We start from the raw sequence: 288,358 nt of genomic DNA, 5'->3' as shown, positions 1-288,358 counted from the left end.
GAAGCTAATCTTGTTCTGTTTGATCCTTTGCTTTAAAGGACTTTTAGTTTTGCACAATTTTATTATCAAAACAAATATACAAGTGGCAGATTTGAAAGAAAATGCATTATTATTTAAATCTCTCATATCTCAGAACTTCCCTCGGTCACTAACTCAGTTCTTTAAAGCATGGTTTTCAAATTTTAGAGAATGCTGCAACATGTGAAAGAAACAGCAATGTGTGTGCATGAGATTTTCAGAGCTCCTTCAGCTAACAGGCCCATCCATTAAAGAGGCTGCCAACTTAGTTGATTAAAATTTCTATTTATTGGTACTAGAGAATTACAAATAGTCATTAGCCCACTCAGTGTACTAGTCACTATCATAGTGTACCAGAGAAGCCGTTTCTGAATGGGTTCAGATCCTGTCAAAAAGTGCAAGTCACAGTAGTGCCAGAGCTCAAGACAAACATTGGGGTCATCATAAACATACAACTGTGCAGACCAGTTTAAAACTGAAGGTCTTATCATCAGTTTTCATGTTAGCAAAGGCAAATATATGCACCCAAATACAACAAGGTGTGTGAGTATGAGGGTTGTTAGGTGATAGGTTGGTGGGTTCAGGTAATGCTTGCAATGTTTGAGAAGCAATGGTGGGGTTGGCTGATGATTTCAGACCGCAGTCTAAGGGGATGAAGCAGGTTAATTTTCTTTGCATATATTATTGGCTAGGGATTCTGGTTGTATAGCATTTATTTTTCTGACATTTCTGTCTGTATTTATCCATATTTATTTTTTGCAAATTTTACCTGTATTTATCCATATTTATTTGTGGTTCTGTGAAAAAAAGAAGCTGCCACTAGTTTAGCTCCACATTTTTTTAACTGATAAATGTGGGCTCATGCTTGAATGCCTGCCAGGTTTCAATGATATGAACACCCGCAGATGATAAATCAATACACTTATATCAAAAAATGCAAATGCTAGTATCAACCTTGCTCATATTAACTGCTGTTTAAGCCTCTTGAATAAAATACCTTTCTTATTTTAGCTCCCTGACCAGTCAATCTGCATAGCTTTTGGCCTGTCAATCATAGAGTACATTATTTAGAATCACTCAAAAACAATGGTTATCTGTCTGTATTTATCTGCACAAATCAGTAAAAATGGAAGACAGGGAGCTTTCATTATGAAAGGTTTCCGCGCTCCGTCCATCATCTCCTTGTATTACCTTTCATTATGGCCCATGACACCCTTGCTACGCCCCTGTCAATGAGTCTGCATGTGAGCTGTTAAGCCTTTCACTCACTCAGACTGACTGTCCCTGGGGCTTTGATGGCTGTAGCCCTGAAGTGAAACAGCTCTCTTAGGTCTTAAAGTTAGAATCTCTAGGTCTGGAGTAAGGAAACATTTGAAACTAGGAGTTAAGTTAAATGCTTTCACACTGGAATTTGGATCACTATCAAATAATCAAATAACGTGGGTCACTGGGCATGTAGAAAATGATAGTCCTGTGCTTCAGGTTTTCCTTCAGATTCTGCCAAAAAATAGCCTCAAATGCAAACCTGTTTCGAACTTCCATTTGAGCTCAGTGATGACATTTCAAAGAAACCCTTTATCCATTAAGTGTTTTCCTAGAAAGCCAAGCCGAGAAGTATACATTTCAGTGGTTCTGCTCGATTAAATAATGGGCAGCACATGTTTTTGTTTGAATGAGATTGTTTGAAGTGATTTAAGTATTCGGTGCCACTGGCGGCATCTGGGTGAGAAGGAGTTAGCAGCTTAGAGAAACCAAGGGAAAGGGAGATAGATACTCTTTATATATAAACAGCAAAAATACGGATTCTGGAATGGAGCCTTAAAAGACTTTGGGGCTTTGCTTAGAGTTTGGTGGATGGAATATTCCATCACAATGTGACTGATATCCCATTATCCTCATTCCAAGTGCAACAGGCTACACGCAATTGTAAACCTTTTTGCAAACCTAAAACACCATTATAAGTCACCCCTATGTTGGGCCTTAAACAGCCCATAGGGTAAGATGCATTTTTTTATAAAAGTTGGACATGTACTTTAAAGTTTGTCATGTCCTGGTAGTGAAAAAATCCTAAATTCGTTTTTCACTATTGCAAGGCCTACCTCTCCCCTTGGATAGCAATGTGTTTCCTCATTACATTTAAAAAGTGATAACGTTTGTTTGGGAACAGACAGAAGTGTCATGCTTGGTCTCTAAAGAATTAAAATAAAAAATTCAACATAATGGGAAAGTCACATTTTAAGTCAGATTCCTGAAAATGTAACTTTTAGAAAGTTGCCATTTTCCTGTCCTAACTATTTGGTGCCTGCAGCTTCCGTCCTGGGCCACGTGACGAGGTGTAGTTGGCAGATGGCCTTTCAGTATTCCTCCCAGACAGTTTCACAATGGATGGCTGAGTGTTGGCAGGATGGACCAAAGTGACAAGATGGGTGGTGGCAGAGCTGTCACCTACCTCATTTGTACTTCTGTTAGAAATGGGGGTCTCCAGTTTGCAAGGGCTTGCACCTTTGTCGAAATAGGGACCCTTCTTCCTAGTCAGGATAAGGGAGTTACACTCCTAAGGAGGTCGGTGCAGGAGTCGGCGGGGCCCTCGAAGTCACACACGTTGCAGGTCGATCTCCTCTCTGTTGGAGTCAGGAGCGCTGATGTAGGCAGGCGTTGTGTGCTGTGGTGCAAAATCAGCGGTGCGGCGTGCGGACCCTCAGGTCGCGGTGCGAGCTGCGTCTCGGTAGCGGCGGCGTATGGCGTTGTCAGTGAGACCAGTGTCGCGGTGCAAGATAAAGGAGGTGTGGCTCGCGGTGCTGGCAGGTCACGGTGCAAGCAGCGACATAGTCGTTGCTGAAGTGCTGTAGTCGGCTGATGAACTAGAGTCGATGGCACCGGCATCGGTAGGCCAAGGCTGCGGTGTGGGATAAAGGGGGTGCATCATGTAAGTTGACGAGCTGTGCCTTAGAACCACGGTGATAGCAGCGGAGACGATTTCGGCGTGGGGCGGCGCCGTCGGGAAGGCCAAGGCATTGTCGTGAAGCAATGCATGGCGGAGTGCGGTGCCCACAGGTCGCGGTGCAAGTAGCGGCTCGGTGGCGGCATCAGCAGGCATCGTCGGTGAGACCAGGGTCGTGGTGCGGGGTTGCGGCTGTGCTCTTTGCGGTGCCAAGGCATTGTCATGAAGCGAGGCGGTGCAGGATGCGGTGCCCACAGGTCGCGGGGCGAGCAGCGGTTTGATGGTGCCATCAGCAGGCATCGTCGGTGAGGCCAAGGTCGCGGTGCGGCATTGCAGTGGTGCCCTCTGTGGTGCCGTCAGGACAAGGAGTCGACAGCGGCATTGTAGATGTCGTCGAGTTGCTTTTCCTCTATTGCAGCACAAAACACACAGTCCCCAGTGCTGCGGGCAGTAGAGCTCGAAGTCTTTGTTGTTCCTGAGACTTCTTGAACAGGGGGCAAGCTCTACCTCAAGTCCTTGGAGAAATTCAAAAAGCAGATTGCAGAAAGTTCCGTCCAGTCCTTTCACTGCCCAAGACAGAAGCAGCCACTGCAGGCCAACACAGCAAAGCACAGAGGTAGGTCCTCCTCACAGCTTCTCCAGCTCTTCTTCTTGGCAGTCTTCTTGATCCAAAAGAGTTTTAAAGCTCAGGGTTCTGGGCCCAAATATTTATATCCCAGAATCCTTTGATCTCTTAGGTAGAGAGTGTGTGTGCTCAACCAGAACCAGTTCTGCCTTCCCTGGTGTGATTTCCTGGCAGGAGGTGGAGACAGCATTGTCAGAGGCAGACCAGGCCCTTTGAGGTGCAAGGAAATCTCCTCCCCCTTCCCCCGTTGCAGCCCAGGTCTATTCAGCCATTTCCTGATCCAACCTAGACTATCTGGAGCCACTTCTGCTCCCCAGCCTTCTGTCATCCAAAACTCAGACATGCAATCCACATTCCAGCAGAGGCACATGGGATGGCTGAGCAAGAAAATAACTACTTTCTAAAAGTGGTATTTTCAAACACAGAATGTAAAAATCACCTTCACTAAAAGATGCATCTTTAGATTCTGAGTTCCGGCATACTAAACTTTATTTATCCACCTAGATCCCAGGGCCAGTTATGTTGTAACATGTTATAAACAAACTTCCTATTCTGTCCTATGGGGAACAGGTAGCCTTGCAATAGTGAAAAACAAAATAGTCTGTAATTCACTACCAGGACATGCCACACACACCAGGGCATGTCCTACCTTTCTCATACACTGCACCCTGCTCACAGGGGTACCTTGGGCCTACCTTAGGGGTGACTAACATGTAGAAAAGGGAAGGTTTAGGGCCTGGCAAGTGGGTGCACTTCACAAGTTGACATGGCAGTTACAAACTGCACGCAGACTCTGCAATGGCAGGTCTGAGTTGCCTTTTTAGGGCTACTCCCGTGGGTGGCACAATCAGTGCTGCAGGCCCACTAGTAGCATTTGATTTACAGGCCCTGGAACACGCAGTGCACTTTACTAGGGACTAACAAGTAAATCAAATATCCAATCATGGAAACACCAATCCATAACACACTTTACCACAGGAGCACTTGCACTTTACCACTGATCAGCAGTGAGAAAAGTGCGCAGAAACACTACACCAGCAAAAACAGAGTAAAAACCTGGAGGGCAGAAAGCAAAAACTGAGGGGAATCACGCCAAAAGATTCCAAGACTAACAACTTCAATACATGCTGCCTCCAGCACTCACATAAATAAATACTCACTAGCCTTTTGTCACCCCAGACATCTTTGGTCTAGTCAGGGGAAAGAAGGAAATTCCAAAAACAGATGTGGGGGAAGTCTAGATGTTTCTCCCTCTTCATAGCTGGCACCAGGCATAAATATTGGATCTTAAGATCCCCGCATCAGTACACTCATTGACCTGTGGTTACTGCAGAAGAAGGACTGCCCTGCTACCTGAAGCCTGGCCGGCTGTCCGAGGAGGAAGACAGGACCTGTTACCCTCATCTCAGGCAGAGTGACTCCAAGGGTCCTGTGCAGAGCCTCAGAGACATAACAAGTTCCAGAGGCCTCCTTGCAACTGCCCAGCTGACATGCTGCATTGGACCTGCCTTGATCTGCCTGAGCCCTTGGTTGGTGTTAGTTAAGCTTCTCCTGTCATGAAAAGGAGAGATCTTGATGTTTTTCGTTTCTTAACAACTTTGAGCAGGCTCCTTCGCACCAAGATCTTTCCACCCACAATGACCTCTAACGCAAAGCTTCAGTGAAACCGACTGTTCACTCTACAGTGACCAAAAGTGATGACTGGCAATGCGAGATCTGCACTTCGCACTACAGCATTGACAGCTCAAGGGGACCACTAACATGAAGCTTCAGCAACAACTGTCTGCTATGCATGACAGGATCTTAGATGTAGAGCAATGACTGCCCGCAACACCCGGCCCGGCCCCCTTTACTGCAAATTGAAATCTTTGTGCTAGACATTTGGAAGGTAACCCTTTCAGTGGGACAAACCTGGTCTCTGTATCTGGCTTGTGCTCCATCGCACTCAACCAGAACGTATGACTTTCAGCAGGTCTCACACAACCAGATAACCCTGAGTGGCCCTTTGTGCTTTCAGGCTCTATTCTTACCTTACAGTTTTGAAATTGCATGTATCTGGTTCCACTAAATAGATTTTCGTCTTCTTGGTTTTAAATAATGCATTAAATTATACTTTTGCTTTTTCTTGTGTTGTGTTTTCACTTTATTACCGTTTATGTGCATAAATGCTTTGCACATTCCCTCTATGTTAAGCCTGGCTGCTTTTGTATCAAGCTACCAGAGGGTTAACACAGGTTAATTTAGTGACATTTTGTGGTTCTCCCTGACAAGGCATTGTGGTTATTGCTTGAGCAGGGTTTCATCCCCCTCAACCAATAACCCAGTTTCTCACAATCAGCAGCCATTGGCACAAATTAAGTACTACTGTTTTTTTTTCACATATTTTATTAAGTTTTCAAAAGAAGAACATTCCAATCTGGCATAAATGTTACCGTAGCAGAATCGTAGAAGTACAGCAATTTATAATCAGCGGAGTAACATTACTGCGTTTACACTCAGACAGACCTAGCCAACAAATAAGTTCCCTCCCTCCTCCCTGTGTCATTTAACTAAAGATATCCATCCACCCTCCCGCCCAAACAATTAAGTACTCCTGTTAAAGTATGTTGTTTATGGCGTAGAATAGATCCTTTGAGTTACCCAACTGTGGCTGTGATGCTGTGCACCATCACTGATTCTGATCTGTGCCTATACTGAGTGTATGCCTTACCCTGTTAGAGAGGGACATCTTTAATGTAATGTTGCACATAGTAATGCTAGCCTCTTTTGCTCAAATACTTTAGCAGCAGGGTACAACATCCACCCTTTGTGTTTATCCAATATCGAACATCGCATTTCAGTACAAATGAGCAAATTCCTCACAGTCTACTCTAGATGTCGATTTAGCCAGAGTGAACAGTTTTTTCACAATAAATAAGAAGTTCCCCAACAATAAGCCATGTTCTTATTACTTGCATAAAATGTCATTGGAAATTCTGCCTTTGAAGTGCGAGTTCACCGAATATGGCCGCACAGGGAGATACTGTTTCTTCATTAGAGTTTCCGGGATTATTTTCTTGAACTCGTCCGCTCACAAACTGGCAGAATTATAGCAACATCTTTTCATCCCCCCAGGAAACGTTAGAGACTCCCACTTTCAAATGGCTTCGGTGTTGTAAAGTTATTTGATATTTTTCGAATGCGTTTTAGACCGCACTGCTGCACTTGAATGATGCATGGCCTCTGGAGGACAGGGCAGCCCACAGGGGGCCATAAGGAAGCTCGGCTATTCCGAAGGAGAGTGGATGGTGTTCGGGGCTGATGGAATGAGGACTTCTCAGCCCACCCAGCAAGGAAAGTGGACCCTCGGTAGCGCCAATCAGTGTTCCTACACGGACTGCTGATGCAGAGTGCGAACCCCCTTGCATGCATTCCAAGCCCCTAGATTATAGAAAACAACTGTGTTTCTCTCATAACTGCCTGAACACCTACTGCTCCCTGAATGCCTGAGGTGTGCAAGAGACAGGGTCGACCACACGTGTGCTGCAGACATTTTATCCAGGCAGTCATCTTCTGAAAGGGACCGCACTTTAAGGCACGCAATGTATGAAGTGAGCAATGCCTTTCATGTAATTTAATCTCCTGGTACACAACTTCCGGTAGCAGTAATGAGACACATAAAAGGAAAGGCCCTGCCCAGAAACGTTCTCACCTGGACATCAGAAACTTCTGCCCCACACACGTTCACCACCCACCAAACCTGCCATGCTCAGGATAGCAATCATCATCCCTTATCCAACAATGCCCTGATTGAATTCCAGGTTTTCCTCTCGGGCAATATACCATTCAGCGTCATTTCAATGGCTTCAGCAGAAGGAGACAGTGCAAACGCAAGCCGGCCTGCCACATCTCTCCGTGCTAGCTCTTGAACTCCAAACAAGCAACCCATCCCTAAAATATAATACCATATATATAACTATCAGAGCTCAGCATCATCTCAGGCTCAAATCAGCCCTGAACAGCAGAACGGCGTTCGGTACCACCAAACCACTTCTGCAAGGCCGTTAACAGGCCTAGGGTGGACCCACTACGTTTTGCATGGCAGAATAAGAAACAAAACAAACCGAGCACCTGCCATGTATACAAGCCTGCCAGTGCCATGGAAGTCAATTCAGCAAAACGTCAGGGGCAGCGACAGTGACTTCAGACACCCTTGACCTTAATAACATCACAGGAAGTGACATCATTGTGACCTTTGACCTTAGCTCTTCACAGGAAGTGATGCCACATAGCAAGACCTTTAGGGTGCTTATAATATATGCCAGGGGAAAGGTACTCTTTTTTTTTCATTCTATAAAAAATTGTGTTTGAAGAGAACATAGTGCTACAGAGCATTGAACAGTATCGGGAGCCTAAATTATTCATACCACACACAAAGAACAATGGTTTAATAGTTCACCCCAGTATATATATAGCACAATGGGATCGGTAATAATAGATCATGGGAGAATTTAAGTTCAAATGTATTAACTGATATACACCTCATATTGAATATAAAACAGTTATGCCTTATTGCCACTACATTTTTATTTACTTGTCACTTGTCAGATCATTTGCAAGGCACTTGTGCAATTCACGAAGGTGAAGATTTTTTTGCACAGATCATTTTTCATGCATTAACAATAATGTAACAAAGCAGCAACTTGTTCAAACAAGCATTTGCAATGCAATAGGTCTCGTATTTACGCAAGTTTGAGCTATTGGCATTGTAAATGACAATCCATTTTATTTATATTTTGTTTTTTTTTAAATAAATAAAAGGTATTGTCATTTACAATGCCAATAGCTTAAACTCGCGTAAATGCGAGACCTATTGTATTGCAAATGCTTGTTTTCTCTGGGGCTGCTCCTATCCATGGCTCTTCGCTGTCCCGCTCCTGCAAGTCAGAGTTCAGAATGTCTGGCCTTGGGTGAACAGCTGAGGCCTCCCGTACCGTCTGTATCTCCAACTGTTGATGTGACACGAGAGAGACCGAGAGTATTTCATGCAGCCAGCCCACCAATCCCAGTCAGGGGTGGGGTCCGGTGGGTGGGGGTTGCTGCTAGCTGCCCCACTAATGCTTTTTCAGGATGACCTCCTTGTATCTGCTTGGGGGGTGGGGCGGGGCTGAGGGGCAGTAGGTGTGTGCCCGCCCCATCCTCTGTTTGGAAGTCACACACAGGCCCTCCCGGCTGTACAGGAAGTGATTAGGGTAATCCCCACTGTCAAAGCTCGCCTTAATCTTACAGGCCTCAGGGGGTTTTCTGGGAGAGGCCACTCTTGCTGTCCTCACAACAAATGTTCTAAGATAAAAATGAAGCCAGTGGGGTAGAACCAGGAATTCCTGTGAAATAAATCCCATTACAGGGGCAGGAGGCATGGGGGTGTTGCTGGGGTGCCTTCTCCAGATGTTTTGCAGCGTTGAAGGCTGGTTTAGAAGATCTCCAGAAGTGTCTCAGTTGGCACGGCTAATGGTTAGAATATAACAGCGATAACCATGTCATGTTTTCCACACCTATCTGAGTAATATCTTGGTGTTCTAGAAACAGGTACTAGTACTACTCATTATGTATGTATGCATTTATTTATCATATTATTCACGTATCCAAGAGGTTTGTATAGCTTGGGCATTGCGGGAGGGATTAGAGCGCTTTACGACAGAAGAAGCACTATACCACAAATTATCAGAATTAACTATTACACCAGCGATAAATATGTATGGTGTCAAGGCTCCTTACAGGGTTCAACAGCGGAGTATCAGTCTAAAAGGGCGGGTAGGAAGAATGGAAATCAATTAAAATGTCTTTAAAAAAAGGAAAGGCTTTCAAATGTTCTCTTTCCACTTCTTTGAAAGGATGACAGCAGGCCCTGGTTGAACTGTAACCAGAGACATGCAGTTTACACACCGATTCTTGTAGCAGGCGCATTTGCCCCCTGTACTATTTTCTGTGTGTTAGAATGTATGTATTCCAGCATATGCATATTTCTGCATCAAGCTCATACTCGCCCCGAGCACTCTTTCTGTGAGGGCTTTGTTGCTTATAAACCAATTTTTGCTGCAGGTACGTTAACCACCTGAGCTGTTCGGGAACACATGCTGGTATGTGCTTGTTACCCAGAGATCACTACAGAGAATGTATGAAGCCTTTGGCCTTAGTTACTAACTCCAGACCCCATACCATTCTGACAATGACACCCTGCGTGTGTTTATTATAAATACCCTAAATTTCTTGAAAGGTCCTTTGTTGCGGGCACCATAGCTCGGTGGTTGGAGCAATTAGAGATCTGTGTGTGGCCTAAAGGGCAGAGGTTTAAATTAGGGTGACCAGATTGTGAGCAGCAAAAACCGGAACAGGGTGCCGAAGATGGTGGGGCTGGGTAGTGTGGGGTAAACAAGAGCCACCCAGCTGCACGTGAGTGGGAGGCACCACTTGTAGGGTGTGGATGTGAAGAGGACTCGTCCCTGTGCACGCAAAAGTGAAAGCCGCAGCCGCATCAAAAGTGTGCACATTTAAAATACATACTGCAACAAAGAAGAGCATCAAAAAGAGCAAGCAGCAGCCCTCAGACAGACACAAAGCATCGGTGTGTGTGGAGGGCGCATGCATGATCCTACCCTGCAGAGTGGGTGTGTTTGTTGCATGTTGCACACAGGGTGCGTGGTACCACAGAAGCTTATAGAGAGCACATGCACTGTCCGGCACACAGGGGTTATGTGATGTCCTGCAGACAGAAGCAGCAGAACGCCCTACTCAAGACAGAAGTTGCAGAGTGGGTGTGTTTGTTGCGGTGTTGCACACAGGATGCGCAGTACCACAGAAGCTTATAGAGAGCACATGCACTGTCCGGCACACAGGGGTTATGTGATGTCCTGCAGACATAAGCAGCAGAACGCTCTACTCAAGACAGAAGTTGCAGGACCTCAGGGGCTGCACAGCAGTTACTGTAGACTGGGGGCACAGTGCATACAGCTGAACATCGCCATCCTTCAGCCTGGGAGGCGCACAGCGCCGTCCTCCAGCCTTTGGGGGGCGAACACCACAAGCTTTAAGACACGGTGTTGCTTTTAAAGCAGGGGGCGAATGTCTTGTCCAGAACTGGAGCGATGGCGGCCTCGGAGCCTTTCTTTCTCGGAGCTCACATGAAAAACGATTTTTATCGCATAGCGTGTGTGGAACCATGAGGAAGCCCCCCGGCCTCATTAAAAAACAGAGCGCGGTGTCCCTGAAGTGGACGCTGCAAAAATATAAATAAAGTGAGCGCGGTCTCCCTAGCGGGCGCAGCGCTTATTAGAGTAATTAAAAAAACATTGTGGTCCTGAAAGTGAAAGCGGACCTTGTATGTAATTTAAAAACAAGCGCGGTCCTCAGCGAGACCTAAAAAGCTGTCGGCACGCCACTGTGCCAATGAAAAAAAGAAAGTGCTCACCCAGCAATTAGAAGGCACTGTGGCACGCCGCGGAGTAAAAGATCCAATCCCGGTGGGCGTGGCCTAAAGTGGACAGGGTGGCAACCAGGAGGGTCTAAAAACCCTCCTGTGTAATGAACGAAGCATGTTTAGCATAATCAGTGACGAAAACCGACACACGCCAATAACAATTGCAGGTGGAGCGGACACACGGTTTCTGGAACCATATTGATTCCAAGAAGCTCTCGCATGGCGAGGGCAGTGCATGTGCGCTGCTAACACCAGGCGAGACCTTAAAATGTGTTTGCTTTTATTAGGAGAATGTGCTGCTGAAATTGTTTATTTTACAAAACCTGAATATAATCCCCTGGTCTCAGAGAAAGCTGCAGAAAGTAAACAGTGCTCATTAAGACACTGTTCTCTTTCTGCTCTTGCAGGGGCAGCGGGTAATCTCTGAACGTGGTAGGGAGTAATATGTGCCCTGAATTGTATCAAGAGAGTTAACTGGACTTCTTCTACGTAGAATTTGAGGGGTGGGGGGTTACCGCCCCCAGAAAATGTTGACACATAATTGGGTCAAACTACTCCATTTTGAACTAGAATTATGATATAAATTTGCTGAAAAGGCATATGCTCTGAAAGGGCACTCATTAAACATTAAAGTCCTTTCATCGTGTGCAAAGGCAATTAAACCTGTGGCAGTCTACACACTCATTCTTATTCATCCTCACTATCTCACACTCACGTCCAGTAATTCTCTCTCACTAATTCTAAGTCATTCTAGCTCACTTAATCCCATCGTTTTCACTCAGTATCGGTCACTCACCCTCTCTCTCCTTAACACACACACATGCTCTATCTCATACTTACACATTGACACAACATATATTTTCAAGCATTTACCTTACCTTGCCTGTTGTCAGCGAATATCTATCCATTTAGGGTAATTATCCCACTGTTCTTGTCTCGACCAGCCACCAGGGGGTGTGAGGGGGCGAGGGTGCTAGTGTCAAGCACTGCTCCATTGCTGCCGCTCTTGTTACAGAGGGCAAATATTGCAGTCAAACACTGCTGCAAAACTGGCCCCAAGTAACAAAACTGGCCTCCATGGGCAAACAATGCCCCCCAAAACGCCTGGTACACCTGTAAACCTCTAATTGATATTTCTTTCCCTGTTTCCACAAATATCGGCTCTTCTTTCTAACCTGTGTGCCTCCCTCTCACTCCCTCTATATCTCTTTCTGAGTTCTCTCACACCAGTTTCTCTTTGTTGCTGCTCTTACTGCTGTTTTCTATCCTCCAGCTGTCTCTTTGAGATTTCTGTCTCACCTCTCCATCACCTATCACCCCTTTCTCTCAGATGTATCTTTTGAACAAAGTCCACCATTCCTTCTCTTTCTATACTGTCTTTTTCACACCTACCTCTTCCTCCATTTCTATCTCTCTTAGCTGCATCTTTCTCATTTTTCTGCCTGTCTCATCTCTCACCTGGATTCACCTCTCTGTCTCTGTAGTCTTTTTTTGCCTGTTGCTGTTATATCTCACCTGTTTGCGTGGTGTGTTCTCTTCCTTTCTTCTGGTCATCTAATATTGCTCCCTTCCCCAACCACCCACCTGGCAATGCATGGGAGAGTGAGAGATATTTAGACTCCTTTTTCCGGCCTTCTCAACTAGCAACAATAAAACGTGCAATTGGGTTTTTTTTGTGGTTGGAGGACATCCCTACGAAACACACTGCAAAGGCAACTCATAGCAGGGACCCCAGTTCAGAATGGTAGAAACATTTCATTTCATTGAGTCAGTTTCACTGCTTAGTTTTTTCTGTCAGCCAAAGGTTCCTGTTTGCTGCAGGATAAGAAACTGAAAGGTTAAAAAGGCTCATAAGAGCACTGTTTAACTCTTGTTCTTGGCACTGCTTTAATGACCTCTTATGCCAGGGGTTGCAATGCCTGTGCCAGGGGTTGCAACGGGCAATTCATGGGTTATAGGTGCGATCCCTGGCTGCTTCTAAATGGCATCCATGGCCAGTCGTAGCATAAAATTCCACTGCGTCACACCCCTGCAAATCCCTGTTCAACACAAGGGAAAGTACCTCGAAGCAAAATGGGAAGCGTATCTCTACTGCGCTATGGGGAACTGAAACAACCATAGCACCTTCTCAACAATCCTGTGACTACCTCGCGCTGAAAAACGTATGCATCAACCTCAGCTATTCCCCAAACTCGAAGTCACAAATTGACATAAGAAGGACAAAAAACTGTGGGGTATATTCACAAGAACGTGTGATAACTACCGCAAGAGTAGCCTAACCCAACTCTCAACATCGCAGCCTATCACGGGAAAATTACGCCGTGTCAACCAAGTATTCACAATGTGGCTGTAACATGTGATAGTCACCAGATAACGTGTCAAATGGGCGTGCAAAAATCAACACCACGGCTCAAAAATGCACCACACGAATGACAAAAAAGCTGCGATGAGGCCAATTGCGATACAAAAAGCAGCGAAAACCAGCGGAAGGCCAGCAAATCCCACGCGTCTGGTGGGAAAATGGACTATTAAAGCAACAAAAACAACACACCAGAAAGAATCCAAAGTGCATAGCAACATGGATGCACCCTGAACCAGGGCAGAGGCCAACGCGAACCCCACAACCCCCACAGACCACCAGCAAGGAACAATGGTGTCGGGGAAGGCCAAGGAGAAGTGGGAGAGGAAGACGGGGTGTAGACTGCAGGAAAACAAGACCAGCGTCACGGAGGTGACAGAACACCACCAGAAACTGAGCCACAATCAGACTATCTTGAATGCAGACAGAGTGTCGAGGAGGCCAATGAAGGAGGCCAAGAGGCGCTGGCATGACGTGGAAACCTAAACCAGGCACAAACCTGCTGCCAACAGGAAGGCAGCAACGGTGACAGGTGGTTGTAGTCCTGTGCCACAGGAGGAGCTGGAGGAAATGGAGGCCAGTCATCAGTGTGGAGATGGTCCAAGGAGTTGGGAGTCCGGACACAGCTCGATATGACCTGACACAACAACAACAGGGTGAGGATCTAAAAGGGACTGGGGGGACAGGGGGAGATGGGCACAATGACACACATGCGCAACGATGTGTAGAACACTGCACAATCACAATTACCCAGGGACATGTCCCTCATCCCCGTGGCACACTGCAGCACACACACATAGAAATCACAGCACATCCCATGACAATGTGGCACAAAGTGCAACACCGACGCTGCAGAACAGGGGACACAACTGGGTCCGCCAATGCGTAGAAACAGGCCAATCACATTGGACAGAGCAGGGAACTGTGAGATGCATCTGTACGGGTACAACCTCACATCAGTCATTTAGTCCAAATGTCCACTGTCCCAAATCAAATTGCCAGCACCGCCCAAACAGTCATGATGTACATTGTCACACAGTCTGCATGTCCACAAGAACAATGTGCCAACATAAATGTCAACACAATGTCAACATGCATATCCCCTTCACATTGCAGAGAGACAAACAACACCTCCAGCATGTCAGACCATACAACCCATCAGTGATGCCAGATGACCACCACACCTTCAACACCGATGCCCTACAACAGCCCATGGACATCCCACGCAACCCACCACCGGGACCAGGGCAGACAAGCCACTTAGAGGAGAACCCAGCCCCTGCAACAGACCACACAGCATGAAGCACCTGCAAGCACGGCTGGCACACAACACTACACCGACCCACACATGGCACACCAATGCCAGGTGTCAGAATGCCAAAAGGAGGTGGCCCAACAGGTGCGGGTGTGGTCCGAACCCATGGAAGGTGTAACAGAACACATACGTGGGTGTCCATTACCTTTCAGGGACCACCTACACCCCACAAAGGAGACCCACACTGCCATAGAGACACATGCAGATGCACATTCCCAGTACAGAACCATGACCAGGGGCATGCACATATCAGTCACACACCCACGTTGGCTCTGTGTACGACAGCACAGTCCACTTCCCTTGCGAATTGAGAGGGTGACGACAAAGCTACATGTCCAAGCTCTAACCCGCTGCCTGCGGTGACATGTCTGCATCCGCTGTACACAGCACAATGTAATGTCGTAGGGCCCAGGGCCCTCATGCATACAACAAGATCACAGGGACACACACAGATATTATGTCGAACTGGCTACGGCCACGTGCGCCCGGCCCCTTTATTGGCAGGGCCACATGTACAGTGACACATGTGCTGGATGTCTGTGGGGTGGGTGCAATCCAGCCCTCAGGGAGTTGTTGGTGCTGGCAACAAATGCAACAGTTAACACAATGAATACAGAAACAGACAACACCAGCATTACAGGCACAAGCTGCGGAGCATTATGGAGGTAGCCTGAGCAAGTCCAGAGGGCACACAATGAGCAAACAGAAGTGTCCGTGAGTTGCAGTGTGCTGAGTCTGGGGCACCAGAGCTGAGCGCACTCATGTGAAGAGAATGTCTAGGATTCTGTCCCTTCGGGACCTACATGATGCAGCTGCAGTGGGGGGTGTCACACCTGCATCATTTTCTTCATCGTCGCCCAGGTCTCCCAGACCGCCTGAGGTGACATTGCTGCGTGAACCCACCACAGTACATAACTAAACAGTAATGGACAATGATTTGTGGTGCACTGAGTCAGTGGCACCTGGAGTGCTGAGCAGGGGATGAGGCAGAAGATGGCATCCACGACATGTGGAGGCAACTCCGTCAGTCTGCCAGTACGACCATTTCAACACAGGCATTTTGCAGTTGGAGTCGGTCCTGGACGTGGTGGCGTGTGCCTCCTGCGGTGATGCGATGTCAAGGCCGGTCAGGACTCGATTTGATGTGTCAGCCCTGGTGGACCGCAGTTGAGGCCGGAGGCTGCGGACAGCGCAGGGCCACAGACACATGGCATTGATGACCCCAAGGCCATCGCTTCAGAGGCCATCCAATATCTCGGAAGAAGGGGTCCCGGACATGACCAGCACAGAGTTAGTGTCCCCGGATGCACTGCGGCCGGCACAGGCACCCAGCCACGGGACGGTGACTTGTGATGCAGTCAGATGGTTTTGGGTTGTGTTCAATACCCACCAGGACTGTTAGTTTGTTTTAACTCGTGCCAAATTTTAAATCTCCATTATTTTTAAATTGCTCATTTTGCACATACCTGTCAGCCTGATTGCTTTGTTCTGCTCACTTTGATCGACCGCAGATGCTGCCTGACGCTGTCCGGCATTTCTGCTGGGACAGGGGGCTGAAAGAGCGTCGACCATTGGGGAGGTTAACGGGCTAGTTGTTGCCACGTGCAGCATAAAAATGCACGCTAACGCAACCGCACAGCGGATGTACGCAGCGGGCACACCGCTGGAGCGCCAAAGGCATGCCTAAGGCAAGCCCGTCTGTGCCCGTCTGCGCCCGTCCGCACTCGGCCCAGGCTCAGGGCCAGTCCCCCTAGAACTTTGATGTCAGACCGTCGGATGTACACCAGTGACACCCATAAGAGACTGGACTCAGAAGGGGGTAAGGCGCACTGTTCTAAATTCTTGCCTAGCGTTATGCCAAAAGCTTTTGCGGGATTTGTATAAATTGCCATCGCGCACTTCCACATATTTTGGTGCTTCCTAGTAACGCTCCTTCCATTCATAAAGAAGGTTCAGGCACACAGGGAATTGTTCCTGAGTCTAAATGCTTTGTTTTGAATGCCAGATCACTGGTTAGACACAGTCTGGAATGCTCTCTGTTCATAGAGGAACATAACATCATGATGGCGTTCATAACAGAGTCCTGGACGGATAACGCCTCAGAACCTGATATTGTTAAAGCTTCACCCCCAGACTTTCTCTCCCATACATTGGACAGACCTCAAAAGAGGGGGGAGGACTGGCAGTCATCTATCATAAAAGCCTAGAGCCCTCATTTGTGACATCCTCTAACTCAGCCTGTGAAGCACTGTCAGTTAGTGTGCTGTTCTCCCCTCAAGACACTTTCAAAGCTTTGCTTATTTGCCATGCCCCTGGCCCTAGAGGTGGATTTCTTAATTCCATTGGGACTCTGTTGGAGGAGGGGTTATGTGCCAAATCATTTACAATTCCGGGGGACTTTAATTTTCATCTGGGGACTTCCACTGATTTAGATACCTCAAGATTGACGCAAATTATGATGGGAGGGGATCACGAGCAGCGGGTAGAAGGCCCGACACATGCAGCCGGGCACACCCTGGATGGAATTTTTATGAATTCCACCAGTCTATCCCTGTTGGAGGTCCTGCCTCTCCCCTAGACAGATCATGCTGCTATCATTTTCTCTATCTCTCAGACCCCATCTAATCCATCCAAACCAAAGCCCAGGGAGAAGATAGCTGAAAAATATTGATAGTTCCAACTTAGAGAAGGTCCTGAAATATACGGCCAGAGTCTCCCCAGTAATGTAGAGGAGGCCACGGTGGCCTATGTGAATTGGATTGAGGCCGCCTGTAGCAAATTGGCCCGGTCAAATTGTATACTCCTAGGCGAGGACTCCCCTCAGCGCCCTGGTTCTCCGACAACTTGCATGAGCATAAAACAGAATGTAAGAGTTTGGAGCGGGTCTGGAGGAAAGGCTATAGCACTGCTAATAAGGAAGCTTATAAAGCAAGCCTCACAATCTATAAAAAACTACTCCAGTAAGCAAAAAAATATATTTTGCTGAACAGATAACTAAAGCCAAATCCTCTTCTCGGGAGCTCTTCAGAACCGTGACTAATCTTATGAACCCCCCCCAAACCTATTACTCACAGTAGCATAGCACTCTGTGATGCACTAGCCTCTGTTTTTCTGAAGAAGGTGGAAGTCATCTTTTCTTCTTTTAGCAATCAACAGGGCGAGGTCAGGGGACTGGCAATCGGGTTAAACCCTGAGGCTTTCAACAATACACCCATTTTAGAGAGTTTTACAACATTGGAGATCAAGGAGGTTACCAACCTGCTGATGGGGTGTCATTCCGGATCCCCCCTGGACCCTTGTCCAGCAGTGGTAATTAAAAACTCCCCTGAGGTTATTGCTGCCACCCTGATGCCTTTGTTGAATCTCATATTGGAGTCAGGTCAGTATCCAACAGCATGGAAAATAGCCTCAATTCTACCATTGATTAACCTCTTCAGTGCCTATGACGAGATAGTCTCATTATGGAGCACGGTTGCGCTGTGCCCATGACGAGACTATCTCGTCATGAACCCCGCCCGCTAATGTAACGCCCGGCACAGGGCGGGGAAAGGGCGTGGCACTAAAGGGGTTAAAAAACCAAATCTTGATCCTAGCGATCCGAATAGCTACAGACCTATCTCCCGACTTCCATTACCGGTGAAAATAATGGCGAAGGCTATTAATGTGCAACTTAGTTCGTTTTTTAAGAACAACAACACACTGGATCCCTCTCAGTATGGGTTCCGCGCGGGATACAACACAGAGCTAGCACTGATTAATGCCACGGAGGAGGTTCGAGAGGCAGTGGACCAGGGAGGCTCAGCCATCCTGATCATGCTGGATCTGTCAGCGGCCTTCGATACGGTCAATCACGATGTGTTGATGGGCCAATTATCGAAGGCGGGGGCTCAGGGCAAGGCCTGGAACCTACTGAAATTGTTTTTGGCTGACAGATTACAAACGGTGGATCTGGGGAGGGACAGGTCAGAGCCTTTCTCCCTTCCCTGTGGGGTATCACAGTGTCTTCCCTCAGTCCAACACTTTTTAACATATATGTGAGTCTGCTGGCTGCCCTCATAAGATCTTTCGGGCTGCAATTAACATCTTATGCGGACGACACACAAATCGTGCTGTTCCTTCAGCGGGGTAAAGAAGCCGAAACGGCCTCAAGATGTCACGACTGTATGAAAACAGTAACTGGCTGGATGTCTGCGAATTGCCTGAAGCTTAATGCAGGCAAAACAGAGGTGATTTTTTGGGGAATAACCCCAACCTCTGGTCGTCAGACTGGTAGCCCAATGAAATGGGCATCCCCCCATCCCCTACGGGCAAAGCCAAGAACGTGGGGGTGATTATGGACAACACACTGATGTTTGGGGACCAGGTTAGCGGGGTGGTTTCGACAAGTTTTTTCCTCCTTAGAACTCTGAGGAAAATAAAATTCTTCCTATCAGAGGAAAGCTTCAGGACAGCTGTCTCAGCCCTCATTCTTTCCCGTCTGGACTATTGCAACAGCCTGTACCTGAATATTCAAAAGAAACATCTCAATAGACTCCAGATGGTGCGAAATGCGGCAGCAAGGCTGCTAACGGGCACACCTAGATTCGTATCGGTTAGAAATGGCCTGAGACACCTGCATTGGCTCCCTATAAAATAACGGCTCATTTTAAAGCACTATGTACGGTCTTTAAATCCCTGATGGGCAGTGGCCCGAAATACCTAAGAAAGCGCCTTCAATGGTATGTCCCTGGGAGAATGCTGTGCTCCATGGAAGCAAAGCGAGTGATTGTCCCAAGAGCAAAGAAGGCCAATTGGGGTGGCAGCAATTTTATCCTAAGTGCCACTAATGCCTGGAACAAGCTTCCAATGCATCTTAGAAACTCCACAGATCTCCTTTCTTTTAGGAAGGGGCTGAAAACATGGTTGTTGACAGAATAAGTTCAGGTGCAGAGGGATACCAGTTAGACACTGCTCAGATCCAGGACACCCTTTGGTAAAAGCGCACTTTAAAAGCCTAAATAACATAACATAACAGATGGGCCATGCGACCTGAGCGGGTCCTCATCAATGTCCGAGGTGTATGTTGCGGAGGGTTGCGGGGGACAGTGGAAGGTGTCCTCCAGGGCATGATGAAGAGGGTGGAAGCTGTCCTGAAGTAGCAAATGGAGCGGTGGAATGCCACAGCCTCGTTTTCGCCACAAAGTCAGTATCACCGCCATGATGGCGACGACAACCCAAAGTCCATGGACTCAGTCGACACCAAAGTCCAACCAGAAAGTGTCCATGGGTCTCGGGGAATAGACATAGTGGCACCGGGGCTGAAAGGGGATGCAGTCTGCGTTGAGGCCTGTACAATGACATCAAGTTTGCCATAATTAAATCAAGGCTGAATTCAAAATTGTGTGTGCCCTATTCAACCGCAGTGTAGGCCGGGGGCATCGGTCAGCAAGGGCCCACAGCCACATGTCTTTGGGATGCTATGCATGAGGAAATTCGATTCTCGATCTCGATCGTATTGACCCTCCATTTTGTGCTCCGCCGCCATTTTGTGTTGCCCTCACTCAGTCAGCACGACGAACGAAGTCTTTTCTGCTTTTCCTGCAGTATCGTTTCAAAATAGCCTTCTGCCTCTGTTTACAAAGCTGGTGTTAGAGACAGGCTGAGTACACTAATCCCTGTCTGGTTTTTCTAATCCCTGTCTCAACTATCTGTTGGTTCACACTATTCTCTTCTGACTTTATCTTATCTTCCGGCCTTCGCTGTCCTCTGCTCGTATTCTCTCGTTTCACAACTCTCCTCCAAAACACACAAACGTATCTCGCCACCTGCAAGTCAGTTACAGACACGTTAATACCTTAACCTGTGGGGAGGGGTGGCAAACACAGTTGGAGGAGAGGCTTTTTCGGTTTACTCGATACTTTGTTTTCCAACTCTTTCTATTGGCTCTGACTTATTTTCGAACTAATCTTATTGGTTTTTCATGTATGTTTTATGTTTCCTCGTTAATGTATATGTCACCTATGTACTATAAAAGATTGTGCGCCACAGAGTGAAGTGGCAGTCTCCTGAGAACATACCGTGTGTACTTCTAAGACAACTGTACTAGCTGCAGCTAATAAAATCTGATCTTTTACGCCGACAGAGTGTCCCCGTGTCTCTGTTAGCTGAAGCAGGAGAACCCAGGAGATTAAGGCGTACCCTGCGCCGCCATGCCCATAAGGTTCTGGTTCTTCAACTGGAGCCCAATGTAGGGCGGTTTCAGAGGTAGTGGTTCTGCCTGAAGGTCGTGAGGAACCCCGCAAGAAAATTCTAGAGGAATCGCGAACCACGTCAAGTGACCCCTGTATGTCGAAAGTGGTCCGAAGGTTTTTTGCAGCGTGGTTACTCCTTCCTGACGGCCACTGACGACTGCTGCCCTGACTGCCGCCCTGCCTTGGCCCTCTTTTTTGGTGATGTATGGTAAAGCGAGACGATAGACGGGCCTCTGTTGGTGTAAGAAGACATCTTAGTTAAGTATTGGTGGGTCGCTCCCACATTTGGTTCTTTGGTTCTTTGGTTCTTTGGTTCTTTGGTTCTTTGGGTCTTTGATTCGGGTATTGCAATAACCGAAGCCGAGGGGTAAGTACATTTGTGCTGTATTAATTGATTTAACCCCCTTGATGTTTGTGAACAGTCCAGTGAAATAACGATGCCTGGTCTGACTAAGTTTAGGAAACTTTGTTGCTTTGGTTGTAATAGGGATTCCCGGCTGGAGGACTCTTGTCCGATTCCTTCGGTTGGAACTCCCACTTATGAGCTCTATTCTAAACATGGTGTTGGCCCCATTGCCTTTAACGAGACATGGATCCGATACACGAAGAATGATGGTGTTTTAAAATGGCCAGAAAATGGTAGTTTTGAGCCTGACATACTAGATAATTTGGAAACTATTTTATTTAAAAGAAAAGCCCGGCCGGCAATGTTTGACTCTTTCCGCCTTTGGCGTAAGGATGCCAAACAGAGAAAAATTAAGCAAGAAAAACGAGATAGGAAAGCACAGGGTATGACAATTATACAGGCTGCTCAGCAACTTAAAGATAATGAAGTTGATAATGCGATGGAAATTTCAGAGAGACAGCATCGTATGGCGATAGATAAATGCTATCCAATGTTGCCAGCTTTCCCTTCTGATAGAAGAAAGGATTTAGAGGAGGATCCCTTGATGTCTCACTTATTGAGATTGCCTCCGCCCTATGTACAAGGTGCTAATGCACCACCGTTGTTACAGCCTGTTCAGCCGCTAGTTGCGCCTCCGCTTGCTCCGGCTCTTCCACATTTGCCCCCTCAAGTATTGCCGCCTCTACCAGCTTTACCTTCAACTCCTCTGCCTTCATCTTCTTTGCCCTCTGCTCCCCCGGTAATTACTGATTCCTCTTCAGTTAGTTCGCCTAATACCTTGTCCCCTATCCTTATGTTCAGTTCTCCGTCTATGCGTAAACAACTCACAGATACGGTCTCGGGTCTTTTATCTCCTTTCTTTGAGGCTTGAAATGTGTCTCCGGCTTTTTCTCGAAGACAGTCTCGTAGTCAGTTCCCAGCTTCCGAAGAACGAGAAAGATTGGACTCTCTCGCTCGCAAATAGATTGAGAAGGGTCCCCAGTATAGTGTACCCGACATTATGCCTACCTTCTCACAGTGGAATGCGCCTACGCAGAGATATGTTTTCAATGTTATGTGTGATACTCTCGTTAAAGGATGGGAGGATATGGACTTGGGTTCGGTTCCTCAGGGTCTGTTAGATGTTCAGGCTAATTTTGATAAGGGACTCATTGTGGGTTCTAAGGTTGAGGACGCTGTAAAGACACTTGTTACCTTTAGAACCTTATGTACCTCACAGACTTTTCTTGACTCCGATCCCTCAGTTAGGTTGACACTGAAATATTACCCAATGAGAGAGGTTCCTCCAGTATGGAGAGAAGAGGTTGCAGCAGTAGGTGCTAATCCAGCTATTCCTGGTCACTTCCAGCGAATATGGGTACATGTCCCCTGGAAAAGATCTGAAGTTTTGGCTCTTAAACAGTCTCTAATGGATCCTCGTAAGAACCCTGCAGGTTATTATAAAGAATTGTCACAGACTGTTGATGCCTGCATCATGAATTTAGCAGATATTGATATGTTGATGGGGAATGTAGTCCAACAAGCGTTATGGGCTAGGATTCTTAAAGAGAATCATGCCCAAGAATTAGGTGGAGACTGGGATGCTATAATTACCGCAGAAAGAGCCCAAGTGGGTGGTGCAAAGCCTGATGCTTTGATTTCAGAACTCCCTGGTAGGATTATTACATTAATGAAAACGATGATGCCTGCCTTGAGAGTAAACTGGGATAAACTAGCCGCATGTAAACAGAAGAAAGATGAGAGTGTCTCCGATTTCTTCACTCGTTTCGAGGAGACATTCATTGATCACAGTGGTCAGGACATGACTACGGAGGGTGGACAGTGATTATTTGTAGATAAGTTCGTATTTAATTTGCTTCCCGAGCTGTCGCATAAGTTGAAAGACTCCGAGAGTTCATGGGCTGTTTCTTCTTCAGCCCAGATATTGGCTACTGCTCAATATTATGAAAATAGAGATAAAGAAGAAAAAGATAAGCAAGAGAAAAAGACTAAAGAATTGAAAACTAAGGTTCTCTTGCAACAGGCTTATCCACCTCGTTATGCTCAGCCCCAGTTTCAACAGCCTCCACAGTTTCAGAGGGTGTATCAAAAATCTGAGCCATATATTCCGCGACCTTTGTTAGGTCCTAATCAATGTACCTATTGTAGGGAGGAAGGCCATTTTAAGAATAGTTGTCCGGTTTTATTGCAGCGCAATGTAACACTATCTGCTCCACGAGGTCGTGGTGGCCTCCAGTCAGCAAACAGAGGTAGAGGTCGAGGTATGTTGACCCAAGAACAGCGTTCCCTTCCTCCTTCTAATTCCGTGAACTACTTTGATCAGCAAAACGCTCGGTCTACACAGTATTACAATGAGGATTGTTATGTTGAAGGCGAGAATGAAAGTCTTCATGCTAACTAGGACAGCCATGGACAAAGTAAGGGAGTTGTGTCGATTCCAGTAGATCAGAATGGACCTTATGTTAATGTCACTACAATGGGTGTTTCAGAGCCATTTCTTTTAGATACTGGTGCGATGAGAAGTTCTATCATTCATTCAAAACTCCCTGGGGCACCTTTGTCTGGCTTTACGAATGTATCTGTAGGTTTTTCTGGCGCCCCAGTTCGTAATCCGGTTTCTTGCCCTTTGCCTATTTCAATTGGCCCTTATGATTTAGAAGTTCCGCTTCTCTTAACGAATGGTTGCGGCGAGAATCTATTGGGCTTGGATCTATTGAAAAGAATATATGCCACAATATCTTGTTCTCCTTCTGGTGTATATCTTACTTTAGGACAGAAACTGACTTCTCCAATGTATTTGTCTAAAGATCAATTCCCACCTGAATTGCTCTCTCTTCCTACAACGCTTTGGCCTACGGGTCCAAATGATGTTGGTTGTCTTGAAATCCCACCCTATGTTGTTACTCTCAAGCCCAATGCTGAATTGCCATGCGTTCCTCAATATAGAATTTCCACTGAAGGTGAATGAGCGCTTTTGGAAATCATTCATGATTTGATTCAGAAGGATGTGGTTGAGGAAACGAGAGGTAACATATGTAATAGCCCTATTCTTCCTGTTCTTAAACACACTGATCCTTCTCAGCCTCCTGTTTATCGCTTTGTAATTGATCTTCGGGAGGTAAACAAAATTGTTGTACTACAGTTTCCTGTTGTCCCAGATATCACTGCGCTGTTGACAATGATACCTTCTACAGCGGTTTGGTTTTCTGTTATCGATCTGAAAAATGCTTTCTTTAGTATTCCCATTGCCGAAGAGAGTAGGGATATTTTTGGCTTCTCTCTTGGAGGCCGAAGCTTCCGGTTCAAGCGCGCACCTCAAGGCTATTGTGAAAGTCCCTCTATTTATAGTCAAGCTCTGAAATGTCATCTTGATGCTTTTTCTTTGCCGTCTGGTGCTGCTCTCATTCAGTACATGGACGACTTGTTAATTGCTGCTGATTCAGAGGATATATGTAAGAATGTGACGGTTGCATTGTTGCGACACTTATCCGATCTTAATCATAAGGTTTCACCTTCTAAGCTACAATATGTTCGCCGAGAGGTTACCTACTTGGGTCATCTCTTATCAAAGGAGGGAAGACGATTAACCCCAGAACGTATCCAAGCAATTGCGCAAATGTCTGTGCCATCCACACAAAGAGAGGTATGTGCCTTTCTGGGCATTACTTCCTATTATAGGCAGTGGATCCCTAACTTCTCTCTGTTGGCCAAACCTTTGTTGGCACACACTTTGAAAGATACGCCTCAGCCCCTTCCATGGACTGACGAATGTCAGAGGAGTTTTACTGACTTACGTGCTGCTTTGTGTTCCGCTCCTGTACTAGGTACTCCTGATTACAGTAAGCCTTTTACGCTCTATGTTCATGAAAGAGAAGGTTGTGCGTTGTCAGTCTTAACACAGCGATTTGGAGATAAACAGCGACCATGTGCCTATTTTTCGGCTACGTTAGATCCAGTAGCTAAAGCATTGCCTAGTTGTCTTAAAGCGACAGCAGCAGCAGCAATTTCCATTCGACAGTCGGCTGGAGTGGTGCTAGATAATACTCTCATTGTTATGGTGCCAAATCCAGTGTATACTTTGCTAAACAGAACAAAAACACAGCATCTTACGAGTGCTCGTTTGTCTGGATATGAGCTGACGCTCTTGGCTAGCCACGTACACATCAAACGATGTAACACTTTAAATCCAGCTACTTTGTTGCCTCTTCCCGAAGAGAAAGGTGTTCAAGAACAACATGATTGTTTCTTCCGTACTGAGGAAGAGACAAAAGGTAGAATTGAAATAACAGATGGAACGCTATGGGTAGATGGTTCTTGTTTTAAGCTTCCTAATGGAGAGACAACTTCAGCCTATGCTGTTACTACCTTGCATACAGTCGTGGAAACAGCACGCATCAGACATAATTCAGCTCAGGCAGCTGAACTGATAGCCTTAACCAGAGCGTGTGTGTTATCCAAAGAAAAAAGAGTGAACGTGTATACCGATAGCCAGTACGCTTTTGGTGTGGCGTTCAATTTTGGACGTTCATGGAAAGAAAGGGGATTCCTTACTTCCCACGGCACTAAGATACAACAAGGTCAGTTGGTGACTGACCTTCTTGCTTTACCCACCCAGATAGCAATTGTGAAGTGTAGTGCACATAAGAAGATTACTGACGATGTTGGTCGCGGAAATGCATTTGCGGATGAGATAGCGAAAAAGACAGCCAGAGATGCTACAAGTCGCATGTATGTTGCGGGCCCTGCATATTGGGTCAGAGAAAGAGGAATGTATGAGGACACAGTAGAAAGTGTGAAATCAATTCAAGAAGAGGCTACAGAGAAAGAATTGAGTAAGTTGAAGGAAAGTACAGGAATGTTAGATGAGATGGGATGTTGGGTGGAATTATCAGAGCACCAGCGTTGGCTGTCACCAGACGCTTATGTATTACCTGTAGTTACTATGGCACAAAGTGCGAAAGGAATATGCAAACTTCTGGCTCCAGTGTGGCAGAATGAAGGAATACCAAAGTGTGCAGAAAATGTAGTGAAACATTGTATTATTTGCTTAATGTACAATCCAGGAAAGGGAACCCCAACTCCAGCAGGTCATTTTGCTCCTCCAACCTATCCATTTGAGGTGTTGCAAATCGATTACATTCACATGGAACGATGCAACAATCTCAAATATGTTCTAGTGGTGGTATGTGCCTTTTCCAGATGGATAGAGGCTTACCCTCTGAAAGACAATACTGCTTTATCTACAGCCAAAGTACTTCTAAAAGAGTTTTTTCCTAGATTTTTCCGCGCATTGTCTGGAGTGACAATGGGAGTGAATTTGTGGGCCAAATCATGCAAAAAGTTTGTGTGGGACTTGGCATCAAGCAAAAGTTCCATGCGGCAAACCATCCACAGTCAGCGGGTCTAGTGTAGTGCTATAATGGCACTCTAAAACTCAAGCTTGCTAAAATACAAGCCAGTACAGGCCTTAGTTGGCCCGATGCCCTACCTTTGGCTCTTCTATCCACCAGAACGGCTGTGCATTCTCGTTTGGGACTTAGCCCTTATGAGGTAGTTTTCGGACGCCCAGCTAATATATGGGGAGTCCCTCGCCCTAAAAAGTACTCTGATATACCATACCCGATGTTGATTGATTATTTGCACGACCTCACAACTAAATTGCGTGTTCTCCCTCAACAGGTTCAGAGCGCTTTGCCAGAGGCCTCCACTGACTCAGGTCATTCCATCCAACCAGGTGACTGGGTTTGTGTGAAGAATTTTCAAAGGACGAAGAATTTGGAGCCTCGCTGGAGAGAACCCCATCAGGTTCTCTTGACCACTCGTACAGCAGTGAAGGTTGAAGGAAAGAAGAACTGGATTCACGGCGTGCACTGCAAGAAGGTTCCTTTGCCTTTGCCCTTTGATCAGTGGGTATAAGTGACTCTGAAAGCGAGAAGGTTCCCCGATTTATACCTTTTAGTGATGCACGCTTGAATGGAACACTGTCAGAAAAAGAAAACGACGACATTCTCCAAGAAGCTGTACCACCACATTTTCGTCTGAATACCACAAATCTACGAACATTGTTTCAGGATCAGACTGTACCTGATAAGGCTCATTACGATTTAAGACCTAGACTGAAGAAAAAATCTTGATATTCTCTCTTCCATGTAGTTTCTATCCCGGTTGCAGGGTCACGGTAGGAGTCTTGGTTGTGACCTCAGTAGTGACAATAGGTCTGCAGGACGTGCAGTGTCATAGCCTAGGACGGCAGATAATCATAACCAAGTGATTGAGGAAGATTGCCGTGAGCATCCACTTAGAAGATGGAGACTACATTAGAAGTAAGAGAGAAGAAGAATAAGATTAAAGTAAAATACTGTAAATTGATCTATTGTCGTTGTGGTATAACTTTATGTGTTTTCATATTATTATGTATTTTATTGGCGTGTATAGGTTGGATTGTTCATGCTATGCAGCAAAAAGTTGTCCCTTCTTCTATCACTGTGCCTTCTTATTCTACTATCTCTCCGCATCTATTTCATACACTTCCTCAACATGAACTCGTTAGAAGAACCGAATATTACAATAATTCATTTATCCAGTTATTACACCAACACCAATTAGTAATTAATACAACCGATTGTTGGGTGTGTGGACTAATGCCTCATACCACAGAAAAAGGGATGCCATATTTAGTCCTTCCGTTCTCTTATGAAGGTTCTGCTTGGGCTTATTTTGTAATTTTCTCTAGTACCTATCAAAGCCGATTTAAACGACCTGTCAGTTCTTATATTGGTGGACCAGATTTCATTCATAGTTCATTGATAAAGGGAATGGTAGCTATGGCTAAATCATGGAAAATAGTAACATTTCTGTTGATGAGAGAAAAGCATATACTAATTGGAACGTCACTCATTATATCACTAGCGTTAGTGATAAGGTTAAACAGGGAAAATCTCCACCAATTTGGACTGTACCTCATCAAGGCAATTTCTGTTTGCAAATAAATGGCCAGACTACTGACACCGAACAGAGAAAAAACTTTTGTTCCCATACGTACATCCACTCATCTCAGAATTCGCCACCGTTAGTGCCATCTCAGGGCACGTATTTCATCTGTCACGATAGAGCCTATACGTGGTTGCCGACTGATTTTTCTGGAACTTGCTATATAGCTTTTCTTCTTCCCCCTACATACACTAAAAACAGATATGGCAGAGGAATTATTGATTCCAAAGACACAGCAGGACAAGAGGGAGGAGACTTCCTAAAAGGATTTCTTCCTTTTTGGGGTCGTATGGCAAACAGCAGGAATATGAGACAACTGGTTTGTGTTGTAGAGACTACCATAGACATCACTGTAGGAGCTTTGAGTAATATTATAGCGGACTACAGGCGGATCGTCTTATGACATTACAGAACCGAGTTGCCTTAGATGTTATTCTTGCAGATCGTGGTGGAGTCTGTAAATTGATCAAATCAAGTTGCTGTATTTATATACCTGATGATGCTCCGACAGTATACCAGGCCATCTCTAAATTACATATAATCTCCGAGTCGATTCATCAGGATGAAGGTGATTGGTCGTTATTGGGGTGGTTTTAGGGACTACTGTCTAAGTGGGGATGGAAGGTATTAACATTCCTTGGAATGGTTTTGGCCGTCATTTTCTCTTGTTGTCTTTGTATGCACTGTGGTCCCGCCATCTGCGACGTTTGTGCTACTATGTGCATCCCAAACCCTATGTCACGGAGAACAGAGAATATTAAAATGATGTTACAACAACAGCTTGATGACCTCATGGCCATCGACATCGACTCAGATTAACATGAGTCCGTATTATTGCCTGAGTTCTGGCAAAAGGAGGGTCTGAGGAAATTCTATTCTCGATCTCGATCGTATTCGGGTTACTCGATACTTTGTTTTCCAACCCTTTCTATTGGCTCTGACTTATTTTCGAACTATTCTTATTGGTTTTTCATGTATGTTTTAGGTGTGTCCTTCGTTAATGTATATGTCACCTATGTACTATAAAAGATTGTGCGCCACGGAGTGAAGTGGCAGTCTCCTGAGAACATACCGTGTGTATTTTCTAGGACAACTGCACTAGCTGCAGCTAATAAAATCTGATCTATTACGCCGACAGAGTGTCCCCGTGTCTCTGTTAGCTGAAGCAGGAGAACCCAGGAGATTAAGGCGTACCCTGCGCCGCCAGGCCCATAAGGTTCTGGTTCTTCATGCACATGGTTGCTGCCACCTGACCGAAGGGAGTACAGTGAAGTAGAATCATCATTATTGTGCATACACGGACAATGTATGATCAAGACTCAGTTCCAAATGTTTGACCTACTTGTCCGTAGTGTAGGCCGAAGGCAGTAGTCAGCAGGGGACAACAGACATGTGTCGCAAGAATGCCATGCACAGAGTTGGTGGCACCACATCGAAGGGAGTACACTGATATAAAATCTGTAATGAACATATGTACTCTGCCATCATGTAATCAAGACTCAGTTCCAAATATGTGACATTCTTGACCGTGGTGTAGGCCGGAGGCGGCAGTAGAGTACGTCAACGAGAAAGGACTAAAGCGGGCCTGTGTCATGGAGGCCGTGATGGTCTGAGGAGGCTGCTGAGGTCGCGGGCCTCAGGCTTGGAGCTTGCACAGGCAAGTGGTGGGCCCTCCTTGACACACGCCAGTGTCGAAAGATGATATGGGGCGGGCCTGGCAGGTTCGGGGTCCAGTGGGCCGGGGTACGGAAGGCGCACAGGATCCCAGGCAAATCCACTCACGAGGACAGCATCAGCCTCGTGGCGTGGTGAGAGGCGCCGCCTTGGCAGAGACGTTGGGCTTTCTGGAAGAGGACCACGCCCAGGGCTATGTGCTTTTTATTCACACCCCTACTCTAGCCTGGCGTATGCTGGCCCATCCCACTCCGCTCACACTTACGGGGGGGACGTAACAGGCAACAATTCTGCAAACTCCCCCACTGGCTGGGGTGACATGGTTGCGTCCACTGTCCACTACACTCCATACACCAGAGGTGTATGTCGCCATGGATATGGGTGTGTTCTACATACTGCAGTCTGTCCAGCACATCTCCACCACTCTTGGCATTGTGTACTTTTCCAATCATGGTTCTACTGCCTCCTTCACACATGCCTGGTTGCCACCTCTCCCCACATTCGGCTAGTGTGTGGCTGAGGTGCCATGCCGTTGATGGCTCATGTTCACGGCTTGCCCAGGTTACCATTGTGAGTTGTTCTGTCGTGTCTGGTGGGTGGGCATGTTGTTGTGCATGTTGGTTGTGATTTTGTGACGTGTGCATTGCCAGAGTTGTGAGTTGCATGGTTGTGGAGTTGAGGTGAGTGGGTGTTCGTTTGGAACTTGCCAAGGGTCTGTGCATTTCCCTTGTTGCCATCCTGGGAACGCTGGTTGCTGGTGGACTGTCGGAGGATGAAGGAATCATGCACACTGGCTGGGTATTTGGAGGCGACATTGGTGGAGGTTCCACGGTGTTCGGATGTTGCCTGCACATTGATGTGAGACATGTGCTTTCTGTTGCGGTGATTGTGTGCTGTGCCACCAGGGGCACAGGTAGGACATGTGTGCTGTGGATTGCCCCCAACATGTGCGTGCATCTAACTATGGCGTATGGTCCTTGCTTGGTCTCCAGCAGATCCTACGCATTGTGTTGGACGTATAGGGACTGGGGTAACAGGCTGATGGTGATGTCCAGGGCAGGTGTGAGGGACTTGGACGTGGCTGGCTGTGAGACTCTTCCGACTCTGGCGGGTGTTGGCTGGGAGGTACCAGGGGCCAACAGGTGCAGAACAACCAGCCGCTTTGTGTGGGGTGGGATGTTGGTTGTCCGCTGTGTTGGTGCCATCAGCCTGTTGGGCAATGATGGTCAGGATGCGTAGAATGGTTGTCCTTTTGAGCCAGTAGTGGGCAATGACATTGTCAGGTGTTGGGTCTGTGAGGCTGCTGCGTTTCCTGGGGGTGCGCTGTCTTTGTCTGTTCTACCTCTGTGGTGGTCCCGGGGGGTTTCCTGGTTGGGGTTGGGGTCCTGGGGTGGTGGCGGTGGGGGTTGTGGCTGTCTTGGGTGTACGAGCCGCATGACCAGTGGCTTCATGGCATCTGTTGCCCTTCCGATGTGGCTGTGGGCTGGGCTCCCTTTTGTGGTGCAGGCTGTCGTCCGACTTTGCACCAGGTCTGAGCAGGTGTCAGTTTCCGGGTGCTAACGCGCTTTATCGCCCGTTTTGTGTTCTTATCGCTGACCTGGCTGGTCTTTGAGAATGTTGAGGTGTGGTGTTGTGGCGGCTTTTCTCACGGGAATGCCTACTCTGCATCTCATTAGCGATAGTTGCGGGGGTCATCTGTTGCGATGTTTTTTGTGGCTACTATCGCGGGTATACTGGTGTTGTGGGCTGTTAACACTAGCTTGTGATTGGGGCGATAAGTTTATCGCAACTTTGGCTGTGAAAAAGTGCAGTTAACTCGGCGATAGATCCTTGTGAATATGTCCCTGTGTTCCTTAGTTTCCCCATCGCAACTACAGCAGATTCAAAAATTACCAAGCTGTCTCATGCACTTCAGAAGCCATGATTCTTGCCCTGTCTGCAGAGGCACAGGCGGTGGTCAACTAGAGGGTGGGGTTTAAGCAAAAAGAAAAGGAATACAAGATGGGGAAACAGAAGGAAAAACCTGAAGCAGGAGAGAAAGTGAGTCTTTTGTAAATTTGAGTTTTGTCTTTCGTCTTACAGAAGTGTATTGCAGATGTTTTTCCGAAATGTATTTTTATCAATAATTTGAGAATGTGCAAATGTACTTGGCTGAATTCGGCTTTATTTTGCATATCTATAATGTCCTCCATCTACAATGTGTTTTGAGAAATACTTAAAAGTTAAATATGCGAATTTATATTTGAAGGTCTATATGCCTAGAACATTCAATTTATGTATTGCGTTTTTATTCTGACATGTGCAAGGCAGACATGCTCCACATGGCTTAAAACCAGTATGCAGCAATCAGAAAGAACAGCTTGTACGCCACTTTTTTCCTGAACCTGCAGTTGATGTGACTGCTTCACTATGATTCTTGGCATACTCAATGATTTAACATGGCTTCATCTTCTAAAGGATTAACTCTAGTGTGTTTATTGTGAAACAAATAGTCCTATCTCTGACATACGAATCCACTATTGTGCAATATCAATGTAATTCTCATCCTCTAGAAAAAAACGTTCTGGTAACTATTCAGAGCACTGACATTTTATGTGAGATCCCATTGTCATCGCAGGCTGGGAAACATCATGAATTTGATTTGAACCCATTCACTCCTGTCTGAATCTGAGTTCGGTTTACTACAGCCTTTACATGCCTTATCTCAGAGACGTCTGCCAAATGTTTGGACAGAGGCACAAAACGTTTTTTCTGCTTGCAAACAATTGAAAAGTTCTAGACTGCCAAGTTTTGTTGGTAACATATGGTTATGTTGTTAGAAATCTTTTATAGAAGTAGTGGGCAGTGGTTCAGGGGACCATTGCAAACTCTCACAGAAACATTTTGGGAAAAAAATGTTTTAAAGCAGTCTCGTTTCCTTTAGTGAATTGGGCTGCTTTAAAAACAAATCTCAGACCCGCTGAACTGCTGACTGTTCCAAGCCACTATCCCTGTGATGGCCACAATTCAGAGTGGGCCACATATTCTAAGATGCCTAGTGAATTTGAATGAGCTAGGTCAGATTATGATCTTTTCTGATTGGAATTTTGTGAACTAACCTATTAATACATCGATCAACTCGCAAAAATGCAATACTGGTTGCAAAAACTGAGATTGCAAATTAGAGCCACTTTTTGCAACCATAATATTGATTCATCTGGGCATTCATTTCTTCTACTCTCATTTTGAGCAATCTTGCCATCATGTTACTAACATAATGTTAGATGGTAGCTTTCTCAGCAACATTACGAAAATTCATAAATCATCCCATCAGCTTTTCAAAAAAGATGTCTTTACTCTCACAAAAATGTTGACCAGCCTGTTAATTTGGCAATTAGGTTATTGGCCTCACGTATATACATGGGCCATGGGTACTCACAACAATTTGCCCAGGGGCCACAATGTACAGATTGTGGTGTGATCGAGGGCCACACGGATGTCAGGCGGGGGTCTAAGGTGAGTCAGGGACAGTGTAAGTAGGTTCAAAAACATGTTAAATAAACGGGCAAGCATTTATTTGCAGGTTGATAAATGCTTGCCCATTTTTTTTTTTAACTCTGAATATTGTAAATGTCCAGTATTTGTAAAGCACGAACAATTACCCGAAGGTGTCAAGGTGCTGGGCGCCGTCGGGAAGATTAAGCAAGCTATTGCCCAGAGTCACATGGTGCTAGGCTAATCTGCCACCGGCGCTGGGGTTCAAACCGTGAGCCCCCTGGTTACGGAGTCAGTCACTCTGGCCGCTGCGCCACACCACCATTAGTGGTAGCACCTAAACAGAAGCTGGTGCTGTTGTTCACCTAAGGGGCCGCATTTAAAGGTCAAGAGGGCGGCAATAGGCCCCCGAGTTGTACTTTGAGTATCACTGACATAGACCTTACATCTCAGGGGGGACATAAAAGGATACCCCCTCAGAGCATTGCCTTATGGTCCCAAGTTACATGCTTGAGTTCCATAGGGAATAGGGCAACCACAATGGACAGCTCCTAAAGTAGGGCACATGGAGATGAATGATAGGAATAGTCATTTACCACTACAGAGACCTACTTTCAAATGTCATTCTTCAAATTTACTGCACCACTAAATTAGATAATGGACTTCTGGGATGTTACTTGACGAAGGGTGTAATGCTTCATCCATAATTAACATAATTATGCAGCGCTTGTGAAATATTCACTCAAATAACAATTGTTATAAACTGGGTTTCTGATTGGCAGAGGTATGTACCTTACCCAATCAGGAACCACAGTTCTAGTCTAGTTTCAGCAATTCTCTTGCCTCTTTCTGTTCTTTTCTTTCTTCTTTCTGTACCTCTCCTGCCTCTTTCTGTACCTCTCTTGCCTCTTTGTGCAACTCTTCTACCTCTTTCTGCACTACACTTACTTCTTTCTACACCTCTGTTGCTTCTTTCAGCAATTCTCTTGCCTGTTTCTGCACTTATCTTGCTTGTTTCTGCACCTCTCTTGTATCTTTCTGCACCTCTGTTGCCTCTTTCTGCACTTCACTCGCTTTTTTCTGCACCTCTCTTGCCTCTTTATGCACCTGTTGCTTCTTTTTGCACTTTTCTTGCCTCTTTCTGCACACACAGGACTACTTTTAAGCTGACCTCAAGCTCTGACGGAGGCGATGCGTCGGTTTCTTACTGTGGCCCCAGTGTACTTGTAGATTTGTCACCCCAGTGCGGTGCGTGGAGATTGGGGATGCAGCGGTTCTCACTGCGGCGGCTGTAATGGCGCTGCTTTGGTCTCTCAAGCTGCGGTCCCATGATGCATTGGTTCTTGCAGTTGCACAGCAGGGCCTGCATCAGAATCGGTGCGGTGAGCTAGGATATCAGAGATCCGTGCAAGAGATTTGTTACGCAGCGATTTCTCTAGCCATGGGCAGGCGCTATGTCAGCTTCTCCGGCTTCACAGCGGCAATGCGTCAGAAACAGGTGTGGTTGCGTCACGCTTCTCATAGTTGCATCTCTTTTCCTGCATTTGGTGTGGTGGGAGGAGTAGCCCCTTTGATGCGAAGAGAGCTGTGCTACAAAAGAATGGCTCCACCTACTACCGACCGCGGCTGCAGATAGTGAACTACAGTGTAATTCGTTTTTCACTATTGAAAGGCTATCTATCCCATAGGATAGAATGGGAGTTTAATGATAACATCTTATAAGTATAACTTCCCATTGGGAAAAGATGGAGATTATTATGCCTAGGTTCAAAGACGCGTGAATCTTGTGAAACAGATACCATAGCTTTGCTGAATCATTTGGCAGATGGAGGTCTAAAAGTTTCTCCAACAAAACTGCAATTCTGCAGAAGGGAAGTACAATACCTAGGACATAACATTGAAAAAGGGCTGAGAAAAGTGACAATAGACAGGATCAAAATTATCAGAGGGATGAGAGCTCCAATGACCCAGAGAGAAGTGAGAATGTTCTTAGGGATGGTTGGCTACTGTCGTCAGTGGATAAGTAACTTTTCCCTGATTGCCAAACCCTTGGTAAAATTGACAAAAAGTGAGGTTAAAGATCCTCTTGAATTGAACAAAGAAGAATTGGCAGCATTCAGACAATTGAAGGACAAACTTTGTGAAGCCCCAGCTCTGGGTATGTCAGACTATGAGAAAGAGTTTGAATTGTACTGTAGTGAGAGAAACGGATGTGCACTCTCAGTTTTAATACAGAAACATGGAAGACTGAGGAGACCAGTTGCATATTTCTCATCGAGGCTAGATCCAGTAGCGGTGGGTCTGCCAGGATGTCTGAAAACAGCAGCTGCAACATGTCGAAGTCTAGAGCAAAGTGAGGGAATTGTGATGGGATATCCAGTAAGAGTTTTTGTACCTCATGATGTGGTGATCCTTTTAACAAGGAGCCGAACACAGTTCATGTCACATAGTCGGCTGACTAAGTATGAGAAGGTCATTTTAGGTGCAACCAATGTGAGTCTGGAGAGATGTGTGAATGTGAATCCAGCTACACTATTGCCAGATGCAGAGAGAGTGGAGGTACGAGATGATGTTGATCACGATTGCTTGGATGTGCTTGATTTCTGCACAAAACCCAGACCAGACATAAAAGATTTACCATTGCCAGAAAGTGATTATGTGATGTTTGTGGATGTATCTTGTTTGAGAACAGATGAAGGATTGTTGAGTGCGGCATATGCAATATGCACAGTTGCAGCCGTTGTGGAAGCATCACACTTGAAAGGAGTTAAATCCTCTCAAGTAGCAGAACTAGTGGCACTGACAAAGGCATGCAAAATTGGGAAGAATGTGAGAGTGACTGTGATAACAGACAGCCAGTAAGGCTTTGGAGTGGTCCACGACTTTGGCCAACTTTGGCTGCAGAGAGGTTTCCTGACCTCCAGTGGAACTCCTATAAAGAATGCAGAAGTGGTTGGAAAATTACTTGAAGCAATACAGTTGCCTAAAGAACTGGCTGTTGTTAAATGTGCTGCTCATAGTCAAGGTAGTGATTACATCGCTACTGGGAATCGATACGCTAATGACATGGCTCAGTACTGTGCCAGAAACCAGTACTCATTCAATAGGGGAAAAGAAAAGGAAATGTCTTCTTGCTCCTTAATGTTCACTAATGTTGTAGGGACATGGGAAGAGTTGAGGCAATTGCAGGATGCAGCAGGAGATGAAGAAATGAAACAGTGGGTAAAAGCAGGTTTTGCCCCAAGGGAGAAAGACCATGTATGGGTCTATAGGGATGGAAGACCAGTTATACCTGATAGCATGATGTTATCCATGGCACGGATGTATCATGGCCAAGGGCACCTAGGGAGGGATGCCATGATAAGGGCCTTTAAGCAGACCTGGTACAATGCAAAATTCAGGTTGGTGGCAGAAAGTCTCTGTCAAAGATGCCTGATATGTCAGCAGTACAATCCTGGAAGGAAAACAGTGGTGAGCCTAGGGACAATAGGTCGAGAGGGAGGACCTTTCACCAGAATGCAAATAGATTTCATTGAAATGCCCCCTTATAACAGGTTGAGGTATGTTCTGGTGGTAGTTTGTCTATTCTCGAGGTGGGTGGAGGCGTACCCGACAAGAAGAAATGATGGACTCACTGTGGCCAAACTGTTGTTGAGGGAATTCATCCCAAGATTCGGGTTCCCAGTGACCATTGAGTCAGACAGAGGAGGACATTTTTACAATGAGATCATGGCATTGATTTGTGAAGCATTGGGTGTACAACAAAAACTACATTGTGCCCATCGACCAGAGGCTTCTGGTGTGGTGGAACAAATGAATGGTACGATCAAAAAAAGAATAGGGAAAATGTGTTTAGCCACATGAATGAAATGGCCTGATGTCTTGCCTCTAGTCTTGATGACGATCAGATCTACTCCAGACAGAACTACAGGTTTGAGTCCCCACGAAATTTTTATGGGACGAGCCATGAGACACGCTTTTGTTCCAGTCAACAAATTGATGACAATAACTGATGACATGATTTTGGATTACTGTAAAGGCCTGGCTGACGCAGTCCATTCTGTGTTTCACCAGGTTGGAGCAGATGAGACCACCCTTGAGAGGAAACCAGCCCATGATCTGAGCCCAGGTGACTGGGTGAGAATAAAAGTCCACAGAAGAAGGAATTGCTTGGTTCCAAGGTGGGGAAGGCCAAGGCAAGTTATCCTGATCACAACATCTGCTGTAAAGTGTGCTGGACTGAAAAATTGGATACATGCAAGTCATACTTTGAGAGTCCCAAATCCAGCAGACAGTATTGGAAAAGAATATTTTGATGCTTCGGAATCGAGTGCTGACTCAGATGATGAGAATTCAAAGACAAAAGAAAATCCTGAAAGGGGGGAGAAGGAGCCAAGATTAGTTCCAACCCCAAGAGAGAAAATCCTGAGGAAGAGATTGCAGATTTCAGACAGTTCAGATTCTGGAGGTGAACAAAACGCCAGTGGCGAGCACAGAAAGAAGAAAAGAAAAGAAAAGAATGTATCAGCAGAAATAACATTCACACAAGACGAAAGAGTAGGAGAAGTTCCACCGGAGAAAAGGGACAAATTGCGGAGGATCCCCGAGGAGGTGTAGGGAACCGCAACATCCAGTTAGGTAAAGGGACAAGTAGTCAGCAGGAAGATTGCGTGTCGGAGGCACGAGGTGGGACAGAATTAGGGCAAACACAAGAGGTGGAAAAAGAAACTGCTGAAAAGGAAAAGCCAAACGAGACAGAATCTGAAGACAGTGAAACTGAAATACCAGAGGGTCGAGTTCTAAGAAAGAGAACTTGGATTGAGGAAAGAAACAGTAAAGAAGGCAAACAGATAAGAAATGCTAAGGGAGACCTTTGGCCAAACAAAATAAAGAGACTGAGATACCGATTGACACGAGTCAATCCCACAAAAGCTGAACAAGTGAATGAAGTGACAAGTCAGCTGAAAGAAAAAGAAGGTGAGACAGAGGTGTCTGAAGAAAACAAAAGATCAAGCAAACCCAACCAGAAGTATAAGTCACCTGAATGGACGTACGTGGCACTGCCTGAACAAGGAGAAGAGGTAGATAGTCAAGGAAATCCAGAGGATACTTTACTGAAAGTGGTGGAGGAAGAAGAAACAGCGGAACTCCTGAGAGTTATCCTATCCGATATTAGAGAAGAAGCGGAAATTCTGGAATTTTTGTATGTGGATGATGAAAAAGAAGTGAAAAACGATGAGATGCCAAAATTAGTAATTTCAAGAAGATCATTGTAGAAAATATAAAGAATTGAATAAGAAATCGAAGAATTGGGTTAACCTGATAAGTGTTTTGCTCTTTCAGGTGAAGGAGTAAGGAGTGGAGTAGAAGAGGCTAAGTCAAAAGACACGGTCAATTTATCAAGATGGCTAACATAGATAATAACAAGAGTAGATGTACTTTCATGAGAAGATGGTGCAAAATGTGTTGCTGTTGTACAGGATTATTAATGCTTCTATGGAGCGTACTCGTTCTTTTAATCTCTTTCAAAGTAACTTTAGATACACTAGAAGGGCATACAGAGAATATGACTAATGTAGTGAAGAATTCACAAAAGGTAGTTCCATTTAAAATAAGCACTGAACATATGCACAAGGATAGATCTATAACTCATTTTTTTAGCAATGTATATAATTAGTATATAAGCTTTATTCAATATAAAAAATATAAAAGCATACATTTCCAAATATACACATTATTTACATAAATAAAAATTGTTTAAAAAGTCATTAAATCATCATCTGGTGCAGCTTATATAGTACATTATCCACAACAAGTTAAAATTCATAATTCGATTGTTGTTTTTAAAAGAGCCTTAAAAAAGAAATTAAATCTAGAATGTATAAGCTAGAACCCTGTAAAAGGAAGGGACCCCAGCCTCAGGCCTTAGCTAAGTGGGTGTTGGTCGCCATCGGTGTCTGCACTAGTTAGGCAAAGGGGCTTCCTGGCCAGTAACTTGCTTCTAATTAGCCAGGCTGCTCCCAAAAATTTGGCCACCCCACATATCAGGGTAAGGGAAGAGGTATCAGTGCAAAGGATGCGGAGGGCGTTGCGATGGCACATTGGGCCCAATAGTTTGCAGACCGGTTTAAGCCACCTCTTTCTGGGGAGCCTATACGCCGGGCAAGCAAACAAGAGGTGTGCCGTTGACTCATTGTGATAGGCACAACCCGGACAGGGTAAAGGTGTCATAGTTGTCCCTTTCCAACGTGTAACAAAGCTGTTAGTCGGCAGCATCCCGAATCTCAGCTTCATATATAATACCCTATGACTAGGGATCTGGATGAAATCCAAATAGGGTTCCAATGTGCAACTGTGTTTATGTTGAAAGAAGCCCTCCGTCAGTTTCCCCAGTCTAGGGTTTTGAATAGCCTGTGACTGAACCCATTCCCAATACAATTTTTTTATAACCTGTTTTGTAGGTGGGGTCTGGGAGCGCCAGGCCTCGTTTAGGCCGATGGCGGTTAGGAGTTTTCGGAGGTCTGTTAGCCATTTTATCTTGCTCCCCGAGTCCGCTGCAACTAGTTCATCAAAAGCTGTAGCATAATAGGAGAGTTCAGCAGTCCTTTTTATACGGGCCCAAAACAAAAGGGGACGCAGCCATACTATGTCTTGGAATGAGTGTCTCCCTAAGTCAAAAAATAGAGGCTTCAGGGGCGTCGAGGAAGGTAAGGAAAGCATATCTCTCATGAACTTGTTTTCCGCCACAACAAGATCGCTCACATTCTGAAAGCCCCAGAGCTCAGACCCATACAGGGCTGAAGAGAGCGCCTTGCCGGCGTAGACCGCAAGAACTGGGCCCACAGGCCTGCACCCAGCAAGGCGCTGCTCTCTCAAGATAGCGCCGGATGACCTCTTGTGATTTAAGAGCATCTTGGCGAGGTGGGGGCCCCAATTCATGTCTTTAGCAAGAGAAATTCCCAAATAGTCAAAACCCTCCACATTGTCCAACGGGACAGCATCTAAGGTGAAATGGTTTCTGAAGCGTTTGGACGGATTAATGCACATGGTCTTAGTTTTGGAAGTATTGACTGTCAGGCCATGTGAATCACAAAAAGTGGCAAAGTTGTTCAGGAGTTTTTGTAGCCCCCCCGGGGATTTTGAGATCAGGAGAGTATCGTCTGCGAACAGGAGAGTCGGGATCTTCTCCCCGGCCAGTGATGGAGCATCGGCCGGGTCCTGGCGTAAAAAATCAACCACTCCGTTGATGTAAAGAGAGAACAGAGTGGGTGCCAGAACGCATCCCTGTCGGACTCCCCTGTTCACACCGATTCTCTCAGTCAGTTGCCCCTGGGATCCCCATCTGACCTTGGCATAGTTGCCTTGGTGTAGGCGCTGGATCATGTCTACGACCAAAGGGGGAGCGCCAAGTCGTTGTAAGGTAAGCCAAAGTTTCTTCCGGGGCACTAGATCAAAAGCGGTCTTCAGATCTATGAAAGCGAGATACAAACTGCCCCTGCCCAGAAGTACTATCTTCCTATAGATCATAAGGAATCTGAAAACCTGGTCGATTGTTCCCATTTTAGACCTAAAGCCTGCTTGGAAGTGGGAGAGAATGTTGTTGTCTTCCATCCAAATGCCCAACCTAGCTAGTAAGACCCTGCCAACCACTTTCTGGATCACATCGATTAAGCTAATCGGTCGGTAGTTGGCAGGGTCTTCCCTATTCCCCTGTTTAAAGATGGGGACCACCTCGGCACCCTTCCAAGAGTCAGGCACCGGTGATCCTCTAGCTATCAAATTCATGGTCAGAAGGATAAGGACTGCCCAAGGCTCGGCAAAATGTAAAAGCAAATCGCCAGGGAGACCATCTGGGCCTGCTGCCTTGCTAGGGGCTATACTTTTAATTGCTTGCGTCACCTCATGTAGGGCAAAGGGATCCCGGTGGTAACTGGGAGCTCTAGTGGGGGATGAATAAGCCAATTTGGGAGTAGAGGGCGAATTAACATCCTCTGTGTAAAGTTTGGAAAAGTGGAGCGACCATTGGGTGGCGGTTATATGATTGGACAATGGGGAGTTGGTGCTACTAGCCCTCTTGTTAATTAAATCCCAAAAGCCTTTCGAGTCTTTCTCAGTTGATGCGTGTTTTAGTTTGGCCCAATGGGCCTCATCCCAGCTTTTCTTAGCCTCCCTCTGGGCCTTAGTATACTCCTTCCTTGCTTTAATAACTGCAGAGGAGTCTTTTTTCTTAACTTCAAGGATAAGTGCCGCCCTTTTTTTCTTACATTTAGTAGTGTACCAGGGATTCCCAGCCTTTACCTGTGGGCCTCCAGTGCTAACCTTGCCTCTAGTTGTAAAAAAGGCACTCAAGTTACAAATAAAATCGTGATAGATTTTATAAAAATTAGATAGAGGCAAAGCGGAATTGGCATAGTTTGTGAAATTGCTAATCTCATCTTCTAAGGTACCCTTAATACTTGCCAATTTATGTTCCTTGACGGCAACTTTCTGCCATTTGAGGCGTCTACGACAATTGGTAGGGTCGACTTCTCTTGTGGACAGGATCAGTCGGGTAATTGCATCAACACCAGATGCTTGCCAGAGATTATTTAAATTTAAGCATAAGGGATTGTGGTCACTATCTGTTGAGGGTTTAACTTCCATATCTAGTCGGTCGCACCATAGCCTGACATCTAAAAGGATGTAATCAATCCTAGATGGAGAACAGATCCTATTAAAAGTAGGTGCCCCATGGAGATCTGAAATAGATCTTCCATTTACAGCTCTGAGGTTGAACTCTTGTACGAGGGCATTTATTTGAATAGCCCTCTGCGACCACTTTTTAATGGGAGGTAGGTTGAGGGTGGGGATGTTCCATTTGGCATCTGCTTCAGCTGTACCCAAACAGTCCTCCTCACCGAGCGGTTCAAAAGTACAATTAAAATCACCCCCTATAAAGATATACGAAGATGGGGAGATACCAGAGAGCATATTTTCCAATGTTGATATGGTTACAGATCCCAGGGCACCCTTGGATCCTCTAGCGTAGATGTTAAACAGATCCAATATGGGTTTGTTATGTGCTCCACCTATTGTTAAATGCAAGATGTCGTGAGAAATGCAGTTGTGAGAAGAGATTGACCAATTCAGTGAAGTGCTGACCCATATGTGGAGGCCTCCAGAGGGGCGTCCCTTTCTTGATCTAACAGCCGGGCAGAAATAGGTAGTGTAGCCTGACTTGTGTAGGGGTTTCAGGCTCCAAGTTTCCTGGAATAGGCAGATTTCGTATTTTTCAACCTGGGCATTCCATTCAGGGATGGCTAGCTTCTTCTCCAGGCCCGCTATATTCCAAGAAATAATGTGCAGTATGGAAGTATTTGGAGCAGCCAAAATTCCAGGGACGTTTGTAGAAGCGTGAGGTGTCAGGTTGGGAGGAATATCCCCAATCTCGTGGTGGTCTTGGGAAAAGGGAGTGTTTAGGGTACTAAGACCAATACTAGATGGTGTTAGCAGTCAGTCCACCCTATTCAGGCCAGATTCCCCCCCGGTTTCCCCCGATGTCATAGGGGGTTTAACTCCTAGTGGGGGCCATAGCGGAGTTCGCCTAATTTGGATGGATGAAAAGTCGGGAGATGAGGACTGAAATTCAAGGGCTACTAGGTTCTCAGCCAGATTTGCATCCACGAGTTCCAGCTCTAAACAATCAAACGGGGAGTTGGGGGTCGATAATCTCTTTGCCCTTCTGATATCCTCCCTTATGATAGATCTGCAGCCCCGGACCTGGCGCAACCAATGTATAGCCTTATTACAAAGTGATACGCTCCCTTCAAATCCCTGATTGGGGGAAAGTTTGGGGACTTTGGCCAAGAATACTGTATTCCTATGGTTTGGGGCCAAGTGGTGTGCACCAGATGTCTTGATGGCATTAGCCGGGGCATCCTGCATAGTGGGGAGATAGGTTTGAGGAACCCTTGGAATGCCCCCCCTGCAGATTTCAATAGGACAAGGAGATCTAGATGCACTTGTCTTCTCCGCATAGCTAGTCTTGGGGATAGGACAGGGGGGCAAGGGGGAGGGAGTGCTTAAGAGATGAGGCGGGCCGCAAGGTCCTCTAGAAGGAACCAATTGCGGGACAACGGTCTGCAAACTAGCAGTATGTGCAGCTACGGGAGCAATAGTTAGAGAGGGTCGAGAGATATCAAGAGGCTAGGGAGAGTTTAACTTAGCATTAAGCGTCTCAATGGTCTTGCTGAGTACGATCACTATGCCCTGAAGTGAATCAACTTTCTCCATGAGGCTCTTGAGGAGTGCTTTACAAGTACAAGAAGGCGACAAAGGCGCCACTTGGTCGACATGATCACATCTGCTAAGAAGAGGGCAAACTACAGTCTCAACTATCTCTGGTGCAAGTTCTAACACTGAGAAGCGATTGGAGCAGGGGATAGATTGTAGAGAGTCATTCAAAACTTTCATAGGTTCATGGTCCCCTTTGGCTGTGGGCTTAGGTCGAGGAGCGGGGGAATCCAAAGCTGAAGTAAATCTAGTATCCTCCATTAGTGAACTGTGGGAAATTGGGTTGGGGTGTGTGGCAGTTTTATTAGAATTTTCTTTTTTAAAAACATAGAAGGTATGCCCTTTTGGGGAATTTTACCCAACCCCTCCACGTTGCCCACAACAGGCCCAACAAGATTCCCACCCAGGATGTCCTCACAATCCGTAACTATGTTCTCAATTCTGTCCATAACACAGTTACTAGCAGCATGTTTTGTATACTTCGGTTTTTTGCCCCTTTTATTTCCTGTGGGCCCCCCGCCCTCCATTGCCTTTCTCTTGCCCATTCTCTAGCAGTAGCAATTATATCTATAATCTCTGCTAACACTGATACAGCGCCGTGACCATTAAGCTATACCAAGAGAGAGCGGAGCGTCCAAGCGGAGTAACAGTTACATAATACAACTCTCAGAGTAATCCAGTCTCATGAATTATCAGGGGTGCAAACACACAGTACCTTGTGGCTCGCGGCCTCAGATGTTAAAGGGGGAGCCCTGCCCTGTCTCCTCCTGGCTCCGACGGGCAAGGACGGGCCCGCCATTGGCCCGGGCTTCGCCCGGGCGCTGCCCGCGCGCGTCCCGCGCTGCGGGAGGTGCCCCGGCCAGTTAAGGGCTCAGCTGCTCCACGTGATGTGCGACGGCGTCAGGCGCGCTATGGCTTCTGGGGATTGTAGTGTTGGACCTCACTCAGCCGTTCCCCTCACGGCGTTGCTGAGGAAAGTGACGGGTAAGAAAGGGATCAGGGAGAGTTCAGCAAGTCGGCCGTTTCCCTCACGGCGATTGTAAAATTCTTGGCGCGCGTCCCGCGCTGTGGGAGGCACCCCGGGCAGTTAGGGGCTCAGCTGCTCCACGTGATGCGCGACGGCGTCAGGCGCGCTATGGCTTCTGGGGATTGTAGTGTTGGACCTCACTCAGCCGTTCCCCTCACGGCGTTGCTGAGGAAAGTGACGGTAAGAAAGGGATCAGGGAGAGTTCAGCAAGTCGGCCGTTTCCCTCACGGCGATTGTAAAATTCTTGGCGCGCGTCCCCGCAATGTATTTTCAAAACTATTGTATGAATATGTAAAAACCATGGATGTAAGGGATTAGTACGTCTTTATGCAGTTACCTGCCTCTGTTTCAGAAGGGGTGACTTATCATCACCTCATAGCAACTTATGGAATAACATGTAGCGTTTTAACAAGTATATTTTATCAATTAGGGAAATTAGAATATAATCTGTCTAATATAGATAACATTCTTGGACAATTGCCCATGAATAATGAATTAAATCCAGCTAAAACTGCTAATGTACTAGGTGAAATTTTTATAGAGACTAAGGAACTAACATTAGAATACATTTTTAGAAACAATTTAACTTGCAGTTTGAAGAAAGAAGAGAAAACATTTCTAGATATGGTCGAAGAAAGGAGATTGAAGATGCATGAAAAGGCAGAAGGACATGAAGTAGGAGAAAATATTTGGACCATAGATGGGAAAAAGGAGATAAAGGGTGAAGTTAGACCAACAATAGCTATAGACTCACCACAGAAAGGCAAATTATGTATTATGAGGGAAAGATCTCAATACGATTATTATTATATAGGGACAAGTGAGTGTCATGATACATATTTTATTGCATCTGGATGAGGATTTAGAGGCGGAGAAGATCCAGTCTTTCCTGGATTATACTACATTTGTGGGAACAAGGCTTATTACAGGTTGCCCGACCATTGGTATGACACATGTTATGTTGGCCTGGTCTTTCCAAAGATCTTTCACATGGATAGAGTAGAAAACAGTGGATCACATAACCTACTAATGCGTAGTAGAAGAGAAACGTGGTTAGAAATTGTAGGTGATATTTTTGGAGCCTTGATACCAGCAGTGGGGATATCTTTGAATGCAAATAATATTCGGAAATTGTCAACCATAGTGGATCGCTTGTCAACAAGCACCGCTGGAGGTTTTCTTTTGGTAAACACTGAAATGGTTGCTATGCGTGCTATGATTATGCAAAATCGACTTGCCCTTGATATCTTATTGGCAAAAGAGGGTGGAGTCTGTGGAATGCTGAAAGTTCAACATTGTTGCACTTACATTCCTGATGAAAGCAAAGATCTAAAAGTATATATTAAAAATATTACAGAACTGCACGACAAAATAAAACCACTGGAGGTTGAAAGTATCTGGATTAAAATTAGTAATAAAAGGGCTGCTATTAAGACTTTCTTAGGGAAATTAGGTAGTACTATATTAGGGAAAATATTATTTACATTAACGTGTGTAATTTTCATATTATTAATATTTAGACTAGGAAGTATGTGTTGTAAACACAGAAGAAATAAAAAGAAAATTAGACGAGAAATTATCAAAAAGAAGGAAAAGAAACAAGAAAGCGATTTTAACGAGATAGAATTGGAAGAATGGAAAGAGAGTATGTATGACAAAACAAAAAGGGAAGATGAAAGAGAAACCAAATTTTAATTGAGCAAGAAAACATTTCGAATTTCCATAAAATGGGAAAATAAATAGATTTTTTGTGGGTTTTGATTTTTGTGGTGATAAAATCACCAAAGGGGGATTGATGGAGCGGGTATTTTTTTTTTTTTATATACCCAATCCATATATATATGTTTATATTAAAAAGACTAATGAATAATTATAATGATTAACAGTTGATGTGAAAGTACTAAACCAACCTTATTAACAGAAAGAATACACGTGGGAAAGCATTTGCATGGCTAAAATAATAAGTGAACTAAGTCTGTATGCATATTAAAACCATAAATGTTGCTTGATTAATGTTATTGTGATTTGCACTTAAATAAACCAGCATTAACTGCTTTGAATGTTGCTTATGGCCAGATAAATGCATACACATAAGGGTATTAGAAAGGGAATAACACTGTTTTAATCATTTCTATGTATTAATTAAGATTTTTGTGTTTCTTTGCTTAAGTTGACTATTCTGGCCTACCAAAAGATGGCCGCCGACTGAAGCCTAACTAAAGTACATTACTTCACCATTTGAACAATGGAGAAAGGCGCCTGCACTGACTTCGACCGTGTCCCTTGTGTGACCTGTCAGACCATGCCCATGAGGACTACCCTGGGCGAGGTGCCAATGCCCCTGAACAGGCAGCAAATGTTGCAATCGGAAATTATGTACTGTCGAACCCAACCTGTTTCAACGAACTGATAAATTTAGGACCACGGATTCCTCGTTCCCATACATTTACTTTGACACTTTTCCCACATGGGAGAATTTGAATATGTTTCATAATGTACTGAGATGTAATTGAATCCAGCCAATCGGATTTCTGTAAAATGAGAAAAGATATCATTGATATGTAAATTTTAGTATAAATATTAGTAGACTAGAGAGGGAAAAAGGCCACTCTTCAGAAGCTACTGACGGAGAATCGATGATCAGAGATCCTTATGCTGACGGAGAGGACGGTGACTCTATATGATAAACAAGAACTCTGACGAACTTATTGAGGACCAGTTCTGACTTAGAGAACGAAACTTAGCCAGAATAGGTAAATATGACAAAAGATAATATTGCATTATTAAGATATAACCTGCATTTAAATTAGATGAAAGAAAATCATTATTTGAATTACTGTGTCGGGTGAGTATTTCATTGAAATGTTTTATTGATTAGTTTAAGAGTTAAAGTGTCATTAAACCAAATAACAACTAAATGATTCAATCGACCTCTTGATGGAGGAATCGTTAGGGTAATTTAGGAGAAGTGGGTTTCCTCTATCAAAGAGAACAGTTGTGGTTCGGAATTGATGTCCCTTTGTAAGCACGGATAGTTTGAGAGAATGAATGTTGGTGTTATGGGCCCCACCAGCGTGTGATGTGTGTATGTGCGTGTGACTGAGAAATCAATCTGTCCGAGGAAGCAGGGTTAATTGAGTAATCCGAACTGCACCAGTACCAGGGGCCAACAGATGCAGAACAACCAGCAGCTTTGTGTGGGGTGGGATGTTGGTTGTCCGCTGTGTTGGTGCCATCAGCCTGTTGGGCAATGATGGTCAGGATGCGTAGGATGGTTGTCCTTTTGAGCCAGTAGTGGGGAATGACATTGTCAGGTGTTGGGTCTGTGAGGCTGCTGCGTTTCCTGGGGGTGCGCTGTCTTTGTCTGCTCTACCTCTGTGGTGGTCCCGGGGGGTTTCCTGGTGCGGGTTGGGGTGATGGCGGTGGGTGTTGTGGCTGTCTTGGGTGTCCGAGCCGCATGACCAGTGGCTCCATGGCATCTGTTGCCGTTCCGATGTGGCTGTGGGCTGAGCTCCCTTTTGTGGTGCAGGCTGTTGTCCGACTTTGCACCAGGTCTGAGCAGGTGTTAGTTTCCGGGTGCTAACGCGCCTTATCGCCCGTTCTGTGTTCTTATCGCTGATCTGGCTGGTCGTTGAGAGTGTTGAGGTGTGGTGTTGTGGCGGCTTTTCCCACGGGAACGCCTACTCTGCATCTCATTAGCGATAGTTGCGGGGGTCATCTGTGGCGATGTTTTTTGTGGCTACTATCGCGGGTATACTGGTGTTGTGGGCTGTTAACACTAGCTTGTGATTGGGGCGATAAGTTTATCGCAACTTTGGCTGCAAAAAAGTGCAGTTAACTCGGCGATAGATCCTTGTGAATATGTCCCTGTGTTCCTTAGTCTCCCCATCGCAACTACAGCAGATTCAAAAATTACCAAGCTGTCTCATGCACTTCAGAAGCCATGATTCTTGCCCTGTCTGCAGAGGCACAGGCGGTGGTCAACTAGAGGGTGGGGTTTAAGCAAAAAGAAAAGGAATACAAGATGGGGAAACAGAAGGAAAAACCTGAAGCAGGAGAGAAAGTGAGTCTTTTGTAAATTTGAGTTTTGTCTTTCGTCTTACAGAAGTGTATTGCTGAAGTTTTTCCGAAATGTAATTTTATCAATAATTTGAGAATGTGCAAATGTACTTGGCTGAATTCGGCTTTATTTTGCATATATATAATGTCCTCCATCTACAATGTGTTTTGAGAAATACTTGAAAGTTAAATATGCGAATTTATCTTTGAAGGTCTATATGCCTAGAACATTCAATATATGTATTGTGTTTTTATTCTGACATGTGCAAGGCAGACATGCTCCACATGGCCTAAAACCAGTATGCAAAAACAACAATTGATGGACAGAATGCAGAACAATGTCATACATTCACCCCAGTACAGAGATCTGGGCCTAAATCCATAATTTTTTTGCTCACCATGCCATTCCAGTTTGAACCCAGCCATATGCAAATCAGTCTTGACCCTGTGCCTCATGGGAACAGTCCAGCCCGAACTGCCAAGCCAGGTCCTCCCTGGACTGGAACCAAGCATCCTAGGACCGGTTTCGGGGTTTCACCCCTCTTCAGCCAGGATAGCTTGATTCCAGTGGCATGGAGAGCACGGGACTCACGTCTGAGCATACCCGTCCCACTCGGGGTGACAAATGCAAAAACAATTGATGGACAGAATGCAGAACAATGTCATACATTCACCCCAGTACAGAGATCTGGGCCTAAATCCATCGTTTTTTTGCTCACCATGCCATTCCAGTTTGAACCCAGCCATATGCAAATCAGTCTTGACCCTGTGCCTCATGGGAACAGTTCAGCCCGAACTGCCAAGCCAGGTCCTCCCTGGACTGGAACCAAGCATCCTAGGACCGGTTTCGGGGTTTCACCCCTCTTCAGCCAGGATAGCTTGATTCCAGTGGCATGGAGAGCACAGGACTCACGTCTGAGCATACCCGTCCCACTCGGGGTGACAAATGCAAAAACAACAATTGATGGACAGAATGCAGAACAATGTCAAACATTCACCCCAGTACAGAGATCTGGGCCTAAATCCATCGTTTTTTTGCTCACCATGCCATTCCAGATTGAACCCAGCCATATGCAAATCAGTCTTGACCCTGTGCCTCATGGGAACAGTCCAGCCCGAACTGCCAAGCCAGGTCCTCCCTGGACTGGAACCAAGCATCCTAGGACCGGTTTCAGGGTTTCACCCCTCTTCAGCCAGGATAGCTTGAGTCCAGTGGCATCAATCAATCAATCAATCATAGGCATTTATAACGCGCACTACTCACCCGGAGGGTCTCACGGCGCTTGGGCGGGGGGGGGTCTGCTACTGCTCGAACAACCAGCTCTTGAGCTTCTTCCTGAAGGAGAGGTGGTCTTGGGTCAGGCGTAGGTCGGTCGGGAGGGCGTTCCAAGTCTTGGCGGCCAGGTGGGAGAAGGATCTTCCTCCTGTTGTCGCTCTGTGGATGCGGGGGACGGCGGCGAGGGCGTGACTGGTCGAGCGGAGGTGGCGTTTGGGAGCGTAGAAGTTGAGGCGGCTGTTGAGGTAGGTCGGGCCTTGGTTGTGTAGGGCTTTGTGCGCGTGGGTGAGGAGCCGGAAGGTGATTCTTTTGTTGATCGGGAGCCAGTGCAGGTCTCTCAGGTGTCTGGAGATGTGGCTTCATCTGGGGACGTCGAGGATGAGTCTCGCCGAGGCGTTCTGGATCCGCTGGAGTCTCTTCTGGAGCTTGGCGGTGGTACCGGTGTAGAGGGCGTTGCCGTAGTCCAGTCGATTGGTGACGAGGGCCTGGGTGACCATCTTCCTGGTCTCGGTGGGGATCCACCGGAAGATCTTACGTAGCATGCGCAGGATGTTGAAACAGGACGAGGAGACGGCGTTGACTTGTCTGGTCATGGAGAGGGAGGAGTCCAGGATGAAGCCCAGGTTGCGTGCGTGGTATGTCGGTTTGGGTGCATTGCCCAGGGCGGGGGGCCACCAGGAGTCGTCCCAGGTGGAGGGTGAGGAGCCCAGGATGAGGACTTCCGTCTTGTCTGTGTTCAGTTTCAGGCGGCTGGTCGTCATCCACTCGGCCACGTTTTTCATCCCTTCGTGTAGGTTGGCTCTGGCGGTGGCGGGGTCGTTGGTCAGGGAGAGGATCAGCTGGGTGTCATCGGCGTAGGAGATGATGTTCAGGTTGTGTTGGCGTGCGATGGCCGCAAGGGGGCTCATGTAGACATTGAAGAGGGTGGGGCTGAGCGAGGAGCCCTGAGGGACGCCGCAGATGACTTCCGTGGCTTCTGATCTGAACGGGGGCAGGCGGACTCTCTGTGTCCTTCCGGTGAGGAAGGAGATGATCCATTCCAGTGCCTTCTCCTCGATTCCGACGTTGCTGAGGCGCTGCACTAGGGTGCGGTGGCAGACAGTGTCGAATGCCGCGGAGAGGTCCAGGAGGATGAGGGCCGCTGTTTCTCCGTTGTCCAGCAGGGTACGGATGTCGTCGGTGGCAGCGATGAGGGCGGTCTCGGTGCTGTGGTTGGCCCGGAAGCCTGACTGGGATGGGTCGAGGGAACCAGTCGTCTCGAGGAAGGCTGCCAGTTGCTTGTTGACGGTCTTCTCGATGACTTTGGCTGGAAACGGGAGGAGCGAGATGGGGCGGTAGTTCTTGAGTTCGGTGGGGTCCGCCGTTGGTTTCTTTAGTAGAGCGCTGAGTTTGGCGTGCTTCCAGCTCTCAGGGAAGGGGGCGGTGTCGAGGGAGGTGTTGATGATGTCCCGCAGGTGGGGTGCGATGACAGCGTCGGCCTTGTTGAAGATGTGGTGAGGGCAGGGGTCGGTTGGGGATCCGGAGTGGATGGAGTTCATCGTGCTGATGGTGTCTTCGAGGTTGATCGGTGTCCAGGCGTTGAGGGTGGTGGTGGGGGGCGTTGGTTTGGTCGTGGGGAGCGTTGGTTGTGTTCTGAAGCTGTTGTGTATGTCAGGGATCTTGTTGTGGAAGTAGGAGGCGAGGGAGTTGCAGAGGTCTTGCGATGGGGTGATGTCGTTGGTTCCGGCGTTGGGGTTGGAGAGCTCTCTGACGATGTTGAAGAGTTCCTTGCTGTTGTGTGCGTTGTTGTCCAGCCAGTCCTTGAATGCTGTTTTCTTGGTGGCGTGGATCAGTTGATGGTGCATTCGGGTGGCGAGCTTGAGGGTAGTCATGTTGTCCGGCGTTGGGTCTCGTCTCCAGGCTTTCTCGAGGGCACGGCAGTTCTTCTTGGAGCTCTTGAGTTCGTCGGTGAACCACAGGGCCTTCTTGCTTCCGGGTCTGCTGGGCGGGGTCCTCAGAGGGGCGAGCTTGTCCGCGCAGGTGGAGATCCATTTCGTGAGGTTGTCGGCGGCTTGGCTGGGGTTCGGTGAGTTGGCGGGAGGGTGCTGGCTCAGGGATGCGGCGAGTTGTTTGGCTGTGATCTTGTTCCAGCTTCTTCGTGCAGCCTGTTGCTGGTGGTGGTGGACCGTGGTTCTTTTGAAGGTGAAGTGGATGCAGCTGTGGTCCGTCCAGTGGAGTCCAGTGGCGTGGCTGAAGGAGATGTCTTTGCTGGACGAGAAGACGGCGTTGAGTGTGTGTCCGGCGAGGTGGGTGGGGGTGGTCACCAGCTGCTTGAGTCCGAGGGTGGCGAGGTTGTCAAGCAGGGTGGTGGTGTTGCGGTCGTTGTTGTTCTCCAGGTGGAAGTTGATGTCCCCGAGGAGGATGTAGTCAGCGGAGGGGAGGGCGTGCGGGCTGATGAAGTCGGCGATGTCTTCGCTGAATTGAGTGCGTGGTCCCGGGGGTCGGTAGATCAGGGTGCCTCTGAGGGTGGTCTTGGGGTCGGTGTGGATCTGGAAGTGCAGGTGTTCGGCGGTTGTCAGGGTGTCATCGGCGTTGGTCGAGATACGGATGGTGTCCCTGTGGATGATGGCGATGCCTCCTCCAGTCTGGTTGTCGCGGTCTCTCCGGATGATCTTGTAGCCCTCTGGGATGGCGATGGCGATGTCGGGCGCTGAGGAGTCGTTCATCCAGGTTTCCGTGAGGAAGGCAACGTCAGGAGCTGTGGTGTCGAGGAGGTTCCAGAGTTGAACGGCGTGTCTGTGGGCGGAGCGGGTGTTGAGCAGGATGCACTTGAGGTGGTTGCTGCTGGTGTTCCGTTTGGTGGGTGCTGAAGCAGTGCAGGTCCGGATGCAGGAGAACTTGCAGGACTGGCAGGTGAAGGGTCCGTGGGTGCGTCTCGGAGTGGCTCGGTAGCACCCGGGGGTTCGGCCGGTGTTGAGTGCGTTGAGGGTGGCGGCATTGTAAGTCCGGCAGGTGGGGTGGCCTCTGCGGGGGCCAGGGGTTCTGGCGCTGGGCGCGGTCCAGGCACGGACGGGCGCAGACGGGCTTACCTTTGGCGCACCTTCGGCGCTCAATCGGTGTCCCGCTGCGCGCGTCCGCTGCGCGGTCGCTCTGGGGGCGTCATAAGAGGGGAGCCGGGAGAGAGGGTCTGCGGGTCTGCGGGGAGCGCGGGACCCAATCGGCGGGCGGGGGGGCGGGGTCTCGTTGGTAGCGGCGGGAAACCTGGGGGCTCGGCGGTGGCTCTGAGGTGGCTGGGGCGCCGCTCGGCGGCCCTGTGGTGGCTGGGGCGCCGCTCGGCGGCCCTGTGGCGGCTGGGGCAGCGCTCGGCGGCCCTGTGGCGGCTGGGGCGGTGCTCGGCGGCCCTGAGGTGGCTCAGGCAGCAGGTGGCAGCAGGAGGCTCAGCAGGTAAGGAGCAGGCGGGAGGTGTGGGGGCGACCAGGCCGAGGGCGCAGTGGTCATGGAGAGCACGGGACTCACGTCTGAGCATACCCGTCCCACTCGGGGTGACAAATGCAAAAACAACAATTGATGGACAGAATGCAGAACAATGTCATACATTCACCCCAGTACAGAGATCTGGGCCTAAATCCATCGTTTGTTTGCTCACCATGCCATTCCAGTTTTAACCCAGCCAAATGCAAATCAGTCTTGACCCTGTGCCTCATGGGAACAGTCCAGCCTGAACTGCCAAGCCAGGTCCTCCCTGGACTGGAACCAAGCATCCTAGGAACGGTTTCGGGGTTTCACCCCTCTTCAGCCAGGATAGCTTGATTCCAGTGGCATGGAGAGGAAGGGACTCACGTCTGAGCATACCCGTCCCACTCGGGGTGACAAATGCAAAAACAACAATCCCATGAGGCCCAGGGTCAAGACTGATCTGCATATGGCCATGTCTAAACTGGGGTGGTGTAGTGGGCAAAAGAACGATGGATTTAACCCAGATCTCTTGACTGGGGGAGAATGTCTGCATTGTCAGCATTCCGTCCATCATTTGTTTGTTGTAACGCTTTTCGCCCTAAGTGGGATGGGTATTCCCAGACGTGGGACCCGTGCTCACTACGCCACTGGAGTCAAGCTATCCTGGCTGATGACGGCTGATAGCCAGAAACCGGTCCTAGGATGCTTGATTCCGGTCCAGGGAAGACATGGCTTGGCAGTTTGGGCTGGACTGTTCCCATGAGGCACGGGGTCAAGACTGATTTGCATATGGCCATGTCTAAACTGGGGTGGTGTAGTGGGCAAAAGAACGATGGATTTAACCCAGATCTCTTGACTGGGGGAGAATGTCTGCATTGTCAGCATTCCGTCCATCATTTGTTTGTTGTAACGCTTTTCGCCCTAAGTGGGATGGGTATTCCCAGACGTGGGACCCGTTCTCACTACGCCACTGGAGTCAAGCTATCCTGGCTGATGACGGCTGATAGCCAGAAACCGGTCCTAGGATGCTTGATTCCGGTCCAGGGAAGACATGGCTTGGCAGTTCGGGCTGGACTGTTCCCATGAGGCAGAGGGTCAAGACTGATTTGCATATGGCCATGTCTAAACTGGGGTTGTGTAGTGGGCAAAAGAACGATGGATTTAACCCAGATCTCTTGACTGGGGGAGAATGTCTGCATTGTCAGCATTCCGTCCATCATTTGTTTGTTGTAACGCTTTTCGCCCTAAGTGGGATGGGTATTCCCAGACGTGGGACCCGTGCTCACTACGCCACTGGAGTCAAGCTATCCTGGCTGATGACGGCTGATAGCCAGAAACCGGTCCTAGGATGCTTGATTCCGGTCCAGGGAAGACATGGCTTGGCAGTTTGGGCTGGACTGTTCCCATGAGGCTCAGGGTCAAGACTGATTTGCATATGGCCATGTCTAAACTGGGGTGGTGTAGTGGGCAAAAGAACGATGGATTTAACCCAGATCTCTTGACTGGGGGAGAATGTCTGCATTGTCAGCATTCCGTCCATCATTTGTTTGTTGTAACGCTAAAACCAGTATGCAGCAATCAGAAAGAACAGCTTGCACGCCACTTTTTTGCTGAACCTGCAGTTGATGTGACTGCTTCACTATGATTCTTGGCATACTTAAGGATTTAACATGGCTTCATCTTCTAAAGGATTAACTCTAGTGTGTTTATTATGAAACAAATAGTCCTATCTCTGACATACGAATCCCCTATTGTGCAATATCAATGTAATTCTCATCCTCTAGAAAAAAACGTTCTGGTAACTATTCAGAGCACTGACATTTTATGTGAGATCCCATTGTCATCGCAGGCTGGGAAACAGCATGAATTTGATTTGAACCCATTCACTCCTGTCTGAATCTGAGTTCGGTTTACTACAGCCTTTACATGCCTTATCTCAGAGACGTCTGCCAAATGTTTGGACAGAGGCACAAAACGTTTTTTCTGCTTGCAAACAATTGAACAGTTCTAGACTGCCAAGTTTTGTTGGTAACATATGGTTATGTTGTTAGAAATCTTTTATAGAAGGAGTGGGCAGTGGTTCAGGGGACCATTGCAAACTCTCACAGAAACATTTTGGGGAAAAAATGTTTTAAAGCAGTCTCGTTTCCTTTAGTAAATTGGGCTGCTTTAAAAACAAATCTTTATTAAGAAGAAATCTCAGACACGCTGAACTGCTGACTGTTCCAAGCCACTATCCCTGTGATGGCCACAATTCAGAGTGGGCCACATATTCTAACATGCCTAGTGAATTTGAATGAGCTAGGTCAGATTACGATCTTTTCTGATTGGAATTTTGTGAACTAACATATTAATACATTGATCAACTCGCAAAAATGCAATACTGGTTGCAAAAACTGAGATTGCAAATTAGAGCCACTTTTTGCAACCATAATATTGATTCATCTGGGCATTCATTTCTTCTACTCTCATTTTGAGCAATCTTGCCATCATGTTACTAACATAATGTTAGATGGTAGCTTGCTCAGCAACATTACGAAAATTCATAAATCATCCCATCAGCTTTTCAAAAAAAGATGTCTTTACTCTCACAAAAATGTTGACCAGCCTGTTACTTTGGCAATTAGGTTATTGGCCTCATGCATATACATGGGCCATGGTTACTCACAACAATTTGCCCAGGGGCCACAAAGTACAGATTGTGGTGTGATCGAGGGCCACACGGGTGTCAGTTGGGGGTCTAGGTGAGTCAGGGACTGTGTAAGTAGGTTAAAAAACATGTTAAATAAACGGGCAAGCATTTATTTGCATGTTGATAAATGCTTGCCCATTTTTTTTTTTAAACTCTGAATATTGTAAATGTCCAGTATTTGTAAAGCACGAACAATTAACCGAAGGTGTCAAGGTGCTGGGCGCCGTCGGGAAGATTAAGCAAGCTATTGCCCAGAGTCACATGGTGCTAGGCTAATCTGCCACCGGCGCTGGGGTTCAAACCGTGAGCCCCCTGGTTACGGAGTCAGTCACTCTGGCCGCTGCACCACACCACCATTAGTGGTAGCAACTAAACAGAAGCTGGTGCTGTTGTTCACCTAAGGGGCTGCATTTAAAGGTCAAGAGGGCGGCAAGAGGCCCCCGAGTTGTACTTTGAGTATCACTGACATAGACCTTACATCTCAGGGGGGACATAAAAGGATACCCCCTGAGAGCATTGCCTTATGGTCCCAAGTTACATGCTTGAGTTCCATAGGGAATAGGGCAACGACAATGGACAGCTCCTAAAGTAGGGCACATGGAAATGAATGATAGGAATAGTCATTTACCACTACAGAGACCTACTTTCAAATGTCATTCCTCAAATTTACTGCACCACTAAATTAGATAATGGACTGCTGGGATGTTACTTGACAAAGGGTGTAATGCTTCATCCATAATTAACATAATTATGCAGCGCTTGTGAAATATTCACTCATATCACAATTGTTATAAACTGGGTTTCTGATTGGCAGAGGTATGTACCTTGCCCAATCAGGAACCACTGTTCTAGTCAAGGTAAATTATCCTGTGCTCACTCCACTGGTAGCTTGACACAGAGCTGTCAGGCTTAACAGAAGAGGCAATGTGTAAAGTATTTGTGCAACACTTGTAGGGTAATGGGGGATACACTTCCAAATCAACCCATGATCACCGCCTTGGTAGCTTGTAACAAGCAGACAAGCTTATCTCAGAGGCAGAGTTTAAAGCATTTTTTGCACACATACAGTAATACAGTGAAAACACTACAAATAGACACCACAAAACTTTAGAAAAATATGTAATCTTTATCTAAACCAAACAAGAACAAAACAACAAAAATCCACAATACAGTAATCAAAATGTACTTCTTAGAAGGTGATGGAGCATGATTATTTGAGAATATTCTTGCTTGATCTGGTCTGCTCATTTAGTGTGAAAACAAATATGTATTTTCTAAAATGACTAAAGATGTGGTATTTTCAAGAAAATGTCAGAGTTTATTTTAATAAAAGCACAGCATAAAAATGTGCAAGTATAACACAACATATACATTTAGTGTTCAAAAGCTGCAATGAGAAACATGCAGAAGGGTTGAAAATCGGTGTGATGAGAGATATCTTTTTTGTCATGGGAGATGAATGTAATAAATATACTAAAGAATATAGTGCAAAAGTGAATTGAAAGTAGTAATAGAGAAATATGATAATGAAAATGCTTAATAAATAACGATTCTTGATCATGTGTCCCCTGAGCATGAAAGCCATAAATAAAAGTGTTTGCAAATACTTTTAGAAAAATGTGTACTAGACTATGTTTATAAGATTATTAGAAAGATTTTCCTATTATATCTGTTAGAAATGGGGGTCTCTAGATGGCAATGGCTTGCACCTTGTCCAAGTAGGGACCATTCATTCTAGTCAGGAGAAGGGAGTCACACTCCAAAAATAACCCCTGCTCACCCCCTTGGTAGCTTGACACAAGCAGTCAGGCTTATCTTAGAGGCAGTGTGTAAAGCATTAGCACATAATCAACAGTAATACAGTGTAAGCACTACAAAAGGACACCACACCAGTTTAGAAAAATATCCAATATTTTTATATACTTAAGACAAGACCAAAATGATAAAAAAATCCACAATACAGTACTTAGAAATCTTCAAAATAAACTTGAAATAAAGTTCCTTGATGTCGATAGCTCCATACAAGGCTATCATGGTGTTGTGAACAACAAATTCAGACAGTTCTGGCTGACCGCAGCATCATGGGCCAGCTGCGGTGTCGGGAAGACTCGTGAAACAGTACCATTAGAAATGCAGGGCGTTGGCAACCTCTCGCTGAGCTCCGAAAGCACGGCGTATGCAGCCGTCGGTTCCGGAGGTCGGTGCAGGAGTCACTAGGCCCCTGAAGTCAAACACGTTGCAGATCGAACTCCTCGCGGTTGAAGTCAAGAGTGCCTGCGTCGGCAGGCATCGGGTGCTGTGGTGCGAAGTTCAGCAGCGCACAGTGACCGGCAGCATCGCTGAGACCAGGGCTGCGGTGGGAAATGATGCGGTGCTCGTCGCTGTGCTGGCAGGTCACGGTGCAAGCAGCGGCTTCGTCTTTGCTGAAGCCCTGTCATCGGCTGGCGAACTGAAGTCGATGGTGTCGGCATCTGTAGGCCAAGGTTGTGGTGCGGGATGAGGATAGTGTGTCGTGTAACTTCTGAGCGGTGCCCTCGAACCAGGGTGCAAGCAGCTGCATTGAGATCTGTGTGGAGCAGCGTCGTCGGGGATACCAGGGTAACAGCACGAGGCGATGTGGAGTGCGGGGACCACAGGTCACAGTGAAAGCAGCAGCTCAGTGGCAGCATCTGGCGGCATCGTTAGTGAGACCAGGGTTGGGGTGCGGCATTGCGGCAGTGCCCTCTACAGTGCCTTCAGGACACTGAGTCGACAGAAGAGTCGTAGACGACGTTGAGTTGCTTTTCTTCTGTTGCAGCACAAAAAAGCACAGTCCCCAGTGCTGATGGCAGAAGAGCTTCAAGTCTTTGCTATTCCTGTATAATTTTTAAAGCCCTGCATGGACTTGGGCCGACATTGCTGAGAAGGAAATTTGCATGGTATGTTCCGGGGCAGAGCCTTCGCTCTTCTACAGCGCGTCTGGTAAAGGTGCCTAGGTACAAAAAACATAAAATTAGGCAGTAGGGCTTTTGGCACTGCAGCCGCACGACTGTGGATCAGGCTCTCTCTGGAGCTGAGACAAATGGAGGACCTCCTCCTTTTCAGGAAGTGATTAAAAACTTGGCTCTTTCCTAGCTCTTAACTGATCATTTTGCGTCTCCCGGAACACAAGTCTGATTGTTACACTGTTGGTTCAGTGCCAGGATGCCTGTCAGGTGTTAGAGCGCTTTATAAATATCATAAATAAAATTAAAATAAATAAATAACTTCTTGAACAGGGGGCAAGCTCTACCGCAAGCCCTTGGAGAAACTCAATAAAGAATTTGTAGAAAGTCCAGTCCTTTCACTGCCCAAGACAGAAGCAGCTACTGCAGGCTAATACAGCAAAGCACTCAGCAAAGTGGTAGTTCCTCCTCACAGCTTCTCCAGCTCTTCTTCTTCACAGTCTTCTTGGTCCAAAAGAGTTCTAAAGTTTAGGGGTTTGGGTCCCACTTTTTATAGCCCAAAATCATTTGTCCTCTCAGACAGAGAGTGTCTGTGCCTAGCCAGAACCAGTTCTGTCCTCTATAGTGCAGCTTCCTGGCAGGAGGTGGAGACAGCGTTGTCAGAGGCAGACCAGGCCCATTCAGTTGAAAGGAAATCTCCTCCCCCTACTCTAAATGCAGCCCAGGTCTATTCAGCCCATCCCTGACCTATTTAGAATCTCTGGAGCCACTGCTCTTCCCCAGCCCCTGTCACTCCAAAGCCACACAGTTAATCCACAAACCCAGGAGAGGCACACTGGATGGCTGAGCAAGAAAATGCCTACTTTCTAAAAGTGGGATTTTCAAACACAGAATGTAAAATCACCTTCACTAAAAGATGCATCTTTAGATTCTGAGTTCAGGCATACTAAACTTTATTTCTCTACCTTGTTCCCAGGGGCTGTATATATTTTTAAGATGTTATAAACAACTCCCCTTTCTGTCCTATAGGAACAGGTAGCCCTGCAATAGAGAAACATGAAATTGACAGTAATTCACTATCAGGACATGCCACACACACCAGGGCATGCCCTACCTTTCACACACACTGCACCCTGACCACAGGGGTACCTTGGGCCTACCTTAAGGGTGACTGACATGTAAGAAAAGGGAAAGTTAGGGCCTGGCAAGTGGGTACACTTGCCAAGTCGACATGGCGGTACCAGACTGCACACAGGCTCTGCAATGGCAGGCCAGAGTTATATTAACAGGCTGCTTGGGTGGGTGGCACAACCTGTGCTGCAAGCTCACTAGCAGCATTTGACTTACAGGCCCTGGGCAGCCACGGTGCACTGTACTAGGGACTGAATAGTAAATCAAATCAGCTAATCATGGAAAGACCAATCCATCATAACAATTTACAAGAGTAGCACTTGCACTTTAATACCGAACAGCAGTGAGAAAGTGCGCAGAGACATTAAGCCAGCAAAAACAGAGTCAAAACCGGGAGGTCAAAAAGCTAAAAGTCAGGGGAAACACGCCAAAAGATGGCAAGTCTAACAATATCGTTTTTATGTATTCTCTATTTTCTCATGCACTATTAATGGTGGTGTGTTTTTTATTCATTAGAAAATGAGGATTTTGTGGTTTTTCATGTAGGCCTCAAAACTTGTTAGTGTTCCATTTTCTTTCCTAAACGTAGGGCTTAGGAAAATGTATTTAGTCTTTTATTATTATAAAAATGCTGATATATTTGCTTCAGTTATGAATGTTTATCTTTAGAGTTTCCTTACTATGGTTAGAGTAATTCTTTCTATGGAAAATTGTGTCGACTGTGTAGCAAGCTAATGTGGAAGCGAGCTCGTGGAAATTAAATGTTTCGATGTGCTTCCTATTTCCGAGGTGACAAAAACATCCTGTTAAAGTTTCGGATGAACTAGGCTTGAGAACGATCAAACCATGGATACTAACCAACTCGAACATGTAAAATTGTGAAGAAGCTTCATTGTGGGGACCGAATTGCGAACATTGATAGGGTATAACTACTCTGAGAAAAAGAAACTTGGCTGGCTGGCTAGTTCTCTCTGACTCGCTCAATGCTTTCCTGGCTACTGGCTATTTCCTTGTGATTCTGGGTGGGCCCATGCTGTCGGACCGACCTTGGACTCTTTCCCAGAACTGAACTATCCTGATATTCCTTGCACTTCATCGGCTGGTGATGTTGCACAAGCTATACCTTTTCGGCTGAAGGGTTAGCTGATTCAGACTTCTGCACACTGTGCAAATAGTTCCTTGACTTTTGGTTCATATGAAACTCGAATTGCATATTGAAATTGCAATGTGTATATTTTCTCTGTCTCTCTCACTATCCCCTCATGCCCGTTATTGAATTTTGATGTGTTTGCCATGATTTGTATTTTCTATAGTGAATTTACCAGTAATTATTTAAATTAACAAAAGTACGGAACATACTAATGTATTCTTGTGTATTGACCATTTATCTTAAATGTTAGATAAAGGTAACTTGATAAATATACAGAGTTTGTTTTCATTTACAAGTTTTGACTGACTTAATATGTTTGACTGCTATTGTTAGTTAGGCATTTTGTTCATTACAGGTCTTCATGAGGAATTTGTATCCGTCCCTGTCCCTGTTAGCTCTTACAAAGATCTATCGAAGGACCTAATGATTTGTAAGTGGGTATAGAATTTTCTTTGGGCCCAAAATCTTGGTTTTGTAAATGATTATATAGTTTGGTTCATGGTATATTGGATATTTGCAAATGTACACCGTTCCCGTTGGATCAAAAGTAAAAACAGTTCTGTCCATAGCAAACCATAGATGCAATACTTTCAACACAAAGTACCTTTGATGCATCAAAATCATAAAATAAAACAGCTGCAGGGAAGGTAATACATTGGTTCCTTAAATGCAGAGAAGGTGATGTGCTGGTTCCCTATTCCAGGGGAGGTGATGCGTCAGTTCCTTACTGCCAAGGAGGGGAGGTGATGTGTGGCTTTCTTACTGAAGGGGAGGTGATTCATCGATTTCTTACTCTGCAGGGAGGCGATGCGTCGGTTTCTTACTGTGGCCCCAGTGCACTTGTAGATTTGTCACCCCAGTGCGGTGTGTGGAGTTTGGGGATGCAGCGGTTCTCACTGCAGCGGCTGTAATGGCGCTGCTTTGGTTTTTCAAGCTGTGGTCCCATGATGCATTGGTTCTTGCAGCTGCACAGCAGGGCCTGCATCAGAATCGGTGCGGTGAGCTAGGATGTCAGAGATGCGTGCATGAAATTTGTTATGCAGCGATTTCTCTAGCCATGGGCAGGCGCTATGTCAGTTTCTCCGGCTTCACAGCGGCAATGCGTCAGAAACAGGTGTGGATGCGTCACGCTTCTCATAGTTGCATCTCTTTTCCAGCTCCCAACAGCAGGAACAACCTCCAGAGGCCCAACTCAGCAACAGGCACCTCTTGGCAGGTCAGAACTCCCAGCAAGGATGTTCATGGGAGCTGGTCTTTGTGTCCCTGAGACTTCAGAACAGAAGACTAACTCTACTTCAAGACCTTGGAGATCTTTTTCAAGCAGGATACACAGCACACAGCAAATTATTTGTCTTTTCCTTGGCAGAAACAGCCACTGCAGGCCAACCCCAAACAGCACACAGCAAAGGGGCAGTACTTCTCCTTCAGCTTTCCCAGCTCTTCTCCTTGGCAGAGGTTCCTCTTGAGTCCAGAAGTATTCTAAAGTTCTGGGGTCTGGGACCCAATATTTATACAGCATTTCTTTTTTTTCTCTCTCTTGTGGCAGAGAGGCTCTGTGCTCAATCAAAACCAGTTCTGTCCCCTCTGGTGCAGCTTCCCGGCATGATGTAGAGACAGCATTGTGTAAGCCAGACTAGGCAAATTCAGGTGCAAGGAAATCTTCTCTCCCTACTCTAAATGCAGCACAGCTCTATTCAGCCCAGCCCTGACTCATCCAGGAAAAGCAGGAGACACCTCAATCTCCCCCCCAGTGGTTGTCTACAGTCAAGACAAGACCTGGCTCTTCGGCTAAACAGATCTGCGGAACCCCACCTCAGCGCCTTGAGACCCTCACGGGTGAGTAGCACGCTTACAATTCCCTGATTGATTGATTAAATGCACATCCACTGCCCGTGTCACTTCAAGCCAGACAGTCAATCCACAAACCAGCAGAGGCACACAGGATGGCTAAGCAAGAAAATACCCACTTTTTAAAAATGTATAACACACAATATAAAGATCTTTGCTAAAAGATGTATTTTATTTAATATTCTGAGTTCAGGCATACTAATCTCCATCTTTTCCCAATGGGAAGTTATACTTATAAGATGTTATCATTAAACTCCCATTCTATCCTATGGGATAGATAGCCTTTCAATAGTGAAAAACGAAATACACTGTAGTTCACTATCTGGACAGGTCACACACATTAGTACATGTCCTACCTTTCACATTCACTTCACCCTGCCCACAGGGGTACCTTGGGCCTACCTTAGGGGTATTACATGTAATAAAAGGGAAGGTTAGGGCCTGGCAAGTGGGTGCACTTACCAACATGGCATCAGAGACTGCCTGCAGACACTGCAGTGGCAGCCCGGAGACCCCTTTGAAAGGCTGCTTATGTGGGTGGCAGAATCAGTGCTGCAGGCCTACCAGCAGCATTTGAGTTACAGGCCTGGGCAAACACAGGGCACTATACTAAGGACTTAGTAGAAAGTCAAACAAGCCAATCATGAAAACACCAATTCATAATAAAAATTTACAAAGAGAGCATATGCACTTTAGCACTGATAACATGCCCAGAGTCCTAAAACCAACAAAAACAGTGTCAAAACAAGAGGCCAAAAGTCTGGTGATAAACCCACTGGAAAAGCCAGGTCTAACAACTTCAAACAGTAACACAGTGAACACACCACATAAAGACCAGGTTAGAAAAACAGAGAATAATTGTATAAATAAAACAGGATCAAAACAACAATAATTCAACAAGTAGAAGTTGAGATATGAATGTTCAAATATTACACTGTAAAACAGCGCTTAGAAGCAATAAGCTCTTAAATGGGAAATCTGATTGCACGGGACCGGGGCTAAGTGAAAAGCTCAGGCTGACTGCAATATTGAGCATGGGATAGATGCAGCGACCCACTTAAGGCCCACTGAACAACAGTACCTTGATCTGGGTTTATGTCGATGTCAAAGAAGATGCGAGGTGCAGCCTAAGCGTTGCATATGTCTTGAGCCACGTAGTGGACGAGACGCATCAAGATTCTCCTCACAATGGCAGCGATGTGTCAGTTACGAGTGCTATGCTTTGCTTCCGAATGCAATGCGTGGCTATTGCTCCTGCAGCAGACTATGCATCAATTTGATGGTGATACATTGTTCTAGGTGCCATACGCAGGCTGTGCTGGTTTCGACCTACGCAAAAGGGAAGATGTGCTGGTTCCGTTGAGGGTGCCTGAGTTGGCTTGAAAGTACCTTAGGACTCACTTCAAAGGTACAAGGACTGAGGTGGCACCATTTGACAGGGCAGACTCACAGCTTGCAGAGTCCAGATGCAGATAGTTGAAAGTCTTTGGTATCCCTCAGACTTCAATATCGAGGCAAGTAGCAAGCCGTAAGAGTCACTCTGGGTTCAAGTGATGCAGGTCCAGTCCTTCTCACACAGGTAGGAGAACGGCAGCTCAGCAAGGCAACAGCACAGCAAGGCCAGAGTGCAGCTAAGCAGAAGTACAGTAGGCTGGCACTCCTTCCAACAGCACAGCAACTATTTTTCATGGCAGAGTGGTCACAGGTCCAGAAGTGTACTAAAGTCATGGTGTCATAGGTGCAGTAATCATACACAGTTGTGCCTTAGAAGTGGTTGAGGCTTCGAAGAAAACTTTGGAGTTCACAGAGGTCTTCCCTTCCTGGCTCCAGACTCACTCCAGGGGTGTTATACCGCCCAATGTCTAAAGACAGGACACAGCCTATTCAGGTGTAAGTGTGAGGCTGTGCCCAGCTCCTCCCTCCCATCTCCTAGGATGGCCCATCAAGACTCATCTAAGCTCATTTCTTGTGTGGCTGTCAGAAGGGAATACACAAAGCCCAGCTGTCACCCAACCCAGTCTGAACAGAGACAGGCAGAAGGCACTAAATGGCTAAAGTAAGTAAATGTCAACTTTCTAAAAGTAGAAATGGGTGGTGGGCGCACTCGTTTTTAGATAGTAGAATGAGATTTTAACGATAGGCGTGCAATATTGCCTTATGCTTGCGTGGCACGTGATATATTTTTTTTTTGTTTCCCACAACTTTATTGATAAGGTCCTTCGCGCATTAAATCATTCACTCCGGGAATCATTTGGAACATTTACATGTTTCCAATTATTTCACTTAGTATCACAATCGGATACTACCTATGGTGTAAACTCCATAAAACACCTATTTAGATTTCGTAGTTCCGCTCCGCTGCCGGCAGCAATCGAGTCTTTCTTCTATACAATGTTTCCCTCCAGTCTTTTTTTAGTGTCTACGCCTACGGCGTGACGATAAACTTGTCTGAAATTGACGAGCAGCAAACCGCGACCGAGAGCGCCCGTGGAAGCACACTTCGCTACTAATCTTTCCCGATTTGGTAAGCAAACCTCTCCATTTGGCTCCATTTCATTATGGGCTTCTACCTTTACACTCGACTGAAACACAAGGTCTTATCCTTCCCTTCTACTTTCAGATTGATTGTTTACATCCAACTTCGGTCTTGGCTCTTCTCACGCCAAACGGCTTCACCGCCACCTGAACCTCTTTAATCAAGGTGAGCTTCGCTTTAAACAACAGCGTTCACCGTTGTTATGTCTTACATAGCACAGCTAAAATTTAGTTCTTATTTCCGCAGACTTTTTAATTTTGCTGCAACATGAAAACACGTAGAACCATACAATGACCAGGTACGATGTTGGGTTTTTTGCATTTTGATTTCTACCAATCAATATAGAGATCAGTTCTCCTCAACTCTTATTTTTGAACTTCTTTCTTAGAGAATGAACAAGTAACACATGTGAATTTTCCAAAAGGTATCGTATATCTCATTTTAAGTTCAAAGCACTATTTTATGATCACGCAACGCGCAGATTTTGATATCTTCTCCTTTCTTCTTCAACAGTTTACCCCTGACGAAGGGACCACAAATGTCCCGAAATGCATTGGGTGTTTGGAACGTTATTTAATTTGCTATTTGTGTTCATCATTGTATAAGTGTATACATATTGAATGACAATGTATACTGTGGAAACTCATATGAAAAAATTGAATATGATCATTGTAAATTTGATGTGAAATGAATTAAATGTTTGAAATAACTACACAGCAGTGCATATTGCAGTCCTAGTTAACTCTATACTAGGCCACCCCCCTTATAACTTTCTAAAAGTGCCATTTCCCAAACTGCAATTTTTAATCCGACTTTACCATCAGTTGTGATTTTAAATTGAGAGACCAAACTTGAAAGGTCTATCTCTATCTCTTCACAATTGGGAATTACACTTAAAAGATGCAATACGGTAATCCAAATGTTTTCATACAGGAGAGATGGCCCTAGCAATAGTGAAACATGATTTTGAGAGTTTTTCACTACCAAGACATGTAAAACATAAAAGTACATACCCTGCCTTTTAAGTACATTGCACCCTGCCCTGTGGCTCACACAGGGCATACCCTAGGGATGACTTGTATGTTTAGAAAGGGATGTTTTAGGCCTTGCAAGAGGTTTATCTTGTCAGGTTGACATGGCAGTGTAGACTGTACACATAGGCTCTGCAATGGCAGGCATGAGACATGGTTAAATGGCTATTCAAGTGGGTGGCATGATTATTTGAAGGCAAGTGACACGCCAATCTGCTAACAGTAGAGAAAAAATATAAAAGATAAGCAAAATAAATAATGTACTATTCAATCATGTACTATTCAATACATGACACTATTCTATAGCAAAGAACAAATGAGAATACAACAGATATTCTCTTGCTTTCAAACAATCAATCACTGATGTAAACTAACTTCTGCTTTCATCATTAAAAATGTGTAATTGTGTGTTTACTGTTGTATTACTAAGCCTATGATAATACTCTTCAATTATAATTTGAGAGTGGAATGACATTGCCGCTACTAACTATACAATAGGCCGCATAAGTAACCATTTCACTGACTTCCCCGAATGCATATTATACTTTCCTTAAATGGCATCCTAGAGCCACCAAATAAAAAGAAAGCCAGACAGATACATAAATGATTTCTAATGTAATAAATTATGTGCAAATTAATTGTAAGCATATTCAGCGAGGCAATCCTGAAGAACGTGACTTTATTTCCAACAAATGCTTTATGCACATCTATCAGCCACATTCTGAATTCTTGTTGTCATTTGTGGTCTATTCAGATGAGGAATCCAGGATGTCTTCATTCTATGCAGGATGATATCTGTGTTGGCTTTCAAGGCTTGTAATCAAGAAAACAATATCCCAGCTCTGATCTAAAGCAGTTTTACTGATAGAATGATGATTAATGATTAATGAAACATAAATGTTTTGCTTTTGCTCTAGAGTGATGTATCTGTATCTGGAGTGGTGCACTGCCAAATATGTGTCAGAATATTTTGGTTGAGGTGACAGCAGATTAGAGGTTGACTAATTATAGGAAGCGGGAGAAGCCTGCCAAGATATATAGTAGCTCATGGGAGACAAGAGGCTTTTTAAGAAAAAGAAAGAAGTAAAAGAAACAGAGAAGGATTGTGAAATCATATCATAAATTGGCTTTTATAAGATCACTCACTACCCCCTTTTGGAGAGAAATGGTGGTGGCACAGCTTTCATATAAAGGAGATTAACTGTAATGGTCTATTTGTTTGATGTTTCTCAATCATTCAAGGTCAGCATGGCCACCTGGAATCCCCCTTTTCTGAATTAATTATTTACATAACTTAAGATGATCTTTACCACCAGCTTATCTATGTGAGTTTCATAAATAAGGTGAAACTGATTTTTTTCCCCTTTAATCTTACATGAGCCACATCATTTAGGTCTACATTACTTAAATATTTGGTTGGAATCAAGAGACAATGCAGTAGTAAACTCTTTCTCTAAAGATTTGCAAACCACTGATGTGCAATCTACTGGTTTATGAATGGGAATGCAATTTGTGATTCAATCTGCGTACTAATATCTCACATCAGAAATTATACATTCACAGGGGGTTGCACAACAACCTCTCTAATGAATATTAACTAGGAAAGTTGACATTTGCATTCCCCTGAGAAAGGGTGCAAATGTAGAGCATTCTCAAATGGGAAACCTTTTTTTTTTTTTTTTTTTTTAAAGCTGCCTCTCAGCTTGTGGGAAGCTATCAGAGAGAGAAGACAGTCCTCTGGACCACTGCCTGGTCCCACCAAATTGCAGCCATGAATGGCAAAGGGGAAGGTGTCCCACAAGAGTAGCATTCTCATTTTGAATAAGATATCAACTCATTTGAGGTGTCGTGTTGGTATCTGATCAAGGGGTTGTGACCACACTTGCGGTTACAAAGAATTGCTACATTCCTCTTTGAATCACAAGGGGCGTAGCTTAATAGGTGCTATTCAAGGGGTGTAAATCTCAGATTTCTCAACTAAAATATCAATGGGCAGTGTGGAGAGGTGGAATAACCAAGGTTCTGGAGAAACTGATCCTGTGAGGAGCAGGGTGTTGGACTTGGCCCTTTTTGCATGGTCCTCACTGAACTTTTTGCCTTGTATTGTTTCTGACCTGTTTTTGTTGGTTTTAGGACTCTGGGCACTTTACTACTGCTGATCAGTGCTAAAGTGCATATACTCTCTGTGTAAATTGTACGGTAATTGGTTGTCCATAATTGCTATGTTTGTCTTTCTTGTAAAGTCCCTAGTAAAGTGCACTATCTGTGCCAGGGCTGGTAATGCAAATGCTACTATTGGGCCTGCAGCACTAATTGTGCCACCCACATAATTAGCCCTAAAAAGAGATCTCAGGCCTGCCACTGCAGTGCCTGCGCCCAGTTTGTTAACTGTCTTGTTGTCCTGACAAGTGCACCTACTTGCCAGGCCTTACCCTTCCCTTTTTATGCACAGCAGACACCCCTATAGTAGGCCCAAGGTACCCCCCTGGGCAGGGTGCAGTGTATGTGAAAGGTAGGACATGTACTGAGGTGTGTACTATGTCCTGACAGTGAACTACTGCCAAATTCATTTTTCGCTGTTGCAAGGACATATTACCCATAGGACAGAATGGGGAATGCTGCGTCACATGTTTGCAGTATATCTTCCCATAGGCATAAGATGGCGGGGTGGAGTTTAGTGTGCCTGAACTCAGAATTTAATAACACATGTTTTTGTGAAAATGGTTTTTAAATTGTGTGTTTAGAAACCACACTTTTAGAAGTGGCTGGTTTCTTGTCCTAACCATCCTGTGTGCCTCTGCCTGGTTGTGTTGTGACTGTCTGGGTTTGGATGTGACAGGGTCTGGGGAGGTGTCCTGAAAACAGGGTGGAGTAGGTGAGCCAGCAACAGGCTGGCCTGCATTTGGTGTGGTGGGAGGAGTAGCCCCTTTGATGCGAAGAGAGCTGTGCTTCTGCCACAAAAGAATGGCTCCACCTCCTGCGGAGTGTCTGAGGCCCAGACCCTCACTATCAAAGAAAGAAGGTGTGCACTGGCAGGAAGACACCCAGAACTGGTTTGGACCAGGCTCAGAGCCCCCGGAACACCCTGACTTCAAAGGCATTTAGGGGTATAAATGTAAGAGCTGAAGACTGAACTCAAGCCTGAAAAAGGATTGAAACTAGTTCCAGAGGAACCTCTGCCAAAGAAGAACAGCTGAAGAGACTGGTGTGTGTTCCGGGACTGGCCTGCAGTTTGCTGATTTGACTAAGGAGAGGACAAGGGACTTTGCTGTGTTCTGTGTCCCCCTGCTTGAAAGGACTTTGCTGTGTGCTGTGTCTTGAAGTAACTTGTCTCCAAGGGCCCGAGATGAGCTGGCTCCCTGTTGTGGAAACTCAGGAACATCAAAATTTCCAAGTGTGTATCAGCGACACTGTGCGTGTGTGCTTATTTCAGCCTGGGACCTTCATGAGAATTGCCCCGTGACCATGTGCCCCAGAGCAGTCTTGCGCTCTGCTTCAATCGACAGCGTGACCAGAAGTGCTGTGATCGTTATCGCCATCGGCCTGTACCTTCGTCCCAAGGGGGAGCCTTGAGAATCACCGTCGCCGGCCTGAGACTGCCTTTGCCAAGGAGAGACCTCTGAACCTTCACCATCGTGGATCCGAGGTCCTTTGCCCAAGATCAACGGAGTCGCACCGGAAGCCGATCAGCTGCGAGGCCGTTGCCAGGTAGCCCGACTCTCACTGCGAGGAGCAGCCACCACCAACCCAAAGCTGCACAGCATGACGCCCAAGCCGTGAGGAGAGGAGAGAGAGACTGCACCCCCCCAGGTAACGCTCAGCGAGTGGGCTTGTGTTGCCGCCTGGGGCAAGTGAGTGCTACGAGAGACCGGTCTTGGCCTTTCCCATCTTTGCAGTGCGAGCCTCTGCCCAAGTCAGTATCGCGGCCCGTACTTGTCGAGGAGTGGCAGTACCAGGGTCGGATTGTGGAGCTGCACTTTGTTTCCTTCATAACCGTATTGGGGGCATATTTTGGCAGTTGCTGACCGCGAGTCGGCCAAGAGTGGCATAGAGACCTTCAGTAGCACCGCGATCGGTGCGGAATTGCTTTTATAATCCGCATTAGTACTTGCATTACGAACTGCATTAGTACTTTCTTTTACGATCCACAGTAGTACTTGCATTACAAACTGCATTATTACTTGCTTTCACGATCCGCATTAGTGCTTGCTTTACGGACTGAATTATTACTTGCTTTACGAACCGCATTAGTAATTGCATTAAGGACATTCTTATTTCTACATTACGAACTGCATTACGAATTGCATAGCATTGCATTAGGACGGCATTAGATCATTGTGAACTGCTCATTAATATCGCCAGAACCTACAAGTGATTGTTGGCCGAATAACCAAGCCCAGTGAAATATTACGAATACGCTGGATATTTTTTAAGGGTGGGCGTAATTGGCGGAGTACTACGACACGGAATTCCACAAAGGTGAACAAAAACTTCGCTCCGCCTAATTAATAAAACAGAAACCTCATATGCTTTTGGTAATATAACAAGCATCTCTGTCTTTACATGCTTAAATGCATATAGTCATTTCACAAAGTGAAAATGAAAATTTAGCAAGTAGTGAGAGAGGTGATGATTTTGGGATCCTCCCTAACCTATGGAGAGAACCAAGCAGATGCCTTGAAAACAAAGAGCACATCATGCTGAACGATTTGGTGGTGGTCCGATCCTCTTAGGACCACCCCAAGCACAGTTATGGGCAAAAATATAATCCCAACCAAAGGCCCTGCAAAGCATTATGGGACGAGATTAGCAGTGGGCAGTGAATATTATAGTATCCAATATCAAAATAATTCTACAAAAAGCTGCAGTTCAACCAGCCATTACTAGGTGTCCCTCACGAGTCAAATGCAAAAGCATTGAAATTATTACATCAACCGTTCTTTATTTGTGGCACTGCAGACGATAGCATTACGCGTTTTGACTCCAAGAGAGTCTTGTCCTTCCTCACAGTCAATATATAACTGTTTAGAAAAAAGAATCACTACCCACTTAAAGCATATGATTAAGACTCTCTTGGAGTCAAAATGAGTAATGCTATTGTCTGCAGTTCCACAAATAAAGAACTGTTATCAAAGGATTGGCTGGTGGGCCTGTTTACACGTTGCCAAAGTTTGGACGTGTTTTTCATTTGGAATATTAAGGGAACGACGCTCCCAAACAGGCCCAACGCTACAGGAAAGGAATCCCTGCATGTCAAATGGAGTTTGGAATATTGAACATTATGGGATGCCAGCCGGCCGCAATTTGTTAACAGATGGAATTGTTACATGGAAGGGCTGGGAAGCCCGCCTGACAAGACTGAAAGTTTTCGAGTAACAGCCAGGGTTTGTGGGTAAACATTCCCTAGCACACCATGACTATGGAATATCTATTGATGGCACAAGCAGCAAGGAACTATGAATGATCTAAGTTCAGCTATGGAAGTGGTATGACCTTGGAATGTGCTGTAATAATCCGCAACCTGCCACACATGGAATTTAATCCTCTAAAGGCATTAAGGAAGTATTTAATTAACTGCACAAATCTGAGGAAAAAGGTAGGCAGTGTTTTATGAAAGACATGGTGAATGTTTCCTGACAACAAAGCATTATGGTTAATGTGGTCCGTTGCAATGACGAATGAACAACAGTGACCAAAGAAATAGATGTGATTTGAAATAAATTCTAATTAATTTGGAAATATGTTAAAACTGCTGTACTATACTTACTGTGTTTCTTTTTTGAAAAACACTGTGTGAAATACGGAGTTGGAGCACAAATCCTTTAAGTATTTCCACAATGTTCTTCACCAGATCAATTGTCCTTCCTCATTGTCAATAATGATTTTTAAAAAAAAATGAACAATTCACTACTGACTTAGAGCATATAATTAAGGCTCTCTTGGAGTCGGAATGCGTAATGCTATCATCTGCAGTGCCACAAATAAAGAACAATTACCAAAGGATTGGCTGGTAGGCCTGTTTTCACTTTGCAAAAGTTTGGAGGTGTCTTTCTTTTGGAATATTAAGGGAACAATGCTCCTAAACAGGCCCGACTCGACAGGAAGGGAATCCCTGCGCGTCAAATGGTATTTGGAATATATTTTTATACATATATATATATATATATGTATTTATATATATTCACTGAAAAAATAGGTTTCAGGGACGCTATAGTTAGAAATTAGCATTTACAAAACCTTAAAAATTAACTGAAAAAAACACAGGTTTCAGGGATGTTATAGTTAGTTAGACATTTCACTCATACAAAACCAGAAAAATTCAGCCGTAATAGTTAGTTGAGCTAACTATAACTCTCACTCCCGCAATGCACTGCTGATGATGTCACATATCACATCTTTCATGACATGGTCAGTGACCTGCGTTTTTTTCAGTAAATGCTAATTTCTAACTATAATGTCCCAAACCTATGGTTTTTTAAAGTGAATTTCAAAGGTTTGTTAAATGCTAATTTCTAGCTATAACTTCCCTGAAACCTATGTTTTTTCAGTGAATTTCCAAGGTTTGTAAATGCTAATTACTAATTATAATGCCCCTGAAACCTATGGATTTTTCACTGAATTTCAAAGGTTTTTTTAAATGCTAATTTCTAACTATGCCTACAGAGGTAGGACATGTGCATAAAGAGGAAGAAAAGTGCAGAAAGAAGCAAGAGAAATGCAGAACGAGGCAACAGAAGTCCAGAAAGACAAAGAAAGGTACAGAAAGAAGCAAGAGATAAGTAGAAAGTACCAACAGAGGGGAGCAGAAAGAGGCCTTGTTGCAAAGTCATTCTGTGCCCCCAATTTTTTGCTGACTGGTACTCTTGGTAACTGACTTTGACTAACCAGGTCCGGAGCCAGTGCTATGCTGAAATCACTTAGAATACAGTGAAAGCACCTACATACACTAGGGTGCATTATGGGTTGGGGCATCCCTGTGATTGGCATGACCTCCCCAGTAAGGCCCTTGTACAAAATAGGGCAGGGGGATTACAACTACCTCTAAGTCCCTAGCATAAAATAGGGCATGGCAGTTTAGAGGCCAGCAGCCCTTTTCTGCACTTACATGTGTGCACTGCTGAGCTTGAGGTCAGCTTAAAAGTAGTCCTGTGTGTGCAGAAAGAGGCAAGAAAAGTGCAAAAAGAAGCAACAGAGGTGCCGAAAGAGGCAAGTGAAGTGCAGAAAGAGGCAACAGAGGTGCAGAAAGATACAAGAGAGGTGCAGAAACAAGCAAGAGAAGTGCAGAAACAGGCAAGAGAATTGCTGAAAGAAGCAACAGAGGTGTAGAAAGAAGTAAGTGTAGTGCAGAAAGAGGTAGAAGAGTTGCACAAAGAGGCAAGAGAGGTACAGAAAGAGGCAGGAGAGGTACAGAAAGAAGGAAGAAAAGAACAGAAAGTGGCAAGATAATTGCTGAAATAAGTAGCAGAGGTGTAGAAAGAAGCAAGAGAAGTGCAGAAAGAGGCAAGTGAGGTGGAGAAAGAAGCAGGAGCAGTGCAGAAAGAACCAACGGAGGTGCAAAAAGAGGCAAGAGGGGTGCAGAAAGAGGTAGGAGAGGTACACAAAGTGGGAAGTGAGGTACAGAAGGAGGCAGGAGGGGTACAGAAAATAGGCAGAGAAGTACAGAAAGAGGCAAGAGAATTGCTGAAAGAAGCAACAGAGGTGTAGAGAGAAGTAAGAGGGGTACAGAAACAGGCAAGGGAGGTGCAGAAAGAAGGAAAACGAGTGCGGAAAGAGACAACAGTGGTGCAGAAAGAAGCAAGACAGGTGCAGAAGGAAGCATGGAAAGTTCAGAGTGAAGCAACAGGGGTGCAGAAAGAGGCAAGAGAAGTGCAGAAAGAAGCAACAGAGGTGCAGAAGGAGGCAAGAGAACTGCAGAAAGAGGCAAGAGAGTTGCAGGAACTGGCAAAAGAGGTACATAAAAGAGGGAACAAAAGGTGCAGACCGAGGCAAGAGAGGTGCAAAAACAGGTAAAAAGGATGCAGAAAGAGGCAAGAGGGTGCAGAAATTTACATGAAAGGTGCAGAAAGAAGCAAGAGCAGTGCAAAATAACCAACAGAGGTGTAAAAAGAGGCAAGTGATTGCAGAAGGAGGCAAGATAACTGCAAAAAAGAGGCAAGAGAGTTGCAGAAACAGGCAAAAGGGGTGCAGAAAGAGGGAACAGGGGAGCAGACTGAGGCAAGACAGGTGCAGAAAGAGGGAAGAGGAGTGCATAAAAAGGCAAGAGGGATGCAGAAATTTGGACCAGAGGTGCAGGACGAAGCCAGAGCAGTGCAGAAAGAACCAACAGAGGTGCGGAAAGAGGCAAGAGGGGTACAGAAAGAGACAAGTGAAGCTCAGAATGAAGCAAAGGATGTGCAGATAAAACCAACAGAAGTGGAAAAAGAGGCAAGAGGAGTGCAGAAAGGGGTAGAAGAGGTGTATAAAGTGGCAAGAGGGGTACAGAAAGAGGCAGGAGGGGTGCAGAAAGAGGAAGATAATGCAGAATGAAGCAACAGGTGCTGAAAGAGGCACAAACGGTACTGAAAGAGACAAGACAGGTGAAGATAGAAGGTACAGAGGTACGGAAAGAGGCAAGAGAGTTGCACAAAGATTGAAGAGGGGTGCAGAAACATGCAAAAGGGGTGCAGAAAGAAGTAAGTCAGGTGCAGGAAGAGGCAAAAGAGGTGCAGAAAGAGACAAGAGAGTTACAGAAAGAGGCAAGTGAAGTACAGAAGGAGGCAAGAGAACTGCAGAAAGAGGCAAGTGAGGTGCAGAAAGAGACAAGATAAGTACAGAAAGAAGCAAGAGAAGTGCAGAAAGAGGGAAGAGGGGTGGAGAGAGAGGCAAGAATGGTGCAGAAAGAAGCAAGACAGGTGCACGAAGAAACACAATAAGTGCAGAAAGAAGGAACAGAGGTGCAGAAAGATGCAAAAAGGGTGCAAAATGACATAAGAGGGGTACGGAAAAAGGGAAGAGAGGTGCAGAAAGAGGGAAGAAGGGTGCAGAAAGAGGCAATAGGGATACAGAAAGAAGCAAATGAGGTGCAAAAAGAGGCAACAGATATGCTGAAAGAGGTAAGAGAGGTGCAGAAAGTAGAAGAGATTTGCAGTAAGAGGGCGAGAGAAGTGCAGAAAAAAGCAACAGAAATGCAGAAAGAGGCAAGAGAGGCGCATAAGGAAGCAAGAGTGGCTTGCACACCATTGGTACCAATATAACACCCACATTTAGCAATATGTAACATGTGACCATTCTAGGTTTGCAAAGGGACTTTCACCATGCTGTAACACCTGTCGCTGCATTTTTGTTAATGTTTGAGCTAGAAACAAAACTTTTTTTGTTCAAATCTGCAGATTAGGGAGCAGATGATGAATTGTGTGGCTTATGCGGAAAATGTATGATTGTGCAAAAGTCAGTGCAGCCAAACAGTTGCATAATTCCTGTGGCCCAGCTCATACCTCTGACTAGGTCCACAAGTGCTCCTCAGTGATTCCTTCTTTTTTTTGTCTCACTGAGTTCATAGTTGAGCTTCTATGGAAACGAGGAAGACTAAACCTGAGGTTGCCACTCCACAACACAGACTACCATACCACATAATTAATCTCCATAACACATAATCCCATTCTACATAATTCCTATACACTAAATACCACATGCTTTCTATCCACATAATTTCACTGCACAGCTTACCATAATTCTACTACACACAACGTACATTCACTCCACTCTAAAAAACATTAGTAAAAAACTTGTACATTTACAATGCCAATAGCTCTAACTCTCGCAAATGCAAAACCTATTACATTGCAAACACTTCTTTAACTAGTAGTCGTGTTTGCAGAGTGGTGGAGAAAGGGTGCTGGGCCTCTGACCAGCGTTCAGAAATTCCACTGTATAGGGCTTACAGGAGGTACCAGGAGGGTTTCTTGGCCCCCAGAGCCCCTCAGGAGTAAATTGGACTTTATCCCCCATCCTGTAGTCAGGAGGCGCGTACTCCCACCCTGCCATAGCAAAAGCAATGTGGGCACCCTGGGACATTGCAGGAGCCAGCCCTGGGGCTGGTGGTCCACAGGGCCAAGGAGGGCCCCAGGAGGGGGGCCGCAAGGCACCCCTCGAAAAATGTTTTAAAGGGAGGTGGTGATCCCCAGGGCCTGTGGGTCAACAAAGGACCCCCTAGGTCAATAATTAGTGCCCCAGGGAGGTGGTGGTGCCCGGGGCGAGTGGGGGGCTTGTGGCCCCCCACCCAATTTTTTTAAAATCAGAGTCCCGGGGAGGTGATGGTCCCCAGGGCTGTGGGGGGGCTGCGTCCCCCTCTGCACAACATGAATGAAGCCCCAGGGAGGTGGCGGTCCCTGGGGCTACAGGGGCCCCCATGGGCCTCCACCACATAATTGGGCATTGCCCCCGGGACCTGGCCCACCTGGTTTGGAGTGTTAGCAGCCAATCAGTAGTCAGCTCATGCTCTGGAGGACTTGCGACTCCTCCTCTGTGCTCAGATATATACATTTTCTTTTTTTGAATTTCTCAGCAACTTCTGAATGGATTTACACCATTTAAAAAAATGTCACTTTCTGGACCAAGAGCTACATTTTTGCCAAATTTGGTGTAATTCCGTTCAGCAGTTCTGGCTGTAGCCAAGTCTGAAGTTCCTGTGGAAATTAACTTGAGGAAAATATGTTTTTTTCTGACCCCTTTTCATTGGCCCCCACTTCACAAATCACCCCGAAACTTTCAAGACAGGAGCTGACCTGAGTGAACCATTAGTTTTGGAAATTTTGCCAAGATTCTTCAAACAGCGCCAAAGATTTTGGCAAAAGAAAAAATGCTTTTTTTAATAGAAACAAGGTCCTAACTATAACTACCTACAGGCGACCGCCAGTAGGTTATATATATATATATATATATATATATATATGTAAGTTCCTGTTCCTGATCCAAAAATAAACAAGTGAATACGTCTTTGTGAAATCAGGATGATGAGAAAAACCACTACAGACATACCAGCCCGACTCATGGCCCCCAGACTCATCTACCAAGCCAATATTTAATTTATTTGGGGGACTCCAAGTATTCCCTTGGAGGTATGCCACTATGAATCATAAACAGTAGTAGAATGTCTATTTCATGCCTCCTTGTATTTGCGATTCAGAGAGGGTCGCAAACCCCATTTGCAAAGTGGAAAAATATTTTTGACTCATTAAAACTTTTGTAAGTATTAAAAAGACATTTTCATGTCACAAACACTGTGATTTTGTGGAGTGCAAGCTTTCCGCCCACTAAATACCATTGTACATCAGGCCCATTATATCCCTCTGGCATTTGTAAAATTCAAGTGTCATTGACAGGTATTGTGAACCATTCATAGAAGGGGTTGTTTTTGAGTGTATCACCTTCTTTCTGTCCTATTGGATGAAACGTGTTGCCTTGATGCCTTGCAATCAGCCAGGTGTCCCTCAAAGCAGGGTTCATTAGAGCTCATTGAGAAAAATAACTGAGCTCCTAATATTGGGAGGTGAGATACTGGCTTTCAGGTTATTTTCCAAGTTTCTAGAAAGACCATCCTCTATTTAGACCATCATTCAGAGCTTCAGAGTTCCCACTGATAGTGAACTTATATTTAATGTTAAGATTGGACATCTATTTACATCAGACCAACACCCACTTGAGATTCTTAGGAATACCCAGCCTCAATGACTTCTGCAAACTCCTTAAATTGTTTTGTCAAGGATAGACTACTGTAATGTTCTGTACCTGGGCTTACCACCTTATTAAGAAGGTTTCAGTGATCTATTTGGTTAAACAATTTTTTACTTACACTTTGATTGTACAGTTGATTTAGAACCTTCTACAGCAGTATGTTGTAGTTAAGCATGTGCATTCACCGAATTTAAAATAGAACATCTTCAATCCTTTTTAGATACATATATGGTCAATGGGTCATTAGACCATCACAGTCACCTGCCTTCTCTTCAATATTTTTTGTTCTGAAAAAAGGAGATGCTTTAAAATCTCTATAGACTGTAGGACACTTAAAAGAATCACAGTAAAAGTATTTTCCTCAGACCTTAGAGGATCATACTGAATTGTTGGAGTCTGAGACATTGCACATGTCAAACTGTGTTTTGCATTAAATATGAGTTGTTTATTTTGGATTCTGGAAGATTTAGACAGCATTTCAATCCTTTATTAATGAGGTTTCGAGGCGGTATTTATATGTGTTTACTTTTGTTTATTTGGGTGATATTCTGATTTATTCTCAGTCTACGGAGCCACGCATACCGCAGATCATGACAGTCTAACAATGGCTGAAAGGCCATCAAAGTTTGATAAGATGGAAAGGTTTGTTTTTCATTCTACCAATTTACAGTTCCTGGTTTACATAATTATATAGGAGGCGCTTAAGATGATTAATAAGGAAGTGTTAGCAATTATCTAGCGGCTCACATCAACTAAAGTCAAGGCTTTACTGAGTTTGTAGGGTTTTGGCAATTTTTATAGATGGTCTGTTCAACAATTTGCAGAAATAGTAAGACCAATCACAACTTTAATGTCTGGATTCACTAAATTTGACTGCAAACTCCAACAGGAACATGCACTTTCCCATCTCTTATCCCATCCACCAGTGATCACATATACAGGAATATGAAGTACAGTGGTAGAAAAGGGAACGAGGAATAAGATAAGATTGAAAATAGAGATACAGGAATCTACCACTCTGACTCCTCACATCTTCCCTGCAGGATATTAGTGAGATCAACAAAACTAATAGAAATCTCAAGTAACCTATTGTAAGGGTTCTAGGCCCACATGCATCAAGCTAATTTGCGACCGCAAATGTTGCAATTCGCAAAAAAAGGCTGTTATCGACCGCAAAGTAACTTCTTCCTATGCATGAAGCAAATTCGCAAATAATCTTAGGGGCATTTTTACAAGTTGGCGATAAAAAATTATCGCCGCTTTTGCGGCCGTTTTTGGACGAAAAGCGGCGGTAATTTTATCGCCTACTTAGCAAGGCCACACTAACGCGCGAAACCTTGCTTCAGCGTCAGGATTCCTAACACCCAGCTTTGCATCTCTAATGAGATGCAAAGTGGGTGTCCCTGACCTAACATGACAGGAGAAATGTCGCTAAGCGACATTTCTCCTATCATCAAGCTCCACACTATGAAGCATAGCGTCAGGAAAAGTAGTGATAACCCCTGTTATCGCAACTTTCCTTACGCCTACTTCAGGACTGACTTAGCCATGATATCCTATGGAAGGTGGATATCATGGCTAAGTTTGTGAGTCCCTATCACCAAGCTAACGCCACACTACGTGAGATTATCGCTGGGTTTCCAGCGATAATCTCACGTTAGGCAGTTAGCGTGAGGATTTTTGTCGCTGAGGAGATAAGCGTTACTAATAGCACGCTATCTCAGCGATAAAAATCCACGTTACCTGGCGATAATTATCCTCACGCTAAGAGCGCTGAGCGATAATTATCGCCGGGTGTTGCTGATATGCCCCCCAGTTTTCACAAAATTAGCGATTAGCAAAATACCGAATCGGTAATAACGATTCTGTGTTAGGTAATCGCTAATAAGAAATCGCAAAATCTAATGCAACAACATTTCACAAATACAGATTAATTTAAGAAACGCACTATGCATTTCTTAAACAGGAATAAATCATATCAGGTGGTAAAAATGTATGCTGCCACAATCTTGGATCTCATTGCTGAGTTGGACCCAATACTGCAGCGTCAGACAAAAGACATACCCACCCATGTGAAGGTCCTGTGTTTTCTGCATCTCCTAGCTTCTGGGACCTTCCAGGGAGTAATTGCTGCTGCTGAAGGTGTTTCTCAGAGGGCCCTATCGCGCTTTTTTAACTGTTTCTTAAATGCCATTTTGCAGAGGATACACCACCACATTAGGTTCCCCACAACACCACAGGAATTGATGCAAACTAAATTTGATTTTTATCAGGCTGCTCAATTCCCACATGTGATTGGTTGCATTGATGGGACGCATGTACCCATATGTTCCCCCTCAGTGAATGAGTATATCTACCGAACCTCAACTCTTATCATTCACTGAACATTCAAGTAGTCTGCAATTCTAAAACATTAATCACAGACATAGTGGCAAGTTACCCTGGCAGTGCACATGACGCATACATCCGGCATATTGGCATACACAGGCGTCTACTTGCGGGTGAATTTGGAGAAGGATATTTGCTGGGTAAACAGATTCAATACTGTCTTGCACACCTGTCCGCCACGGTGACACATAGCAGTGACTAATGTATATTTATTTTCCACATCCTGTAGGTGATAGCGCATAGGCTGTGGGGTCTTCATCCTCACTTCCTACCTGAATCCTTCTACACAAAGGGAGCAGCGATACAATCAGGCACACATTGCGACATGCAATGTGATTGAGAGGACATTTGGTGTACTCAAATCCAGGTTTTGCATCCTCCACAAAATCCATTGAGCTTTACAGTATAGGCCAGAGACATGCTGTAAATTTTTTGCAACATGTGCTATGTGCCCCTGGAAGACTCTGATAGCGAGCCAGAACTAGACATCCAGCCAAGACAACCACCCCAAGCAGCATGTGGTCCAAATGCAGCAGAGGTCAAGATGGAGACAGGCAGAAATCACGCAACGTTACTTCTAAGGTGGGTAATCACAAAACAAAACAGTATTTGCTTAAAGGTTTATTGTGATAGTTGTGTAGTCATGTTGATACACACACACCATGTGCAGACAAGTGCACTATGGGTACAGACATTTAAATGTCATTGCCTTGGCACTGCAACATCAGGGTGAACAAGTTACACATTTCTGGTTACGTCACCAGATTTGTACATGTCCAAATGTTTATTTCTTCATGCCACACACTCCTTTGGCCCTTTCAGTAGGCTCAGCTACACCAATTATTGAGCCTTCTGTGCCGGCATGAATCCTGATACTGCGCTTCCTTCTATGTGCCACAGGTTCCAGTAGGCTGCTGAGGCTGGAGGCCTCCTCGCTGTCCCCCCTGCATGCATGTGGTTTCCACTTGCTGCTACTGTCTGGAGTCCTTCCACAGCAGTGGTGACCTTGATGAGGCCCCTGGCCACATCCCCGCTGCAGTGGCTCATCTCCACCTTCATGCTGACAGCATGCCTGGAGAGCTGAGCAGTAGTAGTACTCAGCCTATTTATAGCCCTGGTGTAACTGTGCATGCGCCCCGTTGAATTGTGATGCCTCCTGCCATTTGAGACATGCTCAGCCTGGATGACCCTGCACATATCTTCTATGGCTGTTGCAACACGGTCAGGTTTTTCACTGTTTGCCCTGGGCCCTTCAACTACTGCAGTAGTTAGCTCTCTCAGGCAGTCATGAATCCCACCCTTGTGTGTTGCCATTGCTCCCATTTAGCCCTCCATAATACGTATGTTCTTTCCTTGCAGGCGCTGGACCCTCATCATCCTGGCCTCAAGCACACTGCAGGCAGGTTCAACATTGTCCTCAGCAGACGTCAGGATTGCCCTGGGCCTTAGCCTGCGGAACTGCATGGAACGGCGTGGCATTGTTAGCTCTGGTGGTGGTGATGGTGGTGTAAGGGCAGGCTGCTGTGTATGAGCTCCTATTTGGCTGTCCTCATTACTATCCAAATCAGGCAGTGGTTGGACTCTTCTTCTGCGGCGAGTGGGAGCAGGTATGGGTGAGGATGCTGGCATTTCTTGTCCCTCATCAGGCTCTTCCATTTGTCTCTCTGACTCATGGTTGTCAGCCACGTCACTGGCCTGTGCTGCATCTGTGAATAAAACAATGCAAGTTCAGTCAGTTTTGGTTTGCACATGTTTGTAACATAGCGCCTGCAAAGGTATATTAAATTTACTTATGTAATGTAAAAATTCTACTGTTGTCACTTTCTTGCTGTACTCAGCTGCAGTAGAGCTGTGTTAGTCCCTCCATGCCTTGCCTTTCCATTTGTCTGTATACAAGTCCCATGATGCATCAGGGTGTTGCAAGTAAAAGGTGGACTGGACTCAGGTGTGGTAGACTATGCCGGGTATGCATTTGGGGCAGTTTGGGATTACATTTGACATAAAAATATGTTTAGCTGTGCTCTTACCTTGGGAGGTACCCGTAAGTCCTGAGGTGTCGATCTGTGTAACCCCGACAACTGCCTCTGGTCGCTGAGTGGATTCCACCATGTCCTCCATTGGGGTGTTTGCACGATCGGTAGATGGTCCCCCTCCTGTTTTTTTGGCTGCGGCTAGCCTTTCTGCCACTCTCTCTTTTTCTCGGCTGCACAGGTCGTACAATCTTTTCAGCAGGTTAGGGATGTCACGATGTGTTACCCCCACAGCATTGACCTTAGCTTGTATCCCAAGCCAAATCTTTCTCTTGACAGACTCAGCAACATACAGGGATAGTTTCCCAAACAGCTGGTCATGTTTCAACACCACTTCCTCAGTGAGGATTTCAAGTTCCTTGTCCTTGTGTGCATGGTGTTGTTTTGTCACAGCTTCTGCTCAAAACACAGTTTTTCCAGGGTGAGCTCCACCAGTCTTCCTCCTCCTCCTCCTCTCCCTGTATACAGGTGTGTGGATTCAGTGAATCACTTCCTGGTTGTGATGTCATCGCAATGCAGCAATATGGGTAAATCGCACATAGCAATTCTGTAATAGTGAATTCGCAATTACAGATTCGGTAAACAAGGAATCGCTAATGATAGTAGCGATTTTGACAGATTCACAAATATTTACCGATTTTATTGCTGCATTGGGTTTTGCGATTCCGTAATAGCGATTCCTTATTTTTCGCTATTAAGGAATCGCAAATGAATTTTTTCATGCATGTAGGCCCTAGTCTGTAATAGTGAATGGATGGGCCCTAGAAATAGCTCAGTGTAACCAACTCTCTGCACTAAGATGTGAAGCTGGCAATTCCTCAAAACTAAAAGTACACAGAATCAGCAACTTTAATAAGTAAACAGTAAAACTTCTCCCCATGAATTGAATAGCTACCTCAAGCCGTATTACTATACACTCTTGTGTGAAGGATGAGTTATAGTTTCTGCTTGAGTTCGGTAGAACTGCAAGATAGTCAACAACATTAACATCCTTTGGTTCCCACCTTTGCCAATTTGAAAGTGCATACCAGAACCCTAATACCTTGTGCAAGACATTAATTTTAAACATGTAATATAGTCCATTTTAAAAACCCTTCCTGTTCTGTCCCTTTGTACAATGTAACTAAATCCAGTCTTAGAAGATAGCTGATCACGAAAATAGCCATTTCAAAAAATGGGGTAACCCAAAAAAGTCAAGGACCTGGGTGCAATGTAGTACGAAAAACAACGGTCCTGGACCATAAATCAAAGGTAGGCAGTAGTTCCTAACTTAGTGATATCATTCACATATTCTGAGCTACAGGGAATCCATTTTGGTAGCTCTTAGTGTCAAATACAATATTGCTCATAGGATCAACCATGCAACAAACCAATATCAAAAGTTAATAAAGCATTTTATTCTTTTTTTTTTAAATTTCCATTAGCAATTTTTTGTCAAGGTTGCTCCAAGGGGAACGTGCAAATAGTAAGGGTGCTTAAGTAGAGAAAAGTGAAAAAGAAAAAAGGGGAATATTCCAGAGATTGTGACATAAAAATACTTAAACGAGTTAAACAATGAACTGGTTGTCATTCACCATCCAAGTGCATAGACCTGGTCACGTATATCAGTTTATGCGATAGATGAATTAAGCAATTATACATTCATTAGAAGCCAATTCTAGTAAGGCATGTGGGTAGGTGAACATATCCCAGGTTCATATATATGGGGCGTTGACGTTTCGATCCGTCTTAGTGGCCTAATGAGGAAGTTTGAACCTTGGCCGTGCGGATCTTCATCAGGACTGGGGAACAACCTGGAAGGGTGTTGGGCCTGGTCGAGTGCCTAAAATTAATAAGAGTAGAGTAAAGGTGTTGCATGGGGCTGAGGTTAAAAGCCCAGTTAATTGGCCTTTAAGGGGCTAAAGAAGGGCTTACCCGCTGTGATGCGTGAAGCGATTTCCTTTTTATGGAAGTGCAGTGGTGTACATCATATGGCTGGCCACCGTTTGTGGGGTGCCACACAGTAGTTCTGGTGGGGGCTGCAAAATTAAAGAGCCGGCTATCAATTGTCAGAGACGTTCTAGTAATGTATGTAATATGAGTATAAAGAGTTAAGGAGGGTTACCCACTTGCATTCCGAGTCTTTGGCCACTGCTGGAGTCAATCCAAGGCTAAAAGGGTGTGTAATAGAATGTAGTTAGAAGGCGAGTGTGCCCAGATAATATTAAAGAGGGGCGAGTGACCTCTCGTGCAAGCTAATTACCTTGAGCCGCTAAAATCCGGCATCCATCCGTAACACGTTATGTTCGTGTTCTGATCACCGCGCACCACGAGGACGTCTAATTAAGGAAGGCGTCAACGTAGAGGCTACGGTACCGGGGCGTGAAAAAGGAAAGAGTTAAAAGACTCAGACCGGGCTGCCGGTTTCGAGTCTCCCTGGTGTGAGTTCCTAAGGGATCAATGTTTTCTTTGGATCGCGGAAAACTTTTCATAAGTAAAGGAGAATTAATAATAGTAATAATGGCATCCGCACCAAATTATCGGTATTAGACCTCTGATACATGTACTCCAAGAGGGTCCCTATACTTCTATAGATAGTGTGGACCAAGCATTTATTAAGACAGTCAAAGGAAATTACAAATTTACATATTTACAGACCAACATTGGACGAAGAAATAATAATAATAAAACATAAAAATTAGCCATTAGGTCAACATCACCTAAGCACATAGAACAGTGTTGTACAAGAAATGTAAGAATAATGGTTAGACATTATGTACAACAGAAATTATCAAGTACTTGTAGTAAAGAGAATTACAAAATTTGCAACAGGCGATATTACCATTGATATTACCGTTGCACATTTTGTAATTCTGCGCGGTGATCAGAACACGAACATAACACGTTACGGATGGATGCTGGATTTTAGCGGCTCAAGGTAATTAGCTTGCACGAGAGGTCACTCGCCCCTCTTTAATATTATCTGGGCACACTCGCCTTCTAACTACATTCTATTACACACCCTTTTAGCCTTGGATTGACTCCAGCAGTGGCCAAAGACTCGGAACGCAAGTGGGTGGCACCACTCAACTGAGGTAACCCTCCTTTACTCTTTATACTCATATTACATACATTACTAGAACGTCTCTGACAATTGATAGCCGGCTCTTTAATTTTTCAGCCCCCACCAGAACTACTGTGTGGCACCCCACAAACGGAGGCCAGCCATATGATGTACACCACTGCACTTCCATAAAAAGGAACTCGCTTCACGCATCACAGCGGGTAAGCCCTTCTTTAGCCCCTTAAAGTCCAATTAACTGGGCTTTTAACCTCAGCCCCATGCAACACCTTTACTCTACTCTTATTAATTTTAGGCACTCGACCAGGCCCAACACCCTTCCAGGTTGTTCCCCAGTCCTGATGAAGATCCGCACGGCCAAGGTTCAAACTTCCTCATTAGGCCACTAAGACGGATCGAAACGTCGACGCCCCATATATATGAACCTGGGATACGTTCACCTACCCACGTGCCTTACTAAAATTGGCTTCTAATGAATGTATAATTGCTTAATTCATCTATCGCATAAACTGATATACGTGACCAGGTCTATGCACTTGGATGGTGAATGACAACCAGTCCATTGTTTAACTCGTTTAAGTATTTTTATGTCACAATCTCTGGAATATTCCACTTTTTTCTTTTTCACTTTTCTCTACTTAAGCACCCTTACTATTTGCACGTTCCCCTTGGAGCAACCTTGGCAAAAAATTGCTAATGGAAATTTAAAAAAAAGAATAAAATGCTTTATTAACTTTTGATATTGGTTTGTTGCATGGTTGATCCTATGAGCAATATTGTATTTGATACTAAGAGCTACCAAAATGGATTCCCTGTAGCTCAGAATATGTGAATGATATCACTAAGTTAGGAACTACTGCCTACCTTTGATTTATGGTCCAGGACCATTGTTTTTCGTACTACATTGCACCCAGGTCCTTGACTTTTTTGGGTTACCCCATTTTTTGTAATGGTTACCTTTGTGCAGGCAAGTCCTGCGAGGGTTTTATGTTAAATGTTGTATGTTAACTGTTGATTGTGATCTAAGTCTTCTAGTTCTTTTCTAGCCATCACTGTAGCTACGGCTATATCTCTGACTAATATTACACGCATTATGTCAGATAAGGAAACTTTGTCTTACAGCGAAGATTACATAGACAAATTACTGCAAGAACAGGGAGGTAACACCTTTCTGGGCAATACCACTACTAATATAGACTTGACACTCAATGAAAAAGTATCCAAGTTAGAACGTTTAGAGAAAAAACTGATTAGAACGCGACTACATGGACACACACTAGCCAAATATCTTAAATCTAATGTCATCCCTGTAGGGCTACAAGTAAGGAATGAACCAGCCATTTTCCTTGATAACCCAAAATTCAAAGAGAACTTTAGCTTTGTTTCAAATAACTGCTCCAGGCACTGGATGGTGCTTGGTATTGAAACAGCGGTGGAAGAAGTGCAACGTCTAACTAAAGAAATTCTCGAGTTGAAAAAAGAGATCATTGAGGACAAGGCACTACTCAATGCCAAGGAAGCATTAGAAAGGCTGGAAAGAACCATTCATGAATTTGACATTTACACACAAGCTACCAAACTAGACAAAGTAGCCAGAGACATCAAGGTATATGACAAACGAACTACCTGTCCATACCTACAGGAGGGCTATTACATAAGGGAACCACAGGGCAAATTCTGTAGCAGAGGCAGGAGTGGATTCAGAAGGTATACAACCTTCTCCGGATCATCGTTCGGCAGCAACTCTGATAGTGAGATAGAACGTGCAGGTCCAAGTTCAGGTACAAACACAGGCACACCCCCTACAGGGCAGAACTATCAACAGCCCCCTTTTTTAGTGGAGGAACCATGGTGGGGTCAGCGAGGACGGGGACGCCCCTGGGGCAGGCCCAGGGTTCCAAGAGGCGGAACATGGAATCAGGGGAGGGGTCAGATGAAGAAACAAACACACTTTCAACAGGAGACACATGGAGAAATACAGACACGACGACAACACTACAGATGGTAGTCTATGCACCCGAGAATCCGATAGTCAATTTATCAGACTATACACTGACACCTAATGAACAGGGAATCCTGGAGAAAGGCCCCTCTTTTGTGCCCAATTCCATGCCCAACACATTTAACTTGAAAATTGAGTTACACCAATTCTTTAGGAAAATCCGCTTGAAACACTATTTCCTTAAGACTCCCTACAACCCGGTTTTCTCAGGCAGTGGAGTTAGACCACCTTCCAAGTTTAACCCACCTACTCATCTTATGTCACATAAACTGCTGGCATACGAACAAGTAGTCATGAGGGACATTGATTCCATATTGACAAAAAGACAATATGTGAAATACAACGTGAGCAAACAGGAACGGGAGGCCCTAGAAACCCTGTAAAAGAACACAAACATCGTGATTAAACCCGCGGATAAAGGCGGTGCAATTGTTCTTCAGAACGTGGATGACTACAAAAAAGAGATCCTAACACATTTGTCAGTTGAAGGTAATTATGCTAAACTCAGCGGGGACCCCACACAAGAGTTAAGTAACATCATAAGTGATGTGACTAAACGGGCCTTAGAAATGGGCTTCCTAAACAAACTTGAGTATGATTATTTAAACAACAACCACCCTAGAATGCCCACTATTTATACCCTACCAAAGATACATAAGCGTATGGAGGACCCACCGGGTAGACCAATAATTTCTGGATGTGGGTCAATTTTAGAGCCTTTATGCAAATACGTGGATGTATTCTTAAAACCAATCGCAGAGAATACTGCGACTTATCTCAGAGACACGATGCAAACAATCCAATTAGTGGACGAACGCCCCTTTGATTCCAATACACAGTTATTGGCCACTATGGACATAACGTCCCTTTTTACTAAAATTCCACAACATTCAGCACTCACTTGCATGGAATCAGCACTTAACACCAGACCTGCTCCACATGAAGTTCCCACTGAGTTCATAATCTCACTACTTAGGATTGCAATGACCAGAAATTACTTTACATTTCAAGGTAATTTCTACAACCAGACTAAGGGCGTAGCGATGGGAGCAAGCTTTGCTCCTAATCTCGCTATTATCTATATGAACGAGTACGAACATCACTTTATCCTCAGTGACCTCAACCCTCACAGGGCCAATATAGCACTCTGGCGACTTTACATCAATGATGTACTAATCATTTGGCAAGGGAACGATGAACAATTGGTAACGTTCCACCATTGGCTTAACACATGCTCCGCTGACATTCAATTTACTCTAGAATTCAACAGAGAAGTGGTCAACTTCCTAGATATCGCCATCAAGTCCCAATCAGGCAAACTGCACACGAGTCTTTACAGAAAAAACAGTGAACGGAATACACTACTGCGTTACACTAGTCACCATCCACGTAACCTCAGGGATAACCTACGCTTTGGTCAATTCCTAAGGTTACGTAGAAACTGTTCTAAAAAAGAGGATTACTTTGACGAGTCAGCTAGTCTTCTAGCTAGACTACTAGAACGTGGATACCCCATCAGACTATTGAAACATGCACGAAAACGGGCCTGGCACAACCATAGAGAGTTTTTACTAGCTCCACAACCCAGAACAAACACCAAGGAGGAACGTCTAGTATGTGTCACGACATTTAACACAAAGAGCAGTGCTATCAAAAGAGCTATCAACCAACACTGGCACTTAGTAGCAGAAGATTTGGGCAATATGCCACCACCTTTACACGCGTTCAGGAAAGGAAAGAATATAAGAGATCATGTAGTTAAATCTTTACTCCCTACACCACGCACAGTAAACCAAAATACACTCTGGGGAATTCCACCGATCAAAGGTCACCATAAATGTGGATCATGCAAGGCCTGTACACTGACAAAAGATATAACGGAATTTTCACATAACAATCAGACATACCAACTCAATGAACACAGCAACTGTAATACTACGGGAGTTATCTATGCCATTGTCTGCCCATGCGGCTTTATGTATGTGGGTCAGACTATCCAGAAAGCCAAGTGCCGCATCCTGCAACATTGCAGCCGTATACGCTGCAAGACACAAGGTGCCCCCCTTGTGGAGCATTTCTCTAAGTTTGAACACACTGCAGATAGCCTGAGATGGTGGGTAATTGAGAAGGTTAAATCCAACCCAAGAGGAGGTGATTTCAATAGTATACTAAGTAAACGAGAATGCAGGTGGATACACTCTCTGGACACGATCGCCAGGGGTCTGAATGAATTGGAAGAAATTAGTAAACAGATCTCGATTATGAACACCGGATGAATCCACCTTTGTGGAATACATGTGTAACTGGGCATTACCTCACTAGGGCCTTAGTGGGTTACACATCACTTGTAAATACTGAGTTACACCAATATTAGGTACTAACACCTCGCTATTCCTGTTACTGATGAGTATCACCTTATATTGGCTATAATGTTGCATAACAATTGAGTGATACACATTGCCGGTAGTCATGACCAATATTCAATTCCATATGGTCTGCGACATTCATTCATTCCCCCGTTACACATTTGCCAATGGTAATATCGCCTGTTGCACATTTTGTAATTCTGTTTTCTACAAGTACTTGATAATTTCTGTTGTACATAATGTCTAACCATTATTCTTACATTTCTTGTACAACACTGTTCTATGTGCTTAGATGATGTTGACCTAATGGCTAATTTTTATGTTTTATTATTATTATTTCTTCGTCCAATGTTGGTCTGTAAATATGTAAATTTGTAATTTCCTTTGACTGTCTTAATAAATGCTTGGTCCACACTATCTATAGAAGTATAGGGACCCTCTTGGAGTACATGTATCAGAGGTCTAATACCGATAATTTGGTGCGGATGCCATTATTACTATTATTAATTCTCCTTTACTTATGAAAAGTTTTCCGCGATCCAAAGAAAACATTGATCCCTTAGGAACTCACACCAGGGAGACTCGAAACCGGCAGCCCGGTCTGAGTCTTTTAACTCTTTCCTTTTTCACGCCCCGGTACCGTAGCCTCTACGTTGACGCCTTCCTTAATTAGACGTCCTCGTGGTGCGCGGTGATCAGAACACGAACATAACGTGTTACGGATGGATGCCGGATTTTAGCGGCTCAAGGTAATTAGCTTGCACAAGAGGTCACTCGCCCCTCTTTAATATTATCTGGGCACACTCGCCTTCTAACTACATTCTATTACACACACTTTTAGCCTTGGATTGACTCCAGCAGTGGCCAAAGACTCGGAACGCAAGTGGGTGGCACCACTCAACTGAGGTAACCCTCCTTTACTCTTTATACTCATATTACATACATTACTAGAACGTCTCTGACAATTGATAGCCGGCTCTTTAATTTTGCAGCCCCCACCAGAACTACTGTGTGGCACCCCACAAACGGAGGCCAGCCATATGATGTACACACCTGCACTTCCATAAAAAGGAACTCGCTTCATGCATCACAGCGGGTAAGCCCTTCTTTAGCCCCTTAAAGGCCAATTAACTGGGCTTTTAACCTCAGCCCCATGCAACACCTTTACTCTACTCTTATTAATTTTAGGTACTCGACCAGACCCAACACCCTTCCAGGTTATTCCCCAGTCCTGATGAAGATCCGCACGGCCAAGGTTCAAACTTCCTCATTAGGCCACTAAGACGGATCGAAACGTCGACGCCCCATATATATGAACCTGGGATACGTTCACCTACCCACGTGCCTTACTAGAATTGGCTTCTAATGAATGTATAATTGCTTAATTCATCTATCGCATAAACTGATATACGTGACCAGGTCTATGCACTTGGATGGTGAATGACAACCAGTCCATTGTTTAACTCGTTTAAGTATTTTTATGTCACAATCTCTGGAATATTCCCCTTTTTTCTTTTTCACTTTTCTCTACTTAAGCACCCTTACTATTTGCACGTTCCCCTTGGAGCAACCTTGACAAAAAATTGCTAATGGAAATTTAAAAAAAAAGAATAAAATGCTTTATTAACTTTTGATATTGGTTTGTTGCATGGTTGATCCTATGAGCAATATTGTATTTGATACTAAGAGCTACCAAAATGGATTCCCTGTAGCTCAGAATATGTGAATGATATCACTAAGTTAGGAACTACTGCCTACCTTTGATTTATGGTCCAGGACCATTGTTTTTCGTGATCAAGAAAATAGGTCAGACTTTTCTTTCATCAACAGCACAACTTTCCAGCATATGTGTGAGATCCATGTAGCAATTTCCTCAAAATGTCCTGGATGTGCAACATTATCTCACAATTGCATAGCAACGGAATTTGAGAACCACAAGAGAAAATACACTTGATAATCTAAGATGACTTTCTCAACATACGCAAGAGTTTGTGGCATGCTGGAAATCATAGTTCACTGTTAGCGTGCTGAAGTGTAGTGCACTCTCCATGTTCGCATAGCATCAGTCCACACAGTGCAAGCATTTGGTGAAATCCACCTGCTATTCTTCATGTAAAAGAGTAGGTGTGAGTACTGTTTTCTGTGCTTGACCTACACTGAATGGTAGTTCCTGACCTTTTTACTCTTTAGTGCTTTTATTTAGCAACATCTTGAATGCTGAGAATGTATTGCTTGTTGAAATAGATGCCACTTATCATACACAAGAGTTATTTTATCTTACAGAAATGCAGAAATTGGGAAGTTATGTCTGGTAGCTGATTTTTCTCAAAATGTGTTTTTCAGCAGACTTAACCTACAATATCACAGAAAATAAGCTTTTGGTTGCTCTCGGATCCATTGAGCAGTGGAGGCATTATTTGCTAGGAACCAAACATACTGTAGAGTTTAATACAGATTACAGAAATATACAATCACTCTAAGTCGACTCTTGATTTGTGATTAATTACAGACCAGAAACTAATATTGGTATGGCTGACACTTTGATACAGTAAAATCAACCTGAAAATCTGAATAAACTGGTAAATCGGCCACCATTAATTTTGTCATCAAAGACTTTGAACAGTCATTCTACATATTTAATCAATGTGCCATAATTTCTGACCAAAGGATGTACAGAGAAACAGTCTCTAGATAAGAAAGGTGGATTAATGAATATGAAAATTGGTATGAGAAGGATAGATTACTGTATTAAGGGAAGAACATGTACTTGCTATCAGTTAAACTGAGAATTTAGACTATGAGCTGGCTTAGCTAAAACATTAGCATCAGTTAGGAGAAATTGTTAGTAGACAAGTTTATGTGTTGATGTGAAACACCATGTTTTGGACTTCTTCCACTTTTGGTCAGATAAACAGTTTGCATGTCAAGCCTGTTTTATTATTCCCAACGTACACCAATATAGACCAGGGTAGTCACCTAACCTTTCACCCGCATTTACCCTGCCATTGTACTACATAACAGGTTTTGTGCTGACCTTTTACCTAGTCCGGTGCTGCATAAATGTCATGTGGTTTTTCTAAAAACTAGCCTTATTTATTATGCAGGAGGATTCCCAGAATCACAACAGGAACACCATCTTCTGCATAATACCTATGTATAAGGGCCTTACCTATCGTCATCCTCCGCTGACATGACACAGCAAGGTAGATCCCCTGAGGGTACCTTTTGGGTATGTAAGCACCCTACCTTTGCTGGGGCAGGCCCGCTGACACAAGATGCTGAGGTTCCTGCAAGCAGATACTCTAGCAGATACTCCAGCACACAGTGGTCTGACATCACCCACGGTCGAGGTGTCCAACTCGAGATCAAGAGAGTGTCCTTCATTTTCTCACTTCAGGTTATGGGGTTGGTTTTATCCTTGGGGGATTCTTGGCTATATGCTTAGCAGAGATGGAGCAACTTGGCCGGTCCTAGCAGATCACACACTGCATCCAGACGTTGACATATTGCCACTAGCCAACTTACGTTCACTTCAAGAAATAATAAAACTTTACAGAAACTTGACACAGTTTGTTATGAGAACACTTACACTTCAACCTACAAGAGTTACACCACAAGGTCAACCTCAAGGGACTGCAACTAAAATCACCCTAAATCATTGAATGCGGTTATTGGAAGAATGCCCACTAAACGTGAGCAAATGCCATTCTGGATAGCACAGAAAATAACACCATTAGAGTCAGTGTTTCCACACACAGGCCCAAAAGAAAAACACAGAATACTGACAATTTGCTTGCCAATGGGGATAGCTCCTCCAATAGAGGATTGTACCTCTTGGGGTACAGTTTTTGCGGCCATCTTTACCAGAACTCATGGTATCCCTTCAATAGCTGTGATACTAGACGTATTAAGACAAATACAGGATCAGTATGGAGCAGAACCTGCTCTAAAGTTGGGCATGAAATTATTAGGCAATTTTTCCCAGGAGTCAACAATTATGTTAGCAAACATCAAAGGAGAGGCAGCGGTGGCTATACACCAACACCTGAGGGAATGCACTCCTGTACAACAGAAGCAAGAATTACCGCAAATTATCAAAGATACATACGCCATATTAGATAGAGATAATTTGGGAGCTAGAGCTACAAAACTGCAAGTAATGGGTAGTCCTGAAAAGGATAACGCCAAGCAAGCACCTGATTATTCTAAAAAGAAATGGGATAATACACAACAGAAAAACAGAAAGAATAGACAATAGGAGCCCTCCGAAAGGAGGTATAACCTTAGAAATTGTGATAACATAAAAAAAACCTGACAGGTATCAGAATACTAAAACACATTCCTCTCATTCCTTTCAGGGTTCATCAAAAAACTCTGAGAGGGAGGGACGGTCACAACAAAGATAAGAAGAACAAACAATGTCCAGAGATACATATCGTACTTCAGACTAAAAAAGGAAGATAAGCCAAAATCAAAACCCCAATTTAAAAAGAAGAAAGTAGCTGGCCTTCAAATAAGAAATCGGCAGACTGCGGAGGACTTCTGAATGGGGAATGGGCTCTGACAATGCGAGACAGTCCAGCATAAGTAACAATAGCTCACCAGAACCTGATGGAATTTCTGGTGACAGCGGCGTTGAATGAACATATCACGGTGGAAACACCTGATACTAGGGTACGTGTCCCACAACTGTCATATGAAATAACACTCCAAATGGAGGAGGAAATACATAGAAAGGCTAAAGGTCTCTTTAGGGAGAACCTGACTTTTGGACACAACATCCTTTTGGCTGGAAAAGATCGGCCACCTGAGTTTGTTATTGTTTGCCCAAAAGGAGAAATAGTAATTTTGCCTGCGTTCTCTGACCTCGTTCCAGAATCTTTCAAATATTCAAATGCACAGGAGTGGGTAGGAACACTTGCTCCTGCATTATACTGTAATCATGTAGGATGGGATGCTGAGTCACCTCACAATGTAATCCCAGTAAAAACTACTCCAACTCCACAGAGACAATACCCAATAAAACAAGATGTGAGGAGATCTTAGATCAACTTGAATACTAAGGTGTAACAGAGAATTGCACCTCTTCCATGAATAATCATTTGTTTCCCGTAATGAAACTCCACCATTCATACCGTCTAGCTTTAGACTGCATGTTTTGAACACTAGCACAAAGTCATTTGCAGTACAAAATGCACACAGTGCCGCATTAATTAATAACATTGTGCAGAAGAAATACAAAACAACACTAGATATCTCAAATTGATTCTTCTGCCAACATATATGACCTGAGAGCAGATATTTGACAGCATTCTCAGCCATAGGCTCACAGCATCAATTTTGTAGACTACCCCAAGGGTATAAGAATAGCCCAGGGTTGTTCTCAGCAAGAGTAACTGAGTTGCTTCAAACTTTTGATGAAGAGACATTATCCTATGTAGATAATTTTTATCTGATGTCTGATAAATTATTGGATCACTTGACCAGGGTGAACAACATATTTTGGGGTTCACCTCTGAGGGCTACAAATTCAACTTTAAAAAATCTTAAATTGCCCACCTCCATGTCTTATTTTTGGGATATTAGCTATCAAGTGAAGGAAAAAGCCTAGCAGCCAACCTTTTAGAAAAGTGGGCACTGCTCCAACCTCCAGAAAATCTGAACAACTTGCAGTCCATTTTGTGATTCCTACATTTTGGCAGAACATACATTTTTGATTATGCAGAAAAAGTAAAACCTTTCTACTACTTAACTAGACCTGATTTTTCCGTTAACCATTGGACCAAGGAACACACAGGAATCCTACATTCCTAACAAGCTGACATGATAGCGTCCAAACACTTACACACACATGTAAAAACTACATATTTGGTGATCTGGGCAATAGCGGGTCAATCCAGGTACACTTACCTGAAGTTCAATGAAGGCAAAACTGTACCCATTGCATACAAATCTAATCTATACACAAATGTTGAGATGCACTTTGGATCCACTGAAAAAATACTGACAGCAGTACAGACTGCTGTAATGATAGAAAGTCCACTGGCACAGGGGAAACATATCATTGTCATGACTCCAGTACCAGCCTTAGAGGCTGTTACAAAAGCTAACATTCTGAACACAAAAGCACTGCATCCATGAAGGATACAATGGGCTCATTCTCTCACTGCAACAGATACTACAAATTTGATTCTACAATAAAAACAAACTCAAGCATTTTTGCAGTATGAACAAGAATATCCACTCCAGAATGAAAGAATGCCTCTAGATGAGTATGAATGCATAATTTACACTGACGGATCTGCTCAGCCTACAGTAGTAAGTAAACATCAATACAGCACAGATTGTGGGATTGTAAAGGGACATCTGCAGGACGGAAGTTCTGTCCTGGCAATACGCTAACGCAGTCTCTGGGAGATTACACGGCACATCTGACTGAACTTAAAGACTTGATACTGACACACAAAAAAAATACGGATCGAGAATTCCCTACACTAATTGTGTGCGATTAATTTTATTGTGGCAAGTCATACAATTAATATCTTCACTACTGGGGTCAAAATGGTTTTAAAGACTCAAAAGGTTGCACAATAAATCATACGTTGCTTTGTGAATAAGTGGCAGAGCTGGAAAAAGGCTTTCCGTGGGCTCACATGATTTATATGCTGAGTCATCAACATGTTGGCGTGCACTTTGAAGGGAATTCATTGGCTGATGAAGCCGCCAAGGCAACAGTGCGAACTGCTGCCATAGCTCAATCACTCATTCTAAAACGAGGATAGATGGATAGATAATGGTAGCTGTCATTGCTTCATGCAAAAACAGCTCAGCCGTGCCAAAAGTTTTTCCACTCAAGTACTCCTACAAGTCAGATGTGCAAAATATTCTTTATGCTCAAATTTCAGGGGTGGGGGATAGAGTAATACCAAATATGGATCGCAGATTAGGTTTAATTCTAGCTGCCAGTGAGTGTCTGGGTTCAGCACACACAGGGATGACTGCGACAGTTTCACTACTGAAACAACGCTATTGGTGGCCAGGTTTAATGGCACAGACAAAAGAATTTTCCTTAAGTGCAACATCAGTCAGCAGATGAAGGGCTCCAACGTAGCATGTTCACAGCAAACACCACTACTGATATCAGACAGACCTCTCTCTTGTGTCTATTTGGACCTTTGCATCCCCTTACAATCTGATGGGGATTACAAGTATATCTTGGTGACAGTGGATTCATGCTCTAGATTCTTGTGGGTTTGGCCTCAGTGCTCGGCTGACTCCTGAACTGTTATGAAGGATTTGCGAGTCTTTATAGGAACATAGGCAATTGGCATATTACATTCTGACCGTGGCCCGAGTTTAGCTCTCGGGCTTACAAGGAATCCCTGGGAACTTTGGGTGTTGCATTGAGGTACTCATCTCTGTATCATTCCGTGGGAAATGCGATTGTGCAGAGGAAAAACCGGGGCTTAAAGCAATCCTTAACAGCAAGGGTAATAGGCTCGGTGGTAGTTGGGTCAATCACCCATACGGGGTCCAGAGGGCACTTAATAACATTCCAAAAAGTTCTCTAGGAGGCCGCAGTCCATTTGCGGTCCTATTTGGGATGAGAATGTGGGTACCCAACCTCGATTGTGGCAAGACAGTGGCGGATGAAAAACATTTGTGTCCATAACCGTTTGGCAGTTTCACAGGAACTCAATGAATTCCAGGCACTACAAAGCAACATCCAAGTAAATGGCTCTACAGTATTATTTGTGAACTTGGTCATGGAATCTCATACGTCATCTCATCGTGAACAAAGAGACTTGTCCTTTGTGAACATTACAGCAGTTCCTGATCCTGAAGGAATAGTTTGGGGTAGGGTTTCATATGATGCATTTGGTCCCACTGAACTTTAAAAAATACTGCATGTATTTAAAATATCTTTGAATAATATCATCACCTCCAGCACATTCTCAGACGATTGGGATTATGAAACTGTAAATAGTATGCTGTCTTATTTAGAACAATCTTCTGCATTCTCGAAGAATGAAATGTATGATGATATATCTGATTTTGCCACCATGCATTATGGTCATAATTTTTTACATAAAGCAAGTTCCCCCACACAATGTTTTCATTAGGCCTGGGCAAAAATTTTGTTCCGTTCACGGAAATTGCGATAATTTGACATTTTCGCGTTCCACGGAGAGTGCGAAAATGTCAAAATTTCCGCTTTCCGCAACTTGGCGATAACTTGTTTCTTGCTCGCGCTGTAAAATAATACATTCTCGCGCGCGCGCGATCGCCTTAGCTGAATCCCTGCGTTCACCGACAAGTTTTCTTGATCCGGTCGCGTTCTCCATGAGATGTTGGATTGTTTTTAGCCATTTGCGCTGTCTCGCGACAGTTTGCGCCCGCAGTGACGTCATGCGTCGCGCGAACATCGCCTTTCTTCTCGCGATCATGCACCGCGAGACAACTCAAAACAAGATGGCCGCGCCCGCGAGCAACCAAATGGGTAAGTTGGTGACCCGCAACCATGCAGAAAATCTCGCGAACATGCGGGAAAAAAAATTGCGCATCTTCGCGATATTTCCGCTTGTTTGCGATAATTTTAAACATTTTCGCGATAATTTGCGAAAGTGGATTTCGCAAATTCCGCCCACCCTTAGTTTTCATATACCACCAATCGGAACGTTACCCAACACCACCGAAAGGTAGTTCACAAACGTTTGCACAAAAGTCTGCTTATTTTTCTGGGTTTGATACATCAGATCCACACTCATATTATTATAAGCTTGTACATATGCAAAGAAAAATACGCTTGCCAACACAAAACAGTTATACTCTGCGTCCTTTACTTCTGCAGTGTCTGTACAGGGTTTTGACTTATGGAAGGACACTACAGACATAAAATCAGTCTGGGGGACAAAGGAATGGCAGGTTTAGGGAACTGAGGCACTATTTAGAGCATAGCAAAACCAAAGGAAATGATGGACGGAGTGTTGAACATTGCAAGCACTCACCCCAGTCAACTGATCTGGGTTTAATCCATCACCGTTCTTTAGCCCACTCTGCCACCCCAGTTCAGACATGGCCATATGCAAATCAGTCTGACTCTGTGCCTCATGGGAACAGTCCAGCCCGAACTGCCAAATTATTTGCATATGGCCATGTCTGAACTGGGGTGGCAGAGTGGGCTAAAGAACGGTGATGGATTAAACCCAGATCAGTTGACTGGGGGTGAGTGCTTGCATTGTTCAACACTCCGTCCATCATTTCCTTTGGTTTTTGCACTATTTAGAGCATGCCTCATACCAAAACAAATTATCTTCCTGAACGACACTGTGCAACAGACTTCCTGTCTTGTGTTAGCCAAGATCAAGGACTTGAACACACCTCCTATTCCTTTGCTTTCACACTTTGAGGGATGTAGATCCTAGGAGTCCCCCAGGACTGCGTGTTTTGGATGACCTAAACTTTCTGTTTGGTGTCCCAACTTCTTCCGGACACCCCCACAGGATATGTCAGCCGTTAGACCAGCAAGCTCTACGGTACCACTACCACTCCCTATAGTCTACCGTGGTGAAGGTAGTCTCTGGCAACCACTGAACATGACAACCCTGATTCCTCAGGGATAATGGAAAATAGTACAATATGTTTCGTTCAGCCACTCATGCTTGCATTCTCTCAGAGAACACACAGGATGGCAATTGGGATGTTTCAATAAGAATAAGAATATATTGGTTCAGCGACAGCCTGGTGTAAAACATATATGTGCTGCGACAATCAGGAGACAGAAGCATACAAAAGATATGGTGAATAGTAGATACATTTCTACCATAGTGCTAATAAGATGAACAGAAACAGTTCAGATAAAAACTGTAGCACTCAGGGCCGGACTGGGATCTGAAAGCAGCCCTGGCAAATGTTTCCAGAGCAGCCCCCATCTGGCGCGTAGTGAGCAAGCGCAGCGAGTGAGCCCGACCACTCTTGGGCGGTATATGGTTGGGTTCTCCCCCCAAGAAAATTTGGGAAAAAAACAGACCAAAATGGTGCATTTTACAGCACATTTTTCATTAAATATTTAATTGTATTAACTTTTAACGCACAGTTAATAGTAGGTGATGACCTTAAAGAGCACCAGGTTATCCAGTCATATGTACCCATAGACATTCTTACAGAGAGCACCAAAAATAGAGGTTTTAGGTTGCCATGTGTAGTATTTTCATTATTTCAGCATAATTATGAGTGAAATTTCAAATATGTGACACAGCAGAGCACAGAAAATGGAAGTCTTTGGCTGATGGAAAATCCTCAGCTTACTGCCCAGCGAGACTTGGACTTCAAATTCTTAAGGAAGCCCTGTCATCTCAGGTGGCCTGTAAGAGGCAGGTAATCAGTCTGCAGCATCTAAAGGGGCCGTAAGTCTGCCTTTAAAAGAAAGAAAATAAAACATAATATGGACCATGACGTCTGATAATTTCAAAACGTTCTTTTAGTAATGCTAGGAAACGTATTATCTCTAGCTTCTTGAGCACTAAATCCAGTTGTCTTTTACTAAATTACTTACTTGCCTTATGTAAAGTTGCCAGTTGCGTGTCACGCATAGCTGCCAAGGTTTCAGATAGCTATGTGTGACATTTTCATAATTTCGGAGTAATTATGAGTGACATTTCAACGACTATGAGTGACACTTTCTCGCGAGCAAAATCAAGCAATGAAGACGAGGGAAAAGTAAGGATTTTAAAAGTAGATGTTTAATCAGTATGGTGACAAATTGTAAATGTTTACTTAGGGATTCGACTCAGCACCGGGCTGAGCCCCAGCGCCCTAATGGAGAAATCGCTTGCCAGTAACAAAACTGGCCCCCTGTAAGGAAACGTTCCCCCACCCCTTCCGGCCTCCCGGGGGATTGTCCGGTGCCCGGTATTACCAGTCCGGCCCTGGTAGCACTTGCATAATTTCTAAATTGCGCGTCCTAAGCAATTTGATAAAATGTACCAAGCCTAACCTGGATGTATAGGTGTTTATGCATATACTCATGTGTCTATGTAGCCAATAAACCCCCAGAGAAGAACCAGCCCCTCACCTGATGGTTCAGAATGAAGAACCCGTCTCTGTGTTGAGGATGACAACCCGCAAGAGATGTCAGACCACTGTGTGTTGAATATTCAGCATGCAGGACCCCGAGTCAGCTTGGAAGGAATTCTCCTCTAATTTGTAGGGGGAGTGAGAGTGTTTTATACTAAAGTGGTCAGTCCAGGTTTTTTTCTAGAATTGATATGCTTTTAAAACAACCATGGAGAAAACAATCATACATGTTTTGAAAACAATCACCAATGCTTTTCTAAACAAGTGCGATCATGCACAGCTGGCTGTTGGCCAAGGATGAAAAAAGGTGGTGAATAAATCTGACGTGCCTCGGGACATGTTTATGTACGTCAGGTACAGGGATTGTGATTGAATACTTAGAGCCTGGTGTTGAGGAGACAGGAGCAAGCATCTAAGTAAAAGGTCACCTGTTTAGAATCATTATTGTTGTGTGGATGGGGCAATGTATGTAAAGATGGGGTATACATCAATGGGACTATCCTAAAAGACATGACACCCACTCCTCATCAAAAGGTCAACAAGGTCAACTAGGTAATGATAAAGCTAACGCTATAAAAAAGGCATAAAACCATTTATAATAAAACATACTAAAAAGCATGTTAAAAGCCTGACAAAATTTCCATAATAGAAAAGTCATTATTTCCCTAAAAAAGCATTCAAAAGGTCCTCTATGTTTATATGTAGTATTATTATTGCACTGAGCACCTTGAAAGCCGTGAAGCTCAGTTAGAGCAGAAAATAAAAAATAAAACCAAGTCAGTGTTTGGCCTTCAATTTGGTAAATGTTTAAAAGGTTGTCAAATGGTTCCCAGCACAGGAGAGGCCAGATTGTTTTAAGAGTTCTGCGCTGAAGACTCAACATCGCTTAACATCGTATCCGCAGATGGAAGTCCCTCAAGAACTTCCAGTATCATATCCAATGAGCAAAGGTGGTAATCTCTGGTTCCCACAGCAGCCGCTGGGGAAGAGTTAGATGCCTGCACGCCTAATACCCATGCCTGAACCTCTGAAGTAGAGCCAACATCCCTTCCAACAGGAGGAGAAGCATCCCTTGGAGGCTCTAGAAATACCATCATCAACATGGGAATACGCTGTGGACAACTGCATGTGTGGGCTTGCAAAGGCAGCAGTATTGCTTCTCTGTCTGGCGGCGCAACCGATGGAAGTGCCAAACACAGGTCCAACATGCAACCAAATCTGCAGAAGAGGCAACGGAACACAGGCAGTACACAGTCTAGCCAGACCGGTCTGAAAGACAGAAACCAATGCTCACTCAGCACTCGCAGCCGAGGTGTAGTCAGGTAAAACACCATGCGATCACGACAATATCATTCCAGCAGTGTTCTCTCCATTTCACAAGTGATTGCGACATCCATTGCAAAGCAAGAGTATGAAAATCAGGATGCCTGCAACTGAAAGCAGGACTGTATGAAGGCTTTAATTACTCTGAAGATGGTCTGAAAGGTGGTTAAGAGACCTGATCCAAGACGCTTAAATAAGCGTACGATCCCACTAGTATCAGACATGTTCAAGATACGATAAATCATTTCTCTGCAATGGATCGGGAAGTTCGTACGGACCAGAGCCTGTATCTCTGAAGAAGACCTTGCAAGCTGGAGATCAAAAGTCTCTTGGGCTGAATTTAAGGCCACATTTTTTTGAAACAACATGGCTTTCAGTCTGCTCAGCAAATTAAACCGTATACTGGAAACATTCAATGAAGGCCACAGTGGTGCCTCCCCAACTGTGCGTGCAGTGGGAAACAATATTTGCTTACAGCAAACAGCCCTGAAGTTTATTGTGACTAGATATGCGATACCTGGCGTCATTCTACAACAGCCTTGATCATTCAGCACTAATTAACTTCCATTCGAAAGCAATTCAAAAACTGGATGAGTTACGGCAGCTGGGGAGCCTTTCAAGTAGCATGATAAGTTTGCTTTGGAGGCATTACACGTTCCATAAAGTGCCACTTCTTTGCACACTAAAGAGCCACTTAAAGCCTTCCCAAAGTCAGTACCACCTAAGAAAACATCAGTGTCCTTATTTCTGCACCTATATCTATAGGGTAACTCCCAGGTTTTGTGTATGAATCCTTCACCCAACACTTGATACCTGCCTGCTTGGATGTATCTAAGGCAGTATTGTAACTGAAAAGTCATTATTGGCAGTGTGATATTGCCATGAATTAACCATTCAGTAGATGGTGATTCAGCTACTGTAAAAGGTAACTTCTCTAATTTTTCAATGAGCAGCATAGTGTATGTTGCATCTCTGCGTGCTATAGTCAACTGTCTGTTGGTCAGATTGTGAGCCAAAAACAGATTTGTGCTGTTAATGTATTGCCATGGCACGTGGCATGAACGCAGCGATTGGAGAGTCTAGTCTATAAGCCTAATTGAGCACAATAGAGATTGCCCATGCTGTAGAATAGACACATCTTGTTCCATTATGTTGATTGCTGAGGATACAATGTTGCTCAGTGAATAAATACGTGAAGATAGTGTGGTCATACCATTGTCTACCACAGCCAGGGCCTTTTCTAGGTTAATCCAATCAATTGAATGTAATCTCTCAGCAGCATCCTGTTGGGAAACTCTCCACAGTTCATGTAGAGGGCATACAGGAAGAGTTTCTTACTCGGTTTCTTGGGATCTAACAAGAGATCCCTAAGATCCATGTTGTCATCTAGAAGGGACAAGTGTTGTTTCACCTGCTGTAGTGTTGAGGTTTTTAGCCATTCTAGGTACAACTTCCCAAAACTATAAGAAATCTCTACCTCTGGGTCGTCTGTATGTACATAGCGTGGGTCAGGCCTATGGATACTAATCCCTCTGGTGGTACCCGTAAATCTTGATTGACACCTATTTGTGTTGATATGCCAAATCAACCATCCCTTCCAATTGTGAGCTGTAGAATTGTTTGTACCATTCAGTATCATTGCACTCAGCATTTCCTCACTTATCAGTGTGTCATTTGATATACATGCAATAGGTATGGGTAAGGTGATGTGCGGTGTTTTCAGGTCTTTAATTTTTGCAAACCCGTAGCAGGTGGTTTGTTGCACTGTTCTGTTCAGGAATATTATCTGTAACGGTATGAGGCAAGCTCTAAATAAAGCCTCTGATCCCTGCACCTGTCTATCTTTCATCCCCAGATGGATTTTGTGTCTATTGTGTCCCTCCAATAGTTGAAATCTTGTAAAGACAGTTGGCAGATGAAAGGAGCTGAATATATGTGCTTGGTATTTGTCAGCATCATTTTCTTCACAGTTGCATTTGTCTGTAGGTATAGTAATCTGACATTGGGTCTGATGTATTGAACCCTGAAAAGTATGTATATTTCTGTGCGAATGTGGCCCAACTACCTTTCGGTGGTGTCGGGCAATGTTCCCATTGATGGTAAGTGTTTGAGGTGCGTGGAACACTTGCTCTATATAAAAAGTGATGACCATAATGCTGGTAACAAAACATACTATCGTAGTCACATGATCTTCATACAATTCCTTGTAAGATAGTGCAGCAGATTGTTATAGAACTAAAGGCATAGTGTTTACAGTTTTAATGTCCCAATCATCAGAGAGTGTACTCGGGATAATGAAATCATGCATTGGCATTTTGAATACATATAGAATTTTCTGATTTTCAGTGGGACCAAATACATCATAGGAAACCCTACCCCAAACTGCACCATCCGGTACTGGAACTGCTGAAATGTTCATTAGGGAAAAGTCTCTCTGTTCAAGGTGTGATGACATATGTGGGTTTAAGACCAAGTTTACAGGCTGTACTGCAGAGCATTGTGGGAGGTAATGTCCATTCAGTAGTTGGCAAAAGACAATTACTATACCAATTCAAATTAACAGGAACAGGCTCCCTAATGCAAACAAAAGATGCAACCATGGGGACACAAGGTAAGTCTTTTTCAGCCAGAGATAGAATTGTTGAAATTGTTCTTTCTTAGAAATCGGTGGCATTTGCTCAAGTTCACTAGGATTTGATGAGAATTCATCAAAGTTGATGAAGTAGCCAGACACAGTTAGATCTAGCCGTGCGAGCTGAGCAGTATTTGTGGAACTGACAGGTGATTCTTGTGAAGGCATTTTGACCCCGGCCTCAGTTTAGCGACTCCATTGCCGACTTCGTCAGCACGCATGCTCTTGCCTCCACAGACTACATCCTCCTCGGAGAACTGAACTTCCACCGCGAGAACAACGACACCAACTCCACCACCCTGATGAACAACCTCGCCAACCTTGGACTCAGACAGCTCGTCACAACTCCCACCCACACCGCTGGCCACATGCTTAACCCCATCTTTTCCGCAAGCTCCCACGTCACCTTCAGCCACAACATCGAACTCCACTGAACCGACCATCACTGCATCCACTTCACCTTCCGGAAAACTACCACGCACCACCGCACCCAACAGATCCCCCGCCGCAGCTGGAGCACAGTCACCGAAGACCACCTAAACACCACCCTCGCCCGAAGCCCACCCTCCGACCCCACCCACCCGACAGCGCTGCCCGCAACCTCAAGCGTTGGATCGACAACTGCGCCAACACTCTCACCCCAATCAAGAAACCCTCCAACGGATGCACTAACAAGAAAGCCAACTGGTTCACAGCAGACCTCCAGGCCTCCAAGCAAACCTGCCGAAAACTAGAGAAGAAATGGCACCACAAACAGACACGGAACAGCTACGCAGCCCACAAGAACGCCATCCAAAGACACCATCACCTCATCAGATCTGTCAAAAGGGCCTCCTTCAAGGACCGCCTCGAAAAATATGCGCACAACAGCAAAGAGCTCTTCAGCATCGTAAAGGAACTCTCCAACCCCAGCTCGAACTCCAACGACATCCCACCATCGCAAGACCTGTGCAAATCCTTTGCCACCTTCTTCCATTGCAAGATCACAGACATCCACAACAGCTTAAATAACCTGACCATCCTGACAGCCACCGATACCACAGTCTCCATGTCCACCACCCACATCGATCCTCTACTCACTTGGATTAACATAAACAACGACAACACCATCAAAATCATGAACACCGTCTGCTCCGGCTCTCCGTCAGACCCATGCCCACACCACATCTTCAACAAAGCTAGCGCCAACATCGCACCCCACCTCCGCAAGGCCATCAACATCTCCTTTGAGACCGTAACCTTCCCGGATAGCTGGAAGCACACCGAGATCAACGCCTTACTCAAGAAACCCAAGGCGGATCCAAGGGACCTCAAGAACATCCAGCCCGTCTCCCTGCTCCCGTTCCCAGCAAAGGTCATCCAGAAGACAGTCAACAGATAGCTGCCCCGCTACCTCGAGGAGAACAACGTCCTGGACTCGTCCCAATCCGGGTTGCGCAGCAAACACAGTACCGAAACTGGCCTCATTGCCGCCACCGATAACATCAGGGCCCTGCTGGACAATGGCAAAACCGCAGCACTCATCCTCCTGGACCTATCAGCCTCCTTCGACACCGTCTGCCACTGCACCCTACGCACATGCCTCCACAATGCAGGGATCCGAGACAAGGCTCTGGAGTGGTCCACCTCCTTCCTCTCTGGCAGAACACAGAGCGTCCACCTCCCCACTTCCTGTTCCGAAGCCTCCACGATCATCTGCGGCGTAAACCAAGGATCATCCCTCAGCCCGACATTGTTCAACGTCTACATGGCAACGCACTCCCACGTCGCCCGACTGCATGACCTCAACATCATCTCTTACGCCAACGACACCCAGCTGATCCTCTCCCTCACCAAGAACCCCCTCACCGCCAAAACCAACCTCCATGAAAGAATGAAAGCCATCGCCGAGCGGATGAAGAACAACTGCCTGAAGCTGAACTCGGACAAGACAGAGGTCCTCATCCTCGGCTCCACCTCCTCAGCCTGGGACAACTCCTGGTGGCCGACCGCACTGGGAGCAGAACCGACACCCACCAACCACGCACGCAACCTGGGGTTTATCCTCTCCTCAACACTCGCCATGGCCAAGCAAGTCAACTCCGTCTCGTCCTCCTGCTTCAACACCCTCCGCATGCTCCACAAGATCTACAGGTGGATCCCCACCGAAACAAGAAGAACGGTAACCCAGGCCCTCGTCAGCAGCAGGCTGGATTATGGAAATGCCCTCTACGCCGGAGCCTCGGCCAAACTCCTGAAATGACTACAACGCATACAGAACACCTCTGCACGCCTGATCCTCGACATCCCTCGCCACAGCCACATCACACCCCACCTGAGAGACCTGCACTGGCTTCCAATCAACAAGAGGGTCATCTTCAAACTCCTCTCCCACGCACACAAGGCACTCCACAACACCAGATCACCATACCTCAACAGACGACTCACCTTCTACACCCCAAACTGCCAGCTCCGCTCAACCTACCTCGCCCTCGCCACCGTCCCCCATATCCGAAGAGTGACCACTGGCGGCAGATCGTTCTCCCACCTTGCCGCCAAGACCTGGAACACCCTCCCCATCCCCCTACGACAGACCCATTTCAGTTTCATTTGGATGTTGTTTAATTTCAACAGGTGTAATTCGTACTCCGGTATTGGCTACTCCGGTATTTTGCGCACTGGAGTCTTGGAACGTTGTTAGTCTTTCCATCTGAACTTCCTGTATAGTAGCAAGAGTAGACCTGCAGCTACTCAGGTCTCCACGTGGCCTCCTGTTGAGAATCGGCCACATAGTATGGTTTAATCAGATCAATGGAGATGAATCTTTCTTCTTTTATGCCGACAAGAGGCGGAAGAAGTACTGTTCTCATTCCTTGAACTTCCAGGACAGGTACAGGTGTTCTGTAGGATGGCCCAAACACCTTCTTGTCCACGATCTTTTCTCTGACCAGGTTCCCAAGTTTTGGGACCCAGACAGGTCTGGCCGGAACTGGTTTCACTTCCCATTGGTGGTGCATTTTACTTGGATGTTGCTTTGTAATGCCTCGAATTTATTGAGTTCCGGTAAAACAGCCAAACGATCATTCAAATCAAAGGGTTATACATCCGCCACTGTGCTGGCACAATTGAGGTCAGGTACCCACATTCTTGTCCCAAACAGTATCTCATAGGGGGTATGCCCTCCCAGGGATTTTCTTGGTATATTATTGAGTGCCTTCTGGACCCCATGTAGGTGGTTGACCCAACTACCGCCCGCACCTAATACCCTCGCTGTTAAGGACTGCTTTAGGTCCCAGTCTTTCATCTCCACCACCGAATTTTCCTCTGAATGGTTGGGGGAGGAGTCCATGGCTTCCTTGTAAGCCCTAGAGCTAAATGCAGGGCCGCGGTCAGAATATAACCTGCCAATTCCGTATGTCCCGATGAAGACTTGCACATCCCTTATAACAATGCGAGCGCCATCCGAGCGCTGAGGCCAAACCCATAGAAATCTAGAGAATGAATCCACTGCCACCAAGATGTACTTGTAAGTCCCATCTGAATTACAGTGGCCACAGTGATCCAAATAGACATATGCAAGTGGTCTGTCTGAAATGAGTAAAGATGTTTGTGGTAGCCGTGCAATGGTGGAACCTTTCATCTTCTGAGAGATGTCGCACTTAAAGACATAAGCCTTTATTGGTTTAGACAAACTTGGCCACCAGAATTACTGCTTTAGTAATGAAACTGTAGTGGTGACTCTTACATGTGCAGAGCCCAGGCCCTCGTGTTCAGCTAGTATTAAATCTAATCTGCGATCTGTATTTGGTATAATTCTATCCCCCACTCCTCAAATTTGAGCATACAGTGTGTTTTGCGCATCTAATTTATAAGAATTTTGAGTGGAGATCCCTTTGGAATGTAACTCACAAAAAGTGATGGGATGCTACTATACATAAAAGGGGAAGACGGTGTGTGTGAGAACAGGGAATCTTTTCTTTTAAAGACGAGAACCCTCACTCTTTGAAGGGTTGACAGCTATCAGTATGTTTCCGTCTATCCTCGTGCTAGAACGAGTGATTGCATCAACGGCAGCAGGTCGCACTGTCGCCTTAGCAGCTTCATCAGCCAGTGAATTCCCTTCAAAGTGTATGCCAACACGCTGGTAATTCAATGTGTGAATAATTTGAGCCCGTGGCAGACGTGCTTTCAGCTTTGCCACTTTTCCTATAACAATTTATGTTTAATTGTGCAACCCCTGGAATCTCTAAACCCATTCTGGCCCCAGTAATGAAGATATTCAATATAAGACAGAATGCAGTAAAACGAATCACACACAGTGTGGGGAATTCCCTATCCCTGTAATGTAGTGCCAATATCAGGGCTTTTAGCTCTGCCAATTGTGCTGTACAATCTCCTAGAGATTGCTTAGTCGTAATGCTGGGATGTAACTTACCGTCCCGCATACGTCCCTTCACTATAGCACACACAGCGCTATATTGCTGTTTACTTTCTATGGCAGGCTGAGCAGATCCATCAGTGTAAATAATGTATTCATATTTTTCTATTCTTGTTCGTACTGCAGTAATGCTTGTGTTTTTAGTGTAGAATCATACCTGCAATCTACATCTGTTGCGGTGAGAGAATTAGCCCATTATATCCATTGTGGATGTATTGCTTTAGCATTTGGAATGGTTGGTTTGGTAATAGCTTCTAAAGTTGGTACCGGGGTCCCAACGATGATGCATTTCCCCTGTGCTAGTGCTTTTTCTCTCACTACATCAGTCTGTACGGCAGTCAATATTATTTCAGTTGCCGCATATCGCATTTCAACATTTGTGTATAAATGTGATTTGTATGCAATTGGAACTTATCTTACCTTCATTGAATGTGAGGTAAGTATAATGATAATCCAGGCACGACCCGGATCACCGAGTTAGTGATATTCACATGTGTGTGAAAATGTTTAGATGCTATCATGTAAGCCTGAACTGAATGGAGTGTATCTGTGTGTTGCTGTGTCCACTGATGTGGTGTGAAATCAGGTGTGATTAAGTCATAGAAGGGCTTTACTCTTTCTGTGTAATCTAGAATGTATGTTCTGCCAAACATTTGAAATCCTAAAGTGGATCGCAAACCTTTTAGAGTCTTAGGAGGTTGGAGGAGCACGTCCTTTTATAAAAAGTTGGCTGACAGGCTCTTGCCCTCACTTGACAGTTCATATCCCAAAAATAAGGCATTGAGATAGGCAATTTTAGATTACTTAAAATTAAATTTATAACCCATATTGGCGAATCCCACAATTATGTTGTTCACCCAGCTCAAGTGTTCAAGTAGTTCATTGTCCGTCAGATAGATGTCATCTACATAGGACACTGCCTCCTCATCGCAAGTTTTTAATATTCCAGACACTCTTGCCGAGAATAGCCCTGGGCTATTCTTATACCTTAGAGGCAAACGACAAAAATTTCGCTGGGTGCTGAGCGCGGAAAATGCTGTCAAATATCTACTTTCTAGAGCTATGTATTGACAGAAGAATCCATTTGAAATATTTAATGTTTTTTAATATTTTTTCCACGCAATGTTGTTCATTAATGCAGCACTGTGTGTGTTTTGAACTGCAAATGTTCATGTGCATGTGTTTAAATGTCGGTAATGTAAAACTAGACGATATGTATTGTCAGGTATCATTACTGGAAACAAAGGATTATTTATCGGGGAGGTGCAAGTCTCAATTGCACCTTGATAGTCAAGATGGTCTAAGATGTCATTTTGCTTAGTTTTTTAGGTCTTGCCTAGCATTGCAGCGCGCATGCGCTGTCGCTCTGCGAGGCATATTGTAGTAGGCTATGTTTTAGAAGTGGAGTGCAATCCCCACCCATATTTTTCAATGGCTGGCATCATCGTCCATGGTAAACGCTGGCTTCCGATTGATAATGAAGCTTCTTAGTCCCGCCTTGTTACCGCCCTGTTTCCTATTGGGACCACCCATCCAGACTGGATTGTTTACTTGCGGTATTACATGTCTCCTTCATTAGTCAATAAGCACGCACTATTTAGAAAATGGACACTGATGGGGACAATGGCGGCTGCAGCGCTATGCGCTCTAAATTGTATGTTTCTTTTATTACTTTAATGAGCGCGGCGCCAACTAGGGACACCACGCTCACTTTATTTATTTATAATTTACATTTATATTGAGCGTGGCGTCCAATTCAGGGACACTGCGCTCTGTTTGTATTTTCTTTTCTTTTTTACTTTAAAGCTGAGCGCAGCGTCACTTCAAGGACACCGCGCTCTGTTTCTTTATATATTTTTTAACTTTAACACTGAGCGCAGCGCCTGCTACGACACCGCGCTCAGTGTTAAAGTTTAAAAAAAACAGAAAGAAACCGAGCGCGGTGTCCTTGAAGCGGCACCGCGCTCAGTTTTAAACTTGACCATGTGCAATGCAATTGGACCTATTGCATTGCAAATGCTTGTTTTCTTATATGAGTTGGACACGAGACAACTAAAGCACTTACTAGGCCAGCCTTTACAAAGGGGTGGGTTATTTATAGGGCACCCAAGACACACGGCCCTTGTCAGCTGGATGCCCATGATGCGAGTCGGTGGCCTGTACATGAAGCAGGCACCTAATCGGCCACATGTGAGTGTTGGCATTGACACCCAGGTGTGGCGAGAGCCAGCTGCACCTTCTGTGCCCCATTGCTGCTCGCTGTGTTTGCCTTGGCACTGGCCCTGCTCTTGCTTCCCATGTCGACGGCATGCTCACACTTTAGAAATCGCTGCAGGCTTTACGCGGCGGAGGTGTGGAGCCACGAGGGAGTCTACACTGCTGCAGTTTCATCACACTCTCCTCAAAGAGTGTCTGTGGACACAGGCCTCCAAACGGATGTCCTGATGGGGTGTTTATGGGGCGCTGCTGTATGTGCACTAACTGCATCAGGTACCCACTGGTCTGTCACCCTGTGCGCCGAGTCCCCAGGCCTGGCTGGGCGTGCTGTGCGCTGTTTCTAGCTCTGAGCTGTACCCAACAGAGGCCTTGTGGGCACAGACTGCAGACCCTTCAGTGCTTCATTGACTGCTCTGAAAACATTGGCTTGAAGTGAGATGACATGCACGAGTGAGCCCCTGCCTCAAGCACTCTCGATAACACTTTCACTTCTATCACTAAATAGGCTTTAACATTAGTATCGACCTTTATAGGAGTGGGAATATTTTAATCGGAAGAAATAAGGCCTGTTCGCCTCCCCCTCATTACTATTCCCCTCCCCCTCATTCATGTTCCCCTTCCCCTCATTCCTTTCCCCCCCCTTCATTCATTGGGAGATTGCCCATTTTCCTTTAAATGTAAAGAAACAGAGAGCATTCCACAAAAAGAATTTGCAATGCACTAGGTCTCGCATTTATGCGAGTTTAACTTATTGGCTTTGTAAATGACAATGCCTTTTATTTATGTTTTAAAAACCAAAACATGAATAAAAGACATTGTCATTTACAATGCCGTTAGCTCAAACTCGCATAAATGCGAGACCTATTGCATTGCAAATGCTTGTTATAGGGTAGTGTCTCTGTGGATTTGGAGTGGATTTTAATGGGATTTTGTGATGGGAAGTATCCACGTCTCACCCAACATGGTTGTGGTATAATGCCGGAGCTAGCACTAGTGCCCAGTATTAATGTTTTAAAGATTCTGGAACGAGGTCGGAGAAAGCAGGCAAAATGACGCTTTCCCCATTTGGTTAATCCATCACAAACTCAGACGGCCAATCTCTTTCTGCTAGCAGTATGTCATATCCATATGTTAAGTTCCCCCAAAAGAGACATTTAAACTTTTCTCGAGATGTCCCCCTCTATTTGAAGTGTAATTTCATAAAGTCTATGCAGGACACTAACTCAGGTATCAGAGGTTTCCACGTGATATGCTCATTCAATACTGCTGTCACCAGAAAATCCTTCATGTTCTGGCGAGCTATTGTTACTTCTGCCGCGCTGTCTAGCTTCATCAGAGCCCATTCCCCATTCAGAAGCTGAGTCCCCAGTAACCTTGGCATTTCTAATTTTTACGCCAGCTACTTTCTTCTTTTTGAATTGAGGTTTTTCTTTATGTTGCTCTTCCTGTTTGATAATATAATCTGAAGTACGATGTGTTTCCCTTTTTGTCTGTGGTTGATCTTCTTGCTTTTGTTCTGATCGCCCGTCCTTCTCCAAGTGTTTTGATGAACCCTGAAAGGAACGAAAGCAACGTGTATCAGTGTCCTGATGAATATCACTTTTTAGGTCTCGCACCTAGCGTTGCAGTGCGCAACACTGCTCGCGCTGTGCGAGACCTCTTGTACGGGCTTCAGAAAGCTCACCACACGCTCGTTCATGTGGTTTTGCTTTCCGTGGCTGCCATTGGCTTTTGCGTGCTTTTTTAAAAAAAAGCCAGCACGCAATTGGGCAAAGGCGGGCGCATGTCCCACCTTTGCTCCGCCCATTCCTGTCGGTGTCTAGCACGCGCATCAGCCCGGAACAGACGACAGGCTCCCTCACCCCCGCTCCTCTGTGGTGCGCACGCACCACTAGTTTCGATTTCATGCTACACCCGGTCAACAATACGCTCTGTGCAGAGGGCGTCCAGTACATGGGAAGACAAGGTGCGCCAATCGATCTCGTGATTGTGGCCTGGTGGTGCAAAATGACAGAAAACCGACCCGTGTGTGGTAATCGCATGTGCTGCAAGTGAAAAGAAAATGTCGGCCACGACTGCCAGCAGTGCCGGCCTACGTGATTGAGAGTCTCGGCTGGTGTAAGGAGTAATGCTGGGCCTCTAGAACATGGAATGTCTGCAGAAGTGCTTACCGATGCACCCACCCCCTGAGCTGTTCAGGTGAGAGGCGAGGAACAGCGTTGTGTGGTGGGCTGATCCGAACGTCCCCAGGAGATCAAATTGCTGTAATCGGACCAAGCTGGGCCGTGTAGATGCGGGATATGCAGCAGACAGCAAGCACCACTAGTAACGCACAATATAAACTAGCTGCAGCCGACACACAAAAGGGGCCATAGTGAGAGCCGAAGTTGCCTGCTCTGCAGCCAACGACTATTGCTGATTCCCAACCCGAGAGAGTAAAATGAACACAACATGAAGGACTTTAAGCACGACAGCAACTAGCGCACACATCAATACTCGGACGCCCAGAGACAGTCTGACAGGAGCTCATGATGAAAAGTGGCTGTCTACCTGGCATATGTGACTAACATGCAGTGGTAGAAGGTAGTGGCGATGAAATTAGACAGCACTTTCTGAAGAACGACCCATTTACCCCAGTGCGCTAACAAAACACTATGCACTGACAGGGATTTGCCTGCCCTGATCCACAATAGACACCCTGATCCAAAATAGACACTAGCTGCAGCGTGTATGATTTGGCCAGAACTGTGATGCTGAGCACAGCATAGTACACACAGCGGAGGTACAGGTTTCATTAAACCCCAGCTGAGGCACCGGACACTTGATGGTGAATTGCCATTCTCTCTATAAGCGCTACCACTAATAACTCCGTTGCAGGATAAGAAGCCCCACCAGCTTGCATGAAGGTGACACAGAAGACCTGCCACTAGTTAAAAGGAAGGGTCAGGCATCTGGCGCAATCAGTGACCACTTGTTTAAATGGGGCCTCGAAACGGGTCTGTTTTGGACTCTGGCACAGGCGGTCCATTTTTTCCGGGCTGCAGGGGAAGGGAAATCCTTTAAAGAGAGTAATTTTCTCTCTGGATTTCCCTACTCTTTTTGAAACTGAGGTGCAGCGACATTGTCGTGGTGCCAACAGGGCTTTAAGTGGAAGCCTTTTCAATATTATATTCAATCCACAGTTGCTGCCTCTTTATCTTATGCAACTAACAACCATTGACAAAGCCAATAGTCCTGACTTCTTGTAGGTATGATGTTACTTGTATGGTATATCTAGATGTAATGGCAGAAACAGCAAAATACAATTCGAGCGTTATTAAAGTTATTAAAGTTTGAGCTGTTGGCATTGCTAATAATAATCCAACACCAATAGCTCAATTTTAATAATGCGAGACCTATTGCATTGCAAATGCTTGTTTTTAATATTATCACAATTCCTAAGATTGTAACTCTTTTCAGAGGACTCCCGTTGGGGTGACCCACCCCTAGGTCATGAATTATTTTCTGAATTTTTATTTTTTGAATTTTTGTTTTCCCATTTCTTTTTAGAAGAAGTGGGTGCTTGTTATGAGTTGTCTTTGTCGAGACTACCCACCATTTGTTGCTTTCCTGCTTTGTTTCCTAAATTATCTCTACCCAAAGCAGCATAGGTTTCAATAATTTTTCGCAATTCTCGCTCCCTTTTTTGGTGCTATCACCCTTAGGCGGCTGGGTATGGCCACTGCTGCTGACTCCCCTTGTATGTTTCTCATGATCATTGCAGAGACTGGGGCAAAATTACCCATCAATTTCATTCCCAAGTCCAATGCAGGTCCTGCCCCATAATCATTCTGTATTTGTTTCAATACTTCTGGAACTACTGCTAAGGAAGGAGCACCTTGTATTCTGATGTAAACAGCAGCAAAGATTGTTCCCCAAGTGGAACTATCCTCAATTGAGGGAACCATCATCATTGGCAAGCAAATTGTTAGCACTCTATGTTTTTCCTTCGGACACATATGTGGAAATACTTCCAGCTGTGCCATTTTTTGTGCTATCCAGAACTGAATTTGCTCCCGTTTGGAAGTAATTGTCCCTATCACTAAACTTAGTGTTTGTGGGTTGATTGTAGGTGTGGGCTGATGTGGACCAGCTGGAGCATTTCTCGCAGGCTAGACTGTTAATGTTCGCATAACAAACTGGGCAATGTGTATGTATAGCCTGACTGTCTTTGTATATTGTACGGACTTCATCTACTGGTAGTGTATGTATCTTGGTATGTGGAGTGTATGCCACTAAGACCAGCCAGGTAGCTTCTTCTATGCTGAGTGGGCTGAGTCTCAAGACCAATGCTATATGTGGGAGGGCGCCTGTAAACCAGCTTTTATGCTGCTGGTAAGTTAACGGGACTTCAATGTATTCATATGGAATGTATTCTTCTGGTGGTGGTTCAACTACAATGTATGCGTGGTACAATTCAGTCACTGGGTCTGCAGGCGAGAACTGAACCCAAGAATAGAACACCTTGTGTGCCTCAATCACAAAGGTAACACAGCCACCAGCGTTCTAATAATTTCATAGTAACTGCATGTCTGCAGTTCTCTGTGATGTTAAGAGCATTTGCATCTTCTTCTTCCCCCGAGCCCAAACCATTCGCGTTGTCAGGCATTTCTAAAAAGGCAAAGAATAACTCATGGTTTTTCACAATGTGGAACCTTTTATCCTTACAAGCCTGCTAAATGTTCAGCCAATACACAGAGGTGCCGATCACGATCCGGTAAAAAATTACCCCGTGCGACTCGTATCCGGTCTTTTTACCGTACGAATCGTACAAGTGCCGTACGAACTGGCAATCACGATTCGCATGGGAAAAAGTCCATACGAACCGCATTGGGAATCATTCCCCACACGTCCTCGGGTCGGAAAATGTGTCCGACACGTCCTCGGACGATTTACCGTACAAACGTGAAAAGTCAAGTCCGACCGAGGAATCACGATCCATCCCGTGCGTCCGAGGTCACAACCGTATAGAAAAAACACCGTCCGCACCGAACTCCTATAGCAACCATGGAGACATGTGCCCGCATACGCGCCCAACACTCCCCTCAGCCCCCGTACGTCCGACACGTACCCCCCGTGTATGTACACCCCCACCCGTCTAGGTACACCCCAGTACGTTCGAGTTCTACCCCCACCCCTGTACGTGTCCTACCCCCGTGTACCCCCACCCCAGTACGTTCCAGTCGTACCCTCACCCCTGTACGTGTCCTACCCCCGTGTACCCCCACCCCAGTACGTTCCAGTCGTACCCCCACCCCTGTACGTGTCGTCCCACCGTGTACCCCCACCCCAGTACGTTTGAGTCCTACCCCCACCCCTGTACGTATCGTACCACCGTGTACCCAGTACGTTCGAGTCCTACCCCCACCCCTGTACGTGTCCTACCCCCGTGTACCCCCACCCCAGTACGTTCCAGTCCTACCCCCACCCCTGTACGTGTCGTACCACCGTGTACCCACACCCCAGTACGTTCCAGTCGTACCCCCACCCCTGTACGTGTCCTACCCCCGTGTACCCCCACCCCAGTACGTTCCAGTCGTACCCCCACCCCTGTACGTGTCCTACTCCCGTGTACCCACACCCCAGTACGTTCCAGTCGTACCCCCACCCCTGTACGTGTCCTACCCCCGTGTACCCACACCCCAGTACGTTCCAGTCGTACCCCCACCCCTGTATGTGTCCTACCACCGTGTACCCCCACCCCAGTACGTTCCAGTCGTACCCCCACCCCTGTATGTGTCGTCCCACCGTGTACCCCCACCCCAGTACGTTCGAGTCCTACCCCCACCCCTGTACGTGTCGTACCACCATGTACCCAGTACGTTCGAGTCCTACCCCCACCCCTGTACGTGTCCTACCCCCGTGTACCCCCACCCCAGTACGTTCCAGTCCTACCCCCACCCCTGTACGTGTCGTACCACCGTGTACCCACACCCCAGTACGTTCCAGTCATACCCCCACCCCTGTACGTGTCCTACCCCCGTGTACCCCCACCCCAGTACGTTCCAGTCGTACCCCCACCCCTGTACGTGTCCTACCCCCGTGTACCCACACCCCAGTACGTTCCAGTCGTACCCCCACCCCTGTACGTGTCCTACCCCCGTGTACCCACACCCCAGTACGTTCCAGTCATACCCCCACCCCTGTACGTGTCCTACCCCCGTGTACCCCCACCCCAGTACGTTCCAGTCATACCCCCACCCCTGTACATGTCGTCCCACCGTGTACCCCCACCCCAGTACGTTCGAGTCCTACCCCCACCCCTGTTCGTGTCATACCACCGTCCATGTACACCCCAGTACGTTCCAGTCGTACCCCCACCCCTGTACGTGTCCTACCCCCGTGTACCCACACCCCAGTACGTTCCAGTCGTACCCCCACCCCTGTACGTGTCCTACCCCTGTGTACCCCCACCCCAGTACGTTCCAGTCGTACCCCCACCCCTGTACGTGTCGTCCCACTGTGTACCCCCACCCCAGTACGTTCGAGTCCTACCCCCACCCCTGTACGTGTCATACCACCGTCCATGTACACCCCAGTACGTTCGAGTCCTACCCCCACCCCTGTACGTGTCGAACCACGTGTACCCCCACCCCAGTACGTTCCAGTCGTACCCCCACCCCTGTACGTGTCGTCCCACCGTGTACCCCCACCCCAGTACGTTCGAGTCCTACCCCCACCCCTGTACGTGTCGTCCCACCGTGTACCCCCACCCCAGTACGTTCGAGTCCTACCCCCACCCCTGTACGTGTCGTACCACCGTGTACCCAGTACGTTCGAGTCCTACCCCCACCCCGGTACGTGTCCTACCCCCGTGTACCCACACCCCAGTACGTTCCAGTCCTACCCCCACCCCTGTACGTGTCGTCCCACCGTGTACCCCCACCCCAGTACGTTCGAGTCCTACCCCCACCCCTGTACGTGTCGTACCACCGTGTACCCAGTACGTTCGAGTCCTACCCCCACCCCTGTACGTGTCCTACCCCCGTGTACCCACACCCCAGTACGTTCCAGTCCTACCCCCACCCCTGTATGTGTCGTACCACCGTGTACCCACACCCCAGTACGTTCCAGTCATACCCCCACCCCTGTACGTGTCCTACCCCCGTGTACCCCCACCCCAGTACGTTCCAGTCGTACCCCCACCCCTGTACGTGTCGTACCACCGTGTACCCACACCCCAGTACGTTCCAGTCGTACCCCCACCCCTGTACGTGTCCTACCCCCGTGTACCCCCACCCCAGTACGTTCCAGTCGTACCCCCACCCCTGTACGTGTCCTACCACCGTGTACCCCCACCCCTGTACGTGTCCTACCACTGTGTACCCCCACCCCAGTACGTTCGAGTCCTACCCCCACCCCTGTACGTGTCGTACCACCATGTACCCAGTACGTTCGAGTCCTACCCCCACCCCTGTACGTGTCGAACCACCGTGTATGTACATCCCAGTACGTTCGAGTCCTACCCCCACCCCTGTACGTGTCGAACCACCGTGTATGTACATCCCAGTACGTTCGAGTCCTACCCTTACCCCTGTACGTGTCGAACCACCGTGTATGTACATCCCAGTACGTTCGAGTCCTACCCCCACCCCTGTACGTGTCGTACCACCATGTACCCAGTAAGTTTGAGTCCTACCCCCACCCCTGTACGTGTCGAACCACTGTGTATGTACATCCCAGTACGTTCGAGTCCTACCCCCAACACAACCTCCTAACTACGGAGCGCACCCCAGGCCCCAACATCATAACCGCATGTACGAGTCGTACCAAGCCACACACAAGGACAGCACCGTACAACCAAATGGCCCATGTACACACCGTACACACGCTCAAAACGCACGGACACAACCAGGACAAAACAAAACAACACAACAATACACCATTCGAATGGCACAAAGCCACTAAACATGGCCAAAAAACACTAAAACAACACCTTCACTGACCTGCAACTGCCAAAAACAAATAGAGGCCCAATACACCACCACTCCTTATAACCAACCCACCCACAATTCAAACACAGCCACACCCACCAATGGACCAATAAAAAGGGCCCACACACACAAACCATGAGCCTTTGCAACAGACCCACTGCTGCCAGACCCCACAGACAACCCACAGCACCAGACCTCAACCTTTACTACACCTTACACTTGCACACCTTCACACAACCACCTTCACAAACATACCCTCATCACATTCACACACACACGCACCTGCACAACCACACCCACACACCCACAACCATCCACACACCACCCCCACCATCCACACCCCCCCCCACCATCCACACCCCTCATCATGCCCACTACCAAGTACCCAAAGTTCAGTAACCGAGAGTTGGAGGTTCTTGTTGATCAAATCCTCAGAGTCGAGCCACAGATCTTTGGAACATTGGTCAGAAACACCAGCCAGGCAGCAAAAACAGCCATGTGGCAGACCATCGTCGATGCTGTGAATGCTGTTGCGGACACCAGACGGACCAGGCAGGAATGCCAGAACAGGTGGTACGATCTGCGGAGGAGGGTCCGAGCCAAGAGGCAGGATGAACACGACCAGGCCAACGCCACCGGAGGAGGGCCCTCCCGCAGACCCGTACACTACCATCCCTGGGAGGAGAGGGTGATGGCCATACTGCCGGTGGAGGCAGTCGAAGGATTAGAAGGACTCCGAGACCCGGGTGAGTACACAAACAACGCACCTCACATGGGGGGAACGGCATCCACAACCAACATCACTAACAGGCACGCAACCACCACAAGCCATCGCATGACTCAACCACACTCCATGAGCACGCACATGCCACTGCTGCCACCATGCCCCATGCACCCAGCTGGACAATGTCAAGTCACAGGCCACAGAAGACAACAACACATGACACGGTAACCCGGATGGCGGGAGGCTGGGCCCCAAAACGCACATAGTGCAACTCAGAAGCAGACAACAATTCACTCTACCCATATGGCCTAGGTCACAGCCAGACAGACAGTGTGTCCCAACACAGGAATGACTTGCCAGCAAATGGCGGACGCCTTGCATCAACACATGGGGGTGAAGGCACTGTTTTGCACATGACAGCAGCTAATGAACAGCCAACATTGTGAAAGAGTGGCAGCACACACCACCACAGCAGCAGCGCACAGACACACATCACACCCAATGGGTGCCTGGAGATCAGGAACAAACTCACATCAACAACCCAAGGGCCACTCAAAGATCTGCTAACAGTGTGTGCCCAGGAAGCTGGGCCGAGGTGACAGAGGGTGACACACAGAGGGAGGGAGAAGGCGACAGAGAGGGAGGGAGAGGGGGACAGGGAGGGAGGGAGAGGGGGACAGAGAGGGAGGGAGACGGACAGAGGGAGGAGGCTGACACACGGAGGGAGGGAGAGGGGGACACAGAGGGAGGGAGAAGGCGACAGAGAGGGAGGGAGAGGGGGACAGAGAGGGAGGGAGAGGGGGACAGAGAGGGAGGGAGACGGACAGAGGGAGGAGGCTGACACACGGAGGGAGGGAGAGGGGGACACAGAGGGAGGGAGAAGGAGACAGAGAGGGAGGGAGAGGGGGACAGAGAGGGAGGGAGAGGGGGACAGAGAGGGAGGGAGACGGACAGAGGGAGGAGGCTGACACACAGAGGGAGGGAGAGGGGGACACAGAGGGAGGGAGAAGGCGACAGAGAGGGAGGGAGAGGGGGACAGAGAGGGAGGGAGAGGGGGACAGAGAGGGAGGGAGACGGACAGAGGGAGGAGGCTGACACATGGAGGGAGGGAGAGGGGGACACAGAGGGAGGGAGAAGGCGACAGAGAGGGAGGGAGAAGGCGACAGAGAGGGAGGGAGAGGGGGACAGAGAGGGAGGGAGACGGACAGAGGGAGGAGGCTGACACACGGAGGGAGGGAGAGGGGGACACAGAGGTAGCGAGACACAGGGAGAGCTAATCAGCCGTGTTGCGTGTGTGAATGTCTGCTCGTCAGCAGGTAGACTGCGTGCATGTAGACAAGGGTGGCCAGTGCCAGAACCCCCCCTCTTCACCATGCCAAAACACAGGGCCATGTCACAACCTGTTCACGAGCACAACGACAGCTACCTGGATCATATAAGTGTGTGGATCCACTCCATGTGCACATGTACAGTGCTACACGGAAGGCGCCAATGCATGGCTCGCCACACCTGCCCACTCCACTGCTGACTTCAGTCACACTTGACGCAGCAAGTAAGACTGTGCCACACATAGTTAAAGGGGCCAAAGTGGTGCCCAAGGGACACACCCATGCACAAGTGCACTGTGAGTGGAATGCAAGACCGATCCTAATTCCAAGAGGAAATGTGCCAACTTTGAAACGGATGAAACATGGATGTTGCATGGACCAAAATTAACATTGTCTCTCTCACACACAGGTCAACATCGTGGTGCACCCCCCAACACTGGGGGGGAACACTCACAGGACCCGGATCTGCAGGAGCCCGATCCCACCGGCAGCGACCACTCTCACCACTCTGCGGACGACCCCGACCAACCTGGCCCCTCTGGTGTCCAACCACCTGCAGCACCTGCGTCAGGTACAACTGTGCCAACCACCACCCCCACTCCTGCCACATCCCAGGAGACACCCAGGATCCCTGCCCCAACACCACAATGCAGCCAGGCTCGCCAGGAGGGACACGGTGTCCCGGGCACCCAGGAGGAGGCAGGCGACAACGCCAATGCCACCCCTCATGGGTCCCGGAGACCCCATGTGCCCACAAGTGCAGGCCAGGTGCAAGTGGGCAGGGGTGGTGGGAGTGGAGGACGGCGGAGGCGCTAGCCTGACCAGTTGGCTGGGGATCCGGTATTTTCCCATGTCCGTAACATCCTGGACTCATACCGGCAGGACACCACGGGCATGGCCCAGGTTGTGTCCGTCCTCGAGGGGATCAAGGCCCAGCAGGCCCAGCAACATGCGGAGCTAATTGCCTGTCTACTGGTACACCAACGGAGGATGGAGGACATACAGGCTGAGCAAGTGACGGCATTCCAGGGGATTCACGCTACACTCCATCGGATGGCCGACACCATGGCCGACCCTCCCTGTGCCAGAAGGCGGAGAACATCACCACCCACAGGGAGGGATCAGGAGGAGGAGGAGGAAACATCCGACGGAGCATCCCAGACATCGTCACGGCCTGCTGGTGAGGTTCCCCGCAGGAGGCCGGGTCGTCCACGGAAAGGACCGTGAGGGTGGCTGCTACATCACCATCTCCCAGGACACCTGGCCTGGCACCTGGCCCACTGGAGCAACAGCATCACAGCATCAAGAGACATTCTCTGCCACATGGCCCTGCTGGTCACTGGCTGACCAATGTTGACAAAGACTGTGGCATGGACTCTGAGGATTTCCAATGGCAAGGACACCAACTCCCCTACTGAACTTTGGATTCCATAATCCCGGAAAGCCCCTCACTTTGTCCCCCCCCCCCCCCAATAATAAATCACACTATGAAGAGTAGATGCCTGCTGGTAGCATTATTACCTAACATGTGTCTTGTAAAGTCTAAACATGCCTGAGTCATCTTTTCTCTTCAACCATCCACACCCTGGGGCCTGACTCTGGCACAGGACACATGGGTCACAGTGTATTAGGCAAGACAGACATACACACCCGTGATGGGCACAACCAGCTGAGGGGGTGGCCGAACAACCGTGCTTACACACACATTGAGTACACCAACAGTCATGCGCAGAGGTCAGGGATCCAGTCCAGTGTCCTGGGGGGCACCCAGGTATGTGTAGACAGGTGGCAGAACCATGTCCTACAAGCTTGAGTCCGGTGGATGCAGAGAATGGGGGCCTGGCCAACGTTGGATGCATGGGGATGGCACATGTCACAATACCCACGCAGTCATGGACATCATGCCCAATACACAGTCTCAGCCCACACACACAGCTTGCATCTTGCCACTCGACACATTGACACATAGCCACAATCAGGGAATACCATGCCAGACATGCAGGATGCACCGTGCCAACACACCAGCATTGACTGAGAAGAGGCACCTTGGAGGCATAGGGACACCTTTATTAGTCATGTATTCGGGATTGCAGAGGCAACTCGAAGTACACATGAACACATCATGTGGAGTGACATGTGGGTCCAACACTGGCACCCCCCTTCTGCAGCACAAATGCGTGATAGCCATGGTACTGGCACACAAGCGTCGGCTAACAGCTAAATACCCACAGCTGCACACGGAGAGCCTGCCATACACCATAGATCCGCTGATGTGGAAGTCCCACACCATGTCAAGCCAATGCTAACCGTATGTGTCCGAGGGCAGTGTCACACACATTGATGCCATCATCACAATCCACTATCCCATCACTGATGACTGTCAACCAGGCAGACCATCTATTCAGGTGTACACAGCTGCATGTCGTGTCCCATGGGGATGCGACATGGCTGCAGAGGAACAACACATCGACAGGGGCAGTGTGCATACATCGTGAACAACTGCCACAACCAATACACCCCAGATGCATCCCTTACCCCATGGAGACTTCCAAACGTGTCCGTGCCTGTAACGCTGAGTCAGCCCACGATGTCATGTCCATGAGGAATAGCAGTGGCACAACAATGCAACCAGCAAACGGCATGCGCAGGTACCTGGGGAAGAGAGACACACAAGAAGTCAGCCACAAATAACACAGCCACTTGCATGTGCATTTACGCGACACATGTATGGATGACAACACGCTAGGTCATCATTGTGACTGGGGAAATACTACCATCACTGCCACCATCACTCCAGTGACACACCCACACACACCTCTGACTCACGTGCCATACATGCAGGTGGAGACACACATCACAAAGCATGCCACACGGGGACCAATGCGTGCACACTCAGACACTGGTACTCACCATTAAGCAAACAAGTCGCGTATGAGCTGAGTCCGGATGTCCTCTTGCGGCTCCACATCCTCCACATCACTAGCCCCATTGCCAAGCCCTTCGTCCTCCACGGGTGGATGGTCCTCGTCATGTTGATTCAGGATGAGTGGCACAGCTCTTTCAACTGCCATGTTGTGCAGCATGCAGCAGACCATGAAGATCTTGCAGACCTTCGCCGGGGCATAAGGGAGTGCACCGTCGGTCTTGTGGAGGCACCGGAATCGGCTCTTCAGCATGCCAAACGTCCTCTCTATCACTCGCCTTGTCCGGCCATGGGCGGTGTTGTAGCGGAGCTGGGCCGGCGTAATGGGGTTGCGGAGAGGTGTCAGCAGCCAAGGCATGTTGGGATAGCCAGCGTCCCCTACATGGGAAGCACATGGATATCGTTAGAAGTGGTGAAGCGGTCGTGCTGGTAGGCTATACAGAATACAGGACAGACAGACTGTACCCACCAACAACACATGCCCGTTCGTTGCGCAGCTGCATCATCATATCAGGCATCCCGCTACGCCTCATGATGTAGGCATCGTGTGCTGATCCTGGAAAACGAGCACAGACATGTGAAATCCCCATGTTGGACAGACACACCACAAGGGCATTGATGGAGTTGTAGTGCTTCCGATTGCGGTACGCCACCTCCCGTGCGTGTGGTGGTACCAAAGCTACATGTGTCCCATCTATGGACCCAATGACATGGGGCATCCCTCCCAGGGCATAGAATCCACGCTTGACCTCAGTCATCTGTTCAGGGGTTGGGAACTTGATGAAGTCATCCAGGTGAATCAACATGGCCTCCAAGAAATCATGCAGCACACCGCTGAACATGCTCTGGGACATGCCACCAACATGAGCTATGGTATTTTGGAAGGTACCCGTGGCAAGAAAATGTAGGGCAGCCATTACCTTCAGCTGGGGTGTCAGTGCCATAGGATACCTGTGCTGCGGTTGCAGGTGTGGTGCCAGTCTCGCCGTCAGCTCCAGAATCAACGGTTGGGTGAAGCGGTAGAGCCGGATCCTGTCATTCTCCTGCATGGCAGCCAAGTCTGGAATTCTTCGGGCAAGAGGCGGCGCTCTGCAGTAATTTGGAAGTGACAAGGAAGAGTGAGTGCACTACGAAAACAACTCATGTCTACTGAGCACATGTAAATCTGGCAATACACACATGCTACATAGGGAGTCAGGTATGTGCTACATGCCCAGGACACGTATGGATGCAAGGTGACACTCCTTCCAAGACCCAGCTACACACGGAGATCGAGAACCTCCCCATGCCACGCCATGGGAATAGCTGTGTCCCAGTGCAAGTGAACAGCCAGACGCAAGACAGGAGTGACATACACCCACACATCAGCAGAAGTAGGATGCCGATTGCAGCGACTGGTAGCGGAACACCGGAGCTACAGGTCACATGACATTACACTAGGCCTGCCCACACACCTTGCCATGAAGGTGCACATGTCATGACTCACCACACATTCCTTGTGAGGATGCTGACATGGCCTTGTCACGCTACTCCGTGTCCCATGCATACATGTGCACCTCACATCCGATAACACATGTGGCATGGTGTGCGGTACAGTGTGCAATGACAATCTACACACAGACACATGTTGGTTGCTGCACCGGCTGCCGCTTTTGAGGGTGCTACAACATCAACCTGATGGAAATCCCGCACACATAAATGACATAGTCACATTGTGCACTGTGGGTAGTGACAAGTCATGTGTCATAACCCCTGTACCGGGCATCATGGGACACTTCCGTGTGTTGGTGTCCATGCCATGCCAGTGACGCTCACCCCAAGTGCGCAGTACGACATGCACACATGTCAAATGAGTCAAGGGCATGCCTGGCACACATTGCACCGTCACACAGTACACCTATACACATCTCATCATACATCTGGTGCCTTCTCCACTCAGGAGTCATGTTCCACATCACAGCCTGTCACACCTGTGCCCCACACATGTAGTAATGCACAGACGATGCCTTGATGTCCATTCCTGGACAAGTATGTCCATCCATGGACAAGTACGTCCATCCATGGACAAGTATGTCCGCCCTATTCCTACCTGTGTGTCGCCTATCACCACTGTGATGTGTAAAAACCGCCGTACTGCTGCTAAGAGGGCCTGTGTATGTTCCCAAATCACTGTGGGAGTGCTGCCGTATGTGTACCCATCGTGATGGCGAGCGTACAGGCATTTGTACGGTCCGTACCACTACGAGTACGCATACGCGTGCAGACCCATAGTGATAGTGAGCGTAGATGCGTGTGTACGGTCCGTACCACTACGAGTACGCATACGCGTGCAGACCCATAGTGATAGTGAGCGTAGATGCGTGTGTACGGTCCGTACCACTACGAGTACGCATACGCGTGCAGACCCATAGTGATAGTGAGCGTAGATGCGTGTGTACGGTCCGTACCACTACGAGTACGCATACGCGTGCAGACCCATAGTGATAGTGAGCGTAGATGCGTGTGTACGGTCCGTACCACTACGAGTACGCATACGCGTGCAGACCCATAGTGATAGTGAGCGTAGATTCGTGTGTACGGCCCTATCACTATGGGTGTCCTCGCGTATGCGTACCCGTAGTGGGACGGACCGTACACATGCATCTACGCTCACTATCACTATGGGTCTGCATGCGTATGCGTACTCATAGTGGTACGGACCGTACACACGCATCTACGCTCACTATCACTATGGGTCTGCACGCGTATGCGTACTCGTAGTGGTACGGACCGTACACACGCATCTAAGCTCACTATCACTATGGGTCTGCACGCGTATGCGTACTCGTAGTGGTACGGACCGTACACACGCATCTACGCTCACTATCACTATGGGTCTGCACGCGTATGCATACTCGTAGTGGTACGGACCGTACACACGCATCTACGCTCACTATCACTATGGGTCTGCACGCGTATGCGTACTCGTAGTGATAGTGAGCGTACATGCAAGTGTACGGCCCGTACCACTACGAGTACGCATACGCGAGGACACCCATAGTGATAGTGAACGTAGGCATGCATGTACGGGCCGTTGCCATCCATTTGGGGTGCCCTAGGGCCCCGAAACGCACCGTACCTGTGTGTGATGCTCCAAATTACATAGGGGACAAGTATTAAGGCCTACATGCATGCTGGTTGTCATGGAGACCAAGTTCAAATTTCGAAATTGGTCTGGAAGGTACACAGCAGAAGTCAGTTGGAATTCTTCTACTTTGTTACAATGTGTTTGTGGGGCTGACATCATGCAGGAGAATGAAACCGATAGAGAACCCACAGACTGCTAGGTTTGAAGGGATTGGTGGAAACATAGGATGCAAATGTGAGTGACCAATCACTCTGTACTCCTGTGCATGAGACTGGGCAGAAGGGCACATATAAGGCAGCCAGGTCCCATGACGGAGTACTTGCCTGCACATCTTTGCATTCGTCGACCCAGCTGCTGCTACTGATTCCCTGGAACCATGTCAAGGGCTGTGGAGAGGACAGAGCCATTCACCCTGGAGGAGAACATGGCTCTGCTGGATGTGATCCTCCCACAGTACTCCATGCTGTATGGGCGACCAGGGTATCAGGTGAGTGCATAGGCCACTGGCACAGACTGTCCCTATGTTGTGACTGTGACTTCAGGCATTGTGTCCTGGTGTGACACACATGCCATGTACTGTCGGGGGGGTCCCAGGGGGGGGGGTGCCTGATGTCTCCCAGCAGTGCCCTGAGACAGGAGGGGTGTGTGCCTATCACTAACAGCAGTGCCCTGAGACAGGAGGGGTGGATGCAGAGTCCTCCCAGCAGTGCCCTGAGACAGGAGGGGTGGGGGCCTATCACTAACAGCAGTGCCCTGAGACAGGAGGGGTGGGGGCCTATCACTAACAGCAGTGCCCTGAGACAGGAGGGGTGGGGGCCTATCACTAACAGCAGTGCCCTGAGACAGGAGCGGTGGGGGCCTATCACTAACAGCAGTGCCCTGAGACAGGAGGGGTGGGTGTGGAGTCCTCACAGCAGTGCCCTGAGACAGGAGGGGTGGGTGTGATGCACAGTGTGAGCCTTGATCATTGATTGTGACATTGCCATCATTCCACCTGTGTACCCACTATGGCACGTACTGCTTTTTCCCTCACCAGGGGATGATGTCCCTATGACAAAGGTGCAATGCGTTGACTGCATGACATGCCTTGTTGTAACCAGCTAATTTGTACTCATATGTCTCTCTGTGACATGTGGCTGGTGTATTGATGTGGTGTCACTTGTTCCTCCTCACAGGTAGGCGCCACTGCCAAGGAGCAGATCTGGCTGACCGCCGTCAGTGCCGTGAGAGGTGTGGATGGTCGGAGGCGGAGCCTGCCCCAGGTGAGGAAACGCTGGCAGGATATCCAGTGCTGGACGCGGAGGATTGCACGGCTCCTGCTGGGGGACTCACCTGAGAGCCACAAGAACCACGGCCGCCGCCGTCTGAGCCACCTCCACAGGCGTGTGCTGCCGGTGGTCTTTCCAGACCTGGAGAGGCGCTTACAGGCGATGCAGCAGCCGGAAGGGGGTAGGTACATGTGTGTTTGTTGTGTGTCACCGGCATTTGTAAGGGCACAGTAGCATGAATTCACTGGCAGGGTTTAAAGGTGCTGTGCAGATCCTGTTTGCCCCAGTATAGCGCTGCGCCCCTGCCACCCTTCCCCTCCTTGCAATGTGTTCCCTGGTCTGTGTGTAGTCACTCCTTCACAAGGTTATGTAGGCTGGCGCTTTGTCCACGAGAACAATGACTGTAGCATCATGTGTGGGTGTGGTGTGTAACAGGTTGTGGGACCTTGCCTGTGCACTGTCAAGTTCACTGCATGTGGGTTCCATGTCAGTTGGCACTGATGCTGACTCCAGACATGGGAGTTGGTCTCTCATGTGTCATGCCTTACAGCGCGCATGTCCTATGTAGTGGCCTGTGACATGATGTGCATGAGTGTGCGATACGCATAGTGCAGGGATGGTGACGTGTGTTGCAGTCATTACCATTCAGTAGCATGTAGTTGCGTGCCCACTACTGTCCCCTGGGGCACCTTTTCCTCAGTGGTGTATGTGTCATCATAAACGTGGACACTCTCAGTGTCTACAGCGTAGGTTGTGCTCTGTGCCATTGTCCCCTGTCACCATGTATATAGACGTGCTATTTTGTACAGGTGTCCACTGTGCAGCCTGACCTGATTGTCCTTCTTCATACTCACAGTTGCCAGTGCCTGTGTGTCTTGTTATACTCATCTGAGGATGGGCACTGGTACCTCATTATTTGTACAGGCGCACCTTGGCTGTTTGGCGTCCAATCTTGCATTTTGCCTGCCCCTGTGTTTATCACCCAGACTATGAGATGTTGGTGCCACCTGTGTCTCAACAATTTGCCTCGTGTAGGGTTTTGTTGGGGCGGGCAATGCCTATGTGTCAAATCCTGATTTCTACTTGCTGGGTCTGGGCAGTGTGTGATGTTTCTGGACACACACGCAAGGTGCAGTGACCGAGTCATGTTGGGCATGTTTTCAGCATTACCTATGCAGCATGTGTCTCAAGTTTATGGATATGGTCCCTGGTCATCGGTATTTTCGCCAACGCTGTGTGGTGCAGATGCAGTGCTGGATTGTCCCCAGGGCCTGGGTGCTATGTCAGACTCCGTTTCCTGTCTTTAGCTATTGTCTCATGCTCTCCATGGTATTTCAGTGGCATGGTGGCTCAACCAACTGTGTGTTTCATGCCCTACATCGGTACCTTGTTTAGTAGATGTTAGGGATCTTCCTTTTCAGGCTATGCAGTGTTACCTATGTCGATTGGACTCATGTGACTGATGTGTACAGCTGTCTGATTAATTTCTGTCTCTCCACCCTGCCCACAGCATCGTCGGGGGACACAGAGGGAGACATGGACACAGGCAAGGCGGAGGGACCTCGCACCAGTGCCAGCCGTGACATCGGGGCTGGCACATCGAGTGGGACAGAGGTGGAGGATAGTGCGGCCGAGGACCTGTCGACTGGCACGTCAGAATACGAAGCTGACAGGTCCGAGGAGGATGTCTCCGAGTGGGCGGTGGCTGCACCAGCAGCTGACAGCGGAACAACACCTCGCACCGCCCCCTCAGTTCCCATCAGCCGCCTCCCACTTGCTCGTGTCCCTTCCCAGCGTGCCCGGTCACCGCATGTCTCCTTCCGGCCAGGCACCGCACCCCCTGCCCCTGTCTCCACTGCTGCCGCCAATGCTGAGTCTGTGGACATCCAGCGGCAACTGCAGGTTGGTCAGGCTGCGATCCTTAATGTCCTCCATGCCCACGGGAAAACCCTCACCAACATCGAGGCATTCTTGGAGGGCATTCATTCATCGCAGGCTGACCAACGCAACTTGCTGAGGTCCATAGACTCCACACTGACTGCAGCAGTGGGTCTCCTGCAGCGCGACCTCCCCCCACCTACCCCTGCCCCATCCACACTTCCCACTCCCATGCCTGTCCCACGTACACCCAGACGTCGGCATGCACCCACATCAACAGACACAGGCACCACACCAGCAGGGAAGGTCCACCGCACTCCTCCTGACACGCACACACAGGGTGAGGTAGGCACACCCACTGGGTCGGGGGGCAAACGTGTGACACGCAGCCATAGTGGGAGTCCGCATTCCACCCAGTCCACTCCCTCCAAATCCCCTCCCCTCAGCTCTCCTGGCCACATCTCCCCCAAGGACTCCTTCATGGCCGCTCTGTCCCTGAGCCCCACAGTTACACCACCACGCAAGCGGTCAAGGAAGTCCTCGGTCAGGGTGGTTGAGTCTCCCCCCCTGTCTCCACCCTCCCCCGGTGGCGCTGCGACCCATCCCTCTGACCCCCCCCCTCCTTGGGGCCTGAGGTCCCTTCGGGTGCATGGGAGTCCCTGGAGGACCTTGCTAAGGTGTGTAGTGCCATCCTGGCCTCCGCCTTTGGCCATGACACACCCCCTGTGGTTGAGTCCTCCATCCCTGCACCCACAACGCCGCCCCTTTGCCCTGATGTCCCTGCGGTGCCTGGTGCTTCTCCCCCCCCCCCGATGCCCTCACCAGTATGGAAGACGATGCCATTTGACTGTGCAGGCAAGGTAGGGGACACGCATCCCACTGTGTCCCCCATCCAGCTGCGAATCATTGACTGCCCTATGGGCTTTGTGAATATTGAACTGCCTGCGATCCACGGACATTGTGCTCATGCTGAATAAAGCTTAATTTTGTTTTCATTATCACACTACTGCTATGGTGGTATTGGTGTTGGTGGGGCTGCTACATGGTTTTGGGTGGTGTTTAAGGGTTTGGGTGTGTGGGATATGTAGTAGTGTTCTGCTCATTGGGGGGACCCTGGGATCTGTGTGCCATCACAAGGTGTTGGCTAACTTCCTTTGGTCATGTAAGCAGTTACTGCATGGTGCAATTGTCCCAGGGTGTATTCCTTCCTCTGTGTACCCAGATTTCTTCCCTGCAGGGTGTTCCCAATGTTTAGCGCAGAGCAGTGTCTACATGAGCTGTGTGTGTGACGGAGCCCTTCTACTTTGGCCATGCATGCATGGCCATGTCTCCACCTGCAACAATCGTGGCATCCTTGGTGATCACTGTACTTGTGTGTGGAGTCTGTTGACATGAGTTCATGGGGACATGTTCCCTTGTAGGCAGTATGGATGTGGGTAATTCCGGCCTCACACACATGTGTTAGACTCCTCCTGTGTCTGGGCACTGCTGGGAGGACTCCACACCCACCCCTCCTGTGTCTGGGCACTGCTGGGAGGACTCTGCACCCACCCCTCCTGCCTCTGGGCACTGCTGGGTGGACTCTGCACACACACCTCCTGTCTCTGGGCACTGCTGGGAGTGATAGGCACACACCCCTCCTGTGTCTGGGCACTGCTGGGAGTGATAGGCACACACCCCTCCTGTCTCTGGGCACTGCTGGGAGGACTCTGCACCCACCCCTCCTGTGTCTGGGCACTGCTGGGAGGACTCCACACCCACCCCTCCTGTCTATGGGCACTGCTGGGAGGACTCTGCACCCACCCCTCCTGTGTCTGGGCACTGCTGGGAGGACTCTGCACACACACCTCCTGTGTCTGGGCACTGCTGGGAGGACTCTGCACACACACCTCCTGTCTCTGGGCACTGCTGGGAGTGATAGGCACACACCCCTCCTGTCTCTGGGCACTGCTGGGAGTGATAGGCACACACCCCTCCTGCCTCTGGGCACTGCTGGGTGGACTCTGCACACACACCTCCTGTCTCTGGGCACTGCTGGGAGTTATAGGCACTGCTGGGAGTGATAGGCACACACCCCTCCTGTCTCTGGGCACTGCTGGGAGGACTCTGCACACACCCCTCCTGTCTCTGGGCACTGCTGGGAGGACTCTGCACCCACCCCTCCTGTGTCTGGGCACTGCTGGGAGGACTCCACACCCACCCCTCCTGTCTCTGGGCACTGCTGGGAGGACTCTGCACCCACCCCTCCTGTGTCTGGGCACTGCTGGGAGGACTCCACACCCACCCCTCCTGTCTCTGGGCACTGCTGGGAGGACTCTGCACACACCCCTCCTGTCTCAGGGCACTGCTGGGAGTGATAGGCACACACCCCTCCTGCCTCTGGGCACTGCTGGGTGGACTCTGCACACACACCTCCTATTTCTGGATATGTACGCTTGGAACATACACGGTGGGGGTGCGCTCCATGCATTCGAGGTGAGGGTACGAGTCTAGTTACACTGGTGTGGTGGGGGTACGGTCCGTGAGTCCGCGGGTGGGGGTACGGGTCGTACTTACACTGTTGGGGTGGGGGGTAAGCTCCTTGCATACGCGGGTGAGGGTTTGAGTCGTACTTACACTGTTGGCATGGGGGGTACGGTCCGTGAGTCCGTGGGTGGGGGTACGGGTCGTACTTACACTGTTGGGGTGGGGGGTACGCTCCTTGCATACGCGGGTGAGGGTTCGAGTCGTACTTACACTGTTGGCATGGGGGGTACGGTCCGTGAGTCCGCGGGTGGGGGTACGGGTCGTACTTACACTGTTGGGGTGGGGGGTACGCTCCTTGCATACGCGGGTGAGGGTTCGAGTCGTACTTACACTGTTGGCATGGGGGGTACGGTCCGTGAGTCCGCGGGTGGGGGTACGGGTCGTACTTACACTGATGGGGTGGGGGGTACGCTCCTTGCATACGCGGGTGAGGGTTCGAGTCGTACTTACACTGTTGGCATGGGGGTATGGTCCGTGAGTCCGCGGGTGGGGGTACGGGTCGTACTTACACTGTTGGGGTGGGGGGTACGCTCCTTGCATACGCAGGTGAGGGTTCGAGTCGTACTTACACTGTTGGCATGGGGGGTACGCTCCATGCATACGCGGGTGGGGGTACGGGTCCTACTTACACTGATGGGGTGGGGGTACGCTCCTTGCATACGCGGGTGAGGGTTCGAGTCGTACTTACACTGTTGGCATGGGGGGTACGGTCCGTGAGTCCGCGGGTGGGGGTACGGGTCGTACTTACACTGTTGGGGTGGGGGGTACGCTCCTTGCATACGCGGGTGAGGGTTCGAGTCGTACTTACACTGTTGGCATGGGGGGTACGCTCCATGCATACGCGGGTGGGGGTACGGGTCGTACTTACACTGTTGGGGTGGGGGTACGCTCCATGCATACGGGGTGGGGGTAGGGTCCGTACATATCCGTCCCCACGCTATGTGATGCTTGTGCGGGCCGTACCCAGGCCTTTGCCACGTGGGTACGATCCGTCTCGCCATTGTTGGGGTGACGTGTGTGTGGGCATGGTACGACTCGTACCCACGCTCTTCAGGCGTGGGTACGGGACGTACCTGTGTGGTTGTGTTGCCGGTTCGCGTGGTGACGGACTTCCGTTGTGGCGGTCGCTGGCTTATCAGGACACGCCCCCACCCCCTCGTGGTGACCAGGGCATGGGAGTCAGGTATGTCCAGGCCATGTGTGGTGTGTGACTTATGTGGTTGTTTTGTGGCCTGCCCTGGTCGTGCCACCCCCACCCCACCCCACTTTCCCCCCTCCCTTAGTTATTCTGACCTTCTGCGGCGTCTGCGTCGTAACCTGTAGAGGAAGTGGACTGCTATGAGGGCAGGGATGACTCGTAGGTTCGGGTCCATGTCTGTCCGTCGCGTACTGGTACTCCTTGATCGCGTCGTCCTGTCGCGTACGGGTCCTCCTTGATCGCGCCGTCCTGTCGCGTACGGGTCCTCCTTGGTCGCGTGGTCCTGTGTGTCCGTCGCGTACTGGTCCTCCTTGTTCGCGTCGTCGTCTGTCCGTCGCGTACTGGTGGTCCTTGTTCGCGTCGTCCTGATTTCCCGGCAGTTTTTGGCTGCCGCAAAATATTCACCGTGCGGGGTGACGTCGGTGCGAATCGTGATTCCTGGGTCGTGAATGGCTGGCTGCGAGCGTCCCGACGTCAGGTCGGCGCTTTTCCGGATCGCATTGGTAGGTTTTTTTTGGTCGGTCGGGCTTTTTTACGATTCGTACGGTACTGGTGTACCCGTGCGAATCGTAATTCCTTGTTTGTAAAAATTGACGACCGGGTACGCGTCGGACGGAGATTATGCTCCGTCCGACGGTTCGTACCCGGTTTTTGCCGGATCGTGATCGGCACCAGAGTATATCTGCTCAGCTGGGGCAGATTTCCCTTCCCACTTCAGACATCTCTGAAAAGGTGTGAATAGGGCTTTCTGAGAAAGCACAACTGATCTACTCAGATTTTCACTGTTAATGTAAGAACCAAACAAGGTTGGCAGTGCCATGTTATGTAGTTCCTAAGAGTCCTCCAGGACCTGCACGTTTTGGATGACAGATCAACAGAGGGCTTCGCATCCCAACCGCTTCCCGACACCCCTACAGGATATGTCAGCCATTAGACCAGGTAGCTCTACAGTGCCACTACCACCCCCTGAATCCTACAGTGGTGTAGGTAGTCTCTGGCAACCACTAAACATGACAACCCTTATTCCTCAGGGATTGTGGAAAACAGTACAGTAAGTTTCGCTCAGCCACTCCTGCTTGCTTTGTCTCAGAGAAGACATAGGATGGCAATTGGGACATTCCAATTAGTATTTATTGGTGCAGCAACAGCCTGGTGTAAAGCATATGTGCTGTGACAATCAGGAGACAGAAGCATACCAAAGAGATTGCTGGTACCAATATGGGAAATAGTAGATACTAATAAGATGAACAGAAACAGTTCAGATAAAAATGGTAGCACTTGCATAATCCTAAAATGTGCTCCCTAAGTAATTTGCAAAAATGTACCTAGCCTAACCTGGATGTATAGGTGTTTATGCGTATAGTTATGTGTCTCTGTAGCCAAGAAATCCCCAGGGAAGAAGCAGCCCCTCACCTGATGGTTCAGAACGAAGGACCCCCGTCTCTGCGTCGAGGATGCCAACCCGCAAGGGATGTCAGACTGCTGTGTGTCGAAGATTCGGCATGCAGGACACTGTGTCACCTTGGAAGGAATTCTCCTGTAATTTGTAAGGGGGAGTGAGGTTCTTGTCTACTAAAGTGGTCACTCCAGGGTTTTTCTAGAATCGATGTGTTTTGAAAACAACCATGGATGTTTTGAAAACAATCTTAAATGTTTTGAAAACAATCATAAATGTTTTGAAAACAATCATAGATGCTTTTCGAAACAAGTGCAATCATGCACAGCTGGCCGTTGGCCAAGGATGAAAAAAAGGTGGGGACCCTTATACAGAATAAATCTTCTATGCCTGGGAACATGTTTATGTACTTCAGGTACAGGGATTGTGATAGAATACTTAGAGCCTGGTGTTGAGGAGACAGGAGCAAGCTAATAGGTAGAAAGTCACCTGTTTTGAATCGTTATTGTCATGTGGATGGGACAATATATGTAAAGATGGGGTATATATCAATGGGACTAACCTAAAAGACATGACAATGCTAGATGACACCATGCATGACGTTTCATACAATTCATGAGACCCCAATTGAAAGGGATGGTTAGTTTGGCCTATCGACACAAATAGGTGTCAGTCAAGATTCAAAGTTACCACCGAAGGGTTTAGTATCCATAGGCCTGATCTACGCTATGTATAACGAGAACATCCGGGTTGGTGACATCATACAGTGTTGGGAAGTTATTCCTACATTGGTTTAGAACCTCAACACTGTCACAGGTGAGACAACACTTGTCCTTACTCTCTGATGACATGGATTTAAGGGATATTTTGCTATGTGCCCGGAAACCATGACTTAAACGCTTCTTATACGCTATTTACAATGAAGTTTGGAAAATCTCACAACAGGAAGCTGCAGAGAGATTGCGTGAAATTGACAGAGTTAACCTAGAAAAGAATTTGGCTGTGGGTGACAATGATACGACCACACTAACATCCAGGATTTATTAATTGGGCAACATTGTGTCTTCTGCTATAGATACAATGGAACAGGATCTGTCCATCCTACAACATGGGCAATCGCAGTTATGATCCATTCAATTATTAAGCTGGACGCTACAATTATTGTGCTCTGGTTACTTGCCCTGGTGATATATTAACAGTATGCCTCTATTCTCTGCATATAATCAGAAAGGCAGACGTGAATGGCACAAAGAGATGCAAAATATACAATGCTGTACATTGAAAAATTAGACCAATTACCTTTCACCGTGGCAGAGTCACCGTTCACAGAATAGTTCATTTATGGCCATATGACATTGCCAGTGTTGCAGCGCGGAAACCTGGGTATCGGGAATCAAGACGAAACCCCTTACCTAATATCCTCCTTCTGTCACAGACCAAATATCAAATTAACACATTCACTCCTACATGAAAGGAATACCTTATAATCCTATAGGAAGAAAATTATTTACACATCTGTACATTAAATCTTATCTCTACCCATCATAAACTTAAATATGAAGTTACTCCTCCCACGTGATCAATGGATCATTTAGTTGAGTTGATATGGTGATTTAGTCCAGCTAAATACACTCAAGATCCTGATCTATCCTTTCTTAATCAAACGACCAAAACACATTTGCTTGTTAATCAATATTTTGTTTATCTCATTATATTGTTTTATCTAGTGAATTTATTAAACATTACACAAATCACAGAACACCATATTTACATATTCTGGCTATTGGTCGTCCTCTAAGTCATCAAATTTGGTCATCAATCAGTCAGAATTCGAAAGACCTTCATGCAACACACTACAGTCCCATGAATGATCAAGGACCAGAACCGTGCAAGCATCTGTCGATGCCCATAGATTTAGGAAGTCCTCAGTTCATCAAAGAAATGGGCAGCAATTCAGTCTGTCAAAGATTCAGGAACACAGCGTCACCGTCATCTCCGTCAGCAAAGAAATTATAAGGAAAAAGAAAAGCAAAGAGCGCGACCCTCTCTATTCTATTGTCATTTTATAATGAAAGTCAAGTCTGACTGATACATTTTACAAAATTTGGACTTCATCCATTGGTTAGTTAGGATCGTTCGATGCTGAAGTAAGCAAATTTGGTTTAATTCACGTGGTGATGTCATGGGTTCTTCTAAAATCAGTCCATACTGGTTTGCTTGTGGAAGTCCATTGTTTTTTGTCTTGGCAGTCATCCCACAGTGACCTTGTTCGGGTACACCACGTTTAGAGTTCATGTTGAGGTCTAGAAACCTTTGTCGCATCGGCGCACTTTGCTCCATGCCTCGTGGGACAATGGCCACTTCGTCATGTCACGTCGGCGGCCCTCTTTGTTTTTAGGCCCAAACGATAACTTAAGCGAAACAAACACAAAAGAATAATTAATACATAGAAATAATGAATAAAGGGTTAAACCCTCACTAATTCCCTTATGTGCTTGTAATTATCTAGCGTATAGCAACATTCAAAGCGTTCATATTCACTCATTGATGTCTTCTGGTGCAACATTACGGAAATATCACGAAAGCAACATATACCATGCAGTATCCTATTTTCTACAGTAAGTATGCGCACATGGGTTAATAAATAAAATTATTCAGCCATGCAAATGCTAATCCCACGTATATTTTGATTATTAGTAATGTCGATTAGTTTTCATGCAAAACATTAATATTTTAATTAATAGATTATTCTAATTAGTATAGGCATGCAAATTAAGAGGGGGGTATACAAAATTTTGTACTACCCGCTCCATCACCAGTAACAACTTTCTAATTGCCAGGAGGCTCCGTCAGGAGTGACAGTTGCGCTATATAAACCTTCCTTTTCATTTCATTTCATTTCATTCAATTTCAATATTGCCTAGAATACCACCAGGTAGGCAGATATGAAGCAATGGGTAAGGACTTCATCCATGAATCTTGGGAATTACAGTATAGATTTAGATGCAGGAATGGCGACACTGAAGGGTTGCTCAGTAGTACAGACTGTGAGACTTCATTAAGTGGGTCTCTAATTTGCAGGGATATTATGCTTCTCTGGGCCTGTAATGGTTCAGTTGCAAACTTATCCTGTCATTTAAAGGGAGCCCCAGCTGCCGTGGTTAATTCAGTGATCAGGCTTCTCTCGAGTGGGAGTTACTTAATGCTGAATGATCAAGGATGTTGTGGGATGCTTCCAGGCATCGCATATCTAGTCACAGTAATTTCCAGAGTTACTTGTATGCAAGTATTGTTTCCGCTGACCCACACAGTCAGGGAGGCACCATTACGGCCTTCATTGAATGTTTCCTTTATATGGTTTAGTTCTCTGAGCCAACTGAAAGCCATGCTTTTACAGAAGGATGTAATCCTAACCTCAGCTCGAGAGACTTTTGATCTTCAGGTTGCAAGGTCCTCAGCTGAGATACAGGCACTAGTACAAACTAACTGCCCTTTCCATTTCATAGAAATGGTACAGCGTATCTTTATGATGTCTGATACAAAGAGTATTGTACACCTATTTAAGACCATAGGTTCTGAACTGTTAAGCACCTTTCAGACAGTCTTTGGAGTGATTCCAGCTTTCATACACTCCATATGAGGAAGCGTTTTGGAGGGTTTACGCTAATCCTGCTACTGGTAGTGGGTATCCTGATTTTAATTTTCTGCTATGCAATGGACGTCCCAGATACTAAGGAGATGGAAAAAACGCTTTTGGAGCGACATTCCTGTGAACACATGGTACTCCATCTAAGCACACCTCGACTTCTGGAGCTAAGTGAGCATTGGTTCCTATCATTCCGACCAGTCTGGATTGACTGTGTTTTGCCTGTTCTCCGCTGCTTATACGACAGACAAGAATTCGTGTTGGATGTTTGTCTAGCACTATCATCGGTTACGCCTCCATAGTGGATGCATTGCTGGACTCGTTAAGTTAAAGGACCATGTAGTGCACTGTCCTCAGTGTATTCCCATGTTAATGTTGGCATTCTTAGAGCGACCACAGGATGCTTCATCTCCTGTTTAAGGACTGGCAGAGCTGGCATAGTGCCGCTACGTGGAGCTCCACAGAGTTTGAAAAAACTCTATGAGGCTCCACTTCGCTCTGCTCCCTCCCCCCTCCCAAGACGTACAATGTAGGTTTTTTTTAATTGAAGAAGGACGCGAGGAGAAGAAAGAAGAGCTGCCAGGCAGGGAAGGCTGCAGACATGCAGGTAAGTGCCTTCTTTTTTTATTTTTAAATAATTTGGGAGGGGGGAGGAAGCGGCTAACTCCGCTCCAGCATGGAGTCAGAGTTTTCCCTACCTCCACGTTTGCAACGGAGCATGGAGTAGGCAAATCACCGCAAACTCTGCTGGCGGAGCGGAGTTACCTGCCTAGGTTTACTCCTGTTGGATTGGACACTGGCTTACTGCAGGCACACAGGCTTTGGATGTTTTGAATGGTTCCTCAACATCGACTGTGGTAACTGAAGAAGATAACCTTTGCTCGATTGACCTGATCTGTGAGGTGTTACATGGACTGTCATATGTGAAGGCAAGCAGCAGTGATGTTGGATCTCCCACACAGGCCTTATTTCCCCAAACAACCGAAATTGGTATTTTAAAACAATACTTTTTTCTTTTTTCATTCTTACTAAGCACCATGGCTTTCAGATGTACTCAGTTGCTCAAACTATATACGAACATATTTTAAAGGACTTATAGAGCTTTTCAACATATATAAAGGACTCATAAAGATTTTAAGCATTGTTCATAACTTTTTAAAATTTTTATTCTGAACATTTAACAATGCTTTTATGAATGATTATATGGACATTCCCTTTTTATTTTAAAGTATATTGTCCAGTCGGATGAGGAGTGGGTGTTATGATTTGCAATGTACCCTAATAAAGGCATGGGTAGTCACCTAACTTTTCACCTACTTTTACCCTGCCATTGTACTACATAACAGGTTTTGTGCTAACCTTTTACCTAGTTAGGTGCTGCATAAATGTTGTGTGGTTTTCTCCGAAAACTAGCCTAATTTATTATGCATGAGGATTCTCAGAATCACAGGAAGATTACCAACTTCTGCATCTTCTGCATAATAACTATGTATAAGGGTCATCCCTATTGTCATCCTCGGCTTACATGTCACAGCAAGGTAGTACTCCTGAGGGGACTTTTGGGGTATATAAGCACCATATCTTTGCTGGGGCAGGCAGAGGAGAAAGACTTCCATGCTGACACACTGCCTCGAGATGCTGAGGTCCCTTCTAGCAGATTCTCCAGCACGCAGTGGTCTGACAGTCGCGGGGTCTCCAACTCAAGACCAAGATGACGTCCTTCATTTTCTCACTTCAAATAATGGGGTTTGCTTTATCCCAGTGGGATTCTTGGCTGTACACCTACATACATGCTAGGTATACTTAGGTACATCTAGTTAGGGTTAGCATTGTAGGAGTATGCATTACTACAGTCATGTATCTATATACCTGCTTATAGCCATTGTTTTAGCACTGTGGTAGAATTCTACCATCTATTTACTGTGTTGTTGCTTATAACTGTATAAACTGTTTGTTTATGGTTGTTGCAGCACACATTAATTACACCAGAATGACAATGGTTCAATAAATGCTTATTGAAAATGTCCCAATCGTTTATTCTGTGTATTTCTCTGAGACAAAGTGAGCATGAGTGACTGAGCGAAAAGTACTGTACTGTTTCCATGATCCCTAGGGGTCAGGGTAGTCATGTTCAATAGTTGTCAGAAACTATTTGCTCCTTGGTAAGAGGAGTTCACAGTGGCGATGTGAGCTAGCTGGTATAAAGGCGAAAATATCCGGTAGGACACCTGTGGGACACCAATCCCACAGTTTATGTTGTCTAAACGTGCATATCCCATATAGATTTATAGGAACTACACAACACCTGCAGTCCTTTTGAGAGTTACCTCTTCCACCTAAACATTGGCACTGGTGTCAATGGAATTCATTGTAGAATTACCTAGTACATTTATCTGAAACTGTTTATTTTAAATCATTATCAGGAATACCGACTTCAGAAGGGTTTGCACACATTTTTGCACAACACATCCCTCAACTAAATAGTATTTTGTACGTTTTAATTAGTGAGAGGGGGCTTCTAATTTACATAGAGATTCTGGTCTTCTTTTGCATGAAGTTAGATAGGGAAATGTATCTGTCTGCTAATTATCATCCAATGTGTGAAGCAATATTTAAGAGGTCATGTTTTTCAACAAGAGGAAGTTTGGAGTAAGTCATTGTAGCTAGCAGAATCAGTATAGCACATTCCTGAGCATTTAGCTACAGGTCATTTTTCTCTTGTATTTATGGACATCATCCCAGACTATTGCCATTGTATTTAATGTTATAACTTTATCTATATCAGTTCCTTTGGCACAAGAGCATTTAGCTGAATTGGATAAAGAAGACACTGAGGGGAATAATTACAGCAGGAGTGGCGGAGTAAGGAGTTAGCAGTCATGGCTTAACTCCTCACTTCGCCACTTCAAAAACACAAGGCTGCACCGTATTTACAACAATATGGTGCAGCCTTGGCGTGGCTTGGCATGCAGCAAGATGGCTGCACTGTAGCGTGGCTCTGCCGGCCGCCGACAACATCCTTCATTTATCCTGCTCCTTTGAGTGGCATCCGAGCCACGTTTCTTAAGGTGGCACACCTAGGCACACAGGGCGACTGATCTGGGCACTCCGCTCGCTGCTGGAACCCCTGCTGATCCTGCGAGCGGCCTCTGCCATACGGGCCCGAAGACAACATGGCAGCTGAGCGAGGCCCGACAGTTACAATCGGGGCGCTGCGGATGTCCTATACTGTCCCAGAGCCCTCGCCGATCACCACATTGTTCCCTGTAGCTGGTGCTACTATTCCTGGTGAGGGCCTGCTGACATCCCCCCTGAGTGTGGGCCTATGTAAAATGGACATCCGTCGGCCCCACAGCGGAGGGAGCACACACTGGACTCACCTGCCTTCCCGACCTGCAGCCCGGACTGCGTGAGGCCCTGGCTCTTGGGGTGCTGCTAGTGTGGGATCGCTGCACTGAGAAGTGGAGGCACTGCTGGCCGGTGGTGGGGACTGGACTCCGGCAGTGCCGGCCTGTGAGTGGTATGGGCTCTTCCCTGCCCGGTCAGGGCTGCCCTTGGTGTGGAAGCTGCCCCCTGCCTTGGGTGGCGCGTGCTGTAGCTGCCTCTGTGGGGGATTGCTGATGCACCTGGCTATGCCCGCCTCGACCGGGCACGTAGTTGCTGGGCCCAATAGACTGGTTCCCTTGGTGGATCGATCGAGCAGTGCTCCCGCCTGTGTCATGTGCGGGGGCCTTTGACAGGGCATTGGAGCTTTTGGAACTGCACTGCAATAACTGGGCCTCACCGCGAATCTCTCAGCGGGTTACAGCTGCCTGATATCGCCGGCGCAGAGTGAGGTTTCGGGCTCTTGAGACCTCACGGTGCCTGTCTATAAGCCACAGTAAGTGGGAACTCTGCTGTGTCTACGCATTGCATATCCTTCTGTGCTGTGTGCCAGACTTTCGCTGGTTGTATTATACTGCACAGTGTGCGTTGGTGTTCTGTGTTTGCAGACTGTGAACCTCTGTTTTTGGTGCAGCGAGGTAAATTGCTTTATGCGTGTGTGCTTGACGTGGCACACTATACTGCCCTGACCACGCCTGACACCCTGCATGGAGGATACTGACATCTGGATTGGCCAATATCTTCAGGTACGAGAGTGGTGTGGGACATTACTTGTAATCTGGACATTGGTGCTTTCACGTCGCTGCCACCATGGGCAAAACGGATAAAAATAAACCGCGTCTTAATTTTGAATTACGCAAGTCGGGGAAATCTTTACAGACTGCTGCCTCCGACTCAGAGCTGGACTATGTCCCTGCACCTCCAACCGCTTTGGAGGGGACTCTGACCACCATTCAAGCCAGTTTGCAGTCCATTGATGGGAAAATTGAGGCCCTAAATGGCCACATGGATCATATCTCAGCTAAACTGGACAAGCAGGTGGTTAGAATTGGAGAGGCAGAGCAACGCATTTCTAATGCTGAAGATGGTCTGCAGCAGGTCACCCCCAAGACCACCGACATCGAGAAAGTTCTGGAAATCATTCAGGCCAAGAATGAGGACCATGAGGCGTGCTCACGGTGCAATAACGTACGCATTTTGGGTCTGCCAGAATCCACGAATGTAGGCCGGCTGGAAACATACGTGGAAAATATGCTCTGTGACATTTGTGGTCCCGAAGCACTATCCGAAGTGCTCATTGTTGAACGAGCCCATCGCACCCTGGCGACTCGCCCTCATCCGGGTGCCCCACCAAGGCCAATCATTGCATGCTTACTAAATTATAGAGATCATGATGCGGTTCTCCGCATTACCCGGCAGAAAGGTATTATCACTTACCAAGGAAACACCTTATCTTTCTTCCCTGATTTTACAGCCAATGTTCAATCTGCACGGAAGGAATTTCAGACTGTGATAAAGCTGCTGCTCAGCGAAAATATTCCATATGCCATGCTGTATCCGGCCCGCCTTTGAATTGGCATGGATGACAAGGCTATGAACTTCACCAGCCCTAAGTTGGCCATGGAGTTTGCTAAATCCCTTCGCCACAAAAAAACAGTTCCCGCCGCCACATCGGATAATGACGACTGATACACTTGCTCCACAACCCCGAACTTGCTCTGCTGGCTGCTGTGAGAGCCCCATCACTGCTGGAGACACTGATGTCACATTGTCAACCAACTGAGACTCAGTCATTCATTGTTATGTTACTCACAAGCTACAAGCAGTTATTGCGATTCTCCACTATAGTAGATCTGCTGATATGGTACCCATTTATATATATTACAGTTTTCTTGGCATTGTTGGTCAGGGCATAATTGTTTTCTTTTACAGGTGAGATCTGCCTGCTTAGATGAGCACGAATTTGTTAATTGCTGTTGTTCTGCTTGCCAACCACAGTTAGGGTGTGTTTTGGCTGCTGCTGATTTCAATCTCCTTATTATTCAGATGGGTGTTTACTTGTAGGAGCCCGAGAGTACGATAGGCGGCCACCTCCCTACCTCATCTGGGAGTTGGACGTGCCGCCTCATTCCCCATTGGGTTTACCCCATGCTGTGTTTTGTAGTTATTTATCCATGTTGGGGAAGGTTGGGAATCTGGGTAATGGCTTTGGCGCATTGGGATTGCTAAAGAGGGTGGGGGGATCTTAGATTTCACACAGGAGTTTGTTGAATGTGATTGTGATTACACACTGCTCGACATGTCAGCTTATTACTGCACCTGTTTACACCATGCTTAACATCCTGTTTGCGCTTGGACGTCTCACACTTGTTTATAGGCGATAAATATACCTGCCTAACTTGGAATATCCGCGGGTTAAACACTCCCAAAAAGATTTGCCTAGTGTTTGCCTACTTAGATAGATACGGGGTCCAGTTAGCTCTCCTACAGGAGATGCATCGGACTAAGTCAACTGAGGCTAAGATTGCGCTTAAATGGGTGGGATACAAGTTAGCCTTGTTGTATTCCTCTTATGCCAGGGGGGTTCTCCTCTTACTTAAAAGAGGCATACCGTTTACACCAATCACAACCCATACTGATGATGAAGGGCCCTGAGCCATGGAACATGGTGAGCTGGGAATATCAATGCTCACGATTGTTAATGTATATGGCCTGGTCATGGATGAGCCACAGGTGTTTCTACAACTGCTCGGCGTGCTGCGCACTTTACCAGATGCAGCCATCTTGTGGGGCGGAGGTTTAAACACACATCTGGACCCTAGTCTGGACAAATCTAATCCACTGGGAGCGCAAACTGTTAGAGTTGCTCAGTGTATACGTGATGCCATGGTGTAATTGGGCTTTGTAGATGCATGGTGATTGCAGAACGCTGATGCGAGGGGGGTACACATGCCACTCCAGAGCACAACAGCTTGTCCCCCCTGGAATACTGATTGCTGAGTGAAGGTGCAAATGAGTGGGTCACGGATGTCGCACCCCTACCACGCACTTTATCTGATCACAACCCAGTGTGTCTGGACCTCCATATCCCTACAAACATGCACCACCCCTTCACCTGCCGCTTCCGTGCTGAAGCTTTACTAGACCCTTTATATGAGGACACTGTTAGGAAGGCGATAACGCAGTACTTTAAGCTAAATACAGGCACTGTTTATAGTGCTGCCACCTTATGGGAAGCCTTCAAGGTTACTGTGAGAGGAGTCTGCATCAGCACAACAGCTGGCATACTACGCAACATTAGGGGACAGCTCTCCAAGACATAGGTAGCGTTGGGCGAGCTGGAACAACAATACACGAACACATCATTCGCATCTATTCTCGCCCACATACATGAGCTGCTACTGGAATACAATAAACTAGCGGACACTGAAACACACTATATATTGCTCCGACAGGTCGCTTGAGCGTATGGAGAGGGTCGTCGTCAGGGTAGACAGTTAGCTACCGGATTGAAATTTTGGGCCGTACATCACCACATTACAAAGATAGTGGGCGGTAATGGAGTTGAACATTTTATACCCCAAAATATAGTAGACCAGTTCAAAGATTGTTATGCAGATATGTATACATCACGTCTGGCATGGATGATGATACTTTGAATGAGTAACTGTCCGATATCGCCTGTGCCTGGTTATCAGACGGGCATCGCGAGTACCTTAGCCAACCCATTGACGACACTGACATCAAAGCAGCGATATTCTCCCTCCCGAATATCAAAGCCCCGGGGCTGGATGTCCTCACAGCTGAGTTTTATAAAGCGTACGCTGACCTTTTGATGCCCTATTTATTAGAAATGTATGCAGTGGCCCACGAGCCGGGCATACTGCCTCCTTCCCTTCGACAGGCCCTGATCATCACACTTCTTAAAAAAGATAAGCCACCAGCCCAATGTGAGTCATACCATCAATTTGGATATGAAAATCCTGGCTAAATTACTGACTGTCAAGCTTCAACCTCTGATGCCCTGTCTGGTGCTACCGGATCAATCCGGGTTTATACCAGAACTCTCCGCCTCCCATAATTTGAGAACCATATTTGCCATGTTCCATATTTTAGATTCTGCATTACCTGCTGCAGCCGTCATGCTGGATGCGGCCAAAGCGTTCGACTCATTGAATGGAGCTATATGCTTAACATCTTGAACAGCATTGGACTTCCGAGCGTCTTTTTGGGCTGGGTACGACTTTTATATACGGCCCCATCGGCATGCGTTCGGGTGGGAGGACTCACCTCTATGCCATTTTGAATAGAAAGGGGCACCTGGCAGGGCTGTCCTTTATCGCCACTTCCATTTGATCTCATGCTCGAGCCCTTGGCATGTGTGATCTGACAGCGTCATAGCTAGTCAGCATTAAATGTTATGCATCGCCTGGTTGGCATATCTATGTACGCAGGTGATATGGCACTTTTCATCCGTGAACCGCAAAGATATCTGTCCCCGTCCTGCGGGAATGCATACGTTTTGTCCTCTTCTCTGGCCTTACAATCAATTGGGATCCCTCCGACGGTGGGACAACCCCTCCTCAGGTGGAATATCCACTGGTCTGGTCCACTGACCCGGTGAAGTAGTTTGGAGTGTGGGTACACAGCGACCCAGAGATTGTAATAAATAAGAACTATGGTCAGGCCTGCGCAGTCTTGGAGAATCAAATGGATAGATGGCTACCTCTCCCGTTGTCCTTAGCAGACCGCATTGCTGTTATAAAAATGGTCATCTTGCCCCGTTTCTTATATCTCTTTTGCAATGTGCCTATAAAACTTTCTAAATTTTTTTTTGCAACAATGAGAACTCATCTACTTAGACTTATATGATGGAGCAAACAGGCAAGAGTAGGTTGGAACATCTTAACACTTGATTACGCGAAGGAGGGCTTCTGCGCACCAGATCTTTACAAATACTACCTCTACGCACAGGTGCAATATGCCTGTTATTGGTATCGCCCTCATGCTTTTACATCCCACGTTGCAGTGGAGGATGGTGATGCATACGCTATCCCCTTAGCTGGCATGATGACGCACACACGAAGGGACACACCAAAAGAAACACCTTAGACACTACAATCGCCGCCTGGCAGACTATTGGTAAACTCGCAGATAAGCTCCCTTTATACGTGCCGGCCTGCCGTTGGCCTGCCATGTGGCACTATCAGTGACGCAGGAAGCTGGCCCAATGCGCTCACTCAGGGAGGCTGGTTTTGACTGCTTGCAGGATCTGTACCCAGATAGGAACTTTATTTCACTGGAAGAGCTAACTTACATCACTAATCAAACCCTGCTCTTTCAGTTCACACTTCATCGCATGAAGCTCACAGTGAAGAAACTTTACAAGACCTTTCCCGCTGAGCCATCTCCATTACACTCCCTGCAGCTATTACTAATAGTCCCCACTCGGCGCCAGTTGGTCACCAAATTATACAAAGCGGTGAGAAGCGAAATAGTTAGGGCTGAGGATAAAAGTCTGGGTCGTTGGAATGCTAAACTGTCAACCCCACTGACGCTGTCTGAACGGTAGCACATTTGCACGCTGAGTAGTCAGCTTACACCCAATGGTAATCTACAAATAATTAATTTCAAATATATCCATCAACTATATCACACACCCCTCAAACTTTACAAATTTGGTCTCCGAGATTCGAGCAATTATAAGCGGTGTGGCACGCCGGATGCTGATTTCTGGCACTTAGCGTGGAGCTTTCAGCCTGTATCACAATACTGAAAGGAAGTGTTAAAATGTATACATGCTATGTCAGACATCTCTCTGCAATGTACAACAGTGATTTGTTTGCTTTGTTGTGTGCCTCAGGTAAAGGGTACATTGGGGAAGTTTGTAACAATCGCTCTCCTACTAGCAAAAAGGCGCGTGGCACTCACGTGGGAGATTACACTGGCACCCCGTGCAGACCGCTGGGTCAAAGACATTATTTATTGTAGGGAAAATCTTCAGTTATATGCTGAAGAACTGCCATCGTCTTCAAAACCTAAAGATATTTGAGAACCACTGCGACAATATCTTCTATTACAGGCCCTAAAAGACTCCACACAAGACGGTTGAGAAACACTATCAGGCAAGAGCTGTTTTCTTCATAGCGCAAGTTTGATATATGGAGTCATGGTGTACATGCAGACATAATGCAAGCTGCTCAATCACATTTGTTTATTTTTCTTTGTTATTAGTTTACTGTACTGCCTTGCATGGCAGCAGCGCTGATTGTTTTTTTGAAAAACTCAATAAAAATAATTTTTAAAAAACAAAATGAAAACAATATGGTGCAGACTTGCGTTTTCCCCTGAGCTGGGTAGTGCAAGGGTTTTTGCGTGCAGTTGTTTATGTGCAGGAAGGTTGCCCCTTCATGCACATAAACAATCTTGAAATGCCATTTTGTCACTTCTATGTGTGCTGTTTAATGCAGTACACATGGATGTCACAAAATGTATTGTTTTAAAGATTGTTTAGGTGCCAGAAGGGTCACCTTCCTGTACATAAACAATCCAAGGCTTTTTGCTTTTTCCATGTGTGCTGCCTCGTGCAAAAACGAGGAGAAATAAAGCACTTCTCCTCATTTCGCCCACTTAAGCCCAGGTTTTGCCTGGTCTCAATTTTGGTGCTTCCTCCTTTTTACGCTGCCCTTGTAAATAGTGGGCATTTCAAAATCAACGGGTGTAGTGGTGGAACGCCCACCGCAACACCTACTGCCCAACCCTTTCACACTAAGCATAGCGGAAAAGGGGGCCTTATTTGCAAGGCAGCGTTAAGCAGTGGTAAGTGGTTTAACTCTGCCTTGTAAATAAGGTGACGCTCCAATCACCACGGAAGCATCACAAAAAGTGACGTTCCCTTGGTGATAGGGACTTGTACATATGCCCCAAAGTCTCAGAGAATGCTAAAGCTTAATATAGATTATATGCTGATCGTTCAGCAAGTACAATAGCTCATGTTCCCAACGATTGTCAAGAAAGTGGACTGTTCGGTTATTCATGTCACTTTGTAAACATATAGGTAGCACAAAAAGAGTTGTTGGAAATTGGAAGGGTACAAGATCAGAAAGGCGAGCACACACATCATTCAAGGCAGTGTCTTCCTTGTTTTATTCAGTGAGAGGGATAGTGATATGCTTGCATGACTCATTGCTCTTCATAACTATATTGTGCACCAGAACACATATCTCTTCCTCACAGAAAACAAGGTTCTGAGAAAAAGTGCCAATGAGACTTTTGCTCATGGTGCCTAGCTGCAGATAATGAGCCTGCTTTTGGGCTAGACAATTGTGAAGAAATGCCCTCAACAGGAAGCACACAGTCCACAATTAGAGCACTCTTAGACTCATCTCCAGAAGATTTTAACTGGTCTGATTCACCCACCTTTCTCTCAGGATTTCTTCTTGATGTTTCTGCACTTTGCAGACAAACAATACAGGCAATGCTGCCATACTTAAGTAAATACAGAGTGCTCTGTTAAATAGTATTTACCAGGTTATAACATCTGTGAGCATTTCCATGTTTGATAATAATGCCACACTCATAGTAGATCAGTTGTTTCCATTTTTTAATTCCATGTCATGCAGATATGAAAAGAATTATACTGGCCATGTGCTTTGGCAATGTGCCACAGAGGGTCCAGGGAAACAGGTCGTGCTAGAAAGGCTCATATTTCTGTGGAGCGGGGACCAAGGTAGTTAAATGCTCATCATGCTCTACTGCTCCCTCCTTCTCCCTTTGTTCATGCTCTCCATATACAGATATTTTATTCACAGACCTTATCTAAAATTAAGCAGAGCAGAAAGCATAACCATAAAGTAATTCTGTAAGTAGGATGGTTACAAATTCGGTACAGTCCTAAACAGGGGTTGCAGTGACCCTGAAGAATGATTCCAACTTATACGGTATCACAAATACAGGCAGGAACATTTTGAGGTAAGGGTCCTAATAACCTGAGCTGTAAGTTTAAAAAAAAAAAAATTAATTTTATTTTTTTAATTTATTTTTATAGTTAACCAAAACAACATCACAGCTTATAAATGGCATAGATTAACTGGCATGGTAGTCAGTGACACATTACACATAGTTCCATATTATCATGTGAAGCTTACTTTGCTGTTAGCACATTAGGTGTTAGGTCTCCCAGGGGCGGTTGCGCCGGTAACGCGGGTGGCTCACATACGGTACCCCTATATTTGTTACATTTCCCCCATATTTGTATCCATTTTTTAGGGCATCCTCTTGATATATACCGTTGTTTTCTCAAAACATGGACCAATCCATGTCACCTTCCCATTCCCTCAGTGTCAGGGCTGCATGGACTCCCTACCTCCTTGCAATATTCCTCTTAGCGACCATCAAGCCTAGTGTCACCCAAGTTTTCTCTTTGCTACCCAAATAAGTCGGCTCCCATATATTTATGAGACAAGCTGTTAAGTTTTTAACCTTGAAGTAGGGTGGTTAAACCTAATTAAAATGGGTAAGTGGAGACGCCCTATTAATGGAAATCCACCAACCATGTTTTCCTCAATGAATTATTTTTCAAATAATCACTGGGAATCTGGAAGTTTCATAGTCACTCTTGAAAAGCCTTAGGACGTTTGTTCTTCATACTTGATTTTAGGGGCAATTTACAATTTACAAATATTTACAATACTACTACCACATCCTGTCTGGTCATTAATTGTATGGAAGACGCACTCACAATTTATGAACAACTTACATAAGAAAAGTGGTGCAATTGGGAACAGGGGCATAAACAGCGAGCTTTTGGTACTCAGAGACAAGGGTTCTTGGAAGCACTCTGGATGTGTAATCACCAGAGCTGGCATCTATGAACCAGTGAGCAATGGTAAACTGTGACAATCAAGACACTTGGGGTTGAGTGAATGGAGAAGAAGCTATGAGGGTGGTGATGGTGTTAATTAAAGATTGCTTGAAGATGTCTTATAAATGTCATAGAGATGAGTGGCAGAGAATAAGGATGAGTGCTTTGGGATTCATTGTTAGGAGAAAGAGGGCGGTAAGGCCGGGAATTACTGAGAGATGCTTCTGTGGGGATGGGGTATGAAGAATGGGAAAATAGTGGCAAATAACATGGGAGGTTACTATAGAGCAATCTTCTGTAATGTTTAGCTCGTGAGCTACTGAATGGTTTGCAGCTACCTGTAAGTAGCTCTCTTAGGTGCAGCCCAGCAGTCTAAATTAGAAGCTTTTGCTTGGTTGAATTATTATTTGTGTACCAAAATGGAGAGTGTGTATTCACACCTCTATATAACGAATTCTCGTTTTACTGTCAGGTGCGGTTGTTCATGGTCCCCCGATATGTGATGTCTCCCTTTCCCGTCTTCGTCCTGGGGTTTCCCGCTTGGCTGTGCCGTCTTCCCTATATGGCTCCACCACCCCGTGTTCATTATGGTATGTCTTTTTGTTTTTCTCTCATCTTCTCTCTGTCCTGTCCTTTTCCAGCGTAATTTTTCCATCATATACTTCTCATCTGATTCTTTCTCTATTTTTTTCACATTTACTCTAAGTTCTTCTACCTTTCTCTCTTCCTTTTCCTTTTCCACCTGCTGGCCTCCCCCTTTCCCTTCTTGTACTAGCCATTTCTTGATTTTTTGTAGTTATGTTCCTTTTTCATATCCTATCTATCTATACTGTTGCTCTATTGTCTTCCTCTTATTGAAAAATGTTACTTATTGCATTAATGTATTTTGCTGACTGCAGCTATTCATATCAAGTTTTATTAATTGTTTTGCATATTTAGATGTTATCAAAAGGTATATCTTGGAATGTTAAGGGTCTGGGTTCACCCATAAAACGTCAACGGGTTTTATCACACATTGCTGGGTTGAAAGGTGATATAGTCTTATTACAAGAAATTTGTGTGACACATAAGGAGATATCGAAACTTCAATGTCAATGGGTGGGCCATGATTTTGCCTCTCCTGGTTCCGGGAAACAAAATGGTGTTGCTGTTCTCTGTCATAAGCGTTTGGATATCCAACTAATACATCAAGATGCTGATACTGAAGGTAGATGGGTTTCAGTTTCTTTACTAGTCAACAAGATTCCTTTAAGTAATTTAAATTTATATGCACCCACTAATCCTGATAGTCTCTTTTGGCCTCAGAATATATGTAAAGGAATGGTATGTAGTGATGATTATCTGATAGTTGGTAGAGACTGTAATGTGGTTGTTGACCCCTTTATTGATAGACGCTCTAATTCTAAATTTCTTCCTTCTTCAATACACTCTCAATTTACATCTACTATAGCCCAAAGATCCCTTGTTGATGACTGGAGACTGCGTCAACCTACTCTTCAAGAATATACTTATTTTCCTCCTGTTCATTCCTCTCAATCTCGTATAGATTATTTGTTTATTTGCAAAGGTCTATACTAATTTCAGATCATCCACCTGTCTTCTTGGATTTCGATGTACTCCCCCCATTGAAGGAGTTAGGAGATGGAGATTTAATAACTCCCTTTTATTGGTTCCTAAGTTTACCCCTGCTTTTCAGAAATTTGCAGACACTATTTTTCGAGAAAATGAATCCCCACATGCCTCCCCTCAACTTATTTGGGACACCTTCAAAGCTGCCTCTAGAGACTTCATTATTTCTTTTGTAACTCAGAAATGGAAAGCTTCCTCTAAAAACATACAATTACTTAATTCACGTGTTAAACAATTAAAACTTTCCTTTCATTCTACAAAAGCCCAATCTGACTTGGATGAATTTATCAAAGCCAAATCCACCTTTAATAAACTTTAACTGAATCTGCTAATTTATATCTGCTTAAATCTAGTGCTAAATATTATGGTGCTCAAAATAAGGCTGGGAAACTTCTTGCCAACTATCTTAAGATTAAAAAAGAACGCACTAAAATTGATTCAATTCGAACTTCGACCAATACTACACTTCATAAAAATGAAGATATTCTCTTGGAATTTACAATTTTTTACCAAACCCTTTATACTCCTGAATCTCCTCCTCAACAGAATGATATTACACATGGTTTATCTTCTATTGCTCCTCTCTCTTGTCCTGATGTAGATTTCTCTTCCTTAGAAGGCGAAATTCAAATTAGTGATATTTTCACTGCCATTCAATCTATTAAGAAAGGAAAAGCTCCAGGGCCTGATGGCTTCACTATCGAATTTTATGCACATTTTTCCAAGATCCTTCTTCCCAAATTGCATCAATAATTCTCATACTTTATCTCATCTCAGAAATCGGGGGGATCATTTCAGGAAGCTCTAATATGTCTTCTCCCTAAAGAAAACAAAGATCATACATTATGCAAAAATTATAGTCGCATTTCTTTAATCAATTTAGATCATAAAATATTTGCGAAAATACTTACCCTCTGTTTAAACTCTTTTTTTCCCCACTTTATTGGAAAAGAACAATGTGGCTTCATAAAGGGTAGGCATTTAGCTGATAACACTCGGCTGTTTTTCAATGTTTTAAGTAAATATAAGTCATATAAAAAGTAATTAGCAGCAATTTCACTATACGCGGAAAAAGCGTTTGATACAGTCAGTTAGCCTTTTATTTTCACAACGCTTGCTTGGTTTGGTTTTGGCCCAAAATGTATTAATTATATCTCTATTATATTCCTCTCCAAGATCCTTTATTTTAGCCAATGGTCTTGTATCCCCTTCATTTCCCCTTCATAGAGGAGTTCGGCACGGTTACCCGTTATCTCCACTACTATTCATTCTTTCCCTGGAAACCTTTTTAATAAAAATGTGTCTGAATAAAAATATTAAAGGATTCCGATATGGTGACAATCATTTAAAACTTTCAGTATATGCGGATGACATATTATTATTTATTTCAAATCCACAAGCTTCCTTACCGGATGATCGTACACAGTTTTTAAATTCACCGATTTGGTATAACAAAAGTATCAAAATTAACAATAAATTTATTTTCTGGAAAGATTGGTTAGCTTACGGCCTTAAATGGACTCATCAGCTTTTTCAAGATGGCATTTTTATTCCCTTTTCAATAAATCAATCCCGCTTTTCTCTTCCCTCTTCATGTCAACCCAAATATATGTCCTTAGCTCTAGTAGCTCAGATCTCTTATAATGCTCTGTGCTCTAACCCTACGTTTAATCCTTCACCTTCTACCATAAGATCGATTTTATGTAACTCCCCTTCCGAGTCTCAAATCTATAAAAATTTTACGGATATCCCCCTTTCTCGTGATAAATTAGAGGTAGAATGTAGTTGGGAAACCGATTTGGGGGAATCTTTTCTTAATCCAGTATGGAATAAAATCTGGTCTAAAATAAGGAGTTCTTCTAGAGAAGTATATACCACTGAAACTTTATTTTTTGTTTATAATAGAATTCCAATCACCCAAGCTAAACTACACAACATTGAGCCTGATATCCCCTCTACTTGTTGGTCCTGCACTGCCTCGCCAGCAGACCTCAAACATATGTTATTTGAATGCACGATCATTTATACTTTAAGGAATCCCGTGCCTGGCAACAAATCAATACTATTTGTCACACACATATTCCCTTCACCTTCTATCATAAGATCGATTTTATGTAACTCCCCTTCCGAGTCTCAAATCTATAAAAATTTTACGGATATCCCCCTTTCTTGTGATAAATTAGAGGTAGAATGTAGTTGGGAAACCAATTTCCCCTCTACTTGTTGGTCCTGCACTGCCTCGCCAGCAGACCTCAAACATATGTTATTTGAATGCACGATCATTTATACTTTAAGGAATCCCGTGCCTGGTAACAAATCAATACTATTTGTCACCACATATTCCCTTCTCTTTCTCCCATATTTTTCTAGGAAGCATCTCCGAGGTTTGGCCATCTCATACTTCTGATATACGTAACATTGATTTACTCCTTGCTGTTGCTTTTCAACAAATCACTAAGTCTTGGAAGGATGCATCTGCTGTATCTTTTCAGGCATGGTGATACGGGGTCTGCTACAACCATAGATTAGATAGAGCCTATGTACACCCCATCACGCTTGCTGTTAAAAGATACCTGCTTTGGTTACCTGTCACTGTTTTCCTAAATGTATCAGCTAAAAAGACATCTTCACATAACCCATACATTGAAGAAGTGTCCAAGCCCCCCTGGCTTTACAAATCTGTTGCTTTTAAATATCTAAATACTATTGTTATATGTTAATTTAATGCATTAGGAACATTTATGCATTATTGTTTTTGCTTATAGTATTAGTATACTTTCTTCCTTTTCCTTCCTTTCTCTTCCCTCCTTGCCCTCCCTTCTTCCCCTCCCTTTCCCCTTCATATGATCTAACATTGTTTTTCTATGCTTACTATATATTTTTTCTCTGATTGTATTAGGTTTTATATTTTCATCAAATAAAAACCTTTTCAAACTAAAAAAAGGAAGTTCAATCAGCAGCTCCTTGCTAAAAAAGGGAGCTCTGTCCTCATCCTCCTCACCTCAGTGTTTGCATCCCCACTCTCTCACAGGAATGCAGGTAATACACCTCCGTTGTCTGGAAAAGTTGTCCTTGCTCTCCATCTTGTGTAATGCTACAGTCAGGGTACAAAGGGTTCGTACTTTGCGTTTAATAGTGATACTGTGAGCCAATCCCGAGAATGAACTTCACAGTCATCCACTCTCGCATTTGCTGAATCTCCTTCTCAAAGTTTGTATTATTTGCCCATATATCTTTGCATATTTCTATGATCTTTAATTTTCTGCTTCTTTCAAGCAGAGCACTCTTGATATTTCCCAGTATAAGCATTCAGCCATTGAGATGATCAGGTGACCTTGCAAGAGTGGCAGTTTGGTGGCAGCCTAGCAGTTGATTGACTGTGCACCTGATTCTATTCTCTAATATATCACTATCTTCACATTCAAATTATGCTGTTTATTTCCAGTCTTGCATCCTAAAACTACATTGTTAGGAATGGGGGTCTCTAGTTGGCAAGAGTTTGCACCTTTGTCCAAGTAGGGACCCTTCTTCCTAGTCAGGATAAGGGAGTTACACTCCTAAAATAACCCCTGCTCACCCTCTTGGTAATTTGGCACGAGCAGTCAGGCTTATCTTAGAGGCAGAGTGTAAAGCATTTCCTCATAACCAACAGTAATACAGTGTAAGCACTACAAAAGGACACCACACCAGTTTAGAAAAATATCTAATATTTTGATATACTTAAGACAAGTCCAAAAACAATAAACAAAATACATAATACAGTACTTAGAAATCTTCAGTTATCAAAATAACCTTGAAAAACAGTTCCATTAAGTCAATAGCTCCCTCTGGAGCTATCACGGCGTTGTTAACAACCAAATCCAAACAGTTCTGGCTGACCGTGGCGTCTCGGGCCAGCTACGGTGTCGGGAAGACCCGCAAAGCAGTACCTTTAGAAATTGAAGGCGTCGGCGACCTCTCATTGTGCTGCTGAAAGCACGGTGTCCACAGGCTTCGGTTCCGGAGCTCGGTGCAGGAGTCGTCGGGCCCTCGAAGTCACACAAGTTGCAGATCAAACTCCTCGCAGTTGAAGTCAGGAGTGCTGGCATCGGCAGGCATCGGGTGCTGCTGTGTGAAGTGCAGCGGCGCGGCATGCAATTCCCTCAGGTCACGGTGAGAGCAGCGGCTCGGTGGCAGTGTCAGATGGCATTGTCGGTGAGACCAGGGTCTCGGTGTGAAGTGATGCGGTACTCGTCGCGGTGCTTGCAGGTCACGATGCAAGCAGCGTCGTCGTCGTTGCTGAAGCGCTGTTGTCGGCTGAAGAACTAGAGTCGATGGCACCGGCGTTGGTAGGCCAAGGCTGCGGTGCAGGATGAGGGCAGTGGGTCGTGTAACTTTATGAGCTGTGCCCTCGAACCACGGTGCAAGCAGCAGTGTCGATTTCGGCATGGAGCGGCGTTGTCGGGGATAACAAGGCGGCAGCGTGAAGCGAGGTGATGCAGAGTGCTGTGCCCATAGGTCACGGTGCGAGCAGCGACTCAGTGGCGGTGTCAGCAGGCGTCATCGGTGAAACCAGGGTCACGGTGCGGCATTGCGGTGGTGCCCTCTGTGGTGCCTTCAGGACACGGAGTTGGCAGCGGAGTCGTAGACGGCATTAGGTTGCTTTTTCTTCTGTTACAGCACAAAACACACAGTCCCCAGTGCTGAGGGCAGAGGAACTTGAAGTCTTTGCTGTTCCTGAGACTTCTTGAACAGGGGGCAAGCTCTACCTCAAGCCCTTGGAGAAACTCACAATAACAGAAGCAGTCACTGCAGGCCAACACAGCAAAGCACTCAGCAAAGTGGTAGTTCCTCCTCACAGCTTCTCCAGCTCTTCTTCTTGGCAGTCTTCTTGGTCTAAAAGAGTTCTAAAGTTCCGGGGTTTGAGCCCCACTTTATATAGCCCAAAATCCTTTATCCTCTCAGGCAGAGAGTGTCTGTGCCCAGCCCATTCAGGTGAAAGGAAATCTCCTCCCCTTTCTCTAAATGCAGCCAAGGTCTATTCAGCCATTTCCTGACCCACCTAGACTATCTGGAGCCACTGCTCCCCACAGTCCCTGACATCCAAACCCCAAACAGTCAATCCACAACCCCAGCAAAGGCCTACTGGATGGCTGAGCAAGAAAATACCTACTTTCTAAAAGTGGTATTTTCAAACACAGAATATAAAAATCACCTTGACTAAAAGGTGCATCTTTAGATTCTAAGTTTAGGCATACTAAACTATATTTTTCTACCTTGGTCCTAATGCCAGTTATGTTTATAAGATGTTATAAACAAACTCCCTATTCTGTCTCATGGGAACAAGTAGCCTTGCAATCGTGAAAAATAAAATTGGCAGAAATTCACTATCAGGACATGCCACACACACCAGGACACAGCAGGGCATGTCCTACCTTTCACATACACTGCACCCTGCCCACAGGAGTACCTTGGGCCTGCCTTAGGGGAGACTGACATGTAAGAAACGTGAAGGTTAGGGCCTGGCAAGTGAGTACACTTGCCAAGTCATCATGGCAGTCCCAGACTGCACACAGGTACATTTACAGGCTGTTTGCGTGGGTGGCACAATCCAGTGGTGCAGCCCACTAACAGCATTTGATTTACAGGCCCTGGCACACTCAGTGCACTTTACTAGGGACTGAAAAGTAAATCAAATTTGCCAATCATGGAAAAACCAATCCATAATACAATTTACAACAGGAGCACTTGCACTTTAACACTGATCAACAGTGAGAAAGTGCGCTTAGACACTAAGCCAGCAAAAACAGAGTCAAAACCGGGAGGTCAGAAAGCAAAACCTCAGGGGAAACACGCCAAAAGATGCCAAGTCTAACACACATTCTCTATCAAAATATGTCCTCTATGTTTCTAAACCCTGATTTAAAAACCCACCTTTACTCAAAATGTCTGATTTTCGCCTCTCCAGTTTCTCTTTTTAACGGCCCCCTCTTTTCCATCCATCCTTGACATGCCTCCTCTCTATATATGCACAACCTCTCTAAGTCGCATGTATTTTTGCCATAATTTCTATTATTGTATTCCTGCTAATTTACCACAACTCACACAATACCTAATCTCCTCTTTCTCCTCTATTAACCCCACCAAACATTGGCATAAACTCACATACCCCCATTCCCTCTAATGATTACAACAAACTCTTTTTAATTTCATCACAATAAAAAACTGCAATGAATGCATGGAATGGTTTGCATGAGAGCATAAGTCTAAACCCAGTAATTTATAACATAGCGCTAACAAATAACTTTGATTTCCAGAGCAACAGGCAGCCCTGTATAAATCGCTGAAACGTCTTGAAAGGGGTAGTAAGCGTTATATAAGAACTGGTATAATAACAATTTCTTGACTAATCATTCTTTTCCTGATGATTGTTCTGCTTTCCCTGTGCCCCTCGGTCATCCAACAAATCATGTATAGTGCTTTGGCACTTCTTGGCACTTCTTAAAGCCCGGCTTGTGCTGCACTCAACCACATTAATATAAATAAATAGTTTCAATTATATGTCACTTTTTCCAAAGTGCATAGTTTCACTTAACTTGAATAAATAAACATAGCATTAAATGAAACTGTCCTGTTTTTTTAAAAAAATTTTACTAAATATGGTTATGAATCATACTTAAATGTTGGTACAGAATGCACATTTCTTGTATGGGTTGTAACAACTGAGGTTAAGAGAAAAAACATTCTTTGGGATCCTAAAGAACTGCCCCAAATCAATAATGATTAAGGGTCTGATTTAGATCTCGGCAGATGGCTTACTCCATCACAAGAGTGAAAGATATCTCGTCCACCGAAATATAAATCCCATAGGACTTAATTGGATTAATATTTCGGAACCTGGAATATCCGTCACCGTTGTGTTGGAGTAACCCGTCCGCCGAGAACTAAACCAGGCCCTTAGCAATTTTTGTGGTGCTCATGATCATATTATTAATACATTATTTTATACAACATTTCAGAGCACACTCCTAAGCACTGTATAAAATGTATTAACCAATTTATCAATCCTGTAACCATGAAGGGATGATTTGGTCTTCCCTTATTCCAACTTGTGACCTGCAGAGCATAGCAGAAGTGAGTGTTAACTCATTGATTCATCTCAATTGAAGGTCCTTTTCTTTTGCAGTTTTTATAGCTCAAACTCGCCCTCGACCCAAAGATCTTGGAGTGCTTTTCATGAGCACCAATTAGGTTACACAAGGACAAATTCATTTTTTCTAGGCACAGGAAAATTAAAAAAAATTCCCAGAATCACAGAATGTTGAGCCGACGCTGAGACTCGAACATGTTACCCAGTTTCAAAGTCAGCAGCTCTGGTTCTTATATCACATTGCTTCCAATATTTGCCTGGTGGCCAAATATTATATTAGGGATGAAGCAAAGTGTCTGCTCTTCAATCTACGCAGACTCACAGTGCCAAATGCGTTCCCTTCTTTGTTTCAACTTGAATTTGGGAAAACAGGGGTGTCATTAACTCACCAATTTAGGACCTTGAGTAGGAGGGTGAGCTTCACTGAACAGTTCTATATAACATGACACATTAAGGGACCAATTACGATGAGTGTTGGAAAGCCTCCCCCGACACTCATCGTCGGCTTCACTTCCGAACGCCTAATTACAATCTAGGCAGTCAGAATTGAAACCGACTGGTCATTCCGGCTGGAGTCCATTGGGCTCAAGGAGCCTGTCAGCCAGCCGGAGACCGGCCCGTAATCCCAAGGGACGGCGTTTCTACCTTGGGGTTATGATGCTCGGTTTCCAACAGGCTTTCCATGCCAAGCTTTCCGACATGGAAAGCCTGTCAGGATCCGAGTTTGGGGGCACCTAGGAGGACCCCTTTTCCTTGCGACCTCCGGTTGGGGGCCGAGGGGGCACTTATGGTGCTCCCTCGTTTGATGCCTTCCACATGGTGCAGGGATGAACACAATCTCCCATTTCTCTATGGGAGCTTGTGCTACAATCATAAACCAGCCGTACCACAAACTCCCATTGAGAAATGGGAGTATGCGACCACACCATGTGTGGTCGCATTGTAATTGTGGTGTCGGGACCGCCCATCGAAGGACAATTGGTCCTGTGATGGTGTAGGTTGGAGGCAACTCCGACCGACTTCGTAATCATTTTGTTGTTTGTGTCTCCTTTAGTAGGGGGCTCTGGTCTTCAAGAAGCTCAGTCCAGGTAAGATGTGTAGCCTAAGCCGTGCTTGATTTCTCGGTAGTTAATACTTTAATTAAGGCATTAAGAGTTTATCAGGTTTTTCTTCGTGGCCGCAATCAGGGTGTACAATTACATGGAGTTCTTTTTAGCTAAGGTATGTTCTAGTTCTTTGAACCAAAATGATGAACCAAATTGACAAATGCCTTCTGGGCCTACATGTAACAGCATGTGAATGAATTATTGTGGTGGCCTATGACAGTAGTTAGAGAGAATACTATAGGGGACTCAGTGAATAGTTTCAACTCAGTACTGAAAGTTAATTTTATCAGGGTTTTTTTTTGCCTTTGGGTGTCAGGGCATTGTCCCACTCAGATTCCCACCTCCCCCGGCCTCTGTACAACATGTTGTGAAAATCTAAGTTGTTGACAGACATATGAAACTATTTACTTTAATCAAATCTGCCTGTGAGTCAGCCTTAGGCCTCAGCAGCTCTGAAGCGGGGGCTTAAGTTTGATAGCACATGATGGCAAGGACGAGCACACAGCACCTAGGCAGCAAAGTGAGCATGTCGGATTGAACAGCTGCCTTTATCTGGCCAATCTGTCATGTGCACTACATTCTTCTCTATACTGCATAGTGAGTGACTGGGGGGTTACTCAAAACAGCAGACCGCCAGTCACTTAATGAGCGGTGAGTTTGACTGCTCACACTAATCTTGCCTCTGTTCGCATGCTGTGTAACAACAAAGGAGTAGCATCATGATTGGTTCTGGGATGTAGTTGCCAGGCCTAGTGTAGGCCTTTGGTGCAGTCTAGTGTATGCACATGGCCCCACAGGGGTGGGAGAGTATGCCCATGGATCAATGACCAATCATTGTAATGGCTTTTTGTGAAGCCATGCAGGGATTGGCCATTTCTGGGCTGATCAGCCAGCATGTCTGTCTCTCATCCCTCTCAGTGAGCGAGAGGCAGGCTTGAGTCACCCACAGTCACGATCTGGAGGAGTTAATGAGTGGACGGCATAATACTACTTTGGTCGTTGTTAGAAGGCGACCTCAGAGGGGCCCGGTGGTGGCTCTGTCTGCCCTGAGACCCACCCTCAAGGTATCGTAGCCGGGCACTGGCGGGAGACTCCTCAGGGGAGGAACCTCGAATCTAGGATCGCACACTCGGCACCACACGACAGAGAGACACCACACGAGGAGTTCTAACGAGCAAATCTTTATCAGATTGGAGTAGTAGGATCTTTATGATCAGCACAGCAAATATATACAAGCAGAGCGTGGGCTCTCAAAGTCTTGGAGGGGAGTAGGAGGTAGCGGGACAGTCTTTGGGGATGTGGATCAAATGCAGGAGCGTACCCGGCGCACAGCTCACAATCCTCGAGCTGGGGGATACGGTTGTCGTCGTGGGGTCCGGCGGGACCAAGAGAGTCTGTGGGAGCCGCGAGTCACTCAGCAGGGCTTGGTTACAAGTTCGGTGGTCTTACGATCTTCGAGGAGCCGCGAGTCACTCAGCAAGGCTCAAGCACAAGTTCGGAGGTCTTACGATCTTCAGGGAGCCGCGAGTCACTCAGCAGGGCTCAAGCACAAGTTCGGAGGTCTTACGATCTTCAGGGAGCCGCGAGTCACTCAGCAGGGCTCAAGCACAAGTTCGGAGGTCTTACGATCTTCAGGGAGCCGTGAGTCACTCAGCAGGGCTCAGGTGTTCCAAGGCGAATCTGCCGGACAGTCCCAATGTGCTCCTTGTTATAGGGCGACCCCTCTTTGATGTCCGGAGCCTGTGCAGGCAGGGGTCTTGTCACCTGGGGGGCGCTTGTTGCGGGTTTCCTGCCATTGTCCTTTGATCCTTTCAGGGCCGGGTCGGGAGGAGTCCCAGACACCCAGCAGGCGTGGAGCCAGCCCTCGGGGAGGCCGGCAGGTCGATCAAAACCCACCGTCCCAGGGAAGCGCAGAGGTGTGATGGAAACTGCTCCTCCCTTTCTCATCCCAAGGGGAGCGTTATGTCCTCCAGCCGGAGTGGCGCCTCTAGGCCAGGGTCGCGCTGGGGCCGGGCGGCCATCTTGTTGCATGAAGTGGGCATGCTGGCCCGGTGTGGCCGAAGGGCAAAAGGCCACGGACGGGGAAGTCTGGGTTGGGTGCGTGCGAGTTCTGGTGGGAAGGATCGGCTAGGCCGTGGGTTTGGGGGCTGGTGTGAGGTGCAGGGGTCAGGTCTAGCTATGTTCCGAGGGCCGGGTCTAACGTGCGTCCCCCCCAGCTGAAAGCCGGAGAGAACTACCCATCTTCTTGGGGGTTCTCTTCGCTGAGGCGGAAGAACCGGGAGAGGCCATCGGCGTTGGCGTGGTCAGTCCCAGGGCGATGTTCCGCGGTGAAATCCATCCCCTGGAGGGAGATTGACCACCGCAGTAGCTTGGGGTTTTCTCCTCGCATCTGCATGAGCCATCGCAAGGGGCGATGGTCGGTTTGGACCTTAAAATGGGTGCCGAACAGGTAAGGGCGTAGTTTCTTGAGGGCCCAGACTACGGCGAATGCCTCTCGCTCGATGGTGCTCCATCTCTGTTCCCTGGGCAATAGCCTTCGGCTGAGGAAGGCTACGGGCTGGTCTAGGCCTTGGTCATTCACCTGGGAGAGGACTGCCCCGATGCCATGCTCGGAGGCATCAGTTTGTACCACAAACTCTTTGGAGTAGTCGGGGGCCTGGAGGACGGGGGCAGTACACATGGCCGCTTTTAGGGCCTTGAACGCCTCTTGGCAGGCAGGGGACCATTGCACCTTCTTGGGCTGCTTTTTGGACGTGAGTCCCGTGAGGGGACCGACCAGGCTGCCGTAATTCCAGATGAACCTCCGGTAGTAGCCCGTGAGGCCCAGAAAGGCTCGGACCTCCGTTTGGGTAGTGGGGGGTTCCCAGGCTAGGATGGCGTCGATTTTGGGCTGTAGAGGGGCGACCTGCCCGCTTCCGACCTGGTGCCCCAGGTAGGTTACCGAACCTTGCCCAATCTGGCACTTGCTGGCTTTCACGGTGAGGCCTGCCTGACGCAGGGCGTTCAGCACCCTCCGAAGGTGCTGGAGGTGCTCACTCCACTCAGAGCTAAAAACTGCGATATCGTCGAGATATGCGGCACTGAATTTTTCCAGCCCGGCCAGGACTCTATTTACCAGTCGCTGAAAGGTGGCCGAAGGGCATCACGCGAAAGCGATAGTGCCCATCCGGGGTGGAGAAGGCGGACCGCTCCTTGGCTCCTTCTGTGAGCGCAATTTGCCAGTAGCTGCAGGTGAGATCGAAGGTGCTGAGGAACCGAGCAGCCCCGAGCCGGTCAATGAGCTCGTCGGCTCGGGGAATGGGGTGGGCATCGGCTCAGGTGACTTCATTGAGTCCCCGGTAGTCCACGCAGAAGCAGAGTTCTGGTGCGACCCCGGGGGCAGCTGCTTTTGGGACCAGGACCACGGGGCTGGCCCAGGGGCTGTCCGAGGGTTCGATCACGCCGAGGGTCAACATTTTCGAGACTTCGGCTTGGATACAGGACCGGACCCGATCAGGGACTCGGTAGGCTCGGTGTCTCACTGGTGGGCTGTCCCCGGTATCCATATCATGGACACACCAGTCGGTGACCTTGGGGACCAGGGAGAAAAGGTCCGGAAACTGCCCTAGGAGCTGGCGGCAATCCTCACGCTGCTGGGGAGTGAGAGACGGGGAGAGGTTCACTCCCTCTACGGAGCCGTCCTTCTCCTTGGTGCACAGGAGATCGGGGAGAGGATCTGACTCCTCCTCGGACCCATCATCAGTGGCCAGCAGGAGGCTCAGCTCCGTTCGCACAAAGTGGGGCTTGAGGCGGTTCACGTGGAGGACCCGGAGGGGGTCCCGGGGGGACTGGACGTCCACCAAGTACGTGACCTGGCTCTTCCGCTCAACCACTTTGAAGGGCCCGGTCCATTTATCCTGGAGGGCGCAGGGTTTCACGGGGGCCATGACCCATACCAGCTGGCCCGGCTGAAACTCGACCAGAGTGGCGTTCTGGTCGTACCAGCGCTTCATCTCCTCCTGACTCGCCTCCAGGTTGGCCTCGGCCATCTCCCGGAACCTTCTAGTCTGATTTCGGAGGGTCAGGACGTAACTGAACACATCTCGGGGGGTGCCTCGAGGCGCCGCCTCCCAGCCTTCCTTGACCAGGCTGAGGGGCCCCCTGACGGGGTGCCCGTAGAGTAACTCAAAGGGTCTGAACCCCAAGGATTTCTGGGGAACTTCGCGGTATGCGAATAGGAGGCAGGGGAGCAGGATGTCCCACTTACGCCGGAGGGGGCCCGCGATCATCCCCTTCAGAGTTCGGTTAAACCGCTCTACCAGGCCGTTCCCTTGGGGGTGGTACGGGGTGGTGAACTTATAGGACACCCCGCATTGTTGCCATAAGGACTTCATGTATCGGGAGATAAAGTTGGTACCGCGATCGCTCACGACCTCGCGGGGGAAACCCATGCGGGAGAAGATTCCCATCAACGCCCGGCCCACCACGGGGGCTGTGACGGTGCGCAGGGGGATGGCCTCAGGGTAACGGGTGGCATGGTCCACCAGGACGAGGATGAACCGGTGCCCTTGGGAAGTTGGGGGGTCCAGGGGCCCTACAATGTCGATCCCGACCCGCTCAAAAGGGGTACTGACGACAGGGAAGGGTTGGAGGGGAGCCTTGCTCTTCCCTCCGCTTTTTCCACTGGCCTGGCACGTGGGACAGGACTTGCAGTGGGCTCCTACATCCGCTCTCATTCTGGGCCAGTAAAAGTGGGTCACGAGGCGACTGTACGTTTTGTCCTGGCCCAAGTGGCCTGCGAGGGGGACATCGTGGGCCAAGCCCAGGAGGAGGCTTCGGAAGCGTAGGGGCACCACCAGCACCCGGCCGGACCCTAGCTCCACCGAATTCTGTTCGCTGTACAGGAGGCCATTCTCCCAATACACCCGGTGCGTCCCCGTCTGGTCGCCTGTGGCCTGGGCCTCGGCCTGTTGCCGGGGCCCGTCCAGGGAGGGACAGGTAGCCTGCTCTCGGCAGAACTCTTCTCGGGAGGGGCCCCCCTCATGGCGCCACTGGGCTAATTCGGGCAGATCGCCGAACTCGGTGACTGGGGTGGAGTCGGAAGGCGGGGGTTCCTCACTGGCGATCGACTCTTCTGGTGGGGACACGGGGGGACCCTCGGCTAGGACCATCCTATCTTCAGGGGTCGGGGCGTCGTCGACTTCCCTCAGGGGGGTCAGTCGAGCCGCCATGGATCGAGTGGTGGCGCACACCCACTCAGGGAGGCCCATCATCCCTAGATGGGTCTTGCGCTCAACTTGTCCCCAGGGGGAACTTTCCAGGTCGTTCCCCAGGAGACAATCGACGGGTTGGGAGGTTCTCACTGCAACCTTCAGTTTACCGACCACCCCTCCCCACTCAAAGGGCACCAGGGCTACCTTACATAGGCTTTCTGTGTTGTCGGCTGAAATGACAGGACAAAAGACGTTGGGGAGGACCTGGTCTTCGTGTACTAAATGGCTAAGGACACCGGTGATGCTGGCCCCGGTGTCACGGAGGGCTTCTACTTGGTGGCCATTGATCGTGACTAGCTGCCCATATTTCTTTGTGTTAGAGGGCAGGAGGCTCCCAGGGACCATCTCTCTATCTCCTAAGGACACTAGGGCCATAGCGGTGGGTTCCCACTCCTCGACCTCCTCAACCTCCTCCCCTAGGGCTACATTGGCTATCTGTCTAGCAGGGGGTGCTGCCTGGGTGGTGCGTGGGGCCATGGGGCATTCAGGGTCGTTGGCGTAATGCCCGGGCTTCTGGCAGCGGAAACAAGTGATGGTTACCCGGTGCCCCCGTCTCAGGGGGAGGCCGGATACAGCTGGTGGGGGTGCCGGGAAAGGTGGAGGTTGGGACTTCGGGGGACTAGCCTGGGACTCTCTCTGCCCTCCCTGGTTTCCCCCCCTCTCTGGCGGGGTGGTCCCTGACTGGCTCGGGGGTACTCTCCTACAGGGCCCCGGGAGACCCGGGTGTTGGTCCAGCGATCTGCCTCGACAGCCAGCTTCCTCGGGTCCGTGAGCTTGCTGTCGAGCAGATGCTGTCGCAGTTCTGCAAAGCAGTTCGCAGCCAGGTGTTCCCACAACATAAGGTCGGTTAGTTCTTCCAGGGTGGTTACCTTGCTGCCCTTGATCCACCCATCGAAGGCGCGGCTGAAGAAATTCACATATTCCACCCAGGTGGTACCCGGGATCTTCCTGCAGTCCCGGAACCGCTGGCGGTACATCTCCGGGGTGAGGCCGTACCTTGTGAGGAGGGCCGTTTTCATGTGTTCATAGGATGTTTGCATGGAGGTGGGTAGGTCGAGCAGGGTGTCTCTCCCTTCGCTCAGGAATCGTCCCCACAACCCGGCCCCCCAATCCTTCTGTGGGACTCGATGGGAGGTCATGGCGACCTCGTAGGCCCGGAACCACTGCTGAATGTCATCATTCTTGTAATATTCTTTGACCACATCCTTGGGGATGTGGACCTTCTGTTCCGTTGGGGCGGCCGCCTCCCGGTTCCCCGGGGGCCGCGTTTCTTCGTTTCTCGCCCTCAGTTCTATTTCCTTCAGGCTGCGTTCATGTTCCAGTTGAAGTCTTTTTCCCTCGTGTTCTCGTTGGAGTTTCTTCTCTTCCAGTTCTCCTTGTACTCGCAATTATTCTACTGCTAGCTTTTTCTCGACTAATTTCAGCTCGCCCTCGATTTTGAGTTTGGCTAATTCGAGTTCATGATAGTGACTTTTTTCTCTGTCTGCGAGTTCCTCCGGGGATAGGCCCCCGTCTGGTACGAAGCCTCGCACCTGGTTGCTGCTGCGTTCTCCTTGGGAGGGTCCAGCTTCGTCGTGGGGCTCCCCCGCTTCTTCTGGCCGGGAGGCTCCAGAATCCACCCAAGCTTTCAGTGCCTTTTGCATATCTTCTTTGGTGTTGAGACTAGTGGTAACGAGTCTGAGTTCCTTACAGAATTGTTTTAGTTCTTTGTGAGTGTACTCTTCCAGCTGTTCCACCTGGAACACGGTACTGGCGTCGTTTTCTACGAGAACCCCGGTGTTTCCTTCTGCCATCTTTGTCGGTAGTGCGTCAGCCGTTCACGGTACGATCTCTAGATTATGGACCCGAATCCCATCGCTTGCCACCAATGTTAGAAGGCGACCTCAGAGGGGCCCGGTGGGGGCCCTGACTGCCCTGAGACCCACCCTCAAGGTATCGTAGCCGGGCACTGGCGGGAGACTCCTCAGGGGAGGAACCTCGAATCTAGGATCGCACACTCGGCACCACACGACAGAGAGACACCACACGAGGAGTTCTTACGTGCAAATCTTTATCAGATTGGAGTAGTAGGATCTTTATGATCAGCACAGCAAATATATACAAGCAGAGCGTGGGCTCTCAAAGTCTTGGAGGGGAGTAGGAGGTAGCGGGACAGTCTTTGGGGATGTGGATCAAATGCAGGAGCGTACCCGGCGCACAGCTCACAATCCTCGAGCTGGGGGATGCGGTTGTCGTCGTGGGGTCCAGCGGGACCAAGAGAGTCTGTGGGAGTCGCGAGTCACTCAGCAGGGCTCGGTTACAAGTTCGGTGGTCTTACGATCTTCGAGGAGCCGCGAGTCACTCAGCAAGGCTTAAGCACAAGTTCGGAGGTCTTACGATCTTCAGGGAGCCGCGAGTCACTCAGCAGGGCTCAAGCACAAGTTCGGAGGTCTTACGATCTTCAGGGAGACGCGAGTCACTCAGCAGGGCTCAAGCACAAGTTCGGAGGTCTTACGATCTTCAGGGAGCCGCGAGTCACTCAGCAGGGCTCAGGTGTTCCAAGGCGAATCTGCCGGACAGTCCCAAAGTGCTCCTTGTTATAGGGCGACCCCTCTTTGATGTCCGGAGCCTGTGCTGGCAGTGGTCTTGTCACCTGGGGGGCGCTTGTTGGGGGTTTCCTGCCATTGTCCTTTGATCCTTTCAGGGCCGGGTCGGGAGGAGTCCCAGACACCCAGCAGGCGTGGAGCCAGCCCTCGGGGAGGCCGGCAGGTCGATCGAAACCCACCGTCCCAGGGAAGCGCAGAGGTGTGATGGAAACTGCTCCTCCCTTTCTCATCCCAAGGGGAGCGTGATGTCCTCCAGCCGGAGTGGCGCCTCTAGGCCAGGGTCGCTCTGGGGCCGGGCGGCCATCTTGTTGCATGAAGTGGGCACGCTGGCCCGGTGTGGCCGAAGGGCAGAAGGCCGCGGACGGGGAAGTCCGGGTTGGGTGTGTGCGAGTTCTGGTGGGAAGGATCGGCTAGGCCGTGGGTTTGGGGGCTGGTGTGAGGTGCAGGGGTCAGGTCTGGCTATGTTCCGAGGGCCGGGTCTAACAGTCGTTTGACTAACAACAGCCAGCCACTGAGCAAAAGTAAAGTAGGTGGCACAACAGTGGAAATGGATGGGGCACTGGCAGACTGCAGTTATAGAGTAGTGGGGGGAGAGGGGAGAAGAGGAATTCGGCCAGCAATGATGGAGAAGTGAGGTTGGGTTTGGTAAGGTTTGTTTAATAACAACAATAATCGCCGAACCTTACTGACCTCAAACTCACTTCTGCTGGTTCAATGAGCAAGAAAACATGGCCCGTATAATTTTGCATTATATCACGTGCTGCATAAGTAACCCAGCCGGGTCTCCATTTGGCCTATCTGGAATGGAGGGATCTGGTGTGAACAGAAGAATGTCTGTAAGGACTTGAGCATTTCCAACTGCATAGTGTGTTTGTTTTTGCAATTTTCATTTTATTAAGAATAACCACAGTAGCGGCTCGTGGAGGGAGTTCGGTGGAGCAGTGAGGCGGGGCGGGGAAATGTAAACACCGGAATATGGATGAATGGAGGTAAGTACACTTTTAAAATAATAAAACGAATATCGTTGCGCTTGTTCGTTTTAATAATTTAAATGTGTACTTACCTCCGTTCATCCATATTCCGGTGTTTACATTTCCCCACCCTGCCCTTCCCCCGCCCCGCTTCACTGCCCCACCGAACTCCCTCCACGAGCCACTACTGAATAACCGTGACTGCTCCAAAGGTTGTGCAGCTGTTAGCGTTGGTGGGATTGGTTCTATTGGCTATTAGTGACTGGAGAAAAAAGATTTTTCTTTTGTAAGTCAAATAAATGAATGCAAGTGAGCTCGGACTTAATTTCCTTTTTTTGCAGTCCTGTACTGAATGTCACTCAGCGCCCTGACGTGATCTCGGTGATGCGTTGTGCAATGTAAAGCTAAAAAAATTACATTTTCACATAGCAGCTTAAATTAAGGGGCCGATTCCGATCCGGGTCGGAAAGCACTCCGACCGAGTCGGATCAGGAGTGTTTTCCGACCGAGCCGGACCCCTACAGTCCGACCGAGCGAGTACGATGCGCACGTATGCTGTCGGACTCGGTTCGGTCGGACTCCCATAGAAGTCAATGGGAGCCAGTTGTACGACGTGTACATGCGCTCCCATTGACTGAATGGGTACGTCTCGAACAAGTGCGCCCCCTACAGTGGGTACGCGTCAGTGCCATTCGCACCATACATGCCTGTGTTGGGGAGACCCATAGGTCTCCCCCTCTATGCGAGTCGTATGGCTGCGGGTGTCGGGGGGTCCGACGCGAACCCCCGAAGTCCGACTCCAAGAGCTTTTGCGAGCCGGACACTCCGGCTCGCTCAGGCTGTCCAACGCGTGCATCGTACTGGCTCGGTCGTGAATTGCATCCATTGCACGCCACGATTAGCTTACGACCGAGACGTACGGAGCGGTTCGGACCTGGAAACGACTCGGTTGGTGAATTTCATGTAGCTCGCATCGTACTGGCTCGCTGTACGAGTTGGCTGGAAAACATGCGTATGGCTCGTAGGTTTTCTGGATAGATCGCGTTCGGTGCCCTTCCGACCCGGATCGGAATCGGCCCCATTGCTTTTCAGTTAAAAAAGTATTTATCAAAGATCCAACAGTCTCATTGCTGTGTGCTAAATACCTGATAATGGTCAGTTTGTATTTAAACAGAATGCTGTTTTTGCCCAGATGTCTCTTTGTCGAAAGTCGTCATTAAAACTTCAGTTTCTTGTACTGCGTGTGTCAATCGGAACAGATGTGCACAGTGATTATTTTAGATACAATAAGTATTTTACAAAATGGAAACCAAAAATAGTACAGTTTAATTAGAAAGCACAGAGAATTTGATATTGTTCAGGAATTGTGTGGTGTGACTAATTCCAGTCCATCGTGTTGTTACCTCTGGGCCTTACAGGCAGTGGTCGAAGTGGGCGGGATCGGAAGGGCATGGCGTGCCCCAACTTTTTTAATGTATTATAGTCCGTTCCCCTACTTCTTTTTATTTAAAAAGTGTCCCCTGTGTGGTGCAAATCAAGGAAGGTCTCTACAGTGCCCACCAACTCCTCCCCCTTCCCATCTGTATCTGGGGACAGGGGCCTGAAAAACAACACTGAAAGGGCAGTCAGTGGGAAAACTGCTACTTCTGATGGCTCTGGTGCTGCAGTGATTTACAGCTCATTCACTGCCAACGCTACCTGGCTGCCCCCACTGTGACCAATACAATGGTCACATCAGGAAGCTTTGGTGGCCCCGCCCTTGACCTCATGTGCCCTTTATTTTCGGGCTCACCCATACTGACAGACACCACCTCCTGATAAAGATGAAAAGGGATTCAGTGAGGAATCCCTGGCTGGCTGCAAATCTGCTCTCCAACCAGCCAGAACTGGAAAATGGGAGGAAGGCGGCTGCTGTAGAAGAGGCCCTCAGCTGACCCAGCCCCACCAGCCTCTCCTGGAAGTTGTTCTACCCAGAGGTCTCACACCCCTCCTTTACAGCTCTGCTCTTTTCTCCGCACTGGGATCTGCAAGAGGAGCCTGAACTGCCTCTGAACTCCATGCTCGTTCGTAAATGAACATCAAGTAAGTTGGGAAAATGAAATAATACCATGGTGCATTTTTTACAAACGTTTAATGTCTTAATCAGCTGTTTTTCTTATGTTATTTTATTTAATGTGTCTTTTTTTATTTTGTTTTATATGTGCAGCTGCTCTGTCTGTGTTCCAGGATGTAGTCTTTTAAAAACAACTGTTGACATTTTAAAAAAAATATTGCATATAAGCAGCACAAGTTATGTGACCCCCCCAGCACCAGAGCCCCTTTTGGACCCCATCCAGGGGCAGGCTGCAAAAACTAATAGGCCCTGGCACCAAGGTCAGACTGGCCATACCAGGCATGAGACGAGAGGCTGGAGGGGTGGGAGGCTGTTTTTGTAACTGGGAGCAGTTTTGCAGCAGTGCCTCAAAATCGACCCCAAGCAACAAAACAAGCATTTGCGATGCAATAGGTCTCGCATTTGTGAAATTTTAAGCTATTGGCATTGTAAATGACAATGACAATGCCTTTTATTTCTCTGTTTTCAAAACCAACACATAGATAAAAGGTTTGTCATTTACAATGCCAGTATCTCAAAGTCTCGCAAATGCGAGACCTATTGCATTGCAAATGCTTGTTTGAAGCCCCCCCAAGAATGTGTGTAGACCAAAACATACTAGGATACCAAAACGCAAAACAGACACTGAAAACGAACAAATAAATGTACTTCTTTTAAAAAGCATTTAAAATGTTTAATTTATTTCATGTTTACACAAGATCACACAGTGTTTTCTTTAATACATCACAGAGTTACCACCTCAAGGTGAGAAGACTGAAACAAAACTCTGTGGTAAGAATGTAGCAGCCAGGCTGCTTGGCGCTTCAATCTCAAAAATGTTATCATGTGCAATAAAGAATTCTGAAGTCGACAAAGTTAAGCACTAAGCACTGTAAACTGCCCCAGATCACCATATGTGAAAGTGACACCAAGACTCCAATGGTTGTTTTGTACTTTAAAATCGCTGTGGTCTGTGAAAAAAAAAAGAACATTTCTTATCGAACTGAATTTGTACAAAGCTGTTCTAATATGCTCCAAGTTAAATATAAAGTCGTGCTTGCACAGCTACACACAATTTCTCAAAAATAGTGTAAGTCATTGAAGTTTACGGCAGTATACACTCCTTAATAAGAGTTGATTTTTAAGATCATAAATAAAAAATCAAAAGACCTTGAAACCATTTAATGCCCACGTGTCTTTGTTACAAAGAAATATGCCCTTAAATAAAGCAACTGGTGACCATGTAACGCGCTTCAAATCCTTCTGGTTGGGTGTCTGCCGCTGTAAGCAGGTAATAGCCACGTGTAAACAGGGTGCAAACTTTAATACAAGCATTTTTACTGCATGCGAGACCTATTGCATTACAAATGGGAGGTATCACAGGATGGGGGGAGGCATCACGGACAACGCGAGGGGGGAGGTGTCACAGACAATGGAAGGGGGTTGTGGGGGGGAAAGGCAAGGTAAACGTGAGGGCGGTCACGAGGGAGGAGTGAAAGGCATGGACAACAGGAGGGAGGGCGGGGGGGAGTGAAAGGCACAGACAATGGGAGGAAGGGCGGGGGAGTGAAAGGCACAGACAATGGGAGGGAGGCAGGGTGGAGTGAAAGGCACGGACAACAGGAGGGACGGCGGGGGAATGAAAGGCACGGACAACGTGCATGGACAACAGGATGGAGGGCGGGGGGAGTAAAAGGCATGGACAATGCACAGACAACGGGAGGGAGAAGGGAGTGAAAAGCACAGACAACGGGAGGGAGGGAGGGGCAGGGGAAAGAATGCAGCAAAGCACATCCTGCATGCAGTAGGAGAACCTCATTAACGAAAATAGTGCTCACAGTCTAAAAAAACACCTACCATGTAACACTCAAAGTAAAGGGGCCAGTCGCCATGGGAGGTGACAAATGGAGAGGAGGCGGTACTAAGGAGGGACAAACAAGTCTATTGACGAATCTGAAGCCAGCATTTATGACAAACAATGACACAAGCCAATGGCAAATATGGGCGGATAGTGGGCGGAGCTTCTTCTCCATACTCCGGAGCTTCAACTCCGTACTCATCTACAATAAGCCTCCTAGAGCAGCGCATGCGCACTGGCTCTAGGCTCGACCTAACCAGCAGAACTGTGCAGCAAAATGATTATCTCTTAAAAACACATAACTCACTGCAGAGTTCCTTGTAAACCCAGTAGTTATTCTGCAACTATAAAAATGTTACGACTGATATCTCTGATTGTTTATCTTCCTGATGGAGATAGATTGGAAATTTGTTTGTTGGCAGTTTTGACTCATCTTCTGTAAAGCACAGAGGTAATATGTCTGCTGCAAAGAAGGTGCACCATACAGATGACAGAAATGTATTTAATGTTCCAAAGTTCTAATTAAATAATTGGAAAGCTGGATGTGTGGGTTGTGGCTGTCATTAATTAATTGATGATTAAACCCATATTTAATGGGGACCTCTAAAAAATTGTTAGTTTCTGTGAAATAAAAAAAACATTTAGAAACTTCATATTATTTAATGCATAAAGATAAATTAACCATTGCAGATACTTCTCAGTTTTTGCTTAAGAAATGTCAAGTGCCAACCAGAATCGGCATCAATAGCTAATCTGCAGGTTAGTTTGGTCAACGGTTGGTCCCTTTGTATATGAGAGATGACTGGTAGAAATTGGGTTAGTATTATGGCTTCTCTGCCATAAAGATTTTTGCATAGTAAAGCATAGTCAGGAAATGTACAGGAAGGTCAGAAAGGCAAGTGGTCCTGTGTGAGGACCCTTAGGAAGAACAATAATGTGCTTACCTCAGAGGTCTATCCAGAGGCCTTCTTTTGGAGATAAGTTGTGCAGGAAGCTTTGCACCAAACTGCTTATGTGTATCATTCATTCAGGAACCCAATTCAAAGGATATTCAGAAAGAATCTGTGTCTTACACTAACAGTGATCCGTGACGTTTATATCAAATAAGCATACATATCTACAATAGTGCATTGAAAAAGGCTTTACAGTAACTAGGCCGGACTGGCCGTATCGGGCACCAGACATTTCCCAGGGTTTCTGGAATGGCAGGGGGTCAGTTTAGTTAGTGGAGGCCGGTTTTGTAGCAGCGCAGGAGTTTTAAAAACACTGCAAAGTTCCTTGTATATTCATCTGGTTCCAGGCAACAATAAAAGTGCCAAGATAACTCTGGTGATCAATGTACCTGAAGAGCGAGATGGGAGGGAGTTTTGTCTAATGGCTGTTTTGACGCATCTAAGGTAGTGCAGAGGGTTAATACGCCTGATGCAGAGAACGTGTACCATGCATATCAAAGAACAATAATTTATCTGCATAGCTCAGTGGGTTACTGCTTTTTGTTTACTTCCCGAATTAAAATATATCATTTTACTGTCAAGATCTCTCACAAGTTTTTTGTGAGTAAAAGAGTTAGCCAAGCCGGACAGTTCAACAGATATCCTTTGCAGGACACTTGAATACATAATGCCTATGTTTGAGCAGCTAGCTGGCTGACATGAATGTGGAGGGATCCTGGTTGGTTTCTGTGAGTGAGATCAGATTCTCCTGATGAGTCCCTTTCTCTTCTGAGCCCTGCTTAACCCCTTCCTTGCTGTCCAGGAATGCGACAAAGGCACACCTGTGTACAGGAGGAGCCTTGTATTCATGTCCTCAACGTTTGAGAAAAAAAATACTCATTGATTTCTGAACATTGAGTGTAAAAGCGTTAAGGTAACATGTCGTTCCTGCTTATATTTCACATGCTTTACATAATCTTGCATTCCCTATGAGTGTTTGCTTTTTTTGCCCACTGAACCAATCCTCAGATTATTCACGCCCCCTGATGCTTCGCCCACAGTTCCCCTACTTTTTTTTCTCCACTTCGACCACTGCTTACAGGCGTTAATTATAGAAAAGGAATAACACTCTGTGATGCCGTCCAGCAAGCTTGATGTTTCCACCGAGGCGCAGCTGTGATTAAATTTGTGGCATGAGGTTGCACAGTAAAGCATTACTTTTTTTTGTACACTGATGTCCTTGCTGAGGCATTAAATAAACATGTGTTTTTCTATAGCTTTAACTAAAATGCACTTCTATCAGATTTTAGCAGCCATACCCAGGATTCGAACTCACGACAGTAAGAAGAACTCCACTTTTGTAGTTTTAAATAGACTGGACCCGAATTCCTTTGCAGGAGCACCAGACTCAATTTAGCAATCCACAGGAGCCTGATTCTCTTTGAAAGGTCTGGGCTAAAGGATTGGTTTCACTTAAAACACTCAGTGTAAGTTAAAACTCCTGCAGGCCTTCCCCGGCCTTTGTGATCTATGGCCATTGTAGGTAGCGCTGCTGTCATAACTACACTTTCACAATTGCATTATTGACTTTCCTGCTTTCTTTCTTTTTTAGGTCGAGCCTACAGCAGCGCATGCGCTGTTGCTCGACTTTTGTAAGTGGGTTTTAAAAGTGCTTCCCACCGGCTTTTGCTGGCCTAATGCTTGCGTTCACGCTCGCGTGAACTTTCACTTTGGGCGCTGCTGCGCGCGCACCACTCGCGTGTTTCCCGGCGCGCGCGCACACAACTCCCTCTGCCTCTCTCTCCCGCTGCAGCCCCCATCTTTGCATTCCCCGCGACCAATGCTTGTTTTGTTTTCCTCCCGTCCTGTTTTCTGCTCCTTTTTTTTAGCTCCAGACTTGCTGTTGCCGATAGATTGCTGTTCGAGTTCAAATTCCAGAAGCCTTTTCCTCAGCGGCCAGCAAGACCGGGCTGCTTTCCCTGCTCTCTGGTGCCTTGACACCTTTTGCCTGCGCCATCATTACCCTCGGTTGCCATGAGCACCCAGCCCTAGGGTCATGTCCAAACAAGCTTTGCAATTCTCACAAACATCCAATACCGGACACAGGTGTCCGTTTTTGACGGGACGTCACCTTGACAGGACACCCTACTACACCCTCAAGAAGTTAAATGAAACACTTGAGTTTCTCAGCTTCGCCTTCAAATATAAACACCATTAGCCATTCTGGCGAACGCTGTGCGTGCCCCCCAAAAGGTATCTGAGAAAAGGTCAACTCTTTTCAAGAATTATGTGCATTTTACATTTACAGGACACATCTGATATTTGATTCAGGGTATTCTATTGTCTCATATATACACAGCAGGAAAAATAACGTTTCTTATCCTCAACTAGATTTCAACTCTTCCAGCATGATTTGAAAATATTGACTCCCAGTGTGAAAGTATGAAATAACACATGAATGATCTTAGAGCTATAATTTCTAAAGTCGCCGGAGTGCGCTGAGTTCTTGGTAGTAAAAACCAAGGGAAATGATGGACGGAGTGTTGAACATTGCAAGCACTCACCCCCAGTCAACTGATCTGGGTTTAATCCATCACCGTTCTTTAGCCCTCTCTACCACCCCAGTTCAGACATGGCCATATGCAAATCAGTCTGACCCTGTGCCTCATTGGAACAGTCCAGCCCGAACTGCCAAGCCATGTCTTCCCTGGACCAGAAACAAGCTTCCTAGGACCGGTTTCTGGCATTTCAGCCGTCTTCAGCCAAGCTTGCTTGACTCCAGTGGCAAAGTGAGCAAGGGACTCACGTCTGAGCATACCCTGCCAACTTGTGGCGAACAAAGCAAAAACCAAAGGAAATGATGGACGGAGTGTTGAACATTGCAAGCACTCACCCCCAGTCAACTGATCTGGGTTTAATCCATCACCGTTCTTTAGCCCACTCTGCCACCCCAGTTCAGACATGGCCACATGCAAATCAGTCTGACCCTGTCCATCATTGGAACAGTCCAGCCCGAACTGCCAAGCCATGTCTTCCCTGGACCGGAAACAAGCTTCCTAGGACCGGTTTCTGGCATTTCAGCCGTCTTCAGCCAGGCTTGCTTGACTCCAGTGGCAGAGTGAGCAAGGGACTCACGACTGAGCATACCCTACCAACTTATGGCGAACAAAGCAAAAACCAAAGGAAATGATGGACGGAGTGTTGAACATTGCAAGCACTCACCCCCAGTCAACTGATCTGGGTTTAATCCATCACCGTTCTTTAGCCCACTCTGCCACCCCAGTTCAGACATGGCCATATGCAAATCAGTCTGACCCTGTGCCTCATTGCAACAGTCCAGCCCGAACTGCCAAGCCATGTCTTCCCTGGACCGGAAACAAGCTTCCTAGGACCAGTTTCTGGCATTTCAGCCGTCTTCAGCCAGGCTTGCTTGACTCCAGTGGCAAAGTGAGCAAGGGACTCACGTCTGAGCATACCCTGCCAACTTATGGCGAACAAAGCAAAAACCAAAGGAAATGATGGACGGAGTGTTGAACATTGCAAGCACTCACCCCCAGTCAACTGATCTGGGTTTAATCCATCACCGTTCTTTAGCCCACTCTGCCACCCCAGTTCAGACATGGCCATATGCAAATCAGTCTGACCCTGTGCCTCATTGGAACAGTCCAGCCCGAACTGCCAAGCCATGTCTTCCCTGGACCGGAAACAAGCTTCCTAAGACCGGTTTCTGGCATTTCAGCTTGTTTCTTGGTAGTGGCAGCTGTTGACACAACGCCTACTTTGCTGAAAGCCAACACGCTGTCAGGCATGGAAATAATGTCTGTGTTGGTCCTGATATTGCTTCTTTACGCTCCATGAAATAGTGGCTCACACTCTCTGCGGCCATTCTGTGCAAGGGCCCCTTTGTTACGAAGTTACTTTTTATATTCAACATGTTTTTGCTGTAATTGTAGAAGCGGTGTTGCGCCTGTGTATGGTCAAGTGGATTTTAAACGTCAGATTGACAATGTAAAGAGAGGAAAGAGTTATTAATGCCAACTGACCACCTGGTCTGTTTTTAGCGTTTCTTTCATTAAGCACATCTACGGATGCCGCAAAGTGCCTTGTTCCTGAAATGGCATTGGGGATAAGCGCACAGGCACTGGTAGCTGCTTCAGTTGGTAAACTGGTGGCGTGTGACCAGAGAACTCCCCCATGCACATTGAGACGTAAGATGCACGATGACACATCTTGTCTGGTGGCACGGGGAAGAAAGTAATTCTGACAAATGGCTGCTAAAGTTTGAGTTTGAAATGCATGTTTCGAGTAATCCGTATGAGCAATATTCTGAAATCCTCACTTTCACGCTCTTACACGCGTTGGTAAATATCTCTTCGGGAAATATATGTTCCTGAAAAAACAGTCGCCAGACGCGTGTGTGCAGTTTTGCCGAATACGTCGTTTGTTTGAAATGAATTACAGACTTTTTTTAAAAATATGAACACAAATACAGCTGTTTCCATGACTTAAGAAAAGGAAGGCGGTTTAAATTAATTTAGGTGACTGCCGATGTGCATTTAAGAGCAATTGATTACAATAGATGTATGCAGTGAGCAGCTGAATAACAATCCATCAGTGAGCTCGGTTGTGGGTTAGATCAGTAAACCTGCGCCCACATAATGTGGTGCTTCATGAAGAGCTGCGCACCATGTGTGATCTCGGGACGATGCTCATCAGCCTTTGCGTTTTCATCTGCATCAGTAGCTGGAAGTTCTTTGAAAATGTTCCTTCAGTGGCAGTGTCTTGTATCCCTGTGCCCTGACGTCCACCTTTTCTTGACCCTTCCCAGCTCAATGGCTCGAAATATTAGACCCAAAGGAGGCCTCGCATGCCTCTTAATTTCCATGCTAGATTGGAATTAAAAATTTGCAAACATTCGTGACAAGAATTTTCAATTCTATTAAGGACAATGGAGGTGAGGATTATTCTTCTCATTTCTTTTCTATAAGCTCACAGCAGCCAATGAAAAACACAATAGAAAACCATGTGATGGTTAGGTCCAATAGAGAAGGAAAGGCTCAACTTGATAGACTACAACAGAACCTGAGTATGACGGTGGCGGAATTAGCCAAAGCAACACTAAGTGGCCAGGTAACTGACGAACTAGAACGGGTGGCTGTGGCAAAAAACCGGATTTCGGAAGTGTTTATTGAGAAAGCCATTAGTAAAGCTATGATCTATAAAAAAAAAACTTACGAACTTAGCGAACAAGTTGGACACCACCTAGCTGTTCGCACAAGAGAAGAACGGACATTCAATACAATAAAGAGTATTAAAGACTTAGATGGAGGGGAGAGAACGGAAGCCTCTGAGATTAAAAGGGCGTTTGAGAGATTTTTACGAACACCTATATAAAGAGCCTAATAGGGAACAGGAGAACATGGATGAATACTTGGAGCAATATGAGGGATCCTGCCTTAACGAGGAGGAACAGGCTAATCTGAATAACTCCCCTACGTGGGATGAAATTCAGCTGGCACTGAAATCTTTAGCTAACGGAAAAGCCGCTGGGCTAGATGGAATCCCCTCAGAATTTTATGTGAAATTTGCAATACAACTCAGAATAATTATGCTGGAATTATTTGTTTCCATTTTTAGTGGCGGGAAATCACCTCCCTCTTGGTCAACAGCGAAAATCATGGTTTTTCCCAAAAAAATAAAGATCCCATGGAAATGGGTTCTTATAGACCCATCACATTGATAAACGGGGACTCGTAAATGTATTCAAAAGTACTGGCTGCCCGATTAGCTCCTATCATCCATAAAGTAGTGTCTCCTCGTCAACACAGCTTTATCCCAGGGAGATCAACATCAGACCATGATGTACAACGGGTGATATCGCTCTTTGATTTCACAGAAAAAACAGGAGACCCTATGGCTCTAATATTATTGGACGCAGAAAAAGCCTTTGATAGGGTCTCCTGGAGGTTCCTTTGGGAAGCTATGGCAAGGTGTGGACTCACATCACAATTTATTAAAGCCATGCAAGGATTATATGTTGACCCAGGAGCCAGCGTTATGATCAATGGGACACTCTCGGAGAGATTTAATATCACTAGGGGAACAAGACAGAGGTGCCCATGCTCTCCTCTTCTCTTTGCAGTCTATATAGACGCGTTTATACGGAAACTAGAAAATCATCCATGGTTGACGCCGATAACGGCATTTAACAATGACACAAAAACCCTTGCATACGCCGACGACATAGCCTTAGTCACTTGCAATCCTATCCAAGCAATGGCAGCGATAGAAGAGGAAGCGCATAGTTTTGGTAAGATCTCCGGATATAAGTTGAACTCAACCAAAACACAGATAGTCATTAATGATAAGCTTAAGATGGATGACTACAGAGTAACGGATCATGCTGTCTACCTAGGAGTTGATATAACCGCTAGCGTAGATAGAATAGCGAGCTTAAACTTAGACCCACTGGTTAAACATACCAAGAAAGAACTAACCCGACTTGATAATCTACATCTTACTATTACTATTGGCGGCAGATGCAATGTTATAAAAATGCTATTTTTACCTAGATTTCTGTATCTCTTTCGCACAATATGCTTGGAGTTTACTCCCCAACAGTTTAAAAACATAGAGAACACCTTTTCTAGATTTATTTGGGGATAAAAGAGACCTCGCCGAGCACTCAAATGGCTTACGCTGCCCAAAGAAAGAGGCGGACTCGGAATGCCAAATTTTAAATTATACTATTGGGCTACGGTAATTAGATATTATACCGTGCTTTTATCAATAGAAGAGGGCCATAACTCTGATAGGACCACTCCACAAGAATTGATCCTAGGGACAGGCTGTGAGGGTTGTCTTTGGCGACACATGAACGACAACTATTTTAAGAAAGTAAAACTCAAGACCATCTTTAACATATATAAAGTTTGGATTAATGTAAAAAAACTGTTAGGACTGGGCAGTTTCTCATGTTACACCCCAATTAAGCTTAACAATGAGCTACCCGCACTATTCCATGATACTTGTATGTCGAGATGGATCGAGAATGGCATTCAGCAATTAGGCTGTTTTTATAACTCTAGTGGCCTAAAAACTTTCTCCGACCTCCAGTCTGAATATCTCATCAGCCATAGGGATTTTTTTAAATATCTACAGATCAGGGATTTTCTGCAAAAAAAAACAGGGGGACATGACAAATTTCAAAATAATATCGTATTAGATACTATATGTAGACCAAATACCCCTAAAATTGGGGTCATCTATGAACTTCTTAGGGACAATCTCCCTGATGACCTGGGAAAACATCTAATGGGATGGCAGACCTCTCTTGCAATCCAACCGAATATTCCTTTGCGAGCGTACGAATTATCACAGGTTTGTTTAATGTCTATAAATCTCCAGGCACAATTTTATAAAACTTTTTTCTCCCTTTATTATACACCATATAAGATTGCAAAATGGGCAGTAGGAAAGGGAACAACCTGTCCACGTTGTTCGATGGGTGCTGCTGACACTATTCACATGTTTGCCTCATGCGACAAACTATCAGGTTTGATAAAGGAAATCTCTGACTTCCTTTCAGAAATTCTTCAAGCTAGAATATCTATCACTCGGGAGGAAATTGTGTTAGGAGTATCTAACAACCAAAGACCTAATCATATGCAGGGCCTTATTTTTGTGGCCATGGCTGTCCTCCGACTCTGCATAGCTTCAGCGTGGCTGGATGCTACTTCACCGGTCTTTGCACAATGGAAGACTAGATTACTAGCAATTTGCACCCTGGAAGTAGCCATATACAAAACCAAAGGGAGGAGAAAAAAGAGAAGAGGGATTCAGATCTGGGGTCTGCTCTTGCACTTGCAACTAGATCACACCTAAAATGCTTGGTCTATAATATGGGTTCAATTGGGAGAATATTCATTGTAACTATACAGATTTTGAAAGCACATGATGTATTATCTTACAGATTTACCGAATTGTTTTTCTCTCTAATGGATGGGTGTGATTTGAAGTAATACCTTGGTCAAAAGGGGGGGGGGGGGTGGGGGGTTTATGTAAATAATTATATAATTTTGTGAAAATTGTTAAGAAAAACATTTTAAAAAAAAGAAAACCATGTGATGAACCATAGAGTCCCAGGGTATATAAGGTCCCTGTATGAACATAGAGTACTCTTTCTTTGGAAAAACATAACAGTTAAGTCCATTCACGACCTGCTCCTGAAGGATCACCGGTAGACTAGGACTTCTTCAACCAATAACTGAAGGCCCAACAGGGCTGGAAGCTCGAACTGGATCTCGGTCCGGACAACTCACTCTTGTAACGAACAAGGAGCTGCATACCAGCTGCCCACGGCAGAACCGTATTTAAGCTTTATTTGCTATCAGCACCTGAAATAAAAGCACCCCGTAAAAGCCATTCAAACCACTTGGTGAAAGTCAACAGCACAAGAAAAGTGGTGGGAAAAACATACCACGCTTAAGTAATAAATTAGCATGATCAAGCAGATAATACGTGATATAATAATAATAACGTCCTCTGGGTGGGATAATCCTCGCCTCCGTTGTCCTTAATAGAATTGAAAATTCTTGTCACAAATATTTGCAAATTTTTAATTCTATGTCAGGACTGGAGGCTCCGATTATGCTTGTTCAAAGCTTAGCCACCACAACAGAATCTACATCCACAATGGGTTTGTAATAAAATGCTTTAAAGGTATGCTCAGTAGACCAATCAGCTGCGTTCATGATTTCTGACAAGCTGACACCTGAAGAATATGCTTTGGAAGCCATCGCACCACGGGCTGAATGAGCCCCAAGCTTAGAAGTATCAACTCCTGCTTCGCCCATGAGCCAACGCATCCAGCAAGACAAGGTAGCTGGAGCCACTGGGCGAAAGGGTTTCTGCAGAGCAATCAACAATTGACCTTGCATGTCAGTATGAAATTCTGCAGTACTCACCTCGTAATCCTTAACGCATTGAACCACGCACAACTTGGGGTTATTTGGAAAAGCTGGGTATGTGACAGATGCAGTGTTAAACTTAGTTCTCCTATTTAAAATAAAGGTTACTCCTTCTGGGGAAAACCTACGCCCCGCTAGGTCCAATGCACGTACGTCAGATACTCGTTTGCAAGAAACTAGACATAGTAGCATCGTTAATTTAGCAGAGAGTTGTTTACGAGAAAGGTACTCGTTGGAAGGCCAGGCTTCCAGAAATTTAAGTGCAACAGAAACATCCCACAGCTGAGAATACTTAGGACATGGAGGTTTAACCATCCGTACGCCTCGAAGCAGTTTACATACTAACGGGTGTTCGCCTATGGGTTTGCCATCTAAAGGTAAATGACCTGCCGATATGGTGGACCGAAGTTGTTGACTGTTCTGTATGCCAAACCTGAGGATGCAATAGAGGCCAACAAATTGACAACTAAAGAGACATGTGCTGTAGAGGGATCCCGTTGAGAGCACCAATCACACCATCTCTTCCAAGAGGAAGCATATCTCTTATGGGTATTGGTTGACCAGGCCTCGTTGATAAATCTGTCAGCCTCGCGTGAAAGGCCCGGGACTTTCCATCAGCCCCTGAAACCCGCCAGGCCACTAGAGGAAGTTGGCCCGATATCACCAATGGATGAGGATTCTGAAGAGGGTCCAGCAATAGGTTCTCTATCCGGGGGAGAAGAACTGGGACTGCACAACACATTTCCAAAATTACCGGGAACCATGCCTGCGCCCTCCATAACGGAGTGATTAAGATGAGTTCGCTCGGTAAGCCCTGGCTCGTGCAAGAACCCTGGAGATCATCACAAACGGGGGAAATGCATAACACGGGGACGTTGGCCATTCCTGCAGGAATGCATCCGAGGCCAGAGCCTCTGGGTCCGGTCTCCAACTGAAAAACTGGGGGACTTGTCTGTTGAGGCGGGATGCAAACAAATATATCTGACATGGACCCCATAGATGGATCAGACTCCGAAAGACATGGGGAGACAGCATCCAATCGCTGAAGTCTCGCAGATGGCGGGAATGCCAATCTGCCACCTCGTTGTTGTAGCCCGTTAGATATTCCGCTACTACCGAGATTCTGTTCTGGAGACAGAAATGTCAAAAGTCTTTGGCAATCTCCGCTACCATCTGGGACTTCGTACCACCCAGTTTGTTGACATATCGAACTGCCGAAATGTTGTCCATCTGAAGAAGGATACAACTATCTGTCTTCTGGGGAGATAGACATCGGATTGCAAAGGAACCAGCTAACCGTTCCAGACAGTTGATATGTAACTGTAGTTCTTCCGGCGACCAGTGACCACCCGTGGACAATTGGCCGCAGCGGGCTCCCCCAACCCCACCGGCTGGCATTGGATTCGATTATCACAACCGGGGCTGATCTGAACAGTGCTCAGCCGTTCCAGGCCTCCATGTGGTTAAACCACCAGATCATCTCCAGCCTCGCCTCCTCCGAGAGAGGAATCTGTTCTGAGTAATTGAGGCCTTTTCGGAGGTGGCGGATCTTGAGCCTTTGAAGCGCTCGGTAGTGAAGGGGACCCGGGAAGATCGACTGAATGGACGAGGCCAATAAACCCACTATGCGGGCTAGAGATCTCAAGGAGATCGTCTGCTTGTGCAGTATAGACTTCAGTTCCCGTTTGATGGCCCTGATCTTTGGCATCGGAAGCAGTAGCTGGCAAGACAAAGAGTTGACGAGGAAACCCAGGAATTCGATCGATTGAGTCAGAGACAGCACTGATTTTTGGGGATTGACAATGAACCCCAACTTTTGCAACAGACTGATAGCCCAATTGAGGTGTATTTGAGCATGTTGGGGGGATGCCGCTAAAATGATAATGTCCTCTAGGTATATTATGAGACGGACTCCCTGGGCTCTGAGCGATTCTACCACTGATCTCAGAAGCTTCGTGAAGTACCATGGTGCTGACGACAGACCGAACGGGAGAACTTTGTACTCGTAACAAACCCCTTTGCACAGAAACTGAAGAAACCGGCGATGAGGGGTAAAGATGGGAATGGACAAATACGCATCCTTCAGGTCCAGCCGGACCATCCAGTCTCCTTCCTGGAGGAGGTCGCGTAATAGATGGATACCCTCCATCTTGAAGTGTCTGTAAATAATCAATGAACTGAAATCTCTGAGATTTAAGACCAGTCTGGACCCACCCCCTTTCTTCTCCACTAGGAAGATATTGCTTAGAAAACCATGGGGATGAAGAGTGGAAACCACTATTGCGCCTTTCCGTAGTAGGGACTCGATTTCTGTTGAAATAATGGTCTGATCTTGTTGGGAAAAAGACAGGGGGAGAGGGTGAACTGTCTGTGATGGGGATTCGTACAGCTCTAGCTTGTATCCCTGAACTGTTTCCAACACCCAAGCATCCTGAGAGATCTCGCGCCAGTTGTCGAGAAAACAACCTACTCTGCCACCCCAATATCACCTCGGAACAAGGAATCAGGCTCACCTGAGCTTCCGGCATTCTGCTGAGTATTGGAGTTGCCGCCAAATCTACCACCTTTATGGAACCTGTTCCAGGATCGTCGTGTAGGGTAGAAGGAGGAGGAAGTACTGGAGTTGTCTTGGTACCCTCCTCTTTGCTGGCCACGCTGGGCGCCTTGACTGTACCCCTGGCCGAACGAGCGCCCACGAAAGCGTCCGGCCCTTCAAAAACCGGGCGGAACGCCCGTTTGAGAGAGCCCTGGGCCTTATCTAGCCCGCTGAAAGTGGCCACAAATTTGGTCAATTCTTTCAAGAAAGGTTGCCCAAACAAAAGACCTTGTGCCAGAGGTCCCGATTCAGATGTGGACAGTTCTGCCAATTTGGGATCCAATTTCAGGAGAATGGAACAGCGTCGCTCTGTCGAAAGTGCACAGTTGGCATTGCCAAGTTGGCACACCGTCCTCTGGGCCCAGCCAATCAGCTCGTCAGGGTCAATAGCGAGCGACGACTCTTTGGCCCTAAAGCCAAGCTCAAGAACTTTGGTCAAGGGACCAGCTATATCCAACAGCTATATCCAACAGTATGTCCTGACTGGACCTCCACGACCTCCAAGGCCCTTCTTGGGGTCTTTAGAATATTTCTTTAGGTAGGTTAGCATCGAGAGGTCCACCTCTGGCATTTTCGCCACTTTATCTGCAAGATCAGGCCCAGGGCACTAAGTCTGAAGTCTAGCCCGCACTTCTTTATCAAACGCCTGGCGCAGATGGGACTGGACATAATCCGCCACCTCCTGAGGCGGGAGCCAAGCAGTAGAATTAGGATGGATGTTATCCGCAGGTTCAAAATTGAGGACTTTAGGAGACGGGGCTGGGTGTGAATGTTTCTCCTTCCGAGCCTTTTTGGAAGGGCGAGGAGCCTCCTCTTGATCAGTGGAAGGGTTCGAGGAGGTATCCTGATCATCGTCGTCCTGAGTTATTTCAGTGATCGTGGTTCTGTGCCAGAAGCAGAGCGTTCTTGGTTGGCCAGAGTTTTAGCCAATCTAGCAAAATCTGCAGTAAAGGGATTCGCCTTTCTGTGACCCCCAGATCTAGCTCTAGACCCCGAAGGGGGAAGCCAGCCTTGCTGCTTGGCATAGGAGCAAAGGTGACGCTTCAAGGGTGCAATTGCCCTGACCAGCACAGAATTTACGGAATGTTGAACACCCGCATCTAATGCCTCTATGAGGTCTTGCTCTATAAGCCCCGAGGGGTCCTCTTCGTAGTAATAATAGTCCTCATCTTCGTATTCAGCCATCTTAGCACACCAAGTGTGGAGTCACTGACCCTGGAGAACTGTGGCCTGTAAGCAGGTCAAACCAGGCTGGTAAAAGATATGCAGAAGAGGTCAGGGGGAGTGGTAACCCCAAGCAAGCTCAGGCAATTCACCAAAGGTGATCAAAATCTCAACTTAGGACGTGGAGGGAGGAAGAGCTTGCTGAATGTCCACTCTAGGCAAAGCCTATGCGTTATTGTGCAGCCCCACAGTGTGTGCAAACATATAGGGCGTCAGGGGAGCCAAAACGAGCCTTAACCTCTTCAGCGCTGCGCGGATTCCCGCGCGGTGCTGAAAGTTCTGAGCGCGGGCGGGGCCATGACGGAACGGTTCCGTCATAAGCACAGACCAACCGACGTGCATGACGGAACCGTTCCGTCATCGGCGTCGAAGAGGTTAATTATGCATAAAATACTGTAGGCGAAGGGTCTGAAGCACAAAACGCTGCTTCGGCGTTCACTGAATGCCCGATAGTAAAATACAGGGCAAAAGATGGCCCCCGCGCATGCGCGCTGGCCGAGGCTCATTGAAATAGGCTCCCCGGGACCTCCCGCTCCACAACAAGGCCGCGAACTCCAGCGCCGGAAGACACCCACGCCGCGCTGGAGTTGTGACACCGAACAGAGCCACAAGCGCGCTGCACAAGCAAAGGTGAACGGTGAGCGGTGAGCGCGACAAGCTGAAGACATTTTTCCAGCAGAGCTCAGTCAAGAAGCATCATTGTTTAAGTATCGCGCCCAGCCACAGGGATGGAAGTGGAAACAGCGCTCGACCGTAGGTTGGCTTGAAGCATAAAGCATCTTCGCCAAAGTTCAGCTCGGAAAAAAAACAAGCATTGGCATAGCATAGCCAATAGGTCTCGCCTTTGGGACCTTATAAGTGCTTAGCCATGCAACAGTTAATGTTGTTGCACCAAGGAAATTGTGCTGCATAACTAAACACTTATAAGGGCCCAAAGGCAAGACCTATTGGCTATGCCAATGCTTGTTTCTAAATGTTCACAGGGGAGAGCCCCCTGAGCCCGACTTATGTCGGTAGGCTCACTCGCCACATTACATTTAGCTGCAACTTTTATGCCTCACCACATTCACATGTCACCAGCCGCCACTGAATTTCTTTGAGAAATCTGCTCTCCGAGCTGGGGTTTTTGAAGCATAGTTGGGTTTAATGTTTGTAGTCTGTTAAGAATGATTTTATGTTTTACCCGCAATCAAAGTAAGGAGAAAGGTTCTGTTATCTGCCGCAAAAACTGTGTGTAATGCTTTCCATCTGATAATTGTTTTCCACCAGTGCACTGCTATTAGTATAAAAGACCCCATTTTTACCTGTTATTTTCTTCTTTCATGTTTGAGTCTGTATGCACACAGTATTTTTTATCAATGCAAATGAGTGAAAACACTTATTCCCTCTGCGGGGCATATTATCAAGAAACTGCGTTAAAATTATCACCGCTAAAGTAGCGATAATGGGCTTGATAATATGCCCTTGAGAATTCCCATAGAAGCCCATGCTCTGGTGTCAACATGGGCTTCTATTGGAATTCTCCAGGGCATATTATCAAGCCCATTATCGCCACTTTAGCGGCAGGTTTCTGCCGCTAAAGCGGCGATAATTTTAACGCCGTGCTTGATAATATGCCCCTTCGATTGTGAGACAAATGATATTCAATTGTTCAGTTTAAATTATAAAATGAGCAAACTTCCTATAGTATTTTCACCATCTCCCCATGTTAATATTTGAAAACGCATGTTTTATTAAACAATAATGATGCTGATGGCTACTGCCTTGTAGAATGAGGATAACATGTTAATCTTTCAGGCCAAGATGAACTGATGGACCAGGGCAGACAGCCATTGCCTGACATATGGTACAACCGTGTACTAGCCCTACAGATTTGGTTGATGCTAACATTTCGGGTTACAGCGACGCAGAACGAGCTTTTGCAAAATAACAATCCGTATTTTGGCAATTATTCTGAAATAACAGAGCGAGGTTCAGGTACACCTAACTACAGAAGGCTCCATCTTTGTAAAAGTCATGCAATATCTTCACTGCTCTACTGGCCTGACCTATCTCCCAGAAGTCTAGTAAAATTGTAAATGCTGTGTAAAATATTCATTGGCTTATCCGATGGAGCTTTCATAGGATCACAAGTGAACATCTATTCCTGGAAAGGTTTGTTCTTGATCCTGCTCCTGGAATGCTTAGCTGCTGCAGTCAGCCCGCGCTGATTCCACTTTGAAGATGCCTCACTGTATGGTGGTAAAACAAGGTTTTTATAAAAATGTACGAGTGCTGGGCATCACTGTCCCACAGTGAACAGCTCAACATAGTCAACTTTTAGCATAAAAAAGTCGTATTTGGACACTGCTTGTTTCATTTTGCACAAAGTACATCAAACCTGCACTGTAGATTTTAGTATAAATAGATTTTAATTTTAATTATGCAGCAGACACAATCAGAGTAGTATTTTAGTTACAATAAAATATTCTTGTTATTAAATAAATGTTATCTGTTGATATTTGGTTGAGTTTCCATCTATATGTGGGCCTACATTGTCCTAATGGAGTGGCAGTTTTTGTTCTCGGTCAAGCATACCCTCTGGTGCAGAGGATTAGAGGAAAATAATATGTAAAAAGCAGGCTACAGCTAGTGAGCTCAAACTCCTGACCCATTCAGTGTTTAATATTTCTCGGAGAAATGGTGGCAGACATTACATTAATAAAAATTATAAATGGCTACTTCAATTCAATGAGGGTTTATGTAGAAAACTGAACTTAAATAATTTGACTATTTTTGATGGAACATAAGTTAGATCTGATTTAGATTAATTTCAATATACGTTGATAATAAGCACAAATGCAAACAACCAACACCAGCATCAAACACCTTTAGTATTATGGCCAGATTTAGTGGGATAGTCCAAGATCCTTGGTACAAGGATCTCACTCTCCCCAGCAGCTCAACAGTGCTCTGCGCCCCCGCGTGACCAGCCAGCCCTCCTGTGCAGGGTTCGAGCCTGCCCTGGGCTCCTCTCCCTGAGTCTTGTTCACTGCATTTTTTGCCTGGTGCTGCCCTCGTCATCTGCTGTTGTTGCATGGTACTGCCTTTTGTTTTTTATTCCTGACTGAGTCTGTACTTGTTTTGATCGGTTTCCCAGCCGTTTTGCCCACCGCTATCCTCTGTCCCCTCCCGCCCCGCTCCCACCTCCCAGCTGCTCGTCCCTCCCCCCTCCCCTTCAAATACCGGCCGCTGCAGGGGAGCGCGTGTGAGTCCTCAGACCTTGGTCCAAGAATCTCACTCTCCCCAACAGCTCCCCAGCAAATCAACGGCACTCTGCGCCGCCACGTGCCCAGCCAGCCATCCTGTGCAGGGTTCGAGCCTGCCCTGGGCTCCTCTCCCTGAGTCTTGTTCACTGCATTTTTTGCCTGGTGCTGCCCTCGTCATCTGCTGTTTTTGCCTGGTACTGCCTTTTGTTTTTTATTCCTGACTGAGTCTGTACTTGTTTTGATCGGTTTCCCAGCCGTTTTGCCCACCGCTATCCTCTGTCCCCTCCCGCCCCGCTCCCACCTCCCAGCTGCTCGTCCCTCCCCCCTCCCCTTCAAATACCGGCCGCTGCGGGGGAGCGCGCGTGAGTCCTCAGACCTTGGTCCAAGAATCTCACTCTCCCCAACAGCTCCCCAGCAAATCAACGGCACTCTGCGCCGCCACGTGCCCAGCCAGCCCTCCTGTGCAGGGTTCAAGCCTACCCTGGGCTCCTCTCCCTGAGTGTTGTTCACTGCATTTTGTGCCTAGTGCTGCCCTCGTCATCTGCTGTTTTTGCCTGGTACTGCTTTTTGTTTTTTATTCCTGACTGCCTCTGTATTTGTTTTGATCGGTTTCCCCTCGTATTCTTCCCGCCGTTTTTCCCGCCGCTATCGTCTGTCCCCTCCCGCCCCGCTCCCAGCTGCTCGTCCCTCTACTCTCCCCTTCAAATGCCAAAGGCACGCCTAAGGCAAGCCCGTCTGCACCCGTCTGTGCCTGAACCGCGCCCAGCCCCAGACCCCCTGGCCCCCGCAAACACCACGATGCCCGACGCCGCTACGACACCAGCAACCTCCACACACTCAACAACAGACGACCACACACCTGCTTCCTAGCCGCCCCGAAGCACACCAAAGGACCCTTCTCCTGCCGGAGCTGCAGCTACATCAGCCTCCGAGCCGCCAAACCGCCCACCGTGACAGGTCACAACCACCTCAGATGCATTCTACTGAACACCCGTTACGCACGCAAACACCCCGTCAAACTCTGGGATCTGCTCGACACATCCTCCCCGGACGTCGCCTTCCTGACAGAGACCTGGATGAACGCCTCCTCGGCACCCGACATTGCCATAGCCATCCCGGACGGCTACAAGATCACCCGCAGAGACCGCACCAATGGTGTAGGAGGGGGAATGGCCATCATCCATAAGAACACCCTCAGGGTCTCGACCAGCACCGACGACACCCTCAGCACCGCCAAACACCTCCACTTCCATATCCACACCGATCCCAACACCACCCACAGAGGCACCTCTTCTACAGACCCCCCGGACCTCGGCTTCAGTTAAGCGACTCCATCGCCGACTTCATCAGCACGCAGGCCCTTGCCTCCACAGACTACATCCTCCTCAGAGATCTGAACTTCCACCTCGAGAACAACAACGACACCAACTCCACCACCCTGATTGACAACCTCACCAACCCACCAACCTCAGACTAAGACAGCTCATCAGAATGCCCACCAACTCTGCAGGACACACGCTTAATCCCATCTTCTCCGCAAGCCTCCACATCACCTTCAGCCACACCACCGAACACCACTGGACCAACCATCGCTGCATCCACTTCACCTTCCGGAAACCCACCACGCACCACTGCACTCAACAGATCAACAAAACAAAATCACCGAAGACCAGCTAAATACCACCCTCACCCAAAACCCACCCACCGACGCCGACACTGCAGCCCGCAACCTCAGACGTTGGATCAACAACTGCGCCAACACTCTCGCCCCGATCAAGAAACCCTCCAACAGACACACTGACAAGAAAGCCAGCTGGTTCACCGCAGACCTCCAGGCCTCCAAGCAAACTTGCTGTACACTAGAGAAGAAATGACTCCGTGAACAGACACCAGACAGCTACACAGCCCACAAGAACGCCATCCGCAGACACCATCACCTCATCAGATCCGCCAAAACGGCCTCCTTCAAAGACCGACTCGACACCAACGCGCACAACAGCAAAGAGCTCTTCAACATTGTGAAGGAACTCTCCAACCCCAGCTCCAACACCAACGACATCCCTCCATCGCAAGACCTGTGCGACTCCCTTGCCACCTTCTTCCATCACAAGATTGCAGACATCCACCACAGCTTTAACAACCAGACAACCCCGACAACCATCGACATGTCAGACTCCGCGGCCACCACCCACATCGATCCCCTGCTCACCTGGACCAACATAAACTACATCGACACCATCAAAATCATGAACACCATCCACTCCGGCTCTCTGTCAGACCCATGCCCAAACCACATCTTCAACAAAGCAAGCACCACCATCGCACCCCATCTCCGCAAGGCCATCAACATCTCCTTCGAGACCGCAACCTTCCCGGAGAGCTGGAAGCGCGCTGAGATCAATGCATTACTGAAGAAACCCAAGGTGCATCCGAGGGGCCTCAAGAACTTCCGGCCCATCTCCCAGCTCCCGTTCCCGGAGAAGGTCATCGAGAAGACCGTCAACAGACAGCTGACCTGCTACCTCGAAGAGAACAACATCCTGGAACTGTCCCAGTCTGGGTTTCGCAGCAACCACAGCACCGAAACCGCCCTCATCGCCGCCACCGATGACATCAGGGCCCTGCTGGACAACAGCAAAACCGCGGCCCTCATCCTCCTGGACCTATCAGCCGCCTTCGACACTGTCTGCCACTGTACCCTAAGCACATGCCTCCACAACGCAGGGATCCGAGACAAGGCTCTGGAATGGACCACTTCCTTCCTCTACGGCAGAACGCAGAGCGTCCGCCTCCCCCCTTTCCATTCCGAAGCCTCCGAGATCACCTGCGGCATACCCCAAGGATCATCCCTCAGCGCGACATTGTTCAATGTCTACATGGCACCACTCGCCCACGTCGCCAGACTACAAGACCTCAACATCATCTCCTACACCAACAACAACCAGCTGATCCTCTCCCTCACCAAGGACCCCTCTCACCGCCAAAACCAACCTCCACGAAGGAATGAAAGCCGTCACCAAGTGGATGAAGAACAGCTGTCTGAAGCTGAACTCGGACAAGACAGAGGTCCTCATCCTCGGCTCCACCCCCTCAGCCTGGGACGACTCCTGGTGGCCGTCCGCACTAGGAGTAGTGCAGACGCCCATCAACCACGCACGCAACCTGGGGTTTATCCTCAACTCAACACTCTCCATGACCAAGCAAGTAAGCCTGCTTCAACACCCTCTGCATGTTCCGCAAGATCTACAGATGGATCCCCACCGAAACAAGAAGAATGGCCACCCAGGCCTTCGTCAGCAGCAGGCTGGACTACGGAAACATCTTCTACGCAGGAGCCTCAGCCAAACTCCTGAAACTACTACAGCGCATACAGAACGCCTCTGCACGCCTAATCCTCGACATCCCGCGCCACAGCCACATCACACCACACCTGAGAGACCTGCACTGGCTTCCCGTCAACAAGAGGATCACCTTCAAGCTCCTCACCCAGGCACACAAGGCGCTCCACAACACCGGACCAGCATACCTCAACAGATGACTCACCCTCTACACCCCGAACCGACAGCTCCACTCCGCCGACCTCGCCATCGTCCCCCGCATCCGAAGAGTGACCACCGGTGGCAGATCGTTCTCCCACCTCGCCGCCAAGACCTGGAACACCCTCCCCATCCTCCTACGGCAGACCCAGGACCTACTAACCTTCAGGAGGCTTCTCAAGACCTGGCTATTCGAGCAGTAGCAGCAACCCCCCCAGCGCCTTGAGACCCTCACTGGTAAGTAGTGCGCTTTACAAATGTACTGATTGATTGACAGTAATGGGATAGCTACCAAAAAATGCTGAATTGCGGAACCATGCATCTCTGGCGTCCTCTGCTTCATTTGCAGTGTGGGGCATTTTACCTAGCCAAAGTTGGCTCATCCATAAGGAATGCCAATTGGGTGGAACTGACATCTGAGGCAATTATATTAGACTACTGGACTAAATTAGAGTGGCTGGCTGGCAGCAGTGCCACTGTTGTTTGAGACCGCCATAAATCAATCTACTTTTGTACAGGAACTCTTCGCAATATCTTTGAAACCCAGGAAAAATACTCCCAGTGCATGAGCACATTTTATGTAAATACTGGGGTCACAATCCAACATTCAGGGGGCACATTTGCATTACCTGTTTGTCACCATGACAACCACAAATCACGCAGCTTCCAATACAAAGATGTATTCCTATAGGATAGTTTTACCATGCAAGTCTGAGACACTTTAGAGGAAAAGTACCACAGGCAGTCATCTTCGAGTGTCATCTTCGAGTGTAGAAGTGTTTCCTCCACCACAATTGTCAGATCGGCAGTGCATTTCTGGAAAGCTATGAAGGACCACCAAAGCGTTGCCTTTCCTTAAAGCAACAATACATTATAGATACCCAGAACATTCTCCTCCCTCTGAATATGGGCCATCATAAATTGCCTCTGCTATTGGTTTATAATTTCAGTTTTATTCTCATTCTAATTGGTCTGCTGCACTTAGAGCATGTTTTGTTTCTTGAAGACAAACAGGAGAGTTTTACATGGCTAAACAGTGATAGAAGGTTGTCAACTCAATTGAAAACTATTGTTTAGTTACATTAAAATATCTCAATAAATTTCACTGACAATCTTGTCATGCATCATCTCATGTTGGTTAAGGGAGGGAAACCTAGGGTGAAGATGGTGCCTCATACATGTTTGTGGACTGGGGCAGTTCAAAGAACCCCAGAGACCTGGAAGAGGTCTGGGATGAGTGACAACTAGTTTCTTTATATTTATTGATAGTTCTAAATAAAATGTTGTCATCAAAATACATAAAACAATCACAACAAAAACGGAGATACAGTTTTTCAAGAGCGGCACTGCCATATAAACGATGATAAATGGTGGATCTAAAAACACATATATAACAAAGTTCATCAAAAATAAATTAGGTCTACTATCTGTTAGACTCAGCCTGTCGCAACTTTTGCCTCATTGTCCATGCTATGTGCAAACACGTGGATACCGCCACTATCGATGAGATGTCACTTGTTTGGTAAATTAGGAGATCGACACAAGGACACAATCCACCTGATTCTAGCTTTAGTGTATGGGGGCAACAAAATAACATGTGTTCATCCGTTTCATAGCAGTTTAACAATAGAAACAGTAACGTGACCTCTGGTTCAAGGAAGTCCTCCTATTGGCATATTCTCGATAGCTATAAGTACGCTATATAGACATCCATGTGAACTTCGACTATATCCACCCTGTCCTCTACTTCTGGCCTCTTCTACAGCCACAGTCCTTCCATGCAGCCCCAGCTCCTCTTAGACTGACAGCTGTCATCTGCAGCTTTTACTTGTCCCGGGATTCTTTTTGTTTTGTGGTTGCAATTTGTTAATGAACACCTGGACTTATGAACACTGCAGGCAGCTATGACTGGAACCAAGCAGGGCTGCTTTTATGCACAATCGTTGAAGAAAACTGTCGTGCTAAGAACTTAGGATGCCAGAGACATATGAGATAGACTTTTACTAAATATTGCATGTCATGAACCATGTTGTAGTTTTTCTTGTGGGTAGCAGATGTGCAATAAGTGTCCTATTTCCATCTCTAGTCACACTATAAGAGATAATGGTAGGATGCTGACGAGTAGATGAGCTGCCCCTCATCCTCCACGCTAATTCATGAATCTTCACTGAAAAGGATTAACTGTCCAACATGTTCTGTCAGAGTGGTATGAGTACTGAAAGTTTTTCTAGTCCAATTGGAAAATTGTCATAGATGTTTGAAGCCCTCACAATACTGTGGCATGCTTCAGTATAATACTGTGCATCTAGCAAGATAACTCGCACAGGAAGACATCAATACCCTGTCAGAATAAGAAGAGACACCTTCTCTGTCATGTCCTCACCCAAACCTCCCTATTCTATGTGATGTGTCCTGGGTTAAGGTGTATCCATGTCTACAGTATCTATGAAGATGGGCAAAATAAAGTTTATTTGAGCCCCCCTTAGGCACAGTTAAAAACACAGAGACACAGATTCAATCTCTTCATGTTATCAAGGTTAAGTCAACTTGTTTCAGTAGTCTCCAAGGATTTGTCATCTTTATCAGGACTCTGTAGCTGTTTTGTATATAGAATATACACCTTCAGTCTCAGATGTCTGTGCTTAAGAGGCCGTAAGGGGGATGTATTTCCATTTTGTTCTTGATTATGTTGTCAAGTTGTCCACGTTGCAGAGCAACCCTGAATGAAAATCAATCAGTTAATGCAGTCAGACACTGTAGTGGGAACATGTGTTTTACCCTGTAGCCTTGATCAGAGCATACCACGGTGCCTCTTATGCTGCCTGTTGCTAAATGGGGATAGAGAAGAATACGGTTGTTTTTCAGTGCAGTTGACTGATAGTGTAGGTGTATTGTATGTTGATTTCAAACTCTGGCATTTGTGTCTGTGTTTTTGGTGCTGAACATAGGAAGGAGGTACAATGCAAGGTCAAACCTGAGAGGGTGAGAATCTGATTATAGTGTAGTGGTGCTTTCTTGAGGGGTGACACCAAGACCAAGGGTACCATCTTTCAAAAGCTTAGCATGAGTAAAATATGAGTTGTAATTTTAATCGTACCCCTCCTATCTAGAAGTGGTTAGACCAAGTAAGGTAGAAAGAGCAATACTATGGCCACCCCTGCTTCCATGTCTAACAATATCATTGAACAACCCCTGCTCTAAGGCCTAAGTACCTTGTTGAGGAGGCCCGCTGCAGCCCAGGGGCTCCCCCGCACCACGGGAGCTGCGGAGGCCTGTGTTACGCACCTGGCGCATACAAGGTCAGATAGATTAATTTATTGCTTCAGTACACCACTATTATTGGCTCAATTCTATCTTCAAGGCTGAACTTTGAGCTAGTTGATACTACTTTGCATTTATAGAGTGACGCTTCTGGATAGTCCAGTTTGCTAATCAATCTTTCTGCTGGGGTGACCCAAGAAAATGATTGTTAGAAATGGGATTTCTGGTTGGCTGAGGCTTGCGCCAAAGCCAGGCAGAAACCACCACTCTAGTCAGGGCTGGGGAGTTACACGCCAAAGATAACCCCTGCTCACCCCCTTGGTAGCTTGGCACGAGCAGACAGGCTTATCCCTGAGGCAATGTGTAAAGCGTTTGCGCGCGCACCCAGCAACAACACCCAAGGCCCACCACAAAGGAAACTCCACACAAGGTATTCTATAAAAATAGCCTTTGTATTATAGCAAAACATATTAGATAACAAATATATACTTTACAAAGTGCCACTGGTACGGGTAGAATTTACAAGGGATATGTACAAGACAGGGCCACCTGGACCACTGTCAGGAATAAGCACTTTTTGGACATAGCACGTTTGGTAGAACTAGTACTTTGTAGGCATTAGCACTTGGTAGAAATAATACTTTGAGAGCATAGCACATATAATCACTGTAGCACCAATTAGAAGACGTAGCGCACAATCAGTAACCACTGGTAACAGGTAATTGCCACCTACACCACCCTAACCACTTTAGGAGAATCTCACGCAGGGAACCAGTACCACTATGCTAGGTAACACAACCTCCTAGGGATAAAAATACATCTAGAGGGGTACACAAAGCATGGTATAAATCATATTAGGAAGGCATCAAGCATCACAGCAATGCACAGGCGCAAAAGCGCCTAAGTGACAATGATCAGGAAAAGTTCCTTCTTTAGGAAATAGTCCTTTAGCAACCAATTTAGATATTCTTCTGAAACACAGTTCTTTGGCAACAATGTGACCTCCACGGGAGTCACACGACGTCGAGTCTACGATATTCCCAAGGTTCGGCGTTGACCGCGAGGAGCGCTACGTCGAGCCTGGGGTTACAACAGACCCCATAAACACAGTACCTTTGGAAAATGAAGGAACGATGGTCCACGGCGTCGAGAGGTCGGCGTCGAGGTCGGCGTCGATCGTGCCTCGGAGTCGGGTCGATCTGCAGCGGCGTCGAGGGATGTCGGGCCGGAGCAGCGCTCACGGCGTCGAGAAGGGCATCGAGTCGATGCGATCAGCAGCGGCGTCGGGACGGGGTAACTTGGAGCCGGGGCCGATACCCACTGCTCACTGGCGTTGATTCCGGCGTCAAGACAGGGTCACTTGGAACTGGGGCCGATACCCACTGCTCACTGGCGATGCTGCTGGCGTCGATCGGGCCCGGCGGCCGGCGTCGAAGGCTCAGAACACTGGGGCCGTTACCCACGATGTCGAGCTGGATTCGGCGGCGTCCGGCGACGTCGAGACTGCAGATTTTCCCTTGGGTACTGGAGACAACACTTTCCAGCAACCAGAAATTCAGTAGAGGGTGAAGTCCTTTGGCCCTGTGACTTCAACAGGAGGCTGGCACTCTTCCAGCCCTTGGAGATTTTCTTAGCAAGATTGAGAGTACACACACAGTTCCTCTCTCCTGGTCCCTAGGCAAAAATAAAGAAGCAGCTTTCAGGTTCCTCCACAGCAAAACAGCACTCTGGCAGAAAGGGGAGGCAAGTCCTTAGATCAGCAGGCTTCTTGTCCTTGGTACAGGTTTCTTTGTCAGAAGGGATCTCAAGAAAAGCAAAAGGTCCTAAAAGTCCTGGAGGTATCAGAGGAGCAAAACAGCCCCCAGCAAAGGCAGAAGGGTCCCAAGAGGTCCTGGGCATAAGGACATGGAGCAGAAAAAAGCTCCCAGCAAAGAAAAGTCCTCCAGGCAACCAGGGGCAGGGCAGGGCCCAGGGAGGCAAGCCTTCCCCTGAGCCCCAGCAGCAGCACGCCCCTGGTAGATTCAAGTCCAGAACAAGAACACGAACAAGAACATTTTCATGGGGTCACAGCCCCTCTTTTATACACCGAATCCCTTTGTCTCAAGGGTGCAGGGAAGGGGCGAACCAGATCCAACTGGTTCCTGAGCACTTTGTTTTGCTCAGCCCCTCTCCCTATTCAGAGGACAGGCCAGGGTCATCAGTCGCACCACAGGGGGCGGAGCCATCATTGTGTGGGGAAAACCCAGCCCTATTCAGGACCCAGGTGTACTCCTCCCACCCATCTAGCTGCTGATCTCTCCATTCACCACTGGGCGACTCCTCCTGACTGGGGATTCCCTAGCCCGTCACATGACCTCACTCAGCCAATCACGCGACAGGCACACATTTTACACTGCACACCGAAGTGCCCACTTCTAGAAGTGGCACTTCCATACTAGGTACATGCACGCCGCACACATCATCGCGCAGCATTCAATCACACGAGTCCGCACATATCAAACTCGGGCCTGCACACCCCACGCATCAGGAACTACCAGGACACATACATTCCCCCATGCATTCCTATGGGAGGGCAGGCCAACCTCAACACACGCAAGCACTTTACCCTGGGACACAGCGGTAAAGTGCGCAGAAACCCCAAAATCACTACACCATGTCATCAATAAAAGCAAAAAAAGTTCAGGGGTGAACCTGCCAGAAGGGCCAAGTCCAACACAACCCCCTTCCAGCCAAAACGCAGGGCAGCCCAATCACCACCGTGATGGACTTCCCTGCTTGGGGCGATAGAACACGGACGCAGGCCCGCACTGCAGGGACACTCTCCGGTTCTACGCCATTCTCAATCAACAGGGTTCCAAAAAAAAACAACCGGAAAGAACTCAGGCCCAACTAGGCTACCCCACTGGTACTACCTAGTTGTCCACGGCCAGGACCAGGCCCTAGGCCACCCAGATACCACTGGTCCTTGCCAAACCCAGAGTGGGGGGTAGTAACCCCTGGCCTACAAGCCATTCTCCACTCTCCCTCTCAGTGTAGTTCCCAACTACCACTGATCCTTCAACCTAGGGTCCGCACCCTCAGGTTGACCAGAGGTCACGGGCAAGAATACCCCACCCTACCTCTACTTCTGGGGTTCCGCACCCTCCCAGGGAAGCACCCACCAGAACACAACTCTCCCACCAGTTCAGGACCTCTCTCCACCAACTGGTCTACCACCTGGGATCCAAGTTCGCCGGCTGCACTGGGGTCAGAGGCGAGGCCGCCCTCCCTCTGCACCCCCTTCCAGAGTTCCGCACCCTCCCAACTGGAGTGGTACCCCTAGAAGGCAAACCGGCCAGGACACTGACTACAGTCGCCCTTACGTCCAGATCCGGAAACACCGGCTACTGGCTCCCCAACCGAGGGACGTACCCTTTGGTCAGATGCCTGGCGGACCAGGACTTCCTAAGGGTGACACATACCTAGCGTGTCGTGTGACAGTCTGCCTGGCGCAGAGCTCACGACCTCCTGTCCCTCTGACAGTGCGTGAAGATGCCCCAGCAACCTGGCGCAGAGCTCATGACCTCCTGTCCCTCTGACAGTGCGTGAAGATGCCCCAGGACAGAAGTGGCGTCACCATGGTCACTCATTGGTGGCTCAGCCCATCTGGCCGGCCCCCTGACCCACTGGTTCCCACTGGGGACCTCTCCCCCTCTCACCCCTCACAACTGTACCCCACCTGCTATCAGGGGGGTATCACCTCACAATTGCCCGGAGAACCAGGACTTCCTGGGAGTACATATACCCTCCCGAGGGTGACACATACCTAGCGTGTCGTGTGACAGTCTGCCTGGCGCAGAGCTCACGACCTCCTGTCCCTCTGACAGTGCGTGAAGATGCCCCAGGACAGAAGTGGCGTCACCATGGTCACTCATTGGTGGCTCAGCCCTTCTGGCCGGCCCCCGACCCACTGGCTCCCACTGGGGACTCTTTCCCCCTCTCACCCCTCAAAACTGAACCTCTGCACCCTCCACCTAGGAGTGGCACTGCTAGACACCAAAACTGATGGAGGCCTTACTACAGACACTCCCAGCTTACCTCAAACAGGAAGAACCACCTCGAAGAACAGTCCAACAGGACAGACTAGGCTCCCTACCTGGTGTTCCCTCATGGAACCAACCAGTCCTGGAGACTAAGGTTGGGGTTGGGAATACAACCCAGGGTCACGCCCTCAACCAGTTCAGGCGTGAGACCACTCAACCTCCTCACAATAAGGGTACCTAGCTGGGCTACTCTGAACCATCTCCGCCGCAAGGGTTTGTGGAGATACCTGCACCATTCTTCTAGGGTCACTCCCAAAAACAAGCTCAAGAAGATTCAAAAGAATTTACACACACCAGGCGTTGGTGCAACTTCGGAAAACAATAACTCTGAGATTCTCTCTGACACAACAGACTGGAGAACCTTTTTAACACCATTTAACATTCAATCGTCCAGTGCAACACACCATTCATCCACACTCACACCCCCCAGACTAGTAAGACAGTTTCTACCGCCCCTGATTTCTCAACCTGACCACCACGTGACACAGGTACTATTACTCCGGGAACTGGGAATGGGACATTCACACTCACTTTTCTAGTGCCACACGCCACTCATCCACACACAACCCTCCCCTCGGACTGGTAAGGCAGTTTCTACCACCCCTGATTTCTCAACCTGACCACAAGTGACACAGGTACCTGACTCTGGGCGCAGGGCGGGGGACAATGTACTGGACACTATCACGCTGCCACCACTGGATCCCACCCTCTGGTGAATCCAGAAAACACAATGCACTAAGGGGGATGATCTACCCCCCCGAGCTAGGGACACCTAACTCACAGTGCACAAAAACACATTTCCAAAGAAATGACAATTAAAAACAAACTTAGAACAATAATCCCTATACCATGTGATTTATCTAAATGCAGAGTTTTGTGGTGCAGCCAGTCGCTGCTGCGGGACAGCGCAAACGCAAGTCCAAATCCCACCGCTGCCACCAATGTTAGAAATGGGATTTCTGGTTGGCTGAGGCTTTCGCCAAAGCCAGGCAGAAACCACCACTCTAGTCAGGGCTGGGGAGTTACACGCCAAAGATAACCCCTGCTCACCCCCTTGGTAGCTTGGCACGAGCAGACAGGCTTATCCCTGAGGCAATGTGTAAAGCGTTTGCGCGCGCACCCAGCAACAACACCCAAGGCCCACCACAAAGGAAACTCCACACAAGGTATTCTATAAAAATAGCCTTTGTATTATAGCAAAACATATTAGATAACAAATATATACTTTACAAAGTGCCACTGGTACGGGTAGAATTTACAAGGGATATGTACAAGACAGGGCCACCTGGACCACTGTCAGGAATAAGCACTTTTTGGACATAGCACGTTTGGTAGAACTAGTACTTTGTAGGCATTAGCACTTGGTAGAAATAATACTTTGAGAGCATAGCACATATAATCACTGTAGCACCAATTAGAAGACGTAGCGCACAATCAGTAACCACTGGTAACAGGTAATTGCCACCTACACCACCCTAACCACTTTAGGAGAATCTCACGCAGGGAACCAGTACCACTATGCTAGGTAACACAACCTCCTAGGGATAAAAATACATCTAGAGGGGTACACAAAGCATGGTATAAATCATATTAGGAAGGCATCAAGCATCACAGCAATGCACAGGCGCAAAAGCGCCTAAGTGACAATGATCAGGAAAAGTTCCTTCTTTAGGAAATAGTCCTTTAGCAACCAATTTAGATATTCTTCTGAAACACAGTTCTTTGGCAACAATGTGACCTCCACGGGAGTCACACGACGTCGAGTCTACGATATTCCCAAGGTTCGGCGTTGACCGCGAGGAGCGCTACGTCGAGCCTGGGGTTACAACAGACCCCATAAACACAGTACCTTTGGAAAATGAAGGAACGATGGTCCACGGCGTCGAGAGGTCGGCGTCGAGGTCGGCGTCGATCGTGCCTCGGAGTCGGGTCGATCTGCAGCGGCGTCGAGGGATGTCGGGCCGGAGCAGCGCTCACGGCGTCGAGAAGGGCATCGAGTCGATGCGATCAGCAGCGGCGTCGGGACGGGGTAACTTGGAGCCGGGGCCGATACCCACTGCTCACTGGCGTTGATTCCGGCGTCAAGACGGGGTCACTTGGAACTGGGGCCGATACCCACTGCTCACTGGCGATGCTGCTGGCGTCGATCGGGCCCGGCGGCCGGCGTCGAAGGCTCAGAACACTGGGGTCGTTACCCACGATGTCGAGCTGGATTCGGCGGCGTCCGGCGACGTCGAGACTGCAGATTTTCCCTTGGGTACTGGAGACAACACTTTCCAGCAACCAGAAATTCAGTAGAGGGTGAAGTCCTTTGGCCCTGTGACTTCAACAGGAGGCTGGCACTCTTCCAGCCCTTGGAGATTTTCTTAGCAAGATTGAGAGTACACACACAGTTCCTCTCTCCTGGTCCCTAGGCAAAAATAAAGAAGCAGCTTTCAGGTTCCTCCACAGCAAAACAGCACTCTGGCAGAAAGGGGAGGCAAGTCCTTAGATCAGCAGGCTTCTTGTCCTTGGTACAGGTTTCTTTGTCAGAAGGGATCTCAAGAAAAGCAAAAGGTCCTAAAAGTCCTGGAGGTATCAGAGGAGCAAAACAGCCCCCAGCAAAGGCAGAAGGGTCCCAAGAGGTCCTGGGCATAAGGACATGGAGCAGAAAAAAGCTCCCAGCAAAGAAAAGTCCTCCAGGCAACCAGGGGCAGGGCAGGGCCCAGGGAGGCAAGCCTTCCCCTGAGCCCCAGCAGCAGCACGCCCCTGGTAGATTCAAGTCCAGAACAAGAACACGAACAAGAACATTTTCATGGGGTCACAGCCCCTCTTTTATACACCGAATCCCTTTGTCTCAAGGGTGCAGGGAAGGGGCGAACCAGATCCAACTGGTTCCTGAGCACTTTGTTTTGCTCAGCCCCTCTCCCTATTCAGAGGACAGGCCAGGGTCATCAGTCGCACCACAGGGGGCGGAGCCATCATTGTGTGGGGAAAACCCAGCCCTATTCAGGACCCAGGTGTACTCCTCCCACCCATCTAGCTGCTGATCTCTCCATTCACCACTGGGCGACTCCTCCTGACTGGGGATTCCCTAGCCCGTCACATGACCTCACTCAGCCAATCACGCGACAGGCACACATTTTACACTGCACACCGAAGTGCCCACTTCTAGAAGTGGCACTTCCATACTAGGTACATGCACGCCGCACACATCATCGCGCAGCATTCAATCACACGAGTCCGCACATATCAAACTCGGGCCTGCACACCCCACGCATCAGGAACTACCAGGACACATACATTCCCCCATGCATTCCTATGGGAGGGCAGGCCAACCTCAACACACGCAAGCACTTTACCCTGGGACACAGCGGTAAAGTGCGCAGAAACCCCAAAATCACTACACCATGTCATCAATAAAAGCAAAAAAAGTTCAGGGGTGAACCTGCCAGAAGGGCCAAGTCCAACAATGATGTACAAGGATTCTCAGCTGAGAGCTCACTGTTCCACACATGGTTCATTCAGGCATAAAGTGTAAATACCATGACCTTTGAGTGGGGAATTACTACAGAAATGAGGTCCCCACAGCAGAATTGCGAAAGCCCAAAAGCTCCTGTTGTTGTATGAAAAATAAACACAAAGAGAAACACGTGGCACTTAGCCTCCTCAGGGTTAAATAATCAACCGGAGGCAAAGTACCTGGATGCACAGAGATTGTTGCGAGGAGTGGGTAGATGCGACTAGGCCTTGTCCATCTAAGCCAGACTACAAGGATCCAGACAGCCTTTCCATTCAATTTCCTAGGTCTCCCTGAGACTAGGCCCTGTGGCAGAAAGGGAGCGCTGAACTTACCTGGGTCTAAGGTTGGTCCTTGTTCGGCCCAAGCCACCTGATTTTACTGTAAAAGTTCTGATAAGGGTTTTCTTTAACTACTGATTTTATTATAATGTTTGAGAAGTGCTTCAGATGTCTCCTGGGGTCTTTTTATCTCTTGAAATTTGAATGTATTTTGATTTATCAAGACCAATTAGAATATTTCTCTTGACATTGGAGAATGCATGCAGCATTTGGCTCAACTGAACAGAGGCGCTATATGTCTCACATGCATTGGCGTCGAGAGAAAATTGATTAAAGAATGCAAATTGTGGACCGTAATTTAAGTGGATTGAATGAAAACAATGACGTGTAATCAACATTAATTTTATAAAATAAAGGAGAATTATTTCACTTTTAATTTGAGGGCATGAATTATTAACGCTCTAGAAATAATGTTAACGTAATGCACCATAAAGGCCTAGGGCTCAAATAATTGTGCAGTGTGGCACAGCAGCCTGAGCCACCCTAATCTGGTGCAGTACAGATAGCGCAGTGTGCACCACCAGGGTGGGCACTTGCTACTATGAATCTGAAAGCTTTAGATAAACCGAAGAAAACACGGTAAAAGAAGTCACAGTATGACGTGTAACAGTGTCACAGCATGGCATGAATTATAAAACACCATTATACATTGAAAACCCAGTGCATTTTTGTTGGGTGTTCTAGTCACGTTCCTTGCGCGGAACCTGGAATGTAGGTTCCGTGCAGAGAACGTGGAATGAACTGGGGGCGGCAGTTGCTGCCGGGTTGCCTGTACATCTGGATCGGAATAAAGAAGCTGAAGATATCTCTACCTTGTCTTCTTTACACTGGCGACTTAGGTGGCAGCAACTCACCCACGCAAGTTTACTAATGGATAACGTCGTGGCTCCACCTCCATTTTTACAGTCACCTGGTCCTCCTCCCATGATATGGCAACAATGGAAAGACACTTTTGAAGCTTATCTGGAAGCAATCGATGGAGATACTTTCACCTCTAAAAAGAAGAAAGCTTTACTTATGTACAATGTAGGTGCTGAAGCAAGGTCGATTCTAAAAACCTTACCTTTGGAATCAGTTTGGATGTGCACCAACGGAGGTGAAGATGGTGATTCACTAGTTGTTGATGACTATGCTTCATTAATAAAAACTCTTGACAAAAGGTTTAATCCTAAACGCAACGTAGTTCTGGAGCGGCATAAATTTTTGCAGCGCGTACAGATGCCTGGTGAATCTATTGATGACTTTGTCGCTGCTCTCCGAATTTTGGCTCTCAAGTGTAATTATAGGGAATTTCGCGATGAAATAATTCGCGATCAGCTGATTGAGCGCACGTGCGATAAGAAAGTCCAACAGAAACTTTTATCTTATGATGATCCAGACTTAGAGACTGCTCTTGTTTTAGCGAAAAGTGTGGAGCATTCCCAACTTTGTATGAAGGAGTTAAATACACCTGTACCAACAGTCGAAATCACATCTCCATCGGAGGTCAAGCTAGTAACCACTAAAGCTTCCACCAAATCAGTCAGGGCCACTGATACTAATGTTTCCCGGTTACCATCTGTGCCAAAGCCTCCGAAAACGAAAGCTGAAGGACAACATCCTTCATGCTATCGTTGCGGCAGTGCTTCTCATCTGGGAAATTTCAAGTTTTGTTTTGCCATAAACCAGACTTGCTTCAAATGTGGGAAGAAGGGACATTTAGCACGCATGTGCAAAGCAACTTTAGCCCACAGGGTACCTCCACGCATTGTAAGGGCCATTGAAGAAGACTGTGTGTATGAGGATAATGAAAGTTATGAACTGTTAATGTTATCTTCGTCATCTATACAAGAAGAGGGGGTCGTAGAAATAGCTTCCATTGGTGAGGGTCATAGAAGGAAAAACCCTGTGTGCACTATAAGTGTGAACGGAAAGGACATTAAGTTTCTAGCAGATTCCGGTTCCCCTTTTACTCTCATTAATGCCAAGGATTTTAAAGGTTTGGGCGACATCCCGTTAGTTCACTCCAATATAAAGATTTTTGCTTACGGGGGCAAAAGAGTAGAAGTATTAGGCAAATTTAAGGCAAACCTAGATTTTAAGGGTGATTGCATTTATGGTACTGTATTCATCGTGGAAGATGGTGCAAATTTGCTAGGTTGGCACGAATAAGGTGATTTAGGAATCATACTTGATCCTAATCATGCTGACATGGTTTTATCTAGACGGGAAGCTAAACAATACTATGGTAGTCTTTCGAATGTTGCTCGGGTGCATACTATCACGACTGATGTGTGTGTTGAGAATGATTGGATCAAGAATTACCCGGAAGTTTTCAATGGAAAGTTAGGCAAACTTAAAGGTTTTCAGCACCGCATCGTTCTCAAAGAAGGTGCTAAGGCTGTAGCGCACAAAGTACGAAAGGTACCGCTTAGTATGCGTAGTGAGTTGAGACAGGAATTGGAACGATTATGCGCATTGGGGGTGATTGAAGCTATAGAAGGGTCTGAGTGGTTGTCACCCATTGTCTTAGCGCACAAAGCCGACAAGTCCCTTAGGATGTGTGTGGACTTGCGCGACCTGAATGCTTGTATATGGGTTGACCGTCAACCTCTACCGAACATTAATGAGATGTTGTCAACTTTAGAGGGTGCCAAGTATTTTTCTTCCCTTGACATATCCTCTGCTTACCATCAAATTGAACTGTACAGGGACTCGAGACATCTCACGTCATTTGTGACTCCAGATGGGGCTTTCCGTTATTTACGTATGCCGTTTGGATTGGCATCAGCTTCCGCAGTGTTCCAACGTCTCATGGGGAACCTGTTTAAAGACACTGCGGGAGTGGTGTTCTTTCAGGATGACATTCTTATTCACGGAAAGACCATACAGGAGCACAATGCCAGAGTCAAGCATGTATTAGAAATTGTCAAGTCTAGCGGGTTGACATTAAGAAAAGACAAATGTAAATTTCTTCAAGAGGGTGTAGATTACCTTGGTCACCATATCTCTGCTAAAGGTGTTGAACCCAAAATGAAACTACTTGATGCTATTCGAGATGCACCTGAACCTATGAATAAGGATCAACTGCGTTCCTTTCTGGGGTTAGTAGAGTACTACGCGAAATTTGTGGCCAACTTTTCTGAAAGAACTGTATGCTTACGAGGCCTTCTCAAGAAAAATGTGAAGTATGTGTGGTCTGATCAATGTGCATCTGATTTCAAGTTGCTGAAAGAGGCTATTGTACAAGCACAGCCACTTAAACTTTTTAACATCAATGACCAATGCATTGTTGCCACCGACGCCAGTAATGTTGGCCTTGGTGCCGTTTTAATGCAAAAAAGATCAAATAATAGAGAAGAAATAATTGCCTTTGCCTCTAGAACACTTCGTGGTGCTGAAGGAACTTATTCTACCATTGAAAAAGAAGCTTTGGCGCTATGATGGGGTGTACAGTATTTTCGGAATTTCCTGTGGGGCAATAGTTTTGTTCTTAGGACTGATCACAAACCTTTGGTGGACCTGTTCACCACCAAAGGTGGGGGTAGAGCAACGCCTCGCATTGCTAAATGGCAGTACAGACTTAATGAATTTGATTACCGTTTGGAATATGTTGCTGGTATAAGGAATTGTGTGGCTGATTGTTTGTCAAGGTTGCCTCTTTCTGAAAATGTTGTTGAATTTGCAGATGATCATCTGGAAATGGTGTGTGCGGTTAGCACTGTAGCCGATACGGGAGCCGCCTTATCCGAAGCTGATTGGAAGCTGGCCATTTCTGAGGATGTGGAGCTCTGTAGGGTGATTGATTTTGTAACCCTGGGTTGGCCCAACAGCACTACTATTCCTTCGGAATTGATTCCTTATTTGAGAATTAGTGACGAGCTGTCTCTGGTTGATGGGATTTTGCGCAGGGGTGGGTTATTAGTTGTGCCCTTGTCATTACGAAAGAGGGTTTTAGACTTAGCCCATGAAGGTCATCTGGGTATTCGGGCGATGAAACGGAGAGTGAGGGAGGATTTTTGGTGGCCGGGTGTTGATAGGTCCATCGAACATTGTGTTAGAGATTGTGGTGCTTGCGTGTTGAGTGATAAAACTCAAGTAACCTGTCCATCTTCGGTTAGTCCCATTCCTGTCAAAGAATTACCTTGGTGCAAATTGGCTTTTGATGTGGCTGGTCCATTCAGTGGTTTAGGGAGTTCTCCCAAGTATGTGCTTGTTTTAATTGATTACATGTCTAAGTGGCCAGAGGTTAGGTTTGTGGATGGAATCAACTCTGGTACCATTATTAAATTTCTGATGGAGGTTTTTCTTCGCGAGGGATTTCCGGAGGAATTAGTAACTGATAACGGTACCCAGTTGGTGTCTGCTGAAATGGAAGATTTTTTGAAGAAACATGGCGTCAAACATATACTCACCTCCCTTTATCATCCACGTAGTAATGGGTTGGTTGAGCGGTTCAATCGCGTTATCAAAGAACAGTTACAGTTGGCCTTCATAAATGGTCTTGATTGGAAGTTGGTGATTTCGGATATGCTGTGGGCGGTGAGAACTACTCCGCACTGTAGTACAGGGATGTCTCCGTTTTCCCTGTTAAGGGGTAGAGTTGCGGGTTCCAAACTCAATAAAGATTGGATGTTAAGGAAGGTGATGGATTCACGAAGATTAGGGAGGGTAGCTGATGTCAGAGCTGCTACTCAAGCCCGGTATAGATCTAGTTGTCCCAGGCGGTCTTCTGTGCGTCAGGGGGATTGGGTAAGGGTCAAGAAACCTGTGCTTGTTCGTAAAGGTTTTTCTCGGTTTTCTGCTCCTGTCAGGGTTGGTAGGGTGAAAGATCATGTGGTCGTTCTGGATAATGGTAACATTTGGAACAAGTCTGCTGTTTCGGTTGTCCCTGAATCAAAAGTTGAGTTTGTGAAGAACAAGTTTGGCATCAACACACAAGGTATAACTTTAGTTCCAGGGGTCAACATTTCTGGGGGTTGCTCAGCTGGGAGTAATCGTACTTCTCAACAGGGTCTTGTGAAGACTAAATTTCTCCCTGCCAGAGCTAGGTCATCTCCTGCCAAGTTGCAGGATTATGTGACATTTTAATGTGTGCTCTTATGTGTTGTGGGTTGTTGTTGTGTAGGAAGGGGGGTGTGTTGGGTGTTCTAGTCACGTTCCTTGCGCGGAACCTGGAATGTAGGTTCCGTGCAGAGAACGTGGAATGAACTGGGGGCGGCAGTTGCTGCCGGGTTGCCTGTACATCTGGATCGGAATAAAGAAGCTGAAGATATCTCTACCTTGTCTTCTTTACAATTTTCTGGTTAACTTTTTATTTTTAATAGTGTCAAAGTGTATATGTTCCACGTTTTCACTTTTCTTTTTGAATTTGAGAGTCTGAATTTTGCTTATTGTGTTTTTAATTGCTTTCTGTGGTCTTGCTTCATGATGTTTCCACTACTAACTGTTTCTTACTCAAAAGTGGACAGCTTTCTTTTCTATTTAAGTTTAAACTAGTGATCACAATCTAACTATGTGATGTTGCAGCATAACAAAATGTACCAAGTGCATGGCAAATTGGTTTGACAATATTTCCATATCGCTTGGAGTGTTGTGATGCTCAATATGCGAAACTGTGCCAAAGCGTGAACATTGGCATTCCGAAGTGTTTGCGAACCAAGTGATAGCTGTGTAATGATCAGCATGACACACTGTAATTGTTTATGCATGATGACATGTCTAACCATCTCACAGAGTGGCTTGATACCCATCTGCAAAGCATATCGTTGCCTCATCCGGGGCTAGCATTAACATGCAAAGAGTAAGCGTTACCTAAGAGTAGCCAAGACCCCAGAAGTGGTGGGTTCAGTGAGTCCGATGCATGTCAGCTGAGACACACTCTCAGCACAGATGCAGCATATAACCCAGGTCAACAGTCAAACACAATTGCATAGCATAAACTAAGCTACCAACAAGTTAGCCTTATTTACTGAAAGATGAGGGACTTGTTAGGCCGCAGTACGTCTGATTTTCAGGAACGTGTAGAAAGATAGGATATATCGAGAGAACGCCACGCAGATATAGCTTCTTTCTACATGTGTCTTGGGCATGGAGTGAAAGCTTCAGCGTACATCACTAACAGCCCAGTCGCATGCCAGCACTGCCCATGTCAAATTACTCCCTGCACCATGTTTCCAGGCAAATGTTTGCTCCCAGAATTTGATGGCATCACAGGAGTGACCCCCAGACCAACCGGTCCAGTCGACTGCATCATGCACTGCTATAGCTACTCAACCATTTGAAGCGGTACATCTTCAAAGCAGGCCAGGCATGGTGGCTTCATGCCTGTCCTGCCAGTAGCCATGTGTGATCATGGCTACTGACTGTACTCTTGCCACACTATGGGGCATATTTACAAGAAACTGGCAGAGCACGGCGCACACCAAAATTGGTAACCCTGCCCTCCGACAATTTCAAAACACAGGGATGCATTGTATTCAAAAGAATGTGGCGCACCCCTGCGTTACCCCTAGCACTGGTGCTAAAAAAGCTGCCTAGCGCCAGTGCAGGCACCCTAGCACCATTTTGCCAGTGTGCCTGTGCTACAGGGGTAATTGTTTATGTGCAGGAAGGGACACCTTCTGCATATAAACAATGTTTACAGGCAGTTTTCTCTATCAATGTGTGCTGCAGAATGCAGCACACCTAGAAAATGGGCAATACCTGGAAAATGAGCAAAATATGAGGAAAAATAAAACATTTTTGCTCGTATCACCTGCTTAAGACCAGGTATTCCCTGGCAGTATTTTTGGCACTTCCCCATACCTAGTAAATATGGGGCAATGTCAAAAAGCAATGGGTGTTGCGGCGGAACACCCACACAACACCCAGTAAACCCCTTTCACTGTGTGAATAGGTGCATTATTACAAGGCGGCGTTAAGCCACCAGAACGTTGGAAAGTGTGACATTCTTGTGGCGTTAACTCCTTGCAAACATGCCCCTGTACCCATTACCACAACCAGACCTGTGAATGTCAGTATCACTGAAGCAACACTGCAGATTCATCCTTTAGGGCTGGATGATTGCTGCACACGTGGGTGCTGGTGACTTTGGGAAAATGTGGTCTTTTTTGTGGGTGTGACAACTCCACCTATCGTTGCATGTCCACGTAGTGCACATGAACCTGAACAAATACTGAGCTTCAGTACCATTACACACACTCTCATGAATTCACAGTGAATTCTTGTGTAATAGAGCGTAACAACACCAAACCATCTCTACTGCACACCACTGCGGACCATTACTGTAACTCAAATGAGTTATAACAGGTCAGGCACACAAACACAGGGCATCATAAAGTGAACCTTTGATCTTTCAAATCATGTTCCGATGTCTGGATCACAGCCGGGGTTCGCTACTGTAGACCTGTGCAAGATGGTGTGCTGCTCAATAGTGTTTCACGCAGTCAATACAGTCTAAAATACACATAGTCGATGACTCTGACACTGTCCTAATCCATCTGCCCTTGCTGGGGCAGGGCACAGGGGTGAGTGGTTGGTCATCAGGTTCCATGCACTTCTCTCATTTTCACCTGAGTCACGACTGATATAGTTGTGACAGACCGGTCAGGTTTTATTGACATGTGACTTTAAACATATCAGTCCAGTATTTAGATCCTGGGACACCACTGTCGCTTGGTGTGGCTGTCCTCACTATCATCAATTGCACATTTGCACATTTATTCTTAACTTATTAGGGGATTTTGGATGACTGGGTATAAAAAATAAGAGAAGTCCTTAAATATTCACATTGGGTCGAGTTGAGAAGGAGGTACACTCATGCTCCACAGGCAGGCAAATCCCATTCAGAAACAAGGATGGGACTGCCAGGGCAGGCAACTAGGGGGTGGTGTTAGGGATAATGCAAAAGTCCATAGGAGAGACAGTGTGGGTGTTAGCAAAGGGAAAATACGCCTCGCGGTGGCACAGAGGTGGGTCAATTGGTCATGACCACTTGAATGTTCAGTGTAAATATGTTCGGGTTCTGTAGTACCTTTTGTAGTTCTAAGATACAGTGGAACAAAAGGACTTCATCGCTGGGTGTGACAGCGCTGGTGTAGGCAGACAACTGAAAATAGGGCTGCAGCGGTAACATTCGTTTTGAAGTGTGTCATTTGAGCACAGTCAGGACACAGCACAGACAGCCTGCTTGCTGAACCTGTGATGCTGATGAGGACGGAAGATACGAGGATGAGGCACTGCATATCGTGATGCTCCTTCATTTAACTTATCGCTGTGATCTCTGAAACAAATAGGTTATGTATGATGTGAGGGGCTTGGGATTCATCACATTCTGCTGCTCGGTTGTAGTATATTAGAGACGGGATTGATGTCCACCACCGTGCCTTGCAGTTGTCACTTGAATTCTGGTGCAATGTGTTGCCTTGTCACTGCTCCTTGCGAAAAGAGAGGCTGACAGGTGCTGGGGAGGAGCAGGAAACCTAATAGATCATGGGTACTCACAAACTTTCTCTCGGGGGCCAAATTTACAGTGTGGTTTGTGGCCGAGGGCCGCACTAGTGGGGGCGGGGTCAGAGGGGGAGGGGCGGGGCTAAAGCAAACAAAAATTGTGACCATGAGGTTGAACACAGGTCCCTGCAGCAGACGCCTTCGACCACTGAGCCACCAGACCCGGCATACACACATCTCTCTCTCTCCCCCTGTCTCTCTCCCCTGTCTCTCTCCCCTATCTCGCTCCCTCTGTCTCTCTCCCCTGTCTCTCTCCCTCTGTCTCTCTCCCTCTGTCTCTCTCCCTCTGTCTCTCTCCCTCTGTCTCTCTCCTCTGTCTCTCTCCCCTGTCTCCCTCCCTCCCTCTGTCACCCTCCATCTCCCCCCCTGTCTCCCTCCCTCCCTCTCTCTCTGTCTCACTCCTCCGTCTCCCTCCCTCCGTCTCCCTCCCTCTGTCTCCGTCTCCCTCCATCTCCCTCCCTCCGTTTCCATCCCTCCGTCTCCCTCCCTCTATCTCTCCCTGTCTCTCTCCCTCCCTCTGTCTCCCTCCCTCTCCCTCCCTCTTTCTCACTCCCTCTGTCTCCCTCCCTCCCTCTGTTTACGTCCCTCCCTCCCTCTCCCTCCTTACCTTCCTCTCCCTCCCTCCCTTCTTCCATTTCCCTCCATCTCCCTCCCTCCGTTTCCCTCCCTCTATCTCTCCCTGTCTCTCTCCCTCCCTCTGTCTCCCTATGTCTCCCTCCCTCTGTCTCCCTCTGCCTGTGTCCCTCCCTCTGTCTCACTCCCTCTGTCTCACTCCGTCTCCCTCCATCTCCCTCCCTCCCTCTCCCTCCCTCCGTCTCCCTCCCTCCGTCTCCCTCGTCTCCCTCCCTCCGTCTCCCTCCCTCCTTCCTTCCGTCTCCCTCCCTCCCTCTGTCTCTCTCCCTCCCTCTGTCTCCCTCCCTTCCTCTGTCTCCCTCCCTCTGTCTCCCTCCCTCTGTCTCCCTCCCTCCCTCCCTCTCTCTCTCTCTCTCTGTCTCTCTCCTTCCCTCTGTCTCCCCTCTCCCCCTGTCTCTCTCCCTCTGTCTCTCTCCCTCTGTCTCCCTCCCTCTGTCTCCCTCCCTCCCTCTGTCACCCTCCGTCCCCGTCCCCGTCTCCCTCCCTCTCCCTCTGTCTCTCTCCCTCCCTCCGTCTCCCTCCCTCCCTCCGTCTCTTTCCCTCCATCTCCCTCCCTCCGTCTCCATCCATCTCCCTCCGTCTCCCTCCATCTCCCTTCCTGTGTCTCCCTCCCTCCGTCTCTCTCTCTGTCTCCCTCCATTTCTCCCTGTCTCTCTCCCTGTCTTTCTCCCTCCCTCTGTCTCCCTCCCTATGTCTCTCTCCCTCTGTCTCCCTCTATCCCTGTCACCCTCCGTCTCTCTCCCTCTGTCTCCCTCCCTGTGTCTCCCTCCCTCTGTCACCCTCTCTGCCTCCATCTCTGTCTCTCTCCGTCTCCCTTCCTCTCCCTCCCTCTGTCTCCCCCAGACTGCGCCTGTCTCCCTCTCTCTGTCACCCTCTGTCAACCTCTGTCTCCCTCCCTCTCTCTCCCTTTGTCTCCCTCTCCCTCCCTCCGTCACCCTCTGTCATCTCACCCCGTGTGTGTGTCAGCCCTCAGCCCGGGCTGAGACAGCTTCCCAGCGCGCACACACAGCCACACTGAGACAGCTTCCCAGCACGCACAATCACAGCCGCACCCGAGTACTTCACAGGTCTTTAAAAGACCATTTACATGTTAATAAAGCTTTGTTGTATTTCACCTCTTAGGCCCCTGCATCTCCACTTTGACAATCACTGGAATCCTCCGGCCTCCACAGAGCAGAGTCCGGGCTGCTGCACCCGGCAGTGTTTGCTAACACTATTTAATTTTTTTTTTTAAAACACAGGTAGGATGTCTGCACGGTCCGCGGGCCGCCAGGGAAGGCTTGCCGGGTCACTGGTGGCCGCGGGCCGTACTATGAGTAACCGTGTAATAGATCATTCCTGGCTACCTGAACATGTTTATTGCAAGGAGCAAGTGGAGCTATTGTCCCGCCCAAGAGACGCATGGCTCCCTTAAAGGGAATATTTGCTGTCAAACCAATTTTCCACAAATAATGCAGCCAGGCATTTGACTACAATCCAGATGTGTTGTGGCGAGAGTTGGGGGTGTGAGGCTCTCATCGAGGATACACGTGTCATGAGTGAAGGCATCTCGCTCAGCCCTATAGTTCTTATTTGTACTTTTAAGTACTGGAGACCCCAGTGATGTACATTATCTCACGTCATTATGCTGCCCATGTATATATTAAATTGAATGCATTGATATGTGACCGTTCATGCATTGTAGTATCCTATCATTTACCCCTGCTCAATGTGACCCTTGAATCTATGGAAAATGAGTAAAGAGTAAAACAAATATCTGGTGCACTGATCCTTCACAAGGCCCCCCGCATCCTGCAGTTTCTCCCTGATCTCTCATATGGTGAGCCTTTCAGATGTGGCTGTTCACGCATTGTATAGTATCCTATCCTTTGATCCTGCTTGGTGTGTCAATTTAATCTATGGAAAATGATAAATAATGAGTTTAAATGATCTGGTGCACCCAGAGCGTTCACAATGTGAGTGCGACTCTATCCCATGATTGTTTTGCTGCAATGCGGTTGTGTCCAGGCAGCTCGAAGATATCGCGACAGTATTCCACCAAGATTGCAGAATTTGCATCATCCTCATTGAAGGGACGGTCCCTTGCCGTTCAGTAAGCCCTCATCTTCAGTTGATGACTCAGCAAAACTGTTTTACTAGAGAGTTACAGGACGAGACCTTGTACATGTGTAGTTGTTTATGTGTATTTGTCTGTGATTGTTTCAAGGGTGTCTGATTATGCCTATATGATAATGATTTGCCAATTCTACCATAGATATATTTCTATTCTACACTGTTGAATTTGCACAGTACTGTAATAATCTTATGTGTAGACTAATCATTTCTGTCTCCGATGTTACTTGTGCATAGATTTTCAACCCAAAAGATTATGTTAACAAATCTGTGTGCATGACAGTTAACACATCATGCAAGTTGCATAATATTGCAAACTGGCTTTGTAAATAGGACTAATAATGAGATTTAGGCTTGAGCAACTTTGTAAACCTCCGTATGCATACATCGTGTCTGAAATGTTTTTGTGAATTCGGCCATCTGTATTTTTAGGTTTGGCATATAGAGACACCAGCAGCAATCATGGTAAACTTATTATATACTTATTTTGAGGAACATTGGATCAGACCCTTCTACTATTGGCTAATTTGTAAATGAAAGTATCAGTAGTTGGCATGAAGTATTGCAGATCCTATCTTGGGTCAGCCCTCTGGAGTATTTTGGTGTCACCGTTTCTTTGTTGGCTGTTTGGATATGTCCTTCCTCCCTACTTGCAATACACATTGGGTTATTTTATGGTCAGCAAGTGATATAGTTTCCCTAGGTATGATGTAGCTGTTTTTCGAGATATTGCTAGAGCAGAGTTTTCAGTTTGAAAATCAACTGGGTTTTGAAGCTCTGGCATGTCTATTTGTTATATTAATTTATTAATTATTAATTATTAATTATTTGTCTTGTGTAAGTGTTTATACTAATCAACTCGTTTGTTTTAACAAGAGAGAATTACACGTGGGAATGCATAAGTGTGCTGTTTAACAATAATGTGCGCGTTTTCATGTTTAAACGTTGCTGAGTGCTGTTTATTTTTAAGCACGAAATGCTTTTCGAATTAATGCTTTTCTATGTTGCAAGAGCTAGATAATTGCATACACATAAGGGTATTAGTGGGGTTAACACTGTTCAATCACTATGCTGTGGTAACGTTGTTTTTGTCTCTTTTTATTAAGATGGTCTATTGTGGCCTATTGTGGCCTAAACAAAGATGGCCGATATGTAAAACCTGGCCTCGAGTAGAAATCTGTGACGAGAGAGAGCCTTGCTGAATATGGTCCTGAAGTCAGCTGACCACAGTCCTTGCTTTGCCTGGTTGAAATTTTCCGTGAGGACAGCAGCAGTTTTGGGCGATCTCCAAATGAATGAAGCGTCCTTGGCAGCTTTGGGAAACAAAGGAGCTTTAAAGAAAGACTCTGAACTGTGATCTCATTGCAGAGGAGACGTGGAAATTACACGATACAAATGTATTTTTTGGTTCCTGTTCCGTTATGTTTATTTTGTGATTTTTCCTGAGCGGAGATTTTCAAATGTAGCGATGCTACATCCTTTCCTTCTCGCTTTGCTCAGAGGTTTGACGGAAGAAGTTAATACAAATTATATTTTCCTTTGTTCGACTTGCTATAAGAATTGTTAGCCTAGAGAGGGCTTTGTCACTTGCCATTTGCCTTTGCCGCGTTCCGAATCTGCGTTGGTGAAGATCGTTGCTGAGAGGACTTCGTCTTGAGAGATTTTACCGAGAGACTTGTCCTGACCCGTTCTGACATTTAGCTAGAATAGGTAACTATGAGAAAAATGATTTATTCTGATTGATTTTCTTTGACTAATTTTAGATAAAGCAATATAATTTTGAATATGGTGTTGGTTATTATTTCTTGTCAATTATTGAGTATTCTATTTTGATTATTATTGTATAGATTGTTTAGATTATGTTTAAGGGCAGTCTCAATAACCAGATCTTATCGACCCCGATATAGATGCAGGGTGTTTAGGAGTTTTTCTTTCCACAGGTTATTGCTGGTAGAGTATTTGAGCGTATGTTAGTGAAATGGGCCCTAGTGTATGAAGAATGTATGTGCGTGCAACTGTGAGATTACTCTATCCGTGGAAGTAGGGATATTATATACACCCTGATCTCTATCAATTTCCTGGTAGCAGAGTAGGATGGTTATTGATGATTGTCTTGATCTGATTAGATTACATATTGATTATTGATTATTGATGTTGGTATATGTACTAATACTATATGTTGGAGTTGTCATGTTGAGTTATATGTAGTGCTTCTGGAATTTGGAAGCTGGTAGCAGTTCCGTAGTAGGGCAGAGGGAAGTATATGCTGCTCTCGGGAAAGACGGGATTGTTGGTCCTGTATGTATGCAGGAAAATTCACATTGTCTGGGTTCGGAATCAGTGACATTATTGTATGTTACTATTAGAATATATTTCTGGTATATAAGGAGTGTGTATGGTAGTGAAGGTTATCTGTGAAACTCTGGTCTTAAGTCCCAGGGATCCGTAAGGTTTGCCGTTAAAGCTTATCGCGGGAGGAGTAATAGGTATTCTCTGAGCTTGTTTGAGGAACTGGGCAGGGTAAACTGCTTGTTTAACGTGTGTTATAATTCTGTAGTGGAGCAGATTGTTCGCTGTTCTCGGGAAGCAGGATTCTGTGTGTATGTACTATATTTTCTTGTATGAATGTGCGTGAATGCATATACATTTAGTTGATTGTAAGACTCTTTGGATAAGTCCTAGAGGAAACAGTTAATGAATGTATGTTAGAAGGGCAGAGTAGAGGGAAGTGCTACTGTGTCAACGAGAGGTTCTTGTGAAATAGATTTCTTTTACTATTCTGTGGTTAGCGAAGCAGACAATGGAGATGTTTATATGTTGTAACATAGATTTTGTAGAAATTTTGACACGAAGTCTACTGAAAAGATTTTGTAAAGGAGGGGTAGACGAGTGACAGGAGACAGGAGACAAGCGACTGCAGCGACTGCTGACGTCAGGAAGACCGCGCTCTGATTGGATAATAGATCAGAATAGTGTTCGCGCTGGGATTGGTGCGTTGGTGTGAGTCGCGCAAGGATTGGAAGAGCTATTCTAGTGACGTAGATGCTCCAGGATTGGTGCGTTAGTGTGAGTTGCGCTGTTATTGGTTGAAAATCTGTATTGTATATTTATAATACGGGAAAAGAGTAGAGAGTTTTGGTAAAAACTAAAATGTATTACCAAGAAGAGAAAAAGAAGAAAACATTCTTTGGAAAAATTAAAAAGTGGTTTAACAAGGATAAAGATGTTAAGACGAGAGAGGGTGAATTGTTACCTCCACCGAAAACACCTGCATCCTACATGGCTGCAAGATATGGGTATCATACCTGTATATGGTTGGAGAATTGGGTTAGGTATACTAAAGAGGATGGTGTTCTAGCATTTCCAGAACATGGTTCATTTAATTTGGCCGTGTTGAGAAATTTACGGGAAAAGATGTTATGTCTTGACCCGAAACCAAGACCTACACAGTTTGAGGCTTTAGTGGAATGGGAAGAGGAAGTACATGAGCGAGAAAAACAGAGATCTGGAGGACAGTACAGGTACATGTTTGGGAGGAGACATGATCGTGAGACTCATCATGATCGAATGAAAAGGTGGCGAGATGCTAGTATGTCAGAGGGATTATATCCAATGAGAACAGTTGAAGAAGGAGCAGAGAGGGTTCCTGAGTCAGAAATGAGAAGATATGGAGTTAATGAATATGAGGATGAAGTCTTGAATGACATGATTTACAAAAGACCACCTCCATATAGACCAGAACCAGATGAGAGTACACCAGTTGTTTCTCCAATAAGAGATACAGTTTGTATCATTGAGACAGAAAATGTGACATCTGAATCAAGAAGTGGTAATTCTTTCAGGGAGAAAGGGAATCGAAGTGGTGACGAAAATGCAAGAGAATTAGCTAGAACTACAACAGAGCTGACTGAAAAGATTAGGGAGTTAACGAAAAATCTGGAAGCTGTTACGGTGCCTGTAACAATAGGTCCGGTTATGCCTGTGTTTGACAAGCAGAGAATAGGTGAAAATGGTTTGGTGATTCCATATGTTGGGAATAATTTGATAAGTTCAGTTGGACCTTCAGGGGATTCAGGAAAAAGGACAGAAAGTAGTGACCTGAGACAATCTAGACATGACACATGTAGTGAAATATTGGATACATGTAGTGACACATGTAGTGAAGCTAGTTGTTCAGAGATGCCAATTTTAGAACCGCAAAAGAGAGTGGTTCCAGTGAGAAAAACTACTGCAATAACAGCTGAAGATTTGAATGATTGGATGAAAGTTCTTCAGAAAAAGGATAAAGATTCACAAGCAATTGATGTGGCTAGGTTACGGGTAGAATTAGAAGAGCTTGTCACAGGGACAGTTCCAACAGTAATTCTTAAAAGTCATCATGATGGTGAACTAATGTTTATGTGTAAAAACATTACCTGGAGAGCGAGAAATACACATGACAGGTTAAGAGCAATAGCGAATGAGCAGGGAGTTGACATTGATAAGGTTAAAGCTTTGCAAAAAACCTACAGAATGGATTTTTCAGAAAAGGATATTGAAAATTTGAATGCAACTGGTAGAACAGGACAGATTAAAGAAATGGTTGCATTATTGCGAAGATGGGGAGATGTAGAAAAATGGAAGGATAGGTGGTATAAGAAAAGAGAGGAATCTGAAGATAGAACAACTTATTCAGCTTTTCCAGTGAGAGAAAAAGAGAAACCAGTAGATAATTATCCTATGAGAGAAATACCTGGAGGAGGATATGTACATGTTCCATGGACCAGACAGGATATTTTATCATTTACGAATGATTTCCCTCGATTGAGAGAAAAGCCCGTCGAGTGGTATAGGCAGGTAGATAGGTTTGTGAAATTGTCAAAAGTGCTGTGGATTGACCTGAATAGTCTGTTTGATATAATTGTTCCAGAAGACTTGTGGACTGAGTGTAAAATAGTTGTGAGTTGGCCTACTGAGGAATATCCAAGAGATCCAAGAACAGGAGCACCAGATCCAGAGGTAATGAGAAAGTACGATCAGGTGATGGTATACCTGAAGAGTAAAGTACCTGCAAAAGAGACAGATTGGGTAAAAATAGATAGAACACAACAGGAAGCAAAAGAATCAGTTCATGCTTTTTACGAGAGGCTGATACTGGCGTTTAAACAATTCAGTGGAGATGAACACCTGGGTGACAAAGATTTGAGTCATTTTGTATACAGATTTGTATATGGCCTGAGACCTGAAATTGGTGAGAGAATTCGTGAGCATACAGTGGATTGGCAGAGTAAGAAAATAGATGAGATTCTAAGACATGCTAAATACTTCAGTGATGAAATTGAAGCAAAACAAAGAAAGCTGAAAGAGAAAGCAATGTGGGCACAAGTGAAAGTTGCAGAAAGACAGGAAGCACAGTTGATGGAACAGGCGAATAATCCAGGAAATAATGCAGGGAATAGACCTAGATATGCAGGGAAAAGAAAGGGGAATCTTGAGGAAGCGAAAAAAAAGTTTCCTTGTCACAACTGTGGCCAATTGGGACATTGGAGGAATGATTGTACGAATCCACCATTAGTGAATAATGAGGGTAAAACCTTAAATCAACAGGTGCAGAACGAGGGGAATAATCAACAGCAGCAACAGCAGAAAGTTGTGAGACAGCGGAGTCAAGAGCCAAAACCGCCCTTGCCACAGAATAGAGGAGCACAAAAGTATAATCAGGATTCGGGATTCTACAATGATGAGCAGGTAAACAAACCAAGGCGTTCTAATCAGGTACAACAGTACTTGTTAAAGAATGAAGGGAGTGAATCTGAGGGTGATTATTGACGGTGCCGAAGAGAGGAGGAAGAGTGCATACTTGGTGCAACTCTAGAAATAGACCAGGCAGGACCATTTGTGGATGGGAAAATAAATGAAGAGAGTGTTACTTTTTTAGTAGACACAGGTGCGACAAGATCAACTGTCAGGTCAACAGATGTTAGAAATCTTCCTCTCTCAGATGAAGCAATCCAAGTAGTTGGTGTAGCCAATACACAAATCAGAACACGTCTTACGGAACCAGTAAGAGTACAGATAGGGAAATTTTCAGACATGCACAGATTTATTGTCTGTGACACGAGTCCAGTGAACCTGTTAGGTAGGGATCTGTTGTGCAAGATGAATTGCACAATTTTCTGTACACCGGATGGAATAGCTTTTGAAACACCAGATGAGGATGTTTTGTACCGAGTGACTCTAGAAAATAGGGAAAGTGAGTTAATTGGTGCATTTGCTGTGTTTGATCCAGAGGATTTGCCTCGAGAGCTGAGGGACACAGTGAAAAGGACAGTTTGGGATTTTACTGGAGAGGATGTGGGATTGATGAATAATGTAGATCCAGTGAAAATTGCAGTGAAAGAGGGAATTACATATCCTAACATTCCTCAGTACAAAATGACACCAGAAATAATTGAGGGAATAACTCCTATAATTGAGAAAATGATTCAGCAGGGAGTCCTGAGAGAACTACTGAGTAGTCCGTGTAATTCACCGATAATGGGGCTTAAGAAGCCTAATGGGAAATTCAGGATCGTACAGGATCTGAGAAAAGTTAATCAAATTGTGGTGGCATGTTGACCTATTGTGCCAAATCCATCAGTGATCCTGTATCAGATTCCACATGATGCTGAGTGGTATACAGTGATTGATTTGTGTCATGCGTTCTTTTCAATTCCATTGCATCATGACAGCCAGCCGATTTTTGCATTTAGGTTTGGCCAGCGTATTTTAGCATGGTGTCGAATCCCACAGGGGTATACTGAGAGTCCTTCGATATTCAATCAGTTGTTGAAAAAATCGTTGGAGAGTTTGATTATGCCTGAAAATTCAGTACTAGTACAATATATTGATGACCTACTTGTGGCATCAAAGACACGAGAAGCTTGTGAAGTAGATACCATAGCTTTATTGAATCATCTGGCAGATGGAGGGTTAAAGGTATCTCCAGCCAAATTGCAATTTTGCAAGAAAGAAGTGCATTATCTTGGACATAATATTGAAAAAGGTCTGAGAAAAGTGACTGATGACAGAATCAGAATCATCAGGGAAATGAAAGCTCCAAAGACCCAGAGAGAAGTGAGGATGTTTTTGGGGATGGTGGGTTATTGTCGTCAGTGGATAATTAATTTTTCGCTGATAGCAAAGCCACTGATTAAACTGACAAAAAGTGAGATGACAGACCCATTGGAACTAGATGGAGAACAAATGGCAGCATTTGAAGAGCTTAAAAATAAAATGTGTGAAGCTCCAGCTTTGGGTATGCCTGACTACGAAAAGGAGTTTGAATTGTACTGCAGTGAGAGAAATGGATGTGCACTTTCAGTGTTAATTCAGAAGCATGGATTACTGAGAAGGCCTATTGCGTACTTCTCATCGACACTTGACCCTGTAGCTGTGGGTTTACCAGGTTGTCTGAAATCTGTGGCTGCAACATGCAGGAGTCTGGAACAGAGTGAGGGAATCATAATGGGAAATCCTGTAAGGGTATTTGTACCTCACAATGTGGCAATTCTTTTGACAAGAAGCAGAACTCAGTACATGTCACATAGTCGGTTGACTAAATATGAGAAAGTGATTCTAGGAGCATCAAATGTGACTCTTGAGAGATGTGTAAATGTGAATCCAGCGACACTTTTGCCGGATATTGAAAATGTGGGTGTGAAAACAGAAGATGATCATGATTGTTTGGATGTGCTTGAATACTGTACAAAACCGAGACCAGACATAAGGGATCTTCCCTTACATGAGAGTGATCATGTGTTGTTTGTGGATGGTTCATGCCTGAGAAATGATGATGGTGTGTTATGTGCAGCATATGCGGTGTGCAAAGTTTCAGAGGTTATGGAAGCATCACCATTGAAAGGAGTGAAATCTGCACAGGTTGCTGAATTGGTGGCATTGACAAGAGCTTGTGAAATTGGGAAAGATTTGAGGACGACTGTGATGACTGATAGTCAGTATGGATTTGGAGTGGTGCATGATTTTGGCCATCTTTGGCTACAAAGAGGTTTCTTGACATCGAGTGGAACTCCAATAAAGAATGCTGAAGCAATTGGGAAATTACTTGAGGCGATACAGCTGCCTAAAGAGTTAGCAGTTGTAAAGTGTGCTGCCCATGGACAAGGGGAGGATTTTATCACGGTTGGAAACCGGTATGCAAATGACATTGCTCAATACTGTGCAAAATCGAATCAGTCAATTAATAGGGAACGAGAGGGGGAAATGTCTTTTTGCTCTGTGATGTTTACTAATGCCTTAGAGACATGGGATGAAGTGAAGCAGTTGCAGGATGAGGCGGGAGAGGAAGAGAAAAAAGATTGGATTAAGGCAGGATGTGCCCCAAGAGAAAAAGACCATGTTTGGGTCTATAGGGATGGCAGACCAGTAATGCCCAACTCCATTTTGTCGTCAATGGCAAGGATGTATCATGGCCAGGGACATTTGGGGAGGGATGCGATGATTAGGTCGTTAAAGCAGACCTGGTACAATGCAAAGTTCAGGACAATTGCAGAGAGCATCTGTCAAATGTGTTTGATTTGTCAGCAATTTAACACTGGGAAAAAGACAGTGGTGAGTCTGGGAACAATAGGCAGAGAAGGAGGTCCTTTTACAAGAATGCAGATTGATTTCATTGAAATGCCCCAAGTGAATAGACTGAGTTATGTTCTAGTGGTAGTCTGTTTGTTTTCAAGATGGGTTGAAGCTTATCCGACTAGGAGAAATGATGGAGTGACAGTGGCAAAATTACTGTTAAGGGAGTTGATTCCTAGGTACGGGTTTCCAGTGACGATTGAGTCTGATAGAGGTGGACACTTCTATAATGAACTCATGAGTTTGATTTGTGAAGCATTAAGCATACAGCAGAAGCTACATTGTGCATACAGACCAGAGGCTTCTGGTGTGGTTGAGCAGATAAATGGCACAATCAAGAACAGGATTGGTAAAATGTGCTTAGCCACTGGCATGAAATGGCCGGATGTCTTGCCTCTAGTGCTAATGACTATTAGATCTACTCCAGATAGAACTACTGGTTTAAGTCCGCACGAGATAATCATGGGACGTGCAATGCGCCATGCATTTGTACCTGTCAATAAGTTGATGACAATAACTGATGACATGATTTTGGATTACTGTAAAGGCCTGGCTGACGCAGTTCATTCTGTGTTTCACCAGGTTGGAGAAGAAGCTACCACACTTGAGAAGAAGCAAGCTCATGATCTGAGTCCAGGAGACTGGGTGAGGATTAAGGTGCACAGAAGGAGAAATTGCTTAGTTCCAAGGTGGGGAAGGCCGAGACAAGTCATTCTAACAACGACAACTGCAGTGAAGTGTGCTGGTGTGAAAAACTGGGTGCATGCGAGTCATACTCTGAGAGTTCCAAACCCAAAAGAGGGAACTGGTAAAGAGTATTTTGAAGAATCAGATTCCAGTGATGATGAAGACCCAGAACCAGTGAGAAAAGAAGCAGAAAAAACTCCAAGAGAACCATTGGGAGTCTCAGAAAGGAGATCAGATTCTGTAAGAGAGCCTGAAATTTCAAAAAGCAGTGAAGAAAAAAGAAGAGAAAAGAGCAATTCCACAGAGATTACTCCTGAATCAGAAGAGGAGGAGACTGAAGAACCACTTGAGATTATACTTGAAGAAGCAGGGTCAGAAAAAGATAGAGAGGGACAGATTGCGGAAGACCCCCGAGGAGGTGTAGGGAACTCTTCTAATAAGCTAGGTGAAGGGACAAGTAGACAGCAAGAAGATTGCGTGTCGGAGACCCGAGGAGGGACAGGAGTAGGGAAGTCTCAAATAGTGGTGAAAGAAACTGTGGAAGAAAAGAAAACTGCTAGAAAAAGAAAACAGAAGGCACTTGAAACAGAATTGGATGAGAGTGAGAATGAACAAACAGAAGGTCGAGTTCTGAGAAAGAGAACTTGGATTGGAGAAAGAAACAATAAAGAAATTAGGCCGAAAAAGGTGATAAAAGGAGATTGTTGGCCTAACAACAGAGTAAAGAGATTGAGATACAGAGTAATAAGAACAAATACATCGAAAGCTGAACAAGTGAATGAAGTATCGAGTCAAAATGAAGTAAAAAGAAAGGAGCAAGAAGAATCAAGAGAACCTGAGGAAATAAAAAGAATAAAAAGACCCAACCAAAAGTACAGATCACCGGAATGGTCTTATGTGGCACTGTCTGAAGAAGGAGAAGAAGAAACAGTGACTCGAGATAATCCGGAGGGGATCTTGAGAAAAGTGGTTGAGGAAAAAGAAGGAATCTTAAAAGTTATTCTGACTGACATTGGAGAAGAGTCAGATGCACAAGATGTTGTTGATGATCTGATACAATTTGATGTTACTGAAGAAGAAGGAGTGAAAACTGATGAATATCCAAATTGAGTGAACTGAGAAATCACTTGGAGGAAAAGTGAAAAGAGAAAGTCTGAAATTCAGTTGTCTGAACTAATCCAAAGAAATAATAGTAGTGGAGTAGTAGAGGCTAAGTCAAAAGACAAGGTCAAAGTAGTAAAATGGCTAACATAGAGGATAATCAAAGTAGATGTGCCTTCTTTAAAAGATGGTGTAGAATGTGCTGCTGCTGTACTGGATTATTAATGCTACTATGGGGAGTTTTAGTTTTATTAGTTACTTTTAAAGTTACATTTGAGATGCATACAGAAAATATGACAGATATAGAGAAGAATTCGCAAAAAGTAGTTTTGAATAGAATTAGTAATACTTACATACACAAAGATAGGTCAATTAATAATTTTTCTAGTAATGTTTTTTCGAAGTTGTTGAATATGTGAAAACAATGGAAGTAAGGGATTGCTACGTTTGTATGCAATTACCTGCATCCGTTTCAGAGGGTGTTACTTATCATCATTTGCCAGCTACATATGGTATTTCATGTAGTATATTAAGTAGTGTTTTTTATTTGTTAGGGAAAATAGATTATAAGATGTCTAACAGAGATAGTATTTTTGGGCATTTGCCAATGAATAAAGAGCTGAATCCAGCTAAAGAAGCTAATACTTTTGGTGAAATTTTTATTGAAGAGAAAGGATTAACATTAGATTACATTTTTAAGAATAATTTAACTTGCAGTCTGAAAGAAGAGGAGAAAGCTTTCCTGGATATGGTAGAGGAAAGGAGATTGAATATGCATGAGAAAGCAGGGAAATATGAAGTGAGTGAGACAATTTGGGACGTTGAGATGGGGAAAGAATTGAGAAATGGAGCTAGTCCAACTTTAGCTCTAGATGTACCACAGAAGGGTAAACTATGCATTACAAGAAGGAAATCCCAATATGATACATATTTTGTTGGGACTAGTGAGTGCCATGATACATACTTCATTGCAACAGGTTGGGGTTTCAGAGGTGGAGAAGATACAGTTTTTCCAGGAGTGTATTATGTTTGTGGGAACAAGGCTTATTACAAGTTGCCTGACCATTGGTATGGCACGTGTTATGTGGGTTTGGTCTTTCCAAAAATTTTTCATATAGATAAAATAACAGATGTAGAACATATTAATTTACTAATGCGTTTCAAAAGAGAAACCTGGTCTGAAATTGTGGGTGATATTTTTGGGGTTTTAATTCCAGCAGTGGGAATTTCTTTAAATGCTTATGGAATTCGGAAATTGTCAACAGTGGTGGATCGCTTATCGACAAATACCGCTGGAGGGTTTCTTTAGTGAATACGGAATTAAGTGCCATACGTGCCATGTCAATGCAAAATCGACTTGCCCTTGATATTTTATTGGCCAAGGAGGGTGGAGTTTGTGGAATGCTGAAAGTTCAACATTGTTGCACTTACATTCCAGACGAGAGCAAAGACCTGAAGGTCTATATCAAAAATATTACTGATTTGCATGAAGAATTAGTACCACTTGAAGCTGAGAGTTTATGGACTAAAATAGCTAATAAAGTGATAGCTGTTAAAGATTTTATTGCAAAAATAGGTAGTACTATTATAGGTAGAATATTGTTTCCTTTAACTTGCATAATTATTGCTTTATTGATACTGAGATTAGTGTGTGTGTGTTGTAAAAACAGGGGAGGGAAGAAGAAATTGAATAAAGAGAAGAAAAACAAAAGGTTGAAAAGAGAACCACAAGAAATTGAATCAGAAAAATTGAGGGAGAGTGTTTATTTAGAAACAAAGAGGGATGATGAAAGAGTGACTGGTGTGTAGTGTTGTGTAAGGAGAAAAAGACATTTCCGATTTCTCCTAAAATGGGACTAAATTTTCACTAATTTTTTTTTTGGGTTTATTTGGTGATAAAATCACCAAAGGGGGGATTGCTAGAGCAGAGTTTTCAGTTTGAAAATCAACTGGGTTTTGAAGCTCTGGCATGTCTATTTGTTATATTAATTTATTAATTATTAATTATTAATTATTTGTCTTGTGTAAGTGTTTATACTAATCAACTCGTTTGTTTTAACAAGAGAGAATTACACGTGGGAATGCATAAGTGTGCTGTTTAGCAATAATGTGCGTGTTTTCATGTTTAAACGTTGCTGAGTGCTGTTTATTTTTAAGCACGAAATGCTTTTCGAATTAATGCTTTTCTATGTTGCAAGAGCTAGATAATTGCATACACATAAGGGTATTAGTGGGGTTAACACTGTTCAATCACTATGCTGTGGTAACGTTGTTTTTGTCTCTTTTTATTAAGATGGTCTATTGTGGCCTATTGTGGCCTAAACAAAGATGGCCGATATGTAAAACCTGGCCTCGAGTAGAAATCTGTGACGAGAGAGAGCCTTGCTGAATATGGTCCTGAAGTCAGCTGACCACAGTCCTTGCTTTGCCTGGTTGAAATTTTCCGTGAGGACAGCAGCAGTTTTGGGCGATCTCCAAATGAATGAAGCGTCCTTGGCAGCTTTGGGAAACAAAGGAGCTTTAAAGAAAGACTCTGAACTGTGATCTCATTGCCGAGGAGACGTGGAAATTACACGATACAAATGTATTTTTTGGTTCCTGTTCCGTTATGTTTATTTTGTGATTTTTCCTGAGCGGAGATTTTCAAATGTAGCGATGCTACATCCTTTCCTTCTCGCTTTGCTCAGAGGTTTGACGGAAGAAGTTAATACAAATTATATTTTCCTTTGTTCGACTTGCTATAAGAATTGTTAGCCTAGAGAGGGCTTTGTCACTTGCCATTTGCCTTTGCCGCGTTCCGAATCTGCGTTGGTGAAGATCGTTGCTGAGAGGACTTCGTCTTGAGAGATTTTACCGAGAGACTTGTCCTGACCCGTTCTGACATTTAGCTAGAATAGGTAACTATGAGAAAAATGATTTATTCTGATTGATTTTCTTTGACTAATTTTAGATAAAGCAATATAATTTTGAATATGGTGTTGGTTATTATTTCTTGTCAATTATTGAGTATTCTATTTTGATTATTATTGTATAGATTGTTTAGATTATGTTTAAGGGCAGTCTCAATAACCAGATCTTATCGACCCCGATATAGATGCAGGGTGTTTAGGAGTTTTTCTTTCCACAGGTTATTGCTGGTAGAGTATTTGAGCGTATGTTAGTGAGATGGGCCCTAGTGTATGAAGAATGTATGTGCGTGCAACTGTGAGATTACTCTATCCATGGAAGTAGGGATATTATATACACCCTGATCTCTATCAATATCATGTAACAAATACACATACAAACAGACATACATGCTTCAGTCCAGAACACTGGGCTTGTGGTTATTAGGGATATGCGTAATTCACATAATTTGCTTTTGTGTAATTATGCGAAATTGTGATGAAATGACACATATTTATGCCAAATGTGAATCTGTCACTTTGTACTATATTTTAGTGTGAAATGCATCATTGCATCAACTTTTGCCACAAGGATGCATTTAAACAAAGCAGCACAAACAACTGCCACTCAAGTTCTGATGTTAACATTACAAGCGCAATGCGTAATTCCTGAAATTATGCAAATTACACCAGTGTAATTTAAATTTCACCCAGGCCTAGTAGGCTTTCTTCTTAAGCTATTGTCATTGGCTACTTTCATTCTATGGATCCAATCTAAGATTCAACACTTGCAGCCCGTGCAGGTCAGAGCAGTGGGGTGGGGGACAGGATAAGGGGGGTGGAGTCAACAGACGACAACGAGGGAAACTGAAATAAAAAAAAGAAACAGTTTCTTTTGTTGTTGTCTGTCGACTCGCCCCCTCATCCTGCCCCCGCCCACCGCTCTTATCTGCATGGGCCGTGCCTGAGACTCAACAATTTAATTTATGTCGTTTTGGGGGCTATATGATGACTTGTGAAATATTTTTTTCCAAAAAACATCTTCCCCTTTCTTTGACGATTGGATTACAAAAACTAAAAGATCCTTAAATAGGTTTTTTCAAGTCTCTCAAAAAAATAGATAAGGGCAGGATCAAGTTAATTATTGAGACACAGTAAAAAACTATAAACGGCAATGTTACCAGTGCCATAGTGTCTGCACTCTGGCTCTTACATTATAAATAGGTAAAATTGATGTAGCCCTCCTGTGGGGCTATAGTATATGTTGGAGAAAATGCACCAGTAATAACAGAGTTACATTTTATGCAATGTGTATTTACACTGTCATGTGTTTCCTGCATGGCCCATTGTAGTTGTCCCTCTGTTGGGCTAATTGTTCACTTTGTATATTCCATGTATTTGCACACGGTACTATATAAACAACCTTGCTTTTATGCCACACTGTACTTTCAAACGGAACCTGCATATGTTTTTGTGCTTTGTTCTTTTCATGGGATTTGGTCTGAACACCACTGACAACCTCAAACAACAATACCCCTTGTTATTCTCTCTGGTCAGGCACTAGCACCTGGACATAACATGAGAATGCAGCTGCTGTTTATTCACACACATGTCTTATCATATAACCAAGCACAGGAATTTCAGTAGACACACTGAGTGAGGTTTCTGAAACAAGATTGCTACCTCAGCTGAGATGTAGAACGTCCATCTGTGTATGCTATGGTACGGGGTCTGCCACTAATCCCAGAGATCTTTGATATATAATCATCTAGCTTCAGTAGAAGGAAGGTGAGTTTAGTATATTCTGCCTTCTAACATGTCAGGGCTTTTTATGATATATGGTTTATTGACAATGCTAACAGTATTTTTTAGTATGCCTTTTTTTTCTAATTGTGGCATGAATACTGCATTTTAGGACACAATAGTTTGAATAAATATACTAAACTTCCTTTGTGTCTCTTGTTTATTTTTTTGTGGACGAGTGAGTGAGTGAAAGGGTTTGTCCTGTTACTGCAATCCCTGAGAGGACCGAGAGTGTTGAGTTCTGAGGTGCCAATTCAATTGTTTTTCATCTGGTAAGGTTAGGAGGGCAATTGAAGCACTATAGCTAGTTGAACTCTGGCTCATAGGTGCTGAAGTGGTATGGTGACTCCCTACACGTGGATGCTCTATGATCCCAAGCATAGGTCTGTTCCTCAGCAGAATACCTGCAACAACACTATAGTGGTTTGGCTGGGCTGTAGTTTACATAATTTATTAGGACAAACCATGTACAGTGACACTTGGCACTGGAAAAGTGCCTTTTGCATGTAGGAAAAAATGTAGATTTATATATTAATAAATTATCCCTAAAGTGTGCGTCGTAAAACCACAGGGCAGGGTGCTGATATATACAAAATATGGCACACTACATATTGGGGTTAGTGTGCTCTCATAGTGAAATAGAACTCAAAAGCTATTTTACTATGTAGGCTTTCCTAGATCTTCTCTTGGACAGGCCTAGATTGGGATTAAATCTTGATTTTCTATTTCTATCTGGGAAAAATGTTGCAAAAATGATTCAAAGTAATTTCTTATTTTTATTTTCGACATTTGATTTAGTGGCAAAATCTGATTTTTGATAACCTAAGTGGAAAGGTAACTTTGCAGGAAAATGTAGCTTTTGCTGCCTGAGCCAATATTGGTCTAAATCAATTGTGTCACTAATCCCTTCAAGCACTGGAATACACATCTTTGGCTGGGAGAGGTAATGCGTCTGGCTCAGATGAGAGTATTCTGCCTGTGAGCCCAGGAAGAGCACATGAGTGTTAAGTGCTGACCATGTGAAAGGGATTACTTATCTGGGAGAAGACAGGAACAGTTGGTATAACACATGAGCGCTCTAACTTTACCTCCTTTAACCTGGAAATGCAAGAATGGCTTCACCAATTAGTTCCCAACACTCTTTTAGACAGCGAGACTGCAGTCACAGCAGATACATCTTGCATCTAATCATTTCCTCCTCAGAACATTCCTGGACGTGGGAAGACTTCACCCAAAGAAAAATGTGCTCGAAAAATGCCCCTGATTCCTAACTCTTGCTGGACAAAGAGGACTCACTTATGAACTCAAGAACTCCTGAATCCTCCTGGTATCCAAGAACCTGACCTGCTCTCCAAGTGGTAATTGGATAGTCTCCTGCTTGATGGCTTCCGGAACACAAAAGGCAGTAATCCTGACCATGCATGTGACATAGCTGAAGAGAGACTGAGGCTCATATTTCCTAATATTTCGCATTATGGTTGTGCCACTTTTTGGCGCAGCCATGTCGCAAAAAGCGAATCGAGATTTAAGAAGTCTTGCAAGGGCTGATTTGTGTTGCCTTGCTTGACTTTGTTAAAAACAAAAAAGTAAAACCGTGCCTTGAACCATGTTGCATTATACTGCACTAGTGAGGCGTTACATGGGTGGAACATAGGAGTTCCCCAATGCAAAATGATATGCCTAGCCAAGAGAGGAGTATCAAGGAGAAATATCTTTATCATTGGTGGCTTCTCCGCTAAGGTGGAGGAGCGTCGCCCCGCTGACCAAAAGGAAATATAAAATGAAATTAACTTTTGTTATTATCATTTTAGTTTTCCTATGTCATAAGTGCCTCTCGGGTGTGGCTGGGCTGGCCAGAGCACGACGAGGAGTAGTTTACACTCCCTAAGTGCAGACGACTACTTGGCCGGCCCTCTTGGACTAGCCAAACAGTCCTGTGCACTTTGAATCTTTCCCACCAGGTTGCATTACACAGCCTGGTGAGGAACTTGCAAAGCCTCCAATTTCCAATCTAAGCACTGAACCACAGTGGTCAGACCAATCCCAACGCTGAATTGCAGTCTTGTGATTGGCTCTGGGGAGCTTGGTAGTCTGGATGCTTCCTGCTTCCGGCCGGGACTGCAGGAAGAGAACGAAGATAACAGAGGACAGAGGAGAGGAGGCGGCCGGCTGGCCGTTGCAGGTAAGTGGTTTATTTTTTTTATTTTTTCGTCATCTCTACCTCATCCCCACACCCACCCACCACCCGGGTCAGGTAGCAGCCACTCCTGATCTTTATTTATCCTTGTTACTTCTTCTATCCATGTGTACTGTATTCTTCAGTACACATAGAAAGAGGAATATGCCTCTAAGGGAGGTTTTTGTGAAAGAAGGTAGTTTAAGCGTAAGGCATATAGTCCTGCACCAATACAATCTTATATGTAGTGCAGGCACCCACACACGATGGCGCTATTGTGCCTGTGTTGATGCTAGGCTGCCTGAAGTGCACCACAGCTATGGGAGAGCAAAAGTGCAGCACCTATTAGTAAATATGGCACATTTCTTGTATCCAGTCTCATAGAGCCCTACCTGACTACAATGTCCATCTTTGTACACAAGAGGAAATTGACTTCAGAAAATGTCTGAAGGTAAAGCTCTGGACCAGGACAAGGAGACAAATCAATCTGACCCACATAGTGCCCAAGGTGGCTACCAAATCTAGATTTGTCCTCCTCTGAGATTTGAGCACCAAAAGCAATGGCTTCAGCAGGAATTTGACTACATGTCCAAGGTTGATTCTCTCCGGCCGCAGCCCAACCTTGCCTTCTTAGAATATTTAGAGTTCTATCTCAGAGACTAAGGGCCTCATTTAGATCTTGGCTGACTGGTTACTTCATCACAATGGTGACGGAAATCCTGTCTGCCGAAACATAAATCACATTATATCCTATGAAATTTTATTTCGGTGAACGTTGTATCGTTGTGCTGGAGTAACCCGTCCGCCAAGATCTAAATCAGGCCCTAAGTCTGAAGGTAAAATCTTTTACTGAGGTGACCTGCATAGTGTATCTGGCCTCCATCCTTCTTGATCAGCCTGAAGTTGTGTCTAGGTCCCCATCAACTGTGCGCTGTTGTTTTCAATGGAGATTTACTTTTTCAAGGACTTAAGGCATTAAAAAATCATGTATCTGGTTCACCTTAACTTATTTTAATGATATTGGTGTTTTTCGCTCATTAACATTTCTATATTATTCTATATTGACTGGGAAATGTTATTGTGTTTTTTTATTTACTTTAAAATTATTAAGTACAGCTTGAACTTGAATCTAGGAATTGCCTGCTGCTTGTGCCATAGATAAGAGAGATTGATCCCAGATTCTTTCAAAACTGTGCTGTACCTAACGAAAGAGGATTTGTTAATTTTGTAGGAGTACCCGTTTCCAAATTATTAACCCTATTTCTGACACCATCCTATTGTCCAGAAATAGAAACACCTGCCTGCAGGAACTGAAAAGAGCAGTGCTGGCCAGAGCAGAAAAGAGTGTCGCTGGCCAGGAAGGCACCGGGGAGCCGGCTGGCATCACAAAAGCCTTGGGGCCATATTATCAAGAACGGCGTTAAAAGTTTCGCCGCTTTAGCTGCAGGAAACTGCCGCTAAAGCGGCGATAATGGGCATGATAATATTCTCAATGCCCTTGAGAATTCCAATAGAAGCCCATGTTCTGGTGTGAAGATGGGCTTCTATTGGAATTCTCTGCGGCATATTATCAGGCCCATTATCGTCGCTTTAGTGGCAGTTTTCTGCCACTAAAGTGGCGATAACTTTAACGCCGTTCTTGATAATATGCCCCTTGGAGTTTTTTGCCATAGGCCCCCAATGAATAGCACCCCACTCAAAAAGGAAGTATAACGGGCATTGCTATGCAGCCGGAAGCGCGCTGTTGCCTCCTGAATGTCTGGGGGCCCACTGACCACGATGCGGCACAGACCCAATGGGTGACTCTGGGCAACATGGTCGCTAAGAGGGATATCGCGCGACTGTGGGGCTCCGCGGGGCCCCCCACATTGACCGCGTGGAAAGAAAATATGGACTGGAGTATGCTAAGGGAGAAGACGGTATATTGCGCTAGAGGCCGCCCCCGGAAGTGGCACGCCATCTGGGGGCGGTGGAATCAATACAGGGGGGGGAATATGTGTTGCCCCGGATCTGGATCCTCCCGAGGAACAGCTTTCCTCCTGACCTTCTTTCCAGCTCCGTATGGTTAATGGACCCTTTTTTGGCCTCTGCTCTCCCCCCTTCTTCCTCTTTACACTGTACTGTAACTGGTAGATGAGTGGGGTCCGGCCTCCCCTGGGGGGCTTTCACCATGGGCTTTCAGTGTTCTTGCCTTGCTGGGGTTTGTTGTGTGTTTTGTGTTTACTTAAAATTGAACCTTTGCACTTCTCCTGTCACGCTACTGGGGACGCATCTCTGTTTCTATATATCGATGCTGCCGAACCTCCGGGTTGTCGGCTGAATAGCTGTGTCCTCACTTTTGAAAATAAAGGTTTTTATAAAAAAAAAAAAAAAAAAAAAAGGAAGTATAGTGTGAAGCCACAGCATCAAAAAAAGAGCAGACAAAGATGCTCATTAAATATTCACTGTTCCAGCCAAGGCGCACCAGAGTTTTAAGCCCCGTCGCCACTCAATACTTCATATTGCTCACTGTGGGTGCCTCGAAAATAGGCAGTGTAGAAGCCCTCACCCCATAGTGTTCTTTTAAAACTGTCCCTAAGCCTCCCAGGCAATTTTACGTATGCCCCTGGGAAAGGTGTTGCTGCCTTTTGAAGCTCTCCCTCAGACTGTGCTTTTGCACATGGTCTTGCGAGGGCTGGGACCTCTTTTGGGGGTTTCTGGCCCTGCAGTAACAGTTTCGTAAAAGATATAGACAACATTAATGCTTGACAACGTAAAGTGCTGCAAATTAATGAATGTTATGGAATGTTGGCATTACCCTCATTGACTTCACTGGTGGGTTATTCCTTCTGGGGGAACCTTCCTCCTAATTGGTTCTCTTTGTGTTCAAGGCTTGTTTATACATGAAGGCGGTGACAAACATCAATGAAGTCATGCATGTAAGGCAAAATGATCACTTACTACAAAAAGCTCTTAAGCACACCACGAAGTGCTCTGTCCTGCTAGCAAGTGTGCACATTCTCCAAACTGTGCTCATCAACAGTACATAGCTTGGCTTTGGGTGAGTGAAGTGGAATTGCTGGATTTAACGGCTGCAACCGTGCAACCTCAGAGTGCTGCAGTTGTTGTTGAATAATGTGCCTCAGTCTACCTGCTTTGCCCTATAGATGACACGTTTAATCCCAAATGCTGCAGAGGAAGAGATAGTGGCTGAGGACTGAAAACTCGCCTCTTCTCTCGACTCTCCTTGCATTCCCCCTGATGTTACACTGTAATAAAAGTGGGGCTTTTTTTGTGATCGTTATTCCCCGGTGTCGGTTGTCTCCTCGGTCATGAACAGTAAGGGAAGAATTACTTGTAAAATACTTTATTAGACTATCACTCATTTATTTTTGTCTGGCGAAAATGTTATTCTGGACTCCTAAATGCTAAAATTAGGGACATAGTAAATTACTAGTCATAAATTATTTAATAGTAATCTTCTACGGTAAAACATGGCTGGTACCAGGCTGATAGAAAGAGCTCAACTCACTGCACTAGAGGTCCCTGTGGGACAATATAAAGTGCATGTAGCAGAGAGAAGCTGCATCTAGAATTTAGTGAAATGTATCCATTATACAATAAACCCATTTCTTTCCTATCCTTGAGGGTGACTGATGTGGTGAAATTGAGGCATTTATCATTTTCCTTAATTGGTACTTATTACACCATTTATTTAAATGTACTTTTATTCAACTTTAGTATTCAGAAGAATGTTACAGACACAGAAGTTGCAATCTGTGGGATATATATGGATTAACTAAAGGGTTGCTTTATTATCTGTAACATTCCAGTGCTACTGCATGCTCCCTGTACGAAGTTGGATTATTATTTGAAGTGGGTGACTGCCCACATCGAGGAATAATCACAATCCTTTTCAGGATGACCCCTCCAAATCACTATGGGGCATATCAAGAACAACCGCCGATAATTATCGCTGAGCGCACCTAGCGCTCGGATAATTATCGCCGGCTAGCGTCGATTTTTATCGCTGAGATAGCGTGCTATTAGCAATGCTTATCTCATCAGCGATAAAAATCCTAGCGCTAACTGGCTAACGTGAGATTATCGCTGGAAACCCAGTGATAATCTCACGTTAGCTAGTTGATAGGGACTCACAACCTTAGCCATGATATCCACCTTCCATAGGATATCATGGCTAAGTCAGTCCTGAAGCAGGCGTAAGGAAAGTAGCGATAACAGGGGTTATCGCTACTTTTCCTGACGCTATGCTTCGTAGCGTTAGGCTTGCTGATAGAGAAATGTCGCTTAGCGACATTTCTCCTTTCATGCCAGGTCAGGAACGCCCACTTTGCATCTCATTAGAGATGCAAAGCTGGGCGTTAGGAATCCTGACACTAAAGCAAGGTTTCACGCGTTAGCGTGACCTTGCTGATTAGGCGATAAAATTATCGCCGCTTTTCGGCTGAAAACGGCCGCAAAAGCGGCGATAATTTTTTATCGCCTTATTGTTGATATGCCCCTTAGTGAGCCTGAGCTCATACCCCCTAGTAGCTATGGCACAGAACAGACATGCTTAACTTATTGTAATGTGTGAAGAATTTATGAAATACCAAAATAGTAATAAAGTCAAATGCAAAAAAAAAAAAGAAAATCGCAAACTAAATTAGTTGCAGAAATATATATATTTTTGTTAAGTGAAACTTGCTCCAAAAAGCACAAAGCACCAAATGAAAATCAATGGTTGTGGTAGCCCAGGATGTCTGCACAGTTTGAAGTAAACTGCATGGGTCCAATAGACCAACCAGGTTAATCCCGGTCAAAGATCTTACCCTCTGTATTTTAAGTCCCATTCATTTACAAGAGTACACTTCTAAAGCCTTCAGTACCTCAGAGACTCACATGGTGTCAGACAGAGGCCAACAGCAAGGTCTAGTCCAGATACAGTTGTCACTGGTCAGCTGAGTACTTTCAGGAAAAGGGCTCTTGCAGCTCGCTGTCTCTCTGTAGCCACACAAAATGTCAGCCAATAAGTAACACTAAAATCTGGTATGAGGCAGGCACTGTACCCACATCAAACCCAGAGGTCAGATCGGACAAATGGAGGCTCCTTCAGCAACCAGACAGGGAATTCACAAGAATTGCTGTGGCTTTTTGTTCTCTTCCTTTCAAGTGTGCCCCACTGTTACATTTGGCTCAACATACCTGACAAGCAGGATGTGACAGTGAGATGTCACAGGATGCCCACAGTCCGCAATCTTAATATTGTATTGAGTTCAAAGAAGTCATCTCTGACCATTCAGGTCAGCCTATTGTTTGCTCCCAGGAGACAGTCACCTCATTTACACCACTTAAAGCTGACTACAATCTGAAAGCTCACAGAGCCTGATACTAATTAGCCTTCTGACAGTTGTAACTTTCTAAAAGTTACCTTTCCTTAATATGCATTACAAATCCAACTACACAATTGTATGGGATTAGTAATAACTATTAAAAATAGTGGGGGTCTTTTCCAGCTGGTCCCATTCCCAAGATACAGTGTTAGTATTTTAATCTGCACTCTGGCTTTCTACACAGAACAGCTAGACCTGCCTCAGTGAATATTGCTTTTGGGGCCTTGTCCGTGCAGGGACATGGTAATATTAATTTTCTACATGCCCTTGTTTAAATAGCATGCACTCTACCTTGTGGCCTACAAGGCTTACACAGGTTTGACGTGCTAAAATATAAAAGAGAGGTTTGCCTGTCAAAAGGGGTAATTTTTAACAGGTTGCACTACAGGTTTACAGTGAAGACAGTCTACAGTGGTAGGCCTGAAGCTATGTTTTTATCATGACTGAGAATGTTGCCCATGCTTTAAGTTGCCCGGTTGGTGACAGTTTTGAATTGGAAAGACCAACAATCACATCAGCATTGAACCTCTGACACAGTGCGTTCGGAGCAAGGCTTTAATTATATAAACTGCCTCTAAACCACGTTCCTCAGAAAAGCACTTCTGCGAATTATCCTGGAATGCTTGCCTGTTACTGAGATGCATCCTTGCTGACTCTAATCTCCAGCCACGGTCGGTAGTAGGAGTAACTGCAGGGCGGCTATGGATTACGGAGGTTTACAGGTAAATTAACATATAAATTAATAAAACGAATTTCGTTGCGTGCACTGGGATGCAGTGCACGCAACGAAATTCGTTTTATTAATTTATATGTTAATTTACCTGTAAACCTCCGTAATTCATAGTTTACTACCCCCCACCATGTCCCTCCCCCTCCCCACGTCACCACCCTGCAGTTATTCCTACTACCGACTGCGGCTGCTAATCTCTATCCTGCAAAGGACAGTTGCATGTTCTACACCAGACTGACTTCCTAGTACATCTTCCACAGGTATGGGGAGCCGGGTTGTCCCAAGTGATCTGGCAGAGGGTACTCCCACTATGCTCTCAATAGCGTAGGTAGTATTAGGTAAGAGTACAATTTATGATATATCCTCATATATTCATATAATCACTGCAACATTATAACAGTTGAATTGTCTATCTTTTTCATCATTCTTGTAATGCTGGAAAAAAAGCGTTTCCTCCTGCTAATAATTGCAGTTCATATTTTTTACACAGGATTACAATTGCTTCAAAAATGTTTTGAAATTCTAATTCATATATTTCTTGTTTCTCCCTTTAGGCATTCCTTAGTAATAATGAAAGAGTAGATCTGTTTCCATGATTTCCTTGCTGAATTAGAGTGGTCATGTTCTGAGGTTGCAGTTATCATCTGGTACCCTGTAAGATTAAGGGTCCAGATGGGGCACTGTGAGCTAGCTAGGAATTGAGCCATCATATTCTGATGATATGAGTGGACTCAGCCCCCATATTCTGATGTTTATGTTGTCTGTATACACAGTCCTACTTAATTCATAGGAACCGTTCAACACTAAGAGGCCCATCAGTATAGCGGGCGGATCGCCACCGCCCATATGGCGGTGGCGATCCGCCCGCTAAAAACCTCCGCCCGCTGTCAATTTCCCCCCACCACATTACCATGGCGGGGGGACCCCGGCGGACGGGAAGACCGTCCGCCGGTTTTCCGCCGGTAGGCAATCCGCCAGATTGCCTGCCGGGCGGAAAAGCAGTTTATATGGTGGCGGTGTCTGGAAGACACCGCCATCCATATTACTGTGCAGGCAGGCGGTTTTTGACATTGGGGGCTCGTAGGTCCCCCCCAGGGATCCTGGGAGGTGGGACATGGGGGGTACCTATGGTACCCCCCTGCATTTCAATGTACAACGTGGCAGGCACCGCGCGGTGCCTGCCACGTTGTGGATTGAAAGGCACAGGCTGCCTTTGTGGCATTGCGGTGGACGGTGCTCTCTGCACCACCCACCGCAATGTTATAGATGCGCCATGCGCCTGCCAATTTGGCGGGCACATGCTAATCGGGAGTGCGGGACCGCCGCACCCTCAGTGGGCGGTCCCATTTCCCGAGGGTATGGCGGACTGACAAAGTCCGCCCGCCATACTAATGGGGCCCTAAGTACTTTAATCTGTTTGAATAGGTGCAAGTGCTTGGTCGAAGGCCTTTTTAATTGGCAGGAAGCACTCAGTGATCTTTGGGAATGCTACAGTGCCTAATGTATTTGTTTACTCAACCTTCTATTTCCTACCCCAATCGCTCGCTGGAGACAGCCTTCTATTAACTGGAAACACTTAGTAATCTTCAAGAAGGCTCCAGGTTAACAATTGAATGCCAGGCCATAAATGCTACTTTCAAACTCAGTCCCCTCCTTTGCTGCATTGATGTGTCTGAAGAGAGAGCTGTGTCTCCCATTAGCGCTGTCCTTGGTTTCCAATCCACCGCAAGCAAAAAGAATGGCCTGACATCTTTTGCCTGGAAGCTGGGGGCTAGCAACACCTCTTGGAACTCTGTCTCTTCAAGATCACTTCCAACAATCTTGAACCCTGGAACCTGGTTGATTAGCCAGAGCTCCTGTGCCCCTGTCGTATTGAGTACGAGCATCTTTTCACTGTTTATTGCTCCAGCTATTCCGGCCCATCACATTGACATCAGGTTAGTACACTAACCGGGCACTTCTAGTTTTGTTATCCCCTTTTTCTTCAAGCATACCCTAGTAATTTGAGTTTGAATAAGAAAGCATTGGCTAAAGTAAAAGGACAAGTTGTGTGGGGTAACACAGCATTAGGAGCAGGTATATATTTCAGAATCCTCTGAGCAGAGGTTATGGACCCGAGATCCTTGGTATGGTTTTCCACAACTTTTTACCTCCAATCCTCCTATTTTTGCAGAGTTCATTTTTGCTGGACAAAGGACTCTGCACAGTTTAACACTGCTAACCAGTACTGAAGTGCTTGTGGTCTCTCCCTAGCACATAGTAAGAATGTCTTCCACCCAATCGGCACTTTTAATTTACTTGTAAATCTCTTTTAACATGGTACTACATGTACCCAGGGCCTGCAAACGTAATGCTACTATTGGGCATGAAGCACTGATTGTGCCATCCATTTAAATAGCACTTTAAACATGTCTTAGGCCAGCCATTGCAGCCTGCGTGTGCAGTTTTAAACTGCCATTTCAACCTGAAAATATTTACTTTTTGTCAGGCCTAAACCTTACTTTTTAATAGATATTCATCACCGCTAGAGTAGGTTCTAAACAGCGCATTGGCAGGGTGAAGTGTATTTAAAAAGTTGGACATGTACTTTTAATTTTTACATGTCCTGGTAGTGAAAAACTCTTAAATTCATTTTTCACTTAAGCAAGATCTACCTCTCCCATAGGATAGCATTGGGTTACCTCATTACATTTAAAAAGTGGTAATTTTCAATTGGGAGCAAGTAGAGAAATCGAGCTTGGTCTCTAAAGATTTGTCATTTAAAATAGTCTTTAATGGTAAAGTTGGATTTTAAGTCACAATTCGGAAAATGCCACTTTTAGAATGATGATGGATTAAACCCAGATCAGTTGACTGGGGGGGATTGCTTGCAATGTTCAACACTCCGTCCATCATCCCCTTCGGTTTTGCGTTGTTCGCCCTAGGTTGGCAGGGTATGCCCAGACGTGGGTCCCTTGCTCACTTTGCCACAGGATTCAAGCTAGCCTGGCTGATGATGGCTGTTATCCAGAAACCGGTCCAGGGATGCTTGTTTCCCGTCCAGGGAAGACATGGCTTGGCAGTTCGGGCTGGACTGTTTCCATGAGCCACAGGGTCAGACTGATTTGCATATGGCCATGTCTGAACTGGGGTGGCGAAGTGAGCTAAAGAATGATGATGGATTAAACCCAGATCAGTTGACTGGGGGTGAGTGCTTGCAATGTTCAACACTCTGTCCATCATCCCCTTTGGTTTTACTTTTAGAAATTTGCCATTTTCTTGTTGCAACCATTTGATGCCTTCAGCCTATATCCTGGGTCACATGACATGGTGTAGCTGGCTATTGGTCTTTTTGTATTACTCCCAGATTGTGAGATGAAGGGTGAAAAGGGGATGGCAGGGTGGGCCATCTCTGTCAGGATGAGGGGAAGGAGCTATCACCAACCACATTTGCACATCACAAAGACTCTGCCTAAGCACACTCACACAGGGTTTTAAACTAGTCTTTTGTGTCCCCAGACAAGCTGGGGCCAGAGCATGGAGAAAGGAAATTCCAGACACCTCGGTAGGAGAGGGACTCTCCCACTTTAAAGTGGGCACCAGGTATATGTAGTGGACCCTCAGGCCCAGCTCTTCAGATCACTTCTGGACCTGTGGACTCTGCCAGGAAGAAGTACTGCCCACCTGAGAAGTCTGCCCTGCTGACCAAGGACTGCTTTGCTGCCCAAGAACTGCTGTTGCTGCACTAGGACCCTTCTGCTGCTCTGAGTTGCCCTGTTAAATCTAGCCTGTCTATGTGGACACAGGACACCAAAGGAATCTCAAATGGTCAGCTGGCTGGCCCACTGTTCAATCCACAGGTACATAATAGGCTTCTTAGAAGTCAACACATCTCCATGCATCTCGAGGCAGCACAATGCAGTGAGCCATCTACTCTGGCCCTACGCAACGCAACTCCTCCTGGATGGTGGAGCATCTCAGCGTAAGTCCTCGCAAGCCCCAGCAGCTTCCTAGTTGCTGGCATAGCCCAACACCAACACCAGCCCATAATAACACCAGTCCAACGTGATCCATCTCGCTCCCTGTGCAGACGCGTCACAGCGCAAGTCTCCACATGCACTATAGGCTTTATTGACTACGACATGGGACCTCACATTGCAAGCTATGTTGACCGTCATCCACTTTGCTTGATGCATCTCAATGTTAAACCTCTTCATTGACAGCTCCTCTACTCTCCTGTACTTTTCTGCTAACTGAACTCAGTCTTCTATCTGGCCCATGCTCCATCGTGGTCTGCCTGAACTTGTGAGTTAGACCCGGTCTCCCATGACCAGAAAACCATAGTTGGCGCTTTTTGCTTCTTAGCACTTGAAAACCTTTAAAATTGTCTTTCACCGGTTCTACTAATTGGACTTTTGTGGTATTGGTGTCAAATCAATTATTACAATTTACTCTATTTTTCTAAATTGGTGTGGGTTCATTTTATTACTGTTAACTTGCTACAAAAATACTTTACACATTTCCTCTAAGTTAAGCTTTACTACTTTTGTGCCATGTTACCAGAGGGTTAAGCACAGGTTGATTTGGGGTTTGCTTGTGTTTCACCCATACAGGGATTATTTTTGCTGCTTTCACGCCTATCAACCAGTAACCCAATTTCTTACAAGAGGCCAAATAATATGCACTCAGGATTCAGCGCAGTGTTCAGTGCTCAAGGACTCATGGACTTGAATTTCTTAGAGTAATTCTTGCTTGGTATATTTCATTGAGGACTCACACCTCAGGCCGATTGTAAAGGATTCATATACGGTTATCTGAAATGATTGTACTCTTGTTGCAGAGTAATGAAGAAGTACCTTCCCACTAGAATTTGAGTGGTCCTGCTCTGATGCTAAAGATAAACCTTAAAGGGAAGTGGTGGGAGATCTTCACTTCTGCAGATGTCCTGGGAATTCAGGTAAGTGGCCCTTGGTGTGACAGGCCATCAAATTCAAAATGAGACCCTAAGATGTTTGCCCATCTCTACCAACACCCAGAGGACCATCTTGAACCAGGGACATAATGTAGGCCCCTGCAGGGCACGGGAATCCCAATCCCTCAGTAGGCCCGCACCCTTCAGGTAGGCCTCATTCAGCCTGGGGGCAATAAATATCTTTGAGATATGGGAGAATCAGGGGCTCCTCATCATATTCTGCAGGAGGGCCCCCTTCATTCTGTGTTATGCCTCTGACTGACCACCTGGCCCAACATCACCACTCTGCAATGACCACACAGACCACACACTCCAGAGCTCCTTTAGACCCCTGCTCTCACAACTTCCTCATCAAAAGACCAGTCCCCAGCAACACAACCCTTACCCTGATCCTGAACTACTCATTTGTCACAGCCACCTACCCAGATGCCTGGAAACATGCCACAATACTCCCTCTCCTCATGAAACCCTTAACAGACCCAAAGCATCTAGCCAGTTACAGGCAAATCTCCCTGCTGCACTAGCTGGCAAAAGTAATGGAAAATATCATGAACAAATACCTGACCAACCACCTCACTGACAACCATCTCCTAAACAACTCAATGTGGATTTAAGCCCAAACACAGTACAGATATCACTCTCATCACCGCCATTGAAAACATCCAGATGATTATAAACAGAGGTGATATAGCAGGCCTCACCCTACTGGATTTTTTCGCAGCCATCTCCCTACCCATCGTTATGTTATGTTATGTTATGTTATTCATTTATTTCTATAGCGCACGGCTACTCAAAAAGAGTGTCCCGGCGCTTTAATGGAGAAAGAGACAACACTGCAACATAACAAACATAACACCAGATAAAACTAACCGAAGAATGGGCCAGAGATTCACGGAGGGCCGGCTACTGAGTGAACAGCCAGGTTTTAAGGCCTTTCCTAAAAGCTAAAAGGCTGGTGACTCCCCGCAAAGCCAGTGGTAAAGAGTTCCACAGCTGAGAAGCCAGCAGTCCAAAAGAGCGGCCTCCAAGGCGCGCTTTCTTTACCCGGGGGACAACAGCAAGATGCAGGGCTTCCGACCTCAGAGACCTGGTTGGATGGTAAAAAACCAGTCTCTTTTGGAGGTACTTGGCTCCCTCCTTATGGAGAGCTTTGTAAGCCAAGGTCAGCGCCTTAAAGGCAATCCTCTTGCGGATAGGAAGCCAGTGCAAAGCTGCTAACAGGCCCGAGGCCCTGGAGCGCCTGCTAAGGCCAAAGATTGCCCTTGCAGCGGCATTCTGTACCACTTGAAGCCGCTGCAACAGATACTCTGGGAGGCCCAGGTAGAGAACATTAGAGTAATCCAACCTGGACCCAATCAGAGCCTGGACAGTCAGCGCCCTGTGATCCACGGATAACAGAGGAAGAAACCTCCGCAGCATCCTGAGGATGCCAAAGCAAATGCCCGACACCCCCAGGATCTGGGATTTCAAGGTAAGCCTGTTATCCATCTTCACCCCCAGATTCTTAGCAACCTGAGAGGAGCAGGACGGAGGGAACATATCCCGTGGCCACCAGGTCTGCCAATCTGGCTCTGTATCGCACCCAAAGAACAGTACTTCGGACTTGTCCGAATTGCACTTAAGGCTGTTTAGATGGAACCAGTGAAAGACAGCCCCAAGGCAATCCCGAATACTCTCCCCATCAAAGTCGCCTCCTCTCTTACAAGAGAAGAGGAGCTGGGTGTCGTCCGCATAGGATACGATCTGGGCACCATGCGACTCCACCAACGCCGCCAATGGGGTCATAATGATGTTAAAGAGGGTCGGGCTCAAAATAGAGCCCTGAGGGACCCCGACTCCCAGAGGCGGCATCACGGCGGAATCCGGCGGGGCCCAGATCGACTGCCGGCGGCCGGCTAGGAAAGAGGAAAACCAGTCGAACACCGTCCCCCGTAGGCCAATCTCGAAAAGTCTAACGAGAAGACCATCATGGGGAACGGTGTCGAACGCCGCCGACAGATCTAGCATCACCATCATCCAACAACTGCATGAAGCCTGCATCCTAGATCCCGCATTTCACCGGATTTTATCTTTCCTGACAGGCCGCATCCAGTCAGTTAGCTTGGCCCCTTCACCTCCGACACTGTCAACTTAATCTGCAGAGTTCTGCAAGGGTCCTCACTCAGCCCTACTCTGTTCAAAACCTTCATGACGACACTCACCACTATTATCCATGCCCACTGAATCACCATCATATCCTATGCTGATGTCATCCATCATATTCTACCTCTCCGACAAGATACCAAACACCCAGACCAATTTCTTTGCCTGCATGATCAACGGCACCTAATCGATGAAAAGCAAGTGCCTCAAGTTAAACAAAGACAAGACAGAAATAGTCATCTTTGGCAAATACACCTCACTCTTGCACTCCACCTGGTGGCCTGTCAAACCCATGCTCCCTCTGGCAACCCATGTAAAGAACCTTAAAGTATTAAGTGACAAACACATCACAATAAGTGGTCAAGTGAATGAAGTTTCTTTCTCCTGCTTCCACGCTCAAGATACCCAAGAAGATCCTCAAATGTCTCCCCACAAACACTCACAGAACCATCACCCAGGCCCTCATCACCAGCAAGCTGGACTATAATAATGCATTCTATGCCTGAATTAACACTCAACTGACCAGAAGACTCAAAATCATACAGATCTCCATAGCCCTCATCACCCTCAACCTCCCACTCTGCCCTTAAATCGCCTTGCACCTTAAAGAGCTCCGTTGCCTCCCAATTCACGAACAGGCACTCTTCATACTTTTCTTGCACACATACAAAGCCTTGAAAAACATTGGCCGCTCTTACCTCAACCACCCCATGAACTTCCACAAATCTACCACACCAGATTCCATCTTCCAACCCCGCCCCTCACATAAGCAGAACCAGATCCGGTGGTCTTGTCTTCCCCTTCTTCACTCCTAAAGCCTGGAACAACCTGCCTTTGCACATCAGAGACTCCTTCTCAGATCTTGAATTCTGCAAGAAACTGAGGACCTGACCCTTCACCTATCCTTGACTCTGGCTTGGACCATACAGCTCCTGTTTCAGCACCAGCATACACTCACGGGTAAGTTGTGTGCTTTACAGATACTAATAACATAACATATTTACCTGTGGAACTCAGGAAATTTCTTAAGAGTGCATTTGAGTTACCATTTATTGACTGTGACTTTATCTAATTGTTCACCCTGATATCTACTTTTTTTCATTGTGTCAAACTGCAACCATTTTCACCCTATAAAGTTGATCATCAACCTCCTTGAAGCTTCAATAGTATTTTACACACCTCTGGAAACAGACTCAGATTTGCACTGTAGTTAAATATGCAGCAGGATATAACCCTGGGCGTAGTACTACGCTATGCTCGCGAAGCGTGCGTAGTTTGCGCTACTACAGACTATGTGAATTGCACATAACACAGTGCAAAAACGCGTAGCATAGCGGGCATTTTTTGCTCGCTCGTGGTCCTCAATGTCAAGTTGGCGGCCGTGAGCGAGCAAAATCAACATCCCGGCGAGACTTTTTCCTCATTCGCGATCAGCAACATCAAGTTGCCGATCACGAGCGTGGAAAATAAACCTCCCAGCAAGATTCTTTCGCGGGGAGGTCAGGTTTCTTATTGCGAGTGGTCGCGTATGCTCGCGACCGCTTGCGATGAGAAACTACCAGTTCGCATTGAGAAAGCTGCCCCTCGAGTACAAATCTATTCGAGCGGCAGAAAACGACCACTTGCACTGTGCAAGATGCCGTTTGCAATGATTGCACAGTGCGGACAAGCATCCGGCACTGTGCAATCAGTGCGAACAGCATTTCCATACCGCACTACGCGGTTCGCGTAGCTACGCGTAGCGTGCGTAGTGCAAAGTGCACTTCGCGTTGCTAGGCGTAGCGCTACTATGCAAACTATGCCCAGGGTTAGCAGGATATACAACTGCTTATTATAGCATCTCCTGAACACTTCATACTCAGTATGCAGTTGATATAAGCGGGTGAGATGGAAGGTCTGCGCTTTATTAACGTGGCCACATTTATAAGAGTGTACACAGAGTCAAGTGGGTTAGAGTGAGGGTGATCATTTTATTTGGCACGATTATTTTTTCTTTCTCTTCTGTCTTTCGCAAGTAGGGAGTTTAAATATCCAAAATTCATATGAGTTCGGATTTGTTATTGAGCACGTGTCTTTGGCAATGCATTTGTTTAGTGGTTTAACTTTCCAAGGACGCTTACACCAATTCAGTTTACTGAGTGACTGGTTTACTGTTAACTTTGATGAATATCACTAAACATGTATAGATGGATTTTACTTTATGTGTGGACAGTTTATCCTTTCATCCGGGTCCTCAAGATATCAGGAATGTGCTTAAAGTTGAAGTGCATTTAAACCTTGGTTGCGCTGCTTCATGTAAGCACATTTCAGACACTACTGCAGAAATGAAGTTACTGAGCTCACTAAAGATATCCAGAGGGAACAGTGACGTCAGATGCCGCTTTCCACATCAATCAGCGATAGGAGACACACTGCACATAGTGCACATTAAGCCACAACAATATATGTGGTTGAACACGGTGGTATTCATCGAAAAACAGCGAGGAATACTATGGTGAAACACCTGCCAGAAATAAAGTTATAAAGACAACAAAAAGGAGTAGGAGAGATAGGTTGAATAACAGAAAACAAATTGCTTTGGCAGACAGAGAAAGTCTGCAATAAATCTGGAGCATTGATTACAAGAATACATATGTATAAAATATGCTGTTTCTATGGTAATTATTGAGCCACGCGTGTGGTTGGAATTGGAAAGCCAGCTAAGGCTGAATGCTTTTCATTACTCTGTAGATGATGTGCCAAATTGCATGAGCTACTCACAGATAATTTTGAGAATGTGTGTTAAGTTAATTAAACTGATATAGGCAGATAAAATATCTTACTATGTCTAGAGGCATATTTCCAAGAACTCATGTATTTAACATCCATCAAACTATAATCATTTTCATAGCCTGTACTCTACAATAAGTGGAATTAAGGAGAGTAATCGAAGCACAATTTACAAACACGGATACAGTAAAATGTAACGTAATGCAGGCTGACTGGCCGATCAAGAAACAAAGGGGCATATCAGCAACAGCTGGCGATAATTATCGCTAAGCGCACTTAGCGCTAGGATAATTATCGCCGGCTAGAGTGGATTTTTATCGCTGAGATAGCGTGCTATTAGCAACGCTTATCTCAAAAGCGATAAAAATCCTAGCGCTAACTGCCTAACGTGAGATTATCGCTGGAAAACCAGCGATAATCCCACGAAGTTTGGCGATAGCTTGCTGATAGGGCCTCACATACTTAGCCATGATATCCACCTTCCATAGGATATCATGGCTCAGTCAGTTTCAAAGCAGGCATAAGGAAAGTAGTGATAACAGAGGTTATTGCTACTTTTCTTGTCGCTATGCTCCTTTGCGTGAGGCTTGATAATAGGAGAAATGTCGCTTTGTGACATTTCTCCCGTTATCCTGGGGAGGAACGCCCATCTTTGCATCTCATTAGAGATGCAAAGATGGGCATTTGGAATTCAGGCGCTAAGGCAAGGTTTCACGCGATAGCGTGACCTTGCTGATATAGCGATAAAATTATCACCTCTTTTCGGCCGAAAACGGCCGCAAAAGCGGCGATAATTTTTTATCGCCGCCTTGTAGATATGCCCCAAATTAACCTGTTTCTGAAGGACTACATGTTTAATATAATCATGGAAGCATCTGTGTTCCAGGTCCTAGAGTACCATGTAGACTGTTAGGGGCATCGACAATCATTTTTTACAAAAGGACTTTTTAAATGAAACAAGAGTGGAGTGGGCAGGCAGGGACCCAAGAAAGGCACCAATCTTTCGAGCTCGGGCTCAGCGTCCTATTTCTCATTTTGTGCAGTCTGAAGTACATCGGTGCCATCATTTATGGGGAAATGTGAGGCACAACAGAGGCACTGGAAGCAGAGTGACCAGGTGGGCACGGGGTAGCTGGCCTTGGGATGGATTACAGTGGTGCCAGTGTTGCAGCTAATCTTACATACCTTAAGGGTAGTGAAACAGGGGATGCTACGGGCAAGATCATTTCCCTAGTGCTGATGTGAGGCTGCCTTGGACCACTGGGGCGGCGCACCGTATTGTTCCAGACACACCAGACTCCCTACCCCACTTGTGGCACAAAGAGAATTACACTTGGATGCATTTTAAACAACAGTAGCTTTGAGGAGCGGTACCCGTAGAGAACCGGTAACAGAATAACGCTGCGGATTACTCAAAGAGAAGAAGCAGAAAGGAGACGTCTTTATCCGAAGGGTGAATCATTCAGTGGAGAAAGGAAAGAAACAAATGCGTAGACTACAAATGAACCTCCATCAACCGGGGCTGAACAGATCCTTCTAGTTCAATATCTGCTCAAGACTTGTATCCAAGCAATAACATTGAGAAGCTGACAGCAGCTGTTCAAGAGAGAGGCAAACAACTGAATGCAAGTTAGAGAAGGAAGAGGGCGAGCTGTGAACACTTGAGGAGCAAGCAGTGGCAACTTCCTTGACAACAGCAGATGTCTTGTCCTTTCCAGAACACAGTGAAAGCCTGAGTGAAGCTGAAGGAGCAATATGAGTTGTAGGTACATGTGCTGGGGTTCCCAGTGCAAATTCCTGGTAAGGCCCTTCTGGGGAAGCTGGCCGATTTGCTGGATGTACAACACCAGAAACTGAAAAGTCTGTGGAAAAGGCCCTGAAAGACTGACAGCAAGAGTGCGGTCGCAGTATGGTAGATCAGTTGGGGTGGTATGATAGTGTCCTTAGTGGAGCGCAGGTGACCATCTGGTAAAGTAAAGGCTTACGATGAGCCCGATAGTTGTTACTGCTACATGGGCAAGGAAAAAGACCTTATTGGAGGTCAAACAAGATCTGAAGTTGAGGGGACTCAAATTTTCCAGGTGGGGTCCTGTCAAAGGCAATATTCTGGAAAGAGATTTACGCTTTGACAGGTTTTGGAGACACTGGGTTCATCTCAAGAGTGACTTATTTGTAAATTTTGTGGGGTTCTAGAAATTATTCTGGGAAGCGCATGTGATAGGAAACCTAGACATGCTGGGTGCAGAAAATGCTCATTTGGACAGGGTATTAGAGCTGCATTCTAGTTATTATGGACTGTTCTGTTTATTGTTCTACCTTTCTCTCCTACAAGTCTCTGACAAGGCTCATCACAATTACATCATCAGTATAGCCCCGTAAAAGCCACTGTGCTCCATTTAAGACCTTACCTAGGCCATTATCGAAAGGTTTTTTTAAAATATTTAGTAACACGAGCTTCTGAAATGAGGAACGTTTTACTTATGTGGTCATTTTGACGTTTGAACCAGTAGCCTTGCTGGGTGCAAGTGGAAATGGGTGTGTTGAACCCAATAAATATTGTTACTCAGAAAATAACTAAGATCGGTATATACCTTCATGTGAAACTTGTGCATTAACTAAACATGTGAATGAAAATACTGCAACGTAATACATTTAGTTACTATATGGTTTGATGCAGACACATACTGCATGCCCATTTCTTGTCTGCTTTTACAGAGCAGAACTGTTGCGATCTTTTTACCTGGCTTATTCGGTGCTAGTATTCCTTTGCTTCCTATCCACGTATTTTTTTATTAAAGCACTTATTTTGACCTCATTACTACTGTAATGAGATTGATCCATGTAATGGTGAAAGAGTATTTATTGTTTCTATGCCTCCAACCCTACAACTGTCTAGAATCAGATCTCTATGGAATTCCCATAAACCATTATTGGTGGACTGGATGAAAACTAAGCCCCTTGTGCATTTCACCCTTCCGAGGAGCGTCCTGCTGGAGACATACCTCTGCTGTCCTGTCCTGTAGTCCCTCGCCGCCGCCACCTACATCAGCGGCCGCAGAGTGGGGAAAAGAACAGGAAAACTACATTTCCCAGCAGCCCAAGCGCCACCGGACCCGCGGACGTCCCGTTCGCGCCACGAGGCGCTCAAAAGAGCGACGCAGCCTCCGCGTCGCGGGACGCGCGCGGGCGACGCCGGGCTGAGCCCGGGCAGAGGGCGGGCCGTCTGTGGCCGTCCGGGGCAGGAAGAGGCAGGGCAGGGCCACGGACCCTTGATCATCTACAGACTCCACGGACCTGTAAGTGTATTGTTCTACGCGTATACCTGTGTTACAGGCTATTGGACTTAATGTTATGATGCCGAAGTCCAAGTCTACTAACCAGTCTGGTACAGGAGAAAAGAGGACCATGGATAATTATATGGTAAAAGTTGTCAATAAGATCAACAAAGAACGGAGACTCTCATTGGGCAGATCAAGCTTAGAAGTACCGTCAGCGGATACATTAGCACTTAATACTGAAACATCTACTTTAGAAAGTTGTAGGGGTAATACTGACATTGAGACTATAGAATTAATGGTCGATGTACCCCCTGATGTGGTTAATGTTGAAAGCATTGATGAATCTACCTCTTTAAATGATTCTACCCCCTCACAGACCACAGCATCTTGTTCCAAAATCACCCCAACTCCTTCCCCCATGCTGAGGAAAGTGCGGGCATGTAGGAAAGCCCCAGCGAAGAGGGCGGTGTCTTACAAATCTAAAAAGCAGGGTACAACCCAACTGAGCAGGGTGGCTACACCAGTCTCGTTAAAAGATATACTGGGGACCAATGATAAAGCTGAGGGGGTTTTCCTTCATACAGCCTCAATAGGACATTTGGTATCTATCATCGAGTCAAAACTAGAGGCCTTAATTAGCCCCCTGCTGGTAAAGTTAAATTCAGTCTCTGCAGAAGTAGCCTGTTTAAAGGGTCTCTTGGCCTCTTATGAAAATCGACCTTGGTAAACACCAAACTGGCCGTTCCGGCCCCTGGGGTTCATAATTCAATGGATGGTGCCTTGGGACCTACGTCTAGTATTTATAGTAAGGGAGCCTCTGCGAATTTGGGGGACAGCAGGCAGTTAAGTCCGTCTGTAAATGTACCACCCACTGCAACAGCAGTACCTTCCTCTTCCTCATTAGTTTCATCATCAAGCACATCTCTTCCTGTATGTACGCGCCCACAGAATGTACAAAAACCTGTAGCTGATGGAGATGCTGGTTTTATTAATCACAAGAGAAATCATATCGTTAATCTCCCACCACAGTGTGCACCTTATGCAGTGGTTTTGATTAATGTCCCTGAGGTCGACTCCAGTATGCTTAATTCCAGGCAGGAAACTCACGAATCGTTAAAAAATAAGTCTCTTGCCTGGCTCAACAAAAACTGTGGTTTTCCGCTGGCATTTTCTAAAGATATTTTGTCTACTCGCAGAGTTGGCTGGATAGGGGAAGGCAGGAAAACCACCAGAGGGGACTGTATTATAGTTAATTTTAAATACCCACAGCATGTGGCAACTGTCCTCCTAAAAGCCGCCTCCTTACCCAACCAAGTTAATTCAGTCTCTGCTAAACCTTTGGGTTATTTTTATAGTTATTTGAACTGCCAGCAATTACCACAGCATCAACAGGATGAGCACTATGCAGCTGGTTTAACTAGAGGGGGGGTTGGTTATCCTCCTAACTTGCTACCGAGAGTCCCGATGCATTGTAACAGAGGGGATATATATGGAAATGAGCCATTCTGTAGGCCGAGGGATTACACCCTCCCCCTTTTTAACCGTTATTCTGCCTTGTCGTCGTTGGAGGAAAACGACTGACTGTTTAATAATATCAGGAAGTCGAACGATAAACAGGCCACCAGTGAGCAGTCTAATATAGTGGCGACTGCTTTTTCGCACTCTCCATTTGAAACCAATAAAGCGGATGCTGTCATGGTGTGCTCAGGAACTAAACGGACAAAGATTGCAACCTTGCCCTCCGTTGCAGACTCCCTTTTAATTCCAGAACCCTGCCTTGTAGAACGAGCAAATGATTATATAGTGTCAAACTGTGATTCCAATACAGGTTACCGCGTTGTTACGTGGAATATTGCAGGTTTGAAAAGGAAATTAAATTCCCCTTTTTGGAGGGATTTTATTAATAAAGGGTACGATATAATTTGTCTTCAGGAGACTTGGTGCGAGGAACCTATTTTTATTGAGGGATATTCAGCATATAGCTTGAATGCAGTGAGCTCGACCGCTGGAAGAGCCAAAGGTGGTCTCTTGATCTTAATATCAACCAAACTAAACTCCTGTAAAACCAAAAGTTGTGTTTCAGTGGATGTCTATTCTCAGGTATTATGTCTAGAGTTTGATACAGGGAAGGATTTGTTGCTGATACATTTTTATAACAATGTATTCACTGCTGACAGAGGTAAAATTCTGATTCAGCTAGAAAATGAAATTGTGAGGACTCAGGCAGTTTCAGGCCATCAGTCGATTGTCCTTTGGGTGGGTGATTTTAATATAAGCCCTTGTCCTTTTGCCACGAGTAATTTATGTGGATTAAGAAGGGAATTTGGTAATACGGAGGAAAACGACTGTTTACATTTCCAACATTGTGCGTATGGTACCGCCCTAAATATGATGCTAGCCAAGTTGGATTTGGATATGTTAAGTTGTACGAGAAATAGTACTAACGAAATCTGTCCAACTTTTACTGGTAGAGGAGCTAACTCATATATTGACCACATTTTACTGTCTAATGATTGTGCATACTCCAACTTGCATGTCAACGAGCAAATTCTAAGTGATCACAACAGTATCTCTTTATCACTGCATAGTTGGGGTCACAAAAACATGGATGCCAACAATTGTATTAACAACATCGAGGCAGTAAGACCTAATGGGTTTAGGATTAAATGGACAACGGTCGTCCCACACGAATTACTGGAGGAGGTCTTAAGTAAATGCAACATGGAAGTAAATTATTGTATTGGCGATGAGGTACATTCACATGTTGTACTCGACCACCTGTGTACAATTAATGAAACCATTGACAATCTACTTACAAAACCATATAAAGGGAAAAAAGAAATCAAGACTGGTTGGTTTGATACAAGCTGTACTCAGGCTCTCCATGCATTAAAACAAGCGTTGAGCTTCAAACCTCGCAACAGCACAACAATTAAAAATTGTCGTGCTGTCTATAAAATATCACTCATTAAGAGGAAAAAAGCTCTCCAAGAGGAGGCCTGGAATAATCTCAGTCTTGCGGCCGAAACAAATGATAGTAAATTATACTGGAACACTATAAATAGTCCTTTCTTAAAAAATGACACTGTGCCTGAAATAACTTCTCACGTTGATTGTAAAACATGGATGCATCATTTTTTAAATATTTTTAACCCGGATAGGTTAATTTTAGATTCCCATCAGGGCAATGAGTTTACCTGGCCAAGACTGCCCCTGACTATTGGACGAGGTCTATGAGGGTCTAAGCAACAGCAAAGGCGGCAAGGCTCCTGGCCCGGATGGGGTCCCGCTGGATTTATATAAGTCCGAGATTCATTTGTGGGCCCCCATTCTAACCAGGTTATTTAACGCAACAGTGGAGGGACAGATGCCAATTTCCTGGGGCCAGTCAATAATCATTCCCCTTTTTAAGAAGGGATCCAGGTCTGAGGCAAGTAATTATCGTCCCATTTCACTATTAGACGCATCTATAAAAATTATGAGCAGAATAATTTTAAAAAGACTTGAGACTTGGGCCATCGACAATTCGATCATTTCAAAGGCACAATACGGATTCAGGAAAGGTCTGGGGACGCTGGAGCAGTGTGTTAATTTAGACCTCCTTATACATAAATACACTGTTGCTAAGGATGGCAATCTGTTCCTCTGTTTCGCAGACCTAAGCAGCGCCTTTGATCTTGTAGATCACAACATCTTATGGGACACTCTGTTAGATCTAGGTGCCCCTAAAGAGTGTGTATACTTTCTGGCTCGGTTATACTCCGGACTTTCATGCAAAGTACGTTATGGTCCTATGGGAGAATGTACGCCCTTTTTTAAAGTTGCAAGAGGTATTCACCAGGGGTGCGTCCGGGCTCCGTTTTTAGTTTCACTATTTATAAATGAAATTGATTCAATTTTAAGTAAATTGCCTTCAGACGCCCCTGTGATTGATGGAAGCGTTACTCCTATTTTATTATACGCAGATGATGCGGTTCTTTTATCACGAACACAGAATGGCCTCCAACGCTTAATAGATAGATTTGTGTTATTCACCAAAGACAGGAAACTGATAATTAATAAAACTAAGACTTTTGTTATGACCTGTGGAAAGAGGGTGAAATCTAATTCCTCCTTCTTTATCGATAAAGTTAAGATACAACCGGTCAACAGTTTCTGTTATTTGGGGATAACATTCTCCGGGGATGGGAAATGGAATAATGAGGATGAGAATGTGAGGTTAAAGATGAATAGAAATACCAGTAGTATTTTTAGATTCGCGGCCAAATTAGGGCAAAGGAGAACGAAAGACATGCTGGCCATTTATAAAGCTAGGTGTATTTCATCTGCCTTATATGGGGCAGGAGTATGGGGACATCATCCTGTTAATAGTTTACAGAATGATGAGAATACATTTTTGAAGAAATTGCTATGTGCCCCCTCCTCAGTTCCCAATATTTTAACCCATATGGAAGCCGGTATTGACTTTATCATGGACCTAGCTTCTCTACGTCCATTGTTACTTTGGCGCTCTATTTGGTCCAAAACTGAGACGGTATTTACACAAACAATCATCAAGGATTGTATGAAACTTGATTATTCGTCTCGGATACCATGGCTGAGATATATTTACTACTGGTTTGACCTTCTGTTTGATTGTAACATTCGTCTGAACCCTGAAGCAGCTGTACTGATACCTAAAAAAGACATAAAATTGAGGTTCCTGGCACATAAGAATGCTGCCAGAGAGAATCAGTCCAGTAGCCTAACAACTGTTGCTTCCTACCTTGATTTGGACTTAAGGAGAGGTTTTCAGACATATCTCACGACTGTGACTTATAACTCCCACAGATTTGTCCTAACCCGTCTAAGGTTAGGGATTGTGCATCTTTTAGTCTCATTCCCGGATATGAAGATCAAATCTAGTATGCTGTGTCCTTGTGATAATATCTCAAAACAAAGCTGCTGTCATTTTTTATTGTTTTGTAAATTTTATTGTTATTTTAGGAAATTTTATCTAAAACCTATCCTTTTAAAACACAAGATACGTTCTACCAAATCAGCAATGAAGTTTTTAACAACTCTGGAAAGTCCTGATACCTGTTTTTTTGTGGCATCTTATGTGCTCAAATGCATAAATATAAGGAAGTCCATAGTCTGTACCGATTAGTCAAATTTTGTTATGTATTTTGTACACTTAGGTATTGCCCAGACTTTTTTTATGCATCTTGTAGCTCAAATGAATTCTGAATGATGTATTTTTGGATTTGGTTTTAGGCTTTGCATCTTTTGCACATCTGCACATACTAGACACTTATATGGAACACACACTTTGCTAAAAATATAACGTATATGCTTCGTGGATAAATTAGCATTATGCACTTTGACAATGTTTACATATTGTTCTCAGTTATGTCCAGTGTATAAGGTATTTAATGGATGCTATGTATTTTTATGTGTTTTGTTCTGCTTATATGGTTGTATTTTACATACCGAATAAAGCTTTTGAACTTGAAACTAAGCTCAGGCCCAGATTTACTATAAATTAGAGTGGGCAAATCATGAGGCAAAGTTTTGTAAATTGTAGTGCAAATTGCCTTTTATGTCTAAAATGAAAATTTTCCGTAAATATTCACTACAGCACAAAATACCTCTATATCACATAGCACCAAATCCATGCTGATCCATCCAAAAATTAGGGCGGCAGTGGATAGAAATAACCCAAACACGTAGAATTCCCCACAAAGCTAGTTGGACTAAAGTAGCACAACATGACTTTTCTAGAATTCTAGCACCAAATGAAATAAGATAGCAACAATGAGCAAACAGAATGCTGTGTGATATTTCCAAGTGTAACTAATTTAATTTCCACACAATTTAACATTTTATTCAGGTTACCATTGGGTAGTTATCTGTGCATGGAATATATTTAAGGAGATTATGTTTTGGGTAGAAATTTTATTTTAGACAAAACTGGCTTGCATTGAGCAGGCCTAACTAGGACCCTGTATCCGGCCTGCACTCCATTGTGGTGGACCTGAACTTGTGACTTTGTCCCGGTCCAGCACGGACACTGTCGGCACCTTATGGTTCAATTTTCTCTAAAAACGTTCAATTTTAATATCTCTGGGTCTACTGATTGGATGTTTGTTATTGTGGTCTTTTTTCATTTATTAAAATGTACTCTGTTTTATTGTGGAAACCTTTTTGTGTGGTGTTTTGACTGTATTACTGTTTGAAGTGTTGCACAAATACCTTACACATTGCCTCTAAGTTAAGCCTAACTGCTCTGTGCCTAGGCACAAGGGGATTGAGCACAGGACAATTTGGAGTTTGCTTGTGCATTACCCTAACAAAGATTGTGGTTGCTGCTTGAACAGGGCACACACCCCAGTCAACCAACAACCCAATTTCTTACATTGGTGAGCGGTGAGGATAGAATTTATGTTTGTGCAGTGCCAACAGTGATTTGTTGTACATTATCATCCCATATTTAAGAACAATTTGAGTTTAAATTCTCCCTAATATGGTCTTTTAGACTTTTCAAACTTCTCTCTCTGTCTTTTGTGCCTGAATCCACCTCCTTGAGTGTGGAGTTTGTACGGACAAACATTGAGTCCTACACTGAGGCCCTGCTTGAAGAGTTCTGTTGTGGTTGCTGCTTGAACAGGGCACGCACCCAGTTAACCAACAACCCAATTTCTTACATTGGTGCTCAGCGGTGAGGATAGGATTTATGTTCGTGCAGTGCCAACAGTGATTTGTTGTACACTATCATCCCATATTTCAGACCAATTTGAGTTTAAATTCTCCCTAATATAGTCTTTTAGATTTTTCAAACTTCTCTCTCTGTCTTTTGTGCCTGAATCCACCTCCTTGAGTGTGGAGTTTGTACGGACAAACATTGAGTCCTACACTGAGGCCCTGCTTGAAGAGTTCTGTTGTGGTTGCTGCTTGAACAGGGCACGCACCCAGTTAACCAACAACCCAATTTCTTACATTGGTGCTCAGCGGTGAGGATAGGATTTATGTTCGTGCAGTGCCAACAGTGATTTGTTGTACACTATCATCCCATATTTCAGACCAATTTGAGTTTAAATTCTCCCTAATATGGTCTTTTAGATTTTTCAAACTTCTCTCTCTGTCTTTTGTGCCTGAATCCACCTCCTTGAGTGTGGAGTTTGTACGGACAAACATTGAGTCCTACACTGAGGGCCTGCTTGAAGAGTTCTGTAAAGAGAGGCGGCTTCCAACCAAGAGCACCATAAGGAAGGTGGAATTGCAAAAGACTCTCAGGGCCTGGGCATAAGTCCACCAGTCACCTGTAACAGCAACTGAAGGAAATGAGGCATGAAGAGGATTTGGATCTCAGTCCTGAGGGTCGACAGCCTGCTGAAGGAGATGACTTGACTCCTAATTTGGAGCTCCATGTGAGGGCAGGGAGCAGTGTATCTTCCCACAGCCTGCCCCTCGAGGTGCTGGCAAAGAGGACAGAGGAGCGACAGTTCAGGCTGGAGTTGGCCAGACTCAGGATAGAAAAAAAGAGACTGGCCATGGAGGAGAAACTAGCTTTGCAGCGTTTGGCTCATGAAAGGAGCCTTAAGGAGCTGGAACTGAAAGCAAGGCAGACAGATTCCAGCTGCATTGGTAGCAACACACTTGAAGTGTCTGAAGGAGACAAGAAAGTCTGCATACCCAAAGATCTGGTGCCCAACTAAGTAGTAGAGGATAATATAAACAAGTGGCTTCCTGCATATGAAGCAGCTCCAAAGGTACTGAGAAAATTTGATTTTCGATTGTGATCGTATCGACCCGCCATTTTGTGCTCCGCCGCCATTTTGTGTTGCCCTCACTCAGGCAGCACGACGATCGAAGTCTTTTCTGCTTTTCCTGCAATATTGTGTCGAAATAGCCTTGTACCTCTGTTTACAAAGCTGGTGTTAGAGACTGGCCGAGTACACTAATCCCTGTCTGGTTTTTCTAATCCCTGTCTTAACTATCTGTTGGTTCACACTATTCTCTTCTGACTTTATCTCATCTTCTGGCCTTCGCTGTCCTCCGCTCGTATTCTCTCATTTCACAACTGTCCTCCAAAACACACAAACGTATCTCGCCACCTGCAAACCAGTTACAGACATGTTAATACCTTAACCTGTGGGAGGGGTGGCAAACACAGTTGGAGGAGAGGCTTCTTCGAGTTACTCGATACTTTATTTTCAAACCTTTCCTATTGGTTCTGTTCTGTTTTCCAACCTTTCTTATTGGCTCTTTTTTATGTTTTAGGTGTGTTTTTTGGTTAATGTATATGTCACCTATGTACTATAAAAGATTGTGCACCACGGAGTGAAGTGGCAGTCTCCTGAGAACATACCGTGTGTACTTCTAGGACAACTGTACTAGCTGCAGCTAATAAAATCTGATCTTTTACGCCGACAGAGTGTCCCCGTGTCTCTGTGTAGCTAAGCAGGAGAACCCAGGAGATTAAGGCGTACCCTGCGCCGCCAGGCCCAATCGGTTCTGGTTCTTCAGTACACAGGATTCCATAGAAGCAATGGGGTGGTGGTTAATGTAAACACATGCCTCCAGTGGGGAGGGACGCACTGCTTAAAATGGGACTGAAGGACCAAACCAGATGTGCCCCCACAAAAGCCATCCTCGTTACCAAGTTTGGACTCACTCCAGGGACTGCAAATAAGACTACATCAAACCTTTTGATGATGTACTCTACTGCCTCCTGGTTCATACCTGGACCAGATTTAAGGTCCCGTGCATTATTTATGAAGCCTACTGGAGCAAATGTCCAGTATTCACAAAAGCCAGCACCTACCTATACCTAATCCAGATCCATTCAAACAATGTCGCCAATTAAAGAACTTTTACTTCTTGCCTTTGACTTTTTCACTTGTTGATGAACAGCTAAGAAACAGTTAGGATTTTATTATTCTCTCAATTGATTCCTCATTTTTTCTGCTGTGACTGTAATTGAATCATTGATGATGGTGTTTTATTTTGATTGCTTGTATGGTTACCTGGTGGGTTTTTTTTTTTGGTTTTTTTTCACTGCAGGACTATTTGTGGGCTTTAATATAGTTCATTTTTTTTTTTTGGATTTCAAAAACCTTTATTCAGCATGAACAAACAGTACACAGCCCCATGCCTACAACCAACGAGTGGCCGGCAGCGTAATATGCGAAATGGAAGATGGTGATGTACACAGCTGTCCGCCTACAACCCGCCAGGGGCCGGCAGCGTCACAGTAATCATCGATGTATAGTATGATAGGCAATGGGGCTGCAACATACTTTGTGTCGTGTAACCTGTATTCGCCCATTGATCCGTATACACATGTACAAGTTGTGCATAGGTTGAATCCGCCATGTGTAGTGGCCTCTCATTCCATATCTCAGATATATAGTACATCATAGTCACACTGTTGAACCCATAGTTGTCGGAGGAACAGTGAGGGAGAACCACAACCCCACCACCCTCCCGCAACAGAAGAGTGGGGCGTGCCAGCTCCCGGAGGGCTCGCCATTTATCGCCCGGAGTGGCAGCCTTGAGCAACTGGTGTTGAGGGTCTAAAGTGGGTGGTTCGTCAGGAAATCCCTGTCAGTGCACGAACACCACTGCGTAGGCGAATATAGAGAAATGTGTCCATGGGAGTAGGTGTGAGGTCGGCTAACACGTGCGTCTGTGAACGAAATCGTCCGTCCTGATATAGGTCTCCCCACGTCTTAATGTTAAGTTTGGCCATAAATTTCTTAAATAATTGTTCCTGCAGAATGGGTAACAGAGGATGGTATGCCACGGGAAGCAATGGGGAATACATCAGTGTCGTACGGGGTTTTTTCGCAATATGCCGCCACGCTAGGACTGAGCTGATAACTGTGGTATGGTGCGCAACCCTTGTCTCTGGCGCACTAAATATGGCACCCTCTAATGGGATGGGATCTGCTAACCAATGTTCCACCGCTATCTGCGGCATAAAGGGAGTGGGGTGGAACCAGTGATAAACGTAGTGTGCCTGAGCGCTATAGTAGTAAAGTTCAAACTCCGGTAAATCAAAGCCCCCCTGCACGAATGGGCGAGTCAAGATGTCCCAGCTCAAGCGCGGCCGCCTCCCTCCCCAAACCAGACGAATAAGCTCAGAGGGCAAGAGTTGGAAGAAGGACTTGCCCGGATAATATGGGATATTTAAGAAGAGGTAAAGGAGCTTGGGAAGAACTACCATCTTAATAAGAGATGCACGTCCCGCAAAAGAGAGAGGCAGCGTGATCCATCTGGTCACGCAAGTTTGAATATTATCAAATGTGCGGCCGTAATTCATCCGCATCAATTCTTCCCGATCTCGAGAGAGCAGTACGCCCAGGTATCGGACCTCATCTGCGCACCACCGCAGGGGGTAATCAAGCAGCCGCGGTGAGCGGGAATATAGTGGATTTTCCCCAATTAATGTGAATACCAGACATGCCCGCAAACCGAATGAATTCCCGCAGGATAGGGTTAAGGTTAGCAGCAGGTTCACGGATGTACAGCGTGATGTCATCCGCGTACAATGATATGAGCACTTCCCGCTGCAGACAGCGCAGAGCCTTGTCCCGGTGATGCTGTCGGAGCCGAGCAGCCAGCGGTTCCATCGCCATGGCGAACAGCAAGGGAGATAGGGGGCACCCCTGACGTGTCCCCCTCGATATAGCAAAGGCCTCTGATATCCGACCGTTCACCCCCACCCGAGCTACTGGCTGACGATACAGGATACCGATCCACTGCGTGAATCCCATCGGCATCCCCATATTTCGCAGGATACATTGGAGATAGTCCCACTCCAAGGAGTCAAAAGCCTTAGTGGCGTCCAAGAAGACCGCCACCAGCGGCAAGTCAGGGTCTACATTTTGCAAGATTGAGAAGAGGGTCCGGAGGTTGTGGGAGGTGGCTCTGCCGGGGACGAATCCCGCTTGATCCGACAGCACCAGGCCCCCCAGGAGCAGCTGCAATCGATTGGCTAACACCTTGGTCAGAATTTTAGCATCGCAGTTGATAAATGAGAGAGGGCGGTAAGAGTCGCAATATTAAGGCGGTTTCCCGGGTTTTAGTAGGGAGGTAATTAGAGCTTCCTGCATGGATAGGGGAAGTGTGCCGGACTCATGAGCCTCCATATAAACCTCGCGAAGCACTGGCGCCAGGATATCTACATAGGCCTTGTAGAAGTCCATGGGCAAACCGTCCAGGCCAGGGGCCTTCCCGGGTGCCATCTGACTAATTGCGTCCCTAATTTCATCCAGGCCTATGGGCTCAGCTAAGAACTCCCGTTGACGGTCTGAAAGCCATCCTAACGTGAGTTCCCTCAGGTATTCGTCCATATCCAGTTCACCCACTCTAGTAGTAGCGTAAAGGGCCGAATAGTGGGCAGTGAAGGCAGCCAGGAGCGAGTTTGTGTCTCGCAGAGGTACCCCTCCGTCTCCCTCCAGCTCCAATATGAAATTTGAGCCTCGTGGGGGGCGAACCACTCCCGCCAGGAACCTCCCGGGTCGCTCTCCCTCCCCATAAGCCCTTGCCCTGAAGTATTTGCCCCGGAAGTTGACCTCCCTTTCCGCGGTGGAATTGTACTCCGACAGTGCCTTTCGGTATTGTGCCTGAGTATCCGAGTTAGTGGCATAATCGGGTCGAGTTTCTAGTGTGTGCAATGTGTTTTCCAGTGTGTGCAATGTGGTGCGTAAGGCGCGCAACACACCGGAGCTCTTGGAGATACAAATACCCTGCACTGTGACCTTTAGCGCCTCCCACAGAGTGGCAACTAGCTCCACCGAACCCTTGTTATGTGACAGGAAGTCCTCAATGTCTTGACACAGTTCGGTGCGGAAAAGTTCGTCAAGTAAAATGTTAGGTTGGAGTCGCCAGGAGGGTGGCCTCCCCATTATGTCAGGCAAGCGGAATTTGGCCATCACCGGGGAGTGGTCCGAGAACGTGCGGCCCACATGTTGTACCGCGACCAGTGAGGGAGCTAAACCTCTAGAAACCAAAATGTAGTCCAGTCTGGCCCACGTGGCATGAGCAGTATTCCAGTGTGTACCTTCCTTCCGATTCGGATATAAGTGGCACCAGGCATCTATGACTTCCTGTGCATCGCAAATGTCCCGTAGGTATCTGTGTGTGTTGGTGTAGTCCTGTGCAGAAGGGTTGGACCTATCCAGCGCAGGGTTAAGCACAGCATTGAAGTCACCTCCCCAAATGAGATGTGTTGATCCTACGTCCCTGATCTTGTTCCAGAGAGCAATGAAGCTGCTCGGGTCATCACAGTTAGGGCCATAGGAGCAGGCCAAGGTGATGGTTTCAACACCTATCCTACCCCAAGCTATACAATATCGTCCCTCCCGGTCGGCTGCGTCGCCCAGGGGAGTATAGGGAACACTTCTTTGTATCAGAATAGCGGTACCTCTCGCATAGGACGAGTAGGGCGCAAATGTAGAGTGTGCTGCCCACCTGGCGGCAAAGAAGCCTCCGCGATGGGGATCCATATGGGTCTCCTGCAAGAAGACTACCTGAACTCTTAATCTGTCCAAGGCTCCCAAGATGTGTCTCCGCTTCCTCGGATCTCCCAGTCCTCTAACATTCCAGGTGATAGCAGAGAGTAGTCCCCCCCAACGATATCAAGGTTTAGGGCGTGACTCATGTCTGCAGATATGTGAAGAATAGGTCTGGGAGCGCATTGTGCAATTCCTTCCCTGGTGCCACTGTATACTGAAGGTGTCAGACGGTGCAACCACATTATGCATGTTGACAGTATCAATACTAAATTCGAACCAAACAGAAACAACCCCTTGAAACCCTCCCCGCCCACCCACTCCGACATCCCAAACATGCCTGGCATCTCCCCCACCCCTTACAAACCCACAATGCCAAGTCATTACCCTACTGGGGAACACCCAATTGGGGGACACAAGGGGTCCGGACCCGCCTTCCAACTCCCCCAATATTACACCCGCTGTCCGCCAGAGGCAGTAGCCAGCGGAAGGCGCGGGAGGGGGAGGTAGGTGCCAGGCGAGGTCATATTTAAGCAACATCTAGGAAACCATGAGAGCAACAAAGCCCAACGATTGGTAGCTCATCGAGATAGGACCAGGGCACAGATCAGCGCACATAGCGAGCGCCCGGGCCCGAACTCAAGGCGGGAGCAAAACAAGACTATAGTATCATGAGGAACCAGAGTAATAGCTATGATGCTCTTAATCAGTCAAGAGCAGAAGTGGGTGAGCGGGAGCCAGCCCTCTCTGACGGGGATCCGGCCGCTCCTCGGGAGCGCTTGTGGTCTTTTAGAAAGAATTCCACCTGAGAAGGGTCCTGAAAAATGTGATGCCATGGTGAACCACCCGTAGGCGAGCCGGGTACAACATGGAGTATTGAATTCCACTTTGGATCAGTCATTTCTTGACCGACCCAAATTTACGGCGCGCATCCTGCACCGATTGTGTGAAGTCGGGAAAGAAGGGGAGCGTGGCGTTTTCGAACTGGACAGGTTGTATCTCCCGGGCAAGTCGGAGTAGGGTATCGCGATCTCTATAGTTCAGAAATCTGATGATGACAGGCCGCGGGGGGGCTCCGGGTACGGGGCGAGGGCCCAGGGTGCGATGGGCTCGTTCCACCACCAGCTGCGGAGAGAAGGTATCTGCGCCAAACAGGTCAGACAGTAGCTTTTCAATGAAGAGTTCCATTTTGCCTACAGAGGTGGACCCCGCCAGACCAATAAGGCGCACGTTATTGCGGCGTGACTGCGCTTCTAAGTCCTCGTTCTTGTCGGCGATCACCTTCAGCAATCTCTCCATGTGCGATACTTTGGTTGCGGTGACCGTCGCCCCATCCTCCAGCCCAGAAATCCGCTGCTCCGACTCCTTAACGCGCTCCTCTTGTTGGTCGAGTCTATGCACTACAGAGTCTAGGCGTCGAGACATACCGTCAATTTTCGAGTCAATTGAGGTGAGGCTAGTTTGCATGTTATGTAGGAGCGCCTTCCAGTCCACTTCCTCAGCGTCCCCTCCATCAGAATCGCCGTCCCCCGGTGGCGGGGCGCGGTTTTTTTTCTTTTGAGTCTCAAAGGGGAGCCGGGATTGCTTAGTGTCTGCCTTCCCCATTATGGCAAGGTGTCAGAGACAAATTACCCTATAGTTGCACCAGTATGGAGTACTCCCTCCGGAGCTGCTAGGGCCCCGTCGTGTATTATGATAGGGAACCAGTTCTGTACTCTGAGCCGCCTTCACACACGTCCCCACCCGTTGTCAGCAGAGGGAAGGGCCAGAAACCATCAAGCAGTGGGAACCGCCTCGCATGGAGCGCCAAACACAATGTCCTATTCTGGAGAGGAATCTCAGCGCGCGGCCGTGGTCCCGCCAGACCCACTCCACGAAGCCGTCCGGAGCCCGGTGGCGATGGTCCGTCCGGCCCAGCAGGAGGATCCACCCCTGTTAGACTCGTGTGTCTCAATCCACTGGATGTGCAGTTCGTGGTGTTGGCAGTGCGGAGGGACCAGCAGCGTCACTCTCTGTGAGCCCCCACCCACGCTCGGGGCCAGTCGGTGTCGGAGGGGTCTCCCCTCCGTGGGTAGCCTCTCACGGCGGATCCCTATAGGGTCGTGCGTGGTGCGGCACTGGTGGTGAGTGTCTCTCCATTGTGAATCAGGGGGGGGCGCAGGTAACCAGGAGTGTAATCCCACCGCACCTCCAGGGTCAGCTTCGGGCGGGAAGCGCGCCTCCCTCCCGCCCCCAGATGCCGCAATCTGTCAGTCAGTGGCCGCCACGCAGCCCAAAGCCTCCAGCAGCGCCCCAGCTCGCCTCCGTCTTACCGGCACTCCAGCAGGTCCTTCGCAGCCGCAGGAGGTCCCGTCCCGAGCGCCGGTCGCCTCTCATCTCCTCCGACATCTGCCGCGTCCTGAGGCCTTCCGTCCACATGCAAGCCGCGTTGTCGCGTGCACCCTCACGCCGGCCTCCCCGCGCCGATGGGCTCCCCGCTGCTCCCGCTGGAACTATCGGTGGCTATTTCTTGTGATCCACCAGGCAGAACGGAAGTGTGTTTCCAAGATGCAGGATGGGCTGATGGAGCGATAACTCGCCCGGCTGGCGAGAGCCTCACGGATGTGCGGCCATTACAGTCCGGCACCCTCTAACGCCCTCCTGGTTACCTGGTGGTTGTATGTAAGGATCTCACTAAATCCTTTGAGAAAAATATACAAAGGTTTTTTCAAGTATGCGCAGTAGTACTGCAGGAGTGATATTTCATGCACTTATAAATGCCTTTGCGTATTTGACCCGAAATTGGCAACTCCCTATTAGTAAGAGTGCAAATGGGCACCATTCCATCTATTTGTACTAATTTTATATGGATATTCACTGAATATTCCAATTCCAAATGTTTGGGGTATTCCTACAAATGCATTTATCAGCCAGTGAAGTAGCACTAAAGGAGTACTTCTTCAAGTGCTGAAAAATGTCTTTGCAAATTGGCGCCAGTGTTATTTAGTGCTATTCATCTCAATTGAGTTGGTCTATATTAAAATGAGAAGTAAATAAATACCCACCTATTGGATCAGCCAACAATCATTGAAAAGCATGAAATATAAAGGAGGATAACGGAGAGTCCAAAAACCTAGGCCATAGAAATCTATCCTTTGTTCTGACATCCAATCCCACGATGCTGTTCAGGAAACTTTATAAAACTGACATATTCAAACTTGCCTTTCACCAAAGTCAATACAATAGGGGTCGCAATCAAAGAATTCTTGGCAGTGCAAAAAAAACCAGAAAAAGAACAGTGAAAAATCGGTCCGATTGAACAATAAATGAAAGTCACAAAACACAGAAACCAATGTGTTAGCAACATGTACTTAAGAAATACCACACTAGCACTCCTAGCGTGATAAACTAGAAGACCTAACTATTATCTGAGGAGTGTGACTTTCTCCCTGGTGGGATACAACTGTGAGTAAGTTAAGGTTAGGCACCACACAGATGGGGTCCATAGGTGAGGAGAAGGGTTTACCATGGGTCAGCTCAGTGGCTCAGGAGAGTGTAGACAGAGGGATCAAACTAAATTCAGAAAGGCGTAGAACTGGCACATACCTCTGCAGTATAGGGCCAGTGTCCATGTTCTATTGCCAAGACAGGGAAATCCATCAAAGTATTTATTAGTCTCCCCTGTCTTTGAGCTGGAGGGGGGTGGTGTTGGACTTGTCCCCCATTGCAAAGCCACCCTCAAATGTTGTGCCTCTCCTGCACAATTAGTTTTTGTTGGCCTTAAGACTCTGTGCACTTTATCACTGCCAACCACTGCCAAAGTGCTTGTTCTCTCCTAATCATGGTTGCATTGGCTTTTACTCGACCGGTGCATTTAATTCACCGGTAAGTCCCTAATTAAGTGGCACTACATGTGCCCATGGGCTGTAAATTAAATGCTACTAATGGGCCTGCAGCACTGGTTGTGCCGCCCACTTAGGTAGCACTTTAAACATGTCTTGGGCTGGCCAGTACGGATCCTGTGTGTGCAGTTTTAAACTGCCATTAATTTATGGCAACGTAAACCTTTTGACAGGCCTAATCGTTCTGTTTTACTACATATAAGTCACCCTTATGTTAGGCCCTGGACAGCCAAGAGGGCAGGGTGCAATGCATTTGAACAGCAGGGCTTGTACTTTTAAGTTCTACATGTTCTGGTAGTAGATAACTCTTAAATTCAATTTTCACTACTGCAAGGCCTATCTCTCCCATACGATAACATTGGAGTTGGTTCCTTACATTTTGTAATTTCCAAATGGGAAGAGATAACAAGTTCATGTTTGGCGTTTCTGGAATCCTCATTTAAAATCCTAAATTATGGTGAAGTCGGATTTCAAATTGCAATTCTGAAAAGGCCACATTTAGAAAGTTAGCATTTTTTTGCCTAAGCCATTTGGTGTCTGTAGCCTGTTTTGGGTCACATGACTGTCTATGACTGACAGTTAGACTTTATGAATTCCTCCCAGATAAGTTTATATTACCAATAATTTCCAAAAATATATTCAGAATCAGTGCTACCACAGAAAATGTTGCTGACTTCTTTTACACACAATCGTGCTCCAAACCAGAATAATACGAAGGTGCAGACTTACTAAGGATTTGTGCTATCATAAAGTGACTTAACGCAGCCCACAGTGACACATTGGTGTTTACTTTCCAGTGCAAAAATTATTTTGCCCTGGAAAGGTGGCCTTTTTTCAGTGTAAAAATGACTTTGGCCTAGTTTGTGTCAATGGAGTATTACTTGGGCAGATCAGCTCAAACATCAGAAAATATGACACAAAGCCAGTCCTACTAAAACAGCCAGTCCTAGGTTTGCATCAAAAACAAATGTCTTCCTGAACCAGGCGTTAACAAGGGGAAAATGTTTTCATTTCTCAAACAAAACAAAAAAAACACTGACTATATATGCTGGAAGTGCACAGCATACATCCATTGAGTGGGATCCTTCTGAGTGTTTCCTGTAGATAGGAGATGATACAGGAACAGAATGCTTCCAATATAAACCCTAAACTAGACAGAGTGCAGTCATTTCTGCGCCACTGTGCAGCATGCAAAGCAACATAATTCAGGGCGCAAGTGTAGGGATGACAGCCGTATCAGGCCAATCTTAGTAGATATAGCGCTGCGCTATGTTTTTTCACTTGCACAAAGCAACGCAGCGAACTTGTTTTCAGCATTTTGTTTGGCAGCTTAAGTCTTCTTAAATCACTACCTATAGTTATGGCGTTTTTAAAACGATATACGTACATTGGTCTAGTATGATTGCATCAATATTGCACCAATCTTGTTGAAATTAAGTCACAGATTTTTTAGGCGTACACAGTATCAGTAATAACACGTAATTGAAAAGTGGCCAATTGGGCTATTTAATAAATAGTTGTATTGGTGGCGTTTAGGAACCTAAACATATTACGTCACATAGAGAGTCATTATCCAAGAGCCCATCATCTAAAATCCATTAGAGACAGAAGCATGTGCACCTCGTGAGCATGTTCGCATTCTGTAAATGAACCTCTAGGCACTTAATTGCTCTCTCTACTTGCGTGCAGCAAACCTTTCACGGACCAATTCCTATGAAGAGAAGAGAATGCTTTGGGATTTGCAAACAATTAGAGCAATTACCTTGCAATCAATGCAATTATGATTTTACAGCTGCCATTTCACTCAAGCAACCCACAATTTATTCTCATGAGCGCGAGGATCGAAATTAAGTTAAGGCTATGGAAATCTGATGGGTAGACAGTTTGAGTTAGACTGCTGGACACAAAAAACAAGATGTGCTACAATTAATCGCAGTCACGGCCTCGCTGTTCGAATTTCTGAAAAATGTGCATGAAGGCTCCTGATGTAAAACTGCAGCCATCCTTACACGGACAGCTTAGCCGATAATTAATTGCTGTTTCTTTTAACTTTGTTTAATAATACTAACAAAATATATCTTTTCAAATGGTTTCTTTTGCCTTGTTTAGATTATTGTTCCTTGTGGTATTTTATTTAATTTTCATCGCCATTACGTGTTTTCTGCCTTCTTACTTCCATTAAACACTGTGATGCACAAAAGTTTATTTTGACTTGTATAAAGAACACTAAACAACGCTAAAAATGGTCAACCTCTGCTCAGGAAACGCACTGCTTTGCTGTGGAATTTGTTTAGCCACACAAAGGCGCGCAGAACCTACAACATTTGCTCTCGGAGCGATACTCTACTGGTCGTGCAAAGAGCTCTTGTGAGCACATCCATGATCCCTTAAGAGATGCGTCCACCATGGGCCTGCATTTGGCCATTGCTGACCGGGTGCAGGCACAGGGGACACGACACCCAGACAGACGTCATTTGTGAGCAAATCTGCCTAGCAGGACACCTGTACGGCTATACACATGAACTCCATGTTTGTGCCTAGCTCTTCATCTAATCGCCCGATTTCCTAAGAGTACAAACCAAAAAATGCACCCTTGACAACATGGCTTCCAATGTCCATCCGCTGAAATGCGTCCACAGCGGTGGAGGAGCCTGCTGATGGAGCACGAGCCAAGATTACCTATAGAATGGCCCATATTTAACACTGACCAGGCAGCCATGGTCCTGTCATGGCTGATAATACCTGTGGGTGCTTTTCCACTGGAAAGCACTGTAGGGGAGAGCAGTTGCGCATCTCCTTGTGGGAGCCTGGTTTGCCTGGGCCTGTGTCAGTCATGCTCAGGACTGCAGTGTAACTGCCCTTTTCAGCATTTGGGCAGCAGATTGAGAAGTGTTCGGTGCCCCGGCGTCGCCTAACGGGATTGTCCTGGAAAGAGATTCGATCACTTGCCCATAATCTAAGATTTACATAATGATTGGGTGCATGATGTGCTTTTGAAACAGCAGAGCGCCAGCATTCCACAGTGAAGTCTATGCCAGGATTTAGATTGTGATCGATTTTTCAGTGTAGTGACCTGGCATTTAAACCTTTAAGCAGATGCATTTATATAGTTTGATTTTTTGAAACCAGGTCCACTTTATCCGAGAAAAGACTACGATGCTGAATGCCACAATGTTTGATGCAAATGTGTGATGCAGCATTTTAAAAAAAACTTTATATATGACTTTAGCATCAAGCATGTCGGAGTCTCGAGATGCAATTAAAGACAAATAACAACAAATAGGTAACAAATCGACACTGATAGCTACACAAAAATTATCAATCTAATCCTGTACATTAATGATATAAAGAAGTGTAAAGCAGCCAATACATGTATCATCCGTGACTCAAACCATTGAGATACCTTTTTATTTCATGTTATTGTTCCTATGACAACGAGGGGTCAACAGTATCAGCAGAGTGATTATCAGAGAAGGTATGTGATTGTAAATATATCTTACAATTACTCTAAAGGATATTGTATGATTATGGAAAGATAATAGTAGACAGCCGATAATGAAGAAACATCACCTATACTTCTAGAGCTAGTTTATAAGTTTTGCCTGTACATGTGCTTGAGATATCTATTGTTTTTAATATGAACTTTAAAGGAACTTACATCCTGCCTCCTCTCTTTCCTGGCTTCTCATTAGTTCCCGTGATCGCAACTAACCTTTCCTCCATTTCTATTGGCTGTAGCATATTTTCCTTCATTTACCAATGCTTGTTCCTGGTCTGCTTTTCTTAACAGATTACCGCCAGCAAAATACTGTTAACATTCGCTTTGGTGGAGCTATATTTTCATAAAGTTTTGCCTGCTATATTGCAGCATATGTATATAACAATTTATCACCCTGATAGATTACGTGATTTGCATATAATCATAGGATGTTGTGCAGTGCCGCCAAGACTCGAACCGGGATTCCCAGCTCTCAAGTCAGCAACTCTGGCTGCTGCGCCACATCCTCCCCACTCCTGTGTTATTTGTTAGCGAGCTCTTTCCGTCTACCGGACGACGATTGATGAAAACATCTCTTTATTCATTACAAAGGTGAAACCGATGCATTACCAATGCTTGTTGCAGCAGGTGTCACAATGATAATTGAAGTATGTTGACTGAGGTCAAGGTGCCTCTGGGCTGGGTGGTTCCAGATTATTAAAGTACCCAGGAGAAACATAGGCACAGAAGAAAAATCTTGGTCATTATCAGGCATGCTAAGTAACTCACAATGAAAGTATTTAGACCTAAGATGTTAGTCATACAGTTCAGTAGCATTATAATATAACTTATCAAGAAGCATGTCTCTTTTAATGTGTAGGAAATCTTTATATGCTAGTAGTCTGTTCTAAAAAAACAACAGAATGCATTTGATGGGTGTTAACATGATTTCATCTCTGCATATTCTAGGTAATGTGGTAGCCATCTTTCCAAAAAGTCTAAGACAGCTTGGCAGCTCAATGATGAGTGACAGACTTTGTGTATTCTCACCTGAATGTGGTTGCTTTTGAGGAAAAACTGCATTCCAGAATCCAGGCAGATATTCCTCATCAGAACCTGATGACATGGCATTCCTCATCCGGAAAATCTCCTTGATCTGCTACCTAGCTCTTCCCTGGACCCAAATTCACAGCCATTTCCTCCACTTGAGCCAAACTATATCATGCCAATACAGCCCTGGAGGAATCATAAGCTCGAGCAATGTGGTGAACCGAGATTGTTTCTGATTAGAGGTTATGAAAGTCTACCGACTTTGTTTGGAAGATTTGCCTATAAAACCTAAAATCTGATTTCTGTGTTCCCACAAGTCCTATGTGAAAAATATCTTCATATTCATATTGTTAGACACTGAGTTTCTGGTTGGCAGAGGTATGCACCCTGTCTAAGCAGGATCCACAATCCTAGTCAATCCTAGTCAGGGTAAGTCAGATACACACCATAAATTACCCTGTGCTCATTGTCTGGTAGCTTAGCACAGAGCAGGCAGGCTTAACTTAAGATGCAATGTATAAAATATTTGTGCAACACTTCAAACAGTAACACAGTATACAGATACCACAAAAGGACTCCATACAAGTTTGGAAAAACAGATTATGATTTTATAAATAAAACAAGAACAAAACAACTAAAATAGAGGAAGTAGAGCTCAAGATAAGAATATTTACAGAATAAAATTAAAATACAGCTTAGAGGCAATAAACTCCAATGGGATTATCTAGTTGCGCTAGACCAGGACAAATTCAAGAGTTCAGGTCAACCGCTATGGAGAGCAGCCGGGTACAGGAGACATGCAAGGGCTGCTGAACAAAAGTCCTTGATCCTGGTTGCAATAGCGAGATCCGGGGTGCAGCCAAGTGATGTGTCTATATCAATCCCACAGTTGAGATGATGTGTCGATTTTCTCCACGCAATGATGGTGATGCACCAGTTCCGAAGATGAAGCTCTGGTCCCAGGAATTGTTGGTTCCAAGTGCGATGCACTAGGTTTCTCCATGTAGTCAAGGGGATGGGTTGATCATCTTTGCTGCAGCAGTGGTGATGCGGAGTTCTGAGGCGTCCAGTTCCAATGACGATGCGCTGGTTCCAAGTGCGATGAGCCAGTTCTGTTCCCGCAACTATGGCAATGCATTGAATCTGCCTCACGCAGCAGAGGATGTGTCGGTTCCACTGGGGCAAACACCTGGATCCACTCCCAATGGACCAGCCGCAGGAGCGGGGGGGTAAGACTTTGCTGTCCCTGAGTCTTAGAACAGGAGGCATGCCAGCATGCCCTTGGAGATCACTCTGGGTTCAAGCAAGAGTGCAGTTCTTCCTCAGCAACGCAGAGGATTGCAGGCAGCAAGGCAACAGAGCAGAAAAGCAGATCTTACAGAGCAGCAGTCCAGCACAGTGGCAGTCCTTGTAGAAGCACAGCAGTCCAGCCTCCTGGCACAGTTTCTTCACAAGCCCTGTAGTGTCTCTTTTGGTGGGGTCAGAGACCCAGTACTTATATCCAATTGGGCCTTTGAAGTGGAGGTGACTTTAAAGAGGGATTTTGAAGTGCACAGAGGTCTTCCCAGTCCTGACTTAAGATTCACTACAGGGGGGTATGCAGCCCTTTGTGTGGGGATGGGACACTGACTATTCAGGTGTAAGTGTCAGCTCCTTCCTCCCATCCTGCTCAGGATGACCCATAAGAATGCAGATGGCCACTCAGTCACACCTAACCTTAATTTGTATGTGGCTGTATAGAGGGAATGCACAGAGTCACCCACTCAGGTGTCTATTGGAGACAGGCTGCAGGCACACAGAGCTAAGAGCAGAGAAATTATATCTTTCTAAAAGTGGCATTTCTAAAATAGTAATGATAAATTCAACATTGCTAGCAAAGAGGATTTCTCATTACCATTCCAACTATATTAAACATGAAAGAGTCATTCCTTCTCAATCAGAAATTACAGCTTATTAGTGTAATACTGAATTCCCAATGTTAACCAATGAGAAGGGTAGGCCTCACAGTAGTGAAAAACGAAAAACGAATTTGGGTGTTTTTCACAATCAGGACATGCAAAACTTAAATGTACATGTCCTACTTTTTAGTTACACAGCACCCAGCCTTATGCGCTATCTGGGCCTGCCTTAGGGGTGACTTATATGCAATAGAAGGAGGGTTTAAGCCCTGGCAAGGGGGTTTTAAATGCCAAATTGACATGGCTGTGTACAATTCTCACACAGGCTGTGCAGTGACAGGCCTGAGACATATTTTAAAGAGCTACTTATGCGGTGGCACAGTCAATGTTGCAGGCCCACAAGTAGCATTTACTTTACAGGCCCTGGGCCCCGATAGTGCTAGGGACTTACAGATAAATTAAATATACCAATTGTGGATAATTTTTTTTTTGGTGTCCTCATTCTGCCAACTTTCTTGCTAGGTTGTACTCTAATCCCTCTAGGTCTTACGAGGGGGAGACCAAACCGGAGACCAGAAGAGGAAAATAAAGAGTAGTGTCCCACAAGCATACTGCTTCTTCCACTTCCATCTCCTTTACGTACTGAGACCACCGGAGAAAAGGAGATACCATGGCCGACAGCATGATTGGTTTAATCATTGGACTCACTTGCCTTCTCTCTCCACTTTACCAACGAGGCCCAGATCTTATCTTTACTTCTTGGGTCGCATGCCATATCAGACTCACTTGTGTATATGATGTTTCTAAGACACTCGGTGAAAGACGGAGGACTTTCAGATTTCCATAGCCTATAGATCTCATGCCTTGCTAACAGAATTGCAAGGTGTGAGATCTGTAGACAAAAACTTTGAGCTAACCGCATTAGTCTGTACTTCTTCCTCCGGATTTAGCCCAAAGAAAATAAGGCGAGGGCTCACTTTAATTTCTCCTATAAAGTCACAGACAGAATTCCAATAGGATACTATTTTTGGGCATAACATAAACAAATGTACATAATCTGCTGCTATGAGCATAAATCTTGGGCAGTTGTAAGTATTGCTGGTAACCTTGGACAGCTTTGCAGGTGACCAATAAACTCTATAGATGGTTACCTTTAAGTGATGCCTGTTTTACTACTGTTCGTAACATGCCATATGAATCGTACCACATTTGCTTCAGATCTTCATCGCTAAACTCTTTTACCCCATAGATTTAGGATTTCAGTTTCAATCTTCATATCTGTCTACAGGAAGGCCCAATACCAGGAATTAATCTCCTTTTTCCACTGATCAGTTCTCATCACCTAATCAAATATTGACTCCTCCTCTTGTGCCCAATCTTGTGACGCCCACCAGGTGCTTAATTGGTAATATTTAAACTGTCCTTTGGTACAGTTGTTCAATGTTTCCCAGCTCATTAAATTTAAGCCCTCTTTAAGTTCTGCCCAATTACAGATACCCCCCCCCCGATATTAAGGGCTATCTAAGTTGATCCCTCAAACATTCCGGGGTATTTGGGGAGTCCCAAATCGGAGCCCTGATGAAAAATATGGAACTCTCAATCTTTTCCGCACTAACATCCACGTAATTAATGTAGACTTCAGAATCTTAAGCCTCACCTTTTAAAAAACTTTGGGTCTACATATTTAAAAAGAAAGTGATGTCGACCTTGCGGAATATCCACCAACATAGCCTCAAAAAGTAAGCCTATCGATGACTTATCTGTCTTGTTAGCGAGCATGCGAACATTCTTAAAATGAAAGGCATAGCAATAGGCAAGTAAGTCTGGTAGCGTCAATCCTCCAACCTCTAGCCTCCTCCTCAACTTTTTCCAGGCTAACCTGGGGCCTTTTGACGCCCAAATAAAACTTTCTATTCTCCCCTGGAGTTTAGCTATATCTTCCTTCTGAAAGACTAGAGGAATAGTGTTGAAAAGGAAAGTCATTTTTAGGAGGATAATAATTTTTATAAGGTTTACACGACCATAGATATTTAAAGGTAGATTCGCCCATTTTAACAGCAGACCCGCTATCTCCTGACTGACTTTCCTCCAGTTTATTTTTGTAATATCCTCCATCTTCTGGGTAATTAAAACCCCAAGATACCGTATTTGTGTTTTTGCCGTGTGACTCACCAGACCCTGGTTCCATTCCATTATCACAGTTTTTCCTGTATTCACTTTATACCCAGAGATGCGGCCAAAGATCTCTGCCTTCCTCATCAAATTAGCGATTGCGTCTTACGAATATGATTTGAAAGGAAGGATAGTGGTGTCTGCCCTTATCAAGTTGGCTAGTGGCTCTATATACAGATTGGAGAGAAGCGGGGACAGGGGGCAGCCCTGTCTTGTCCCTCTAAAAATATTGAACCAATCTGACAATTCCCCATTTAACAAACACCTTGGCCTTAGGACCGTAATACAGATTTTGTATCTCTCAATCTAGAGCTTTCTGTTGTTCTTTAGTTAATTATGGAAGTGCCGGCAATCTTAGCCACTCCTTTATGCCCTCCCGGCACTTGTATATTTTCACCATACAAATCACTCATGAAACTACGGGCCTCTCCGCATATATCTGCATTGGCGTACAATACTTCCCGATTCCCTACTAATAAACTCCCGAATTGTGTTCCTGTCCCTATCTACTTTAGCCTTCCAGGCTAATAGTGAGCTAAATTTTTCTCCGTAAGCAAAATGTTGAAGCTTACTTGCTTTCCATCTATCAAGTAATTTTTTATCTATCTGTGCCTGGAATGCTACTTGTAACCTCTCCAACTCTTTACTTAGGACCTGCACACTATCTAGATCATCCATTGAAGCCTTCTGTAATTCTTCTTCTTTTTCCTTGATCTCTCTAATTCTGTTCTCATCTTCTTGCTTCACCACCTGTCTTTTTTTCACCGTTATAGATCTTAGGACCCCATTTACGTATGCGTTAAAAGCATCCCAGACTATTTGTCCTTTTGCCGACCCCCTGTTAATATGAAAGTAATTTGCAGATTTTTCCATTCAGTCACAAACCACATCCTCATCTACTAGTATCGTCCTATCTAGTGTCCATCTTCTCTGCCCCTCTTTTTGGTGTATCCTCAAAGACATGATTACTGTGGAGTGATCTGACAAGATCGCTGGAATATGGGCCACCTTTACTACCTCTCCGCATAGCTCCTGATCTAAAATAAAATAGTCTATACGGGAGTGATGCCTATACTTCTTGCTATAAAAGGTGAACTGACTGGTCTCCCTCTCCTTAGTACGCCAAATGTCAATCAGGTCAAATCCCTTCATCATACTCGTCAGTCTGGATAAAGTTTTTGGTGGGTTTGTATACTTAACTTTTGACGTCCTGTCTAATCCTTTGTTCATAACTAAATTAAAATCTCCTCCCAATACAATGGGGGCTGTTGTTTCTAGTAAACATGATTCCAGCTTTATCAAGGCCTCTGGGTTAACATTATTCGACCCATAATATACTGCACACACCAATGGCCTGCCTTGAATTAGAAGAGTTAACATTAACCATCTACCCGAAAAGTCAGATTCATATTTAACTAATCTTATTCCATAATTGCTTTTAAAAATGATGGCCATTCTCCTAGTGCTCCCTCTCTGGTCTGGACATACTACCTCCTGGACCCATCTAAACTTATCAAAACATTTCCTACACTCATTTCTTTCTAAATGAGTCTCTTGCAGCAATATAATTTGGACCTCACTATTCTTTAAAATTTCCATGATCCGGGACACTTTCCTTTTAGATCTCAACCCATTTACATTCCATGTTAAAAAATTGACTACTTTTGAGTTATCCATATTCAATTTCATTCACCCTGACTCTAATTCTATAACACCACTTCACCTTCTTACGCAATAAACCTTGATTCCACCTCTGTCTTTTTAGACCCAGACTTATTCTTTAAACCTTCAAAAGATAGCCTAATGAGGACAATTGTTTTTTGTTTTTCTCCCACTGCACCCCACACCCAGTGCCCTTCTCCCCCCCCCCCCCAGGAAACCCCCTCTCTACACCCTGGGCGATACAATCCGCCCTTCGTGACCCCCGTCCCACAAAGAGAAGAAAACATAACGTTAAGTAGAAAAGAGAAATAAACAGCGTATCTATTACACCATAGAAATTACATACTAACATCTATTCTTAATATCCTTAGAGAACACTTGCCCTTATTAAGAGATCTGACAGCTCATCCCTCCATCTGTGATAAAAAAAAATACCCTCTTCCTCTGGATTACTGATGTTGTACATCTTGTTTCGCCACATTATTTTTAACATTGCTGGGAATTTCAACTGAACCTGAATTCCCTTACTTTGTAGCTCCTTCATTCTGGTGCCCAGTTCCCACTGCCTCTGAGCCGTCCTCTTGCATAGATCTGATCTTATTTGATAAGTAAAACCATCATGACTTAAGGAACCCTCCTTCAGAGCATGTCCTAACACTAACTCTTTAACAGCAAATGTAAGTCAATTTATCAAAATCTTTCTAGGGGTCTTCCTATCCGGGTTCAGCTTTAGGCCTGGGCGGCAAATTCCGTTCCGCTCGCGGAATTTGCGGAATTTGCGTAATTTCGCGTTCCGCGGAGAACGCGAAATTGCTCAAAAGGCTGCTTTCCGCGATTTCGCGAAATTTTTGCTTGTTCGCGTTCTCAAAATGCATGTTCGCGAGATATTTCTCCTCGAGCACACAAACAGCAATTGCGAACAGGAAAAAAGCATCGCGAACAAGCAATTCCGCGTGTTCGCGGAATTTCTGCGTGTTCGCGGAGATTTTTTACCGTTTCGCGGAGATTTGCGTAACGCAGTTACGCAAATTCCGCCCACCCCTATTCAGCTTAAAGGGGTATCTGTGTACTCTCTGTATCTCCTTCTCCCAATCGATTTCTGGTCTATCCTCCAGAATTTCTTCTCTCAGGAGACTGCATATAAAGGCCTTAACATCCCCTTTCTCGGCCCCTCCTGGAAGTTTGAGGACTCTCAGGTTATTACGTCAAGATTGTGTTTCCAACCTTTCTAAATCCTATTGCAGTGATCTATTCTGCCTTTTTAGCATCTCAATATCCTTGGAGTTCTCCGACACTGCTACTGACAATGTTTTAACCTCCCCCTTCCAAAATTCCAGTATGCTGCGCGATATCATGCAATTTTTCTTCTAATACCCCGCACTTATCACAAATCTCTTTTTGGTTATTCTCGGATATCTCAAATTTCGTAAGAAAATCCCACCTCAGGTTCAAAAACATCCTTTCCATAGAATTTTCGACTCCTCCATTGCCGTGTGAACATTCGTCACTTTGCCTAAAACTCTCCATCTCCCCCGTCTTAATGCTACCTTGAGGTGACTCCATGCTTAAAGTTGGAGTAAGACTGGGACTGGGACTGGGGCTTGCCTCCAAACTTAAATTTACAACTTGCCCTTCTTCACCATGTATGCACCCTGCCAGTGGGGAAAAACGATTTTCCAAAGGCAATGGAGCTATTTGCATCTGTTTTGTGACCTTATTCCCCTTTTTCTGTGAGGTTTCAACCTGTTCCATTATTTGACCTTAGGGAAGGTGAGGGCTTGACAGGCACACACACTTCCTTGGGACCACAGCGTTAAGGTCTCCCTCCAGACTTTAGCACCTTCCTCTTAGGGGAAACCACTACAGCCTCTCTTACTGCCTGCTCCCTGGCTCCCCCTCCTTTACCTCCTTTTCCTTTACTTTTTCCCTCCGGGAGTGACCGTAGCTGATAATGGCTCCTCACTTGGGTTTCATTATTTATAAGTGCATTTTTAACAGCACTCTCTCCTTTCTCCGTTGTATCTAGCTCGCTTTGGGGGTTAATTCCTGCACCGGTGCCCTCGATAACACTATCTCCTCTCACCTCACCTCTTTCTCGAGCTGAATGTAAAACCTTGGATGGAGGCACTTTTTCCATCGGCCTCAGTGCCTCCCATGTGCACCCCTGTACCTGTGGTCCTCTGCTCTTCACGCTCCTTCTCCTTCCAACCACATTCCACACTTGCACCTCAACCTGCGTGTTCCGGCGTATGGCCTGCTCCTCTGTGCAACCGCAACTCCATACTGATCCTGGAGACTCTCTCCTGCAGCGTCCTGTGCTGTCTCTGCCTCTATCGACCCGGAAGCCGGCCACCACTATCGCCACTCGAGTCCTTCGCCAAAGACTCACCACTCGCTGCCAAATCCCACGCTGTGTCTCTACATCCAAACCCATGGGCGCTAAACTCAGGTAAGTCTGTTTTAATTAGTGTCTATTAATGCTGGAGTTCTCTCTATTTTGAAATATATACTAATACATTTAATACATCTACTCGGACCGCTCGTTTAGATTGCTAACTCAGGCTGTTTCCTCAGTAAATTCCATCCGCTTCTCTTTCGGTCAGGGAGCTCCCGCGACCGGCGTCAGCCCGCCGCCATGTTCCCTCAGGATCCATCACCTCCCTCCCTTGTACAGTCCTGAAGAAGCCACGACGTAAGGAGAGGAGTCTGACCCAACTGTGGATAAGTTAATCAACTATGTTTGGGGAGAAGCACATGCACTTTAGCACTGGTTGGCAGTGGTAAAGTGCTCAGAGTCCTAAGACCAACAAAAAGAATACAGCAAAAATTGGAGGTAAGCAAGCAAAATGTTTGGGGGAGACCACCCTAAGGCTGTCATGTCTAACAACTATGCATTCTTGGAGGTATGTAGGTAGTCAGTATGGTGACAAGTGTCATATTTGCACCAAAGAATGGAACTGGGAGCTTTCTGGAAGCCCTGTGTAGTTCATAGAGGAAGAACCTTTGCTCACATTGTCAGGCAGCATGGTCTGCGATGCCATGCTCAGCACTTGGCTGAGTGCTTCCCCTCCCCCCCTTCAACTGGTGTTTCTACTCTTGTAGGAAAATAAAGAGTTGCTCTGAGAGCTCCTGATGTACCAGGCATGGATGACAGTGACTGGACAGTAGAATTCAGCGCAGGTTAAAAGATGTCAAACTTCGGCTTCAGTAAATACAGCAAACATTGTAAGTAAGTAGGCAAAAGATTTGGGGGAAGCCACCTTAAGGCTGTCAAGTATAACACATATGTTTAGCAATCTGTCACCAAGCACAGCATCGACGTTGTAAAGAGTCAAGAGCACCAGGGGGCTGCACACCACCGGGAACCATAGCAGTGTTAGGATCCTATAGGGGCACACCCTCCTTCTGTACATTCAGATCTAAAGGGAGAAAGAGGCATGTGAAACTAATCTACTGCATAGCGTGTCTGATGCATAGTTAGGTTATATTATTCATGTTATACTCAATATATTCAGAACTTGGCCCTATCTCACAGAATGGTTGGCACGTTTCTAACTACAGACACTGTTTAGCTTGGGACAATCGGAATTGTTTCTTATGCACCTGCGATGGAATCATAGTGAACTGAAGTAGGGCAGGTCCTGAGAGTGGTAGGATTATGAGACTCTTGGAGTGATAGAATCTTAGCCACAAGCACAGAATCCTACCGTTGCATTAGCTAGTTTTCAGTAAATTGTTTAACCTTATGGCATCCCAGGAGAGGAGGTATGGGCATGCTCACCCTATAGCATTAGGTTTAGTCAACATTCGGCTGCTGGTCCCTTATTCTGATGCCTATTTGATAAACCACCCCAGGTCAGACCTGATAAATGTAACCTAACAAGCAACAGAATTATTAATAGATTAGCTGGTTGTATCCGGTACCACAAAATACAACTTCATTTTCTTGACATCACAGTATAAGACACACCTTTCAATTGATGCAAGATGCGCAATTGCGCTATGGTCATTATAGAGTAAGAATTTAGCCATATAGCAATAGAGTGATACATAGGAGAGGAGGATACAAGAAGTAAACTCACAACCGAAGCCAGTCTCACTACCTACTTACCGGTTGGCGGGTGTGCTTGGTCACTTGCTATAGATGTTTAAGTTACAAAATATGTTGAAACGTTTAGAGTTAGCAAGCCCCTAGCTCCTATCCTTGTAACGTGTGCCCATTCACTAAATGACTTATGCTCATTTACATTACTAGGTCGATGAGGAGTGCAACAGTTTATCTTGTATGTCTCTCTTCATCCTTGCTCATGCACTTGGATGCGTGAAGAAGTGTGCCTTTTTAAGAGAGAGCACAGAGAAGATCATTCCATAGGACATCGTTGAAAACCCTTTGAATATGTCACATAGAAAGTGTACAGAAAACAATGCACTGAAGCAGAAAAACTGTGCACTTCCACGTGCACCCTTTTTATTGCTTGCAGAATACGAAATAGAGCAATTTGCACTTGCATTAGACAGAATACATATAAGAGGCGAAAAAAAAGCATTTCCACCACTTTTCAAGCGACATATGTGTGTGTGCTTTAGCAACAATTTGTTCGTTCAGCGTACTGTATTTATTTAGTTTAACAAAGATTGTGGACTTCTCTATAGATAGCAATGCCCCACTTATAAGCAATGTATGTGCTATATGTAGTTCCACGTTAAATTTTCGCCATGTTTGCCATTGTGCAGTAGTAATATTTTCATTAGGCCTGGGCCAAAATTCCGTTCCGCTCGTGGAAATTGCGATAATTTGGCATTTTTGCGTTCCGCGGAAAGCACGAAAATGTAAAAATTTCCGCAATCCGCATCTTACCGGTAATTTCTTTCTTGCTCGCGCTGGAAAAAAATACATTCTCGCGTGCGCGCGATCGCCTTGCCTGAATCCCCGCGTTCACCGACAAGTTTTCTCGACCCGGTCGCGTTCTCCACAAGATATTGGATTGTTGGTAGCCATTTTGCGCTGCCTCGCGACAGTTCGCGCCCGCATTAACGTCATTTGTCGTGCGATCACGTCATTTGTGACGCGATCTTGTCTTTCTTCTCGCGATCATGCACCGCGAGAGTATGAGAAGATTGAGATCTCGAACACGTCATTCTCCACCGCGAGCGAGAGCGTGAGGACGTGGGCACGTCATATCGAACGCGAAAAGGAGAAAGAGACCTCGAACACGTCATATCCAACGTGACAGGGAGCGAGAGAACGCGATCAATTCATTTTGGACATGCCATTGACATCCGGCGGAAGTAATGTGAAGCTCGAGAACTCGAACATGTAACATTTTCAATTTGGAGAAGAATATCACCTCTAGCAGCATGAAACCTTCTGCAAATGATGATTTGGATGAAAACAACTCCTCAGACTGACATTTGGCTGTCCTTTTTTGTGCAAGGAGTCCCTTTTTAAAAAGGTGGGGAGAGGGAGGAAGTGCCACAGAATCTCCAACTTCCTGTTCCTGTCCAGCAGGCTCCTCCCAGTGCTTTGTCCATCTCCTGCTCATTCTGTCTTTGGATTTTGAGCTGGGAAGATCACTCTTTTTGTCTGCTGCATCATTGCAATTGGATTTGAGGATTTTTTAATTGGATATTTTACAAGTAAGTGGTTGTTCGGTCTGTTTGATTGGGGGCATTGCAGTTGTTGTAACTACAATTTATTTTTGGTAACTATCATCATTCCTTTTTTTTAAAAATGTTGTGGGTAGTAGTAGTCAGTAGTAAGCCCGAGCTAGTCATGGCCTCATCGGTATGTGCCTGATGAAGCAACTGTTCCTTTGGTGTTTATTTAATGTATTTCATTTTCAAGCATCATTTAGGGCCTGGATGGCATTGGATTTAGATGGGGTGGGCTTTCTGTTGTTGGGCCTGGCCTTGTGGCTGGTGGCCATTTAGAAGCCTAGGCCTGCAAGCTTGTCTGGCCTTGTCTGCCAACAGGCCTGCTTTCATCCAGTAGGATCAGAGCAGGTAGCCACAGCTTTATTAATCAAGTGTTTCTGTGTGGTCTGTTGAATTTAGACATCATTTAGGGCATGGATGGCATTGGATTGAGTTGGGAAGTGTGTTTTTTGGGGGTGGGCTTTCTGATGTTGTTGGGCCTGTCCATGTGGCTGGTGGTAATTTTGAAGCCTAGGCCTGCAAGCTTGTCTGGCCTTGTTTGCCAACAACAGGCCTGCTTTCATCCAGTAGGCTCAGAGGCTGAGCAGGTAGCCACAGCTGTACTAATCAAGTGTTTCTGTGTGGTCTGTTGAATTTAGACATCATTTAGGGCATGGATGGCATTGGCTTGAGTTGGGGAAGTGTGTTTTTTTGCGGTGGGCTTTCTGATGTTGTTGGGCCTGGTCATGTGGCTGGTGCCCATTTTGAAGCCTAGGCCTGCAAGCTTGTCTGGCCTTGTCTGCCAACAACAGGCCTGCTTTCATACAGTAGGCTCAGAGGCTGAGCAGGTAGCCACAGCTGTATTAATCAAGTGTTTCTGTGTGGTCTGTTGAATTTAGACATCATTTAGGGCATGGATGGCATTGGATTGAGTTGGGAAGTGTGTTTTTTTGGGGTGGGCTTTCTGATGTTGTTGGGCCTGGCCATGTGGCTGGTGGCCATTTTGAAGTCTAGGCCTGCAAGCTTGCCTGGCCTTGTCTGCCAACAACAGGCCTGCTTTCATCCAGTAGGCTCAGAGGCTGAGCAGGTAGCCACAGCTGTATTAATCAAGTGTTGCTGTGTGGTCTGTTGAATTTAGACATCATTTAGGGCATGGATGGCATTGGATTGAGTTGGCAAGTGTGTTTTTTTGGGGTGGGCTTTCTGATGTTGGGCCTGGCCATGTGGTTGGTGGCCATTTTGAAGCCTAGGCCTGCAAGCTTGTCTGGCCTTGTCTGCCAACAACAGGCCTGCTTTCATCCAATAGTCTCAGAGGCTGAGCAGGTAGCCACAGCTGTATTAATCAAGTGTTTCTGTGTGGTCTGTTGAATTTAGACATCATTTAGGGCATGGATGGCATTGGATTGAGTTGGGGAAGTGTTTTTTTTTGGGGTGGGCTTTCTGATGTTGGGCCTGGCCATGTGGCTGGTGGCCATTTTGAAGCCTAGGCCTGCAAGCTTGCCTGGCCTTGTCTGCCAACAGGCCTGCTTTCATCCAGTAGGATCAGAGCAGGTAGCCACAGCTGTATTAATCAAGTGTTTCTGTGTGGTCTGTTGAATTTAGACATCATTTACGGCATGGATGGCATTGGATTGAGTTGGGAAGTGTGTTTTTTTGGGGTGGGCTTTCTGATGTTGTTGGGCCTGGCCATGTGGCTGGTGGCCATTT

The sequence above is a fragment of the Triturus cristatus genome, chromosome 3_1, assembly GCF_964204655.1.
Source record: "Triturus cristatus chromosome 3_1, aTriCri1.1, whole genome shotgun sequence".
Lineage (NCBI taxonomy): Eukaryota > Metazoa > Chordata > Amphibia > Caudata > Salamandridae > Triturus > Triturus cristatus.
This window is presented reverse-complemented; position numbering follows the sequence as displayed.